This window comes from Cervus canadensis, chromosome 1 (genome assembly GCF_019320065.1).
Source record: "Cervus canadensis isolate Bull #8, Minnesota chromosome 1, ASM1932006v1, whole genome shotgun sequence".
Lineage (NCBI taxonomy): Eukaryota > Metazoa > Chordata > Mammalia > Artiodactyla > Cervidae > Cervus > Cervus canadensis.
In genome coordinates, this window is record NC_057386.1 from 19600344 (window position 1) to 19855962 (window position 255619).

The 255619-nt window shown below is 48.4% G+C and overlaps 20 protein-coding genes, 1 long non-coding RNA gene and 1 other non-coding gene across 45 annotated transcripts in view; 10 read left to right on the forward strand and 12 right to left on the reverse strand.

The window, feature by feature from the left end:
* The window catches only part of AOC3 (amine oxidase copper containing 3), a 6977-nt gene extending 2506 nt beyond the window's left edge, over positions 1-4471 (reverse strand). The window contains exons 1-3 of the mRNA XM_043467819.1: positions 2439-4471; positions 674-959; positions 48-177 (exon numbers count right to left, since the gene is read on the reverse strand). Coding sequence (XP_043323754.1) covers positions 48-177; positions 674-959; positions 2439-4038 — 2016 coding nt within the window. The 5' untranslated portion in view covers positions 4039-4471. The remainder of the gene's footprint in view (positions 1-47; positions 178-673; positions 960-2438) is intronic.
* Positions 4472-4601: 130 nt separating this feature from the next.
* AOC2 (amine oxidase copper containing 2) lies at positions 4602-10707 on the reverse strand. Of its 2 annotated transcripts, none has more exons than XM_043467841.1 (4): positions 8233-10707; positions 6186-6282; positions 5633-5762; positions 4602-5342 (listed from the first exon to the last, which is right to left on the reverse strand). In XM_043467841.1, exons 1-4 carry the CDS (start codon positions 9818-9820, stop codon positions 5076-5078), a joined length of 2082 nt encoding a protein of 693 aa, XP_043323776.1. In that variant the 5' UTR covers positions 9821-10707; the 3' UTR covers positions 4602-5075. The 2 variants fall into 2 exon arrangements, with proteins under 2 accessions (XP_043323776.1, XP_043323768.1); XM_043467833.1 differs by having other exon boundaries at positions 5997-6282.
* Positions 10708-12965: 2258 nt separating this feature from the next.
* PSME3 (proteasome activator subunit 3) lies at positions 12966-18402 on the reverse strand. Its single transcript, XM_043467854.1, has 11 exons — positions 17828-18402; positions 17134-17166; positions 16948-17010; positions 16647-16751; positions 15596-15644; positions 14669-14781; positions 14358-14426; positions 14159-14226; positions 14005-14059; positions 13795-13881; positions 12966-13207 (listed from the first exon to the last, which is right to left on the reverse strand). Exons 1-11 carry the CDS (start codon positions 17867-17869, stop codon positions 13127-13129), a joined length of 765 nt encoding a protein of 254 aa, XP_043323789.1. The 5' UTR covers positions 17870-18402; the 3' UTR covers positions 12966-13126.
* TRNAE-UUC lies at positions 15883-15955 on the forward strand. The gene has a single exon. It is a non-coding gene; the product is annotated as a tRNA-Glu (tRNA).
* An 8457-nt stretch (positions 18403-26859) lies between the features above and the next one.
* On the forward strand, positions 26860-37811 carry BECN1 (beclin 1). 2 transcript variants are annotated; one of them, XM_043467884.1, is made up of 12 exons: positions 26860-27012; positions 27278-27406; positions 29273-29340; positions 30452-30510; positions 31128-31218; positions 31323-31459; positions 31620-31814; positions 32869-33015; positions 34229-34378; positions 35251-35311; positions 35758-35900; positions 36616-37811. In XM_043467884.1, exons 2-12 carry the CDS (start codon positions 27280-27282, stop codon positions 36782-36784), a joined length of 1347 nt encoding a protein of 448 aa, XP_043323819.1. In that variant the 5' UTR covers positions 26860-27012; positions 27278-27279; the 3' UTR covers positions 36785-37811. The 2 variants fall into 2 exon arrangements, with proteins under 2 accessions (XP_043323819.1, XP_043323826.1); XM_043467891.1 differs by lacking the exon at positions 26860-27012 and having other exon boundaries at positions 27333-27406; positions 30452-30548; positions 31072-31218.
* Positions 37042-48736, reverse strand: CNTD1 (cyclin N-terminal domain containing 1). The gene is made up of 7 exons (XM_043467907.1): positions 48314-48736; positions 45029-45104; positions 44294-44462; positions 40241-40403; positions 39498-39642; positions 38758-38854; positions 37042-38209 (listed from the first exon to the last, which is right to left on the reverse strand). Exons 1-7 carry the CDS (start codon positions 48480-48482, stop codon positions 38039-38041), a joined length of 990 nt encoding a protein of 329 aa, XP_043323842.1. The 5' UTR covers positions 48483-48736; the 3' UTR covers positions 37042-38038.
* A 77-nt stretch (positions 48737-48813) lies between these two features.
* LOC122441435 (cytochrome c oxidase assembly factor 3 homolog, mitochondrial) lies at positions 48814-49944 on the forward strand. Its single transcript, XM_043468022.1, has 2 exons — positions 48814-49071; positions 49410-49944. The coding sequence occupies exons 1-2, from the start codon at positions 48858-48860 to the stop codon at positions 49514-49516; spliced, it is 321 nt and encodes a 106-aa protein (XP_043323957.1). The 5' UTR covers positions 48814-48857; the 3' UTR covers positions 49517-49944.
* Positions 49945-50957: 1013 nt separating this feature from the next.
* Positions 50958-66736, reverse strand: WNK4 (WNK lysine deficient protein kinase 4). 8 transcript variants are annotated; one of them, XM_043467965.1, is made up of 19 exons: positions 65152-66736; positions 63534-63706; positions 62513-62733; positions 62015-62172; positions 61400-61488; positions 61100-61316; positions 59136-59400; positions 58792-58913; positions 58509-58567; positions 58314-58431; positions 57925-58041; positions 53910-54047; positions 53313-53367; positions 52633-53216; positions 52473-52533; positions 51955-52363; positions 51667-51866; positions 51444-51499; positions 50958-51295 (listed from the first exon to the last, which is right to left on the reverse strand). In XM_043467965.1, exons 1-19 carry the CDS (start codon positions 65767-65769, stop codon positions 51293-51295), a joined length of 3663 nt encoding a protein of 1220 aa, XP_043323900.1. In that variant the 5' UTR covers positions 65770-66736; the 3' UTR covers positions 50958-51292. The 8 variants fall into 8 exon arrangements, 5 of the variants coding, with proteins under 5 accessions (XP_043323900.1, XP_043323892.1, XP_043323883.1 ...); XM_043467957.1 differs by having other exon boundaries at positions 51402-51499; XR_006269348.1 differs by having other exon boundaries at positions 51402-51866; positions 52633-53213.
* Positions 66737-66865: 129 nt separating this feature from the next.
* VPS25 (vacuolar protein sorting 25 homolog) lies at positions 66866-72035 on the reverse strand. Of its 2 annotated transcripts, none has more exons than XM_043467995.1 (6): positions 71782-72035; positions 71420-71565; positions 70545-70598; positions 70111-70199; positions 69260-69335; positions 66866-67483 (listed from the first exon to the last, which is right to left on the reverse strand). In XM_043467995.1, exons 1-6 carry the CDS (start codon positions 71832-71834, stop codon positions 67371-67373), a joined length of 531 nt encoding a protein of 176 aa, XP_043323930.1. In that variant the 5' UTR covers positions 71835-72035; the 3' UTR covers positions 66866-67370. The 2 variants fall into 2 exon arrangements, with proteins under 2 accessions (XP_043323930.1, XP_043323941.1); XM_043468006.1 differs by lacking the exon at positions 66866-67483 and adding an exon at positions 69567-69684 and having other exon boundaries at positions 69268-69335.
* Positions 72036-75474: 3439 nt separating this feature from the next.
* Positions 75475-77357, reverse strand: RAMP2 (receptor activity modifying protein 2). The gene is made up of 4 exons (XM_043467979.1): positions 77125-77357; positions 76625-76690; positions 76046-76157; positions 75475-75919 (listed from the first exon to the last, which is right to left on the reverse strand). Exons 1-4 carry the CDS (start codon positions 77222-77224, stop codon positions 75664-75666), a joined length of 534 nt encoding a protein of 177 aa, XP_043323914.1. The 5' UTR covers positions 77225-77357; the 3' UTR covers positions 75475-75663.
* Positions 77358-89578: 12221 nt separating this feature from the next.
* Positions 89579-120470, forward strand: EZH1 (enhancer of zeste 1 polycomb repressive complex 2 subunit). 4 transcript variants are annotated; one of them, XM_043468036.1, is made up of 21 exons: positions 89579-89688; positions 98578-98668; positions 99258-99384; positions 99506-99634; positions 100916-101035; positions 102383-102503; positions 104340-104516; positions 105608-105710; positions 106584-106747; positions 107129-107220; positions 109980-110160; positions 110415-110611; positions 112471-112562; positions 113501-113541; positions 114150-114275; positions 115509-115687; positions 116174-116269; positions 116681-116762; positions 117217-117297; positions 117706-117790; positions 118064-120470. In XM_043468036.1, the coding sequence occupies exons 2-21, from the start codon at positions 98664-98666 to the stop codon at positions 118122-118124; spliced, it is 2259 nt and encodes a 752-aa protein (XP_043323971.1). In that variant the 5' UTR covers positions 89579-89688; positions 98578-98663; the 3' UTR covers positions 118125-120470. The 4 variants fall into 4 exon arrangements, with proteins under 4 accessions (XP_043323971.1, XP_043323990.1, XP_043323980.1 ...); XM_043468045.1 differs by lacking the exon at positions 89579-89688 and adding an exon at positions 91653-91701; XM_043468052.1 differs by lacking the exon at positions 89579-89688 and adding an exon at positions 97214-97264.
* A 304-nt stretch (positions 120471-120774) lies between these two features.
* On the reverse strand, positions 120775-135575 carry CNTNAP1 (contactin associated protein 1). The gene is made up of 24 exons (XM_043468066.1): positions 135215-135575; positions 134238-134339; positions 133950-134143; positions 133358-133505; positions 133073-133276; positions 132215-132399; positions 131554-131697; positions 130723-130984; positions 130127-130276; positions 129689-129860; positions 129104-129210; positions 128843-128962; positions 128271-128474; positions 127942-128098; positions 127728-127855; positions 127266-127451; positions 126302-126523; positions 125808-126047; positions 124561-124914; positions 124165-124292; positions 123627-123720; positions 123192-123437; positions 123033-123080; positions 120775-122126 (listed from the first exon to the last, which is right to left on the reverse strand). Exons 1-24 carry the CDS (start codon positions 135279-135281, stop codon positions 121816-121818), a joined length of 4173 nt encoding a protein of 1390 aa, XP_043324001.1. The 5' UTR covers positions 135282-135575; the 3' UTR covers positions 120775-121815.
* A 164-nt stretch (positions 135576-135739) lies between these two features.
* Positions 135740-138268, forward strand: CCR10 (C-C motif chemokine receptor 10). Of its 3 annotated transcripts, none has more exons than XM_043468185.1 (2): positions 135740-135896; positions 137047-138268. In XM_043468185.1, exons 1-2 carry the CDS (start codon positions 135873-135875, stop codon positions 138115-138117), a joined length of 1095 nt encoding a protein of 364 aa, XP_043324120.1. In that variant the 5' UTR covers positions 135740-135872; the 3' UTR covers positions 138118-138268. The 3 variants fall into 3 exon arrangements, with proteins under 3 accessions (XP_043324120.1, XP_043324111.1, XP_043324129.1); XM_043468176.1 differs by lacking the exon at positions 135740-135896 and adding an exon at positions 135937-136176; XM_043468194.1 differs by lacking the exon at positions 135740-135896 and adding an exon at positions 136457-136922.
* Positions 138269-139055: 787 nt separating this feature from the next.
* PLEKHH3 (pleckstrin homology, MyTH4 and FERM domain containing H3) lies at positions 139056-149137 on the forward strand. 5 transcript variants are annotated; one of them, XM_043468083.1, is made up of 13 exons: positions 139584-140913; positions 142895-142950; positions 143311-143390; positions 143488-143679; positions 143770-143927; positions 144040-144160; positions 145187-145493; positions 146088-146295; positions 146521-146657; positions 146939-147071; positions 147267-147725; positions 148017-148208; positions 148748-149137. In XM_043468083.1, exons 1-13 carry the CDS (start codon positions 140755-140757, stop codon positions 148919-148921), a joined length of 2376 nt encoding a protein of 791 aa, XP_043324018.1. In that variant the 5' UTR covers positions 139584-140754; the 3' UTR covers positions 148922-149137. The 5 variants fall into 5 exon arrangements, with proteins under 5 accessions (XP_043324044.1, XP_043324018.1, XP_043324036.1 ...); XM_043468092.1 differs by lacking the exon at positions 139584-140913 and adding an exon at positions 140969-141487 and having other exon boundaries at positions 146521-146648; XM_043468072.1 differs by lacking the exon at positions 139584-140913 and adding an exon at positions 140971-141487.
* A 940-nt stretch (positions 149138-150077) lies between these two features.
* TUBG2 (tubulin gamma 2) lies at positions 150078-155201 on the reverse strand. Its single transcript, XM_043468162.1, has 11 exons — positions 154928-155201; positions 154490-154602; positions 154123-154290; positions 153753-153821; positions 153157-153236; positions 152531-152657; positions 151592-151678; positions 151345-151494; positions 150838-150990; positions 150593-150754; positions 150078-150471 (listed from the first exon to the last, which is right to left on the reverse strand). Exons 1-11 carry the CDS (start codon positions 154974-154976, stop codon positions 150274-150276), a joined length of 1356 nt encoding a protein of 451 aa, XP_043324097.1. The 5' UTR covers positions 154977-155201; the 3' UTR covers positions 150078-150273.
* A 56-nt stretch (positions 155202-155257) lies between these two features.
* Positions 155258-193580, forward strand: LOC122441541. 2 transcript variants are annotated; one of them, XR_006269388.1, is made up of 3 exons: positions 155258-155366; positions 156381-156499; positions 193427-193580. It is a non-coding gene; the product is annotated as an uncharacterized LOC122441541 (long non-coding RNA). The 2 variants fall into 2 exon arrangements; XR_006269387.1 differs by lacking the exon at positions 193427-193580 and adding an exon at positions 157367-158426.
* A 1645-nt stretch (positions 193581-195225) lies between these two features.
* LOC122441498 (tubulin gamma-1 chain) lies at positions 195226-199907 on the reverse strand. Its single transcript, XM_043468149.1, has 11 exons — positions 199743-199907; positions 199311-199423; positions 198940-199107; positions 198014-198082; positions 197643-197722; positions 197093-197219; positions 196800-196886; positions 196553-196702; positions 196046-196198; positions 195801-195962; positions 195226-195621 (listed from the first exon to the last, which is right to left on the reverse strand). The coding sequence occupies exons 1-11, from the start codon at positions 199789-199791 to the stop codon at positions 195424-195426; spliced, it is 1356 nt and encodes a 451-aa protein (XP_043324084.1). The 5' UTR covers positions 199792-199907; the 3' UTR covers positions 195226-195423.
* A 191-nt stretch (positions 199908-200098) lies between these two features.
* RETREG3 (reticulophagy regulator family member 3) lies at positions 200099-219825 on the forward strand. Its single transcript, XM_043468137.1, has 9 exons — positions 200099-200451; positions 211447-211553; positions 212644-212674; positions 213585-213711; positions 214356-214440; positions 215247-215384; positions 216391-216473; positions 217116-217248; positions 217641-219825. The coding sequence occupies exons 1-9, from the start codon at positions 200213-200215 to the stop codon at positions 218096-218098; spliced, it is 1401 nt and encodes a 466-aa protein (XP_043324072.1). The 5' UTR covers positions 200099-200212; the 3' UTR covers positions 218099-219825.
* A 501-nt stretch (positions 219826-220326) lies between these two features.
* On the forward strand, positions 220327-225633 carry LOC122441532 (PSMC3 interacting protein). The gene is made up of 8 exons (XM_043468251.1): positions 220327-221040; positions 221129-221229; positions 221409-221498; positions 223559-223670; positions 224375-224520; positions 224634-224687; positions 224819-224878; positions 224959-225633. The coding sequence occupies exons 1-8, from the start codon at positions 221007-221009 to the stop codon at positions 225013-225015; spliced, it is 654 nt and encodes a 217-aa protein (XP_043324186.1). The 5' UTR covers positions 220327-221006; the 3' UTR covers positions 225016-225633.
* MLX (MAX dimerization protein MLX) lies at positions 225232-233752 on the reverse strand. 4 transcript variants are annotated; one of them, XM_043468229.1, is made up of 8 exons: positions 233623-233749; positions 233177-233213; positions 232596-232685; positions 232225-232331; positions 231882-231981; positions 231569-231668; positions 231007-231208; positions 225232-226365 (listed from the first exon to the last, which is right to left on the reverse strand). In XM_043468229.1, exons 1-8 carry the CDS (start codon positions 233662-233664, stop codon positions 226309-226311), a joined length of 735 nt encoding a protein of 244 aa, XP_043324164.1. In that variant the 5' UTR covers positions 233665-233749; the 3' UTR covers positions 225232-226308. The 4 variants fall into 4 exon arrangements, with proteins under 4 accessions (XP_043324164.1, XP_043324143.1, XP_043324173.1 ...); XM_043468208.1 differs by having other exon boundaries at positions 233461-233679; XM_043468219.1 differs by lacking the exon at positions 225232-226365 and adding an exon at positions 230213-230774 and having other exon boundaries at positions 233461-233679.
* LOC122441536 (glycine cleavage system H protein, mitochondrial-like) lies at positions 227779-228693 on the forward strand. The gene has a single exon (XM_043468265.1). It carries the CDS (start codon positions 228043-228045, stop codon positions 228562-228564), a length of 522 nt encoding a protein of 173 aa, XP_043324200.1. The 5' UTR covers positions 227779-228042; the 3' UTR covers positions 228565-228693.
* Positions 233753-234428: 676 nt separating the features above from the next.
* On the reverse strand, positions 234429-238547 carry COASY (Coenzyme A synthase). Its single transcript, XM_043468123.1, has 10 exons — positions 238406-238547; positions 237308-238015; positions 236522-236736; positions 236136-236267; positions 235824-236013; positions 235675-235739; positions 235404-235488; positions 235146-235243; positions 234914-235060; positions 234429-234812 (listed from the first exon to the last, which is right to left on the reverse strand). The coding sequence occupies exons 2-10, from the start codon at positions 238002-238004 to the stop codon at positions 234753-234755; spliced, it is 1689 nt and encodes a 562-aa protein (XP_043324058.1). The 5' UTR covers positions 238005-238015; positions 238406-238547; the 3' UTR covers positions 234429-234752.
* Between the last annotated feature and the right edge of the window lie 17072 nt (positions 238548-255619).

A 255619-nucleotide genomic window follows, 5' to 3' on the forward strand; every position in this document is an offset into this window, starting at 1 on the left:
GATCTCTGTGTGCTCCACCCCTCCCTCATCTCCCACAGTCAGCTGACCTTTCCAGCAATGGTCTCATTGTTGATGAAGTCAGCAAAGTCCACGGTGGGAGTCCAGGGGTCATTCTGATTGAAGACGCTGGAGCTGCTGGGCTCTGTCTCCTTCCTCTGGGTCACGGCCAGCTGGTACCTAGAGATGCTCTGGTCAGGGGTCCATGGTCACTGTCCCTGTCCTGCTGCCTGATCATCATGGAAGGGAGCCAAGCCCATGGACCTCCGCTTCTCAGCTCATCCATATCGTCACTGTGACGTCACCCTAGTGTGCAGACGGTTTCTTACACATCCCACATCCCATCTAGTGGGTGGCCCAACACCTTTTTTTTTTGTAAAGATACAGTACTTAGGTGATCCTTTTTTTTTTTTTTCTGACCTGAGCCCAACATCTTTTCATGTCCTTCTCCTGTTGATCCCTTTGGGTTTCACAGCATCAGGAAAACAGGAAAGACTTATCTGCCTGGGCCTTAGCCTTCCAAGCGGACCATGTATTTACTGTAGACCTTCTGATAACCAGGAAATGTTTTGTGCTCTTACTTCACCTCATGTAGATTTAAACTGGGTTCCCAATTTCCCCTCCCAAGATGCTCTTCTCATCTCATCCACCCCCTCCAACAGTACACCCCACCCACCTTCCCCAGCTGATGGCTCTCTCCACAGAGCTGTTCTGGGGCAACGGCCGCCCAGCAAAGCTGACTGTCTGGATGCGATAGCCACGAGGATGCCCCCACTTGTTTTTCTGCTTGCTGGCCAGGTACAGATAGCGAGGGGAGGACCCTCCCAGGGGGAAAGCGGCCTGCTCCTCCGTCTCCAGCTGCTTCCGGGTCACCTGCATCCTCTGAGTCTGATGCTCAGGGCTCCAGGGTACCGTCATCGGGACAAAAGCCATGTCCTCAGCCCAGACCCAGTTCTCCAGTCCTGGGGGGGTGAGAGGATGAGGAAGGGCTGGTCAGGCAGTTGCCCCACCCCTCAGACTCTGCCTGCACCTGGCTTCAGAGTGGGGGCCGAAGAGAAGACCAGACTGAGTGTGTCCCCTGCTTCCCTCTCCTCATTCCAGGATGTCCACATCTTTCAGCCAAAGCTGGTGACCTGTGAAATGTTTCTTCGAGGATTTCACTCCATCCTTGTTTCACACTCATCAGTGAAGACACCTGTGCTCAGTGCTGGGGACACTCTAATGAATGCAACCTTACCCTTCTGCTCTCACAGAAGTCTGAGGAAGGCCAAGCCCTAAGGAGCCTACAGTGTGAGAGGAGCACAGTTAGAGGAAGCCAGGTACAGACAGGAAGAGAGGCAGTTCTGGTCCACGTTTCAGCCTGGCCTTAAGGATGTCACCATCCGAGATGGCATGGCAGGGTATTCAAGGCTGGGGCAAAAGAGGAGCAAAAGCAAAGAAGCCCAACTGTCACCTATTGTGTGTGTTTCTGGGGACACAGAGGGTGAAGATGTGGCTAAAACAGCATAGGGAAGAATCTGGAAGGCAGGTGGCAGCTGCCCTCTAAAGGGACAGGTCTTGGCAGTCCTTTTGCAGTTGGGAATCCATTAGTGATGGGGCAAGTGGGAAGTGTGTGAGGGGGCAGGCTGGCCTGGGCTGGAAGGTCCCTCTGAGCACAGGGTGAACCCTGGATCTGAGGGGAAGAAGAGTCGAAGTAGCAAAGAGAGGCCTGGCGCCCAGAGGGGACTGGCAGGAAGGCCAGGCGACGGGTTGGAGATATTTCAGCAGCAGAACAGAAAGAAAAATCTGGTGATGAAGTCAATGTGGGGAACAACAGTGAAATGTCATGGACTCCTACATATCCCATTCCCTTGGCTCTCTGGGACCACCAACTCCAGAAACTTTTTGGAATATTCCACAGTATCCTCTCTACCCTTCACATTTAAATGGATTGTGCCCAGAGATGAAAACTCAAGGAGGAGGAGGGCCCACCTGCCAAGGAAATGTGCACCCAGGGATAGCCAGGGCTGGCCTGCATGTGCCAGGGACTCAGTGGAATGCACCCAGATCTTCCCCAACACCGGCAATGCAGGCAGACACATATAAGCTGAAAAAAAATGTCTGCCTCACTCAAGGGGGGCCCATATAGGTGCCAGGGAGGGAAGAGGGCAAAGAAGACCCTTAGCCCAGATACTGTCTCTTCTCTAAGCTTAGCTGTTTCCCAAGATTTTCTAATGAGGTCATGTGGTTGGAGTCTGGCATCTCTGCACCCAGCCAGTGAGCTAAGATCACAGGGAAATTCAACAGCCAACACTCTCCCATCCAAGTAAAAGAAAACATCAAAGTCCAAAACCGCATACCCACATCTTCCTTTCCTGGGAAACCTCCATCAAACCCAAAGCAAATAGTGACAACTCCTCAACCTCCTGTCCAGAATCATTGCCTCTGCCAGCACGTCTTACCTCCCACATCCAGATCCACCTTGTAGTGGGCACTGTGGGTGTGGATGGTGCCCAGTGTGTTCTCCCGAACCTGGTTTCCATATTTGTGGGCAGCACCAAAGAAGAAGGCTGAGCTGATATAGCCTGTGGCATGGAATTTGATTTCTATAGCCCCATTGGGGTGGAAGACCATATCCCACACATAGTCATAGTTGAGCAAGGTTGACACAGATCTGAAGACCAGCACTGTCTCTACAACGCCCCCAAAATAGTAGGAATGAAAATCTGAGTGGTGTCGCCTCAGGGGCAGGCCCTTGTTCTGCTCAAACACACAAAAGGCATCGTGTAGGGTCCTGGGGGCTTGGGACTCCAGAAGGAAGTGCCAGTCCACATAGGTGGCCAGATAGGGGCAGTCCACCCCTCGGGTCAGGGGCGTGGCGAACTTGCCCATGCCAAAGCAGCCATCCATATAGCGAGTGAGCATTGCTGCGGGAGTATTCCCACCATAAATAGCCACAGCCTCTTGCAGGCTGATCTCATAAGCCAGTCGTTCTCCCTGGAATCGAACGTCAAAGATCCTAGGACCACTGTAAGCTCCGAGGCCAAAGGAGAAAGTCCACAATGAGGAGGTCACTCGACTGCCCTGGACACTGAAGCGGAGGCCCTGAGGATGGAACTGCAGAGGTGGAGTTGGACCTGGGGGCACCTGGGACTTCAGGGACCAGGACCCACCTGTGCCATTGTCTGGGATCACCACCACATTCACCTGGCCAGCCTCAAACTGCTCCTCCAGCTGGGCCAGACTCTCATAGTAGCGGCCTTGAAAGAACACCTTCTGGATGGTCCACTGGGCAGGGTCCAGAGCCTTGTGATCTACCAGCAGCTCCAACCCCACAGGGTGCGGATAGTACCCAGATCCTGAAATGTTGTAGTAGAGGCCAAACCAGGTAGCTCGGTCACCTGATTGCAAACCGCGGGGGGCTGTGGTCATGGTCACCAGGTTCCTTCCTCCTTGTTTGTAGGAGCAGCAGTGGTAGAGGACACCAGCAGCCTGGGGCAGCTCTCTGTCGAAGATCATCTGGTCTATGTCCAGGTACTCTTGGAGAAGCACAGGGCGTCGGTAATATGGGAGGGGTCCCCCATGACGCTCCACGGTCACATCCCGCATGTAGGAGGGCTGGGGCAGCGGCCCCACCACCAGCTCAGTCACATTGGGCTGGGGTTGTCCACCAAAGAAGACGATGGCCAGTGCCTCCCGGGCAGGTGGGGGGCTCCCCCTGTCCAGGTGGGCCAGGGCTGCAGCCTTGGGGGGCAGCTGCAGCTCTACCGAGAAGATGCAGTTGTCTGAGGGTCGGGCCTGGGCTGCATCCACCAGGTCTGGCCCCAGCTTCTGGGTCAGGAGGCTCATTACAGCTGTCAGCTCTTCTCGGCTCAGGTCTGCAAACAGCTGGTTCTGGTCAGGGTGTGTCCAGGCGTGGACACTGGGGGTTCCGGAGGGGCAGTAGTGAGGTTGGCTGGCTTCACCCCCATCTCCTCCCCTGCCAACTAGTAAGACACACACCAAGGCAAAGATGGTGATGACAGCCAGAGCGAGGAGCACCAGGGTGGTCTTCTGGTTCATGGTCCCATGAATAGAGAGACAGAGGATTGAACCAAACTGGAGACTTGTGTTCTCAGGCCAGCAGAAGAGGGTCTCTTTTGGCTCCTGTATTGAGGGTTCCTGGACTCTGGCTGAAGTTTTCAGTATTCCGTTGCAAAGGAAACAGAAGGTGGGAAGAGCATGGGAAGGCTGGGGGCGGGGTGGGGCGGCTGGGGCAGCGGGGGCGGGGCTATGGCAGGGCAGCAGCGATTTCCACAGACCTTACATGGCTTTGTCTTCCAGACTCCCAATTCAGATTCTGCTCTCTGGGTCAGGGGAGATCTGGAGTACGGGGAAGGGGTGGTGGGGATTTCAAAATAATGCAGCTAACCAGAATGAGCACAGAAATGCATAGAAATGCTAGAGGGGGGCAGCCCCTTGTCCCCCTCAACCCCCCTTCTTTCCCCAGCCCCCACTTTCCCCAGGCCAGATGTTTCCTTTCCTGCAACTGGAACTATTGTCCTCCTTCCAAGAACACCCCCCAACCCCCTTCTTCAGTTTCCCAAGCAACATTTCTTGGCCAGGTCTGTCCCCCTTGCCCCCTCTTCTCCCTGGCTAATTTCCTTGGCTAGAATCCCTAATATTCTCTGGGGGATTCTAGATACTTCAAAAGTCAGATGGAAGAAATTCAAGTAAAAATCTCATAATACTCTTTATTATAAATTACACACACCATGAGGTTTTTAAAAAATTCTATTTTTCCATTTCAATGCACATGCATAAAGAAATGTCTGGTATAACATTCACCAAATGTGAATACCAGCTATTTCTGAGTGGTAGGATTTGTGATGTTTTTTGCGAATATTTTAACAACGGCATCATTTGTATAAATTCATCATTTTTAAGACAATGAACTGGAAACAGGAGTTTACCAACAGGGTATATGGGGATTTCTGTGGTAGGAGGCTATTTCCCAAGGGTCGAGTGTCAGGAGAGCAGGAAGTGGAAATAGGAAGGAAGGTACAGGTCTTAGCACCACCACCACCCTGCCCTACCCATGTCCCTCCGCACACTCAGGGCTACAAGTCTTGGTAAGAGAAAGGCGGCAGGTCCGGGACACAGGCTGCCAGGTGGGGAATGCAGGCCACATGATTCACACTGCAGAACCCAGCATCCTGGCCTCTCTCAAAGTAGACACTGCCAGGGGAGAAGATGGAGGGGTCCTCGTCAAAGAAGTTATAGGGTCGGAGCAAGAAGCCAACTCTGTTCCCCAGAGTCACTGTGTTGGGGACATCCTCAGCGTGGGGGATGTGCAGGAAGCTGGCTGTAACCCAAGCCACCAGGTCCTGCAGGAAGAGGAGGAGCTGGAGATTTTGGAGGCAAGACCCAGAGAACCTCCCCTCAGCCACGATCCCCAGTCTCCAGCCCCAGGCCCAAATAACAGGCTTCTCATCCATGTGAGAAGCTGTAGTTTGGTCCCAGAGCTAATCTCACCCTAAGAGGGATGAGCCATGTTGGTCATCAGCGGACTCCCTGGCCCCTAACCTAAGAGCTGGAAACCTACCACTCCCTCCATCCTACAGCCATGACACTAGGCTCAGGGGAGCCTTGGTCCTCTGCCCCTAGGGCTACCAACCTCTCCTAAGAGGGTCTCATTGTTGATGAAGTCAGCAAAGGCCGCAGTGGCTGTCCAGATGTCATTCTGGTAATAGATGCTGCTGCTCTGGGACTCCTCCTCCTTCCTCCGGGTCACCACAAGCTGGTATCTGACCGGGAATGTTGTAGGAAGGCAATGTCAGGAAACATCAAGGGCCTGGACAGCCCAGATAGCCTTTGGCTCAGGTTCTGTGTGAGACTGATTCCCATCCCATTATCTGCTTGGATTTGAGAGATCCAGGGGTGAAGGGTCCACCGAGGTTAGTGAGCTGGGGTCTCTTAAGAGCTGGGATGGGAAGGGGACCAGCCCTTCCCTACCACCCAGTCCCCGGGGCCCTCCTCACCTCCCCCAGCTGAGGGCCCTCTCCATGGTGCTGTCCAGCGGCATGTGTATGCCAAGAGGGCTGTGGATCTGGATTCGGTACCCGCGCTGATGACCCCAGGCATTAGTCTGGTTGCTAGCCAAGTAAAGGTAGCGGGGAAGGGGGCTCCCCAAGAAAAAAGCCGTCAGGTCCTCCCTTCCCAGGACCTGCCGAGTCAGCTGTGGGCGCTGCAGTTGGTGCTCCGGACTCCAAGGGGCTGCCACAGGTTTAAACACCACGTCTTCAGCTACCACCCAGTTTTTCAGCCCTGCCAGGGTGAGGGGAGGGAGAGGAGTTCCACACCAGGTGAGACAGGTCCCTTGTCATCTCCGTGATGCCCACTGCACTGGCCTGAAAAACGGCCGCAGAGCCCAGCAGAGAGCACTCTGCGCTGGGAGCCAGGTCTGGACTTGAGGGCTAGCCGATCTTCTTTGAACCTGCCCTGTCTAATAGCTACCACCGGTTACAAGCGGCTCTTTCAACTTAAAACTTCAGTTCCTTAGTCACACTAGCTACATTCCAAGTGCTCAACAGCTACCTATGGTTGGTGGCTAACAGACTGGACAAGGCAGGCATGTATTTCTATCGCTGCAGCTTTCTGGGCCCTGGTCTATCCAATAGACCTTGGACCAATTATTTGCTTCTCTGTAGTGAAGCACATTTGATTCACCTTGTGAATCTCTACACTAGGCATTAAAAAAAGTTGTTCTATGGCTGAGCTCCATAAATGGAAAAGCACACACAGGTGGCTAACAACATTCTTCTAACTATGAAAGGGATTTTTGTCTTGGAGAAGCTGGCTGGAAAAACCTGATCCCCTCTTCTGGTGCCCTGCACACTCCTCCTGACTCTGAAGCTTTGTTTTTCTTCTCTTCTCAATTTGGCAGGGACCACTTTGTCTTTTTCACAAATAAATACATTTGTATCTTTCAATTGTCTGGGGTGATCCCTGAAACACTTATACTCTTGCTGCAGGTTCAGACTGTCAGTTCCTTCCAGTCTGACTCCCAGGAAGGCGCTGGAACAAGGGAGCTGTCCTGAATGCAGCTACTGCCCTCTGTGCAGGCGCCTGACACAACCTCTGGCCCACAGCACCAGCCCGCACTGCGTCCTCTAAGGATCCAGTGTTACTTGATTTTACGTCCTAAGACAAGGTTTTTTAACGTCAAAGTGCTGGAGAGAAAACTTCAAATCAGAAAATAGTCATATACCGAATTTGTCAAAGAATAATCTAGTTAATACTAGCATTTCCATCATGCTATTTTCTTAGCTCTCCTCCCCTCCACACCACACACACACACACACACACACACACACACACAGAGGCACATGTGCCATCTTTATACTCAAGAGGATATGAAAATGTTTCACAAGAAATATGCCGAGTTATGGTGCATTATATACAGGCAGCCACTTTCTGACCCATCTCCCCCCCACCCTCCTCGATTTCTGTAACTGTAAAACAGACAGGGTCTGGCGGATTCCAAATTTTCTCTCTGGGCGAACAGGCTGATTTGGTTAATTATTTTCTGAACTGGACAAAAAAAATGTCAAGAGGAGAAAGCCCCCTTGGTGCTTAAAGCCTACTGGAGAAATCCCTCTACATTTGCATCAAGTCTGTTGCAGGCGCGCCGTGTCACCGGAGAGCCTATTGTGATGACGCGTGCTGGCAGGAATGGGCTGGGCCTCCCCAGAAGGCGCCTGGGCCCCTATGCTGTCTCCCCAGTCATCTGAAATCCTGTGGGAGCAGCCCCTAGCCAGCGCCTCCCTCTCTCAAGCCCCAGCACTACCTCCACTCTTTAAACCTCTTTAGACACTGCTTCCTACCTCCCTCTGCTCATCCCCTTGCTTTCCCCACCTCCACAGTCTCTCAGAATAACAATGTACTCAGAGCCCCAGCTCCAGCTGCATCCAGCCTGAGAAGGCCAGTTCCCTACTCACAGACAGGCTACGGCAGCCAGATAGCTCAGCATGGCCATTATGTTTCATTTTAAAATTGCAGGTCAGAGGGGCCAGGCAGTGGAAACCTATCTTCTGCTAAACACCCAGTAGGCCCAGTAGGCTGACTGCAGTCAAAACACTCACATCAGCCCCTGCTGTTGCCACAATAAACTGTGGTACTGAAATGCCACCCTCTTACCTCTTTGGGCTTGATGTGGGGGTCTCCCTTCCCTCTGGCCCACCCCAACTCTCCATCCTCATCCCCCGGGGCACTCACCTGCCACATCCAGGTCCAGCTTGAAGTGGAAGGCATGTGTGTGCACCGCCCCCAGCACTCGCTCCCCCACGCGGTTCCCAAAGAGGAGGCTCTCCTCTCCCCTGCTCAGGAAAGCTGTGTTGATGTAGCCCGTGGCATGGACCCGCCCTTCAAGTGCCCCATTTGGGTGCAATACAAAGTCCCAAATGTAGTCATAGTTGCCTACAGAGGACACAGACCTGACTACGAGGGCAGAGCCGGCCAAACCACCATAGAAGTGACTCTGAAGCTGATTGTGGTGCCTTCGGAGGGGTAGTCCCTGGGCCTCCTCAAATACACACACAGCCCCCGGGAGCAGCTGGACTGCCCCTTGACCCACCAACACGTGGGTGTCCACCATGGTAGACTGATAGGGGCAGTCTACTCCCCGCACCAAGCCTCGGCTGTGCCGGCCAAGTCCATAGCTGCTATCAAGGTATCGGGTCATCATGGTCTTGGGTGAATCGGCGCCATAGATAGACACACACTCCTGGACACTGACTTCATAGGCCACTCGCTCACCCTTGAACCGAACATCAAAAATTCTCATGCCACTGAATGCCCCATGGCCAAAGGTAAATGTCCAGAGGAAAGACTCTACCAGGTGCCCTTGGACGCTGTACCGGGAGCCCTGAGGTGAGAACTCAAGAGGGGGCAGAGGGCCTGGGGAGACCCGGGAGCGGAGGGAAGAGGCCCCATCTGGCAGGGGTAGAGGAACTCTAACCACGTCCAGCCGGCCAGCCTTAAACTCCCATTCCAACTGACCCAAGTCTGCATAGTAGTGCCCGAGGTAGAAAACCTGCTGGACAGCCCAATGGGCAGGGTCCAGGGCCCTATGGTCCAGCAGTAGCTCGAGCCCCACGGGGTGAAGAAAAATCCCGACACCTGAGATGTTATGGTAGAGGGCTATCCAGGTAGCACGGTCCCCTGAGCGCAAGCCACGAGGGGTGGCATGCAGAGCCGCCAAAGTGGAGCCATTGTAGTTGAAGACAGAAGCCAGGAAGACTGGGGCCTTGGGGAACTCCACCTCTTTCAGATGCGTCCACATCTGGGCAGACTCGGTTGCCAGCATGGGGCGTCGGTGATAGGGCAGGGGACCCCCATGACGCTCCACGGTCACATCCCGCATGTAGGAGGGCTGGGGCAGCGGCCCCACCACCAGCTCAGTCACATTGGGCTGGGGTTGTCCGCCAAAGAAGACGATGGCCAGTGCCTCCCGGGCAGGTGGGGGGCTCCCCCTGTCCAGGTGGGCCAGGGCTGCAGCCTTGGGGGGCAGCTGTAGCTCTACCGAAAAGATGCAGTTGTCTGAGGGTTGGGCCTGGGCTGCATCCACCAGGCCTGGCCCCAGCTTCTGGGTCAGGAAGCTCATCACAGCTGTCAGCTCTTCTCGGCTCAGGTCTGCAAACAGCTGGCTCTGGCCAGGGTGTGTCCAGGGCTGGGCACGGGGGGATACAGAGGGGCAGCGGGGAGGCAGGTTGGAGCCACCACGGCTGGTCAGCAAGACATAGGCCAGGGCAAAGATGGTGATGAGAGACAGTGCCAGGAACACGAGGACTACCTTGAGATTCATGGTGAATGCTGAGAGCTGAAAGGAGAGTCCCACCAGCTGTTCCTTCCAGTTACTGACATCAAATCAGGGTTTATATTCAGGAGGATGGATAGGAATAGCGAAAACTCCACCCTGTGGGTTGGACGGGAAATTTCTGACCTTGATTTGTGTAATTCTGCTCCAATTTTCTGTTCTGTGGTTTGGCTCAAGGTACGACTTCCACGTGCATCGCCTCAGCCCATCCCTGAACTCCTCCCAGCAGCACGGTCAGTACCCACTCCCAAGCGCCATCATTTAGAGCAGATTAGAGGGCATTTGTATAGACGCTAAACTCTACCTTCTGCCCAGCATGGGTCTGAGGAAGAATGCAAATCTCAGATGCCCGATCAAGTCCTATGAGCCACATGCAACCACTCTGGCCACTTTCCTACCTTCTGGCAGGCACCACCCCAGTATTTCCAGGATCCACTGCCCAGTTCAGCAGTAAGCACTGTGTTCTGCCAGATGCCTAAGGCAAAGCCCTTGGTCTGTAGTCTCAGGCCTCTTCCATCTAGCCAGTTGAGAAACGAGTGGTGAAGACCTGGCCACAGCAGTCAATTTGTATCCCAATCACAGGTCCTGAAGCGGCGTGACCTCAGGGGACTTACTTATCATGAGACTCAGTGTCCTGATCTATAAAGAAGGGATAAAACTACCCTAGAGATTCATGAAGAATAAATGTGATCACGCAGATAAAGTGCTTCACAGAGCTTGACACGGGGCAGGCATTCAAAAACGGTCAGCTACAGGTACTGATCTCTGAAACAGAATAGAAGAGATGTTCCTCCACCATTCAAGACCTTAAGTCTTTTTTTTGCAGAGACGATGGATCCCAGATCAATGGATATCAGTACGCTACTCTGCAAGGTGGAAGTTAAGGAAACTTTTATTTCAGAGGGAGCTAAGATCCCAGACAGCCCTCCAAGTCATTTGAAAGTCAGAACCAGGAGTCCCTGGCATATCCTCAAGAAACTTAAGACATTATTCAGAGAGAAGTATTGTATAAAGAAAACGATGGGGTGGGGTGTGCCTCAAGCCAGGTGATTCCCCACACATGGAACTACAGCACCCTCTACTGACAGTTTAGGGTATTACTGGAGAAGGAAGAAAGGAGCTGGGATATTGTCAGGGTTGAAGGCAAGTTAGGTTGGAGAAGAGTTATCTGGTGGCTCAGACACCTGCCTGCAATCTGCCTGCAATGCAGGGGACTGGGGTTCGATCCCTGGGTCAGGAAGATCCCCTGAAGAAGGGAATAGCTACCCACCCAGTATTCTTGCCTGGAGAATTTCATGGACAGAGGAACCTCGCAGGACATGACTGACTTTCACTTTCTTTCAACTTGCATTTAATTCAGACTGCACACAAATGAAGGACCCACTCTTGCCTCTTGGTAGGCCGAAGCCTCAGTCTTTTCATTATTTCAGAGAAAAGAGGCAGCTCAATTGAAGTAAAGACACCCAACAGGGTGGCTGGAGGTATATATGGAGGTGGGTGTCCCAATGTGCACACACCTAAGTGTGAGTATGTCCCAGGCCACCAGGGCATCGCATCAGCGTCTGCAGTTTTAGAAAGAGGTCAAAGTACCTGTATTTTTAATAATTTCTTGACATGGTAAAAGAATTTTACATTATGATCCAAGGGCAGTAGGGGGAGGAGGAGGGGTACTGGAACAATCCAACAAACAAAAAGGGAAACCGAGAAACACAGGATGGGAGGAGGGAAGGGTTTTAGTTGGAAGGGGTCTGGAGGGTGGTAGGGGCACTGCCCAACTAAAATGCAATTGGTTTGTTACTGAGTACTATTCATGGGAAGACAGCATCCGAACTCCTCCTCTATAGCATAACGGGGGACCAAAATGATGCGCTCAGATGGAAATATGATTGGAGGTTGGAAGACAGAGATGGGGCAGGGAAGGGGCAAGGATAAAAGTCAGAAACACTGAAAGAAAGAGAGCCACCAACAGACTCCCCAGGAGTGGCAGAATAAAAGAAGTAGGGGTTGATGAGGGTTAACACAAAAGCTGTAACAAGTGGTATCTCTGGAAGATTTGAGAGATAAGAGGCAACTCTTCTATGGTTTTGACTTGCTCGGCAGATTTCCACATACACACACTGTGTACATGCCTGTGTGTGCACACACATATACACACAAGTGACTGCTTTCCCGGGAAGCACAATACTACAAATAAGAAAACATTTTTCCCAAAGGGAAAGCCCAGTAGCAGCAGCAGCATCTAGCCTCACAGCTGCAGACACCCTTACCCCAATTTACAACTGGCCTGGGAAGAGGCAACCAGGGGTCAGAGGACAAGCCTTTGCAAAAACACCCAAAAGGACTCGAGTCAGAGGAAGGGGCCTTCCCCACTCCCTCCGCTTCTCATCTCTCAGCTCCCCTCCAACTCACAGCCTCAGGCACCAAGAGGCTACAATATCAGGAGACAATGGGTCCTGGGAGAAGAGGACTAAGACATCTATCACCTTCTAAACAGTGTGTGTGTGTGTGTCTGTGTGTGTCAGAGAGAGAGAGAGAGAGAAAAGGAGAGAGAGACAGGGTTTACAGGTGGGCAGGGCGGGGGGGGGGGGGAGAGGGCATCACGTAACAGCAGCAAGGCATGTGTGTGCTGCATGTGTGTATATATATCACACACATATATGTATGTGAAAATCCTAGTTATAAAAACACCTGAAGGAGCTAGGGGCTTGGCAGAAGAAGGTCTAAGGTGTTTCTTGTCATGATCAGGTTCAAGGTACAATGTATGTAGACGGAAGCCCTCAGTCATCACCAGGGCAACTGTGGCAGGGAGGATCCAACATCCCACAGTGGCGAGGGACACTAACCTTCCTTCCGCAAGAGAGGAGTTGGTCCCCTCCACCCCACCCCAGTTCCTACAAGACACCGAGCACTTTCCTTCCAGTCCCCTCAGCTTCTAACCAACTCATCATCAAAAGGAAGAAAACACAAAGCCCAAGACACAGGAGGGAGCCAGGGAGAGAAAACACAAGTATTCCTGTGCCAGGATCCTGCGCACACAAACCTGGAGTTCTCCAGAAATTAGGACAGGGGGGCGTGGGGGTGTTAGGGGAGGAAATAGAAGAGTTCCTGAGGCCTGAAAAAAGAGGTAAACACGTCACAGAACTACATGAGAGTTTCATTAGACTCTAACTAAAAACAGAGAGAGGTGTGATTACTATTTCCAGCCAGTTTCCCCATCACGATAGTCATGTAACAAACCAAGGCAATGTCGGTCTTGAGCCAGACTCACAGAGTCCCCTGACCCTGGCCCCGGCCTCAGTACAGTGTCTCTGCATTGCTGCTCCGGGGTCGTTTGATCTTCTCAATATTTTTCAGGATCATGTCATGTAGAGTGACCTGGGAGGAGAGGATCAGGGAATCACATGTCTATTCAACCCCTACCTCACTAGGAAAATGAGACACCCCCACAACCCCCCCTACCCCCAATCACTCATATGACCCAAATCTCACTCAAATCTGAATTCAGGGTGGCTGCCCTTCTACCTCTCTCATACCCCGGACACAGCTGGGGATATCCCAGGGTCCAAGAGTCTAATAAATAACATTTATGAAGCACTTAACATACCAGGAATTACACTAGGTCCTTTAATGTGTTAGACGAAGAAACTGCAGTTTGAGGTTAAACTTGCCCAAGGCCCCATATTACAGGTAGAATTAGTTCTAAATCTATGCCTGACACTAACGCCCACATCTTCACCTCAAGACTATACTGCACCCTTTCCCATCCAGGTAGAAAGAAGGAAAAAAGCACCTAGACACCTTCAATGACCTTATGGGGCTTTTCAATACTCAGTTGACGGGCAGAATTTGTTCCACTCATTTTACCTCCAACCCCCAACTCAATCCCTAGAGAGAGGCAGGAAGACGGCCAGAGGAACTAAGAGAAGCCAGAGCAACTGTGGGCAGGGTCCGAGGTAACTTACATATTGATTCCTTAGCTCTGAGATGATGAGCCGAAGGCTGATATATTCTTTCTCATCGATCTCTGTCACGGTGCGACGATAGTCCTCCTGATGAGGGGCAGAGAAAAGTCGTTTCCAAGGCCTGACTGTCACCCACACGGCTCTTTCTAGGAACAGTTGCTCCCCCCTGTCCTACCACTTCCACCCTCAGCCCAAGAAACCCTCACTTACCACATGGGGATATTTAGCTATTTTAGAAACCAATTTGGCTCTTGTAATATAATATCTGGAAGGAGAGAGAAGAGGAGAAAGCTGCAGGAGACCCCGGACGGTGTTCACCACCTCACCAGCCCCCAATTCCTAGGCCACACCCCAGCCGCCCTACCTAGAAATCTGGTCCAGATAAGATGCAGCTTCACTCTCAACAGTTCTCAGTTCTGCAACTGTCTCCTCCTGAAAAAAACAAATGAGTCAAAAGTCACTTCCATGTCATCCCACAGCAGAACACAAAGGAAAACAGAAAAGCAGAGGAAGTGAGAATACTCCCACACCTTCCTCTCCAGTTTCTATTACAGGTGCCTTACCTGAATGGACACGCCAAAGTTGTTCCCATCTTCTATCCTAGGAATCAGGAGTTGTACCCACATTTTGACCTGGAGGGTGAGGGGACCAAAATACACGTATGAGGACCTCAGCCCTTTCTCCTAAAGCCATGAAGTACACAATTCAGGCTGTTGGGGCCACAGGCCAGGAGCACAGGAGCCAAGATACTTAGTCTGCCAGCTGCCACATCACCTCCACGCCTCCAGCCCCATCATCGAGTACATCCATCATCTAACACAGCTCAAGACAGGGTATCTGGGGTCAGCCCACAGGTCACTAGCCCCTGCCTCACCGTGTTGCATTTCTCAATCAGCAGCCGGATCTCAGGCTTCACTTTCTCAATAATGTCCACCAGCTGCTGGTTGCTTTTTAGCATCCCATTGGGCATCACAAACACCTTGGTTCCTGGCAGGGATGTGAGGAAGATTAAATTATTGGTGTGGAAAGGCAGGACATAGCATTCCAGGTCTCTCTCTCTCTTTCCCAGCCCCATGAGATGTTATGACCTTGGCCTTTTATCTGGCATAACCCTATCTACAACCTGACACCCCCAACAGAATAAAAAAGAGAACACCTGGATTAACAGACTAAACAACAACAAGTCTAAAGTATTCCACAGGTCTGAAGAATAAGGAAATTTAAATATGTTCTATTTTTCCCATGGATTTGTGAGAGCTCAGGAAGCATGGTTTCCGGATGATTCTCATAAGGAGTACGCAACCCAGATCTCTCTCTCACAGTAGGGTTTGCACTCTTAAGAGATTCTAATGCCTCCACTGATCTGACAAGAGGCAGAGCTCAGGTGGTAATGCGAGCAATAGAAAGCAGCTGTAAATACAGATGAAGCTTTGCTAGCTTGCCTGTTGCTCACCCCCTGCTGTGTGGCCATAGACCAGCACCATGATTGAGGACCCCTGCTCTATAGACTTAATAGATCAACTATTATTGAAGAGGAAAAAATAACACAGAACTGGCATTTCTGTGAAAAATCTGTGATGTGTAGTCCTCTTCAACCTGTCTCCCTTGGTAGTCCACACTAAAACAAACCCTCCCTGTTAATCGGAAAATTAGGTTTCGAGTGTTAAATAATGACGATGCTTAGAAGACATGGGAATGTGAACTCTGGGAAATAAAATCAGATCCTGCTTCCTGGCCAGGAGAACACATTCTGCATCTGCCGGGAAGGGTTGGGGTGGGGGACAGTAAAGGCAGCTCTTACCCTGGAAGGCCTCTTCACATTCATCCAATCTTCTCTTCTTGTAAGTGGGCTAAGGATACAAAGAGACAGGAATTAGCCTGTCCGACATCCACATCCCCATCATAAGTTACCCTTCAAGCAAGTTTAATCCCTTCCTCAACCCCACAGGTTGTCTTAATTAAGTTATGCACAATTTATTAAGCACATACAAGCCTTTAAGATAAGATTCTTGCCAAAATGCAACTTAACCTCTGCTGGGAAAACCAACCTTTCAAGAAGTATAAACAAAGGAAGCAATTAGGGGGAATTCCCTGGTGGTCTAGGGGTTAGGACTTGGCACTTTCACTGCCAGAGGCCCAGGTTCAATCCCTGGTTGGGGAACTGAGATCCCACAAAAGGGGCATGCTGTGGCCAAATATAAGTAAATAAATAAGCAATTAGGGGAGGGAGAATACTACAAACAACAGGAAAAACGAACCACTGAATGCAGAGTTAGGGTAATTAAGGGAATATGTGCAAATCTGCCAATTCCATAAAAACACAAAATATTCAATCAACAAACGTATTTAGCAACTGCTATGTGCTGGGAACAATGCTAGATGCTGGGGATACAAAGATAATGAAGATAGTTTCTGCTTTCCAGAACTGCAAGTTCTATCAGTGAGACAGTGATGCAGACAGAGAACAAGGCAGTGTCATCAGTGTTATGATAGAATGTGGACATATAACTGGTAACAGCTCAGTATCAAAGACACACAAAGGCTAGGACTGTAGTTACATGACAAGAAAAGTCTTGCCTAGAGTCATAGGGACAGACCAGATCACTTGTGGGAACCTGTAGCTATCTGTCCTATTTCAAACTCACTCTAACAGAGTAGCATTAACATATTCACCTCATGCTACAAATGAAAATCAGGATCTAAAGGAGGTGCTCTGGAGTCATAATGTCTTAAGAATCCTCATTTCCAGATAAAAATCCCAGTCTCCTCTCAGTATGTTTCAACTGACCAGGAAATAGAGAACAGAGAACCCCTATTGCTTTGGAACACAAAGGAAAATATAGGACACTTACACCATCCAGTCCATCATGGCTGTTGGTGAGAAGAATGGGGTCAGGGACTGGGAGATTCATGTCTGAGTGGATCTGAGTTAGGTCATGGATGTTTAGGATTGGTTCCTGAAAGAGAGATGCCCACCCCCAAAAACATTAGTCTTTTCAAGATGAACAAAGAAGTATTTCATTCAAAAAGCAAGAAATGAGAGTGCGTTAGGGTACACAACAGAACAGAATCAGCACCTCATCTGTCCCACCAGACAGAAAGACCCTGGCCAAGAAAGTTGGGGAATCTGAGGAAAAGAAAAGCATCTCTCACCTTCAAAAAACTATCAAGTTCTAACAACTTCTTTGGGAAAAAATTTGCCACCAAGTCTTCTGCCTAAAGATGAGGGAAAATACAACCGAATTAGTAACTGTGGGAAGGCCTGTCTCTATAGATATCTCTTCTCTGGGGAACTCCCAACTATTAACCAACACTCATTTTTCTACTTATTTCACTCACCTCACTTGTGATCCGCTCCCTGAAAGAATCAACCTAAAATTAACAAAGAAAGCAATGCAGTAAGAGCAAATCAGCAGCTGGCAACATAAGTTTAGGCAGGTTGGGGAAACCCAAATCCAAATGTCTTCCCCTCACCTTATAATTGTAATGAGAAGCTGAGAGGCCCCCAGACTGCAAATACTTTATTTTTTTGAGGATCCATTTCTCCATCTCAGGAGAGGGAAGCGGGGCTTGAGGGCAGCACCCACCTGTCTTCCCCCCCTCCCTCCCAGTCTGAAGCTGTCTGACTTTGAGAGCAGACAAAAGACAAGTAGATGGGGGAGGTGTGAGCTCACAAACGTGTCAACTCCCATCCAAACCTGGCCTAGGCAAGCCTGACGCCAAGGGCAGGGGCAGTAGCAGCGTATGGAGCGGCGACGTTGCCAGGCTGGGGGACTTTCAGCTGTCACTAGCCTAAAGCACTAAGTCCGCCACGTGTCCGCGAAGGTCCTCCCTATTAGACGGGGTACACAAGGCCACCTCATATTATCCTCTCCCCCGATGCCGTCCCCGGGGGTGGGGGGCTGGGCTGAGCCTAGCGGAAGCTCAGGGTTGGTGTCCCCAGGGAGACAAAGACGCCACGGGGAGTGGGAAATCGGTCAGACAGCTCGGGGATTGAAGCGAGGGGTAAGGAGGCCTGGGCCGGTGCCGCTACCTTGAGCTTCACTTCCTGATCCACCTTCAGCAACGAGGCCATGGCCGGGCCGGGCCGTGTCCGCTCCGCTGGAGACCGGAGGCGCTGTGGGCTCCGGGGAGGGGGTCAGAGGGAAGGGGGAATCTCGGCTGCTTTCAGGACGCGGCCTCCCTCGCTGGGTCACTCACTGATCACTTGCTCCCTCCCTTCGTGCCGTCGGTCAGCCAGCCCGCCTGCTGCCTGTCCCTGCTGCCTGCTCCCTCTCTCGCTCACCCTCCCGGCTTTCGCCGCTCACACCGGAAGTTGCGTCACAGCCAATCGCCGGGAGTCCACCGAGGATGCGCACGTGCTCTGCGCAGCCGCGCTGAGGTTCCGCTCTGGGAGCTCGGCGCTCGGCTCTTACCTCCCAGTTCTTGTGCTGGATACGGGTGAAATGAGAGGGAGGGTGGTGGAGACCGATGTAGTGAGATCTGAGCCTCAAAGAGACTCGGGGATTGTTTGCCTCTCTGTTTGCCCGGCACTCGCCTTCACGGAAGGGACCTTCTGAGCCGCTGCCCCGTCTCGAGCGGGGACCAGACCGACAATGCCGTCGCGCTCCAGTGACGTCGGCCCGAGGAAGCTGGCTGTCCCAGTGCTGGGTTCTGGGCGTCTAGTCTGTTCTGGGCATCTAGTCTGTTATGCACACTGACTCCTACTCTTGGCCGAAGCTGTAGCGTTAGACTGGAACCTAACAGAAATCCTATTGCACCAGGCTTCCCCACTTTTCTCTGCCACTTAACCACTTATTCTCCTACACTTCCAGATCTCAGAGACCAACTGCCTGACGGATGGACAAATTGATGCCCAGAGTCGGGTAGTGCTTGTCGAGGCTACACGGTGATTTCAGAAAATCCAAGACCAGAACTCAGATCTCCTTTTAGGGCAGTGCTGTATCCATTTTCCTCATGGAAGGCAGAGACTATAACTCTTAACTCACCCATTCATAAGGTCTCTCTTAATGTTGGTTGTTTCACCCTAAAATGGACTAGGCTCTGGGACAGCAATGTAGAGGCTAGAAATAATGTGACTCACTTATATAAGTTAAACGTCTTTTGATAGCCACCTTAAAAAGTAAAACCGGTGAAGTTCATTTTAATCATATATTTAACCATTTATCCAAATATTTCATCGTGTAACCAATATAAAAAAAATCAATGTGATCTTGTACATTCTTGTCTCATACCAAGTCTTTGAAATTCAGTATGAATTTTATGCTTACTTGCACACCTCAATTCAGAGGAGCCAGGTTTGCAGTACTCAGTAACCTTATGTGTTTAGTGGCTTCCCCAACAGCACAGCTCTGAGAAATCAAAGGTAAACAAAACTCAAGTTCACTGGTCTAATGGGACTTCATACTAGGGAAAGAGATCAGAAAGATCAGAAACTGACAACATAATTGCAAAATCTGATAAATGTTAGGGGGAATGTGGCCGACATAGAGAATACCAGGGGTCTATTTTAGATAAAATGGCCAAGAAAGTCCTCTCAGATGAAGTAACAATTAAGCTCAAATCTCAAGGATGTAAAGGGGTTAGCTTGAGAAGAGTGAGAAGAGCCTTCAAAGGTATGGGTGCAGCACAGGCAAATGCTCTGGGGAAGGAAAGAGGTGGTCTAGTTGAAAAAAAATTTAAGCACATTTATTTTTCATTTTACTGATTTTTTTTGGCTGCACTTCATGCTATGCATGATCTTTCCTGAGATCAGAGATCAAACCCGGGTCCCCTGTAGTGGAAACATGGAGTACTAGCTACTGGACCGCCAGAGATACCCCAGTTGAAGAAACTGAAAGACTAGTTAGTAACCTGGGGCTGGGAGTGGGGTGGGGAGGGTTGTTAGGAAACAATTTGGTTTAAGTACAAAGGCAGGTTATCTGATTTATATTTTATCCTGGGCACACCTCTGTGTTAACAGCAAGGGAGATGGGGGGAGGGGGGAAAGAGCAAGGGAGATGGTGGGAATACACAGTTTAATGAAAGGTGACTGACTGTGGCCTTTGGAATCAGAGAAACCTGCCTTCAAATCAGGAGCCTCAGCTCCTTTGTTGTTGTTCAGTCGTTCAGTCTTGTTTGACTCTGAGACTCCATGGACTGCAGCACTCCAGGCTTCCCTATCTTTCACTATCTTCCGGAGTTTGCTGAAACTCATATCCATTGAGTCGGTGATGCCATCCAACCATCTCATCCTCTGTTGCCCACTTCTCCTGTCCTCAATCTTTCCCAGTATCAGGGTCTTTTCCAATGAGTGGGCTCTTCACATCAGGTGGCCAAAGTATTGGAGCTTCAGCTTCAGCATCAGTCCTTCCCAACTGTCATATCTTGGGTAAAGTATTGAAATGGTGAGTCTCAATTCCCTCATTTGTAAAATGTAACTTTAAATGTTACTAATAGATAGTATGTAATTTAGTAGGTTTGTTATGGACACAGGCAGGCACTTGATAAATAGTAGCCGTTATCAGATAAGCTAACTGTTCATGCTTAGCATGAAGAGGTTACTCCTTAAACTATACAATTATTCTCATCCCCACTTTCAGACTCAAAGTCCTTTTCCACTTATTCAAGACCACTTACAACATGGCCCATACTACCATTCTTACTAATTTAAAAAAAATATGTTATTTATTTGGCTGTGTCCAGTCTTAGTTGTGGCATGTGGGATCTTCACTGTAGCATGCAGGATCTTTCATTTCGGTGCAAAGACACTCCAGTCACTTTAGTTGCAGGCGCTCAGTTGCTCCGAGGAATACGGGATCTTAGTTCCCCGACCAGGAATCAAATCCAACTCCCCTGCATTGCAAGGCAGATTCCTTGCGCTAATTTCAGGTGAACAGCGAAGGGACTCAGCAATATATATCCACGTATCCCTTCTCCCGCAAACTCCCCTCCCACTCAGGCTGCCACATAACATTGAGCAAGAGTTCCATGTGCTATACATCGAGGCAGATTCTTAACCACTGGCCCACCAAGGAAGTCCCACCATCTTGCTTATTAACATCTAACAGTTTTCCCCTTTTTACCTCTCCTTTCTGTTAACACTTGTTCCTAGTAACTTTTGAACTCTGATCTGGAATTTAATTTCAGGAATGCATTCTCAAATTAACTACATCCTATTTTAAGTGAGCCGTTACCCTGCATTTCTTTCAGAATTACTAACTTCAGCTTAGAAGCTTAATATGTTTGTGCTTATTGAAATATGGCTTTGTTCTCAAATAATTGTGTTTTGTTTTCTTCAAGTAGAATGTTAGTCGCTTAGTGGTGTCCGACTCTTTGCAACCCCATGGACTGTAGCCTGTCAGGCCCCTCTGTCCATGGAATTCTCCAAGCAAGAATACTGGAGTGGGTAACCATTCCCTTCTCCAGGGGATCTTCCCAACCCAGGGATGGAACCCGGGTCTCCTGCACTGCAGGCAGATTCCTTACCACCTGAGCCACCAGGAAAGCCCCATAAGAAGAGAGGTACACATTCCTTTTTTCTTTCTTTTCCTCCTCCTTTATCCAAATGTTTTAAGTAATAGGCACTCATTTGTTTATTTATTCAGTGAACAATTGCTGAGGACACCACTATATTTAACAAACTCTTTTCATTCCTGGGTGCTTATGAATCCATGATCACTGATGACTGATTTTATTTTAAATTCATGTCCACAAAAGTCACATGGGTGCTCCTGAGAGTCTCAAGCGTTCCTTGGCTTGGAGACAACCATCTTCTCCCTGTGCCTCTTCACATGTCTTCCCTCTGTGTATGTCCATCTCTGTGTCCACATTGACACCCCCCCCTTTTTTAAGGACAACCAGTCATACTGGATTAATGACCTAATGACCTCATTAACTTGATCATATGCGAAGATCCTGTTTCCACATAAGGTCACATTCACACGTACTGGGGCTTAGGACTTCAGTATCTTCAAATTTCAATATCTTCTGGGGCAAGTTCCACCCATAACACCTGCCATTATCTGAAGTTACCGTACTCATTGGTTTACATGTTTATTGTCCAGTTCTCTTTTCAAGAATATAAACTGTTAGAGTAGTTCACCAGTGTATCCTCCCAGACCTAGACGAGTGACTGGCACATAGTAGGTCTTCAATAAATATATTTGTTAAATATATATATATGTATATATATATTTGTTGAATTTATGACCTATGGTATGTTGTTGAATATTCAGTTCCTCAGGTACTACACCTACTGATTGTCACGTATTCTCCAAACAGCAGAGCAGACAGAGAGCTTACTATGTGCTGGATGTTGTTCTTTGTGCTTCATATTATTAGCTCATTTAATCATCACATCACTACCCTATGTGACATACACTATCATTCTCGTTTGTTTTTTTTTTTTTTTGGCCACACTGCACAGCATGCGGGATCTTAGTTCCCCAACCAGAGATGGAACCTCTGCTCCCTGCAGTGGATATGCAGAGTTCTAACCATCAGACCACCAGGGAATTCCCTATTATTCTCATTTTACAAATAAGAAAACAAGGTCCATAGTGGTTGAGTAACTTGCTCAAGGTCAGGGTTGGTGAATGACAAAGACAGACCTCCAAACCCACAGCTGTAATCTCTAGAAGCCCTCCCTCTCTAGAAGCCCTTTACGTATCTACATCTTTCTGAGATGGTGTTAGTGGCAGCCATACAGGAAGAAATGTACTGAATACAACTATGATTCGGCCACTGTTGGCTCAGACGGTAAAGAGTCCACCTGCAACACAGGAGTCCCAGGTTTGATCCCTGGGTTGGGAAGAGAGATTCCCCAGAAGAAAGGAAATAGCTACCCACTCCAGTATCCTCACCTGGAGAATTCCATGGGCAGAGGAGCCTGGCTGGCTACAGTGCATGGGGTCACAAAGAGTCAGACACGGATTAGTGACTAATCAATTAGTGACTTATGAATCAATTACACCAGTCTTACTTGAGAATCCTTTGGGGATGATTCCACTCAACTCCTCTAGAGGGAGTTTCATACTGAAAGATCCAAGGAATAAGGATTGTAAAGACCATCTCTGATTGGTTAGCAATACCAGGAGAAAAGCAACCTAGTCCCACATATTATGTCTGATGCTAATTATAGGAGGGCATACACATTTAAAATACTAAGAGAGTCACTTCTGAAAGTGGGAACAGCTTTCTAAGCAATATAAATCATCAAGAAAAAAAGCTGATTTGACTTCATAAAAATGTAAAACATCTGCACATCTGGAAAATACCTTAGTTATTAAGAACCTAGTAGACAAATGAACAAAGAACACAAGTTTCACAAAAGAGTCAATATTTACAAGTAACCAATGAGGTCTACTAAAATAACAAGGAAGTACCAATTTATTTGCCCTTGTTCCTCAACTATTGATATATGATAGCTGGTCCTGGCCAGGGCATCTTGAAACAGGCTCTCTCAAACCTTACTGGAGGTAGAATATACATATATGAAACCACTTTGGAAAACAATTGCTAATGTTAATCAAGAGACATGAAATAGCCAAATTCAGTAATCTCAGTGGTGAGATTCTAGTTTTAAGAAGCAGTCACCTTTTCACTGCAGCATCATTGTAACCACCAAAATTGGAAGCAATGCAACAAAGAAACACATTAAGGTAACACTCAGGTAATGCAGTCATGAGAGTGACAATTACAAAATCTGTGTAACAACAGAGGAAAATACTTATTATGTAACATTGAATTTTAAAAACAGGATACAAAAATTGCATATAGACTACAAATATAAATACAGCTTTGTTAAAACTGGAGAAGGAAATGGCAACCCACTCCAGTATTCTTGCCTGGAAAATCCCATGGACGGAGGAACCTGGTAGGCTACATACAGTCCATGGGGTCGCAAAGAGTTGGACACGACTGAGTGACTTCACTTTCACTTCACTTCACTTTGTTAAAATACACAGTGACACAGACTTAGAGAAGGAATTTATGGTTGCAGCGGGAGTGGGGGGGGGGCGCAGGGGAAGGGATAGTTAGCAAGTTAGGGATGGACATGTACACACTGCTATGTTTAAAATGGATAACTAAAAAATAAATAAATAAATAAAATGGATAACTAACAAGGACCTACTGTCTAGCACAGGGAACTCTGCTCAATCTTATGTGGCAGCCTGGATGGGAGACGCATTTGGGGGAGAATGGATACATGTCTATGTACTGCTGAGTCCCTTAGCTGTTCATCTGAAACTATCACAACATTGCTAATCAGCTATATCCCAACACAAAATAAAAAGTTAAAAAAAAAATAAAATGAGTGACTAAAACAAAAATAAAATACACAGGGAAGAAACATCACAATGCAAAACATAAAACTTAGAGTGTGGTAAGATTATGGGTAATTCTATGACACTATTGCCCCAACTTCCTGTATTGTTCTATTATCTTTCTGTAAAAGTTTAATTTTGCTGTAAATGAATTATAGGCTTATTGTCAAAAAAACTAACAGTACAAATTTGTATTAAGTAAAAATCTCTGTCCCGTTGTTTAGTGAAAGACACTGCTTGCTGAATATCATTTCCTATAACAATATGTCATATTATGTACCACATTATTTTTTATACAAATGGAATTATATCATGTTTACTGCCTATGACCTTTCTTATTTAACTGATAATCATCTCTTGCCTCAGTTCATGCAAAACCTCCCAGGTGGTCTCCCTGCTTCTACTCTTGCCCTTCTTCAGACCATTCTGAAAGTAGCCAAAGGAACCAAGGAAAAAGCAAGTTATTCCATTCTTTTTAATGGCCGCATGGGGCTGCAAAGAGTCAGACACAACTGCGCTACTGAGCAGGCACAGTATTCTGCTGAATGAGTAATACCATAATTTATCTAAACAATCCCTATTACTGAAGGAAATTTAGCCGTGAACTTTATTTATTGTACATGTGTATTTGATCACTTGTATTATCTATTAGGAAAATTCTTAGAAATTTTATGAATCAAAGAATTTGAACATTTAAATTTTTTAAAGACATTCCCAAATTGTCCTCCAAAAAGACTGTACTAGTTTATACATAGAGTTCCCCATATGCTCATCAATACATGATGTTATCAACTAGCTCAGTTCAGTTCAGTCGCTCAGTCGTGTCCAACTCTTTGCGACCCCATAAACCGCAGCACGCCAGGCCTCCCTGTCCATCACCAACTCCCAGAGTCTACCCAAACCCATGTCCATTGAGTCGGTGATGCCATCCAACCATCTTATCCTGTCATCCCCTTCTCCTCCTGCCCTCAATCTTTCCCGGCATCAGGGTCTTTTCAGATGAGTCAGCTCTTCGCATCAGGTGGCCAAAGTATTGGAGTTTCAGCTTCAACATCAGTCCTTCCAATGAACACCCAGGACTAATGTCCTTTAGGATGGACTGGTTGGATCTCCTTGCAGTCCAAGGGACTCTCAAGAGTCTTCTCCAATACCACAGTTCAAAAGCATCAATTCTTCGGCGCTCAGCTTTCTTTATAGTCCGACTCTCACATCCATACATGACTACTGGAAAAACCATAGCCTTGACTAGACGGACCTTTGTTGACAAAGTAATGTCTCTGCTTTTTAATATGCTGTCTAGGTTGGTCATAACTTTCCTTCCAAGGAGTAAGCGTCTTTTAATTTCAACTAGTTCAGCCTTTACCAATCTCTTAAATGAGGAAAGCTGCCTGACTTCAGTTTTATTTCCACTATTACTAGTAAAATGAAATATCTTTCATTTTTTCTAATCAACCATTTGTTTTTCTGTGAGCTTTTTCACATTATTTGCCCATTTCATTACTGGCCTATGGGTATTTTTTATTGATTGAATAGAGTTCTGTATATCAAAGAAATTTACCTTCTTTCTTATGAGACACAACTATTTTCCACATTTTCTTTTCACAAATTTTTTTTACAGTGTCTTTGATAGTTCAGAAAGTTTTCATTTCATTTTCATTCTTGGCCACACCACACCAACATGCAGAATCTTCCCCAACCAGGGAGCAAGCCCCCTGCCTTGAGAGTGTGGAGTTTTGACCAGTGAAAGGACAGGGAGATCCAGAAAGTTTTAATTTCTAAGGAGTAAAGGTCAATATTTTCCTTTTTACTTCTGATTTTCATGTCATGCTTAGACAGCCCTTCTCAACTTCAAGATTATAAAAAATATTCACTCATGCTTTCATCTAATACCTTTAACCATTGTTTTGTTTTTTTGCCACAGGGCTTGTGGGATTTTTAGTTCCCCCATCAGGGACTGAACTGGGGCCCTCAGCAATGAAAGCTTGTAGTGCTAACGACTGGACTGCCAGGGAATTCAATCGTATTTTTGACGCTTAAATTTGTGACTAACTTGGAACTTCTTTTGGTGTAAACAGTGAAGTAGAAAATTTAGCTCACTACCATTTACATGGCTCTCTGGCCCCACTTATCACTTATTAAGTAGATCACATCCCCACTAATTTTAAACACTACCTTTATCACCCACTAAATCCGTCCTCCCCACCCCCCCCCACCCCCCGCATACATGGTCTATTTTTGAACTTTATTCTCTTCCATGGATACTCTTGCACCAACACAAAAATGTTTTAGTTTTAAAACTTTATATTTCAATATCTAAAGTGTTGGAGTTTCCCTTATCATAACTGAAACTTTAAAATATACAACGAAACACAATAAGGTTTACCTCCTCACTTGCCCTTCCAAGTGTCTACCTCTTTCTCAAGCGTTTCAAAAAAACGCCCAGTTCTCCCAATGAGAAATTTTAAAAATTGATACCGCAGTGAATAACCAAAGTGGCTCCGCTTAGAAGTGACAAATCTGAAGAAAAGTCACTGAATTCGAAAATGGTGGCGTGTCCAGGGGTTGTTTGTTTATTCGCTAAGTTGTACCGGACTCTTTCGCGACTCCATCCCAACTGGGTCGCGCCACTTCCGCTCGCAACACCAACCCCCAGGCCGACGCCTGCCGCCTTTCCCAGCTCAGCCTCTAGAGGTCGCAGCCACGCTGAAGCGGGTGGACCATGACTGAGCCCCTGAGGCTCGGCTGTCATCGTGACGTCAAGTCCGGTCCCGGCGGAAGTCCTCCCCCGGCAGACCGGGAAGTAGCTGAAGGCTGGGCAATGGCAGTCTTGGAAGTCCCGCTCGCAGACAGACCCGAGGCCGCGGTACCCCCGCGGTAGACCGGATCAGGGTGGCGGGCTCCGGGTCCCGAGGTGAAAAGCGTTGGGGGCTGGACGGCTACTTTTGAAGGGGACCTGGGCACCCCTATTGCAGACCCTCGCTGACTTTGGGCTGTAAACTGCCTTTGCCGGGTCAGCCCCGGAAGCAGGTCCGCCTGGTATCCTACCGTTCCTACAGGGAAAGGTGCAGGTGGGGATTTTTACCCCTTCACCAGAACAGCAAGTCAGGTGGGAGCTCCGAACCCGGGGTTCAGGGGCGCCTGTTCTTCCTAACGTCGTCTCCTTTCCACCGCCGCAGGGATGGAGGGGTCTAAGACATCCAGCAGCACCATGCAGGTGAGCTTCGTGTGTCAGCGGTGCAGCCAGCCTCTGAAACTGGACACGAGCTTCAAGATCCTGGACCGTGTCACCATCCAGGAGCTCACAGGTCAGCGAGGCCCTTGGAAAGAGGGTGATCAAGATCGTTCAAAGTGGGCAGCTTTGGAGATGAAGGTCTTAAGGACTACATATAGCCTGCCACAAACAAGCCTTCTGAGCCTCGGAAGTTGTTTCCTCTCTCTGGTTCCTTGTTTTCTTATCGAGAACATAAAAGAGTTCTGACACTATGTGCTTCTGAGAGCTTTCTATAACAAGGAAAGGTCCTTAGTTTTCTGCTTCTGCTGTTTCAGAGTAAAGGATTCTGTATGTAAAAATAAACGGCAATTATGGAGGACTTGCCATATACCAAGTGCATTGCATGCATTCCTTTTAACCTCTGTGGAGTAGTGCAGTTTTACTCCCCTATGCATAGGAGTACTAAAAATTTATCATTTCATCCATGAGGAATTGAAACTCAGGTTAAATGATTTACCCAGAAGCCAATGGCTGATAAGTAGAGGAAAGTAGAGGAATAGAGTCCCAAATTCCCAAGAAGTGAGATGAAGCTAGGAAAAAGGAAAAGACTGAATAAACAGTTAAAGTAAGCTCATGGACCTAGAGTCACTCTGCTTGAATTTAAATTCTGGCTGTCGTTTACTAGCAGAATGACTTCTTGCAAGTTACTTCACCCAATTTTTAGTTTCTAGGCCCAAATTTTTTTTTATTTCCTTTATCTGTAAAATGTAAAACAACCTCAAGGTACTTGTAAAGATCAAATATGACAGAGACCATGAATACTTAAGAATATGCCAGGGAAAAGTACTCAGCAAATATTAACTATTATTATCAATGCCTGATTTCTCTTTTCTGAGGGGAATTAACTATAATATGGGAAATTTTTAATATGGAAAATTTCAAACATAAGAGAATAGCATAGTGAACTCGCTTGTGTCCATCATTCAGCTTCAACAATTAGCTACACTCAACCATTCTTGTTTCCTCTATACCTACATTCACCTCCTATATCCACTCAGGTATTTTGCTTTTTACCTCATTTTTTTAAAGGTAAATTTTCATAACACTGACGGTTTTTAATTGTCAAGATTTTTTTTTTTTTTTTTGCCTGTACCCCATGGCATGTGGAATCTTAGTTCCCCAGCCAGGGATGGAATCTCTGCCCCCTATAGTGGAAACTCAGAGTCTTAACTACTGGACCCCCAGGGAGGTCCCTAATTGTCAAGATTTATATATTACATATCTTAGCTTTTTGAGGGGGCCATGATGCACAGCTTGTGGGATGTGGGATCCTGGTTCCCCAACCAGGGATTGAACCTGGACCCTTGGCAGTGAGAGTGTGGAGTCCTAACCACTGGACTGCCAGTGAATTACCCTTAGCTGTATGTTTTTGACAAATGTATACTCATGTAACTTAGATCTCCATTGCTATGTAGAGAGCTTTCATCTTCCTGGATCTTAGTTCCAGGAAAGGAAGTTTTATCTTCCTTTCATGTTCCTTCCCACTTATTCTGGGGGAAAGAAGATGTTAACTTTTGTTATGGAAAACATCCAAGTTTATAATGAACCTCTGTATACTCATCACCAAGTTTCAACGATTATCCACGCACATTTAACCATGTTTCACCTACAGCCCCAAATGATTTTGAAGCAAATCCCAAACATAAACATCATTAATATTTTATTAAGTGTTTTTGAGAGGTAAGATGTCTCTTTAAAGACCTAATCATACCATTATACTGGAAAAACTTTAATAATCCTTTAATCTGATTTAATGGCTATAAGAAGAAGAAAACAGATCCTTTTTTTTGTAAATTCTACTCCAAGAAAAAGGTGGAGGATATTTTGATTCTTATCCTTTCGTACATGCTCCTGCTCTGAGAAGACTTTCTGAAAGATTCAATGTTTCCCTTGCTCTTAGCTCCATTACTTGCCACAGCCCAGCTGAAACCAGGAGAGACCCAGGAGGAAGAGGCTAACTCAGGAGAGGTATGAAAACACTGGAATACAAAGTGGGTTTCCGCAGGGTCCTTGGTGCTCCTGGAGCCCCCAGATATGTGAAATCTCTGGTTAACAAGAGACATTCTACATAACCAGGCCACTGTGGATCACTGAAGACACAGAAGTACTCCTGCGGTCACAGGGTTGCTGAACGAGGCATCCATTCAAAAATGTGAAGAGAGACTCTGCTTTATTTGGAGTAGAATTATAATCTATTTTAGGTGGGAGGTGGGATGATGACCTGTGTGTCCAGGTCTTACCTGGTTCATACCTGTTGTCATAGCTCATTATTAATATCCACTCCTCTCTAGTCTTAAAAGTATCTAGGTTTGGACATAGAATTGTGTGATTACACTAGGTAGAAAGGGTTGTCAGTGTTTGAGAACATGTCTTTTTTTTTAAACTGTGTTGAAGGGTTGTTGGTGTTAGAGAACATGTCATTTTTTTTAAACTGTGTTGAGTGATGATTTTCATTGTCAAAGATAAGACTTTGGTCACATACAAATTATATCAAAGTATGAAAAACAAAGAATCTACTTTGTTTTATGCATGGAAGACTTCATTGCAGTCTGCTCTGGCTTTTCCCTTGTGCCATGATTTAGGGCAGGAGTCTCCAACCTCCAGGATCTAATGCTTGATCATCTGAGGTGGAACTGATGTAAAAACAGTAAAAATAAAGTGTGCAGTAAACATAATGCACTTGAACTACCCCTCCCCCCTGCCCTGGTCTGTGAAATAATTGTCTTCCACGAAACTCGTCCCTGGTGCCAAAAAGGTTGGGAACCCCTGAAGGGCATTCTCTCCCCTAACCCAACTAGTAAGTGTTGAGAAAATGCAAATATAACAGAGTACAACATAGCTAGGAAATGCTGTTTCCCACAAAAAAGTCAAATGGGACTTGGGGTTTATTTGTACCAGGGGTCCTTTCTTAGTGCATGTATTCAAGGATTGGCTAGAAAATCCATTTCTTAAGTCTCTTGTTTCTCAAGTCTTGTGGTTATCAGTCGTGGGTAAAGCCAAATAGTTCTGAGGCCATTGGGAAAATAGACTCCATCTCAAAAGCTGCTAGAATTCTGATGACTTCTTATTTCCTTCCCAGGAGCCATTTATTGAAACTCGCCAGGATGGTGTCTCTCGCAGATTCATCCCCCCAGCCAGGTGCCTACTACTCCTCAGCCCCCTGTTCCTTGCCAAAGGCCAGTAGAATTTTAATTGAACCCAGAATTGTGATGGAGATGAATCATCACCTAGCCTTTCACTCTACTAGAAAAGACACTGTCCCTTACACCTGGCCCATCACCTTCCATATTGATTTTTTTCCTGTAGCCATTCACACAGTGGGAAGGAACAGTAGCTCTCATGATGAAGAATTAAGAAAAGTTGAGTGTGATTGACTAATGGAAGAGATGAGCCCTTGAAAACTTTTAGGATAACAAATGTTAGATGTTCAGTTTCTTAGTTATTGATGCATGTAAGAAATGGTCTCTCCTGATTCTCCTTCCTTTTTACTATAGACACACACATAGCCGTTTTTGATGCCCCCTCTCCCTCCTTAGTCTATCCAGGCCAGCCTTATGCTGAGTGCCCCTGTGGAAGACCAGCATGGCCTTCCCTTGGGAGAGAGGTATCCTTGGGAGGTCAGTCGGGCTAGGAGTGGGTATGCGCCTTGAGGCCCCTCAGCTGGTGCTTGAGAGTCTCTGCCACCAGCATTGCATATAGGTGGAGGAGGCCTCTCTGCTCCCTCATGTGGCCCGTGGGCGGGGGGCTGTCTGCAGGATGATGTCCACAGAAAGTGCCAACAGCTTCACTCTGATTGGGGAGGCATCCGATGGCGGCACCATGGAGAACCTCAGCCGAAGACTAAAGGCAAGTCTGCCTCGTGCCAGTGGCTTGCAATGGGCTGGCTGGTAGGGGGATCTCCAGGCAGGTGACTTGAGACAGGCCTTACCCTGACTCTCCTCTCCTTCCAGGTCACTGGGGACCTTTTTGACATCATGTCAGGCCAGACAGATGTGGATCACCCCCTGTGTGAGGAATGCACAGACACTCTCTTAGACCAGCTGGACACTCAGCTCAACGTCACTGAAAATGAATGTCAGAACTACAAGTGAGTGCATCCAGGGCCTGGGCCCAGGAACAGGGCTCTGAGTCTTGGAGTGCTCACTGCTCTGGGGCTGTACAACCCTCACCCAAGAGCTGTGCTTCATGCAGGGTAATGGAATAACAGGTTCCCTCCCATAAGCCTTCCCTGACTATGTCCTTGGCAGACGCTGTTTGGAGATCTTAGAGCAAATGAATGAAGATGACAGCGAACAGCTTGGATTAGAGCTAAACGAGCTGGCATTAGAGGAGGAGAGGCTGATCCAAGAGCTGGAAGACGTGGAAAAGAACCGGAAGATGGTGGCGGAAAATCTCGAGAAGGTCCAAGCTGAGGCTGAGAGGTTGGATCAGGAGGAAGCTCAGTGAGTGATCACCCTGTTCTTCCATCTTCCTGCCTCAAGGCTCCGGGGGAGGAAATGGCTCACAGCCAAATGTGTCTGATTAGTTTGTAAACAGCAGTCGGCATTCAGTAGCATGTCTGCTCTAGACCCTGCATTTCCAGGCCCTGTTTCTCGATGTTGGTTGGGAGGCTTATGTAGGAAGAGTCAGCATGGTTAAGTGACAAAAGCATTGGTTTTGTCCAGTGCTTTTGGAGAGCTGGGAACCAGGCCTCTAGTGACAGCTCTGTCCTATAGGGAACATTTGGATGAGTCAGCCACTGAATCCCACATCCTCCTCTGGAAGGTTAAGTGTGTTGGCCTACATTCATTCTCTTCCAGCTCAAAATTCACTGGTGCTCTTTTTTTAAAATATTAATTTATTTGGCTGTGCTAGGTCTTAGCTGCAGCTCATGGGATCCTTGATCTTTGTTGTAGCATGTGGAATCTAGTTCCCTGACCAAGGATTGAACCTGGGCCCTCTGCATTGGGAGCTCGGAGTCTTAGCCTGTGGACCTCCAGAGAAGTCCTTCATTGGTATTCTTGACCTGAGAGAACCCTCTGTCTAGTGGAGGAGACTGAAAGTGGGGGAGTGGAGGACTGAGAAAAAGTTAAATTTTTCATGGGGTAGTGTAACAAGTTCCATTAGAAATGATGTACACTAACCATTTAAAGGACAATAGGCATGTAGAAGTGAAGTGATAGACAATCAGACCATTTCAGGGAAGAAACCACCATTGACTAACCTTGTTTCTGGAAAAGACCAGAAGTCCAAGAAGTATCTGGTCCTGGTTTGGGAGCATTCTGTCTTCCTCCTCTTTTTTGCATGTGAGCAGTTGGAATTTGGGACATTTCTGTCCCTCCCAGGCAAAACATGTAGGGGAACTGTGCTCCTTTGAGTGAGATCTATGCCAAATGTACAAGGTGCTGCAACTAGAAGTGATCATAATCACTAGAAGAAGTCTTTGAGAGGAGTGGTGGGAGAGAAATTTTAGCCCCCAAACTAACAGCCTTTAATGACCACCTTGTCTGTTCACAGGTATCAAAGGGAATACAGTGAATTTAAAAGACAACAGCTAGAACTGGATGATGAGCTGAAGAGTGTAGAAAACCAGATGCGTTATGCCCAGATGCAGCTGGACAAGCTGAAGAAAACCAACGTCTTTAATGCAACCTTCCACATTTGGTAAGAAGGGCTGGAGGGTGAGGGGCATCTGGGAAGCACTGAATATCTGAATGTTAGCTGTTGACCACTAAGCCAGGGTGCCCACCTCCCATGAAATAGTAGTCCGTGTCATTTTCACCCCATCTAGGCTTCATCCATTTCACAATAAGGGGAATGAGATTCTAGAGCTTGGTGACTTCCATTCATCCCCCTCTCCCGGGGTCATTTGTTTCCTCATTTATTTGACATTTTATCCATGTCAGCTGGTATCTGTTGAGCTTCTGCTATGTGGTGGACACTGCTCAGCACTGGGTGGGCAACAGCAAAAAGCAATGTTGATTCTGCCTCCGGGTTGCTGCAGTCTCGTGGGGGAGGGGGAGATGGCTGGGTAACAGGCACTCAGCATGGTCCTGGTGAACCCAGGGTGCTATGGGAACATACAAGGGCACTTCACCCGATTTGAGGAGGCTGCATGAACGTTTCCCCCAGAGGAAGTGGATGTTTAAGCTGAGACGTGGAGTCTAAGTCCCCAGAGGAGGAGGGTTGTTCCTGGCAGAGAGAACATCCTGTGCAAAGAGGCAGAGGAAAGTGGAAGTGGTAATCTCCCACTGAACTTTCTGGACTGAAAGGAGCTTATTGTGACTGGAGATGGAGTATAAAGCAGAGAAGGACAGGGTACGAAACTGGAGTGCTACCAATTCCTTAAGGATCTTATAAGCCTCCTTAAGGGATTTGGACTTTATCCAAAAGGCAGTGGGAGCCACTGAAGCGCTTTGGGCAGGAAAGTGACAAAAGTACAGTTGTATATGTAAATGATGGCTTTACCTGCAGTGTGAGAAATGACTTGGGGGAAGAGGGCAAGGTTGTTGGTTAGGAAATTTGTCAGGAGGATTCTAAACATGAAAAGAGAGCCGTGGCATTGAGTCTGAAGAGAAGAGGACAGATTCAAGAGGTTTAGGAGGTAGAACCAGCAGAGCTTGGTGGTTTGGGGGAAAAGGGAGCTGAAAGAGTGTTCAGGGATGACGCCCAGGTTTCTACTTTGATGTCTGAGCAGCAGGGAGAAAGATGATGACTCACACTTTACGTACGTATTTAAAGTACCAGGTAGAGCTTGGATATATGAATCTGAAGATAAGGAGAGAGATTTATGCCAGGTTTTAGGTGAGAACAGGAAATATCAGAATTTGCCAAGTTTTACATTCTCTCTGTATTTTTCCCTGCCCTTCTTCTGTAGGCATAGTGGACAGTTTGGTACAATCAATAACTTTAGACTGGGTCGGCTGCCCAGTGTTCCAGTGGAATGGAATGAGATTAATGCTGCTTGGGGCCAGACAGTGTTGCTGCTCCACGCCCTGGCCAATAAGATGGGTCTGAAATTTCAGAGGTAAAAAAGGTGGTCCTTTCTTGAGTGTGGTGTGTCTTTGATATAATCTGTGTATGCCACCTGTTACTTCTGTTGACTACGCCAAGATCCCTTGCTCCTAGCAAGCAGGGAGTATTCTGTCTATGGAGACTGTGCTTCTGGTTTTCTCCTCACCACAGACCTTTTCCACTGATTGAGCAGTCCATGAACTGCATGACCAAAGCAGTGGTATCCAACTTCCTATCTCCGGAACCTAAAAAATGTCCAGATTTCTGTTTATAAATCTAAACCAGAACATACATCCATAAAAGGCCCCCAGATAATTATATAATAAATGTAGTTTTTTTTTCTTTTTTAAAATACTTATTTGTGTTTATTTATTTGACTGCACCAGGTCTTAATTGTAGCCTGTGGGATTTAGTTCCTTGACCAGGGATCCAACCCAGTCCCCCTGCATTGGGAGCATGGAGTCTTAGCCACTGGACTACCAGGGAAGTCCCAAACAAAACTTTTTAAACATGGAGCCCCCATGGGGAGGTTACGAGGAGTGGAAATAATAAAAGAGGTCCTTGGGTAGCTTGGGCTTCCCTGGTGGCTCAGACAGTAAAGAATCTGCCTGCAATGCAGGAGACCCAAGTTCAGTCCCTGGGTCGGGAAGATCCCCTGGAGAAGGAAGTGGCAGCCCACTCCAATATTCTTGCCTGGAGAATTCCATGGACAGAGGAGCCTGGTGGGTCCCAGTCCATGGAGTCGCAAAGAGTTGGACACAACTGAGTGACTAACACTTTCACTTTCTTTGGGTAGCTGAAGACCAAAAATCACTGGGTTATAACACCCTAGTAATCATTTTAGGAAGAGTCCTGTATTCATCTCTGTCTGCATCTCCATTTTAGGTATCGACTTGTTCCCTATGGAAACCATTCATATCTGGAGTCTCTGACAGACAAATCTAAGGTACTCTAGGAAGTTCCATTTTTCACCTACAGTACAGAATCCTTGTACTTCCTAACAAAATAGTTTACTTTTGATAATAGCATAATTTCATTTCTTAGACTGAGATATCTCATGATGAGCCAGTGTCTTGTTCAGTGGCTTGTCTAGTTCAGGATTAGCTTTCTGGGGCCTGTTGAGAAAATTATACTTTTACAGTTTGTTGAGAAGAGATATGGGCGGATCCAAGGAGAATGTGTGTGCCAGGATGAGAAAGGCATCACTGTGCAGTAGATGTTTGATACATTTCAGTGATGGTGAAACAGTTCTGGGTGCGTGGTATTTGCCCAGGGTTACTGTTGCCAGTGGAATCCAGACAGAACCTGGCAGAGAGATGGATTGGATTGGGAGCAGCCTGTTGTAGCCAGTGTTTGGGCCACAAATACAGCCAGTTCTCTCTTCTCGGGCAGGAGCTGCCGTTGTACTGTTCAGGGGGGCTGCGGTTTTTCTGGGACAACAAGTTTGACCATGCAATGGTGGCTTTCCTGGACTGTGTGCAGCAGTTCAAAGAAGAAGTTGAGAAAGGCGAGACACGTTTTTGCCTTCCTTACAGGTCAGTATTCCCCAGTGCTGAATGAACCTAAAGTAGGACCAAAGTGAGCAGAATGGAAGGGACAGTAAGAATGGAAGCAAAACTAGTACGCATGGTGGGAAAGCTGAAAACGGAGTCAAATCCCATGACACTGATGGGCAGGATGGATCCAACACTGCAAGCAAGACAGTGTGACCACCTGATCCCTGGAGAAAATGCTGACTTCGATGGTGTGAGGGATTTTCTTGGTGCAGAGCTCAAGCTTGCTCTCCAGTTTCAGGGAGGTTTTCCCTCATGCCCTTGGAAAGATACAGGAATGCTTCCTTTGATCAAATTTTGTAGGAGCCCAGAGACAGAGGGGCACCTTACTTAAGAGAGTAGGGCTGAGCTGCTTCCCTCACCCCAAAACAAAGCATTTCTTTTCTTCTGCCCCCCTCCCCTCCCCATGAGTGAGGGATGCCTGCACTGTCCCCCTCACTCACCCTCTGCCCCAGGCTTCTCATCTGTGTGGGTGTGTGTCCTGTCCCTGTGCTCCGCAATCACAATGAGGCTCTTGTGACAGCCTTCTTGATATTGGACTTTCAAGCAAATCCAAAATACACTACCGCTTCTCGCCAAGAGTTCTTTAATAGATAAAATGACGTGAATGGTCCCATGATCAAGTCCCTGCCCATTTGCCTGAACTGACTTAACTCGGATCTCAGTTACTAATGAGTTCTGCTGTGTTCACCTGCAGGATGGATGTGGAGAAAGGCAAAATTGAAGACACAGGAGGCAGTGGTGGCTCCTATTCCATCAAAACTCAGTTTAACTCGGAGGAACAGTGGACAAAAGCTCTCAAGTTTATGCTGACGAATCTTAAGTGGGGTCTTGCTTGGGTATCCTCACAGTTCTATAACAAATGACTTTCTTTTTTCCTTAGGAGGTCGTTTGCCTTAAAGGCTTTCAATTTTGTTTTGTTTGGAAAAAAAGAAAGTGTTAAATTCGGGTACTATTAAACAGCATATGTTTACAATACCAAAAGAGAAAAAAATCCACAAAAGCCACTTTATTTTAAAATATCATATAACAGATAGTTTCCAGAACTATAACATGCCATGTATAGCATCTGGTCTTTGTCACAGTTTTGACTCTTAACCCCATGCCTTCCTTTCCTTTTGTCCCCTCAAAACAGATAATTTAAGTTTGCTTTTTTTTTTTTTTTTTTAAACTGAGTTGAATTGAGATTGATGTGTTTTCACTGGAGTTTGTCTCTCTCAACTTCCTGCGCTTAGAACATGAACTAGAAACTTTTGTCTCCACTGAGAGGACAAGAAGTGTGAGATGCTCAGTTGGATAACATGAGAAAATGACACAAGCTTTGGTCACCGTGTGATGTGATCAGAAGCTTGAAATTTAACACTTCTTACTTGGTTCTAGTACTGAATGCCTGCTCTGCTCTGTGTTAAGAGATATGAAATGGTGTTTGATACTGTTTGAGACCTTGGTGGAGAGATTTAATTATTTGTAATAAAAGATCAACTGCAGTCTGATAACTGCCCAGAGGTGCACTGTTGGGTTTTTCTTTAACTAAAATAGAGTACTTTGTATTCTGGGAGAATTGAGTTCAAGTGCAGGTATGTGGAAAGTCTGTTGAAATATGTGTAGAGGTGGGTGTTAGTTTTTTAAAAAGACTCTTAATGGAAAAATAGATACCTGTAGAGAAAGCCCTATTTGTGTAGCTCTCCATAACAGAACAGAGATGTTAAACTAATTTTAAGGGGAAATAAAGTCAACATCCTTGATGTTCAGTCAGGGTCACCCATATGGTCTCAGTATTTGAGCCCCTGGTTAATACTAATTTCCATGTCTGAGGTTCTGTCTTAATAAAATGAACAGTTAAAGAAAAGCCATAAATACCTTGTTAAACAAAAATAAACTAATTTCACTGATCCTCTGTCTTCTCCCAGCTCTTTGACATATTCAGTGTGATATGACAAAAGGGACATGGTTATTCATCTTAACTCTTTCTCTGATGCAGAAAAATAAGCATGAAGTTGGATTACAAAAGACAACTCAGAAGATGCTTGAAACTTTTGTACCCTGAGTATGAAAGTAAACAAAGGGAGGGATGGGTGCAGCAACAGAAGGCTGTTTATATTTGGCAGATTCCGCCTGCCTCATGTGTTGGAGGAAGCAGCGGCCCTTGGAGGTCGGGCCACCAGGTGGGGAGGAACAGGCTGCTGTTGACCTGGAGTGCTGGCTCCCACGCTGTGAGTTAGGATTGCATAAGAGAACTCAGCAATGCTCTCCAAGGCAATGCCAGTGATGCTCTGCAAATGCCCCATGACCTTCAGAAATAGAGGCAGATTTCTTATTACTACAGAAACACATGTTAGTGCACAGACACATTGCTGGGGCTTTTCTCTCAAGCCAAATGTAAATTTTTTCATTTCTCTGAACTTACACAGAGAACCCAGATCCCAGTGTTTGCCAGTGGCCACATTACGCTAGGATACCTTTGCCCTGATAGTGTTAGCATGGCAAGTTTCTGCTAGACATTTCCTTCTGCTGAGATAAGTTTTGTGAAATATAAGAGGGATATTTGAGTCTTGACATTTTCTGTTTGGGAGGATACACTTAATGGATTTTAACATGGTAGTGGGTTATCATAATGGGAAACGAACAAGCTGAAATTGAGCCTCCATTTCCAATTTCACAAGGGGGAAAGTGGAGAACATTTTTCAGTCCTAGTTTTCTCTCCCAAGTCCTGCTTATTCATCCTGATCCTAGGTCTTGGCAGTTACCTTTTATAGCTTGTCTGTTTTCCCTTAACTAATGGGAGAATGCTTTCTATTAAATGAATTCTGACCATACTGGTCCTTTCAGTGGTGCATACCTGGCTCCAGCACTCATGGTTTTGGATGAAAGCACTTGCTGCAATGATTCCTACTGCCAACAGCATGAAGTCTTCCTTCACTGAAACAAACTTTTCCCTGAGTGATTAAAACCACATTAATTTTGGAGCTAGATTGACACTGGATCTTCCAAATCCTAAGGCTACAGAACTTCAACTCTTGAGTTGTTTACGTTGATCATGGGAAATTTTATACATGGAAAGAAATGGTCAAGTAATAGCTAATTGATTCCCTCTTCCAACTTCCCCCAACTCAACTGAGATAAAAACGTGAGCCTTCTGGCTGAATGGTTTATGGACCTTTTGTTGTTCCATCTGTCTCCCTACCAAATGTAACTGTAAGGCTTTTTACCAGCCTGACTTTACAGTAATCAAACACTTTGTCCAAGTTGCAACCCTGTGACTGGCTTCTTTTCCTAGGTGACTATAAAAGCAGCTCAGTAATCTGAAATTATAAGCAGCTATAAAAGAAGAATTAGGAATGAAAGTATGTTAATTACTTGAAGTCATTTAAATTTAAAAGTAAAAGCCTCTAGGGTTTTGCTGATTGAACTCAGTCATCCATCCAAACAACATATTGGATATAGATTAGAACAAGGTAACCCGTGCAGGTTATCTGTGGCCTAGGTGCCTTGCTAGGTAAATTCCATTTCCCAAGTTCTCGTGATATGTTACTGACTCCCTGTTTCTGGAAGGAGCCTACAGTAAAGGAGTTGCCTTACCCTTGCAGCTGACTGGGTGTGGAGTTCTCAATTGAAGCCCTCAGCAGGCTTTCATATACAGGTTCATGCAGAAGATAGACTAGGTCAAGTAGAATCAGGCAGGTTGCATGCAGCTGTGAGGCTGGGACCAAACAGCCATTGTATCCTAGATGGAGTACGCGCAGGGTAAAGAGCATTATTTGTGTCTGACTGTAATCACAGTTGTCATGAGAAACAAAGCTGCTGTGCTTCCTGGTTGCTAAGTTCTACTGTAAGAAACCTCTAGCTGGAGGTCGATTTTAAAGGACAAAGGGAGAAGTAGAGAAACCTTCATCTACGAGATATATATATATATATAATTGGAATCTATTTGCTTGTTCCCCTCTTATCTCATGCCTCTATAAAATCAACTCTTTGATCTTACAATAAGAGTGTGCCTAATGAGTCCAGAGAGAAGTCAGGTGCACAGACATGTTTCTTTCCCTGACAAGTACTAGAGGAAACTGAAAACTGCTGTTCCTCACTGTCAGGTTCTGCCCACTGCCCTCAAACCCTTAAGCACATTCCTTTTCTATCTTTTTTTTTGATCACCCCCGAGGCATGCAGGATCTTACTTCCCTGACCAGGGATCTAACCTGTGCCCCCTGCAGTGGAAGCGCGAGTCTTAAGCACTAGACCACCAGGGACATCCCCCTAGGAACTTCTATGGAAGTTCCACCTTCTTATGGAAGACTCCAACTTGCATGCCCAACACAATTAAGTACCTAAAACCTCCAGGAGCATCTCCACATATGCCAGAGGAGTAGGCAGATTGATTTGGAAGTTCAGGGACTTCAAAACATCAAGCTCTGATTCCAGCAGTTCTTCTTTAGTGTGAAGATACCCTAGAGCCCGGAGGAAATTCAGGACTGTAATGTTGCTGATTATCTGAGCAAACAAAACCAAAAGATAGTGAAAGGGAGAGCCGGTTGTCAGAATAGAGGTCATACATCTTGGCATAGTAAACAAAGCCCTTCACAATCCAGTTCTTGCCTTTATCTCAGCTTCTCTCTTGGTAATTCCCCCTTATACTCTACGCCTACACAGAATTACTTGCGTTCCCAAACCCACAGGCTCTCCAGGTGTCTACACATTTCCCATGTCTGCATCTCCCTCTGCCCCCACCCCCCACACACCTCTCTTTCTGCCCTCCTTACCTATGCCCCCTCTCCCCTTAGGATCCACCCATCCCCCCGCCCTCCCATTCAAGAAGTCACTTTATTGGTTAAAGTGATATACCAAAAATCCTATAGCTAACATCATTTGTAATGGTGAGAAATTGAATGCTTTCTCCCTAAGATTGTGAAAAAGCAAAGATGTCTGCCCTCACCATTTGTATTCAACTTAAACTAAAGCATACAGGCAGTGAAACATTCCTGGATAACAATTAAAAGAATAATGCATTACTGTATGTTAATAGCAGGAAATAATTATTATTAAAAATTTTTAATTAATCTCAAAGAGAGGCAGACTGATAGAAACACCTCTAGATGGGAGTGGAGATAGTGCTTAACAACAGGTGGAATATAATGAATAAATGTTCTGTTGTTTAAAAAAAAAATAATTTTCTCTAAATACACTTTCTTGTCTCCCCAAGGCTGATTAAGTACATTCACAGTCCTCTGTATTCACACTAATCAGAACACTTTCCCACATTTGTTTGTGTGTCTTCTCCCATTAGATAATAAATTCCTTGAGAGCACAGACAATATTTTTACTCTTGTAGCTATGGCACCATAGAAGACAATAAATATTTGTTGAATAAATGATACTTTACTATACAAGAATCACATAGTGATGTGGAAACATTGTGTCCTTTATAAATGCAATAGTTTTTTTGCCTTTAATACTACTATGTAGGTTAGCAATTCAGGCACCTTATGTAAACTGTCCTTGAGTCCAAGGGGAGGAAAGGTGACCTGTATGAATGATGGCATCTGTCCAGCAATTATACTTTGGGAACAGAACTTCAGGTTAATAACTGCACTGTGTGTGTATGTGTGTGTGTGTGTGTGTGTGTGTGTGTGTGTGTGTGTGTAGGAGGTCTGTGTGACTGTGTGTGTGTGTGTGTAGGAAGTCTGTGTGACTGTGTGTGTGTGTAGGAGGTCTGTGTGACAGTGTGTGTGTATGTAGGAGGTCTGTGTGACTGTGTGTGTGTATAGGAGGTCTGTGTGACTGTGTGTGTGTGTGTGTTTCTGTAGGAGGTCTGTGTGACTGTGTGTATGTAGGAGGTCTGTGTGACTGTGTGTGTGTGTGTGTGTTTAGGAGGTCTGTGTGACTGTGTGTGTTTATGTAGGAGGTCTGTGTGACTCTGTGTGTGTGTGTAGGAGGTCTGTGTGTGTGTGTATGTGTGTGTTTGTGTAGGAGGTCTGTGTGACTGTGTATGTGTATGTAGGAGGTCTGTGTGACTGTGTATGTAGGAGGTCTGTGTGACTGTGTGTGTGTGTAGGAGGTCTGTGTGTGTGTGTATGAGGTCTGTGTGACTGTGTGTGTTTATGTAGGAGGTCTGTGTGACTGTGTGTGTGTGTGTAGGAGGTCTGTGTGTGTGTGTGTTTGTGTAGGAGGTCTGTGTGACTGTGTATGTGTATGTAGGAGGTCTGTGTGACTGTATGTGTGTGTAGGAGGTCTGTGTGACTGTGTGTGTGTATGTAGGAGGTCTGTGTGACTGTGTGTGTGTGTAGGAGGTCTGTGTGTGTGTGTGTGTTTGTGTAGGAGGTCTGTGTGACTGTGTGTGTGTATGTAGGAGGTCTGTGTGACTGTGTGTGTGTGTGTGTGTTTAGGAGGTCTGTGTGACTGTGTGTGTTTATGTAGGAGGTCTGTGTGACTCTGTGTGTGTGTGTAGGGGTCTGTGTGTGTGTGTATGTGTGTGTTTGTGTAGGAGGTCTGTGTGACTGTGTATGTGTATGTAGGAGGTCTGTGTGACTGTGTATGTAGGAGGTCTGTGTGTGTGTGTATGAGGTCTGTGTGACTGTGTGTGTTTATGTAGGAGGTCTGTGTGACTGTGTGTGTGTGTGTAGGAGGTCTTGTGTGGTGTGTGTGTTTGTGTAGGAGGTCTGTGTGACTGTGTAATGTGTGTGTAGGAGGTCTGTGTGACTGTGTGTGTGTATGTAGGAGGTCTGTGTGACTGTGTGTGTGTGTAGGAGGTCTGTGTGTGTGTGTGTGTTTGTGTAGGAGGTCTGTGTGACTGTGTGTGTGTATGTAGGAGGTCTGTGTGACTGTGTGTGTGTGTGTGTGTTTAGGAGGTCTGTGTGACTGTGTGTGTTTATGTAGGAGGTCTGTGTGACTCTGTGTGTGTGTGTGTAGGAGGTCTGTGTGTGTGTGTATGTGTGTGTTTGTGTAGGAGGTCTGTGTGACTGTGTATGTGTATGTAGGAGGTCTGTGTGACTGTGTATGTAGGAGGTCTGTGTGTGTGTGTATGAGGTCTGTGTGACTGTGTGTGTTTATGTAGGAGGTCTGTGTGACTGTGTGTGTGTGTGTAGGAGGTCTGTGTGTGTGTGTGTTTGTGTAGGAGGTCTGTGTGACTCTGTATGTGTATGTAGGAGGTCTGTGTGACTGCGTGTGTGTGTAGGAGGTCTGTGTGTGTGTGTGTGTGTGTGTGTGTATGAGGTCTGTGTGACTGTGTGTGTTTATGTAGGAGGTCTGTGTGTGTGTGTGTGTGTGTGTGTGTATGAGGTCCGTGTGACTGTGTGTATGTGTGTGTGTGTGTAGGAAGCCTGTGTGATTCTGTGTGTGTGTGTAGGAGGTCTGTGTGTGTGTGTGTATGTAGGAGGTCTGTGTGACTGTGTATGTGTGTAGGAGGTCTGTGTGACTGTGTGTGTGTGTAGGAGGTCTCTGTGTGTGTGTGTGTAGGAGGTCTGTGTGACTGTGTGTTTGTGTGTGTGTAGGAAGCCTGTGTGATTCTGTGTGTGTGTGTAGGAGGTCTGTGTGACTGTGTGTGTGTATGTAGGAGGTCTGTGTGACTGTGTGTGTGTGTAGGAGGTCTGTGTGACTGTGTGTGTGTGTAGGAGGTCTGTGTGTGTGTGTGTGTGTGTAGGAGGTCTGTGTGACTGTGTGTGTGTGTAGGAGGTCTGTGTGTGTGTGTGAAGTCTGTGTGACTATGTAGGAGGTCTGTGTGTGTGTGTGTGTGTGTGTAGGAGGTCTGAGTGACTGTGTGTGTGTGTGTGTGTATGTGTGTGTGTGTGTGTGTAGGAAGTCTGTGTGACTAGGAGGTCTGTGTGACTAGGAGGTCTGTGTGACTCTATGTGTGTGTGTGTGTGTAGGAGGTCTGAGTGACTCTGTATGTGTGTGTGTGTGTGTGTGTAGGAGGTCTGAGTGACTCTGTGTGTGTGTGTGTGTGTGTGTGTGTAGGAGGTCTGTGTGACTAGGAGATCTGTGTGACTCTGTGTGTGTGTGTGTGTGTGTAGGAGGTCTGTGTGACTCTATGTGTGTGTGTGTGTGTGTAGGAGGTCTGAGTGACTCTGTATGTGTGTGTGTGTGTGTAAGAGGTCTGTGTGACTAGGAGGTCTGTGTGACTCTATGTGTGTGTGTGTGTTTAGGAGGTCTGAGTGACTCTGTGTGTGTGTGTGTGTGTAGGAGGTCTGTGTGACTAGGAGGTCTGTGTGACTCTGTGTGTGTGTGTGTGTGTGTGTAGGAGGTCTGCTTAGGAAGCATGATTACACTCTGGAATTTCCGCATGAGTAGTATCACCTAGCCCTAGGAGTGGGTTTCTCAAAGCCACCCTTGGATGAGCTGGTTTCTCTTTAACACTTAGGTGCCCACGAGTCACCCTAGCTCCTTACTTTGTAGTGGAAGGAAAGTTTGCTCGCCAGCTGAACACATGACACAAGACGCAGGATAAACTTGTTGAAAAGCTGCTCTTTCAGAGCCCTCCAATTCTGAGGTTCTGTCTTCCCTCTCAGCTGAATTGTAGCTTGCCTGCAGATGTTCTCTGCCTGCTTAACCATAAACCTGTAAAAAAGGGAAACAGCAGAGGAATCAATCCACACCCACTGAGACTAAATGGAGTTGGTGCTTCAAACTATGCTACATCTTATCCTCTCTAATATCCAATTGCTGGCTAAAAAAATTTACATATGCGGACTTCCCTGGTGGCACAGTGGATAAGAATCAGCCTGCCAATGCAGGGAACGTAGGTTCGATCCCTGACCCAGGAAGATTCCACATGCCATGAAGCAACTTAGCCCATGAGCTGCAACTACTGAAGCCCATGGGCCTAGAGTCTGTGCCCATCAACAAGAGAAGCCACCTCAATGAGAAATCCTTGCACCACAATGAAGAGTAGCCCCAGCTTGCCGCAATTAGAGAAAGTCTGCACAAAGCAACAACGTTCCAGAGTAGTCAAAAATAAATAAAATATTATTTAAAAAAATACAAAACTTAAAAAAAAAATACATTTGCAAGTAATGTACAAACCTGGCCTCACAGTAAGAAGCAACTAGTATTTTTTTAAGATATGGGTACATTAGCCATCCTGAGAGTTACCCCTCACAAAGGCCTTATGCTCAGGGCTTTACCTTTCTAGGATTTCTACAGCCTGGTAGCTCACGGATTTCTCCAGACACCATTGTTCAGACAGGAGAAAAACAAACTCTGCCAAAACAGGAAAGAAGAGCCTGATTCACAAGGTGCAACCAAAACGACTCTGGGAACTCTTGGCGTTGTATAAAAGCCATGATGGGACTCAGGGAAGAGGGTCAGGAGGTGCGAAAGATGAGACTGAAACAATCCAGGCGGAGCCTGGTCCCCTTTGCTGCCAAGAGGCAGATGAGAAGCATGAAAAGGAGGCTGACTGAGTGCAAAAACAAAGGTTTACTAAGCCCCCTCAGGGCCCCTTGAGCCTTCCTGTGGGTCTCAGCTGATAAAAGGCTTGGCCAGCTACACACAAACAAACCAGCTGCTCTCGTTGGCCTTTACGCCATGCTGGGAACCTCCGGCTTCAAGAGAGATTCTTGGATGGATAAAAACCCTAACTCGTATATTCTGTTTTCAGTGGAATGTTGACAGGAACAAAAAGGTCCCTCCTGGAGCTTCGATATTCTTTATAACACTGTTTGTTTAGTAACCACCCTCTGGAGAACTCCCATTGCTTTACAAACACAATTCACCTTACAGCTGGACACCACCTCTCCACCACCAGTTTGTTGGGTAAATCTTTGGTGGCTGAGCCTCCTCCAGGAGCAAGTTTGTTACTGTGAAGTGGCTTGTTTGGCAGAATTATGCCCTAAATCAGGAAACAAGGTCCAGCTTGGGTGGGGGCAAGTCATTGGGAAGGTGGGAAGGGTAAGATACCTTGGCAAGATTTTAGGCTGTCTGTGTTTCTCTTTGAAAGAACAGCCCCAGATAGAATTCTATTTAGTTAGCAATATCATTAGAGGGTGGAAACAAGGATAAATGTTAGCTCTCAAAGGTCCTGCAGAACTAGGAACTGTGAGCATTGATCAACAAAGAATCACAAACAGTCAAATTTCCATATATCTTCAGAGAAAATCTAACTTAAAGGAAAAAAATTATAAAATTTAGCACAAAACAGTTTAACAATCTACTTGACACAGGTTACACATAGATATATGTACAAAACCTCATCACGACAGAGGCTAAAGCTCTGCTAACAGTGTCCAATGAAGATAATTAGTTTCAGCAATTAAGCAAAGTATCCTAGAACTCATAATTGTGTCATTAGCCAGTCCTTTTCTTTGCTGGAGCCTAGATTTCATTTCCCCACTCCAGTGTTCTTGCCTGGAGAATCCCAGGGACGGGGGAGCCTGGTGGGCTGCCGTCTATGGGGTCGCACAGAGTCGGACATGACTGAAGCGACTTAGCAGCAGCAGCAGATTTCATTTCTTTATTTTTGTGGGGAGGGGTGTGTTTATAGTTGTTTTGCTTTTTATTTGAATTATTAACTATTAATATCCGGGCAATTGTTTCTATTAGTATTTTTCATTTTAACTTGTCAAGAAAACAGTGTGGGTTAGGTGGAATAGATGAGGGTTACACCTCTCTCCTGCTGCTCCATCTCCTGTACTTATTATACAAACATACTCAAATCTATTAACTAAAAGACCCTCCCCTTCCATTCTCTTAAACTAGGGCTCTATCTCTGTAGCCTCTATCACTGTGAAAACTCTGGAAAGCCTAGCTTATACCTGCTGCTTGCTACCACTTAATCACTCAGTCCCTCATATTCTGCAATTTGGCTTCTACTTTTTACAATTCGCTGAAATGATTGTCTCAGGGGTCAGGAAATACGTCTAAATTGCAATCCTCATCCCTGTTGTTCACATCTCTGAAGCATCTGAAACTGCTGACCATCATCCTTCATGAAATTCTCCTCTTGTTTCCAAGGGTCTCTTGGTTCTGCTCCTATCTCCCCAGCCATTCCATTTATTTCCTTCATGATCCTTCTTCCCTCTCCACTTACCTGAACACAAAATGTCTCCCAAGAAACTGTACTAGATTCTGCTTCTAAGAGCTCATCCTCTGCCAGTTTCAGCAGTATCACTATGGAGATAACTCCCAAACCTTTATCTTTACTGGACCTCTCTTCCAACTTAAATTTTTAAACAACCTGTCAGAAACCTTCCTCCAGATGTCCCACAAGCATCTGAAACTCAGTAGATCTCAAACCAAAACCATTTTATTTCCCAAACAAGTCACGTTTCCTTTTTGTTTTTTCTTTTTCTGTATGTGTGTTTCTCTTAATGGCACCACTGTATGTCTAGGCTCAACCCTTTGATATAGTCATCTTCCCCTTTTTCACTTCTTAAATTCATCCATTACAGAACCCTAGATTTTACCTCTTAGATGTTTTTCATCTATCCTGTCTTGTCATTTCTCCTGTCTTATTACCTAAAAAATAACGACTGACAAAGACTCCACTGGACAACCTACCCCCTTATCTCTCTCTACTCTTACCCATCCTTTACATCACAGCCAAAATAATTTTTTCTAGGGCAAAGGTTGCAGTTATAGAACTCCCATATGAAAAAAAAAAAAAAACAACCCTTTAATGCCTTCTTGTTTTCCTATTATGTCACATATAAACTCCTCACTTTGGCATTCAAAATTCCCCATGGTCTCCAAACCACCTTTCTGGTCTGAATTTCAACTACTCTTCCACTCTGGCCAACCTGAATGACATGGTACCCACATTCACTCAAAGTGTCCCTATTCCATTGCTTGACTCATGTTATTCTGTTTTAGCAGAAACATGGTCCTGGGAGTTCCCATGGTCTAGTGGTTAGGATTTGGCGCTTCCACTGTTAAGGCAATCCCTGGTTGGGGAACTCTCACAAGCTGCCCAGCACAGCCAGAAAAAAGAAAGAAACATCACCCGTCACCTTCACCAACCAAAATGTCATCCTTCAGGGTCTACCTTAAATACCATGATGCTTGGAGGACCTTAATTCATCCTACTCCCACCTCACTCCATCTTTCTTCTCAATCTCCATAAAAGCTTGTTTTATGTGGTATGTCACTTATCTAAGCATACTTGTACCTAGTCATTTGCAGATTTGTCCTAATAGTCTCCGAAGATTATATACATGATTTAAAAGTTGGGACTAGACCTCTTTTTTCTATCCTACGAGGCAAGGAGAGTAAGTACTCTATTGAATTGAGTTGAAATCAAGGGTGGGGGGCTGGTGAGTCTGGCTCATCACTGTACCCCCACCCCAACGCCTGGCATATAGTAGGTACTAACGAAACTTGAAGGAATAACGCATAATGAATCTCAAGATCGGTGCCTCAAAGACAAGTGCCCGGGTCTCCCATAAGACCAGCTCCCCGGCCTGCATCCCCACCCACGATCCGGGTCTCCCTGAAGCTGCCCATCCGGCCGGCAGCCTCTTGCACGGCTTGCTCATTCTGCTGGGCCAAGTGGAGCAGAGTGTCTTCGATGGTCTCTGTGGCAACAGCTCCAAACCGAAAGTCACTGAGAGAGGACAATCTCGGCCTCTCGGGTCGGTCCATCTTCAGAACCGTGTTTGGGTACCCAGACGGCTCATAAACCCACGCCTTTAACCTCTCTTCAGAGTCTTCTGCCACACCCTGGGTTCTTCGTCGCCTTCCGTGCGCTTGTCCTCGCCTCAAGTCTGAGGAAAACCCACTTCCCAACACAGCCTGGAGCCTTCCACAGCCTTTTCCCGCCCCAACGGCCGCGGGCCCTGAGCCAATCGGAAAGCAAGGCCTCTTCTCTCCTGCCCCGCCCTTTCCCTTGGGCCCCGAGCCGCCCTCTTTGTGAATAGAAAGACGGACTACAGCTCCCAGGGTTCCCTTCCGAGGCCGAGGACTGCCATTCCCAGCAAGCACCGCGCCCCGGGACCGGCGAAGGGCAAGAGCGGCAACATGGCGGCACCCGGAGCTGGAGACCCGGTGGATGCCAAAAGCGGAAAGGCCCCGCTGGCTCAGCGCATCGACCCGACTCGGGAGAAGCTGACTCCTGCACAACTACAATTCATGCGGCAGGCGCAGCTCGCCCAGTGGCAGAAGACGCTGCCACAACGGCGGACGCGGAACATCGTGACTGGCCTGGGCATTGGGGCCCTGGTATTAGCAATTTGTATCCATCTGGACTATAGACTCGGGGAGACCGCATATGGGGGCAGGGGAAGGGCAGCAAAGGCGTGTAGGAGGGCAGTGCGGGGGTGTAGAAAGAGCCGGAGCTATGAAAACCTTGGCTACTTCTAACGCCGAGCCAAGAATTTAAGCGTACCCTACTTTGTCATTGTAAAGGTGCTCTTTTAATATAATTTATTAATGATAACGGACTCGGGGTCAGGGCTCAGAGGAGCAGAGGGCAGAAGGTGATTTGGGAGGATGAGATAAACAAAGGTGGTGGAGCAAATCATAAAAGGGAATGCGCATATTCCACGTGGTTTCCTGAACCCACCTCCCCAGATGGTTACACCTTCTACTCGGTGTCCCAGGAGCGTTTCCTGGATGAGCTGGAAGATGAGGCCAAAGCTGCTCGAGCCCGAGCTCTGGAAAGGGCATCAGGACACTGATCCAGATGGGCATGGTGCATGTCTAACCTGCTGGAGTCCCTTCACATGGTGGATGATGTTCCATGATCCTGTAGAAATTGAAGCCTGCATTGCTGGCTGTCTTACTAACTTTGGACCATGATAGGGGTCCAAGTCTGGGGGTTTGTGCCATTGTCAAGGGAACAACGCCCACCTAACCTTGATTCTGTGTGGCCACTGACCCCTTTGTTTGTTTCCTTGTTTGAAGTATCCACCTTGGCTTTTCCCAAGCATTGACTTCATGGTTTAGTCCTCTTAAACTCCCCTGGGGGCCGATTTGGAGGGTGGAGGACAAGAGGTGGGCTATTATGGGGGTGGGTGTGGCAGCTCTGTGCAGTGTTGGAGCCTAAAATGGGAAAGATGGGGTCAGGTTGAAAGTAATAAACTGAATCATTTCTCTCCAAGTCCAATGAGTGTGTTGGGGCTGACACTTCATGCTGAAGCACTTCACAGGCAGCAGCTGCAGCAGTGATATTGCCCCAAGTGAAGTCGCTCAGTTGTGTCCAACTCTTTGCAACTCCATGGAGCTTACAAGGCTCCTCTGTCCATGGAATTTTCCAGGCAAGAGTACTGGAGTGGGTTGCCATTTCCTTCTCTAAGGGATCTTCCCGACCCAGGGATTGAACCCAGGTCTCCCGCACTGTGGGCAGACACTTTACCATCTGAGCCACCACTGCCCCAGGGAGCTGTAAATGTTTAACTAGAATTACTTTTTCCATGAGATCGTTCCACCTGACTTAAGGGAGAGATTGTGGTGGGTCACTGGGCCGTTTTGAGACTGAACCAGCTCTTGGGGGCGGGGAGGAAGGTCACTCTTCTGTCCTCAACTCTCAGGACACACTACGCTCAACTTTACTGCCTTCTCCCTTCTCCAGAGGTAAAGGAAGGATGGACAAGCAGCTTTCATTAACTTCCACTGGGGCCTGCTTGTGTAGGCCTAAGGTGGAGTCTGGGTGGAATCTTAGCTTGGTCAGGTGGCTTATTGACCTTGCAGTTTCTTCATGAACTGCTGGCAGGAAGCCCGAAGGCTGGGTTCCACCCCTGCCTCCCATTGTGAGAGGGAAATTCCTTCTAAATCCTCCCCTGCCTTACCCTACTACAAAGCTTTTTTGGCTGTGCTGGTTCTTCATCGCTACTCGTGGGTTTTCCCTAGTTGCAGCAAGCAGGCGCTACTCTTCGCTGTGGTGCGTGGGCTTCTTATTGCAGTGGCTTCTCTCGGCACAGCACAGGCTCTAGGGCGTGCAGGCTCCGCGGTTGTGGTACATGGGCTTAGTGGCCCTGTAGCATGTGCAATCTTCTCTGACTAGGGATGGAACCCTAGTCCCTTTCACTGAGAGATGGGTCCTTAACCACCGGACCACCAGGGAAGTTCCCCCACAGAGCTTGGCCCTGTTTCTAAGATCCATACAGATTCGCCAGGTTCTAGGTTCCAGAACTTTTATTGGCTGCTACTAATTCTCCCTCCTCCTGCCCAACTGGGAGTGTGCCTTCTAGAAGCATCTGGACTCAGGTGGGACTGTTTAGTGGTTCTCTCTCTGCTGGGGAGGTGGCAAGGATGAGGATTTACAGAACGTACACCTTCTACACACAGCAAACAGTTCCCACATGTTTGGCTCTTCTAGCGGAGCAGCACTGTCCACGCCTACTCCCTCAGTGCTGAGGTCTTCCTTGCAGGGTTGTGCTGGTCAGCAGATTCTAAGGGCACAAGCTCCATGGTGGGCCCAGGTGTGGGTGAGACACATGGCCTCTGTTCAGAATTCACTGGAGGGAAAAGAAGAAGTCCTAAGGAACCTCCAGAGCTGGAGGAGGCTGCAGCTGAAGCCAGTTACCATTCCCTGGGCTCTCCCTCCCTTGGGCCCGCCCTCACCATCCTGCCAACATCCCCGGCGAATGTCACCCCCTTGCTTGCCCGCTGCTCCTGGGAGCCGGTGCTGCTGCCGCTCAGGGAGTTCCTTCGCATGAAGCCTGGGTGCAGGATGGGGAGGGAGAGCACTGAATGAGGGGAGGGGCCACAGGGGAAAGTGGGGGGCGAGTCCCCCCACACCAAGGGGCAGACCCCCAGGGCCTGAAAGAAAGCCAGGTCACTAGGGAGGGGACCCTGGAACAATGGGAGCTGGTGACTTCTGTCTCACCAGGGCCCAGGGGCTCAGAACGCTGCAGGCTGTTGCGCCGTGAGGTGGGGAAGCTGCCCTTGGAGAGGCGGCGCTGGCGGCTGGACAGCATAGCAGCAGGGGCCACGATCCCTGGCGGGGGCTGCTTCCCAAGCCTGCCGTACAAGTCCTCGATTTCCTGTTTCTGTAGTGTCTGTAGTGCCTCCACCTCTGCCAAGTGCCTGAGGACACACCAGGGCCGTGAGAGGGCTGGCCCAACACTTGGCTCTGGCAAGTCCACCTCCTGCCCGCCATCCTCCCCAGACTCACTTCTGCCGAAGATTCTGCAGCTCAGCCCAGAATTCCTCGTCCTCTCCACTGCTCTCTGACTCCTCACTGCTCAGACACAGGCTGTTACAGGAGTAGCTCATCCACACTGGGCTGGGATGGCTCAGGGGTGGAGGGCTGCCCCCTGCTTGGGGTCCCTGCCCATCGTCCCCTTCCTCTTCAGCTCCAGCCCCTAGGCCCTCAGCTGCACGGTCACTTTCAGCCAGAGCCTCCCTGGCCTCTGGCCTGGCTCCAGCACTGTCCTCCGTGTCCGAGCTCTCCGAGGTCAGCTGAGGGGTTTGAGGCTTCGGGGAGCCAGAGGGAGTTGGGGGTGCCAGCTGCAGGGGAAGAGGCTCAGCTGGCTCCTTGGATGAAGTCACTTGGAAGCGCCCAACAAGCTGAGGCTTTCCCTCTGTAGCAAGACAAAGAAGGCATCAGGCAAGAAGGAAGAGAAATCAGTGGTAGGAAATAAAGTCACTGAGAATGATGGGCAGGGGAGGGTCAGTGGTCAAAGGTCTCACCTTCCGAGATGGGCGCCAATCTGGCTTCACCCGGGAGTGACCGACCAAGATTCGGAGAGGCCTATAAAGTGTGGGTCTGTGAGTAGAGAAATGATCCAGAATGAAGCCCACCCGCCCCCACCCCCTGCCGCCCAATCATCCCTCTTGGTTTCCTACTCACCTCACTCTCCATCTCAGCTGTCAGCGATGAAGGCCGCTCCTGGCCACAAGGAGTACTGGGAGTGGGAGGGGGCAGGCTAGGGAGAGGACCAGGAGGAGCTGGAGGAGACTGGGACAGGAGCCCAGGGGCCGGGGACAGCAGGGACTGAGCCACGGTCATCACAGCCAGAGAGAAGGCACTGGCCAGAGAGAGGAGAGGGGATGCAGTGGTGGAGGGGAGGGGACAAGCAGAGGGGCAGGGGGGAAAGGAGGGAGGAGTGAGAGTGACCTGGAAACAATCGGGGAGGGGAGAACTCTGTGGAAACTGAGCAGATGGGACTGGAAACTGGGGTGCACTGGGGGGGAATGGAAGTGGGCAGCTTGGGGGGCGTGGAGAGAGATTTGAGGAGGCCTGAGGAGAAACTGGGGAGAATGAGGAGGGGCTGAGATGACATGGGGGAGAAGTGATGGGAAGGATGGGACTTGGGAAAACAGGGGTTCCAGGAGAAAAGGAGTTTCCAGAAGACAAGGAGGTTCCAGGAGATGTGGAGGCAGAGAAAGCTGCCCAGGATCTCTGCTCCAGGGAGGTGCTGCTCTGGAGCTCTGCTGGGAAGAGAGGGAGGGAAGGTTGAGATTCCAGTCATCCAGTCCCATGGAGCAACCCCAGGGGTGGGATGAGTAGGGACAGAATGCAGTACATACCCCTGGGTGGATCTGGGGGGTACCCCAGGAGAGCAGGCAGTGGTGTTGGCTCCTCCTGAGAGAGAGAAATGTCACAGTGGGAGGAGTTGAGTCTTAGATGGAAGGTTCCAGGCTGGGCGTCTTAAGCCCAGACTCATGAGCCTCTATGAGTCCACAGATGAGTTTCAAGGGATTCAAAAGTGTTTTCAAGAAATATTTAGTGGTAAAGGGGCACGACATCTGCAACTTAAATGTTTCCAAAAAAAGAAAGCATGCACACAGGTGGATGGGGAGAGAGGAAGGGAGAAGGCTAAAGGTCATGTAACAAAATACTACTAGCAAATCTAGACAGAGCACCCAGGAGTTCTTTGTACAACTATTGTAACTTCTCTGTAGGTCTGAAATTATGACAAAATACTGAGTTAAAAGTATGTACTGAACACATTTTTCTGGAACAAGAGTCCATGGCTTTCATCAAACTCTCAAATGGGGGAAGAGCCATTGTTTTGGGATCCTAAAGATGAAGACAAGTTAGATCCAAGGGGGCTGGTGGAGGCAAAGAGTAATTAAGCCTGTAGCAAAGTCCCATCCCCCTGGAGGTGCCCACAGGGGTCTGACCTGGGGACTCAGAGGGTCTTCAGCAGCCTCCACAGGGCCAGTATCTCTCTTCAACAGGGTCTCCACTCGCTGGATAATCTCCCGAATCCGGTTCAGGAATCCAGCTCGCTCCGAGGGCAGAATGAACTCATTATACACCTGGTGAGTGTCAGTAGGAAGGGGAAGGGGGGCTCGGTTAATTCCACTTGTCCCAAAGTGAACTCTTTAAAAAACCAACCCTTCACCCCACTGCTTCTGCTCATCAATCTAAAACAAGTATTTAGTAAACATCAACTGTGTGCCAGGCACTGTGTGGTTGTAAGGAGAAATACAGCATAGAGGAAGGGAGCTAACCTTCATAGCATGTGTGTTTATACCAGATCTTATCACATTTGACACCAACAACAGCTTACTGTGGTCTACATGAACACCCCTACTTTAGAGTTATGCTAACCAATGCTCAACGAGGTACAGTTCAGTCTTCCCAAGATCACGGGATTTGCACCCAGATCTGTCTAAAGCCAAAACCTGAGTTATATTTCCACTGATGCCTCACCTGCTTTTGGACACAACTCCTGCTCTCATACAGCTTGTAAAATGTGCCACACAGATCCACATACACACAGCTCCACAAAGTAAAAATAAGGCAATATGTGATAAATATAACATTCAGGTCTATAAACACTTCTTTTTTTTTTTTATTAGTTGGAGGCTAATTACTTCACAACATTTCAGTGGGTTTTGTCATACATTGATATGAATCAGCCATAGATTTACACGTATTCCCCATCCCGATCCCCCCTCCCACCTCCCTCTACAAACACTTCTTGAGTGTTTTATTCGCCAGGATTCAGGTCTACAAACACTTCTTGAGTGTTTTATGCACCAGGCATAGGCTAAATTCTTTGAGGGAACAAGGAAGCAGGAAACACTGTCCTGGTCCCAAAGAAGCCCAAAATCTTAGTGGAAGAGACACACACATACATAACTCGATAGACTGCAAGTCAGCCCAAGGCAGGCAAGGCATTTATGACTGAGGTACAGATAAAAGTGCTATTCCCGGAGGGGAAAAGGGAGAGCCACTGTTTAATGGGTAGAGATTCAGATTGGCAAGATAAAACGGTTCCAGAGACCTATTGCCCAACAATATGAATATACTTTACACTACTGACCTGTACACTTCAGGACGGTTAAAATGACACACTTTATGTGTTTTTTACCATGATTTTTAAAAATGCCATTCCAGGACTTCCCTGGTGGTCCAGTGGTTAAGACTCTGTGCTCCCAAAGCAGGGGGCCTGGGTTCAATCCCTGGTGGAGAAAGATCCCACCTGCCACATGGGTTGGCCAAAAATAAATAAATAAGTAGAAATAAATAAAATAAAACACCATTGCAAGAAGAAAGCAGTTCATACCACTTCAGAGGACAGCGGGGAGCTGAGATGGCTCCAGAGCTGAGCCTTGAAGGATGACTAAGAAAAAGCAACCCTTTATTGAGGACCTACCACATGTGGACATTTCCCATACTTTTATCATTTCACTTCTCATACATGCTATATCATTTCTCATATATTACATCAGAAAAGTGAGAAGTGTTAGTCACTTAGTTGCATCCCAACTCTTCGCTATCCAATGGACTGTAGCCCTCCAGGCTCCTCTGTCCATGGAATTCTCCAGGCAAGAATACTGGAGTGGGTTGCCATTTGCTTCTCCAGGGGATCTTCCTGACCCAACGATCAAAGGCGGGTCTCCTGCACTGCAGGCAGATTCTTTACCATCTGAGCCACCAGGGAAGCCCATCAGAACATCTTTAACAAATAAGTAACATCCCCTGCGTTTTACTGATGCCGTTCAGAAAGGTTAAGAAACTTGTCCAAGTTTGCCAAATTAGTAGCTAACAGAGCTGAAGTTGGAACTCAGGTCTTATGTGAACCTCCATCCTTTCCTCTGTTCTGCACTGTTCTGAGGCAGCAAAGGGCACATTCACAAAATAGCGAAGACTGAAGTACAGCTGAGAGTGCTGTGAATTTTAAAGGCCACGCTGCAGAATTTGGACCTTACTCTGTAACCACAGGTAGCCACTGTCGATTTGGGGGCAAAAAAGCAAATTTAAAGTCTTGAGAGAATTCTGCTGCAGGGGAAGGGAGGGTGGGCTAGTAAGGAAAGAAAAGAAGGCAATGGACCCTGGGTTGAGGGACAGGGTCCCTCTGGTTGTATGGGATCTGAATTGGGCCTGAAGGCTCATAGAGAAAGCTCCCATGGAGAGAGACCCCTGAAGAGATGGAAGCAGAAGCTGAAAAGGCACGTAGGCCTCTCCAGAGGACCATTCAGAAACCAGTGTGGCTGGATGAGAGATTCCTAAAGGGCTGAGTGGCTTGACAGAAGTTGATAAGCCTGCATGCCAGGTGCTGTTTTGTTTTTATCCCGGACACAAGCTGAATGACATGATGGAGAAGAAGCTTTAGAGGGAGTTCCTGAAGTCTGACGTTTACTTCATTCCCTTCCCTCCTGCACCCCAGAGGCTGGCAGCCACCGCCCCCACTCCACTGAAACTGGTCTCCCACAAAGACCTCCTCCTGACAAAAGCCAGTGTGGTCTTGCCTCAGGCCTCACCCTATGCCTCCTCGAAGCAATCTCCTTCTTCCGTTTTTACTAAAATATTCCAGAGTTCCTTCTATTTCTCAGGTTCCATCTCTGTCCTTTGATAACCTATCCCTGCTCCCAGTTCCAGAACTGGGGGTGTCTACTAAGATACTCCTCTACGCCTCTGGCTTTGCAGGCCCATCTTCACTACTGTTCAACTCTGTGCTGAGACTCCCAGATCCACTCCTCTCCCAGTCCTGCCTGAACCATATTCTGTTTACTTATGCAGGATCTTATCTTGCTTGCCCCTCTGTCATTCAAGCTCATCCCCCTCCAAAAAACAAAGCCATACTCTCATTTTAAAGCTTCTTATCTCCTTTGATGGCCTATTCCCATGAGTTCCTCCAAGCTACAGGTCACCCTTGATATCCCTCACCCTAACTCCCTCTCATATCAACTCATGAAGTACTTACTGACCATCTTCTATGTACACTGTACTAAGTCAATCAATCACTGGATGGCACAGTAGGTTATTTTCCCAAAATAACCCCCAGATTCACCCCTCTCCTTCCTCCTCCCCCATAATCCATTCTCTGCTTGGACCACACCTGGCTTCTTGCATCCATCTCCCAACTGGATACCCTACCCACAGCCCTCTCCTACATCCCACAACAGAACAGTCTTCTTAAAACCTATTCTCACGGTGTTACACTCTAACTCTTAAGACTCCATTACACATTACATGCTTAAGCACACATTACATGCCCAACCTCACGTCTACAAAACTTTTTTTAAATTGAAGTATAATTGATTTACAATGTTGTGTTAAGTTTTGCCGTACAACAAAGTGATTATATACACACACACACACGCACACACACATTCTTTCTTAATATTCTTTTCCATTATGGTTTACTACCTAGGATACTGAATATAGTTCTCTGCTTTACAGCAGGATCTTATTGCTTCCAAGAGGAACCCTTAATTCCAGTGACAAAGGTCTCCTCAAGAAGCCCTCCCAGCCCTATACTTCAAGTCACTCCCTGTTCCCATGCCTCTCCTTTGCCATACCACCACTAGACACGCCCTTTCCACTCATCACTGCCATTCTGACCCATCTGTCAAGACCTTGCGTGAGTCCTTCCTCTTCCACTGCTGATCCTTTCCTTATAACTACAGCATCACGTGTCTAGTGTACACTTCACCGCAGCACTTGTGGATACCTTGTGTTAGTCTCAAATTGCTCCAGCTGAGGATCCAAACCTCCCTGGATAAACAGAAATCTCCTCCCAAACAAGGGCAGATAAGTCTTCAGTTTCACTGCACTGAGGGCCCGGCAGCTTTGAAACCCTTGTCATTGGATTGTGGGGGGTGGGGCAGTTCAGCACCCAGGGACATCAGGAGGGAGACTCTTGTCTCAAATCTATAGACTGTGCTCTCATCTCTCCCTCACCATGGCAGCTGCGATCTCTTCTGGGCTGTCCCCATCCAGATCAAATCGGAAGGTCACCATCTTGCTGTTGTGCGTCTGCAACTGGCATTCAACCACTCTGTCATTCTGGTCTGAGACCTTCAGGGTCAAAGTCAGCAGAGGGGAGGAGGTCAAGCTCTGTCTTCATCAAGTGTCCCCACCCCTCTCCACCCAAGTCACAGTGGCCAGATTGGAACCGGAGAGAAGCAGATACTGCCCCCAAAGTCTCGTACTGAAAACATGACCGGCGGCCTCTTGGGTAGGAGTGACACAGTGCTTCTCGCCTTTTCTGGCTGACCGCACACCCCTCCCTCTGACAGGTCCATCCAGGCCCTGTAGGTTATTCCCGAACTCATGTGCCCCTTCCTTACACTTGTGACCCGAAGCCGGGATCGGGGTCTACGCCGGAGGTTTTTCCCTGGGGGTCTCCTCATCCGTTCCATCCCTTCTCCCATATCACTAAGGCCTGATGCTGCATCTGAGGCATAACTGGAAAAGGGAAAATACAATGGACCCCAGAGCTCCATATAGCTCACCTTGAAGCCCCCACTCAGACCAGAACTTACCTCTCTCCAGGGGAAAAGTCATTGCTGGGGCCAGAACGTGGAATGGATAGAGCGAAAGCCTGAAACAGGATATGGGTTCGTGAGGTCAGGGGAGGATAACTGTTGGGCTCCAGGAAGATAATATCAAGGGTGCTGGGGTATTAGGCAGAGGGAATAAAGATGAGGACAAGAGTGGTGGATTTCCAAGGACATGGGGCCGGGTCATGGTGTTGGGTTTTACAGGATGAGAGCTAGGTCGTGGGCTTGGAATGGCTGGGAGCCCCCCCATGTGACCCCCTCTCACCGCGGGCAGGTGGAGATGGGACTCAGCGGGGCTGGATGGCACCCCACTAGGGGGCTGAAGGGCAGGGTCTGAGGCATCCAGGAAGCCGGAGGAGCTGAGGTAGCCATCAGTCTCGCAATCCGCTGGTGGGGGAGGGAGGGGATCAAAAAAGGGGAAATAAAGGGGGGTGATGGCTGAGCAGGGGACTGCCTGAGCAAGGAAGGGGTCTGGGGCTGTGGGAGAGTTCTTTCCCAGAAGGAGCCCTGGCTAGATGTGGAAGGCTTGGTAAGTGACAATGCTATTGGGTTGAACTTCTTGGTAGGGGGGCAGAGGTCAAGGGTTCTGGGATGTCAGAGGTGACTTACAGGTGGTAGATGAATAGCTGGCATGGCGGAAGAGGAAGGGCTGGTGCTGGTCTGCCTCTGGCTCCTCGGGCTCAGGAGGGAAGGCACCGGAGGGACCAGGAGTCGTGGGGACAGCTGCTGGTGGGGGTCGCGGCGCTGGGGGGAGGGCCTCCAACTCCCTAGCTTTGCGCAGCTTCTCACGCTTTCGCTGGATGGCAGCAACCCGTTCACGCACTGCACGAGCCACTGGCTGGTAATCAGCTTCACACACTAAGCCCAGGGCCACCTGGAGTTGGAAGGGTGAGGAACGCAATTTGAGGTGAGATTCACCGTTCCCCAACAAAGCCCCATCAGGACACCTTCTTGAGACCTCTAGGATATACAAGAAAAGGAACATATATTGATTACCCACTGTGTCCACAACTGGCATTTTTTTAAAAGTCATTTATTTACTTGACTGCACTGGATCTTTGTTGTGGCAGGTAAGATCTTCAGTTGCAGCATGTGGAATCTAGTTCCCTGACCAGGGATCAAACCTGGACTCCCTGCACTGGGAGCATGGAGTCCTAGCCACTGGACCACCAGAGAAATCCAACTGGCAACTCTTTACCATATCATCATTAAATCCTTCCAGCAACCTTCTGAGATAGGTCTTATCAATGCTATTTTAGAAATAAGTAAAGTAAGTGACCAGTTCAAGGTTATACTCTAAGTCAATTGCTCTGGGGGGGGCGGGGTGGAGAAAAATACTGTAGATATTTTTAGTTGTCACAACTTGGGGGGTGATCCCACTGGGATCTACTAAGTTGATGCCAGGGATTCTTCTCAACAACCTACAACAGCATAGCCCAGTCTCCCAAACAATGATGTCACTAGTGTCAAAGTCAAGAACCTCTGTATGTAATGGATCAGGTCCCAAGCTCAGGTCAGGTTTGAGCTGGGCTACAGAGACTGACTCCTATGTCTTATTTCAAACACATTCTTACGTTCTTGACCCAGATCCACCAATAGATGATTCCCACCCCTTCAACTGCATTTTTCCATCAAGAATATGATACTCTTTCCCTTACCACCTCAGACCTTCCTAAACCACCCCTACATCTTCTGCCTCTCATACATGCCTCTCTCCTGGTCCACCGGCTTCTATTCATTATCCTTATTCATTTCAATAACAAGCTTCACTGGACAGGTAAAGGAGGTGGGGCAGGATGAACTGACTCAAAATCTGAACAACCTGAGTCAGTTGTGCCACTTACTTGCTTGGGACCTGGTACAAGATATTCAGCTTCTTTGAGCTTTCATTTCCTCAGCAGTAAATCAGATAAAATCACTCTATGCAGGGTTGGTAACAACCATCAGATGCACATGAAAGGGCTATAGGATGTGGGTGATTAACTGAGCTCCCATCACGCGCTAAGCACTGTCAGGGGCAGAAGGGTCAATACACAGTCTCTGCCCTCAGGACCTTGTAGCCTAGTGGAGGAGAAAGATGGGAATGTATCCTGGTATAAAACAAGGCTGATGGAGACCCGTCCAGTAATGCAGGGCTTGCTGAAGTGGAAAGAAGTATTTAACTTGAACTCTAGAGCGGACAGGCTTTCTCAAATGCACGGTTCCAAGCATGAAGCAAGATCAAAAAAAAGATGGGGTGGGGGAAACAAGAAAGAGAAAAATAGATAACTCGGAGAGAAGGACAATTCGGGAAAACCGGATCAACCGGAAGTTAAAACAGGGAGATTGAGGGACCCAGGGCTGCAAAAAGGAAATCCTGGACTTGCGGAGAACACTAGGTGTGCCCCCAGGTGCGTTAAGGCGAGAGCAGCAGGGAGACATTTGTAGGAGACTCGGGAGAGGACTTGGTTGAGCCCACCACCCAGACAACCCACCACCCAGACATGCACCCGCAAGGCACTGCCTCCTCCGGTTGACATTCACACGCCCCTCACATGCCCAGTTACGCGGCAGGCATGCTGTCCTCCGCTCACCATCTCCTGAGCCACCTCTTCGGCCGCGTCCCGGCCCAGCTGGAACAAGAACTCGATAGCCTGGTTGTCCCGTGGGCGCCCCCCTCGCCGCGCGTCCTCTATGCGCAGCCAGAGCTTGAGGTCCGGCTTCTCTCCGTCGTCCTCCTCCGCCAACTCCACATGGACGCCGCGCTCCTCGCGGAAGAAGGCGTGAGCCAGAAGGTCGTGGATGGTGAACCTGAGGGCGGTGCCAACGTGAGCCGAGCCCCGCCGCCGCCCCCCCCCCCACAGCACCCCTCCCGCCCTGCCCCCTCCACCCACCTCACATTCTTATCCGTGCGGATGCAGCCTTCAATGATCTCCTTTACCTCGGGCATCTTCACCTTGTAGAAGCTGTTGGGTTTCGTGCCCTGGGGAATGGGGTTGCATGAGGCCTCCCGCTCTCTGTGCCCCAGCTCTCTGCTGACCTCCCCCTCCCACCCCGCCCCAGCCCGAGGCGGCAGCGCTTGCAGTTGCCGAAGCACCGAAGCACTGGGTCCGCGTTTAGAAGTTGTGATTTAAAATCCCAGCACACCCCCCCGCCCCGACCCCCCCGACCCCCAACACACACGTATCGACAGTGCGACCTTGAACCAGGCTCTCGCTGAGCCGGTGTCCTCATTTGTAAAATGCAGGGCAGAACATTTGCCCTGCTCACCCCGCGGGGCAGCGGAAAGGATCGAATGAGAGATTGGATTTGAATCATCTGTAATCTTTAGGGAGCGCTACACACATCGTTATTCTAAACAGCTTGTACTGGAGGGGCCGTGAGTGCATCCAATAACCAGAGCGTCTTTGTGTCTACCCCGTTTTCATTAAGGGAAAGGGCACTGACCGCGGGGTGGCCGGGGCAGGCAAATGGAAGGGGGACTTGTGATTCCCTCTCCTCTCTCTCACCGAGGTGACCTTGCGGTAGATTTGAGCGGCATTCTGGCACTCTGAGTAGGGGTATTCCGAGGTCGCCATCTCCAGCATGCACATGCCAAACGCGTACACGTCCACGGCCTCGTCGTACTTTTCCTCATACATCTCTGGGGCCATGAACTCCGGGGTCCCTGCAGGATCCACAGCAGACGTCAGTGCCTCTTTTCTGGCTTCGTCCCTCTCCTTAAAAGTACAAGTGGGGGTGGGGGCAACTCCGCGAATTCTGGAGTGCAAGAGACCCATCCCATCTCATCGTGTATGTGTGTGTGTGTGTGTTGGGTGGGGGGTGTTGTGGGGAAGAGGACATGCCACAAGTCTTCTCATCTTCCCCATGGTCTTCTAACTCTGTGGAGGGGTTCTAACTCTAACCCCCTTCTAAATCTACTAGGGGGAGAGGGTCCCCAGGCTCTCTCCGGACAGGGGAAGGGGAGGGAGGGTAGGAATGGCAAGGATCCTCCTGGAGGGACGCACCGATGACGCTCTTGGCGAAGGAGGCGCGCTTGAGCGTGGCCAGGCCCAGGTCCCCGATCTTAACGGAGCCCGTAGGGCCGGTGATAAAGACGTTGTCACACTTGAGATCTCGGTGCAGGATGGGGGGTACCCGGGAGTGTAGGAAATGGAGCCCACGCAGGATTTGGCGGCTCCAGCGCTGAAGGACTCGTGGTTTCATCTCGCGGAACCGCCTCAGGTATCTAGGGGAGCGCGCACAGCTAGGGTCAGAGCGGGGGACACACAGGATGCGCAGGGAGCCCACCACTGGGAGGTTCCCCTCCCGTAGCCCCACCCACTCCCGCCCACGCACCGGCCGCTAGCTTCTCCTAGCACAGATCCGCGCCCGGCCTCAGACAGTAAGGCTGTCAGGGGGCGTGGCGGGTAGACAGAAGGTTACAAAACGGGGAAATTCAAGATATGGCCGCCGCCAAGGTGCTGTGGAAGCGCCGGAAGGGATGACTAGCTGCCCCGGACGTGGGGGAGGGCTTCCTAGAGGAAATAACTTTTCTGTGGTGTCTTGAAGGATGAGTAGGAGTTCAAGGGTGAAAATGGGAAGAGATGAAGACCTTGCAGGCAGAAGGGAAGGCGTGCTTAAAGGCCCGGAGACAAGCGACGGCGCAGGGTGGGAGGAGGTGCTGGGAATCTGATTTGTCCGGAACGTAGGCCGGATCCTATAGGGACTTTGTGAGCAGTCGCTAGGAAGAATGGACTTTATCCGGAGGGCGGCGGGATAAGTCGAAGCGTTTTAAGGAGAGAAGTGATAAGCCCAGATTCCCGCGCGCTGCAGGAAGATAAGCTAGCTTGGAGAGGAGAGAGGTAGCATGGTGGAGGACTCTTTAGGACGCACTGCAGGCCTCCAGACGCTCAAGAGGCGAGGATGAGAGAAAGTGAGCCCGGTTTGGGACCTGCGTGTAGTCTGAGGAGGCCGGGCTCCTCCAGAAGCAGTGGCGACCTCCCACCACCAGTCCTCCCAACTACCACCAGCAGGCGCGGAGCTCACGTCTTGAGCGTGCCAGAGGTCATGAGTTCGGTGACCAGTACGATGCAAACCTGGCCCCTCAGCACCGACTTCCAGGAGTCGTAGAAGCGGACGATGTTGGGGTGCTGCAGCCCCTTGAGCATCTCCACCTCCTCTGAGAATCGCTGCCGCTCGGCTCGAGACAGTTTCCGAGTCTGTGGGGTAGGGGACGGGGGTCACGGTCACCTCAGGCCCAGGGCCCCCACGAAGAGGGGGACGGGGACACATGCGGCGGGGCTTGGAGGAGTGGTGAGGGTAGGAGCCAACGGATGGGACTGGGTGGGTGGCATCATTCGCCAACAGGATTGTAGACCCCGAGTTCCTGGTTTGCCCCCGCTGGACCGCTCCAAGGACACGCCCACTATGGGCCTGGGGCCGCCCCCTGGACCCCCTCATGGACACAAGAGCTTTTATGCAGCCCGGTCCAGGAGCTCTGAACTCAATAGCGCCTTTGTAGCCGCCCAGGCCGGCCGTGGAGCGGGAAGGGACGCCCCGGGGCTGGCAGCGGGCAGGCGGCAGGCGGGCAGCAGGCAGGCGGGCGGGCAGAGAATTGGGGCCGGCAAGGGGATTGGACTCAGAAACTGGTAACTGCTAGATCCAGGCAGAAGGGCTGCAGAGGGAGGTACAGACAAAGAGAGAAGGCATCCAAGACCAGGTGCCAGGAGACCGCCCCCTGCCCCATAGCTGTCTTGCCTTCCCCCATCTCCCTCTCCACCCTCCCACCCCTAGTTTGGCCGCTTCTCCTGGCCTGGCCTAGAGCCTGGGGTGTGGCACTGGCAGGCACAAGGGGCAAGCTCAGTGCCAGGGCTGGAGGGGAGGACCCTTCCTCCAGGCCCTGTCCCCTCAATATGAATCCAAAGCTCAGACTTAACTGGGTTTCCCCCCTATGGGAGGAAGGTCCTTCAAGCCAGCATACCCCTAAACCCCATGAGGCTCAGTGCTTTGGGTCTGGGGAGAGGATAGCTCAGGTAGGCAGTGGGATGAGGAGCAGGACTGGACTCAGGCCAGGGCTGGAGCTCCCTGTCTCCCCCTCCCCCATGGGGAAGTCCAGAAGTTTGTTCCAGAAGGGATGTGGGAAGGCCCTGTCCTGCTACAATAGCCCTACATCTTCTGGAAATGGAGAGGACCCTGTCCCAGCTCCTGGCCTCCATCCATCATTCCAGCCTTCTAATCTGCAAAGATCCAGGGCAAGGAAAAAGGAGGATCAGGGTCACACTGAGGGTCTCAGGACTTACGGGGAAGGGAGAGGAGGAGATAGTGGGTAACCACTGCAGGAAAGTGGTGAGCCACCCCTCAGGTCTGAGCTGGCTCCCTACCCAATTTCCCATCTTATTTTCTTTCCAGCTCTCAGGGTTGAGATGGAGCCTGTAAAGTAAGAATGTCTTATATCCACAGGGAGCTACCACACACCACCTGCCTCAGCTTATCCTTCTGCAGCCTGGAATCAGCCAGGTCCATGGACCATCAGAGCCAGTGGGACAAGTGTCCAGACATTTGACTGGAAAAATACATCCCCCTTGCTGCTGTTCCCTGGATCTCCCATCCCAAGACCTCCAAAGGTCCCATCCCGTGGCGTCACCGAGGGGGCGCCCAGCCGCACCTGCAGCTCACACCAGGCCACCTCCACCGTGGTGTCGGTGTCCAGCCCTCGATACACCGTCTTGAACGAGCCACGTCCAATCTCGATGTCAAACTTGAGGTATCGGCCGTCCGGGGACGTTGCCACAGCCTGGGTCTCCGTGTCCTCTTTTTCCTCTTGCTCCCGCCGCCGCTCCCGGGCTGCCGCCGCCTCACTGATCCTCGGCTGTTCCCGGGACCCCGACCCTCCTGTGGAACCCGCGGGCTCCGAACGCTCGGAGTCTGCAGGCTTCACCGGGGCGCCCGCGGTCCACGTGCCCTCAGGGGGCTCTTCGGCACTGGGCGGTGGGCTCATCGCGGGGCCGGAACCAGCGGAGTCCGGCGGTTCAGGGGGCTCCGGAACGGGTGAGGCTGGCTGGAACCAAGAGCTCAGCAGCCCCAAGTCGACTGAGCTGCGGCGGCTGAGACGGGAAGAGCGCGGCCGGGGCTCAGCCTTCCCGGAGAAGCGGCGCACCCGGCGGGGAGGGGGCCCGAGGCGGGGCGGCCCCGCCGCGGCGAGGGGCGGCGGGGGCCGCAGGGGCAGGTCAGCCTCCGCCTGGGACATGGGGACTTCGGTGTCTGGGGCCGGGGATGCCAGCATGAGGAAGGGCCGGGCGCTGCAGGCGGTAAGCCGGGCGGCCTGACAGGACGACTGGCTCGGTGCGCAGTGCTCCGGCTGAGCTACTGGGGCCCCAGCCCCGGCTCGCCTGCCCCGCAGCTCCGCCCCCACCCCGCCCCCGCCCCGCCCTTACCCCCCAGAGCCGCCCCCTCGGAGCTGCCTGTACAGTGGAACCCCTGGCGCAGCCCCTCACCTCGGCCACTGCCCCGCCCCCGGCCGCTGGCCCTCCCTCCTCCTCCTGGCCTCCCGGAGCACCCGCCCTCAGTCTCTTTCCGAAGCCGGAGCCCGGGGAGAGGCGGTGTGTCCTCGCGCACTAAGAGTGCGCAGACCTGTTTGGGGGAGCACGGTAGTAGGACACGGAGATGAAACGTGACCTCGGCTCCCCGACCCTAGAAAAGGGGCGTGGTGAGGAGGAGGCTACCACCCGTCTGCACGCCCCAGATAAGGTAGCGCCACCCCCTCCTAATCGTCCAGAATGGCTTCGGGCCGACAATACAGAGGTCAATGGAAAGATGTGGTTTTCTCCGACTTCGCAGTCCCTCGGGGCTGCGCACGGATGGGTGTGTACACCCCAGAGCCAGCCCCTCCCCCAAACCAAGGACCGGGTCACCCATCCTCTCCACTCCCCACCTTAACCACAGCCTGGCCCTGACCAAAGTGGCTGTTTTTGCTCTGTGGGCTCTCCTTCCTCACCCCTCTGTTTGCCAAAGTTTCCAATAAACCAAAGTCCATATCCGGTTTACTCCCCCTCAGCTCCCCTTGGCCTCAACTACCCGACCCAGAGCAGATGGATGGAGGGAGGGGCTTCAGCGTCGTTCAGGACTTCCACAGGGAGATGGTGAGGGAGGGGAAGCCATTAAGTTACTCTACTGCAGAGACAGAAAGCCGTCTGTCCTCAAGCTGTGTTCTGTTAGCACTCCCCCACACAGCCCACCCAGCAGATGTAAAACCACAGGCTCACTGAGTCCACCAGTGCCGGAGGACCTCTCCCCTAAGGTAGGTGGGGATTCACTCAGCGTGGTTAACAGATCACAGTACTCCCCTTGCTCATTCCAGTAGTAACTTCAGCAGTAAGCAGTGGGGTTAAGCTTTTTAATAATCATAAATCAGTGTTGGGCCCCAGCTCTCATTGCCAGGCCCCCTCCTGGGCCTTCTATCTTCACATTGCCTGGAGGGCTGCCTGCAGCCAGGGCTTCGCCCATCCCCTAGGAATGATCCAGCACCAGCCTGAGAGAGGAGGCAGTAGCAGCTAAGGGGGTGGAGGGTGGGGGTGGGGAAAGAGACAGAAGCTTGTGCAGGCCATGTGTATGTGTACTTACATGTATGACACAAGTGAAGTGTTGGGTTTCAGACCCTGGCTCAGGAGAGGTGGGACAAGGAGAAGCACATCTTCCCTCCCTGGCACCTCAGCCTCACTGGATCCCAGGGACAGACAAATGGGATAATTAGGAAACCCACCCGTGGACTAGAGCCCTTTTGAGTCAGGTGGAGTCACAGATCCAGTCTGTGGAGACACTTGGTCTGTCTCCCTTTGAAAGCCCTGGCAGGGTGGGAGGTAATAAGTAAAGGGACACAGGTCTCTGCTAGAAGAACTTGACACCTCGGCCATCGCTGACGGTGATGATCTCGGCCTTGTGCTCCTGCTGGAGGGCTTGCAGAGCCCGCAGTAGGGTTGCCTCATCCAGCCCGTGGAACTCTGGACAAGGAAAGATGGGCAGTCAGGGACACGCAGCTCCTAGGGGCTCAAGGCCTCTGAGGAGAGCAGTTGAGCTGGAAGCAGAGAACTTTCCAGGCCATCAGTACTGCTACCGCTACCACCCACCCTTTCTGGGTATTCTTCAGGAGTAAGGGGTGGAAGAAAGCCTGAGTCAACATGAAATGAGAGTTCATGCTATTCCCCCCTTCCTGTTTCCTCTGTCAGACTCAAAGCCTGCACACACTCTCGCACCATCCCCCCATTAGTGTCTCAATATTCAAGAATAACCCCATTTGCTTGTGAGCCACAAAAAAGGGGCCCTGATAATCAAGTCCAGGGAGGTCAAGGCTCTTGTCACTGGATGCTGTCCCTAACTGCATCTGTACCCATTGGGAGGACCTGTCCTAACACACAGAGGTATAGCCATACTTCTGGCCAGGAGACTGCAAAGGTCCAGCACAGATATCTGCCCTATCCTAGTGAAAAAAAAAAAAGAACAAAGCTGGGAGCCAAGGGCCAGCTGAGTATCTGGAGACACGGCAAGATACTGCAGGGAGCTGTGAGAGGCAGCAGGCAAGTCCTAACAGGCTTGCACACCACACCCCCTGCAGGGCCCAGCTCTTGAGTCAGGGAGCTTGCTTTCCAAGGAAGCCTTCAGCTTTGCCTGGCCTGAGTGGTGGGCTGGGCTAGGCTGCAGCACTGAAGTCATGGCATGATGGTGGGAGCAGCAAGCAGAGGCCTGCAGGAAAGGGGGGAATGCCAAGCGCTGTAAACTGTTGGGGCAGTCAGGCCTGGCAGGAAGGGGAGGTGCCCCCTTTACCCAGCTCAGATTGGTACTTCTGATGATCCTGGGGATCAACATACGGAGTCAGAGATAAAAGAGCTAAGAGAATATTTACACTATATAAAAATCAAAGAGTATACAAATCCCGGTCTAGCCAGAAACCAAAGTATTCTAAAGGACTGGGGATGGGGGTGTTGGCTCAATCCCTTCAGCTGATACCCACAGATCTTGAACCCTCTATAACAATAAAGGGTGAAAGAAGGCCTGAATCAACAAGGAATGGAGATTTCAGGCTTAATCTCCTGCCCTGGTTCCTCATTCGGCATCTACACCAATAATTCTTAACTTTTCATGGGTCACAGACACCCTTCAACATCGTATAACATGGAGGACCTCACTGGCAGTCCAGTGGTTAAGATTCCGCACTTTCACTTAAGGGGGCACAGGTTCAATACCTGGTTAGGGAATCCCCACGTGCCCTGTGGCATGGGCAAAAAAAATTTTTTTTAAAGTCTTAAAATAGGGACTTTATCTCATGAACTGATGCTGAAGCTGAAACTCCAATACTTTGGCCACCTCATGCGAACAGCTGACTCATTGGAAAAGACCCTGATGCTGGGAGGAGAAGGGGACAACAGACGATGAGATGGCTGGATGGCATCACCGACTCGATGGGCATGAGTTTGAGTAAACTCCAGGAGTTGGTGATGGACAGGGAGGCCTGGCGTGCTACGATTCATGGGGTCGCAAAGAGTCAGACACGACTGAGCGACTGAACTGAACTAAAATGCATACACACCCCCACAGACAAAGACTGTGGGTGTTCTGCATGTGAATTCAGGTGGTTTATAAACATCTTGGACATGGGTTAACAACCTTTGTATTTAGTATTTGGAATTTAGAGACAAAAGCATGGGAAATTTGAATGTCAACTAAACAAAGTTGAGAGAGAATTCACATGACAAAACTGGGGGGAGAGGGAAAAGCATTACCCTCATCCTCTGTGTCTTCCCCATTGGTCAGTTCATACAGGGTGAACACGGAGTTGTTCTGGCCACTCTTGGAAACCTATGGACACAGAATACAGGGACTGAGTAAGACCCAGGAATTTCCTGGGAGAAGGCAAACTCATCAGCTCCACCTCTCTGACCCAGGAATGATACTTATTCCTAAACCAGAGCTGTCACCTCAGTAGAGGAGTGGCCGAAAACCCACAAACCCTACAGGTGCTATATTTATACATGTACACACATGCTCAGAACCACTAAACCACAGGCCTTCACGTGTCTGAGGAATGACCTCTCATCCTGGTTGTTTTCCTGTTCAGGAATGGGCGGTGTGTGTTTGTTATATTTGGGTTGTTGATGCTTCTTCCCCTCCTCTCTCTCTCTTGGGAATGTTCAGGACTGGTGGTGACCTGGAATGCAGGGGAGAGAGGCTGTCCCCACACCCACATTGGTTCAGAAAGTCTCATTTATATTGTGGGCAGCCCCATAAGGATGTGGTGGGGGAGGGGGTCCAGGTTTTTGTGGTTTTTTTTTCTCTTCCTTTCCCCATTTATCTTCTGTGGCCAGAGGCCCCAGCCAACAACAGTATTCATGGTTCCCAGTACTGCATTCTCCAAACATGGCCTCACACAGCCCCTGGCCTTCTACTGGCAAAGACAGGGAAGTTCTTTGCAGCCAGGGAAACTGAGTCACTGAAAGAGGCCTGCCTGGAAGACCTACATTTCCTCTTTCTGCCCTCTCCCATTTTGCTCAGTGTGGATCTGAAAACACCAGCTATCTGCTGAGCATAGAGTCATTCTCCTTTGCCATGGGTCACTGTGTCAGAATAGTCTCACCCACTGATAGATGAGCTTCCCCCATTCTTCTGGCCTCCGCCACATGATCAGGAAGCTAGACTTGTTCTTATCCAACCACTCGAGGTTCCCTGCAAAAGATACTTATGAAAGCATCGTGCTCCAAGAAGAGACAAAGAGGCAAACTAAAGGTGGAACAGAGTGGAAGAGATTCAGCTTTCAGAAAGAGCAATTCAAAAACTGTTTTACTATCTGCAAGGCATATAGTATGCCTTGGAGCACAGATGGAGAAATTTCAATTTTGTAAACCAGTGGGGGAAAAGAACCCAGGGAATTGGGCTACTGTACAGAACACTCTGGGTTCCAAGCCAGGAGAGGGAAAAAAAAAAGTTCTTAGAAGAAAAGACTTGTGCTAATTTGTCCTCAGGAAAACCCCACTAGGAAGAAAAATAAGGAATCTGATGTACTGAACCCACCTTTCTTCCTCAGTTCCTCTAAGACAACCTGGATTGATTCCACGGGCAGCTTCCCTGGTTTAAGGTTAAGGGAACGGCATTAAAGGAATGGACTGGTGGGATGAAATTTCTCACAGCCAGGCTCATGCTACGAATTACCATTCTTCTCCCTCCTACACACTGAGATGTGCAATTCCACAACAGGATGTAAATTGCAATTTCCTGCATACTGGGGAGGATGAAGGTAAAGAGAAACTAGTCTGATCAAAAGGAAAAGCTTTAGGGACTTCCCTGGTGGTCTAGTAGTTAGGATTCTGCGCTTCCAATGCAGTGGGCCCTAAGATGCCAACCAAAAAAGAAAAAGTGTTTTATTTTTGTTTTTTAAAAAAAGCTTTAGAGAATGAAAGGTACTATCATTTCGCACTCCCTGTCCTCTCTCCTTCCTCCAACCATTGTCCAGATATTTCAAGGATGAACCAGGCAGCAAAAGAAAACCATCCTTTCTTCCTGGGGTGAGGGGAGTAGGCGGAGAAAATTACTAAAGGTAATGCTAGAGTTTGAGCTTCGTACAGAGGACTTAACTTTCAACAAGTCAAAAAGGCTCAGGTCGAAAAACCCTAGTACTTGGCTTCAGGGCCGAAATTGTAAGATCTGAACGACACCTAGGTACTCATCACTGTCTAGGACAAGAGGGGGTTGGTGCTGCATTGGGGTTGGCGTCGGGGGTGGGGGGCGAGGGGGCGGGAATGGATGTCAGCTACACAAACGGGCTCTTTCCCAAGGCCGGTCTGGATGGGAACCTGTCTTCTGTGGGTGAGAGGGAGTGTGAAGTCTGGGCATGTGGGAAAGGTAGAAGTGCATGTGTGTGGGCTGTGGAAGCGCCCGAAGGAGGATACGCTGGAGCTTCACGTTGTTGAAGAGCGGGCTCTCTTGGGCTTCCATCACCGTCATGCTGGACTGTTTGTGCAGGCGGCAGAAGGACAGGACCAGAGAGCACCAGGCGGCCAGCTGCTTCTGCCGAGTGTCCACGTTCGGCTGCAACCTGCCGGGTGAAGCGGGTGGGGCGCAAAATTAGAGGACTTGAGAGAGGGCGAGCGGCAGCACTTGCCAGAGGCGCATTCGGGGAAGAAAGTGAGGGACTGCGGGTAGTGGCGACCGGGTCCATTCTCCCCCTCCCCATTTGAAGCATTAGGGCTGAGCCCGGGGTCCGGGGGAGGGGAGGGAGGTCCAACGGGGCTTCTCGGGGTCTAAGCCTCACGTAAAGAAGGGTGGGAAGCGATACTGCCACGGCCACTCGAAACTCATCGCCATCGTAGTAGCCCAGGAAACCCGGAACCCGCCGGCAGAGGACTTCCGGTCTCCGCTCCGGCACGTCCGGACCGAAAGCGCTGCAGAAAGGTTCCGGGAGCGTCTGGGGAGAGAGGAGGCCCAACCGGAGGGATCTTCGTCAGCCGATTTCTTGCCATTATCCCATATCTTTACGGGCTAGAGCAGAAAGGGCCCCGAGAAGTCTTCTGATTCCACCTCAGAGAGGGCAGTGACTTCCCCAAAGTGGCACGGTTAGAACTGCAAGCAGAACCCAGGTCTCCAGAACGCAGCCTAGGCTTGTTTCCACTATACGGGGCTGCTTTTAATATTAACATTTGTGTCGCTTTTAACTTAAACCCCTCACAGTTCCCCTCAATTCCTGTGTCCTTCGACTCCATCTTCCCTGGGAGCTTATTTGTAGCTTTTATCCCTGGAAATGGCTCTGCTTCCATGATTCAGAGCTGCCATATTTGAGCATAGCCACCTCTGTCTCACCTCTCCCATGTCCTCTACTTTCTAGTCTCAAGTCCCGGGACCCTGTTGGTCTTATATGACTTCTTGCCTAGCCTAGACTACTCAGTTCTGTCCCCTTGCCTGCCTCCCTGCTCCTCATTTTCCAAACCAGAGTTATTGATCGCTGCCCGCCTATTCCTCAATCTTTTTTTCACGCCTTAGCCCCGGAGTATTACTGACAGGGAAAAAAAAAATCACCAGAACTTTCTGACTGAGCCTCAGATTCCCTGACTGACCTCACTGTTGTTCTATCAGTGCAGTCCAGTGATGCTTTGTCTTTTATTGATTCCCTGTCACATTCCTTAAGGTAACTTTTCAAAATTTTCCACACACATCAAGCCATTCCACCAGTTCCTGTCTCTTGCCTCTCTGCAGAATGCCCGTCTCTTCTATTTTTATGAGATTGAGGCCATGCATGTGAACCTCTTGGTCCTTCCTCTCTGTCACCACACTCAAATTCATCTCTCAATTTCTTTCACTTTTACTCCTTTGCCACTCCACACAGCTTGTGGGATCTTAGTTCCCAGACCAGGGATTGAACCCGAGCTCAGCAGTGAGAGTGCAGAGTCTTAACGGCTGGACAGCCAGGGAACCCCCTCGACAAGACCAACCCTTTGGCATCTGTTTGCCTCTCCTTTCCAGTTTCCTCCAGGACTTCTCTGTGCATCATCTTCCCTTCTTTTTCCCTTTCTCCTGGCTCCTCTCCTCTAGTCTACATATGCTGAGGTCATCCCTACTTGAAAATTTGTAGTTTCCTTGATTCTACCACCCTCTCAATTTCCTGTCTGATCTCTAACATCTCCCCCACCGAAGTCCATCCTTTACTGTGTACAGTCCCTGGTCCACAGAAGTGCCCAATAAATATTTCTTGAATGACTAAATTAGTGAACCCTTCAGTGGATAATGTTCTCTCAAAGGGCACCATCTCCTTTGCATCCGTTGGCTTTGCTTTATCCTTGTTCTGCTGATTCTGATCTTTCCCTTTTGTCTTCTTTAGTCCTCATTGTATATGTGTGCATGTTTTCTAAGGATGTCAGCTTTCTTTAGTACACTTTCTCTCTGGGACCTCTCATCCTTCTCATGGCTTCACGTGGCATTTCTCTGCAGGGGACTCCTAAACCTGTATTCCTAACTCCAACTTTTTTCTACTACCAGCAGCAACAAGACCACTCCCATTTCAAACTCCCTATGGTATGTTACATCTTGTTCCATTGTTATATTATACATCCTTTTCTTCAAGCCAGCTTCTCCTCTTAATGGCCCTTTAAATATTATTACTTCCATCATTGTCCTAGTAACTCAAATTCAAAGCCAGCGTCAGCTCTAACCTCTCCTCTTGTTCACCTTCATATTGAAACCCTATGAATTCCCTCCCCTATTTTGCCTTTTCCTACTTTTAAATTATTTTCTGTTTCTCCATTCAGCACTCCTTTGGTCCATGCCCTTGTTTTCTCAAACCGGGATTATTGCTATAATTGTCTAATTCATCTCTTTTTCTACTGTCTCCCATAGGAGAATCCTCTCCATTTAAGGCCTAGTCAGATGCCAACTCCACAGTCACCCTCCTATGACCTCACCTCGACTGCACCTTAGCTAAATGTGACTCCTCCTTCCTTAATACTCAGATGACATTTGGCTTGTATCCCTTGCATGATTCTCATCACACATTCCATTGTTTTTGTTTATTTGTGCACAGGTCCGCTCCCTTGCCAGATGAAAGACATCAAAGCAGAACCAAGCCTTATCTAACTTGTCTTCCCAACACAATAGGCCATTTACAGTGACTTACACCGGCATGCTTTTGATGTATATTAGTAAGATGCATGAAGGCAAATATGGGCCAAAAAGAGGACAGATACATCCTTGGAGAAGATAGATGCATTATGGAAAAAGAGCAAAGATTCTCATGGTGGAACCTCAAAATGTCCTAGGGAATAGGTGTCTCTAGAGAAACAGATGTGTCTTGAGAGGAGAAGTGTGTTTCAGAGAATAAATAGATATATTTCAGGAAGTATATATATATACACACAGACACACACACACATATATATATACACACATATATCTGTGGAATAGACAGGCACGTCCCAGAAAGTGGCTATGTACTCAGGGAGGCAGGTGTTTCAACCAGGAAGGAAGGAGCGTTCCTAGAGAGGTGCCAGTTGCCTCAAGGAATAAACAGGTGTCGTTTTATTTTTTTACAGGTGTCGTTTTTTAAAGAACAAAGCTACTGTCTAGATGTTTCTGATGACCTGGCAGGTCTGTCCCAGGGAGAACTGAAAGTGAAGGTTCTGTGATGAGACCTGGGCCTCACCATCTAAGGAACATACAGGAAGTGTCTGTATACAGAAATGGTGGGTCGCTGGCTAGGTATGGCCCTTAACAGTGGGAAAGTGTCTTAAGGGAGCGTAAGCAGGGCTGAGGAAGCTAAAAGAAGCAGCCAATGAAGAACTAGTGGTTGCTGTGGGAATAGCAGGTCTTTGATCTCACAACTGTTTTGAGCTTCTTCCAGGCCATGTCCATCTTCTGGTTGTTGGCTTTAGTGGACACCAGAGGGCAGTGTGTGGCCAGGTTGTAGGCCACACCCACCCAGGGTCCAGGACAATGTAGGGTGAGGGCCAAGGACCTGGAGGGGAAGTCCTGTGGTGAGTCTAGTAGAGGAAACCCCCACTGCCTTTGCCCTCAATCCTAAGGTCCTTAGGGATGGACTACCGTTGGTTCCATCAGGGCTTCTATTACCAGGCCCTGGGAGTAAACTGAGGCATGAGGAAGCGGAAAATTCAGGGCTTCTGGATGGCACCCCCTCCATGCAGAAGTCACAGCGGAGAGTCCTCTCTCGTCCCACACCCCTCACCTCCCCAGCTGCTGTCCAGACAGGAAGGGAGTCTCTTCCTGCAAGTTTCCTGAAGCTGGGTTTGGGTAAGGGCAGGAAAGGCCTGGCCTTGGGAGGAAGGGATATAGGGCCGTGGCCTTCAGGTGGGGGAGGGAGTTCGGGAGGGGCCAGTAAGTGAACAAAACAGTGGACCTATCTATATTCTTCTAGCTTTGCTGCCCAGAGCTGAGGGCCTGTGGGAACGGCAGAGTCTCTGGAAGGACACAGGCTCCCCCTGGAATGGAGAGGGGAACAACGTACAAAAAAAAAAAGGTTTATTTTGAAGATTACAGAACTTGCACGATGACCCCACCCAGCTTCCATTTCCACCAATTTAAGAATCTCCAGTTAGGGTGGGAGTGAGAGAAGGAAGTAGGGAGGGGAGGGGAGAGACCAGGTGGTGGCCGAGAAAAGGAGTAAGATGGCTGCCAAACAGCTCTTGCCACCCTAGGTCTGGGCTTCACTGTCTTTACTCCTCCACACCACGAGGGTGACGAGGAAGGGGATGAGGCAGATGGGGGCTATGATCATGGCCAGGAGCACATCCTCTGGGGGATCTGAGAAGGTGGGTTGCACCAGGGAGCAGTTGGCAAAGTGGATGTGGTGAGTCTCAAAGATGATCGCTTCTGCCCAGGGATTGGGGAAGCCCAGGCCAAACTCTTCTGCACCCTTTTCCAAGCAGTCTCGAAGGAAGCTATAAGGCCTAGAGACAGGAGAGGACTAGAGTGAGGGAAGGGTTGGGGCCAGAAAGAGGACTGCTCCACACTCACTCACCCACAGGGAGCAAGCCCCACGCCTGGCCCAAGCCGCCCTCCAGCACTGCCCCTACCTGCTAATCAGGGCCCAATCACACCAGTCCTTCTTGATAGAGTCCATTTGAACCTCATAATCGTGCCAGCATTGTAGGACATTTGTCCCATAGGTCTCCAACACCGTTTTCCCTGTGGGCAGAGATGCTGCACATTGACCATACCCTGCCCCACCCTCCAAACCCTCTGATCCAGGTACTTCCATTGTGGAACCACTGTTCCTATCTTCAAATATGGTAACTACCCAGAGAGCCTCAGAAAATTTCCCAAGCAAGATACTCTGAGCTGAAGAGAGAGTCCCAGCTCAGGAAAAGTTTAATGCCTTCCATGTACACTGGACTTTCCAGCCTGGCAAGGGTTTCCACATACACTTTTTCTGGAATATCCTAACCCACTTGTGAGGCGGGCCAGTTCACAGCTGGTTGGGGGCTTTGTGGGATGAGAGGTAGAAAGACAACAAGAAACCCTGAGAGAGAGAACAGAAGGGAGTTTAGGGGCACCAATTGGGTTTGGGGCTTGGCTTGTGGGAAAGAAACCCTCCCCACTCACCTCTCTCCTCCTTGCCGGGGGCCACCATCCCACAGTCGCTGGTTACTCACCTTCTGACTTGGAGCCGTCTGGGGTGGGAAGAAGCTGAGCCAGGGACTCCTGGGGCTTCAGGACAGCTGTGGGCAGAGAAGGGACAGGGAGATGGGAGGATGGGATGTGGAGCCAGGAAGAAGCGGGGTGTGGGTTGGGGTCGGAGACTCTTGAAAGTTAGGGCTACTCTCAGAAGAGACAGAGCAGCAATCCAGGCCCCCACGCGGTGCCTCGGTGCCCGGAAGAGAGGGGGCCGCACCAATTCCTTCACACATTCAAAACCCCTCCTTCTTCGCCAGCTCCAGACCTCCCAAGAGCTTTCTACACGGGCCCCGGGCATCTCAGCTTTTCCCCAGGTGGGAAGCTGCCGCGCTGCGCCCTGGCTGCGGTGAGGCCGGGGACCGTCCAGAGGGCAGCGCGGTCCGCACCCGCACGCCGGGGCCCGTTCCGAGCCGTCCAGTCCCTCTCCCCTCCAGGGCCTCCCGCGCCTCCCGCCCGGACCTCGGGGCGCTGCGCTTACCGCCCAGCAGGAGGAGGAGGCGGAGCGCAGCCGGTCGCCCGGCGCGGGTGGCGGGGAGCCACGGGCCGCCGACAGCGCGCTCCGCCCGGAGCGAGGCCATCGCACGGCAAGCAGGCGAGGAGGAGCGGCGGCGCTGAGCCGGGCCCGGGCGGGGGCGCCTATATCCCGGTCCCAAGCCGCAGGAAGCCGCGCCGCTTCCTCGCGGGGGCTGGGACGGCTGCGGCCACGTGGGGGGCGGGGGCGACGCCCGGGGCCGGCGGGCTGGAGGGGGAGTCGCTGCCCCACCCGGCCCTGGCGCCCGCCGCTCCCTCCGCCTGGCCGGCGTTGGCCCACCCCTTCTGCTAGCTCACCCCGCAGGGCTGGACAGCTCCCCTCGTAACCCCAGAACCGGGATCCATTTCCTGGGCTCGGCCGCGTGGCGCCCAGGACTCGTCAGGTCTCCGAGCATTTGCTCCCCGAACTCTAGTGGCCCCTTTTCTTTCTCGGTGAGGTGGTGGGAGTGTGTGGGGAGATAATGAAAAGAGGAAGGGGGCTGGGAGCTCAGAGGGCTTCTCAACACTGCAGTCTCTAAGGCTGGGGGTTGCGGCTGCCCTGAGCCATGGGGGAAGGGGCGCCTGGAGCTGGGCTCAGAGTTCCCTTTCCCTGGGAACACCCACTGATGTCAGTCTGCTTGCCAAAACCCGAGGAGGAGGAGGAAAGGGAGCCAGCCCTGGGGAGAAGGCCTGAGGATGGGGTACAGGGGAACCAAAGTCCAAATACCCTCCCTTCGAGGCACCCCCTGGGGCCTAGACTCCCCCCAAACCAGATTGAGCACAGGGGCAAAAGTATGACTGCTCCATCCCCAAGAAGGTGGCCACAACTCCTCAGGACCAAGGTTGTGAGAAGGGAAGAGTTTAGAACCTACAATGGGCGAGCAACTTCATCGTGAGGTGGGTACAAACTTTACTGCTCAGAGGAAAGAGCCCAGGACTGGAGCTCAGAGGCTCTGAGTTCTAATCCTGTCTTCCCACTTTCCAGTTACATAGCCTGCAATGTCTTCAGTTACCTTCGTGGATTCTCAGATTATTCCCCTGTAAAAGAGGGGTGCTACCCTGATCTGCAGTGAGAGTGATGCTTGTGAAAGGGCATTGCCCTCACTCAGCAGAGTCTAGTTTCCTTTCCTCCTTTCCTAAGGACTTGCCTGAAGTCATGCAGCTGAGAAACAGCAAGGCTGAGTCTGGGGCCCCAGCGGCCCTGACTGCTGCCACACCACAGCTGACTGTGTGTCCTGAGCCAGAGCTTCATCATTCTGAGGATCCCAGAAGCTGATTTGTTCATGACGTTCGACTCCAGACACAGCTGTCGGCACCAAACTTTCCCAAATTACTCCCAGACACTGACCCTTGGACTCAGCTGCTGCTGTGTCCCAGTTTACAGGATTCCTGCCCACCACAAATTATCTTTCATGATCTCGCTTCAGCTCTTCATCTCAGGGTCTTAGGCTCTTAAATCATGGCCACTGATAACCTGTTGGTCTTCCATCGGTAGGATCAAGAGGTTGCTTTCGCAAGGAATCCAGAGGGAGAAGGGAACTGGCATGAACCCCAAAGCCTTCCTAGTGAGGATCATCCTCTGCAACGTACAGAAAAGAACCAGGCTGCCTTGGAGTCACTTCAGGCTAGGAGCAAATTCCACTCCTTCCCTCCCACCTGTGATTGCACTTTCTCAGACGGAAGCATGGTCAAGAGGGAGATTTCTAGGTAATAAGATGGGAGGAGGAAGCCAGGAGGGACAGAAAGCAAAATCAGCCATTGCCATTGGCCAGAAGTACCTGAGTCTGCTGTGGGTTAGAATTGGGTTTGGGATTAAGATGAAAGTTGACAAAAACAAATGTTGGACTTGAAATAAAACAATATGGAATAATGAATAAAAACAAAGATTGTTTAGGTTTCTGAAGGCAGATATTGCATCTATCTCACTGTGTAACCTTAGGTAGGTCATTTCACATCTTTGGAGCTCAATATTTTCATATATAAAATGGCCTGGGACTTCCCTGGTGGTTCAGTGGTTAAGACTCCACACCTTCAATGTAGGGAGTGAGAGTTCAGTGTCTGGTTGGGGAACTAAGATCCCACATGCTGCGCAGTGCAGCCAAAAATAATAATAATGACTATAGTAGCTAAAGGAAAATATAAGGGACTTGGTAGAAAGTGGTGTTTTAGCCCTAGAGTTGGGTTTAAGCTAGCATCAAGATGTGGAGACCTCCAAAGGAGAGCTTGTTGTAATGTTTCTTGGTCTTGGGAGTCCAAACCTCCTGTTGGAGAATCTGGAAATTTCCTCTCCTCCTGATTTCCCTCTTCTCACTCTTCTAGTTAGTTGGATGTTTGGCTGTTTTCAGTGACCTCTGGGGACATCGCGGTAACTGGGGGTCTGCTATGCAGGTCCTTTGAGACTGAACGGGGGCTAGAAACCTCATCTTTTCCAAGTTGTTATAGGAAATGATCTGTAGCAAGGGCCAGAGAAGGGCTTCATTAGGGACAGAGGCTGGTTCTTTCATGGGAAGTCCTATTTTCCACCCCTGGGTGGGGGTGGCTTAACTTTCCTTTCTAAGTCTATTTCTGCTTTAAAACTACATCTTTTTGCTATAAAGAAATACTTTTTAATTGCAAGTAATACATAAGTATACAGTAAGTCCCCTACATACAAACGAGTTTGATTATGGGAGTACATTCATAAGTTCAGTTTGTTTTTAAGTGCAACAAACAGAACTAGCCTAGGTACCCAACTAACAGGATCAGCTGTACAGTACTGTACTGTAATCGGCTTATAATACTTTCCCATAAATAATACATAAAAACAAATAAACAAAAAAATAAAACATTTTTAATCTTTCAATACAGTACCTTATAAAGTACAGTGCAACAGCTGGCGTACAGAGGCTGGCATTGAGTGAACAGGCAAGAAGAGTTACTGACCAGGGGAGGAAGAGGGGGTGGGTGATGGTAGAGCTGAAGGCTCATCAGCAATAGGAGATGGAGGGCAAGCTGCAGTTTCATTTATGCATGACATTGATGGAATGCACATTTGCATCTTTGAAAGCTCACAACTTGAAGGTTCATATGTAGGGGACTTACTGTATACTCATTGCAAAATATTTAAAAACAGAAAACCTTATACCCCCATTCCTTTCTCACCTGCCCCACATATTTTGGACTTAAAAAAAGGAAAATTAGAATTAATATCCTTGTTCAGTGATTTTTTTTTTTTTTTGCTTCCGATCGTTGAGGAATTCCTGTATGTTTAAAGAGAACTTTATTATGACAGTGAGTTTTGACTTGAAAATCATTCCGTGAAGTGGAAGTGAAAGTGGCTCAGACGTGTCTGATTCTTTAAGACCCCTTGGACTGTAGACTTCCTGGCTCCTCTGCCCATGGGATTCTCCAGGCAAGAATAATGGAGTGGGTTGCCATTTCCTTCTCCAGTGATTTTTTTAAGATAGTAATATGTCTTGGGTTATCTTTGATACTGTATATAAATATGCCTCTTTCTTTTTAATTGCCATGTAGTATTGTCTTCAGTCTTTTACCCTTATGTCCAGTGCAATCTAGGCTTTGAGTTCCCTATACAGTCCCTTATTCCTCTGTCCTTACCCCACATCCATCCCCCAGTGCCTGGGAAGAGGAAGATCTGGTTCTGATCCAACTGGACATTGATCTGAGATTTCTGGCTTCAACCTATATTGACTTCTCCTGGGCAGGGATCTCGCTGCCTTGTAAATTTCTCTTCTTATTACTAGCCAATGGCCATCCTGCCTAGAGCAGGGGGGAGAGAGGTGATTTGATCCTAAGGAGTGCCTTTTCTAATCCTCAGCCTTCCCCCTACACACACAGGCAAATCCAGAACAACATGAGGGAGTCAAAAGCACAGGCAGCCTCCTACACAGTAAAATTACTTCCAGAGCATCCAGGAATTACCATCTCTACCGAGAAGAGACAATCACACATGCTGGCGTCTTCCCCAGCTGTCTGAAAAATAAAGAACAGAGCACAGGAAAAGGTGTAGGGGAGAGCCAGGGTCAGGGAAGCCCAGAGTTCCAGCTGGGAAGGACTGAACTTTCCAAGCTGGAGAGAGGAGACTGTCTTCTTCAGAGTGCAGGGAGGCAGCAGGGAGACTCAGAAGAGCTACAGCCAGGGAGCCAGCTGGCTAAGGGAGGGAAGACAAGGGAGTAGGGACACAACTACTCCATCTCTCCCCAGCCTCCTCATTTCCAGGATACTCTCATGAGAAGCATGACCGCCTCTCATGGGGAAGAACGGTTATCAGAAAAAATGTTGATTCTCAGGTCATATATAGAAGTTATGAGGGAAAAGCAGGGAAAACGGTCAAACCACATTCCTTATCAACTGCTGGGGACTTAAAAGTAGTTACATTTATTGAACAATTATTACGTGCTGCAGAGTGTGTTCCCTGACACTTATGCTGAGTGATTTGCAAGCATTTCTTAAAAATTCCCCACCACAACATCAGAATTATCTTGTCCATGGATGAAATGGACAAAACACTAGTGATTTGCCCAGGGTCTCAGAGGAAGTAATTGGCAAAGCCAGGGATTGAAATCACTACTACTTGACGCTACTACTTCATGCTTTGAAAAAAAAAATTATTTATTTGACTGTGCCAGGTCTTGGTTGCAGCATGCAGGATCTTTAGTTGCGGCATGCAAACTCTTAGATGTGGCATGTGGGATCTAGTTCTCTGACCAGGGATTGAACCTTGGACCCTGCATTGGGAGCACAGGGTCTTAGCCACTGGACCACCAGGAAAGTCTCCTTTACTGAATCTTGAGTGGAAGAGAGAAGGATAGAGAGTTTCTTCCACGATCAGATGGGTCCCTCTAAAAATAAGAAGATCCTGCTTTACTCATCTCCGTATACACAATGTCCTCCCCACTTCCCTCCCTGACCCAGGCTGGACCATGACATCACATGGTGGAGGCTGTTTTTCTGAAAAGAACCCAGGCCAGATTTACAAGAATGATACTCAGACAGCATGACTGAAAAGGACCATGGCCAAAAGACCACAGCACACACCCAGCAGTGCTGAGAACACTGCCGGTCCCTCGGCACCTGGGGCTGACTCATGCTTACTGTGAGGACCCAATGCCAGATGCCAGGATTGCTTTTACCCTTCTTCCATTTCTTACAACTGTCCTCTGAAACCACCCCTAGGAACCCTTCTACCCTTTCCCACCCTGAAGTCTAGGTGTTGTATAACATGCGGGTACCCCGAGGGAGTCAAGCGGTGTGCTCCATGCTTCATACAAATTGTTTCACTTAAAAACTCCCAGTTCACAAACTTCCCTGGTGGTCCAGTGGGTAAGGTTTCTGCACTTCCACTGCAGAGGGCAAGGGTTCTTCCAGGTCAGGAAACTAAGATCCCACATGCCTCTCAGCACAGCCAAAACCAACAAACAAAACCCCTCACGGCTGTATGTATGTAGGTACCATAGCAACCCACTTTACAAAGGAGGAAACTGAGGCTAAGAAAGGTTAATCAACACCTAATGGAAGTCAACCTGCTATCTGATCTGGTAGACAGAAGGAAATAGTAAGGAATGAGGAAGATTGGCTGGAAGAGCAAACAGATAGGGCTCCTCATGTCGCAAGGGGCCTTCCCCTCTCAGTATGACCCCTGCCCCGACTATGTTTACTTCACCTACAGATATTATCTTTTCACATCCTTTCTCCCAAGACTTTAATACATAGATGGACATTGGGGGAAAAAGAATCCATGACACTAGGAAGAAAGTAATTTTCTAGATCAAAACAAGGATCCAACATAAGTTAAGCAAATATGACACTAATAGTGCATGTGTATTAAACACATGTTGTGTGTGGAATGTAAGCTTGACATGCTTAGTCATTTAGTTGTGTCTGACTCTTTGCAAACACATGGACCATAGCCCACCAGACTCCTCTGTCCATGGGATTCTCCAGGCAAGAATACTGGAGTGGGTATCCATTCCCTCATCTAGGGTACCTTCCTGACCCAGGGATCGAACCCAGGTCTGCAGGCAGATTCTTTACTGTCTGAGCCACCAGGGAAACCTAAGTGATACTATAAAAGACACTATTTTCATCACCTTTAAAATGGAGATAATAATATCTATAAGTTATGAGTTAAAGAACTTAGAGGAGTGCTTGGCTCATAGTCAACATTTATTATTATTTCTCTTGGCTAGGCGATTAAGAGTACACACTTTGGAGTCAAGCAGACTTGAATTTGAATCCCAGCACCATCACTCTTAGCTGTTTGTGACCTTGTACGAGTTACTTAATCCCTTTGAACCTGCTTGGTTTCTTATCTACAAAAATGGGGTTTCTGATGTGTATCTCACTGAGCAGTAGAAATGATGCATGTTAAAGCATTTAGCTCAATTCCTGGCACTAGTAAGCATGCGATAAATGGTAGTTGCTATCATAATGTGTACCACATACAATTACGGAACTTTATTTCCAAGATATTCTGAGATCCTTCCCATTTCATAATTTCAGTTTTGTTTTGTTTTGTTTTCATTACACAACACTTTATTGAAAAGAATACAGACTTTGGAGTCAGAAAGTCCCAGCCTGGGTTTGAATTCCCAGCCCTCCTACTTACCAGTCATGTGATTATGGCCAATGTTGTCAATCTCCCGAGCCTCAGTTTTCTTCTCTGTAAAATGGGGATGACAAGACTTACCCCCTCCCCAGGCATCTTGCAAGGATTGTACAAGAGAAGATAGGTTCACATCCAATACAATAGTGAAGTGAAGTGAAGACACTCAGTTGTGTCCGACTCATTGCGACCCCATGGACTGTAGGGATTTTCCAGGCAAGAATACTGGATTGGGTTGCCATTTCCTTCTCCAGGGGATCTTCCCAACCCAGGGATTAAACCCGGGTCTCCCGCATTGTAGGTAGACGCTTTACCATCTTAGCCACCAGCTAATGAATTTATGTGAATGCTAAAGGCAATGTGTTAAATATATAAATAAATGTGATTCATCGTTTCTTTCCCTAAGGTGTCATGGATGGGATCTGTAGATGGGATCTGTTGTACTTTCTCCAAAAAAAGTCTCCATAGCCTTGTACTTCATCCTAGCTGCAGTGGGGTTCAAAGGACCACTGAGGAGGTGGTCCTGCTGATAAGAGGATCCTGCTGATAAACCAGGGAAGAAAGAAGCGGAAGTCATAGAACCACGGGGAACTCCCCTTTCCTGTCTGGCTAGGATTTGTTCGTCTTGCACACAGGCTGTGCCCTGCTGATACAGGGGTTTGTCCAGTGTCCAGCTGTGATTGGCATCTCCAGCACAGAGGAAGTAAGGAGCCCCTTGTTGATTAGGAACTCTTTTCCTCTGAACTTGCAGATGAGAGTCCCAAACACATTTCTCTTTCTGGCGCCACTGGTGAAAGGAGAAAACCATGGAGACAATCCAGACCTGTGATTCAGAGCTAAAAGACCTTAGAGACAAGAGGAGGGAGAATGGAGGGGTTTCGAGCATAGGTTGGAAGTCAGAATGATGAGGCCCAGATCCTGGCCTCTCCATTTACCAGCTGGCTGATCTTGGGCAAGTTCCACAATCTCTGTAAGCCCTGGTTTCTTCGGTTGTAAAATGAGCATAAGAATATTGCTGACTTCCTATGGAATGAGATGACCCATTATAAAAAACTTAGCACAATGCCAGGCACACACTGAATGGTCAGTGTGTGAAGGCTGGGATCGTTTTCTGTTTCTGCAGTTACACAGTCAAGGACCCTGATAGCCAGGAAGGAAGCACAGCTCATTAGCTGTCCACCCGACTGGGGCCACTTCCCAGACAGGGCCGTGCCAAAGGCGTGTCCCGTGGGATCCAGGCCCTGCATTAACTGTGCTGAGAGAGTGACAGCGGGCAGCACCACCCTAGCCATGGGCTTGGAGCTTTCAGAGTATGTGCAAAGCAAGGCCTGAATCCCACCCAAGTAATCCCCCAAAGTAATTCCCCTTCCTGCTAGAATTGTTTATCTTGTAATTAACAAAAGCTAAGGAGGCCCTTTTTTAATATTTTGGCTTGGAGGTTCAGAATTTAAACTTTTTAAGAGCCACGGACAAGGGTTTATTGTGGGCCTGTTCTTACTTGCTGAATTGAATGCATTATTATGATCCCGAAGCAACTAGGGGTCAGGGGCTAAGTACCTGAGGCGGAAAGCTGGGTTTTTGAGATCAGAGGACAAAATGTCCAGGAGTGGAGAAGCTTCAAAACTTGAGCTATGTTTCCAGGCTCAGGGATGTCCAGACCTCAACTTGCTTTGGAGTCGCCTTTGCCTCTGACTCTGAGTGTTCAGGGAGGGGTCTGGCAATTCAGCTGGCCCCACCAAGGCCTGGGCAGCAGCCCCAGTTTCTGGTGACCTTCGTGCAGGCTCTGGGCTTGTGCTGTGTTTTGTTTGCTTGTTTGTTTCTCCACAGCAGGGTGGCCTTCCCCTGCTTCTGGGTGGGAAATGGGGGAGGAGAGAGGAGGGTCTGCTCCCATCTCCACAGCTGTGTTTACACTTCCCTTGTCAGGGACTGTCTGGGGCTCAGCCTTTCTGCACTCCTGTGTCCCCTTGGAGAAATGCTATTTGATAGCCCCGTGGGCTTTACACGGGAGGGGCTGAATGAGCAGAGGGGTCAGCGTCCAAAGGGGGCTGGAAGGAAGGAGAAAGGGAGAAAAGTTGGAAGAGAGAAAGGAATAGTGCAGAATTCTGTTTCAACTCTGGGAAGCATCGGCTCCCTCCCTTTCTAGCAGTGGCCTGAAGACCAGCTGGGGACAAAAGTACACTTAGAACATGTGACAGAAATGTCGTTTCTAACCACTGAGTAGAACAAAATCTTGCTTGGGGATGGGGATACTGAGGGCACAGAGAAGAACAGTCTTCCCTGAGGCTTCTTTGGGGCCAGTGGTCAGAGATACAGCATGTTAAAGCCAAGAAGATCATGCTAACATACATGCAAATTAAAAAGGATTTAAGAAAATGGTCAAGTAAATAATGCTCTTCTTCTCCAGGGAGCAAGTTGAGCTGGTATTAATCAGTGTGCTAGTGTTGCTGGACTCTCAGCCAAGCCTGGGAGAAGGGCTGCCAAGGCAAATCAGGCCTCAGGTTTCAGAAATTAAACACATAATTTTATTTTTCCGCAATAGAGAACTTTCGGAAAAAGAACCAACCCCATTAGGCTACTCAGCACACTTTGTCCAGTTTCTTTCAGCCCCAGAGGCCTGCGATTTAAGAGCAAGATGAGCAACTGGAAGCCAGGAGTGACACAGTTGTTCCTATTAACTGCCTGGGGGAGGGGCCGGGAGGAGTGGGGCAGGGGTGATGGTACTGTTTTTCAAAGGTCCAATAGCTGACCACTTGCCAACAGTTTTTCTACGAATTTATAGGACAAAGACCTGAAGGGTTGGAAAAGAAAAAGAGGAAGAGCTAGCCAAACAAAAAATTGGCTTATAGTATCTCATGGACCATGGTCAGCTAAGAAAGAGCCTGGTCTCAGGAAAAACTCTCTCCCTTCAGAGAGGGAGAGAGGAACCAACTGGCAGACAAATTTTCCCCAAGCACCCCACAATTATTGGTGGTGTGGAAAGTTGTTTTTATAATCTTCTAGTGAACAAGGATTATTAAACCCTGGGTTTAGTCCTATGCCAAATGTTGTGATGGATAGGAAAGAGGTAGACAGCCTGGTAGTTAGTGTAAAGTGGTAACGGTGTTGAAGCTGGGGGAGATCTTGGGGGATGGGAGGGTTCATGAGGAGGTGGAGTTTGAGATGGATTGTACACTCTGATCTATAACTTTGACATAAATCCCTTCACCTTCCTTCCTTTCCATATCAAAATATTTTTGTAAATATACTGTCTTTGTTATGCAGAACAAAGACATTTGTTCTCCTCTTGTATTTCTCCTCTTGTCACTTGGCATACTTCATACTTCCCTAAAACAATGTGGGTCACTCCCATGGTGTTAGTTACCAACAGAGTTGATGGTTCCCAAATTGCCCTCTAGTCTCAGTCCTGACGTTCAGACGTTCTGAACATATTCCCTTAGGTAACTTACATTCTTTTTTTTTGACCTGCCACCTGCCCACTCCCCCGCCCCCGGCCTTTTTTTAAACCATATTCTTTATTTCAACAATTCTTTATGTAGTGTAACACAGGGGTCCCCAACCTCCAGGCCACGCACTGGTACCTCCTATCAGATCAGTGGCAGCATCAGGTTAGAAATAAAATAATTTAAAATAATAATAATAAAATAAAATAAAAATAATTGAAAAAATATTAAAAAAAAAAAAGAAATAAAGAGCACAATAAATGTAATGTGCTTGAATTATGCTGAAACTGTCCCCTCCCCTATCCGTGAAAAAAACTCTTACAAAACTGGTCCCTGGTGCCAAAAGGCTTGGGGACTACTGGTGCCATGGTTCTTAAACTTGTTACACAGTGGAATCACTTGGGATGCTCTTAGACTTCTTGAAGCCCAAGCCAAACCCCAGACCAATGAATCAGGCTCTCTGTAGGTGGGAGGAGGAAATCAGTAGTTATTAAAGCTGTTCAGGTGACTTCAATGTGAACCAAGCTTGAAAACCACTGATCTAAAAAAGGCATTTGGAATGGAAAGGAACATCATGGGAAACTGCCAAGTGTGAAGGACTATTTACTTTGATTTGGTGGTGAATTGGGTGTTGCTGCTGCTGCTAAGTCACTTCAGTCGTGTCCGACTCTGTGTGACCCCATCCTTGGGATTCTCAAGGCAAGAACACTGGAGTGGGTTGCCATTTCCTTCTCCAATGCATAAAAGTGAAAAGTGAAAGTGAAGTCACTCAGTCATGTCCTACTCTTTGCAACCCCATGGACTGCAGCCTACCAGGCTCCTCCCTCCATGGGATTTTCTAGGCAACAGTACTGGAGTGGGGTGCCATTGCCTTCTCCGGAATTGGGTGTAGGCAAGAGAAAAAAAGAAAAATTTCTGATATGAGGAAAAAAAATACTAAATCTGAAATCCAGAGACCTGATAGGGTAATTTTTCATCAAGACAATATTTTAACTCCTTTATGCCAGAATAGCTTTGTGTGGGAAACTAAAATCCTCCCTACCTGCTTCACAGAGTTGTTATGATTATTTGGAAAAAAAATTATTATCGGCTTTTAAAATATGTATGTAGCAGGAATTCCCTGGTGGTCTAGTGGTTAGCAATCCACACTTCCACAGCAGGGGTCATGGGCTAACCGATCCCTGGTGGGGAGAACTAAGATCCCAAATCCCACAGGTGCATTACACAGCCAAAAGAAAAAAAAAGTCTGTGGAGACAAATTTAAGGTGATGTTAATTTGTATTTTAAGTTTTAACTTTATATTTTGAAATAATTTCAGATTTACAAAAGAGTTACAAGTGGTAGAGAGTTTCCTGTACGCCCTTGAGCCAACTTCCTCAATTGTTGACGAAGTGTGATTGCCCAAACCAGGAATTCAGATTGACAAAATACTATTAACTCATCTACAGATCTTATTCTAATTTCATCAATTATCCCACTGGTGTGCCTTTTTTGGACCAACATCCAATCCAGGATCACACATTACATTTATTTGTCATGTCTCCTCAGTTTCCTCCAATCTGGACAGTTCCTCACTGTTTCTTTGTCTTTTTTTTGGCCCTGCACCCTCGACCCCCTCCAGGTGAAGCATAGAGTCAACCACTGGACCACCAGGGAAGTCCCAATCTTGATATTTTTGAAGATACTGGGCAGTTATTGTGCAGATTTACCCCTTATTTTGGATTTGTCTGATGCTTCCTCCTCATTAATTCAGCTTATGCATTTTTTTCAAGACTACTATGGAATTGATTTTGTGTCCTCATTGAATTATATTGAGAGGTACTTAGTAAAAATATTATCTCAGCACTAGTGATATTAACTTGGATCATTTGGTTAAGGTGATGTCTGCTAGATTTCTCTCCTGTAAAGTTACCCTTTTTCCTTGTGTAACTTATAAGTATCTTGTGAGAGGATACTTTGACTCAAGGCAATTGATTTGAATCTAAGTGACTGGGAAAACTATTGACAAAATAGGGAAGCCCAGCGTAAATAAAGCAAGAATGATAACTTAGAGCCCTAGATGGGTGTTTGGGGATATCTGTAGATCAAATATCTGTCAAAGATCTGTATGAAGGGGTTGCAGGTTGGTGTCATATGCTGAAGTGAGAAGTGGCATGTCACCAGTGTGTGGGGATGATGCAACGCTGGTTGGGTCTTCAAGAGGATAATAATGGCTCCAGGAAGTTTCTCAAGAGCCCTTCCTGTCCCCTGACAGCGCCGCCTGGGAAATCTTCGGGCTCGGGTTGCACCAACTCGGACTCCTGAGTTTGGGGTACTGGCGCCAAACCACAGACCTGCGAAGAAGGAAGCCCAGGGAGCCTGACCAGCGGGGCGCGGGCGGCGCAGTGCGCACGCGCCCGGACGAGGCGCGGGGCGGGGCCGCGGCGCGGGGGCGGGGCCGCGGCGCGCAGGCGTGCTAGCGGCGGGTCCCTGCGGCTCGGGATGGAGGGTGAGTGAGTAAACAAGCCCTGGCCCGTCGGTGGGGCCGGGCCTCCGCACCTCGCCACCGGGGAGCCTGAGGGAGGGAGAGTCGAAGGGGTCAGAGAACTAGGGGGAAGCGGAGGGACACACCAACTGCCTGCTTGGGGTTAGCGGGGCGTCCACTCCCCGTTCCGAGGGCTGGGGGAAAGAGGACAGCTGGCCGAGCGAGCCCCAGGCGAAGACCGCGTCTGCGGCGGGGAGGGCTGTGTGTCCAGGAGGAGGAGCGGCGGGGGCGGGCCGGGGAACGCGAAATCCCGTTGGAGGGCGGGGTGGGCCAGGTGGGCGGGACCCCCGCGCCGGGAGGGCGAGGTGGGCGGTGGCACCTGCGGGGGACTTGAGGAGGACCAGACGCGGGGAGTCAGCTTTCGATGACTTTGGGGGGTGTTGAGGAAGCGGTGGCAGTAAAAGCGGGGTGAGGCGAGTGAGGGTCCTAAGGCGCCGAATGGAAAGGGGCGCTCGTTCTCGGGGTTCAGGCGGTGCCGCGTGCCTCTGGGTCTCGCGCTCGGTGCCCCTCTCGCCTCCCCCAAGTCCTGGCCCTGAGTAAGAGGCTTCTCTCCAAATTTGGTCTCGCGCCAATCCCTGCCCACCCCAGAATTCTCTTGGGGATCAAGTAATGTAAGGGAAAGAGCCTTGAAGCAAAGGCAAGGTGGTGTATTGGGGACGTGCCTGTTAGGAAATGTGGGGCAAACTTATTTCGGTAAAAAGTTACTACTGAGAAATTGTTTCGGGGGCGGGGAGGGGAAAGGATGTGGAAGAGTGTTCGTGCCGCCGGTGGAAATATTGAGAGTGGGCTTTTCATAGGTGAAATACGGGATTATAGCTGGAGTCGCCTAGGTATCGCGATAGTCCAGAGCTAGAGGGATGAGGATGGGAGCTAAGAGCCGAGGTAGTAATGGGTGCGTGTGAAGATGGCCACAAAGTGAGTCTCTTCCGCTTTTGCTGCCATGATGCCTGTGAAGAGAAAAATCCCCCACCGGATTTAAGAAACTTAAGTTTAAGAAACTTAAAGGAAGTTCCCAGCGTTAGAAGGTGCTAACTTTATCAGAGGTTTCTGTGAGAGCTTGTCTATTTTAAGTCTTGGAATCCCCAGAGCTGGAATGTGTGGCATTGATAAAAGAAGATTACTTAATTGCATAGAAGAAAGTGTGTATGAGGAAATAAAGTACTTTAAACACACACATGCGTGCACACATTTATAGTAGAGGCAAAGATCATCTATAAAGATGTAATAATACTATTATTATTATGCTGAGAGTGTGTATTACAGACAGCGGGAATTAATTCTCCCAGGGGAGAAATGTTGGCTTGTTTTATTCGCTGATGCACTTTCAATGCTGAAACAGTGCCAGGCACACAGTAGGTGAGCAATACATCTTTTTAAAAATTAGTTATCTGTTTATTTCTGGCTGCATCGCATCTTAGCTGCAGCACTCTTTCGTTTCCTCCACTCCTGCCAGCATGTGGGATCTTAGTTCCCTTACCAGGAATGAAACTTGCGCCCCCTTCCCTGGAAGATGAATTCCTAACCGCTGGACCTCCAGGGAAGTCCCCTCAATACATGTTTGTGGAGTAAAGAAATAGTGGGAAGATCCCTGGGACTGGAAGTTGGGAGATCTGGATTCAGTTAGTGGAAGAACTGGCAGAGTACTCATAGCCCAGTCATGGAACTGGATGCCAAGGTAGTTTTAAAACTTTCTGAAGTGGAAGTGCTGTTACTTTAGTTCTCTTTGAAACACCACTAGAAGAAGGAGCCTAGGGTTAAAAATGAAGTTTTATGCCCAAGAAGACTTTTGTGAGGAAGGAAAAGGGTAGAAAATGTAGTTAGACTTGTTTCTCTTACACTTGACTTTGAATTAGCATGCCTTTAAAAAGCTGCTTAAAATATTATATTTATCTTTTGAATTCTTGAGTTCTGAAATCTGGCCTTCTTAGTTCTCTAGGTAACAGTTCCCACCCTTGGTTTGTGCCTTATGTGAAACAGGTAACAGTTTATTTCACTAAGTTTATCTTTTTCATGTGTATATTCAAGTTTAAAAACTTTTTAAACAATGTATACATTGTTGGACTTGCCTGGTGGTCCAGTGGCTAAGACTGCACTCCCAGTGCTGGCCGAACTAGATTCCACCTGCTGTAACTAAAGATCCTGTATGCTGCAGCTAAGACCTGGCAGAGCCAAGTAAATAAATATATATATATTTAAGTTCATGCTTTGTTAATTAGCTACTTGCTGAAAAAGATTTGAGGCAAGTGTTTTAGCCACTTTGGCCATCTGATGCAAAGAGCTGACTCATTGGAAAAGACCCTGATGCTGGGAAAGATTGAAGGCAGGAGGAGAAGGGGATGACAGAGGACGAGATGGTTGGATGGTGTTACCGACTCAATGGACAAGAGTTTGAGCAAGCTCTGGGAGTTGGTGATGGACAGGGAAGCCTGGGGTGCTGCAGTCCATGGGGTCGCAAAGAATTGAACATGACTGAGTGACTGAACTGAACTGACAAACACTTTACATTTCTACATCAGACGGTTAAACTGCAGAGAAAAAAGAAAAAAAAAAAAAAAGGCAGAGGGTCTGAATAGGTATTTTTCCAAAAAAGACATACTGATCACCAACAGGCTCATGAAAAGCTACTCATCATCACTAATCAACAGGGAAATGCAAATGAAAACCACAATAAGATATCACTTCACACCTGTTGAAATGGCTGTTACTAAAAAAGACAAGAGATAACAAATGCCATTGAGGATGTGAAGAAAATGGAACCTTGCTGCACTGTTGGTGGGAATGTGAATTGGTACAGCCACTATGGAAAACAGTGGAGATTCCTTAAAAGATTTAAAAAACTGCCATAAAATCCATCAAGTCCACTTCTGGGTATTTAGCTGAAGAAAATGAAAACAGTAATTAAAAAAGATACATGCACCCCAATATTCAAAGCAGCATTATTTACAATAGTCAAGATACAGAAACAACCTAAGTGCCCATCAATAGATGAATGAATAAAAATGTGACACGCACAAAAAATTTTGCAACTTAACGACAATATGGATAGACCTGGAAGACATTATACTTCTTGAAATAAGTCGGACAGTAAAAGATGAATACTGTATGTTTTCTTTTATATGTGGGATCTAAAAGATAAAAGAGCAAATTTAAAAATGAAAATATGTAGAGAAGGGTGAAGAGAATTAGGTTAGGATTGAGGGAGAGGGTTTTAAGAGGAAAAATTGCTTTCAGAGAATACCTCCATTCCAGAAAATGCCTAGTTTTGCTTGTTTTTCATTTGACCAAACTGTGTATTGAACTCTTTCCCAACATCTTTAGTCTTATCATTTAGGATTTCATCACGCCAAACCTTGAAGTCAAGAGTTTATGAGTCAATGAGGTAGAGTTTAGTGCCTCTGATGTGTTATGTTCTCAGACATACTTGTCCTAATATTTTGATTCAGAATGGAATAACTGAAAAGTCTTGTTTTATTAATGATAATGAGCAGTCTACATACATTTTTTTTTTTCCTAGCCAAGCTTCAAGGCTTACAGGATTTTAGTTCCCTGACTAGGGATCGAACCCAGGTTTTCAGCAGTGAGAGCATAGAGTCCTGACCCCTGCCAGGAAATTCCCATTAAACGAAAAACATTAAGCCTTGTGCTCCTGTAATTCAGAACCAGTCACGGTAGAGCTGTAGCCTGTTAGGAGTTTCCTTTAAGTCATCTGAATCAGTGTTGTACATCCTAAGAGCCAGCATTTTCCTTGGGTCTCATAAAAGCTAATTCTGCTTTGATTTTTGTCACTGTTGTCTCAAATGCACACAACCTGGTTCTCTTAATAAAGCAACACTGGAAGATGTTAATGCTATAATTTTATTTTGAATTAAGAATTCAGGGTCACAACTTCTTTTTAGTAACGTTTTTTTCTGTATGTGTAGTGCCCAAAGGTTCAGTGAGTTTTCATAAAAGTACATAGTTAGGGCTTCCCTGGTGGTTCAAGATTATCTGCCTGCGAATGGAGGGGACACGGGTTCAATCCCTGCTCTAGGAAGATCCCACATGCTGCATGCCAACGAAGCCTGTGCACCACAACTAGAGCCAGCACTCTAGAGCTGGTACTCTCAAACGAAGCCACCACAAGAAGCAGCCCGAGCACCCCACCTAGAGAGTAGACCCTGCTCTCCGCAACTAGAGAAAGCCCGCGTGGCCCTGAAGACCCAGCACAGCCAAAAACAAATAAGTCTTTTTTAAAACTGCACTAAAAAAAAGTTCACAGTCATATAACCATCACCACAACCAAGGTATTTTTATCACCTCAAAAATGTCCCTTATGCTTCTTTCCATTTAATTCCTTTCTAGAATCATTCTATCATATAAGTAGCATCATAAAGTATAAAATTTTTGTGTCTGATTTCTTTCACGTAACATAAGGCTTTTACAATATACTGTGCATGTATAGGACCTGTTTTTTGCTTTTTATTGCAGAGTAGTATTCCATTGTATGTATACATTGCACTTTGTATACATTCACTAATCCATAGATATTTGTATTATTTCCACTTTGTGGCTATTAATGAATAAAGATGCTTTGCACATTTGTGTACAGGTCTTTATGGGGACATATATTTTCATTTCTCTCTGATAAATAATTAGAAATTGTAGGCCAGGTTATGTAGTAAGTACACATTTACTTTTTTTAAAAAGGGGACTTCCCTGGCAGTTCAGTGGTTAAACTGCTTGCTTCCAATTCAAGGAGCACGGGTTCAACCCCTGGTCAGGGAACTAAGATCCCACATGTGCTGTGACATGGCCAAAAAACAACATAAAAAAAAGGAAATGGGCTTCGCTAGTGGCTTGGTGGTAAAGAAAACACCTGTCAATGCAGGAGACATGGGTTTGATTCCTGATCTGAAAAGAAGCTACACGCCAAGGAGCAACTAAGCCTGTGCAGCACAACTCTTAAACCTGTGCTCTAGAGCTGGGGAGCCACAACTAGTGTAGCCCAAGTGCCCTAGAGCCTGTGCTCTGCAACAAGAGAAGTCACTGCAATGAAAAGCCTGAATACTGCGTCTAGAGTAGCCCCTGATGAGTGCAACTGGAGAAAAGTCCACACAGCAATGAAGACCTAGCACAGCCAAATAAATAATTTTTAAAAAGGAAAAACAGAACAACTAGCAAACTTTTCCAAAGTGGTTGTACCATTTTGCATTTGCACCAGCAATATATGAGGATTCCAGCTGCTCCACATCTTCACCACTGGTATTATAAATCTTTTTAATACTGGTCATTTTGTGGTTGTATAATAGTTATGTCATTGTGGTTTTAATTTGCATTTCCCTGGTGACTAATGATTGTTGTTTAGTTGCGCAGTCATGTCCAACTCTTTGTGGACCCCATGGATGGGGGTATGTAGCCTGCCAGGCTTCTCTGTCCACAGGATTTCCCAGGCAAGAATACTGGAGTGAGTTGTCATTTCCTTCTCCAGGGGATCTTCCTGACCCAGGGATCGAACCTGAGCCTCCTGCATTGGCAGGTAGATTCTTTAGTGCCTGAGCCACCAGGGAATCCCAGGGACTAATGATAGCATCTTTTTGTGGCTTATTTGTCATATATCTTTTTTGGTGGAGTATCTATTCAAATTTTTTGCACACTTTCTATTTGGTGTCTATCTTATTATTGAATTGTAGGTGTTATTCATATAAAGACTTACTTTTAAACTTTTGACCATGATAACATATGTTTTGGAGTTTATTTTCAATGTATAGGTGAAAGTAATGAAAAGCTCTTAGCTTAGTACTTAACTGGAATGTAAATAGTATTTTGCATATGTAAGTAATTAAATAACAGATACAGTAAAATTTAAAGTATTTTTTTTGTGTGGCGCTTCTTTTGCCTAAGATGAATAAACTCATTTCTCCTAATCTGTTCTAGTGACTGCTGAGTTTTTTGTTTGCTTGCTTTTTTTTTTTTTAATCTTTGAAGTGATAGTTGTTAATGTTTGAGTGCTATGAGAACCCATCTTGTGGCTGTGTTTCAGGTGTTTATTTTAATCATACCTATCTGTTCCAAACAGTATGTCTCATATTCCTCATATACTTTGTGGAGGCTTGCCAACTGCCAAATAAACTTTTAGAGATACCAAAAACCCATTAAAAAGCCAAGTAAAATAAATATTGGCTCATGATCACATGAGATTCAAATGTCACTTTAACTGTAAAAGATGGAAGGGTGGCTTATTTTATGTTATGATCGGACAAAACCCAATGATATGTTCATGTATATGTGTGTACTACTCTGGCCAAATAAAGCACTTGAGTAAAATTAGAAATAGTGCTGTTAATTATTAGACTATTCTGGTTGTGCTTATTCTCATCTCTTTTGACAGACTATAGGAGATCACATTTCAGCTATAATTCCTTTTTTGTGCGTGTAGAATTTAATTAATTAATTAATTAACTTGTGGCTGTGCTGTGTCTTCGTCGTTGCCTGGGCTGCTCTTAGCTGTGATACACAGGCTTCTCCTTGCTGTGGTTTCTCTTATTGTGGATCACAGGCTCTATAGCGAGTGTGGACTCAGTAGCTGCAGCTCCCAGGCTCTAGAACACAGGCTCAATAGTTGCGGCGCTTGGGCTTAGCATGTGGGATCTTCCTGGATCAGGGATCGAACCTGTGTCTCCTGCATTGGTAGGCAGATTCTTTACCACTGAACCACCAGGGAAGCCTTTTTTTATTTTCTCAATGAAACTATTGATGTTTTCCTTTGGCTGTCTCCTCTAAGCAATCTACACACACATATATACTAGCAGCTGTGGATTCTTTCCCATCACTTGGTCTCCATTTTTACCTTACTTTTGTCTGCTTGTGTGTTTTTGTTTGTTTTTTAATCCAGCTGTGAGGCTTTCAGGATCTTAGTTCTGAGACCAGAATTGAACCCCAGACCCTTGGCAGTCAAAATGCAGGGTTTTAACCACTGGACTGCAAGGGAACTCCTATTTTCCAGTTTTAAATGGATGGAGCAACCTGCCTTAAGCTTACTGTTTCAAAATGGGAAGTGAATTCCAAAAGCAATGGGAGAGGGATTGCAGTTCAGAATAAATTTTGGGGTCATTTGGGTCTCGAAAAGAGTAACCTAAGGTTTCTTAGGGAGGCAATTTTATACTAGATTCGAACCATTTTTTCATTTCCTGGAGCAAATTATTATTAAGCTTGTTCAGGGCAGAAATTAGATGGGCAGCTACTTAATACTACATATGAGAGGGGTGTATGTTATTAAATAGTTCTTTAATTCTAAGAAAGAGTCCCTCTTTTGGCCCCCATTTCATAGAGGAATGAAACATACTTAAAAGATATAAGAGAAAGAGATGCTATAATTTATAGGAAATAAATTCAGAATTGCTTAAGTTTTTTTTAATACTCCAACACCTTAGCTTCTGGGATTCCAGTTCTGAGATTATGGTGTTGTTTCATTCCCTTCCCCCAGAGAGAGAATTTTTAACTCATGGAGAATTGCTTTTAAGAGCTTGAATCAGTTGATTACAAGTGATTAACAGTGAACACAGTGAGTTTGTCTGTTTCTTTGCTATTCTGTCTTCCCTATTTTTAGAAAAATTATTTATTTTTTATTTTTGACTGTGCTGGGTGTTCATTACTGTGCAAGGGCTTTCTCTAGCTGTGGTGCATGGGCTTCTTACTGTAGTGGCTTCTCTTGTTTTGGGGCACAGGTTCAGTAGTTGTGGCACATGGGCTTAGTTGTGACACGTCATGTGGAATATTCTGGACCAGGGATTGAAACCATGTTCCCTGCACTGTCAGGCAGGTTCTTAACCACTGTACCACCAGGGAAGTCCTGTCCTTCCTTGATGTATCCTCTGAGTTTAACACAGCATTACACCCATCCATTTGGTTCTTCAAATGAAACATTCCCATATAGTCCTCTTAAAGTCCAGTTGAATGAGGTATTATAGTCATGATCTGATCAATGGCATATGTGTGACCATGAGTTGAATTTTGCTGTTTTCTTGTCTGTGCTATTATTTTTTATGGGTGAAAACAGGTAATTTTCACATGCTTCTAAACTTTAGTTTCTGTTTCAAATTTTGGCTCTTCATAGCTCCTTCTAGGGGCTTCCCTGGTATCTCAGCTGGTGAAGAATATGCCTGCAGTGCAGAAGACCCCAGTTCGATTCCTGGGTTGGCAAGATCTTCTGAAGAAGGATAGGCTACCCACTCTAGTATTCTTGGGATTCCCTGGTAGCTCAGCTGGTAAAGAATCCGCCTGCAGTGCGGGAGACCTGGGTTCAATCCCTGGGTTGGGAAGATCCCCTGGAGAAGGGAACAACTACCCACTCCAGTATTCTAGTTTTCTGGCCTGGAGGATTCCATGGACTGTGTAGTCATGGGGTTGCAAAGAGTTGGACACGACTCAGCAACTTTCATTTATAGCTCCTTGTAATGTTTTTAGAAATTTAGTATGTTAGGCGAAATAACAGAATTAGTTCTTCAGGAAACCTAAGTAGCTGATACAGAATAAAAATCTTGTAGATTTTATTGAATTTTTACCTATACTTAGTATTTGTTCTTTCTCTAAAGTAATTGATGGCCCTGGTGGCTGAGCCTAGAAATTGGTGCAGAAAAGCAGAAAAATGCACTTGGTAATTGTGAGAATATATTTGTATGTATGCCTGGAAAGATAGAATTTAATAAAATAAAGCTCCATTCTCAAATGGCATCAAGTGTTACTAGGATCTGATTTACATGCAAATACTGTGGTAGCAGAGACTTCAAAGTCTTCATAGTTTTGGGGGGAACATCCTTCTGAGGATCTGACTATGCTCCACTGACTTGAAACGACTGTCTATTCTCTTTTGAAAAGCTCAACATTTATTTGGCCTTTGTGTCTTGCCATTCCTCTGAAGGACAGAAGCCACTTGTAAAACCCTACCCCTCGCCTTGCATTCTATGAGGTAGGTAGAGCGTGGTCCAATAAGTACTTCTTTAAAACTGAGTTTTAATTCAAATGCCTCAAAAAAAAAAACCCCAGTGATTAGCAGTGTTATGTATCTCCATGTGTCATGCTGGTGACTTGGAGATGAGATTATGTTGTCGTCATATTCGACCTTAATTGCTAGACATCTGGTAGATTTAGGCAATTTGGCAGGTATAGTTTTATTGTGTGGGTGAATCTTTCCATGAAGCTCTGTGATATTAACTTGGTTCCTGCTAAACATTTCTCTTAATCAAAGTAGTAAACAGGCTTCCAAATTTGCAAGTAATCCAGGTTTCTAAATATCTGTGAAAGTGAGAGCTAAATTAAAAACATGTTACCACAGAGGACAGTGGCTAAGCTTTTAGGTAATCAGACCAGGTATTGCTGATATGAAATCTTTTCTTAATTGGAACTTTCTGTTGAACTCATAGATTTGAGTTCTTTAGGCTTGTTTTTGTGAATAAATGTAATGGGAATGAAAGCGTAACTGACCATGTTTATTTGAATTTGAGGAATGCATCATTTCCAGGAAGTAAAATGCTTTTTTTCATCTCTGTCTCTCTTAGTTACAGCAAAATGGATATACCAAATCCCCCAACTTCCAAATGTATCACTTACTGGAAGAGGAAAGTTAAGTCTGAATACATGCGACTTCGGCAGCTTAAACGGCTTCAGGCGAATATGGGTGCAAAGGTAAAAATACTTCCCAAGTGAAAGGCTATAAATTGATTCAATATGGAGGGGTTGGACTTTTTATTTTTATCTTTTAACTCTTCTCTTAAAATCCTAACAAGCTTTTCTTTGGCTCTGCTAGGCTCTCTATGTAGCAAATTTTGCAAAAGTTCAAGAAAAAACCCAGATCCTCAATGAAGAATGGAAGAAACTTCGTGTCCAACCTGTCCAGTTAATGAAGCCTGTGAGTGGGCATCCTTTTCTCAAAAAGGTACTTCCAGTGTATAAGCTCGGCCTTTCTCTTTTCCTTAGATTTAAGGTGTTTTTTTTTTTTTTCTCTCTTTTCTGTATTTGTGGCTTATTGGGCTTCCCTGGTGGCTCAGATGGTAAAGAGCCCACCTGCAGTGCAGGAGAACTGGGTTCAATCCCTAGGTTGGGAAGATCCCCTGGAGGCGGGAATAGCAACCCACTACAGTATTCTTCCCTGGGAAAGCCCATGGACAGGGGAGCCTGGTGGCCTGCAGTCCATGGGGTCACACTTATTATTATTAGAAAATAAAGACAATGGATGCAATTACTGTAGTCATCTTTGAATAACTGGGATGGTGAACCTGTAACTTAAAGATTAACTGTGGAACTTCCTGGTGATCTAGCCATTAAAACTCTACACTTCCAATGCAGGGGGCACAAGTTCAGTCCCTGCTTAGGGAACTAAGATCCTGCATATCCCGGGCTGCAGCCTGAGAATAAATAAATAAATACATCAAAAGGACATCAAATTCATTACCAAATTGTATTATTGAAAAAAAGAATAACCTTTTTGCCTTTTGTTCTTCTCAGCTAATGAGTTTAATCATGAGTTTTACCTAGAAAAATAAGACGTCTGCTGTCTACTTTCCTGGGCTCTGTATACAAGCTTCAAAGCAACCCCTTTTGTGGCTTTTTTGGTACCTCAGCCATTTTGAAGTTAGAAAAGGAATGCTGTGGGTTATTGACCAATATGGTCAACGGGACATCTTTTTTGTAAACTAAAAGAAAATCACTCTATTAGTTTCTTATAGAGATGATGTCTCTAAAATATAAAAAACAGATAATTTATGAAGGGCACTTTTCTTTCCCAAAGCAGACGGTGTCCATAATCTCTACACTACTTTGCTTCCCCCTGTACTGTCCCCATCAGCTCAGCAGCTAAGTTGAAGTCCACTGTCTAAAGTTTAGGTCTTCAGGAAAACTTCCTTGTCTTCGTTCTCATCTCCTGGGACACTCAAAGGCCCTTTGCTGTCAGGTATGGCCCAAGGACATCAACACTTTTAGATGGAGATTAACAACGATTGAATATGGGAGGCCAAGGGCAGTAAGAGACGAGAGACAGTTCCTGCTTCCCACAGGTTTACAACTGAGGGATTCCTTTTAGGAGCTTGATGTTACAAAACCCTCAGTTTATCCACTTGTAAGAATTAGAAGGCTACAGGGGTAATTTTGGAAGGAAACTCCGATTCTCTCTTGGATTGTGGACCTGCCTTCCCTCTCCATGTCATTGCTTGTATTTCAGTGTACCATAGAGAGCATTTTCCCAGGATTTGCAAGCCAGCACATGTTAATGAGGTCTCTGAACACGGTTGCCTTGGTTCCCATCATGTACTCGTGGTCCCCTCTCCAGCAGAACTTCATGGTATGTATTGAAAGTACTATGGTGATTGTTTAAATGGAATTTTTTTTTTTTTTTTTTTTAACATTGTGATGCTGGCACTCCTCTCAGGGTAAAGATTGTCAGAATATACTTAACAAAGCTTGGACATGCAGGGCAGAATGTTTTTGTGATTTACTGACTCTGAAAAAACACATATTGCAAGTTGTTCTAACTTGTTGGCTTTTGCCTTCTCAGAATTGATGCTGTTTCTCTTTTGAATGAAAGAGACTGGGCAAGAGTCCAGCCTTCCTCTACTACCTTGGTCCAATTTTATAACATTGTATGCAGTTAAATGTATTCTAAATCAGACACTTCAGGCTTTAGCAGGTTGTCAGGTCCCTGCTGATGGAGCAATCCTTTCTTAATCCCCTAAAGGCAAGATGCTGTGAAAGCAACTGAGATAGCAGAGGCACACGGGGATCACCAATCCTTTCATCTGGGGCTTTATGCTGACTCCTGCCAGGATTATTTGTGGTTCTGATAATCAGGCCACTAAATACTGTCATTGCTTATTGTGTCTGGTGACAGATAGCAGTTCTGCTGACTGGAATAGGATATAGGTTTACAGAAGGAAATCATCTCTTAGAAGAAAACTCTACTTGGTAGCTATAGAACTGAAAATGACTGTTTTCTGCTGAACCACAAAACAAAATCCATTCATATTGTTTATTGCCAGAAGATATACATAGCTTGTTCTGCAGTTGACTTTAGGTTCCCACTGAGGGTGAGTGATATCAGTTGTAGTAAGAATTTTCATTATGTTTATGGGAGGTCAGTCTTAGTCTATATAGTAGACTATACAAATATTTTATGGTTGCCAGTTTCTGTTTTAACTACTGCGATTATGTTGCAGTTTATACTCTTGAAAGTCTTCCTTTTCATGTCTTTCTACTGATGAGAAGGATTTGAATTGAAGACCTTTTAGACCATTGTTTATGTGATATTTGTAACCAATTTCACAATGTTCAGTGGATTAAATGACATAATAGATGGACTCACTATGAGAAAGAAATGTGTTGTCAGATTTTAGGTGTTGGTGGAAATATTGTTAACATCCAGCTTAACATTTGGTAGTTAATATCCTCAGGTAGTAAAACTGACTTTTTTTTCTTCCAAGAGTAGCATGACTCCCTTCCATTTGAGGCTTTGTTGCCAAAATGACCAGTCTTTAAAATGTAGTGAACTTTGTAACCAGAGGCATTTTAGGAGCTTTAAAGCAGCAAAAATGGTTCAGCATAGGTTCCATTATACAGGAAAGAGGAAAAAAAAACAGGACAGAGGAGATGCATAGCAGATTCATGAAATGAATTACATTTGTTTTGATTTCAGGTAGAAGATGAGACAGTTTTATGCAATATCCCCTACATGGGAGATGAGGTGAAAGAGGAAGATGAGACTTTCATTGAGGAGCTGATCAATAACTACGATGGCAAAGTCCACGGTGAAGAAGGTAGTGGCGCTGGTCTGCTAAGGAGAGGACTTTATTGGGATGGTGCCTCTTGTCTCATGTATCATTAGCTTGCTTTTATCTGCTGCCTTGTGGTGTATACACTGAAGGCTATTTCTGTGTCACCACATGGCTGGGAGTAAACATTTTATATTACAAATACCCCAGTTAAATTTTAAGAGCATTTGGAGGAATTCCCTGGTGGTCCAGTGGTTAGGAGTCCACACTGTCATCTCCAGGGACCCAGGGTTCTGTCCCTGGTTAGGAAACTAAGATCCCACAAGCCATGCAGCATGGCCAAAAAAAAAAAAAAAAAAAGAGTTGAGACATAAAAGGATTGTATAGTTATATAATGGTTATATAGTAATATGATTTTCTCTCCAGTGGCTGGAAAGAAAATTTAGTGAATAAATAAGTTTGATTTTAGAAGTCTACCATAAATCCATCCAAGGCTATCTTGTTCTTTGTTTCCCTTTCTGTGAGACTGGCAATGAGCATAACCTCTCTTCTTAGATCCAAATACTCTCTGGATCTGCTCGAAGTTGGCAATAATGTTCTGACTTTCCTAAAAGTGTTACCAAACCAAACTTGGGTCTGCTCACTTGAGTGCAATAAAGCCAATCTACTGACACCAGGTTGAGGTGAAGGAAAGTACAATCTTTATTGTAGGGCGCCAAGCAAGGTGAAGGGGCAGCTCAAGCTCAAAGGACCAGAACTACCCAATGGCTTTCAGGGAAAGAATTTTAAAGGCAGTGTGAGGGAGAGAACTGTAGGGTGTATGATCAGTTGTGCCCAGTTCTAGGATTGGTTGGCATCTGGGTGAAGTTTCAAGCCTCATCAACCTTCTGGTTTCAACCAGTCTAGGGTCTTCATGCTTGCGGTCAGCAGTTTTTGTCTGGTGGGACATCTACTTCTTATAACACAACTTAGGAATGTGTGTCAGGCGTTTATCTTTCTTTTGGAGAACTGGGAGTACAATGATTCTGCTGTGTTGCAGATTTATAGTCTAAATTGTTACCAGTTTTGTGGCCCAACAGCTATTCTTTGTTTCTATGTCTTCACATTTCTTAATCATTACCTCTGAGCCAACCTTTTTGTGACTTAGGGAACACCCGGGAGACTAAAGCAAAGACCTTTTACTTCAGAGGAGAAGGGCAAAGGAATTTGTGTCTGATTTAAAAAAGCAAGTCATTTGTATTTAGTTGTAGGTTTAGAAAAAGTTGTTAGAGTGTAAGAAGGGGAAATATAGGGAAAAACTCTTCATAGATTTGCAAACCAGTGGCCTCAACCTGCTCTTTTGATGATTGTGGATGCTGTTGTGATGCCATTGAAATGCATTGTTTATACACAGTGCCCTCTAGTGTTCTGAGGCTTTATCCTAAATTGTATTAATAGTATAACCCCATGTAGTATGATTTTTTTTTAAGTATGTTGTCTGTTGAGTCAGGTTATTACTAAAAAAAAAAAAAAAAGAAGTTACTACTAACCCATCAGTAGCAAAACCAAGTACATTTTCATTTCATCATTCTTTCTCTGTCCTATTTGTATTGTTGGCCCACTTTTGTGATATTTTGGACCATAAATACAGGTTGATCTATTACTGAGGAAGTGAAGACCCCAGTAAAAATAAAGTCCATAACTGGATTTCCCACTCTAACCAGCTGAACAGTTGCAATTTTAAGAGCCAATCAAATTACTGTAATTCCCTGATTTTCCACATAAAAATGTACATATATTATCTGAGTCTCAGGAGTGAATATAGGAAAACCTTCCGAGGAGGACTAAAGGAGTATGAAATGACCACTGCCCATCCATATCCACCTAATTCTTTTATTTCAGAGATGATTCCTGGCTCTGTCCTGATCAGTGATGCTGTTTTCCTGGAGTTGGTAGATGCTCTGAATCAATACTCGGATGAAGATGAAGAAGGACACAACGACACCTCAGATGGAAAGCAAGATGACAGCAAAGAGGATCTGCCAGTAACAAGAAAGAGAAAACGACACGCTATTGAAGGTGCAGAGCACGACTTCCTTATTCCACCTGGAGTGACAGGGAAAGGGAAGAAGGCAAAAGAGAGGGTTGTTTCTTATTAAAGGCTGTTGGCACTTCTCACTGGTCCACTTAAAAGGAGAATGTGTTTACTGACTGATGGTTTAAGATATCTGTGATTTAGCTGAAGAAAAAAGTAGGAGAACTTTAGACAATAATCATTGTTCATTTCTAATTGTAAAAAATAGTTTGAAAAATATGACAAGTTATAAAGAATAAAATAAAATTACCCTATTATCTTGCTACCTAGAAGTAGTTTCTTTTAGTATTAATATTTCCTTCTAGACTTAAAAAATGTATGTATAAAAATATACACATGTACACCTGAAATGTATTATATGTATTTTATCTCAGTTTTTAAAAAGTACCTAAGTAAATCAACATATATATATGGTAGGTGAAGTTAGTATCATACCACATATGTGTGTATACACATAGATAATTTTATACCCCTTATTATTTAATCTTACATCATGAGCATTTTCCTATGTTAGACAATATTTAATTAATTTCATATTTAATTATACTTTGTTATTTAGTTATACCATATGTCCAGACACAAAGTGTCTTCTCTTCTTATAACAAATTTACAGTATCCATCTTATTCTTTGGCATCAGCGTTATGGTAGGTACTTCTATGCTCGGGTTTCTCCATAAAAACTTGTATTTTCACTTCCAGATTCTGTCTTACACTGTAGTTTTTTTTTTGTTTTTTTTGCCACACCATGAGGCTTGTGGGATCTTAGTTCCCCAGTCAGGGATTGAATCCACGCCCTCGGCAGTGAAATCTCAGAGTCTTAACCACTGGGCCAGCAGGGAATTCCCCTGGACTGTGGATTTTGTTGTTAACATGTAGATGACTCTGATCTCCTTATCAACTAGTAGGCAGTAGATAGGTCCAGGTAGCGCTGACCTTCTTTCTGTATTTTGACATAGTCAATGGTTGCGTTAAAAAGCAACTCTAATCAAAATGCCATGGCAAAAGTACAAGATGATTAATTAGCTTTGTGTGCTTCTGTATGGCACTCAAAAGCTTTTTATCACTTCCAATCCAGGCAGCAAAAAGAGTTCCAAGAAACAATTCCCAAACGACATGATCTTCAGTGCGATCGCCTCGATGTTCCCTGAGAACGGGGTCCCAGACGACATGAAGGAGAGGTAGGACAGCTGCCCCCCCGCAGGCCATGTAGACCACTCAGGCAAAACTTGCATACACGCTTGTTTTGGGTTATAAAAATTCTCATTTTTGGTAAGTGCATTATGATTTGCCTACATTTCTCTGAATGCCCATTCCCACGTTAAAGGTCATGGTTTGCTGGCTTTTGCGTAAATCTGGGCAGAGAAGTTTGAAGATTTTGCTGCTTTACTGGAGTGTTACTCCAGCACCATACTTAGAAAATCTTTCCTTTCCCTTAACTTTCATACACACACCGAGCCCAGCATCATTACAATGGTGAACCTACCTGGTTATACATAAAGACCTGTTAAAAATAACACCCATCATCCCTTTTCTCCCTTGGCAGACCATTTCTAGATAACTGTCAGTATTCAGTCTGCATTTTCTTTTTTTTTTTTTTAATTAAAAAATTTTTATTGGCGTATATTTGATTTACAGTGTGTTAGTTTTAGCAAAGTGGATCAGTTATACATATACATCTGTTGTTTAGTCACTATGTTGTGTCCGACTCTGTGTGAACCCCATGGACTGTTGCCCACCAGGCTCCTCTGTCCATGGAATTCCCCAGGCAGGAATACTGGAGTGGGGTGCCATTTCATTCTCCAGAGGATCTTCCCAACCCAGGCATCAAACCCATGAAACCCGTGACTCCTGCATTGGCAGTCTGGTTCTTTTATCACTGAGCCACCAGGGAAGCCCACATATACATGTATTCAATCTTTTTTGTTTTTGTTTAGATTCTGTTCCTGTGTAGGCTGTTATAGAGTGGTGAGTAGAGTTCCCCATGTCAGTCTGAGTTTTCTCAGTGGAGACATTCCCTTAGAAGGCACTCTTACCTCTCTTTTCCCAACCAGGTACCGAGAGCTCACAGAGATGTCAGACCCCAATGCACTCCCCCCACAGTGCACACCCAACATCGACGGCCCCAACGCCAAGTCTGTGCAGCGGGAACAGTCTCTGCACTCCTTCCACACACTGTTCTGCCGGCGCTGCTTCAAATATGACTGCTTCCTTCACCGTGAGTGGGCTGCTCTGAAATGCTCTCCTGTTTTCCATCCCCAGCCACCATTTCATTCTCTTTATTTTTAGTTTCTCCAGTGGAATTCCTGGCTTCTGATCCGATGATGGTTTTACAAAGGGCCAGTTCTCTTTTCTCTTGTGTAGTTATAATGTGGTGTGCTTCACACAGGGAGGACAGATTAACCAGCAACACAGTTGTCCCCAAGTTTCCTCTAGCTTTGGAAGAATGGTGTTGATGTCAGAAATGATTCAGCTTGATTCACCTTGATGATAGCTGTTTTTATCTAAATTCTCCTCCAGTGGCTCCCTAATTCACATTTGTTCCTCCTCCTGTCAAGCAGATGAGCCATTGCAAACAGGACAGTTTTGTGTTTTCCAGCTTTCCATGCCACCCCTAATGTGTATAAACGCAAGAACAAAGAAATCAAGATTGAGCCAGAACCGTGTGGCACAGACTGCTTCCTTCTGCTGGTACGTTTTTAAATTCTTCTGCCATCGTTGAAATTGGTAGAAATCTGAGCAGGAAATAGTCCTTGGGCTTTCTGCCCCAGAGAACACAAACTATGTGAGCTGGTATATAGCACCCTGAGGATCACAGAGTGTAGATGAGACATGACTTCTGCTCGTAAGGAGCGCCCTGATTTTGCAGCAGTAGCACTGTGAAGTTAGTTTCATGGAGTGAGGTGTGAAGAGCATTGAAGGCTTTCTTGCTCTAAACATCATCTACTCAGATTTCAGAGTCTGAAACTGCTTTGTTTTACTTGGAGCTGTATGTGTGTGCATGAGACACTATCTTTGCTGTCTCCCTTTAATTGCATATAAATGTAGGAGGAACAACACATGAAGGTGCTCATATCTTATGTGAGTTAATCAGCCAGATGGACCCTTGCTGGCAGACAGACCTCATGTAGCAGCATAAATTCTCCTGCATTTATGTGGGGAAGCAGTCCCCCGAGAGCTAGAAGGGAATAGGTTCAGTTGGACTTGTCAAAGACATAGTTCTGCTTTCTACACAATAGGGTGGGGCTTCCCTGGTAGCTCAGCTGCTAAAGAATCCACTTGTAATGCAGGAGACCCCGGGTTGATTCCTGGTTTGGGTAGATCCGCTGAAAAAGGGATAGGCTACCCACTCCAGTGTTCTTGGGCTTCCTTGGTGGCTCAGCTGGCAAAGAATCCCCCTGCAATGTGAGAGACCTAGGTTCGATCCCTGAGTTGGGAAGATCCCCTGGAGAAGGGAATAGCTACCCACTGCAGTATTCTGGCTAGAGAATTCCATGAACTGTATAGTCCATGGGATCCCAAAGAGTCGAACACAACTGAGCAACCTTCACTTTCACACGATAGGGTGAGCTTAGGTAAAGAATAAAATACCTTGATACAATTTCTGCTACCAATTAAAATGAGATTATACAGCCAGGTGCTTCTGGGACTATCTTTAGGGGGGTAATAGAAGGAAATATGATACAGAGTGCCATTGGTTAAAAATCGGGAAAATGTGCCACATGGTAATAGCAAAAAAATAAATAGGGCTTTCCTGGTGGTCCTGTGATTAAGACTCTGAGTTTCCAATGCAGGGGATCCAGATTTGATCCCTGGTCAGGGAACTAGATCACACATACTGCAACTAAGAGTTCATACGCTGCAACTAAGATGTGGCACAGCTGAAACAAATAAATATAAATATTTAAAACGCATAGAACTGTATGCCCAGAAAATTTCATTTAAGCAAACAAAAATAAATAGACTTTATCTGATTTATTTTTTCCATAATATATATTAATTCCTTCCTATGTGTCAAAGTACTGTGCTAACCCTTAACATATATGATCTTATTTTCATGCTTATAACAACATCCTGAGGTGGATGAAGTATAGGTTATAAAAGTTACATATTTTGCCTAACGTTTGTTACTATGTCAGTGGTGTGGCAATGATGAAATTGAAGCTCTGGTCTAACTCCACAGTTCATGCTTTTTATATAACTCAAAAGGGCATTGCCGATGCTTCCCTGGTGGTTCGGTGGTAAAGAATCTGCCTGCCAGTGCAGGAGACACAGATTCAATCTCTGATCCAGGAAGATCCCACATGCCAAGGAGCAACTCAGCCCATGCTCTGCTACTCTTGAGCCTTGCTCTAGAGCCTGGGAGCCAGAACTACTGAGCCCACATGCTGCAGCTGCCTAAGCCCTCGTGCCCTCGATCTTGTCATCTGCAGCGTGAGAAGCCACTGTGATGAGAAGTCTGTGCACCACAACTGGAGAGTAGCCCCTGCTCACCGCAACTAGAGAAAGCCCACACAGCAATGAAAACCCCAGCACAACCAAAAATAAATAAATAAATAAGTGAAAATTTTAAAAAATTAAAAGGGCATTGCCCTCCCCAGAGTAGTCATCCTGGAATCCTTTATATGTCACATTGTAGCAAAGACACATAGTATCAGATTCAGTTAAAATAAAAACTTCTCTCTTGGAATTTCTTTGAGGGCCTACAGTATATTCTGAATATCCTTAATAATGGTACACCTTTATCCTTTACTTGTAGAATTAGTTTCCAGAAACAGCCCAAAATCTTTAGAAACAGTCTGTCGAGAAGATAGATGATCCAGCTAAGTAATTATCTGGTCTTTAAAAAAAAGCATAGCTGTAAAGTAATAAAGTAATAAAATATTCATCCTAGTTTAAAATACTGACTTGGAGGGAATTTCCTAAATTAAGTGGTAATATTATACAAATTCAGGGATTATACATTTTCTTACTGAAACAGAGACAAGTGTGGTAAAACGTAAAGAACAGTGAGGCCTAGGGATGAAGGGCCCTGATTCTTGTACCTGCTCTGGAATAATTAGCTGCATGCTCTCAGCAGATCCCTCATTTTCTGGACCTCATTTTCTCATCTACAGGAGAATGTATTCTCAAATTCCAATCAGTTTGTGAGCAAATGAGAGTAAGATATGACTCACTAGACAGTCAAAGATGCATAGAAACATCTATGCATAATATATAAAGATTATATCTTTATAAAGATTACATTATAAGGCAGCTCTTTGTCAAAACATATAAGTGTGTAAGCTTTAAGATGTTTGTTAAGAAGATACCACATGGTCATATATGGTACAGAGGGGAAAAAAAAAGTGTCAAGTTGCAAGTCAGCACAGATATTGAAGATGGTTTGTGATGATGGGACCAATATGGTGGCCTATTTCTACTTCCTAACTGTAACATGGCCTCTGCAGGAAGGAGCAAAGGAATACGCCATGCTGCATAACCCTCGCTCCAAGTGCTCCGGGCGTCGCCGGCGAAGGCACCACATGGTCAATGCTTCCTGCTCCAACACTTCAGCCTCTGCTGTGGCCGAGACCAAAGAAGGGGACAGTGACAGGGACACTGGCAATGACTGGGCCTCCAGTTCTTCAGGTACAGTGAGCAGAAAATGACCTCTTCTTGCTACACAAGGTAAACCCAGGATCATGCCCTAACAGTTAACGTTATTACCTTTTTAAATTGTTCATTCTTTCCCCAGGGTCACCTGTAAGCAGTAGAGACAGGGAATGTTTTCGTTCCTAACTCTTCTGCCTTTTGGTGTAGATTGAAGAGCGGAGTTTGTGGCAAACCCCTGAGGCCAGCCGCATTCCACCTTCTTGTGTTTCTCTCATTCCTTCCTCTCTCAGAGGCGAACTCTCGCTGTCAGACGCCCACGAAACAGAAGGCAAGTCCGGCCCCACCTCAGCTCTGCGTAGTAGAAGCACCCTCAGAGCCTGTGGAGTGGACTGGCGCTGAAGAATCTCTTTTTCGAGTCTTTCATGGCACCTACTTCAACAACTTCTGTTCAATAGCCAGACTTCTGGGGACTAAGACATGCAAGCAGGTACTGTCTGAAGGGGATGGGAATCAGTCCTCGCCCTGGGAGCCCTTTGGCCCTTTTGTAAGGCTGCCTGTCTGGATAGAAGCTGTCTTAGGTTCAGTCCTTCGTGAGCCTGTGCTTCTGGACCACGAAGGGGATTCCCCACACATGGGGAGCTTTCTGCAAATGCCAGGCCTAGTGATACTTAGGATCTGCTCTCCTTGCTGAATTTTTATTTCTGTCTGTAGCCACTATCTAACTCTTCTGGATGTTTCTACCCTCTCTCAGGTTTTTTCTTTTTTTGGTGTTCTTGCCTTTCTTTCTAACGCATGGATGCGTGCTAAGTCGCTTCAGTCGTGTCCAACTCTGTGCAACCCTGTAGACAGCAGCCCACCAGGCCTCTCTGTCCACGGGATTCTCCAGGCAAGAATACTGGAGTGGGTTGCCATTTCCTTCTCCGTTTCTTTCTAAATGTGGACCCATTTCCTGGAAGGCACTCCTGGGTCCTTCTGGGGATCTTCTTATCTCACATCTCTGCTCCTGCTTCTGTAGCTGCCACCATCCCCCTAATCAGTCTTCTCAGTTGCTTTATTCTTCAAATGTTCTATCATTAGATTTCCTAATTACCACCCCTAATGACTGGGTCTGGACCTTCTGCATCTCACTCACATCATCATTAGAATCACGATCTGATAGTAGCTTCTGACCTGGAGGCAGGAGAAGCCTGTGGGGAGCAGACAGACTGAAGCGCAGGGATAGAGTCAGGTATTGGGGCCAACTGGTCCAAACAGGAACACCAGAGCTTGAGCCCTCCTCACTTAGCTCCCCACTTTCCAGAAGAGTCTCTGCAATCTTTTCTTCATGTACTCTCCACTTAGAACAAGTAGTAGAACCATGAGCTGAAGTGCCCTTTGCCTCCTTTCTTTTAAAATGAAAGAAGGTTTACTCAGGGGGGAAGCACACTCCATAGATGGAGTGTGAGCCATCTCAGAAGGCACAAGAGGCCTTTTTGGAGGAAGTAGAAATGAATAACTTTATTGCTTTGCCAGGCAAAAGGAGACACAGCGGCTCATGCCTTGAAAAACTGTGTCCCTCATTCCTTTTTGGATCTTATACCTGTCTCCCTAAGGCACAGGTTTTTTACCTAAAAGCCTGCAAACTGTGTACAAAGCAATTTTTGTGTGTTATTTTCCTGAAAAGAAGATTCACAGTTTTCATGGAATTGCAAGAGGGCCTGTAACCAAAAAGAAAAAGCTAAAAAACAAATGTTCTAAGGGAAACAGCATGTTTAAAGGGACCAGGCCTTCCTGAAATGCCGTCCTACTAAAATAGTCAAGGCTCTAACATCTTTATGCCAACAGAGGGAGCTAGTGCTTAGCTGGGTGGTACCTCAGGTCACGTCAGACTCAGTCACACAAGGTACACAACACTGCCCTTCCTAATAAGAGGCAGATACTGTTGGTAAGAATTGACTCCCTCTGGGCTTGGAAGGCAGAGCAGTAGATGAAAGCAACGGACCAGGAAAACTGCACCTGTGCTCAGTCAGGATAAACACTTAAGAATTAACTTCAGGGACTTCCCTGGTGATCCAGTGGTTAAGACTTCTTGCTCCCAATGCCGGGGGCATGGATTCAATCCCTCATCAGGGAAGTAAGGTCCTGCACCCCACACGGCATGGCCAAAAACAAAACAAAACCAAAAACACAACCAAAAACAAAGAACTTCAGAACCAGCAACCCGGTGTCCCAGTGCTGCTCTGTCTCTCCCTGCTAAAGATGCTCAGTCATCTCCCCACAAGCTCTCCAGAAACCAGCACCTGCCTCGGTCACTTATCTGACCCCTCAGCTCAAGAAGTGACAGGTCCTGTTGGATTTCTCTTCCAGGTCTTCCAGTTTGCAGTCAAAGAGTCACTTATCCTGAAGCTGCCCACAGATGAGCTTATGAACCCCTCGCAGAAGAAGAAGAGAAAGCACAGGCAAGGGTTGGACCGAAGGCTTTCTGTGGCCAGGCTGTTTCTGTGCCCTGACCGCCCCTAGGGCCTCGCTGCTGCCTCCCTCTGCAGCCCCTGGCCATCAGTTCAGCGTCACCCAGCGGAGGGCCTCCTCAGAGCACAGCCTCCTCAGTGCTCCCTGCGAGTCTGTGCCTTGAATCAGCCCTTCCCTTGTCCTGCAGTGCTGTGGACCATGAAATAACTGATTTTTAAGCTCCTGGCCAGCAGGATGTGAACTGGCCTCATGGCTCCACCCTGAGGCTGTTTCTTCTCCCTGGGTCGTTATTACCACTATGCTCACTTCTCAACTCTGATCAGAGTTTTTTTGTTCTGTTTTTGTTCTGCACTTGTTTCTCTGAGTTGCATAATAACACTCTCTTCTAGCTAAACTTTGCTTAGGGTTGGAACCTTTTTTTTTTTTGCATCCAACACTCCATCTGGCTTTGTTCCCTAAAGAACTGACACTGGTTCCAGATATAGAAGGAAATCCCTGCGGCATCTCCCTTTCAGTTCCTTCACTCAGAGCAGATTTCTGAAAAGTCTTCCCACCTCCCCATTGTGAAACGCCCCCACATCTCCACCTCCTCAAAGAGAGGGAGGGCAGGGGAGAGGAGAAATGGAGAAATGTTAGCATTTTAATAGACGTAGAGGGTTTGGTTTGGTCTTGCACCTGTTTTTGGTTTTTTTATGTATGTTTGTTTATGGGTGGGAAGTGGTGTTCTTGTTTAAATCTTGAGCCAGAGGCCAGCTGCAGGTAAGGTGGGCTCCAGCTTCTGTGGACAGGCGTCCAGGCCTGTTGTGAAGGGATTTGGGGAGGATCCCAGTGATCAGATCGCAGTCCCCCAGAGGAGGTCATGCTATCATTTACCCAAATCTGCAGAGTTCCCCAGGGCCACGACCCTGAGCTGTACCATCTCTTGCAGGTTGTGGGCTGCTCACTGCCGGAAAATTCAGCTGAAGAAAGGTAAGCTCCACTGGGGCACTGCGCTCAGGTTGCAGCCTGTGGCTGCCCCTCCCCCGCCCCACCCATGGCTGCACTTATTGACCCTGCATGGCTTCCGCACATTGCAGGTCCCCCCTGCAACAGCTGATAACAGCTCAGCTCCTCACTGCAGCTGAGACCTCTCAGGAGATATAGTCACAGGCCTGTGGTCTCTGACTTTCATCATGTGCCATATACAGGGTTCTAGGCTTCATTTAGTGTTTTGGGGCGGGGTTTGTTTTATTTTTTTGGCCAAGCGGCATGTGGGATCCTAGTTCCTCAAGCAGGGATTGAACTCAGGCCCCCTGCCGTGGAAGCACAGTCTTAACCCCTGGACCAGCAGGGAAGTCCCCTCATTTAGTGTTTAAAATGACTGCCCTGTAATCACACCATTTCCACACTCTCCCTACAGAGCAGATCACTCCATTGTAGCTTATGGACCACTACCACCTGTGATTACTTCTCACGTCAGGTGCTAAATGCATGCCCAAGTTGGGCAGGACAAGCCTCCTGAATGGGGGCAACTGTACCCTAGGGAGAGAGGGTGGCTCAGGAGCGTGGCCACAGTAGTGTGTTCTTTTCTCTCTTAGATAACTCCTCCACCCAGGTATACAACTACCAGCCCTGCGACCACCCGGACCGCCCCTGTGACAGCACCTGCCCCTGCATCATGACCCAGAATTTCTGTGAGAAGTTCTGCCAGTGCAACCCTGACTGTAAGAGTGCTCTGTTGGCTGCAGTGGCCAAGCTCAGCAGCCCAGGTTTCCCTCCCCTCGCACCCTTCTCTGCTTACGGGCCTTCCAATACCCTCTGTGCGGCCCTTGAAGCATTCTACAGAGGAAACAAGATCTTTAAGATCAGGGGAAGTCATTTTTTAAAAAGTCCTGAGGTTATGATTCTAAAAGCCACAGTTACGCTGAAATAAGCTGCTTTTCCAGCTTCACATTCTAGGGCAGCATTAAGAAATGGGAGAATCTTTTTCCTTAAGATGTAAATACAGCCTTCCTTTCCAGGATGTTGTTTTACAACGTATACAGGTTACAGCTCTGTGTGTGTCTGTTTTAGTCTCCTATCTGGAGTTTTAGCCTCAGGTTGGTCTGGATGTCAGCAGAGGGTGGGACAGAGACTCAAGAGCGCTTTTCTCTTGCTTCTTACCCTTGCCTGCCCGCCCCCACTGAGGCTGAGCAGTTGGGTGGCAGCCCCCAGAGCTTGCAGACCTGGGTGCCCAGGCAGTTGTGCTGGAAATACCTTGTAACACACAGCAGATAGCAATCTTAACCACAATAGAGGGGTGGGTGATTGTGCTGGGAGGGCAGTGGGTGGAGGATGATGGCATAGAACGGATGCATTATGTTCTCAAAATGATTCTTGTTTTGATGGTGAGGATTTACCAGTGAAAAGCACTGATTTCTACTTCTCTGGAGCACTGTTCACCTCCCTGCCAAATTCTCCCAACAAAGTGGAGGTGGTAAGGGGAGAGCATTGTTAGGGATTCTGTAGAAAACACTTCTCCAGAATCAAACCTGCTTTTCTGACTCAGATGTGAATGCTGGGAGATGCTCCATTTTCTCTGAAAAACACTTGAGTCTGTGATTATTGGGACTGCCCAGGTAAAGAATTCACCTGCCAGTGCAGGAGATGCAGGTTTGATCCCTGAGTTGGGAAGATCCCCTGGAGATGCAAATGGCAACCCACTCCAGTATTCTTGCCTGGAAAATCCCATGGACAGAGGAGCCTGGCAGGCCACAGTCCATGGGGTCACAAAGAGTTGGACGTGACTGAGCCACTAAACAATAACAACAACATGTGATTATTGGGAAGGCAGTTTCTCTGCTATTTGCCAAATATCCTTGAACCCATAACACTGACTTCCCCGCTGTCCCCTGAGTCAAAGCGGACCCCCGCGTTAGCCTGCTCATCTCCTTGACGTTCCCTGTCACCCTGCGCAGGCCAGAACCGCTTCCCCGGCTGCCGCTGCAAGACCCAGTGCAACACGAAGCAGTGCCCGTGCTACCTGGCGGTGCGGGAGTGCGACCCCGACCTGTGCCTCACCTGCGGGGCTGCGGAGCACTGGGACTGCAAGGTGGTGTCCTGCAAGAACTGCAGCATCCAGCGCGGCCTCAAGAAGGTGCGGCTCCCGGCTCCAGGCCAGGCGCGGGCAGGCTGAGGATCCGTGCAGCCTCTGTCTGCGGGCCCCTGAGGTGGTGTGCACACCGTGTTGGTGATTCCTGACAGACACACGTTTCCTGAGTTCATCAAGCCTTTGGTCCCCTTGAGGGATTAGAGAAGTAATCCCCTGACTTGGCCAGACTGAGAGGAGCAGGGAAGAGGCCATGTCACTGACCATGTTTGTTTTCTGTGGACATTCACAGTGAGTTCCACAGGGTCAGCTATAGGAGGTTCCCCAGGCTAGAAGAAGAGGTATCAGGTCTCTTTTCATCACCTCCCACCAGAATACAATGGCTGAGTCCTTTTTCTGTTTTCAGATCCTCTTACAGTTGCTAGTTCTTTCCACCCTGCTGCCCGCAGCCCACGTGCATGTCCAGCACACATTCCCCCCCGCCCCCAGCTCGCACACGCCCTGTAATCTGAGGTTTGACTCCCTGTTCCCCAGCACCTGCTGCTGGCCCCCTCAGATGTGGCCGGATGGGGCACCTTCATTAAGGAGTCAGTGCAGAAGAATGAATTCATTTCTGAATACTGCGGTGAGGTGAGTGCTATCAGTGTGGCCCACATTCTTACATGGAGAGATACTGATGAGAAACCCTTACTTTCTGTGGGCCAGACTTCTGTGAATTGATCTCTAAATAACTCAGCCAAGTTCTCATGTGGCCTCTCGGGGGATCCCACAGAACTGTTTGCAATCCTGAAACAAACCACTCTTTCTTCGACTTTTTGGCAACTCAGGCTATACAAGGGGGCCAGGCAGGCGGGGGACTCTGGTCTGTCTCAGTGCTGGTTAGCCTGTGCAGGGATTGGGATGAAACTAGCTGAGCTCCCCCTCTGACTGCTGTTCTTGTGGTCCTCCATAAGCCCCCTCCTGGCCCTTTCTAGAGGCAGAGTGCCGTGCCCTGAGCAGGCAGCCACATCTCCACTGTCTGTTCCTTGTCTGTCTCTACAGCTCATCTCTCAGGATGAGGCCGATCGACGAGGGAAGGTCTATGACAAGTACATGTCCAGCTTCCTCTTCAACCTCAACAATGGTAGGGAGTCTGTCTTTCATCCCCACGTGGTCTCAGGCAGGTCTTTCTACCAGACTCCCCTGGTCATCATTCAGGTTCGGACCAGCACTGAGTCTTCCATCCGATGATTAGAGCACAGTGGTGAGACTGAACTCAGAGACTCCAGGAGCCACAGTTTGCTTGCTCTGGGAGAACCTCCATTTCCGGGTTGTGTTTGTTAATCAGAGCCCCGAGTGCTTATACCTCAGAAATCTCCTTTCCGAGTAGGTGGGAGGAGAGGTCTGTAATTCCCACAAGAGGAAGGGAACCCGCAGGGAGTGCTTCCATGAGAGGCTGTTTCTAGCTCCAGTTAGTGTGCTGGGACTCAGAGTTTCCCCTGCATTGTTTCTGTTGCAGTTTAGTTGATTTCAGATTCAGGCTCAGGAAGCTGTAGAGCTTCCGGGTAAGCTCATGGTCCCCCTGGTTTACTTTATAGATTTTGTCGTGGATGCTACCCGGAAAGGAAACAAAATTCGATTTGCAAACCATTCAGTGAACCCCAACTGTTATGCCAAAGGTGAGTTCCCAGTAATGTGGGAGGTGGGATAAATGATGGATGCTTCATTTACTATGATTTCTATCCATTAGTTCAGTTTTTTATCATAACCAAATTATTTCTTTGTCCAAAGATAATCATGATTAATGTCTAATATCATTTCTGTCTTGGTTTTTTAATCTGCTTTTCTGACTGAATACATTATAAACATTTTTTCCTAATGTGAAGCTTTTGAAGATAATTCTTTCCCTGTGTCACTAGCCAAAATAACAGATCTAAAAGCATAGAGACAACTACCTTCATTGATGACTTTCTGATTCCTCTTCATGTGTGTTTTCACTGGGAAGTGGGAGAAAATTGGCCCAGACTCACTACTGATCATTGACTTGAAGTGACTGGGAATCTAGCCCTGGTTTTGTCCTATTTCAGTGGTCATGGTGAATGGGGATCATCGAATTGGGATCTTTGCCAAGAGGGCAATTCAAGCTGGCGAAGAGCTCTTCTTTGATTACAGGTGAGGCAGCCAGGAATAGCCCTGGGGAAGTGGCCCAAAGGGCAGAGAGGGTAGCTGTTGAAATTTATCTGGGGGGCTGAGGGTGAGTGATATGGATGAAGGACATCTCATGGTGACCAAGGCTTTTTCTCTGTGGTGCTCTCTGGGGCCTTGCCTCTGAAGCAGGAGCCTTGTAGGAGGGAGTAGGAGGGGAAGTGAAATGGGAGGGAACTTCATCTTTTCAATCACACAGGCCTCGGTAGTGACCTGGTTCCTCCTCCTGCCCTGGGACAGGTACAGCCAAGCTGATGCCCTCAAGTACGTGGGGATCGAGCGGGAGACGGATGTCCTTTAGGCCTCGTGGGCCCCTCGCCAGTGCTGTGGTCGCGGCACTGTCCTGCTTTCATGCACACACCACTGCTGCTCGAGTTTCCTGCACTATGTGTCTCCTACACCGAGAAACCCCCCACCCGCTCCCTCTGTAGTGAGGCCTCACCTGTGTCCAGTGGGGACAGAACTGTCTCAGCGAGAGGGGAGACAGAGGCGGCTAGGGCTTGGGCTCCCAGGAAAGAGAGTTGCACCAGTGGGAGGCTGCGTCTCAGGCCTTGGAGGAAGAGAGCACAGGCTGGGGGTGGGTGATGTTTACTTGAGTTCTTAATGGCTCCCCAGGCTGTGGGCCTCAGGAGTCACCTTGGACGGTTCCTAACAAGCATTAGCCTAACTTTCCAAATCAAGGATCCTTCCTGTAGTTGGGTCACCAGCAGATCTCTCTGTGGTCCTGAGACTAGAAGAGGACAGGTTCAGTGAAGTTTGATACCCAGAGCTTGTGAGTGATCAGGGTTAAAGATGAGCCTGGCGGGCGGAGCAGACTGAATTCAGAGGGGAGATGGGGAACCTGACTACTACCTCTTTCCCCCTGACATGCTTCAAACTGAAAGAGTGTGGGTTCTAAGAAAAGCTCTTCAAGGCTGGGAGAAATAAAGCTGAGTGCCATCCATCTTTCTGCAGACAGTGAGAACCAGCCCAAGGACAATAATAAACTGCTAAGCCTGGGGCCCAGCAGGCTTTGGGGCACCCTCTGTGTGTACTCTGGAGACGAATGGGTATGTTTTCAGATTCCCAGGAGCAGATGCCAGTGCCCTGTCAACCCCTTTCAAAGTTCTGATTTGGCAGTGACAGGTGGGCATCACACTGCTGCTTAAGAACTGGAGGGGTGGTGCAGCCTGGGTCTGACGCTCTTGTTCCCTGCAGATGTAGCTGTTTTCAGGCCTTTCTTTTCCCTTAGGGGCTGGGCCTATGGGGCCGCTTTTGCTCCTGTCTTCTGGGTAGTGGGGTGCAGGCCTGGACTAGCGAAGGGGAAGGTTGGTGGATCACTTTCCTGCGTGGAGTCCCTGCTGTAGGAAAGGATAAGTTGACACTATGTGTTTGGAAGTGGGCGAGGAGCTCCCAGGTTGCGCGTGTTTGGGATGGCACCACGCAGGCAGACTGGCAGAGGGTATTTAAATGTCGAGAAGACACAGGCCGGCCAGCTGTGCCAGTTCATAGTGACATTCTCTCTGGGATTCATGGAAGCACTTTATTTCCTCTAAAAGGTCTAGAGATTGAGGTAGAGTTTGAGCTAAGGTCTCGGGGGTCCCTGCCCAAATCTCTTTGCTGAGGGAGCGGGGAGGAGGTGGTGGAAGATTCTCCTCCAGTTCTATCTCATGTCCTGGTGGAGGCAGGAGGAGCTGCCATGAAACAGCAGAATTGAAGGAGAACGGCACCAGCCCTAAGAACCGCCCCTGTGTCAATGGCTGGTGCTGAGCTGTAGGGAATAAGGCGCTTTGTGCTAGGGAAAGAGAAGTGGGCAGGTACAGACAAGCCTAGGGTGTTAGATAAGGGAGCGGGCTTCTCCCTTCTCTGTGGAGTCAGAGCCTCTCTTCCCTGGTCTGTGCTGACCACCCCCTTCCTCTAACCCCATTGGTTGTCCCAGTGAAGCAAGGAGTAGGGTCCCCTCTGGCCAAACTGTCACCTAGGGATTTCTGTGGGACATGCGCGTGCACACACATACACACACACACACACTCACACTCACTCACTCACTCACTCACTCACATACCCTCACTCACCACACTAGTGGGCACACAGGCACTCAGCACTGAGCACACGCCCAGCCAGTTCCTGACAGAAGCCTCTTCCCACCTGACGGGGCCAGCCCCTGCCAGGCTTCTGAAATCTTCATCTGCTGTGGTTTGTATGCATTGTGTATAGGGGACACCCTCTAGCTGGACTGTGGGCTCCGAATTACTCATAAATTATAGGGAAAAACCAGAGACAGAGGAAGGAGGGTTAGGACTATCTGAAATGCAGTCCGGGGGCTGGCTATGAGGAGTAGATGGGGAAAAATTGACATCCAGCCTTTGAAAGGCTAGACTGACCCCACCCTTCCCTCAGCGTGCAGAATCACTGTGGTTGACCCCCTCCTTCCCCTGTGTCAGACCACTGCCTACTGCTGTTGCTCCAGCATTCCCATCCTCTCCCCTGATCTCCCCCACCTTTAATGACGGGTCTTAACCCCTCCCCCCAGACAAGTAATGATGGAGTGAGGTGGTGGGAATGGCGGGGGAGGCTGGTGTATGTGCGGCTCTGTTGCCAGTGAATTTCACGCACTTTAAAGTCCTGTGGCTTGTGACCTCTTATCTGAATAAAGTGGTAGAATCCATTTTGGCAAGTTGTGTGCTGTGTGCTTTGGGGTCCAGGGATGAACCCTGGAAGGATCCAGGGGTGGCGGTTCAGGAGCAGCGCAGGCTGAAGCTTGAGCATTCCGATCTCCACTTGTCCGCGGAGACCCAGGGTTGGGGGAGATCTGGGGCAGGGGGTTGGCAAGAACCAAGCAGCCTTTTAGCAGGTGATGCCGGAATTCTGAGTGCTCCCCATTAGAGATTCTGGAGCTGTCAGATTAGTTCCCTGAAAGTCATCCCACTTATCCACTAGCCATGCCGCCAACTACCACACACAGACTGGAGCTCTGTCACTCTGCTTTATTAGAACAGCTCCGAGTCTGAGAGCACAGCTTCAGAGTGGAGGCTGGATCAGGCCTGGGTGAGTGACCAGCAGACCTCGTGAGACTCCAGCACAGGAGAAGCACACTGGGCGGGCACAGGGCAGTCCATTGATTTTGTCTTTTATATATAAACTGATAATTTTAAAAAATTAGAGTGATATATATAGTTTCTCTAGAGAGAGACTTTGCAACAAAAAATATATATAAAGAAGACGACCTCCTGGACAAATGAAGCAGCATCTCTGAGCGGAGGAAAGAGGGCTCCTCATGCATTGGAGGGGGGGGGCCAAGCCTTTGGACAGGCACCAAGGCTATTGCATATCTTGGAGGAGGGAGGAGGAGTAGAGGGCTGGCTAGTCAGTGTGTCTGCATTATTCTCTCTACATTGCAAGTTTTTTTATGGCTTTGGCTAAAGCGTGTAAAGCAGCGGAGGTACTAAGGTGCTAAACTGAGGCCTCTCGGTCTCTGTAAAAAACAAAAAAGGGGGGTGGGGGGGCAGCAATGAAGCCCTCCCCAACTCCCAACTGAGGGGAAGCAGGTGGAAGATGTTCTGCAGGGGAGGGGGGAGGCTGGGGGGTATGATTGAGCAGCCTCCCCCCATGCCCTGGGCGCCCCTGCAATCCCACACATCTGTCCCTGCTGAGATTGAATATTTGAAGGGAGGCGGTTAATCTCCCCTGCACTCTGGTGTTAATCCCTGGCCACAGCTGGGACAGGGGTGGCAGGAAAGGCCTGGGCCAACCCCACGAGGCTTCTTTGGGGCAGGCAAACAACCAGGAGCCTGGGGAAATGGGGATGGGCAGGGCATTGGTTTTAGGCAGTGAGGCTCAGCCACTCCCTTTGGTCCCATCTGTAGCTCTGCCCACCAGACTTGGCAGGAGGGAAATCCTCTAGATGAGCAGAGCCAGCTAAGAGGAGCCACATGTCCCTGCAAGGATGGGGTGGAGGCAGGATTGGGGAATTCGGAGGAGACGGGCTTGGTCCTTGAAGCCCCTCTCCTGATTCATTCAGATCTGGACTCCTCCAGAATCTGGGGTAGGTTTTGGTCCCTGGGGCCAGGCGCTGGGGCTGGGGCTGGGGCTGGGGCTGGAGCTGGAGCTGGAACTTGGGTGGGAGCTGGTGTCGGAGTCGGGGTCGGGGCTGAGGCTGGGGCTGGGGCCGGGCCTGAAGTAGGCAGGGGAGGTTTGCTGCCAGGGTGGTAATCATGTGTGGCCTTGGGCTCATTGGTGTGGTAGGAGCCCTTGTAGCGATGATTCTGTAGATAGAAGAGCACCAACATTCCCACCAGTCCCAGCAGCAAGAAGGCCACCAAAACTGAAAGAGAAAAAAGGAACAATTGAGGGCAGATCTTTGAGGTTTCACCTATACACAGACACACGTGTATCCTTTTGGCCTAAAGCATATGTGTCCAACAGCGTCAGCTGTACAACCACATCAAGCTATTCTTGATGTGTCTGGTTGGTCTAAAGTCCTGGCTTCTATTCTGTTTCTAATATTAGAATTTCTGTTTCTCATATGGTACATGTAATGTTTAATAAATTTCTCTTTCTAATAATAGAATTCTGTCCTATTTCTAATATTCTCTTTCGACATCCCTGGTACTTACTCCAGTTTCTCATCTTTCTGGATCTTAGTCTACCCCTGTTTCCTCATCCCTTAGCTTTAGCCCCAATTATTTTTTTTAATAATGGCTTTATTGAGATATAGTTAACATACCATAAAATGTATCCTTTTATAGTGCAGTAAAACTCCCTTTAAGACACAGTTCCTGCCTAATTCTGGGACCTTTTAGATATTAAACCCCTGATTTTGGTGGGAACGTGTGGCCATGACCCAAGAGAGGAGCATATGACTTAAGCTGCTCATCATGAAGTGAACATCATCTGATTCACAAAGTCATAAAGTCAGAGACGTGACCAGCAATGGACTACCACTACGTGAAAATGGTATATTGAGTCAGGCAGTGATAGGCACATCACTGTAAAAACTTTGGCCCAGTTTTACTATTTCATTTCTATTAAAATCTATAGAATCTGCCAATATTTAAAAATCTCCAAGCTGATTATCAATTACCTTCAGCATGGCCTGTCTCATGGTTCTTGGCACCACCATATACTAAGTGCCTTCAGTACCCCTCAGGCCTGAGGATACGGGACAGGGAGGGAAGGCTGACAGCTAGAGGGTAGAATGAGAGGTCAGGGTAGGGACGGTGCCACTCACAGCCCAAAAGTATAGCAACCCATCCGTCATCGTGGTAGTACGGAAAGTCTGAAAAAAAGAGAAAGCACCAGTTAGGAGGAGCCTCCTGCAAATTAAGAATCATTTCCTTTCCCTCTTGTCCCTCTTTTCCCTTCCTCTTCTGTGTCCCTGGGGACATACCTGGGGGAAGATACCAGGGGTCCAGCTCAGGGGGCACCTCTGAGACGAGACGTGGCATGGCTCCGCAGTTAGACTCAGACAGCTCTCCCTGGACACGAAGGGCCTCGGCCAGCTCCGCGGTCATGGGTCGAGGCGTTCGGAAGTGGGTCTTGAGAGGAGCCACGTTGTTGAATCGGACACCAGACAGGCAGCCCGAGAAACCTGGTGTGTTGTAGCGCTGGATCTCTGGGTCAATCACTCCAGTCTCTGAGGGAGAAGCAGCCCAGAAAGAAAGGGGCTTGGACCCCCTAACAGCCCTGGCCCCTCTCACCACCCCTGAGGTTCCCACTTCTCTTTAGCAGCACCTTCCCTGCCACTCCCCATCCTTCACCCTCTTCTGGACTCCAGAGGAGTCCACAGCTCCTGACCCCAAATGCCGTCTTAGCCCCAGCTTACCCATAACACGCCCCAAATACAAGGCCTTGGGCGAGTCCAGCTGGCTGTCCACCAACAGTGAGAACTTCTGTTCCGTCAAGGAGAAGTAGTCCACCTGAGTGGGGAGGGGAAAGGAGACGAGAGGGAGAACCAGCAGCAGACATAGCCCAGACCAGGCTGGGACTCTCTTCTTCCAACTGGTGGTGGGTCCGAGATCAGTCCCATGTGGCCAAATCCTGGGCCCAGACATAGCATTTGGTATTAAAAACCTCACAAACTGGTTTTGAGCCCCGTCTTTGCAGCTTATGGTGGTTTGGGAAAACCACTTTACTGTCGGAGCCCCTTTTGTGACTAGTCAAATTAAGGTAAGAAGAGCTGCCTACCTGAACTGCCTCACAGGGCGATTGTGAGGTCCCATGATACAACACGTGAACATCCTCTGTACATTGGAATGTGCTCTACAGATGCTAAACTCTGCCATTTCCCACTGCCACAACCTTGATGGTGAGGTTATGATCTGAAGCAGCCTGCCTCCCCCGTCCCCTCCCCCGGCACACACCTGGATGAAGAGGTTGCGGTAGACCCGGGTGATGTTGACGCTGTGGGGCTGGCCGTCCGTCACAGGGCGGGTGGTGAGCTGGTACACATAGGGGCTGGTGCCCAGCTGGTAGCGCAGCTGCAAGGTCCCTGTGGGGTGGGGACAAGGAAGAGGGGGGTCACCCCTCAGCTCCCAGAGTCCCCATTTTTTTTTTTTGGCTTTGCCATGCTGCCTATGGGATCATAGTTCCCTGACCAGGGATGGAACCTGTGGCCCCTGCATTTGGAAGCACCAGAGAAGTCCACCGAAGCCGCCACCTTGGAAGAGCACTTGAGTCCTAGTATTGGTCAATAGTTATGAGAATGGGGGGCACCCAGAGGAAGCTGGAGTGGAGGGCGAGAGCCGTGGGGAACTCACCGTCTTCCTTGATGAGCACGGCCATGTAGTCACGCACAAAGGAGCTGACATAGAGCAGGACGGCGGGGGCAGACTGGGTGCTGAAGCTGAAGGACACCTCCTCTCCAGTGACGTTGTAGACAGGTCCGCGGTAGCCTGGCACCGGCCGGCCTGGCCTCGGGTAATCAGGCAGACGGTACCCAGGGCCATGGTAGCCGGGCACGTAGCCAGGAGTGTCATAGCCGGGGATGTAACCAGGCTCGTAGCCCGGCACTGGCCGGCTCAGCATGTGGGAGAACTCGCGGGCTGCGGAGCGCAGTGCCGACTGGAGGTTATAGCGCATCCAGGTGCCAGGCTCAAAGAAACCGCCGATGTCTGAGGCAGAGGTAGTGAAGTCAGGGCCCGTCTCCCCCTCCAGATGCTATGTATGTCATCCACACACAGGTCTGGCACGTGTCCCCAGTTTCTGCTACACCACAACCCATCTCCATTCACTTTTAGGTCCCCTGGAGGCCCTATGTCATGGAATGGAATCTTAAAATCATAAGAAATGTAAAAGATCATCTGATCCAACCCCTGCGCTTTACAGATGGGGAATGCAAGGCTCTGAAATGGGCAGTGACTTGCCTGAGGATACATAGTAAGTGGAGGGTCAGAATTAGAATCAAGATACCACAAGCCCACCTGCCACTACTCACACTTCTAAACCAAGACCAAAGGGCTTCTATGAGTCCCTTAGTCCCTGTGTCTTCCTACCTCACCAGACTTCTCCCACCAGTGACCTACCTGCTCATGCATCCTCCTAGACCAGCCTTAGGGAGGATGTGGTCTTGGTGTATGTGCAGAATCTTGCTATGGTGAATGTCAAGGCTCTCCTTAACCGAGAACCAGGCTGTAGACATGTTTTAGGCGTGCAGCGATTGTCAACTAGGAAATGGCATAGGAGGGCGTCGTGCAGCCTGATGGGGATATGCTTGCAAGGGGGGTAACCTGGGTTCCCTTGGTGACAGTGGGAAGATGGGGAAGTTATTTGTTTTGTTGCTGTTGTTTTTGTAGTGCCAGCTAGCTGTGCCATCCTTCCTTGTCCCGCTTTATTCCTTTGGAATCACCCAGCAGCTTCAGCTGCCGGAGAGCCCAGCTCAAAGCTCAGGAGCCCAGGATGACCACAGTCTTCCCCAATGCTGACACTGTGTCCTCCCTCCTTCCTCGCCCTCCTTACATCCCATTATGCTGTCTGGCTCATTCCTCCCATAACCAACAGCACTGACCGTGGTTGCAGTATGGCCCATCGAAAGCCGTAAGGTCACAGTCACAGGTGTAGTAGCTGTAGCGCTCCACACAGCGGCCGCCATGGAAACAGGGGAACCGGGGGTGGGCGCAGTGGCCTGTGCAGTTGGGTGAGGTACCCTCAGAGGCATTGGCACGGCCCTCCAGGTTCAGAGTCACTCCATTCAGACGCATAGCCCTCAAGCAACCCACAAAAGGCCGCCTCTTGAGCTCTGCAGATCCTGGGGAGAAGGTGGGCAGGTGGAGAGATGGGTGTAGAGCAGAGACAGGGGAAAGTACTGGGGCTGCAAAGGCAGTGAAGGGCTAGAAGAATGGACCGGATGCCAGGGACTGGAGAGGAAGGGTGGGCCTCGGCTCACTGTGAGGCTGAGGGGATTGCGACCTAAGAGATGGGGTTCCTGGAAACAAGGAGAGTGGCCTCGAGAGGGTAGGATGGTGACAGAGGCTTCAGACCTGCCTCCAGGTCGCTGCTCACCAACATAGAGGGGCTGGTCGTACTCCAGCCAAATGTAGGTCTGCAGGGGCATCGGCCGTAGCACCCAGGGCCGGTGATCCACGCGGAGCCGGGCCTGCTTCACGTTGATTTCCGCCCGGACTAGGTGCCACTCATCATCGTTGAACTCAAAGTCGTCTGAGTGCACTGTCAGGTTCTCATCCCCATTCCCCACGTCAAAGGCGAAGACTACATCCCGGGATGCTGGACAGTGTGGGGGGCGAGGGGAGAGGACTCAGAGCTCCCAGGACCCGCACAGGGTCGATACAGCCCTTCTTCTTTGCTCTTTGGAGCTCCTTGACTGTCCCTCCAATCTGTCTACGTGTGGGCGTGCTAAGTCACTTCAGTCATGTCAGACTCTTTGTGACCCCGTGGACTGGAGCTCCCCAGGCTCCTCTTGTCCATGGGATTCTCCAGGCAAGATTACTGGAGTGGGTTGCCATTTCCTTCTCCAGGGGATCTTCCTGACCCAGAGGATTGAACCCCTGTCTCTTATGTCTCTTGCATTGGCAGATGGATTCTTTACTAGCTTGCACCACCTGAGAAGCCCAATCTGTTTACAGCCTGGGACAAAACCCATGAAGTGCTTAAAACCTCATACCTCTGGTCTCCCACATTCCCAGATCCCTGGAGCCAGCTTCCCAGCCCCACCTCAGGTTAGAAGCATAGCTCATCAAATTGGAGTCCCGCCCCCCACCCCCGGCCACCCCACAGGAGTCCAGCTTCCTCACTCACAACTCGGGGCCAAAGGTCCAGAGAGGCCAAGTGGGTGCCCAGGGTCACAAAGCCAGCTATCGAGATGGAGCTAGGTCTAGAAGCCAGGCCCATCTAAAGTCCCTCCCATGCTGCCTTTCAAAGGGGCATCTGGCCTTGCCACTTACCCCAGCCTCCACCCACCCCATGTCTTCCCCAGGGATCTTCATCCCCCCAGTGTCTGCTTGCTCACTGTTGAGTTCCACACGCACGTAAGGTCGGCGCCACTGGCAGTAAGGGCCCCCCATATTCTCTAAGAAGACTCCTGAGGGAGCCGAGGTCCTGAAGTAGAAAGAGACGTCAAGGCTGTGGTTGGCCCGGATTGGGGGAAAGCGCAGTGCAGCCCCAGTGTGGAAGGAGATGGTGTTCCAGGAATTTCCTACAGAACCAAATGGAGGAAGGCCTTGTCAGTGGGGCGGGAGGCAGGCGACAGGGCAAAGGGGGACAGCTGGGGGAACCCAGGGAAAAACTAAGGCGTGTCATGAAAGAGAGGAAGGTGCAGGTGCATAGGAACAGGCGTGGGCATGTCATAGCTGGAGCCAGGGTGTCTGGCAGGGTGTCCTGGAGACCCCCGCACACATACACCCAGTGAGTCAGGGCTTTGGAACTAGAGAGCCGACCCTGCGAGGGCACATGAAAAGGCTCTGCCACTCACGGTCGCCGTAGCAGCGCAGAGGCCTCAGGAAGAACTGGGCCTCTGAACTGGATCGGTTCGTGTCCCCCACCACCACCTGAGTGACAGGCAGATGGTCCACAAAGGTCAGCAGGCCCTTGTCGGTTCTCCTGTGGGGATGGGGATGCGGCGGCTCAGCCCTTGCTGCTCAGCAGCCCCCAGCATCCTGAAAGCCCTGTTCCTCTGCCCCCCTTACCACTGGGGCTGGTCGGCGTCACAGTTACAGTGCAGAGCAGGGTCCACGCAGCTCCGGTCCAGACCACAGGCACAGCGCTGGATCCCAGGCTGCGAGCCGCCCCAGTAGAAGTGCTGCTCCTCATTTCGGCCAATCCAAAAGCTGTAGGGGTAGCCTCCTGGGGAAGAAGGGCAGGCAGCTTCCAGGCCCCGCCCTCCATTAGCCTCAGGGCTCCTCCCTCACCCTTTCAACCAGCACAGACCACTTCCTGAGCCCTCTGGTCCTCTTCTCCCAGACCCCATGGGTCTCTCCTCCAGCTTTCACCCTGCCCTCCCCACCCCAGCCCTAACCTGCTGTGTTGAGCAGCCGGGAATTGTAGCAGGAGAACTCGATCCACTGCTCACAGTGCTGGGAAGCATTGGCCAGGGCACTGACCTCCTCCCAGGATGCATTCCAATACTGGACAGCCCCGAGGAATGGCCGCTCCATGCTGGAACCCGTCACCCGAGTCGTCCACAGCCTGTCATGGCGCACAACTGTCCATGCCCGGTTCTCTGGGGGAGGGACGAGGCAGAGCTGTGGCTGGAGAGAAGCATTCTCTACCCACCTCCCTACCCGCCTCCAGCACCACTACTGCAATTCAGAGCCAATAAACGAGGCCAGAAGCTCCATTCCAGCCCAGCTCTAAGTCTCCAACATCATAGACCGGCCATGAGACAGCTGGGATGGATCAGGAAGCTGAGATCTAGCTGCAAGGCTAGATTACAAACTCCTGAGTGTTCCCTTCCCACACTGTCCTCCTTTACCCCTCCACCGTTTAATCTTACTGGCTCCAGTCCACCCTTCCATCCTTCCTTGTTCCCCCCTACACTCCCACACTTCATCATCCACTGCCCATCACCCCTCAATCAGAGCCACTTACCTCGGATATCACAGTACACCACAAAAGGCTTCAGGGGGCCACTACCATCAGGATCAATGGTGAAGTTCCCAGAAGTTTTCCCACTGAGTCGATAAGCCTCACAGGATTCCTTATACAAAGCTGGTGGGTGGTGAGTTGGGGAAAAGGTAGTTATGGGGTTGGGGGCTAGGAGGGTCAGCCCCGTCATCTTTAGCAGCCTCATGATCCCCAGACACTTCCTGACTCTCCCCCAGACTCTCCCCCACATCCCAGCTGGCTTACGCTGGTGGCAGGTCTCCCCCTTGTAGCCTGTCAGTTCACAGTAGCAGATGAAGTCATCCCAAGACTGGTAGCAGCGACCATCATGCTCACACATGTTAGGGTTGCACCTATGGGAGGGGGTCAGCACGCAGGGAAGGAGCCTTATGGGGAGCTGCAGAGTAGGGTCTGACCCCTACAGGCTTCAGTCCCAGGTCCTGAGAGCACCAGAACGCACCTAACATACTCCACCTAAGTAGCCAGGTAGAAGCCTAAATGTTGGGGCATGAGGCAGGCCTCAGGGCTCAAGTACTACTGTTGCCTCTTCCCCAAAGGAATTAATAATGCCTTATATCCCCATCCTCACCTCCCCACCAAAGAAAACCCTCTAGGACCAAAACCAGATGCTTCATTTCCATTCTGAGCATGTGACACTTTAAGGGAAGAACCGGGAGGTGAGAGGTCAAGAAGCAATCATCCCCAGGTGGGAGACTCAGGAGCTGGGACCAGAAGGGAGATCATTGAGAAAGGCCATTCCCATCACTGGGAGACCGTGGAAGAGGGCTTTGGAGGGGGTCACCTCTTGGAGGGAGAGGGGCTTCTGGATACCTATCAGTGATGCCACATGTGTCAAAGAGGACCTCAGCATAGTATCCAAGCCGCCGGCCCTCCACCAGAGTCAGGTTGACCAGTTGACCATCCACCTTGAGCAGCTCCATGCAGCCATGGAACGCCGTCTGGTTGGAGTGGCAGCCCGATCGACTGGCTGGCTTGGGACAACCTGGAGCAACCACCCCTGTGAGGCCCTCCCCAGGGTAGACTCCAGCGACCCTCCCCCAGGGGGATGCCAAGGGAGAGCCAGCCATGAAGGAAGGAAGCAAGGAAGGGGGCCAGTAGACAGTGACAGTGACGTTCCAGTCCCCAAGGCCCCAGAGGGGCAAGAGGGATTTACTGCTACCAAGCTCTCCATGTAGCCCTATCTGGGTGGACTTAGATGGGGCCTTCCCACCCAGAGACAGGGGTCTAGCCAGATTGACCTCCACTTACCTCCAAAGAAGTATGAGGTTCCTGTACGGATCAGCAGTGGGTATGAGACCCTGACCTCTGCCCCCTCCACATCATCAATGCTGATGACTGCATGGTTTTCCTGGGCTACAAAATTCACCTCGTGCCAAAAGCCGTCATTCAGGCGGAACCCTGGACAGGACAAGAGGACAGTGTGGGTGGGGGAGGCACCGTGTTCTAGAAGAGTGTCTTGAGTGGAGAAGCAGCAACCCCACTCTGTGTCCTAACAGCAGCCTCTGTGCTTCCCATTTTTACATCTATCACACTGAGCAGTGACATCCCCAAATGTCTCTCTTCACTATGTGGAACCCCAGAAGCTGACAGAGTCAAAAGGTGTCAGTGAATGACACCCACAGGGACCCTCCAAATGGAGTACCAGGATTCTCAGCCTTAGTCCCTCAGATCTGCCGGGCCCTCCAACTCCCAGCTGTCTACATCCTGGGACCTCCTGCAGGGCTCCCTCACGTCCCTCCCTCACCCCTCTGAGTACGCAAAGGCCTCAGTCCAGGCCTGCTGTCTCCTAGCTCTCTACCCTGCTCTGGCCTCCCTTTGCCTCCCCTTCCTTTCCCTCTGCTCACCAGCAGCGAACTGAAGCTTCTTTCGGCCGGTCTGCACCACGGACACGTTGACCTGCCCTTCACTGAGCATCAGCTCCACGTGGCCCAGCCCATCCCCCAGGGAGGAGAAAAGCAGCAGCCCAGTGAGATCCCAGGTGCGGAAGCGAAAAGAGACTGCGAGGCGGCCGCGGCGGGGGAAGCCAGGCACTTGCACGAAGTTGTGAGGACCTCCGAAATTGATGGGATGAGGAACCGGGTCCAGGCAACGGAAGGCCACCTTACCCTGGGGACCCAAGTGAGGATGCATCAGCACCCAAGCGGATGCCCCGCCCCGGCCTCTGTGAGGAGCGGGGTTCCCTGGGTGTACGTCCCCAACCCCACCCCGCCCAGAAACACGTCCGGGTGTGGAGAGGTCTCCAGCCACCAAATCAGCCCTCAGGACTCTTCTCGGTAATCTACATTATCTTCTGATCATCTCAGGAGAACCTGATTAGCTCCTGAGTTGGGGTAGGGGGGACCACATAATACCTAAACAGCCCTCAAGTCCCTCCTCAGCCCCTGCGCTGTGTGACCACTGGCCGAGCCACTCTGGGCTGCCACACCGTATTCTCCTCACTTATAACTGAGGAGATGGTGAGACCAGACCCCAGCTTTTAACTAGGCGGGAGCAAGGTGGGGAGCTGGCCTTTTGCACCTCCTGAGAGTCAGTGATGCCCCGCCCACAACGTGAGCAGCTGGCTAGGGAAAGGGCTCCTCGGCTTTTAGATGATGCTCAAGATCTCCTCCCCCCTCCACTCCCTTGTTCCCGGAAGCTTTGATGCCCCGTCCTCCCAGATCCCCCAGCCCACTGGCCTCGAAGGTGATCCGGGAATGGCGCCTCACGGCCAAGTCCGCGATGTTGACTCGATTAAAGATGACGTTTTCTATGCAGCCGCGGAAATTATGCCGATAGGCAAGGTTCTTCTGCGCGGCGCCCACCAGCCCCCCGATGAACATCTGCGGGCGGGGTGAGGAGTAAGCGTCCCTAGATGCGGCAGCGTGCGTGCCTTTCTCGCGCTCCCGCGCCGTCCACTTTCCCACGCTCAGGCTGAGGTCTGAGACACACCGTTGCCCCAGTATCGGTATTGAAGCTGGAAGCTCGCTGGGCCTCCTGAGGCTTGGGTTTTAGCCCTGACCCCACCACAAACTGGCTGCATGCCCTTGGGTAAGTCGATGAACCTGTCTGGGGTTCTTCATCTGCACATCAGGGCCAGGAGAGGGCAATTTTCTCATCTCGCCTGATCCCCCAAATCCAGATTTCTAGACTCCACCTCAGCAGCTCTGGAGTGGAGCCCGGGAATCAGCATGCTAACACCAGCAACAACAACAAAAACCCAAGCTTTTCTGGGAGTTTGCCAACTCCTGATAGCATATTCAGAACGCAAGAGTCTTACCTCTGAAAGAAGTGCCCCCCACCCCCAGCGGCCCACCCAGCATCTCACTTAACCAAATGACTCCTCCCCTTTTTGCTCACCTCGTTGTCCAGGTTCAGTCTCTCGAAGTCGCCATTGAGCACGAAGCGCTGCACGTAGCCGTCCAAGGTGAGATTTGCGTCACGGCCAAATCGGTCGACTCGTACGTAATGCCAGTGCTGGTCATTGAGGACTCCGCCAGCGCTCACGGTCGTGTGACCCGGCCTTGGCTGGATGGGGCTGCTGCCTGAGGGTGGGGTAGGCCGGGGTCAGACAGGGAACCTGGAGAACCCACCTCGGGCCCTACCGCCCAGCAAACCCCGAGGCGGAGCAACAGCCTACAACACAGAGGAGGAACTGCTCAAGGCCCAGGACGGCCAGGGAGGGTGGGCACATAGAGACCGGACCACCCTCAGCCTGCGATGGAGCGGTGGCCAATGGCAAGTACGGACTTAGTCATTTAACTTCTCTGAGCCTCTCTTTTCCTATCACTAAAACAGGGCACGAGAGCGGCTTCTACCTCATCATGTGCATATTATGGAAAGCGAATGAGATACAAAATAATACCAACGCTTCAGGAGTGTGTGTGTGTGCGTGTGTGTGTGTGTGTGTGTGTGTGTGTGTGTGTGTGTGCGCGCGCGCGCGCCTGTATACATATATACAATGTTTTTACAATGAGGAAACTGACGGGGGAAGTGCTTGTCCAAGGTCACACCGCAGGTAGGTGCTGGGTGCTGGAATCCGCTTCTCCTAATTCCCAGTCCAGAGTTTCGCAAGCACCAAATTTTACACGAAGAAGGCAGATGGGTCCAAATAGTTAAGGAAGGGGAAGATAAGGAATGGGGCGCGGCTTCGCGGAGGAGGTGCGACAAGGGGCGTGGGAGGAAAGCCTGGGGCCTGCGCCGCGGCCGCGAGCTCACCCAGGCTCATGTGCAGCAGCAAGTGCGCCCCCTGCAGCTCGAGTGTCACGTAGTCGCCCTGGGCGCCCTCGGCGTGCAACAGGAGCCCGTCCTTTTCTTCGGTTTTGAAGCTGAAGGCGAACACGTCCCACAGACTCCGGCTGACTCCTCTCGGGAAGCGGTACGAGATGGCATCATCGCCATCGAAATACAGCACGTCGGACTCTGCGGGAAGGACCGTAGGTGGGTCGGGGGCCGCGGGACTCTGTCTTCCGCCCCGCCACCACCACAACCCCGCACCCTTACTGTAAGGGCAGCCGTAGAGGCCGAGCCTCAGGCCGATCTTGCCGCGCGGGTTCCAAGCCAAGGGCACGATGCGGATGTAGCGCGCCGTGAAGTGATAGTGCAAGTCGTGGCGAACCACCGCCGACTCGTTCACGTTACCAAAGAAGGTCTAAAGGCAAGGGGAGAGGGGTGATCACGTTCCCACCCTCTGCTTGCTTTACCACAGCCTCCCAGCCCGCAGCTGTCGCATCCAGCTAATCTCGACCTCTGGAAGGCAGACACTCCTTATCTCCTCCGCCTTCCTGACTCTACAGTTTCCCTAGCCTAGAGCGTCCTCCCATTATTTCCTCAAAGGTCAACTCAGATGTCGCCTCCTCCAAGAAGCTCTCCCAGATTCTACCCTGAAGTATGTTAAACCCTGTCAATTGGGCATATCCTGCACACACGTCAAGCAGATGGTCCTTCTGGACTGAGCCCCTGGAGTGAAAGTCACTGCTCCTCATCTGTGCTCTCACCACCACCTCCTCCCCCTCCCCCAAACCTGTGCCCAGCCCAGCCCAGGTCACAGAGCTGAGAAGGTCCCCCAAGTGTGTGTGCAGGGAGCCTGGAGTACCGCGTTGTGCCCTCGCTGATAGAACGGTGTCCAGCTGTCCACTCGGTCGCCGTAGAGCAGCATGTAACGTGTGACCCAGTCCCACGAGTTAAAGGACCCCTGCGTGGCCACAGCCCGAATTCGGTGCTTCTTCATTAGGTCGATCTGGAGCCAGGGATTTGGGTCCCCAATCCGGGGAGACCATCCACTTATGCCTACAGAAGGGATAAGGGTTTTCACCACTGGCTCCCCCTTTACCTCTAGCCCTCCAGAGTCCCTCACCCCACCGTGGGGCACCACCGTGCTCACCATGAAGCCGGGCAAAGCGGGGTGCAGTGAAGAGCCCATAGTAGGAGGAGGCGCCTAGGGAGCGTGCATACAGGGGCCCAACCAGCTCCTCGTCGCAGCCGTCTGGGTTGCAGGAACAGACATGTTTACCAGGGCGGCCCCTCCCAGTCCTTCCAAAGGCCCAGAAGGCTTTTCCAAAGGCTGAGCAACTGGCGCTCGTTCTTCACTCCCCCCAGTGCAGACCCAGCCCTAACTTAAACCACCTGCTCAACGTGACCTGCAGCAACAGCTGCAGACTGAGGGGAGGCTGCCTTCTCCTCCTGGGGGAACCCCTAAGCCAGACCCTCCCAAGGACCAGTTGGGGTTCAGTACTCCCCAAAACACAATCCCAAACCTCAGCATCTTTCAGAACCTGAGTCACCCCAAGACATCAATCCATCCCCAGACTTAGCCTCAGTACCATTCAGCAGCACCCGCAAACCTGCATGGAGCCCAAATGCAGGCCTAGTTCCAACCCCAGCCAGTCCTAGCACCACCAGTTCCATGTTCAAACTTAGCATTGTATAGGCTCACCAAATACTGCATGGATCCCAACCCCCAAATCCAGCCCCAGCCTTAGCCGCAAACCCCAAACCCTGGTCCCTGGGCCAGCTCCAAGCCCAGCCCCAGTCCCCTTAACCCTAGCCCGAGTCACTGGTACCACTCCTATTCCCAACCCTCAAACCCGGCACTCGCTCCCGCTAGGATCGCAGCCCCAAGTCCCCGCCCGGGCCGACTCGATCTTCAGCTCGGAGCCCAGCCTCAGCCCCGGGCGCGCGCGCCAGCCTCGGAGCTGCATTGCGGAGCGCGGGGGAGAGGCTGCAAAGGATGAAAGCGCACGAGTGCGCGCCGGCCGGGAAGAGACCCGCGACCACCCAGCCGCAATGCGGTGCGGGACCCGCCCTGCAGACCTCGGACTCCCGGGCCCAACCCTGCCTGCCTGCGAGCTCTGCACTCACAGTAGCCCCAGCCCCGGGCTCCTGAGACCGCGGCGAGTAGGATGCAGAAGAGCTGGAGACGCATCATGCAGGGCTGACGGGTCTCGGCGGCCGCCTTCCTGTGCCCGGCTCCGGCTAGGGTTCCAGTTCCAGCTCGGGCTGTCCTCCTGGGTTTTCGCAAAGAATGACTGTCTCTCCCCCTCACCCACCCCTCTCTCTTTCCTCTCTCCCCCAGCCCTTCTTTCTTGTCTCCCTAGATGCCGTTCCTGCTTCTCTGCTGTTCTCTCGTCTCCTTCCACCCTCTCTCCTCTCACCTCCCCCCTTCCCCAGCCTCGCTCTCCTGGCACGCTCCGCTTTCCCAGACCCCGCGCAAGCGCGCGCCTCAGCCCCGCTGAGAAAGGGCGGGGGTAGAGAGCCTCCCGCCACCGGGAAATACCCTGAATAACCCGAGGCTGACAGGGACTGTGGCCGCAGAGATGGGGGAAGGGAGACAGGGGCCGGCTAGGGGATCCTGGAAAATCCAAGAAAAGAGATGGAAAGGGAGGGTGCTTGGAGATAGGGAGAGGTGCAAGTAAAAAGAATCTAACATTTTCGGACAGCAAATTCTGCTCCAGGCACGCGTGCTAGGCACCTTCATCACCCTGTGAATTCTGCATTTTTACCTCACTTCATTTTGCAGATGAAAAACCTGAGGCTCAGAGAGGTAAAAAAAAAAAAAAAAATTTCTTCAGATCCCACATGTAGCTAGCAAATGATAATATTCCAAAACCCTTTCTTTTTCTACTGGCAAGGTAATGGGAGATTATTTTTTAGGAGGTAGAATACGAAAGTTAGGTAAAGAGGGCCCACAGACCCTCATCCTCACCTCCTCTCCGCTCTTCTCCCCGCCCCTTCCTTCCTGTCCCATTAGTTTATAACTTCTCTCGGTGGCTTTACCTCAGAAACCTGAGTAGCCAGAGATGGGGACTGAGCCAGCAGAACAGGTGGGAGTGGGGACAGGGGGGAGGAAAGGGTTACAGGGAGGGAGGGTAAAGGTGAAGGGATGGGATTCCCCACCTGGCACCAGGTCTCTGCCTTCCTATGACCTACCTAGGATGCCTGGAACCCTGTGGGACCAGGGGCCCTCCAGATAGAAGGGGCTAGTAATGAGAGGCTGGGGTTGGGGGACACGACTGGGTATGAGAGGAAGGGTGAGCTGAATCTAGAGGTCTAAGGTCCCAACTGAGCCCAGAAAAGCTGAACTCCAACCTTTACATCATGAGTAGTTCGGTGAACCTTGTACTGGAAGCTTAGGGGTGGGGGTGAGGAGGAGAGAAGGGAAAGGAGAGCTAGAAAATGTTCTCCAGACCAAGCAAGGATTCCAGGGACCAAGTCTGAGGAAAAGTCTGCATGTGGGTGTTTTTCCAGGAGATGGCACTGCAAAGGAACGGAAGCTCTTAACATTTATTAATAATACAGACGCTGGGCCATCAGAGAGCACAGATGCTTCACATTCATTATCTTCCTTATTTCAAACAATCCTTGCTTCAAACCACCCCACCGGGAGAGCTGATTGGGATTTCTGATCTCCACATTACCTATTAGACAGCTGGAGAGCCAGAAAAGCAAATGATTTGCTCAAGGTCACCCAGGAAGCCGGATGTAGGGGCAGGAGGGGTGTGCCGGAAGTCAAGGCCTGTCGAGGATATGCTAGGAAGAGTTTGGAAAAGAGTTTATGTCTTCTCTCTGTGTACTGTACCATTGTACCTGGTCACACACGGGCTCCTAGCTTGGAATGCTTGTGTGGGAGGGGGAGGCGTGTGGTGGAGGCTTGTCTCATAAGGTCTCTCTTCTCTTTGTTTTGGCTTCCTCAGGTCTCCTGGGGCCCCTACTCTGGGGACGATGAGGAGGCATATTCGGTCGAGCCGTTGCCAGAACTCTGCTACAAGGCCGACGTCCAGGCCTTCAGTCGGGCCTTCCAACCCAGTGTCTCCCTGACGGTGGCTGCACTGGGTCTGGCCGGCAATGGCCTGGTCCTGGCCACTCATCTGGCAGCCCGACGTGCTGCCCGCTCGCCCACCTCCGCCCACCTGCTCCAACTGGCCCTGGCCGACCTTCTGCTGGCCCTGACCCTGCCCTTTGCCGCAGCCGGGGCTCTGCAGGGCTGGAGTCTGGGAAGTGCCACCTGCCGTGCCATCTCTGGCCTCTACTCGGCCTCCTTCCACGCTGGCTTCCTCTTTCTGGCCTGCATCAGCGCCGACCGCTACGTGGCCATTGCGCGGGCCCTCCCAGCTGGACCGAGGCCTTCGGCGTCGGGCCGTGCACACTTGGTCTCAGTCATCGTGTGGCTGTTGTCGCTGCTCCTGGCGTTACCCGCTCTCCTTTTCAGCCAGGATGGGCACCGGGAAGGCCAGCGGCGCTGCCGTCTCATCTTCCCCGAGGGCCTCACGCAGACGGTGAAAGGGGCGAGCGCCGTGGCGCAGGTGGTGCTGGGCTTCGCGCTGCCGCTGGGCGTCATGGCTGCCTGCTATGCGCTCCTGGGCCGCACGCTGCTGGCCACCAGGGGGCCCGAGCGCCGGCGCGCGCTGCGCGTCGTGGTGGCCCTAGTGGCGGCGTTCGTGGTGCTGCAGCTGCCCTACAGTCTCGCCCTGCTATTGGATACTGCCGACCTCCTGGCGGCCCGCGAGCGGAGCTGCCCCGCCAGCAAACGCAAGGATCTGGCACTGCTGGTGACCGGGGGGTTGGCCCTCGCCCGCTGCGGCCTCAACCCCGTGCTCTACGCCTTTTTGGGCCTGCGCTTCCGCCAGGACCTGCGGAGGCTGCTAAGGGGTGGGGGCTGCAGTCCAGGGCCTCACCCCGGCGGCGGCCGTTGCCCCCGCCGGCCCCGCCTTTCTTCCTGCTCTGCTCCCACTGAGACCAACAGTGTCTCCTCTTGGGACTACTAGGGCTTCGAATCAAGAGGACGGGGCGGCCTGAGGAAATGTTTCCAGGGAGAGTAGTGGGAAGGGGGAGTCGGTGGGGGGCACTGAGAAAGAGGTAGGGACCTAAGGAATTGCTTCTGTACTTTGGCACATTAAATAAACAACATGGAAATGAGATGCAACTCAACAACTGTTACTATTTTTGAGTCACCGGCTTGGAAGTGATTTGTAACAGGGCAGAAATGGTGGTTCCCCGCCCCCCCCCCCCAACTTCCAACTCTCCCGCTCTTGGCTCCGAGAGGAAGGCGCTGAGAGCCTGGGTGGGTGGGGGTGGGGGGCTCCTGAGCCTGCTAAAGCTCTAGACACTGACACCCACCCCTCCACTCTCACCGGGTCTCTGCCAGCAGAGGTAAGGTGGGAAAGTTGCCAGGCGAGGAGGGGTGGAGGTTCCTCCTGAAATAAAGAAGAGCTTTCTAACAACTAGAGTGCTATCCAGTAATGGCTGCCTTAGCAAGTACCGAGTTCCTGGCCTCTGGAATGCTCAGGCTGAGGCTGTCCGGGACTGTGTGTGCCTATGCCTGGTGTGGGGGTAGGAACGGGGCCAGGAGATTCCCGTTTTGGGTGTGCTTTTGGATTCAGTTACCACTCTACAGTCCCTTCTAAGGTTCTCTTTTGGAGAGAAAAAAGTAATCTAAAAAGTTGAGTCGGAGTTTTTCACCTTGGAGAAAATCCAAGGAGAGAATTCCAATTTGCAGATTTCCAAAGAGTGGTTATCACGGGTGAGGTGGGGGTGGGGTTGAAGCCATTCTCCGTCTTCCTTCGGGACAGGGTCAGAGGGAATGCACTGAGCCTGCTGGAAAGACAACGGAAAGAACTTCCCTGCAGGCAAGGACCTGGGATCCAGACAGGGAAAAGAGTATATGGTTTCCATCCCAAAGAAGTCTCAGCGCAGGCCTCTCTCATCTGGGGCGAGGACAAGGCTGGGATAGCCTCTAGAGACATTGATTCCCAGTCTTTGTTTTACATAGTCAAGACACGCAGAATGGTGTCCACGTGCACAACTCTCGCAGTTTAATATCCGGTCAGCAAAGCTGCCCTGACCACTGCAGCCAGGGGTCTGGGGACCCAGGGCAAGAAGGGCGGAGAGTGGCGGGGATGTCTCCAGAGAGGCGCTGGCCTGTCGTCCCTGCCCTGTCCCGCCCCGCCCAGCTCGGGCTAGCTTTCCTTCTCGGAGCCTCCGGGGACTGAGACCAAGAAGCACGGCCTCCCGGGACCAGGATCCAGGGAAGGCCCGGAGATGGCGCCGATCCTCAAAGGGTCCAAGCCACTGGGGGCCAACCTGGAACCCTCCACCGGAGCTCGCGGGAATCGCCGCTGAGTCAGCAACGCACGCGCGCGCCCGCGGTCACTCTGGCCCCGCCCCTCTGGCCCCGCCCCGTCCGCTTAGAGCCTCGGTTAACCCCTTCCTACCCAGAACCGCAGGAACGTCGCCTGAGAAGCCTCCACTCCATTCGAAGACCACGGGATGCCCTAGAATCCCGTCACTCTACACTCCCAACTGGAGTTCAGTGAGTTGTGCGCTCTAAATTAGATTTTATTTCGGGCCCTGGACTGCACTTTCCCGGAGTCTCTGCCTCAGCTTCTACACCTCGAAAAGGTGACTCAGATCGAGGAATTGGACTCCATCCACGGACGGAAGGCTACACCTCTAGGACTGTGCCTGGTGCAGGTAGCTAAGGCTCTTTCCTTTCTTACGAACCCTGTGACGAGACAGCAGTCGGAGGGCAGCACTCGGAGCCTTCCTCTATGCCCTATGGGCACTTTGTTCTCCAAAGCTCTTGCCCAAGAGCGCTTTTAATTTGTTGGTTGGTAAGCCAAGAGTTAAAACAAGAGCTTGAAGGCGGGCTTCCGTGACATCACTAGCAGTTCGCGTCTGACCTCAGAGGCGGGGGCGTGGCTAACATCACTCTGCCCCCTCCCTCCCTATTCCCCGGCCCCTCCCCGCTGTCACCAAGCCAGGGGCACATGATGCAACCCGCCGCGGTTCAGAAGGTTGATTGGTGGCCGCGCCCGGCGCCAGGCACAGGGATTGGACAGAGGAGGCTGTGACGAAAACTGGACACAGCCCTGAAAAGAAGGGAGGAGAGAAAGAAGAGGGAGGGGGGCCCGAAGAGGAGGGGGTAGGGGAGGCGGGGTCCCGGCACTGTGCTCGCGCCCCTAGCGCGCCAGTCCCCGGGCTGCAGGGAGCGCAGCGCGCGCGGCCCGGGCTCCGGCCACCGGACGCTCTACCGGACACGACCCTCCTTGGAGCTTGGACAACTGCCCACCTCGGACACTGCACCGGACACTGCCCCCCACAGGGCTGGACACTACAACGGACACTACTTCCCAGCTCCGGACATTGCTCCCTCTCCCCCACCCCCAGCCCTGGACGCTTCCCCCCCTCCCCCTCCGGGGGCCCAGACTCCGAGCCCCCTGCAGGCTCCAGCTAGCGACCCTTTGCACCCCAGCGCCAGACACCACCTCCTCCCAGTCCCCCACTCCCTTTCCCTCCTCCCGCCTCATCTTTCTCCTGCTCTGGTCGGAGCCCCGCCAGTTTCTCCGACCCCCTGCAGCTCGGCCTCGGCTGCCCGCGCCCCCATCCCGCGGCTGCTCGCCCGGATGCCTCTCCCCGGGGGATTGTGGTGGCTCCTCTGCTGCCGTCGAGGCTTTACTCTTCTGCACCGGGACTACGGGGACGGCGAGCTTAGCGGGGACGGGGACGAAGACGAGGACGAGACCTTTGAGCTACGGACCCCGAGTCCAGCGGGCGGCGGGAGGGTAAGTCCCCGGGGGGTTTGGAGTCTTGTCTCAACCCCTCTCACTACAACCGGCCGTCAAGCCTAATCCTGGTTCAGACGCCAGCAAACGCCGTGTGGACTGGGGTCTCAGGAGACGTTTTTGCCTGGGGGCCCGAAGCCCCCGAGAGCTCCAGCAGCAGCCCGCCTTGGGATGTGCCTGTGGGCCTCGCGCAGCACGCTGGGCGCTGTCCACCTGCTGGGGGCCCTGAGGCAGGGGAGGTGTCACGCCTGGCCCGACCTGGCCGTGCCTCTCCCTTCCCCGCCGGGCCCGCGTCCCATCCCGTCTCCTTCCGCCTCCGCCAGCGCCGAGGAATGTGGCGAGGCCGGCTGGGCAGCTCGGACGCCTGGGTCCGCTCCGCTCCCAGTTCACGAGCGCAGGGCGCTGGGGCCAGATGCGGGAGTTCCCGCCGCAGGAACCTGGGCGAGGGGAAGCAGGTATCCTCAGATTGGGGTCCGTGGCGGGGGCTCCATGGAGAGGGAGCTGGGGGCCACAGCTCTCCGAGGACCCCTCATCGTTACCCTGGCAGTCAGGACAGAAGTCTCCGCCCTTCTTGGTGAGGCTCCTCGGGAATCCCTGAGGGAATGGTGAGAGACACTCGGCTCTGGGGTTTCGTCGATTCTTGCCGTGGGGAAACTGAGGCTCTACTGATGTGGGGGAGGATCATCCCCTTACGTCCCGTCTCTGATGCCCCTACACCCCAGGCACCAGACTTCGGGCAGCCAGACTCTGTGCTGTGGCCTGGGTCAGGCTCCCATCCCCCGCCCAGGGGTCCCCAGCAGGCCCAGTGGCTCATTGCCCGGGTGGGGCGGGCTGCGCCGCTGGGGCCGGCGCCAGCACCTGGCGGAGGCGGAGGGCGGATAAATATAGAGGGGGGGAGGGAGGGAAGGAGGGGACTGCGATTAGGGTAGTTGGTCTAAGAGAGGGGTCAGCACCTGCCCCTACGGTGGTGTGGCTGAGAGCCCCTCTTGGCCCCACCAGAAAATAAGAGGACCTGTGCCCCCTGAAGGCACAGGACCCAGGCATCCCCAAGCTTCCAGCCTCGGCAGGGTCGGCTTTGTGAACCACTGCCATTGCGTCCCTCATGCTCCACCTCCACCCCCTCCCCCCAGAGCTTGGGGACAGGTGTCCCTGGTCCCCCTCCCCCCGCCTCCTGGCTTTAGCTGCCTGGTCGCAATGGGACCCTGGCACAGTTCCTGCCTGACCTGGCTCCTGGATGGGTTTTCAGCCTCTCTTAGACCCCAATCTACAGTAGAAGTTCCAGGGCAGGAAGGTGGGATGGGGGAGGGAGGGCAAAATCCTGGACTATACTCTCCATGCATGGTATTCTTCAGCCTGGCCTGAGCCCCAGCAAAAGGGCAGGGTCTCTACCTACGACTGAGTTTCAGCGGTGTCTGTGGGAGAGGATAAGACGCTCTTGAAGAAACTCCTATACTGAAAGGGTTCCTCTTCCCTTCATTCACCTCCATGCCTACCACCTGCCTGCCAGCCTGAATGCCCACCAGCCAAAGAAGGGAAAATGGGGGGGGGGTGACTTCGAGTCTGCCAGAGCAAGAAAGGACTTCACCCACCACTCCCTTTTCAAAGATTGGGAAGCTAAGACCCAAAGACTCGAAGGGGCTTGCCCAGGTTCCACAGCGAGTTTCTGACTGGAATTAATGGTTGAGCTGGTATTAGAACCCTGGTCTCCTGACTCTGCCGGGTGCCTTTCCTACTCTTCCCCAACCCGACTGCCTCTTGAATCAGAGACAAGGCGAGAGTCTTGGCTTCTTAGCTTGGGTTGTTGGATAGAGACTGGTGGAAGGGGCAAGTCCAGTGGCTTCAACTCGCTGGGTCACAGTCACAGTCACCACCCCACGCCTTGATTCCTCAATCCCCTGAGCTGTGCTGTCCCAGAGCAGAAGCCACTGGCATCCTACAAGGAGGGTTCTGAGCCTGAGGGCTGCCCTGCCTGTTTCCCCAGGGCCCCCTAGATGTGACGCTGACTCAGCCTATGCGGAGTGGGCCAGTTTCAGACAGGTGAGCCCAGCCCCTGCAGTCCCATGGTCTGGAGACCCCAGCCGGTCCCTGGGACCCCCATCCTCTCCTTCTTCCCTCATGTGGTTGTGCAATAAGGGAGAGGCCTTATGCCGGACGCTGTGGTTTGGCCAGGGTCCCGGGGGGCGGTCCGGCTGGGGGCGCGGGGAGGAAGGGGGGGTCCAGGCTATTTCTGGTTCGAGGTCAGAATGGCCCAGCGGTTCCCACAGCCTGGGGGAGGGGTGCCCAGCCCGGGAGTAGGCACCCCTCGCAGCCTGCCTGGGGAGCCCTTAGAGAAGAGCCTCCTGGAGGCGGGGTGCAGGACCGGCAGGCTTGCCCAACCCTCGCTCCCCTCTTGCCCAGGCTGCAAAGCTGGGAGGAGACGCGGAGCCTCATCCCGGAGAAGGGGCCGTCTGAAGACGACCCAGATGTCGTCGTGAAAGGTGGGGATCCACCTCATACGCTCTAGAGGCCCCATCCCAACCCTCCAAGGGATGCTGTCTTATCCTGCTGATCCCCCTTCCTGCCTTCTCCCCGAAGGTTGGCTGTACCGCGAGCCCCGCGGAGGAGGGGCGCGGCCCTGGTTGCCCCCGCGCCGAGCCTGGTTCGTGCTCACGCGGGACTCCCTGGACCAGTTCAGCAGCAGCGGGAAGGGGGCGAGGCGGCTCGGGAGCCTCGTGCTTACCAGCCTGTGCTCGGTGTCCGGCCCTGAGCGCAGGCCCAAGGAGACTGGTGAGACCTCCTGGGGATTCTCCTACCTCCCCAGGCAGCTGCCCCAGCCAGCCCTGATTGCCTGCCCCCCGCGGCCTCTCTTTCCCCCAGGTCTGTGGTCAGTGACCGTGTCTGGCCGGAAGCACAGCGTTCGGCTCTGCTCACCTCGCCAGTCGGAGGCAGAGCGCTGGGGGGTGGCGCTGCGGGAGGTGATCGCCTCCAAGGCGCCTCTGGAGACCCCCACCCAGCTGCTGCTCAGGGACATTCAGGTGCGAGGGAGAGAACTCCATGGAGAAAGAGGAGGGTGATGGACCCATAAGCTTTCCAGCTTCACGGGGGAGCTCCCTTCTCCATCACTGAGATCATTTCTCTGGCCTCTAGGAGAGTCGTGGGGACCCAGAAGCCGTGGCCCTTATTTACAGAAGAAACCCGATTCTGAGGCACACCAGTGGAGCCCTGTATGCCCCACTCCTGCCTCTGCCGTACGGAGTCAGTACCCCAGGTGAGTGGTGCCATGGCCCAAGTCCCTGCGATGGGGTCTACTTGATAGGGACCTAGGAGTCCTCAGAGGACTAGCCCCTAGCCCCTCATTTTTCAAAGGATGAAGATGAAACAAGAAGCGGAGCAGACTGATACCCAGGGTAGAGGGGGAGGGAAGCCAGCACAGAAAGTAAAGACCCCCTTTGACTGACTACCTTCTCTTTGGGTCTCATTCTGACTACCGATGTCCCTTCACTCACGGGCTTTTACACTCTCTCTCTTGTTCTTTCATTATGCTCTCAACACCATGACAGACTTCCTTTACAAGTGGTGGAAAAGCCACCACCTCAGGAGAATGTGCTGGCCTCATTTAGCTACACTTCTCCCCAAAAGGGTATAATGACAGGCCCAGGTTCTCAAGCTAGAGGAATAAGGGGAGCTGGGAGAAGAACCTTGGTTTTCTGACTCTCAGTCCAGCCTGTTTTCTGGCCCACAGTGATGACTCTCAGTACCTAATTACAGCATCCACGGTTTGACTCTGTGTCCTTTAGTCTATCCCTCCAAGTTACTAGGGCTTCCCTGGTGGCTCAGATGGTAAAGAATCCACCTGCAAAAACAACCTGGGTTTGATCCCTGGGTCTCGAAGATCCCCTGGAGAAGGGAACGGCTACCCACTCCAGTATTCTTGCCTGGAGAATTCTATGGACAGAGGAGCCTGGCAGGCTACAGTCCATGGAGGAAGCAAAGAGTCACTACATGGAGAAGCAAAGTTACACGACTGAGCGACTAACACTTTTTCCCAAGTTACTAACTTGAAGCCTAGCCTTAGTGGGTCTAGAGGGGGAGATTCCTGGGAGGCAGAGGTTGAATTTGGCTCCGTGGGGACCATTGCTTTCCCTTCACTCTTCCTGTCCTTCGCACTCTCCCCCTCCTTGCCACCCCTGTCCCCTTGTACTCCCTCTGACCTTCCGGCGGTTCACACCTTCCTCCCAGGGCCCATCTTTGTTTCCCCTCTCCAAACCGTCCCTCCGCCCCCACCCTCCCTCAGGTCCCGGCTACGCGCCCTTGCGCGAGGAGGCCGTGAGGCTGTTCCTGGCGCTGCAGGCCCTGGAGGGGGCGCGGCGCCCCGGGCCCCTGATGCAGGGTGTGCTCCAGACCTGCCGGGACTTGCCCGCGCTCCGAGACGAACTCTTCCTGCAGCTGGCTAAGCAGACCTCGGGCCCCGCGGGGCCCCCCGGGCCGCCAGCTACCCAAGACCCCGCGACCCTGCGGTACTGGCAGCTCCTCACTTGCATGAGCTGCACTTTCCGGCCGGGGGGAGCCGTACGGGGACACCTCCTCGGGCATCTGGAGAGGTGAGAGGGGAGGCGTGGGGGTAAAGCCAAGGCGAGGGAGCGGAGGGAGCTGGGAAAGAATGGCAGGCCATTCCAAAGGGTTTGGCAGATGGAGAACTTGGACCCAGAGAAGGGAAGGACTTGCCCAAGGTCAGGGCCGCTGCTCCAGAGCGCAGTGCCTTTGTGGGAATCACAAGTTCATACCCCACTTGCCGGCGGAGGAATTACAAAAAAGGCTCCCACTTTGGGCAGAAGAATTATTAAAAGGCTGTTTTTCCTCGGGGCTGATGCAGTCCAGTGCCAGGACTTTAAGGTTGGAAGGCAGAATGCGGCTGGAGTTTGGATTTCAACCCAAAGGAGGAGCATGGAAATTTTGGGAAGTGGGAGGGGGCAGATAGGCTGCCAAGGGCCTTAGAAAGTAATTCCGCTCCTTACAGAGCATGGGGGTGGGGTGGTGTTTAGATTCAGAACAGCTGGTGGTGCTGCCTTCAAGGAACTTAGAGTTGGAGGGGAGGGAATCGGGCGAGGTGAAATAAAGTCTGAGTTAAAAAGGCAATAGGGAGGAAGAGAAGAAAAGTCCTGGGAGCATTAACCCTCCAGTTCTCCCTAATCCAGGACTGAACAGGCGCTCCCGGACTCGGAACTGGCGGAATATGCGCGCTTCATACGGAGAGCGCTGGGCCGGACGCGCGGCCGGGAGCTAGTGCCATCGCTGGCCGAGATTTCCGCGCTGAGCCGACGGCAGGAGTTGTTGTGCACCGTGCACTGTCCGGGGGCTGGTGCCTGCCCTGTGGCCATAGACTCCCACACCACGGCGGGAGAGGTAAGACCAGAGAGGACCCCGGAAACCGAAGCCTCCCAGCGTCCAGTGCCTGGGGTGCCTGGACCCCAGGTTTGCCCGAGTCTGAGAGTCATCAGTTGGGTAAGGGCTGCGTGTGGCGGGACTAAGAGACCTGAAAGATCCCTCCAGTTGAACCCTTCCAGAAGTACTGGCAGGCCCCCTGCGCGGTCTGAGCCTGACTTTCCTCTTATGCTCCCTGCCTTGCAGGTGGCTCGAGAGCTGGTGGGGCGGCTGGGCTTGACCCGGAGCCGTAACACATTCGCGCTGTACGAGCAGCGAGGGGCGCAGGAGCGAGCCCTGGCCGGGGGGACTCTCGTGGCCGACGTGCTCACCAGGTTTGAGAAGTAAATGTCCAGCCCCAGCCCTGCTCTCCGTTAGCCCATTGGCCTCTCCGCTTCGATCCATCCCTAAGTAAACGTTTACCGAGCGCTGGCCTCCGCACGGTGAAGTTCACAGGCGGATTCCTGCCCGCCGGCGGTTTGCAGTCGGGCTTCCAGGCTCGCCTCCGCGGTCCACTCAGCCCGGGCGGGCCCCGCCCCCAAACACCTGGCCTCGCCTCTTTCCCCTGGGCAGCGCCTTCGGGGCCCTGCTACCCGGCCGTATCGCTCCCTTCTTTTTTCTGCAGCTTGGCGGCGGAGGAAGCCGGGCTGGAGGACCCGCCGGACACCGGTTGGAGACTGTGTCTGCGTCTTCACGGACCTCTGCACCCTGAGGGGCTGTCCCCAGATGGTCACGAACTGCCCTTCCTCTTTGAGCAAGTGAGGCTCTCCTGTACTCATGCCCGGGGGAGACCCCCCTAGCCTGAACCCCTTCCTTTCTGGGCCTTCGCTTTTCGTCGTTATGACAACCCCGGGGGAGGCGGTGCTCCAACCCAGACCTACAGTTCGGTTCCCCGAGGTGTCTTCGCGACGGTACCCGCGACTCCTGTGCTGATGCCCGCTGCCTCCCCGTAGGCTCACGCTCTGCTGCTGCGTGGCCGGCCACCCCCGCCCGACGACACGCTGCGCGCCTTGGCGGCGCTGCGGCTGCAGAGCCTGCACCGGGACTTCTCCCCGCGGGCGCCTCTGCCGCGCCTGGATCGCTTGCTCCCCACCCCGGCCCGGCCGCGTGAAGATCCTCCCCGCCCGCTGCCCAGGCCTCCCCACTCCGCCGCCCTGCTGGCCGGGGCGATCTGGAGCCCGAGCCTGGCCAAGAGGCGGGCGGAGCGGGCCCGGCACGGCGGGGCCGGCCGCACCGCGGGAAGCGTGGCCCGCGAGGGAGGAGGTGGCGCCGGCAGGGCGGCTGCTGTGCTGGGAGGCTGGAAGCGGCTACGGGGCATGGGCCGAGCTGAGGCCATGGCTGCCTACCTGGCTCTGGCGGCGCAGTGTCCAGGGTTCGGCGCTGCTCGGTATGACGTTCTGGAGCTGAGCACGGTGAGGGGGAGAAGGGAGAGGGGGACTCTGGTGGCCCAAGCCCCACACCTTTGCCCCAGAGCCACAGGCCCCCGCTGTGGGTCACTGTGCTCCCTACACCCAGCACAGCTGCCCATCTCAAAGCCCAGGAGTCACTGTCCCTGACGCCCTCACTCTCTGGAGCTGTGGATCATGTTGGGGGGGGGCGGGGACCAGGAAACGTCTTGCTCACAGCCATCTCCCCCCACCAAAAATAATGCAGCAGGGTCCCCTCTTTCCACCCTGACTCTGCCTGTCTGTCCACCTATGCAGGAGCCTGGTGGGGGCGCTCCACAGAAGCTATGCCTGGGCCTGGGAGCCAAGGCCATGTCCCTCTCGCGGCCCGGTGAGACAGAGCCCATCCACAGCGTCAGCTATGGCCGTGTGGCCGCCTGCCAGCTAATGGGCCCCCACACCCTGGCCTTGAGGGTGGGAGAGAGCCAGCTCCTCCTGCAGAGTCCCCAGGTGAGTGGGAAGAGGGTGTAGAAGGAGGAAAGGAGGGAGAGGGTGTTAAGAAACATTTATGAAACATTGAGCATGGGCCAGGCACAGCTCTAGACCTTAGGGATCCCGCAGTGATCAAAGACAAACTCAAGGAGCTTGAGTTAGTACCGGCCATCAGACACTAAACAAGGAATCAAAGACTGTTAAAGATAGTGACAGATGCTATGAAGGAAAGGGTAGTGAGACACGAAGTGACTGGAGGGGATCAAAACATTAGATAGGATGGTCAGGAAAAGCTACTCAACACCACCCAAAGGGAGATCCTGGGACACAGCTTTCCAGGCAGAGGGACCTGCCAGGGCAAAGGTCCCGAGATGAGACTCGCCTTAGGATAACAGAGGAGCAGAAGTGTGATAGGCACAGGGTGAGGGAGAGTGGTGATGAGGAAGGAAAGGTTGAGGAGGGCAGCTCACAAGGCCTTGGGAAGGAGCCTGGGTGGAGGATGAGACAAAGGAGAACTCACTGGCCCCTTTTGTACTCTGACCTCTGCCCTCTCTTAGGTGGAAGAGATCGTGCAGCTGGTGAATGCCTACTTGGCCAACCCCTCCCCCGAGAGGCCCAGCAGCAGCCCTCCTCCATGCCAAGACCTGCCAGACACCTCCCCTCCCAGCCAGCACCCGGGCCTGGACGAGCCCCAGGGACAGTCTGGCTGTTTGGGGCAGCTGCAGGACTGAGCTTGCCAAGAGGTCACGACCTCCCTCTTGCCTCCAGCCTGGATCTGGACTACTCTGAGATTTCAGGGAACCATGGACCCTTTTGGCCCTGCAGGGACAGGGCATACCCCACATGCAAGGGCTGCAATGGGTGCAGACAATTTTCTAGTTTGTTTCTTAATTTATTTGTAGAAGAGAAGCAAAAAAAAAAAAAAAAAAATCCTTATTTACACAAACCCTTCCTGTGGGAGTGTTGTCAGTGGGACAAGTTGGAGCCCCAGAGCTCAGAGCTCCACCCCCAGGGACGCCCACACTCCCAGGCTTTTACCAGCACTGAGAGGAGTCTGAACACCGCGGGGCTCCACCCTCCTTGACCTTCTAGATTTAACCTCCTCGTAGCCAGTATGCTGCCCTAGGGTGGTGGGTGGGGCAGACAAGAGGGCAGTTTTGGAAGCTGGCAATTACTCATCCTTCTTCCATTGAGTGGCATGGGGGTGGCCTCTTGGCGTCCCTGAGGCCCGAGGGCAGTGAGTCACCAGGACTGGCACTACCCAGTCCTACCCTGCTGTCCAGCTTCTGGGTCTTAGCTGGGACCATCTTTAATGTGCCTACTGCTTTGGGCCTGGAACAGAAGAAGCCTGGAGCAGGATCAGACCCAAGAACTTCTCTGGCAGACAATGAATTGATCGGGATGGGCTCAACTTTACTCCTGAGCTGTTAACTGCTTTATCAGATCGAGCTGAATTGGGTTAACTCCTGAGGATCTAAATGCCTTGGGCCTGGGAATCCAGAGTCTTGGCTTTCTTGACTTGCTCAGAATGCTGCAGGCCTTCTTTTAGCAGCCTCCACAGCCTCTGCCCTGAGTGGAGGAGGCTGGGGCAATATGAGCTATGTATCTCCACCCTCGGGCAGGACCTTAGGCACAGAGGAGACAGCAGACATCAGTAACACTCGTAGTCTTGAGAGTAGGACTGACTCCAGTAAAACAGCCTGGTTCTAGGCAGGGATGCTCATGGAAACAATGGACACAGATTGGGACCACCTGGTAAGACTAGAGCAGGTAAAGCCTACCCTACCAACACATGCCTGGGAACTGCGAGGCACCACGGAGATCCTTTCATTGTCCCCCATATTCACCTACCAAGGCCTGACAGTTATTCACAGACCAAGGCCTGACTATATTCACAACTAAGCTTTATTACTTTATTAGAGCTAAATAAGCATATCAAGGGTGATGTCACCAAAAGGAAGAAGCAAGGCCCACTCTTGGGTTGGAGAAGAATCTAGAACCTTGTTGGTGAGGGGAATTTGGACCAGAGGAACCAAGTATGATGGGGCGGTGCTTACTGTCCAGAGGGTGCAGTAGGGAGGACTCACTGCTCCTGGGTGCCCCAGGAGATGTAGTCTGGTCGAGTGGCTGCATGGTACTCATCAATCAGCTCCTGCACAACCTCCCTGGACCTGTCCAGCTCGTCAAAGTTCTCCTTAAAGATGTCCTCCTTCCGGAACTGTTCCAGGAAGGCCTCCCGCTTCCGCAGCTTGTCATACTGCTGGCAGGAACTTTCAAAGAGCTGAAAGAGATAAAAGTCTCCAGGATGGGAGCCAGGGGGAGACAGGGGGGTGGACTGGATCTGGTGGAGAATGATGAAGGTGGAAAAGAGGGGCCAAAGCAGACCAGGCAGCCAGGCTCACCGAGGAGATGCTGGTGTGGTTGGCCATCATGAGCCCACTGACCCTGTGGGCAGAAGGCAGGTAGGGAGACTTCCTAGACAGGGCCACCTGGATGCTGGCAGGGCCCCACGGGATGAAGTTGGCCAGTTTCCGTTCCCGGATCCTCTGCAAGCTCTTGTGGACCTGGGGTGGGCACAGGGATGGTGGTGGTAGCCTCTCCTCTACCCCCGTGGGCTCCGGAGGTAGAACGAAGGGGCCTCACCCACCTGGGTGGGGTCCACCTCCCCCTGGATGATGTTGAGGATGGCGATGTAGCAGTGGTTGGTCTGGCGATCCCGACCTGTGGACACCATCACGTTCTTGGGCTGCAGCAGTCGCCTCATGACATCCAGGACCGTGGTCTTCCTCACGCTGGCCACCTGAGGGGAGAGGGGCCACAGGGCAGCCCGGTACTCAGAGTATAGTCAAGAGACACATGGACAGAGAGCACGAGATGACGCACAGCCCCATCAGATGCGGGGGAGCCTGGTCTCTCTGGGGAGTGGCCTTAGATTCAGGTCCTCACTGAGGGATCAGAGATCTCAGTCCCCCAGAGCTCAGCTAACTCATGTCCTTGTGCAGGAGCATCAGCAGACCCCGTACAGCCCCGGCCCTGCAGGGCGCCACAGGCAGGGGGAGAGGAGAGCAAGTCAGCCAGCAAGCAGGGCCTCCGGGTGCAGCCGAGAGAAGGGAAAGGCTGGTCAGGGCCTGCTGGGCCCGAGGGCTGCTCTTACCGACTGGTCCGTGGTGAGGGGCGTGTAACCCGTCATGAGGAAGTGGAGCCGTGGCGTGGGGATGAGCGAGGCGATGAGGCCGATGAGGTCGTTGTTCATGTAGCCGGGGTAGCGCAGGGTGGTGGTGCTGGCTGACATGATGGTGGACACCTGGGGACAGGGTGCCGGGTCACGGGCCTTGTCCTGGGGGCCTCCCTTCCCTAGATGGTGCTTCGGGAAGGAGGGAGTCCAGGAGTGGGGGGCTCACCAGCTGGTTGATCTGGGAGAACGAGGGATTCTGGATGTGCAGGCGGTCTGTGGCAATCCGGTTCAGGGCCGTGTTGTCCAGCACCACCTGGGGGGACAGAAGAGGGTCACAGCACCTTTTTGAGGAGAAAGGGGGCAGAGAAATAGGTTATTAGCTTAGTCCCCCTCTACACTCCAAAACTAGGAAGCAGGTATATTCATTTAAAGGGCAAGTACTGTCTCTGGGGCATCAAGAGACACTTTTCTACCATCCAGTGCATTAGAGAAATATTTGACTGTCCAACATGTGCCATGCATGGTACCTGGCTCTGGAGAAACCATAGAGAGTAAAACAAGCATGGTCTTCCCCCTCACCAGGTCTATAGTCTAGAGCAGCAGTCCCCAACTTTACCAGTTTCATGGAAGACGATTTTTCCATGGACCGGGGTAGGAGTGGGGTTTCAGAATGATTCAAGTGCATTACATTTATTGTGCACTTTATTTCTATTATTGTTACATCAGCTTCACCTCAGATCATCAGGCATTAGATCCCAGAGGTTGGGGACCCCTGGTCTAGAGAAGGGAGAGTGGCATTGAATATAAAACAACAGAAAAGTATAGCTATGCCTGAAATAAGCACAAAGGAATTTGACCTTGTCTGGGTGGTCAGGGAAGGTTTTGCTAAGAAAGTAACCATTAGGCTGAGAGTGGAAACATGAGTAGGTATTAAATAGGCTAAGTGGAGACATGTGGGAGGGGGGTGTTACTTTGTTGAGAGTCCTGCTACCTAAAGGAACTATGAGAAGCTTGGGGTCAGGTTCTTACTTCATACTTTGGGCCACCAGGTATGGCTTTGTTGGTTGTCTGTTCTCTGGGCAAGGGCTTGGGAAGGGCAGAGTGTAGGTGTCTCACTGGTTTGGGGAGGTAGGCCAAAGGCCCCACTTCCTCCTCCCATGCTCACCACACAGTCGGCGTTCTGGGTCAGCCTCTTGAGTGTGAGCAGTGAGTTGTAGGGCTGGACCACCACATCGCTCATCTCATCCTGATTGGGAAACACTGAGTATGTCTGTACCAGCTTCTTGGGGTACCTGGGGGTGAGGAAGAGGGAAACGGGAAGGTAGCAGAGTGAATTGCAAGGACTCTCATCACTGCCTCTCTTTGTCTTCTCCAGGGATAACGGGGGCCAATCCTTTCCAAGTGCCACCAAGGTCTTAAACAAAAGGAGTGAGGGCAGAACTGACTTGCTCAGAATGCTGCAGGCCTTCTTTTAGCAGCCTCCACAGCCTCTGCCCTGAGTGGAGGAGGCTGGGGCAATATGAGCAATGTATCTCCCAGAAGCCAAAAAAGATAAACCTGAAGCATCAAACCTCCCTCCCTCCTAGGTCCTCTCCCCCACCTATGCAGACTCCCTGTTTCCTGAGAGTTATTGCTTCCAAGATGTTCCCTGGGAGGCCAGGCTCTGTTCCTACTTATAACTGAAGGGCGGTAGGAATAGGGCTTTCAGTCCAAAAGAAAAAAGTGACAAAAAAAAAAAAGACATTACCCAGGGAAACAGAGCTAATGCCCTCTCTCCAAACACAGGCTTACCTGTCATTCAATCGCTCCAAGAGGTAGGAGCCCAGGCCAGAACCGGTCCCCCCAGCGATGGAATGACACAGCACAAAGCCCTGAAGGGGGAGGAATGGAGAGGCAGTCTCCAGGGATCTGGGGGAGAGACTTCAGGCTTGTCTCATGGCCCACTCCCAACCCGCTCAAGTCTCAGGGCTTCCTGTATACCCATCCAGTGTGAGGCTCCTTGAGAAAGAAGGAGCTGATGCCATCCAGATTAGGATCTTCTTGAGGACACAGACTGTACCTTATTTACTTCACCATCTCACATCTGATACTTAATGAAAGAGTTATGAATTGAATTGCCCCATCACACATCTGATCAGGCTCTTTGTGACCCCATGGACGGACGGTAGCCCACCAGGATCCTCTGTCCATGGAATTTTCCAGGCAACAATGCTGGAGTGGGTTGCCATTCCTTTCTGCAGGGATCTTCACGACCCAGGGATTTGAACCCAGGTCTCCTGCATTGCAGGCTGATTGCTTATCCTGAGCCACCAGGGAGGCTACCTCTTGACTTTCCCCAGCACTTTTCAGCTTCCTCGCTCCTCTCCCCTAAAGGGGCAGAACCTCACCTCTAGGCTGTCACTTCCATCTGCTTCTCGGTCTATGATGTCAAAGATGTCTTCATGGATTTTCTCACCCTGTATAGAGACATGAGGAAGGCAGAGACATCTATAGAGACGTGAGGATGATGTTTCTGGAGAGCATTTCTTTTCAGCACCAGTAACTCTACCTTGGGACACTGCTGATGCCTCAAGCAGAGCCCCAACTGTGGCCCTCACCCCAGAAATGCTACTTTGCATAAACTTCTCTGTGTCTGTCCCTCTTATCAGGGTAGTCCCTTGTCTCTTACTGTCAGTATGGTCTAATCACCAGACTGCTTGTGCTTGCCTTACCCCAGGAAGGGAACATCAAGAGTCTCTGGGATGGCCACCTGGATACCTGGGAGAATCCGCTGGCCCAGTTGTTGCCAGCTCCTCCTCCATGCTCTGACAAGTATATGTTCTCTGGGTTGTAGAGCTTGGCATAGGGGGAGTTGAGGATGGAGTGGATCACCCTGGGCTCCAGGTCCAGTAGCACTGCCCTCGGGATGTAGTGCTCATCATCCGCCTGTCAAGAGGAGTCCAGGATGGGCCCAATCAGCTAGGGCCTGCCCAGTCCTCCAGTCCTCCCAACTCCGGCTCCTGCCTGCCCTCCTCCTTCAAACCAGCTGCCCTGGCTTCTCTGCCCAGTGGGTTTCCCAGTACCCAAACCCTTCCCTTCAGGCCTCCTGGGCCATTGCCAACCCTGGCTAAGTCGCTGGCAGCACCTGGTAGAAAAAGACGTCCTTGCGATCAGTGCCCTCGGTGGCGAACTCCTCCACGATTCCCTCAGGGCTGATACCATGCTCGGCGCACAGCTGTTTCCAGAACTCGAACCCAACTGGGGGATGGGGAGAGACGCCTGGGTCTGCTAAAGCCCTCTAGCAGAGGGCTCTCGGGAGCCCAGGGTGAGGCTCAGACAGTCTCACACATTCAAGGGTGGGCCCAAGACGCCCGGGTCTGGGAGCCGTGACAGCTCAGGGTTAGAGGCATGTCTCTCGTTCTGAGTGTCTGAGACCTGGTTCATCATGCGCAGTAGGGCAGGGGGTTTATGGGAGGGAAGCGGGGCGGGGGTGGGGTGGTGGTGCTGGAGGATGCCAAGCACTCGGGTGGGACCCGAAGGGGCAGAACCGGAGACTAGCTGGGCCCGGCTCTCATTCGCTCACTCTGGTTGCCGCACTGGCCCAGCTGCAGGGTGATGATCTCCCGGGGCATCGCTCTTCAGATGAGGCCGCGCCAGCCTGGCCAGGCCCGGCGGGAGTCACGGCAGGGACAAATGCCTGGCAGCTGGGCGCGCAGGACGTGGGGAGCGCGCGCTCTCTTCTGCTTTTGACGCGGATGCTCGGTCTGCGCGTGTGCAGTGCGGGCCTCCTCTCGGCCGGCGGCCCGGGAGCCCAACCTGGGCATCATTTTCCCCCCACAGCAGTTGCAGCTGGAATTCCGCACAGGCGCGGAGTGAGGCCACGCCCCCTCCTGCCCACCCGCCCCAGCTCTGCGCCTGCGCAGTGAGACGCGCAGGGCAGCGGGGAGTGACCGGGTGTGGGGGAAGGGAAGTGAGGGAGGGGACGTCCAGGTGTCTGGAGTCACCGGCGCTCTGCTTTATAGGTAGGTGAGCGGCTCTGCCTGCTCTGCTAGGTAGAGGGGCTGAATTCAAGCTAATTTTCTTCTTTTAAATTTCTATTTTTAAATTATATGTATCTAACAAATTTTACCATTTTAACCATTTTTGATTACAATTTTGTGAAGTTAAGTACATACATATTGTTCTGTAACGGTCTCCAGCAGTCACCTCCAGAACCTTGGCACCTTCCCAAGCTACCTGTTGAACAGTAACCCGCCCTTATTACCATTCTGCTTTCTGTCTCAGTGAATTTGACTAAGTGCCTCATACAAGTGGGATAACACAGTATTTGTCCTTTTGTGTCTGGCTTGTTTCACTTAGGTAATGTTCTCAAGGTTACTCCATGTTGAAACATATATCATAATTTTATTCCTTGTTAAGGCTATATAATATTCCATTGTATGCATATACCACGTTTTGTGTTTTATCAATCCATCTGTCAATGGACATTGGCATGCTTCTACTTAATGCTGCTAATGAACATGGGTGTCTGAATATCTTGTTTGAGTGCCTACTTTCAATTTTTCTGGGTATATGCCCAGAAGCAGAATTGCTAAATCATGGCAGGATTGTGTTTCCTTTATTTGAGGACTTTCCATACTATTTCTCACAATGGCTGCACCATTTCACATTCCCACAGCAACACACATGAGTTCCAGTTTCTCCACATCTTTATCAACACTTGTTACTTAAAAAAAAAAAAAAAGCCATCTTAATGAATGTGAGGTGGTATCTCATTGTGGTTTCTATTTTATTTTAAATTTCAAAAAGTTTTAAACATGCAAGCATGATTTTGAATTTTTACTATATATTTTTTATTTTGAAAATTTACATAAATGGTATCAGAGTGTAATATCCTTTTGTATCTTGCTATTTTCACCCTACTTTAGCTTTAGTGATTTAGCTATGTTGAGACTTGTAGATTCATTTCGTTCCTTTTAACTGCTTCATAGTATTTCATTGGATGGATAAAAACAGTTTATTCTATTTCCACACAGGGGTGATTTGATTGTTTCCACTTATTTGCTGTTACATCAAATGCCTACAGGAGTTATCCACTTGTGAATGTGAAGAAAAATATCTTTACCAAGAGCTTGTGCATCTTCAACTTTACCAGGTTTGGCATATTTTTTCCTAGATGGTTGTTACCAACTTATACTTTTAACCAGCAATAGCATTCTCATTTCCCTATACTCAGTTCCACACTTGGGTTATCAGATCTTCATTTTTGTCAGCTCCAGGTAACTCATAGCTGTAACTTCCAGTTAGGATCACAATCAAAGCTGATTCAATTTTCTCTTGTTACTGATCCCTGGGAATTGCCTGTTCATTTCCTTTGCCCTTTTTTTTTTTCTATTGGGCTGTTTCTCTTAATTCAAGATATTCTACGAATTTTTTTCTTGGTTTTATGGGTTGCAAATATTATGGGTCTATGGTTTGTCTTTACCCTTTGTATATGATGTCTTTTGCCTCAGAGACGATTTTCATTTTAATGTAGACAAAGTTACCCATCTCTTCGGTTATGATTTGCACGTTTTATTCCTTCTTAAAGGACCTGCCTCTTCTCCCACTATCTTAAAGTTGTCCTTCGCTGTTTTCGTCCCAAAGCCCAAAAGTAGTTTTGCTTGTTTCTTGTAGGTCTTTAGTGCATCTGGAACTTATTTGGAGGCCTGCTGTAAGATAGGGATCTACTTTATCTTTTCCATATGGATGGCCAATTGTCTCCGAACCAATTATTGTAGAGTCGGTGCAGTCCGGCCTCTCCCCCACCCCCAACATTCCAAGCCCGGGCTCCGACGTGGGCTGGCTTCTGGCCGCTCTTCCGCTCGATTGGGCTGTGGGTCTGTCCCCGTCTGGCGAGCTTTTTCTGGGAGCCGCTGCAGAGACTCTGATGAGAGCACCACGGCCAAGAGTCATGCTCAGACGAGGATTTTTTTTTTTTTTTTAGGTTTTGTTTCCTCTCTCTCTCTCTCTTTTTTTAAAGGAGAACTCGGCCGCCTTCCAGCCCCGGCCGCCAAGAATCTTCTGGTCTTTAGAAGGCGCTGGCTTGCCCCACGCCTGTCCTCTCCCGGGCTCAGTTTCCCTCCCCTAACCGTACCGGGCCTCCTCGCCTGCTCCCTCTAGCTCCCGCCCTGCCGTCGGAAGAGTTCGAGCGCCCTCCCAGAGAATCCGCAAGCCGGCCGGCCGGCCTCTTCTGGGAGGATCTGGCTGCTTCCTTTGAAGTTTTGAGGGTGGGGTCGGAGCGCCTCCGTTAGCCTTGAATCTCCCCTCCCCCGACGGACCTCTCCTTAGGGCTGCCTGTCTTCAGAGGCTTTGCCAGGCCCCTCTCAGAATCCGCCCAGGTGAAGGGGACGGCTTCGGAGGTGATAGTAAACTTGCCAGGCCTCCCCTCCTTTTGAGCTTGGAATGGCTGTTTGCTTCCTTTAAAATAATAAGCTGTAAGCCCTTTAGGAACACTTGTGAAACGTGGGAATTTAATTTCCACCTTTTCTTAATTAACAATAGTGCCTTGCTCCTCCTTCTCCCAGAAGCAGGAAAACTTGAAATCTCAATTTATAGGCAAACAGGTTAGAACATGTGAATTTCTCGGAGTTGGAGAAGTTGCAGTGTTAAGTTTTCTCTAAGAAGCCATCTCTGACACGGTTGAGACTCCTCCTCCTCTGCAGAAATGGGTTGGAAACTGAGGTGCTTGTGTACATTAGCTGAGCTGAACAAAAATCCTCCCAGTTATTAGCAGGGTGTGCTTTCCATTTCTGCTGAGAACTGACCTGTCTGTCGGGGTTAAATAAGATGATGCCTGAGCACTTAGCACAGTGCCTGACTCATAGTCAACACTCAGCAAATATTAGCTGCTGTTATATCACAAGATGCAATTGGAGTTAAAATATAGTTTGGCTGCTGCTAGAGATGAAAGATCTTATTCGGGGTAAAAACTAAATGACTGATTGTTTTAAATAAATGTGAAAAAACTTAAAGCCTAATTACTTTGTGATGATCCTACAGATTCAGTTTCAGAGCAGACTTCTGTTGAGGTTGAACAGAAGGCCCAGGTTCATGGTCCATCTCTTAGGACCTGGAGGTCATTACCCACAGCTTGATTATTGAGTGCTGAGTTTAATATGTTTGGCTCTATGATCTCTGATTCAGGTTATGATAATGTAGTGGGATTTGGCCTTCCTTTGTCTGAGGCTTTGGTTTGCATCTGATAGTACATGTAGCATTTGTCAACTAACAAGTTTGTTAAATGTCCTAAGCCTTTACTGAACATTACAGATTGAATAAAACTTTAATTTGTTTTGTGGCTGCATCTTGTGCCTTACCGGATCTTAGTTCCCCGACCAGGGATTGAACCCTTAGCCTCAGCAGTGAAAGCATAGAGTCTTAACCACTGGACCCCCAGGGAATTCCCAATAAGACATTATTTTGAGAACTTCCCTGGTGGTTGAGTGGCTAAGACTCCTCATTCCCAATGCAGGAGCCTAAGTTTGATCCCTGGTCAGGGAACTAGAGTTCACGTGCCACAACTAAAAAGATTCCGAAATTGAATGATCCCGCATGCTTTAACGAAGATCAAAGATTCTACATGGTGCAACAAAGACCCAGCACAGCCAAATAAATCCAAATAAGTAAAAATAAGTAAATATTTTTTAAAAAGACATTATTGGGGAGGCACCTTTGTTTCTGGGCTTTTCTGAATGCCTGGCCTATGGTAGGCCAGGAATACAGGTATCTTGTGAAGTAATGAGGCAGTGGTGTGAAAATGAGGGTGTGTCTCAGGGTCTTGAGACTGGGATACTGTGACCGCGGGAGTTTAACTTTCAAAATGATGCCAAGGAAAAAGGTTAAACAATGAAACCAGAGAGCCGAAGCTCTTTATGTGAAAGGAGTTTTACTAAATTCATATTTTGGTTGTGAAATAGAACAAAACTGGCTATTTTGTTCTGTGTTGTTTTCTTAAGGAATAGGAAAAAGAAAATAAACCTGAAAGTAATCCTATTTGCCTATTATTTGCTTATTCTTTTATTATGCACCTACATTACACATAGCACACTAATATGAGAGGGGAATAGAGGTGTTCATGAAGTTGCAGAGGAGATAAATATACAGCAAGCTTGGTGTGTAGAGAGTATAGAGCTGGCTTAACTTGGGGTAGGGGCAGGGAGAGGCCAGAGAATTGGGGAAGACTTTTTGGAGCAGGGCTTCCCTGATAGCTCAGTTGGTAAAGAATCACTGCAATGCAGGAGACTCTGGTTCAATTCCTGAGTTGGGAAGATCTGCTGGAGAAGGGATAGGCTACTCATTCCAGTATTCTAGAGCCTCCCTTGTGGCCCAGCTGGTAAAGAATCCACCTGCAATGCAGGAGACCTTCCATCCCTGGGTTGGGAAGGATCCCCTGGAGAAGGGAAAGGCTACCGCCTCCAGTATTCTGGCCTGGAGAATTCCATGGACTGTATTGTCCATGGGGTCACAACGAGTCAGCCACGACTGAGCGACTTTCACTTTTGGAGGAGATTGTCCCTGGCCTGTCTTGAATGTCTAGTAGGAACTAGGCAGGTGGAGAAAATGGGGGTGAGGGAAAGAGAGTGGATACAAATCAGTAGGAAGAAAACACAAGCTCAGAAAAAAATGGATGGGGGACTTCCCTGGTGGTTCCAGTGGGTCCTTGCTCCCAACACAGGGGTCCCAGGTTTGATCCCTGGTCAGGGAACTAGATCCCACATGCACAAAACTAAGAGTTTGTTGCCCTAATTAAAGATCCTTGCCGAAACTTTAGACCTGACACAGCCAAATAATTTTTTTTAATATTTTTTTAAAAAGAAAAAAGGAACTTCCCTGGCAATCCAGTGGTTAAGACTTTGCCTTCCAGCGCAGAGTGTGGGTTCGATCCCTGGTTTGGAGTTAAGATCCTATGGTGCCTGTCAGCCAAAAAAACAAAAGATAAAACAGAAGCAATATTGTAACAAATTCAGTAAAGACTTAAAAATGGTCCACATCAAAAAAAAAACCTTAAAAAATAAAAAAGGAAAGATCCCTCTGACATCAGTGAGATGGGCATGCTTGAATGGAGCAACAGGCAAGCTTTCTAGCCAGGCCTGAAATGAGAAGGGCCCTGCCCAAGCGACAGATTCTAGAGATAGAGTGGAAAGAATCCACAGCAGTTCAAGATGGCTGAATGTGTCATGGAATTAAGGGAGAGTGAAGAGTCTGAGCAGACAGATTTCAATCTTGGGACATTGGGTGAAGGTAGGGCCGTGTATTGAGACGTGGGAGTTCAAGAGGAGCATGTTTGCAGAGGTTGAGAAGCCCCAGGTTTGAGAAGCCTGGGGAATATCCAGATGGAAGTCGGGGGCCGGCAGGCAACAGAGAATACAGAGGCCCAGAGCGAAGAAGCAGGGTCTAGGTGGAGAGTTGGCTGTACCCAAGTGGCAGTGGAAGCCATAGGCCTGAATAGAATCACTCAGGGACGATGCATGGTGTGGGATGTTCCTGGACTGGAAGAGGACTGGAATAGAACCCAATAGAATATAACACCTAAAGGGTAGGAAGATTTTATTGCAAAGAAAAATGAAAGAGCAAACAAAAAGGCAGAAGAAAAATTAGAGCCTATCAGTGAGGTTTGATTGCCTGCCCTCCTTGTTCCTGGCAGAGCCCTGATTTTGTTCTGCATTCCACCCCTCCTCCAAGCAGCAGTAAATCCTGATTAATCCAAGCCAACTATGGTTCTCACAATTTCCTTGCCAGCAACTGATTTAGGAAGGGATATGCGATGCAATTCAGGTCCATGAAATGTAAGGAAAGACTTCTGGGGGCTTCTGGGGAAGATCTCCTCGCTGGATAAAAGTAGATAGGAAGAGGGAATTCCCTGGTGGTCCAGTGGTTAGGATTTGGCACTTTCACTGCAGAGGCTTGCATCCAACCCCCTTAATCGGGGAACTAAGATCCTGCAAGCCACGAGACATTGTAAAAAAATGAAAGAAAATTTGCACTTCTTCAGTTGCATGTTGGCACCTGGGACTACTACAGTCATCTTTTAATTGTGCAGAGAGCATCTTGAGGATCGGAGAAGGCAATGGCACCCCACTCCAGTACTCTTGCCTTGAAAATCCCATGGACAGAGGAGCCTGGTAGGCTGCAGTCCATGGTGTCGCTAAGAGTCCGACATGACTGAGCGACTTCACTTTCACTTTTCACTTTCATGCATTGGAGAAGGAAATGGCAACCCACTCCAGTATTCTTGCCTGGAGAATCCCAGGGATGGGGGAGCCTGGTGGGCTGCCATCTATGGGGTCGCACAGAGTCGGACATGACTGAAGTGACTTACCACCATCAGCAGCAGCAGCAGCATCTTGAGGATAAGCCATCATGCTGAAGATGGTAGAGCAGAAAGAGGGAAAGCACCTGGATCCCTGATGCTGCTGCTGAGCCATCAAATTAATCAGCCCCGGAGCTGCCTTGTATCTGGATCTCTTGAAATGTGGGATAGTTCCTTATAGTTTGTTCTTGCAGCTGGAGGCAACCCACTCCAGTATTCTTGCCTGGGAAATCCCACGGATAGAGGAACTTGGCGGGCTACTGTCCATGGGGTCGCAAAAGATTTGGACACAACTTAGTGATTAAGCAACAACGGAGGTATAGCCACAGAGAAGGATACTGTAGAAATCTAGGAAAGAGAATGTTCTAGGGAGGAGATGATTTGACATCTGAGGCTGTAGGAAGATGGAGTAACATGGAGATAGAAAAGGGTCTTTCTAGTGTGGGGGATTACTAGTGACTTCAGTGAGCATAGTAACCCTGGGAGTAAAGCTAGATTGCAAAAGGTTGTATGTGTATTCTCAGTCACTCAGTTATGTCCAACTCTTTGTGATCCCATGGACTGTAGCCTGACAGGCTCCTGTGTCCATGGGATTTCCTGGGCAAGAATACTGGAGGAATGGCTTGCCATTTCCTCCTCCAGAGGATCTTCCCTGACCCAGGGATTAAACCCATGTCTCCTGCATCTCCTGGCAAAAGTTAGTTACCCTTCTACATAGTTGGCACTGTATTTGAGGAATACATTTGAGGAATATTTGAGGAAACATAAAATTAAGACATGTGGAAGATAAGGAGATGGGCAGGGTGTTTGAAACAGCAAGTTTAACATGGGGATCACAGATCACTTCCAAGGGGTTTATGGATAGAATAGACCATGAACTTAAATGGAACGAATTATATTTTGATTTTTCACTCACCTCTAATTAAAATTTAGCCTTCCTTTCCATTGTAACTGTAGGCATCACACTTCACTAGTATTGAGCAGTGCCTGTGACTCTGTGACACAGCTAAAAATCACAGCTATTTTTAGATCACATCACAGCTGATGCAGATGTTACAAAATATTGTTTATAATCTTTACTACCTGTGAATGAGTTGTTAGGCCCCCTCGAGATCTTGTTATTTAATGCATTCATGGATGACACAAAAATAAAATGAAAGAAGTTCATGTATGATTATACCATCATTTATTTGTTTATTTTGAACTGGGGCATCATGGCTTTGCATGGGCTTTCTCTAGTTGTGGCAAGTGGGGACAGCGCTTCATTGTGGTGTGTGGGCGTCTCATTGCAGCGGCTTCTCTTGCTGCAGAATACAGGCTCTAAGTGCTCAGGCTTCAGTAGCTGCAGCACACGGCCTTGGTAGTTGTGGTGCTTAGGCCTAGTTGTCCTCACGACACGTGGAATATTCCCAGATGGATACAGGGGTCAAACCTATATCAAAACCTGGTCAGGGAACTAGACCCCTCGTGCCACAACTAAGAGTTCATATGCCACAGGAAAGATCAAAGATCTCAAGTGCTACAGCTAAGAACACGGCACAGTCAAATAACTAAATAAATTTTTTAAAATATTTTTTTAAAAAACTGCATCATTCACCAGACTGCCAAAAGCATGCCCCGGATTCCAGAAGCATCTGTGGTGTGATAAGGGTTAAGAACTCAGCTCTAGGGACTTGTCTGGCAGTCTAGTAGTAAGACTCCATGCTTCCACAGCAGGAGGCATGAGTTCTATCCTCGGTTGAAACTAAGATCCCCAAAATAAATTAAAAAATAAATAAAACAGCAATTTAAAAAAGAACTTAGCTCTCAAGCGGAAAAGAGAGAAAGGGAGACTTATACAGAGGAGGTGGGAATGTAGTGTCTGGGGAACACTGTGTTTTAGAGCATGGGAGAAGCTTGCAAAAGCCTCAGTATTTCAACATGATGTTGAAATGCTAAAGGGACAAAGGGGATTTTGAGAACCAAGTCCCTGAGGAGACTGGAGCTCTTGGGATGCAGGGCTCAGGTGGAGGGATTAACTACAGGAAGGAAACTTTTCCCACAATGAAAGGGAGGAAAGGATGAGTGTGGATAAAAATAAGTGTTTTAGTCGGGTGGGAGCAGGGACAGGAAGTTGAGGGGGATTCTGCCTGATGGCTTCTATTTTCACCATCTAGTAGGAGTGAAGTTATCTGCTGAGAGTAAGAGGGGAGGTGACAAAGGTAGGGAGCAGAAGAGAGGGCTGACAGGCACAAGTATGAGGTCTCCCAGCCCAGTGGGTGGAGAGGGCTGGGACAGTTAGGGACCACCAGAATGTCAAGGCAGTAGTCCAAGTGGGAGTGTGCTGCCTCGGGCAGTGTTCAGCTGCCCAGGTGTGGGAATCAGAGGGCATATCAGTGAAAACCAGGGCTGGGTTTTACCAGGAGGATGGGGGTGAAGATCAGGAGAGTAAATGAAGGATGGATCAGATTATCCAGACTGCCTGGAGAAGAATGTGAAGCTAGGAAGGGACTGATTGCTTGGAAGAGTGAAATCAACATTAGAAGCAGCAGAGTGGGACTAAGGGAATGAGAAGGTTGAGGTGCCGGAAGTGGTGGTGCAAGCCTTAGCCAGTCAATTTTGAGGTTAAGGAATAGTTTGTGGGATGGCAGGTGGTGGGGTCTGTCCATGGTGTGTATGATGAGTAGAAAACTAGGAAAGGGCATTGGAGGTGAGGAGGTCAATAAACAGCCAGTCCAGCCAGGACCACCCATGTGGATGTAAACGTGAAGGTGAGGTTTGGAGTGGAGAAGAAAATCTGGAGAATGTGAAAGAGTGACTTGGAAGTAGGAGGATCTTTGGAACAAGCAGAAGAGTGTGCTGGTGGATAATAAGTGCCTCAAAGGAGGAGGGGGGCTTTTTCAGCAAGGTGAGAGTAATTATCTAAACCTACAGACTGGGAGAAAATATTTGCAAACAATGCAATGGACAAGGACTTAATTTCCAAAATATACAAAGAGCTCGTACAACTCAATGGGCTTCCCTCGTCACTCAGTCAGTAAAGAATCTGCCTGCGATGCAGGAGACCTGGGTTCGATCCCTGGGTCAGGAAGATCCCCTGGAGAAGGAAATGGCAACCCACTCCAGTATTCTTGCCTGGAGAATCCCATGGATGGAGGAGCCTGGCGAGCTACAGTCCATGGAGCCGCAAAGAGTCGGACATAACTTATCGATTAAACCACCACATATGACTCAACAAAACAAATAACCCTATCAAAAGTTGTTCTTCTCTGAAGAAGACATGTGCCAACAGGCACATGAAAAGTTGCTCAACATCTATTATTATTAGAGAAATGCAAATTAAAACTACAATGAAGGGATTTTCCTGGTGGTCCAGTTGCTAAGACGCCACACTCCCAATGCAGGGGACCCAGGTTTGATCTCTGGTCAGGGAACTAGGTCCCACATGCCAAAGCTAAGAGTTCACATGTAGCAATGAAGATCAAAGATCCTGTGTGCCACAGTGAAGATCCAGCACAGCCAAATAAATATTTTTAAAAACCTACAATGAAGTATCACCTTACATAGTTCAGATGTCCATTATCTAAAATTCTACAAATAATAAATGCTGGAGAGGATGTGAAGAAAAGGATGTGAAAAAAATTCCCACACTCCTACACTGTTGGTGGGAATGTAAATTGTAGTCACTATGGAGAACAGTATGAAGGTTCCTCAAAAAACTAAAAATAGAGTTACCATATGATCAAGCAATTCCACTCCTGGGCATATATCTGGAGAAAACTCTAATTTGAAAATATAACTCACATCCCAGTGTTCATAGCAGCATTGTTTACAATAACCAAGACATGGAAGCAACCTAAATGTCCATCAATAGACAAATGGATAAAGAAAATGTGGTACATATATATAATGGAATGCCACTCAACCATGAAAAAGAATGAAATAATGCCATTTGCAGCAACATCAATGGACCTAGAGATTATACTAAGTGAAGTAAGTTCAAAAGAGAAAGAGAAATACCATATGATATCACTTATATGTGGAATCTACAATATGACACAAATGAACTTACCTACAAAGCAGAAATAGACTCACAGACATAGAGATCAGACTTGTTCCCTAGGGGGAGCTGAGAGGAAGAACGATGGACTGAGAGTTTGGGTTTGGTAGGTGTAAACTATTACATTTAGAATGGATAAACAATAAGGTCCTAATGTATAGCACAAGGAACTATATTGTAATACACAGTAATAAACTATAATGGAAAAGAATCTTCAAAAGAATATATGTCTATATATATATATCTGAATCTCTTTGCTGTACACCAAAAACTAACACAACATTGTAAATTAACTGTACTTAAAAAAAGTTAATTGTCTAAAAATAACAATTAGGAGATGAAAGAATGCCTACCCACCATGAGGTGGAGAGTGGGGACCCACGCTTCTGCTGTATAGCCAGGGCTTCAGAAAAACAAACAAAACTAGCCTTTATTGAAGAGGCCAGAAAGAGTCACACGATTTTGGACCTGACACCATCTAGTACAGTGGTTTCCAACCCCAGAAGATAGTCACCCTCCCATGCCTTACACCAGCCAGGAGGCACTTGCAAACCAGCAGAGGCCTATTTGGTTGTATGTCAAAGGTGGGGGTGGACAATACTGACTTTCAGTACCTAGAGATCAGAGATGCTAAATGTCCCGCAGTGTACAGGATAGATCCACACTGCAGGTGACCTGTCCTGCCATGATGCTGGTAGTACATCTCATACACTTTACAAATGAGGAGACGGGGTTTCAGAGAGCTGTGTGCTGACGTTTTGGAGCTTCTCTTTGTCTTGATATCATGTTAAGATCTGTGTCTGTGTCTGAGATCACTGTGATAGACACTGGTGGTTGGTGAGTCCCGTCTGCTCTATCTAGTCGCCTCCCAATAATTGGTCTATGGTTGCCTTAGTTCTGGCCCGTGAGATGTAAACAGAAGCCGTGGAGCAAGACTCGTGGGAAAACTTTTTCAAAGGGCAAGTGCAGCCAGAGGCCTTTTCCACACTTGCTCTGTTCTCTTTCTTCTGTTGGAAGCTGTTTCAGCAGGTGTCTTGTGTCGGGAGCACAAAAAGCCACGTGTTAGTGATGGAGCAACACAAAATAGAGAGGCCATGTGCCCCTGGGACATCCCAGGGGATCCAATGGTTAAGACTCTGCACTTCCACTGCAGGGGACGTGGGCTCAACCCCTGGTGGAGGAACTAAAATCCCATATGTTGTATAGCATGGCCAAAATATTAAAAAAAAAAAAAAAAAAGAGGCCATGTGTCCTTGATGGTTTCCTAACCTCAAGCTTGGACTGCCTACCTCTGGATTTACCAAGGGAGAAAAACAAACTACTGTTTATTTAAGCTGCTTTTAATTTAATGTTCTTTTAATTGCAGCTCACTGTATTTCTACTTGATTGAGTCAGAGGGCCAGTTAGTAACAGAGCCGAGGCTAATCCCAGGTGTTCTCTCTCAGAATCCAATATTCTTTCCTTGATAGTAATGATTCTCAACGAGTGGATCCCAGACAAGCAGCATCAGCATTGCCTGGGAACTTGTTAGAAATGCAGGGAGTTCCCTGGAGGTCCAGTGGTTAAGATTTGGTGCTTTCACTGCTGAGGGCCTAGATTCAATCCCTGCTTGGGGAACCAAGATCCCATAAGCTTTGCTGGTTCAGCTGAAAAAAAAAGAAACACGGAATTTCATAGCCCACCTCAGACCTGGGGGTGGAGCCCAACAATCTGGTTTAAGGAGCCCTCTACATGATTCTCTTTCACCTCAGTTTGAAAGCCATTGCTCTCTAGCTATGGTCCTCAGGTTTGGTCCTGGCCCAGCAGCATCAGCGTCACTTACAGACTTGTGAAAAAATAACTATCTTAGGGCTTCCCAGGTGGTTCAGTGGTAAAAGCATCCTCCTGCCAGTGAGGGAGAAACAGGAGATGTGGGTTTGATCCCTGGGTCAGAAAGATCCCCTGGAGGAGGAAATGGCAACCCACTCCAGTATTCTTGCCTGGAAAATCCCATGGACAGTGGAGCCTGGCAGGCTACAGTCCATGGGGTCACAAAGAGTCAGACATGACGATTACAAGAAAAAAAAAAACCATTTCAGGTCCCACTCCAGATCTACTGGATCAGAATCTGCATTTTCAGGAGATCCTAGGGTTATCTGCAGGCATGTTGAAGTTTAAGGAGCATTGCTCAACAATATGCTCTCCAGTGTCTCTTGATTACTTATTGAAGCAAGAGTGCTGAAACAGAGATGACTGACCAGGCTGAAATAATACACTTAGGATTCAGCTATTTACACCACATAACAAGATCTAAACATTTTAAAATTTAAAAGATATAATCTACAATTAAACTTTCAAACTTTTATTTTAGACATTTAAAAACATAAAAATTAACAAGGATCATATAATTGTACCATATATACTTCATAGTTCTTTTATATTTTATTTAAAAAAAAATTTTGGCCATGCCCCACATCATGTGGGAACTTGGTTCGCTGACCAGGTATCGAACCCACAGCCCCTGCATTGGAAGGCAGTCTTAACCACTGGACCGCCAGGGAAGTCCCATGTGTGCTGTGCTTGGCTGCTCAGTTGTGTCCAGTCCTTTTCGACCCACTGGACTGTAGCCCGCCAGGCTCCTCTGTCTATGGGGATTTTCCAGGCAAGACTACTGGAGTGGGTTGCCATGCCCTCCTCCAGGGGAGCTTCCCAATGCAGGGATTGATCCCAGGTTTCCCACATTGCAGGTGGATTCTTTACCGTCTGAGCCACCATGGAAGTTCCGTAATTGATTTCAAATGAAAAACTTATCCCAGGTATAAATTTGAGTATGCTCTTTTAGGAATCACTTGAATGAGGTGAATTTGTGTATGCCACCAACGCCTCTGTAAAAGAAATCATGCAGTATTTTAAAAATAAATGTTTTAATATATTTATACTCATTGGAAAAAAGTTAGGGGAAATTTCAATTTTTTATTTTATTGTGTAGTTTTTGCATCCCTTCTTGTACCGTTTATTAGAAATTACATATTTCATGATGGCATTTTCAGGATTCTGCTCTTGTCCTTAGTTCATGCCCATGTTATCCCTGATTGCTGCACTCTCGTAGTTGCTAACAGATACAGTTTCATCAAATGGATGATCTTAGGCCCTCATTTCAACTTGCCCTAAAATATATTTTGCTAGGGATGCCTGCTCTAAAATGTATTTAATTTTCTTATCTTGATATTCTTTAAGTGTACTTTCCAGAAAAGTAGCTTTTAGAAGGAGAAGGCAATGGCAACCCACTCCAGTACTCTTGCCTGGAAAATCCCATAGACGGAGGAGCCTGGTAGGCTGCAGTCCATGGGGTCACTAGGAGTCGGACACGACTGAGTGACTTCACTTTACCTTTTCACTTTCATGCTTTGGAGAGGGAAATGGCAACCCACTCCAGTGTTCTTGCCTGGAGAATCTCAGGGACGGGGGGAGCCTGGTGGGCTGCCGTCTATGGGGTCGCACAGAGTTGGACACGACTGAAGCGACTTAGCAGCAGCAGCAGCAGCTTTTAGAAAGACAGACATGTTTCTGTCACTTTCATTATCTGTTGTATGTAACTTCTTTGTGCAGAATGGAGGGTCTGTCTGTTCAAATTGTTGCCACTGTGCATCATGGTCTTGATTTATGGGAGGCATGGTGACAGCTTCCTAGAGCTGGATGGACTGTAGAGTTTATCTATTAATTAAGCCTTCCCAACCTTTCCCCTTTCAGTTTGTAGAGAAATAACAACCACACCCTAAGGAAAGGGAAGGGTTGAGGCAGTTCTCCTCGGGAGGGGTTCCTGGGGGGCTCCTGTGAACCCTATAGCTCATTTCCCATTATAACCATTTTTCCATTATGGTTTATCACAGGATATTGAATATAGTTTGCTCCGCTATACATTAGGACCTTGTTTATCCATCCTGTATATAATAGTTTGCATCTGCCGACCCCAAGCTCCCAATCCATCCCTCCCGACCTCACCCAAGACAGCTTCTTTCTAAAAATTGTTACTTATTTATTTATTTAGCTGTGTCGGGTCTCAGTTGAGGTACACAGGGTCTCACTGTTTCATGAGTGTCTTTTGTTGTAGCGCGTGGACCCTCTAGTTGTGCCACTAATTGTGGCTTAGTTGCGCAGAAGTATGTGGGATGTTAGTTCCCCAACCAGGGATCTAACCCTCGTCCCCTGCAATGCAAGGTGGATTCTTAACCACTGGACCACCAGAGAAGCCTCAAAGAATAGCTTCTTTTTTTTTTTTAAGGGTTTTCTTTAATAAATGTACCTTTATTTATGTATTTTTGGCAGCACTGACTCTTTGTTTCTGCTCCCGGGCTTTCTCTAGTTGCAGTGAGCGAGGGCCGCTGTTAGTGTGGTGCTCTGACTTCTCATTGCAGTGGCTTCTCTTCTTGCAGAGCACAGGCCCTAGGGCATGCAAGCGTCAGGAGTTACAGCTCACAGGCTGAGTAATTGCAGCGTCCAGGCTTAGTTGCTCAGCAGCATGTGGAATCTTTTGGGATTGGCAGGTGGATTCTTAACCACTGGACCACCAGGGAACTCCCCTCAAGATAACTTTTTAACACATAAAATTTTTGATCACTAAATATTTAGTCTATTTCAACTTTTTATTTCATGAATGAGGAAACTGGGGCTTATTTCATTTTCAAAAAGTATGTTTGCATAATTTATTAGTGATGGTACTGTGTATGGTTTGTATTTTCCTTTCTTCTGTTGTAAGTTATATTTTTTTCTCCTTCTTACAGTAAGGATGATTTCTGTTTAAGTCACAGTGTATTTGGTTTGGTGCTCTTGTCAGAGTTCCTTTTTAAGATCCTATTGTGGTGCCAGGCAGGAAAAAATTTCATCCAATTTTTTTTTTTTTTCTGATGAAATAAGAAAGTTTCCATTTTTGGAAGCATTGTAGTAAGATGCGATATGTTCTATTACTGCTTTAATATGTTGTATCTAATAGTTTGATTTCCTCTAGTATCTGGGACTGTTTTTATTTCTAGAGCTTCCATTGTTTTATATGTATATTGACAGCCAGAATACTGGAGTGGGTAGCCTTTCTCTTCTCCAGGGGTTGAACCCAGGTCTTCCACTTTGCAGGAGGATTCTTTACCAGCTGAGTCACAAGGGAAACCCTGACATTTGTAGCCGCTTTGACTCTACTGGTGTTTCTTATGCTACCAGTACCTCTCTCTAGCTATGCCAGGCTAGTGTATTTGGCTAACCTGTTTAGGAGATTATTAAAAATTAACTTTTGACATGGTTTTAGTTTCCTGCTTTCTATCATTTGGTTTGTTAAATCAACACAATTTAACAAAACCTTTTAGGTTCTAAGAACAGTTATTTAACAGCCTAACTGAAAATTGGAAAATCCAGCCCTAACACTTTTTATTAAGGATTTTTGTTTGTTTTGCAGCTCTCATTTTCTTAGTCCTGGCCTGTCTGCCCCTCGGGCTCCTTACTGCTCCAGTTTAAGACTTTGGTGACTGACCCTAAGGTTCTGCAGGTCTCAAGACAGTCCCTTTGTGCAGGCTCTTGGCGGGGGAGGGCGGGCATTTGTGAGTGTTCTGAGGATTCTGTGTGAGAACTGTCCGAGTCCTTTCCCTTGCCTGCTTCAGTCCCATCTGTAAATGAGTGACAGAAGCAAGTCAGTGAGTGCCTTCTGGATTGACCGAGACCAAACAGGTAGAAACAGCGCCCCCTGGGTTGAATCACCCTGTGATCGAGTAAGATGATAGCCCAGGAACCCAGGAAAACAGCCTGTGTCCACTTCCCTCTGCCATAGTTCCTCCGTGGCTCAGTAATGATACATGACTTAGGTGTTTTTCTGTTAATCACATGTTGAAGCAAAATCATTCTCAAACTGTTCTCACGTGTTGGAATCAAAGTAATTTTACTCTCATCTTCCCTAATCTGAGTTGACATCTGTATGACATGGTTCTTCCTCTTTGGCATATCTTACTACTGAGCCTGGGCCCTAGAGCCTGGGAGCTGCAACAAGAGAAGCCACGGCAATGAGATGCCCAGACGCTGCAATTAGAGAGTAGCCCCTGCTTGCCACAATTAGAGTAAGGCCCATGCAGCAAAGAAGACCCAGCACAGCCAAAAATTAAAAAAAAAAAAAAAAGTTTTGATTAAAAAAAAAAATGCACTTGAGGGTACAGAAAAAGAGATTTTATATTCTGGTAGCCTTTGCTTTGTTAATGTAGAGATCTCTTTTTTGTTTTAAAGAAAGTGATAAAGCTGTATTTACAGAGACTTGATTGTACATAGAAAATCCTAAGGAATGTGTCTGAAAAAGCTACCAGAACTAATGAGGGACTTTAGAAAAGTTACAATTCAAGATCCATATACACAAGGGAATTGCATTTTTTAAAAAAATGAAACATTTTTCATTATTTTTTAATGTGGTAAAAGATACATCACATAAAATTTACCATTTTAACTGTTTTTAAGTGTACAGTTCAGTGGCTTTAAGTACATTTACATCAGTGTGCAACCACTGAGATAGCTTCTTAACACATAAAACTTTTGATAAATAAATATATATAAAATGTATATATCAAAATATATAAACTGATGAATTGAAAATGGGATGGGGAAGCTTTGTACTTTACCTGTATTTCTACTTCAAGATAGAACAAAATCTAAGCACTGAGTTGTAGATATAACTGACTTACCAGCCATCCTGAATGTGTATCATCTTCCTCACACTACCTTGGGAAGATAGGAAAAACAGTATTTTAATGGGAGAGGACACACTTTTTCTATGTAAAATAATCATCTCTACCAGGTTTAAACACTATAGCATCAAAACGTATTTGTTGTAGTAAATATAGAAAAAACAGGTAAGCAAAAACAGTAAATAACTTGGAAGGATTAATATTGACCTTTTAGGCATTTGGAGTGCTGTTGTTTTCAGTATTTGAGGATTTAAATATTGACAGTATTAACTTGTGCTTGAGTTAATTGTAAGCCACAATTAGCAAACTTTAGTTCAATAGCATTTCAGGGTGAGTGAGTTCCCAGCGATTACAGATCAATAGGTTTTATTTCTGTTTTTTGTTTGAAAGAAAACCTTATGATGGATTCAATTTTATGTGTGTCTGTGTTTGAGTTTTTTCTCCACTTAAAAGATGTGTTGCTGACTCATTGGAAAAGACCCTGATGTTGGGAAAGATTGAAGGCAGGAGAAGGGGCAGTAGAAGATTAGATGGTTGGATCAGTGAACATGAGTTTGTGCAAACTCTGGGAGATATTGAAGGACAGGGAAGCCTGGCATGCTGCAGTCCATGGAGTCGAAAAGAGTCAGACACGACTTAGCGAGTGAAAGTGAAAGTCGCTCAGTTGTGTCCAACTCTTTGTGACCCCGTGGCCTATACAGTCCATGGAATTCTCTAGGTCAGAATACTGGAGTGTGTAGTTGTTCCCTTCTCCAGGGGATCTTCCCAACCCAGGGATCAGACCCAGGTCTCCCGCATTGCAGGCAGGTTCTTTACCAGCTGAGCCACAAGGGAAGCTCAAGAATACTGACACAACTTAGTGACTAAACAACAAATGATGCGTTGAGACTTCCCTGGCGGTCCGTTGGTTAAGACACTGTGCTTCTACTGCAAGAGGCACTAGTTTGATCCCTGTTTGGGGAACCAAGATCCCTCATGCCATAGGGTGCAGCCCCCCAAAAAGATGTGTTTGTTTCATCAACTGGTTAAGTATATGTATGACACAAGTATACATGTGTTTTCTGACCTTTGAGTTGGAAGAGACTTGATTTTATCGAGTATGCTTTACACTTGTAGGTAATCATTAAAATTGGGTACTGCGGAAGTCTGATAATGAGAATCTGGCTTCTCTTCGATTTGGAAGAGGCATTGGTGCCAAATGGTAAACCGTCAATGGTACATGCCTTATCTACACTAGTGGAGGGTGGTTTGCATACATTTCCCTGAAGCGAAATATCCAAATTGCTTCTGGGGCCTTTTGGAATGCATCTTACAATAACAGACTCTTTTATCTGGAAGTCCAACCCTTTCATTTTTACAGACCCCTCTGTGCCCCAGTCAGACAGTACTCCCCTTCCAGTTTTCCTCCAGTACCTTGTCCAGCCTTCCCCATTGCCCTAATTATGCAGTCATATGATCAATTATTTACATTAACACATAAACAATAGAGTGGGAAATTCTTCAGCTGGTCTATATCTTGCTCATCATTGTTGTCATTAGCACTTAGCAGAGTGCCTGAAACTTACTAGTTTCTCAATAAATGTTTCTTGAGTGAATGAATGATGAGACAGAGGCCCAGGGACAGGAAGTGCCCTGCCCCAAATCACAAATCTAGTTCGTAACAACCTTGTGAGACATAGGTTATGATAACATTGTAATTACGTTGCATTGCCTGACAGCATGTCAGGAGAGGGCAGAATTGGACTGGATCTTGGAATAAAACTCTGGTGACACATTATCTGTGTGAATTTCTAATTCACATGATGATCCACAACATCCAGAGTTGACTCTGAGGTTCATCTTGAGAGGCTTCTTTTGGTACCTTAGAGTTTTGTTTCTTTTGCTAATACTCTACCAGTAGGAAAGATATGTGGGGAGGAGGGAGAATTCCCACGATTGGGAAAGGAAGGGCTTCCCTGGTAGCTCAGCTGGTAAAGAATCGGCCTGCAATGCGGGAGACCCTGGTTTGATTCCTGGGTTGGGAAGATCCACTGGAGAATGGATGGACTACCCACTCCAGTATTCTTGGGCTTCCCTGGTGGCTCAGCTGGTAAAGAATCAGCCTACAATGCGGGAGACCTGGGTTCAATCCCTGGGTTGGGAAGATCCCCTGGAGAAGGGAACAACTACCCACTCCAGTATTCTGGCCTGGAGAATTCCATGGACTATATAGTCCATGGGGTCACAAAGAGTCAGACACGACCAAGTGACTTTCACTTTACATATGAGAGTGGGTGAAGTCCCTAGTCTACAGAAGGGCAGGGAGATCTCTCCCCTTCCCTGGGGTCCACAGACCCTCAATTATCTTCATGGTCAGTTTTTGTTAGAAATATGTAATCATTTTTGGAATAGATGGGGGAAGGTTGGTGACAACCCTGTGTGTATGTGATAACCACTTAGATATGTGACAGGATCAAGGTTTTGCTTTGTTTTAAAGCAGAGAGGGTTGGAGTAGGATGTCAGCATGAGAATACCAGATCGCTACTGCCTGTGGCCTTTGAGGAGGTCAGAGTGACCCAGGAAATGTAATCTGGCTGGTGGCCAGTGGTAACCATCCCTGAGCTCAGCAGTCTTCTGTGATGGTATGCTCCAGGAAATTTGCTCCAAGGAGGCCTCAGGATGCTGACATTGACTGCTTTCCTGAGTGACAGCTGGAATGTGTGTGTGTGAGTGTGAGAGAGGGAGAGGGAAGGAGGGAGGGGAGGAGAGGGGTGAATGGAGAAGTAGGAAACCTGGAGAAGGTGTGGCCCTGCAGACCTGTTGGAAGTCCTTTTCATTCACGATTTCAAGGTGACAAGGTAGCACCAGAGTCACCTAGATGGCCATCGGGAAAGATGTGTAAGGTCTGGGCTGGCCCCATAGGTGGGAGCGTATTGATGTGGGCAAGGGTATTGATATGTCTGCCAGCTTCAACGAGGAGCCGCTGTCTTGGTTGCTTATTATGAGCCTGCTGCCTGAACTCAGTGGGCAGGTGAGGACAGCACCTGGCTGGACCTCAGGGATGAAACCAACAAACTTTTGTCCCCAAATCCTCTGTAGACATTGATGCATATGGAGAACAGGTAGGTTAAGCTCTCACTTTTTTTTTTTTTTTTGGCCACACTACTTGGCTTGTGGGATCTTAGTTGCCTGACCAGGAATTGAACCCAGGCCCAGCAGTGAAAGTGCTGAGTCCTAACCACCGGGCCACCAGGGAATTCCCCTAGCTCTCTCTCTTCTGACTATGTGTCTCTTTAGATTTGTCACCATTTCTTGCCATTAGGAATTGTTAGCATTGAGTTGGAGTCCGTAGAATGGGCTTTATGAGTCAAGAACCCCTTAACATTATTTTCAAGTCTATATGTTTATTTTTTTCTGGGGAAAAGTTGGTAACAGTTTCTTGAGAGTGACCCATGTGTCAACAAAGGTTAAGAACTCTTGGCATAGGGGAAGCAGAAGGGATGCCTGCATTTATAGGGGCCTTGCTATTCGCAGGGCAAGGATGTCAGTGAATGGAGTATGACAGGGTAGGAAGGACCAATTTGGTGGCTCAGGGCCAATGGATTAACAGCTTTTGCATCTCCTGATAATGGAACGTACCTGAAGACATGTACTCACATGTGGATTAGAGGCAGTGGTCGGAAACTAACTGAATGAGCAAGGGACAACTACGGTGCATACAGAGAAATAAATAAAGTGAGTCCAAGGGAACTTAACTGGTTGGAATAGAAGAGTCACTGTGGGGAGCTCCCTGAACACAACCAGACTCCAAAGAGGACAGAATATCACAGTGTTCTCAGGACTGAGTCTGTTTACAATCCACGAGAGGGTGAGGTCACAAGGAGTTCCAGGGGCCACATGGACTTCAGTTAAGGCTGTCCCCTGGCTCTGGGTGGGGGACCCTCTTCAGCCGTATCATCTGTGGTTATGTCCTAGAAGCTGAAGTCGTAGTCTGGCCTTCATTAGCCCTTGGACATAAAGCCTAGTATATTCATCGCTACTTGATCCTTTTCATGAACTTCAGGTGACCTGGTATTTTTTCCACACCATTCCTGGGACCAGTGCCCTGTGTGATTCATTTCCACCTTGGGGCCCCGCTGATGAGATTGGATAGTACCATTTCCAGAAACGGAATCTAAGTGGACAAGAGAAATATTTTGGGGAGCAGTTCTCTCTAGGTTCCAGAATCCTAAAGAAGAATGGGACATGGTGGAAGTGGTAATTCTCAGGGGGGACTGTAGGTTGGGAAAAGAAAAAGTGGATCACTTCCAAATCTCTGGGGTTGTTTGACTCAATGTTTTTCTCACTGGCCCAGCTGTAGTTGGGTGTTGCTGAGGCTCTCTCCCAGGGGCTTCCTGGGTAGCCCTAGTGGTAAAGAACCCGCCTGCCAATGCAGAAGATGGATGAGACACGGGTTCGGTCCTTGGGTCAGGAAGATCCCTGGAGGAGGTCATGACAGCCAGTTCCAGTATTCTTGTCTGGGAAACCCCATAGACAGAAGAGCCTGGCAGGCTACAGCCCATGGGGTCACAGAGTCAGACACGACTGAAGTGACAGCATGGATACGCACACTAGGCTTTCTCTCACTCCTCACCTCCTCCTTCTGGTCATCTCTTGGCTGAGCCTGTGCTCCTTGAGCAAGGCAAGCCGCTGCAAAGCTGTTTCAGGGAAACACATCCAGTTGGCAGCTCTGTTTTACCCTATAGGTGACCTTCCCCCCGTGCCAGTTCTGATGCCCCCTTTCCCAGCTGACTTTTGCAGACAAGGCCTTAGAACTGCCGTACTGTCCACTGATTCTCTGTTTTGGTGCAGCCATCGACAGATCCAGTTCATGCTTCATGACTACTATTTGATCTTGTAGGAAGTGAAATATTCCTAGTCACCAGTTTGTTTCCATTCAGGTGCTAATGGCACCTCATATAAGTGTATCCATTGGGACCATTTCCAGAGGCTCGAATATCAGAAATTCAAGCCAAGTTTCTGGGATATCTTTTCTTAAGTCATGCATAAAAGGAACTGAAAAAAATAATTTCTAAAGTTGCAGAAATGACATCTCTTATTCCTTTTCCTCCTCTTTGAAAATGGGCTGATTACAGTCAGCCGTGTTATTGATCTGTAGGCCAGTGTGGTGAACACACAAATTTATCCTGGGGTATGCTATTATGTGATTGTATGGCAAGGCTTTTAATGTCTTCTTATTAAAGGAAAGGCAGAGAGTGGAAGCTATGGCCTTGACACTGTTCTTTTATTTGTTTAATGAATGTTTGTTGAACAGTTACAATGTGCTAGGACTGTGGTAGATATCAGGGCTGAAGAGATAAAAGACCCTATCCCAGCCTACAAGAAATGCATGGGCCAGCTGGGGAGACAGAGAAGTGAGTCATTAATGAAATAGAGTGGAGCAATTGCCAGGAAAGCCGTGATCAGGGGGCTGATATCCCAGAGACAAACCTAAACAGTGTATTTAAAAGCAGAGATATCACTTTGCCAACAAAGATCCGTATAGTTAAAGCTGTGGTTTTTCCAGTAGTCATGTACAGACGTGAGAGTTGGACCGTAAAGAAGGCTGAGTGCTGAAAAATTGCTGCTTTTGAATCGTGGTGCTGGAGAAGACTCTTGAGAGTCCCTTGAACTGCAAGGAGATCAAACCAGTCAATCCTAAAGGAAATCAGTCCTGACTATTCCTTGGAAGGATTGATGCTGAAGCTGAAGCTCCAGTTCTTTGGCCACCTGATGTGAAGAGCAGACTCTGGAAAAAATCCTAATGCTGGGAAAGATTAAAGGCAAAAGGAGAAGTGGGCAGCAGAGGATGAGATGGTTAGATAGCATCACAGACTCAAGAGACATGAGTTTGAGCAAACTCTGGGAGATGGTGAAGGACAGGGAAGCTGGCGTGCTGCAGTCCAGGCGGTCACAAGGAGTCAGACATGACTTAGTGACTGAACAACAACAATAATCCCTGAGGCAAGATACTGCCTCCTTCATTGGAAAATCAGTAGCCCCTCACTGTTTTACCAGGGCTGGGGGAGGGGGATTTTCCATGTGGAAAAGTGGATTTTCCAGATATCCAGGCTTATTTTTCAAGGTCCCCAAACTTAAAGCATTAAAAAAATTTGTTTTCATGGAAATAGGTTAAATGTACTTTTTCTTTTTTTTGAAGTTCTTAAGCTATAGTTAGTTTATTTATTTATTTATTTTTTAATTTTGGCTGCACTGTGGGGTTCATGCAGCACCCACCCAGGGATGGAACCTGCGCCCCCAGCAGTGGAAGCTCAGAGTCCAGGGAAGACCCCTCTTTTTTCCTAAATGGAATATGCTCAATGAAATTCAGTCTTTTCTCCTTGACTCCAGGCACTGCATGAATGCTAGGCTTTGGATTTGGCTGTGCTGCCCAAAATCTCATATGTTCTCCTCTAAGCCAATTGGCCTTTCCTTATGGCTTTTGGCAATGTTTCTCTTCCTTCTCTCCTTATCAGACTGATTCTGCTGGCCCTGACTGCATTTAGTTGACCGTCCCAAGTAGCACTCTCCTTTGTACGTTCAACTTTGTGTTGGTTTAGGAATTCATAAATCCAAGTAAGTCAGACTTTTTTTTTTTACAGCTTTAGAAAAGTTTTATTCACCAACTAAAATCATTTTAGTTGATTTTATTTTTTTTTATTTTATTTTTTTTTCATTCGTTTTTATTAGTTGGCGGCTAATTACTTCACAACATTGCAGTGGGTTTTGTCATACATTGACATGAATCAGCCCAGACTTTTATTTAAAATGAACAGTAAGGTGGGATTTCCCTGGTAGTCTAGTGATTAAGAATCCACCCTGCAATGCAGGGGACACGGGTTTGATTCCTGGTTGGGGAAGATCCCACATGCAGCAGAGCGACAAAGCCCCTGAGCCACAGCAGCTGGGCGCGTGCACGTAGAGCCTATGCTCCACAACAAGAGGAGGCACCGCAATAAGCCTACACACTGCAACTAGAGAGTAGTCCCCTCACCACAACTACGGAAAGCCTGTGGGCAGCAAGGAAGATCAAGCACAAACAAAAATAAAACATTAATTAATTCAAAAAGTCAGAGTAAGGTGGGAAGTCCTTCCCTGGTGGTCAGTGGCTAGGAATCCGCCTGCCAACTCAGGGAACTCAGGTTTGACCCCTGATCCTGGAAGATTCCATATGCTATGGGGCAGCTAAAGGCTGTGCGCCACAACTACTGAGCCCTTGCTCTAGAGTCAGCAAGCCACAGCTACCGAGCCTGAATGCATTAACTACCGAAGCCCGTGCACCTAGAGCCTGGGCTCTGCAACAAGAGAGGCCACCGCAGTGAGAAGCCTGAGCACCACAGCCAGAGAGTGGCCCCTTCTCACCGCAACTAGAGAAAGTCTGGCCCAGCAGTGAAGACCCAGCACAACCAAAAGTAATAAACAAATAAAGTTATTTTTAAAAAATGAGTAAGAAGACTATAAGTCAAGACTTGACAGCATCACCTTTGGCAAAGAGCGTAATCTTGAGTATGTGAACATGACTACTGAAAGTGCCTCTTTAATTTTCTTTCTGTCATATTTATAGTCACTTGAGGGACATTTCTGGAGAAGGAAGCGGCAACCCACTCCAGTACTCTTGCTTAGAGAATTCCATGGACAGAGGAGCCTGGTGGGTTGCTGTCCATGGGGTCGCACAGAGTCAGACAAGACTGAAGCAACTTAGTATGCATGCATGCATTGGAGAAGGAAACGGCAACCCACTCCAGTATTCTTGTCTAGAGAATCCCGGGGACGGAGGGGCCTGGTGGGCTGCCGTCTCTGGGGTCGCGCAGAGTCGGACACGACTGAAGTGACTTAGCAGCAGCAGCAGAGGGACATTTCTGAGTGCCCCAGCCATGTGTCAGTCACTAGACACAGCAATGAACAGGTCATTCCTTGCCCTCAGGGAGAAGAAATAAAACTAAAAACATAAGATAATAAAGTGTGAGGAACTTCCCTGGTGGTCTAGTGTTTACATTCTGCACTCCCAATGCAGGGAGCACAGGTTCCACCCCTGGTCAGGGAACTAACATGCCACGTGGCTTAACAACAACACTTTTTTTTAATTTTACAAAAAAAAATAACAGAATATGGTGACATTTATGGCAGGGAAAGTACAGGATGCTAACATCATCAAAAACGCATGCGTGCTAAGTCGCTTCAGTCATGCCTCACTCTGTGTTACCCTACAGACCGTACCCCACCAGGCTCCTCTGTCCATGGGATTCTCCAGGCAAGAATACTGCAGTGGATTGCCACATCCTCCTGCAGGGAATCTTCTCAACTCAGGGATCGAACTGCATTTCTTGTCTCCTGCATTGGCAGGAGGGTTCCTTTACCACTAGCGCCACCTGGGAAGCCCCCAGGGTGCTGGTGGAACATATATGGAAAAGTCAGAAATCTTCATTGGAAGTGACACTTAAGTAACATGCGAGATGAATAAGGAGTCAGCCAGAGGAAGGAAGTGGAGCAAGGAGATCTCGGAGGAGGAGACACGTGAAGAGAGCTGGGAAGCCAGAGCCTAACTCGTTGAAGAACCCAAAGGAAGCCCAGCATGGCTGGAGAGTGAAGGGAGCCTAGGAGAGATGTGGTGCAGAAAAGGGTAGGGGCCAGTGCTTCTAGAGACAGCATCTGGCAGATGAGGGAGCAAGCCTCACAGCAGATGTCTGAGGAACTATTGTAGTCTCAAGATCAATTGAAACACTTGATCCTCCAAATAAATTCTTAGTGAATCTTAAGTCTTATCTAAGTGTCATATGCTTTGGGGAGCCGTCGGATCAGTCAAACTTTGGAGGGAACACACATAAAAAAATTAGCTGTGTAACATGTATTGATTCTACTTTATAGTGAAAGAAACATCCATTATGTATTTTATTTATGTTTGGCATCACTAGATCTTGGTTGCTGCACTGGCTTTTCTCTAGTTATGGCAAGCAGGGGCTACTCTCTAGTTGCAGTGCTTAGCTTCTCGTTGTGGTGGCTTCTCTTGTTGTGGAGTTTGGGCTCTAGAGCTCAGGTTCAGTAGTTGTGGCACACAAGCTTAGTTGCTCCACTGCATGTGGGATCTTCCTAGACCCGGGATTGAACCTGTGTGCCCTGCATTGGCAGGTGGATTCTTAAAAACTGGACCACCAGGGACGTCTGGAATATATTTATTAAAATTTTAAAAAGCATATCCCTTTTATGCTATGGTTTTTCCAGTAGTCATGTATGGATGTGAGAGTTGGTCTATAAAGAAAGTTGAGCACTGAAGAATTGATGCTTTTGAACTATGGTGTTGGAGAAGACTCTTGAGAGTCCCTTGAACTGCAAGGAGATCCAACCAGTTCATCCTAAAGGAAATCAGTCCTGAATATTTATTGGAAGGACTGATGCTGAAGCTGAAACTCCAATACTTTGGCCACTTGATGGGAAAAATTGACTCATTGGAAAAGACTCTGATGCTGGGAAAGATTGAAGGTGGGAGGAGAAGGGGACGACAGAGGATGAGATGGTTGGATGGCATCACTGACTCAATGGACATGAATTTGAGCAAGCTCCAGGAGTTGGTGATGGACCAGGAAGCCTGGCATGCTGCAGTCCATGGAGTCTCAAAGAGTCGGACATGGCTGAACAACTAAACTGAACTGATCCCTTTTATATTTCCTGTATTTGCAGAAATTATTTCTGAGGCAAAAGTTGATTTAATGTATAACTTTTAAGATTTAATGTAAACTTTTAATTAGATTTTTCATAAATACTTGTTCTAAAACAATAAATATAATTTATTTATATAAATATATTTATTTATTAAAAAAATATTTTTGGTTGCCCTGCAAAGCTTGTGGAATTTTAGATCCCTGACCAGGGATTAGACCTGGGTCTTTCGCAGTGAGATCAAAGAATCTTAGCCACTGGACTGCCAGGAAATTCCAAAAATAAATCTTTTTTAAAATAAATAGATGCAAGAGATGCAGGTTTGATCCCCGGGTCAGGAAGATCCCCTGGAGGAGGAAATGGCACCCCACTCCAGTATTCTTGCCTGGAAAATTCCATGGACAGAGGAGCCTGGCAAAGAGTTGGACACAGCTGTGCAACTGAGCTCACGCACACACACACAAAAATTATAGGGACTTGCTTGGTGGTCCAGGGGCTAAGGCTCCACTTCCGCTGCAGGGGGCTCAGGTGGCTAGTCCCTGGTCTGGGAACTAAGATCCCGCATCTGTTGGTATGGCAAAAAATTTTAAAAAAGCTGAACTGTGTTTGGTAAATATTAAGAAAAGAGCATATGGAAATACATGTATGAATGTAACATCTAGTTGATTGTGTAACTATATTTTTCAGCTCCCTTAATGAGGCACTAGTTCTTGAGTTAACCATGGGGAAATTGACCTTTTCTATTATCTTGATTGAATCACTGTTATATTAAGATTAGAAATTGCTGTGGCTTCCCTGGTGGTCCAGCGGTTAAGAATCCACCTTGCAATGCAGGGAACTCCAGTTCGACCCCTGGTCTGGGAAGATCCCACATGCCTTGGGGAAACTGAGCCCATGTGCCTCAATAACTGAAGACCGCACGCCCTAGAGTCCATGCTCTGCAACAGGAGAGTAGCCCCCGCTTGTAGCAATTAGAGAAAGGGCACGGGCAGCAATAAGACCCAGAACAGCCAAAAATAAATACGTTAATTTTTTAAAAAAGAAATTGCTTATAATTGCCTTCCTTAGCCTTGCCACTGGACTCAAAGAGGTATTTTATTTTGCCCATATTTACATTCTTATAAGAGGGCAACCCTTCATATCTGTGTTAGATTATTGCTTTTGATGGCCCCTAATGAATACTGCCTCCCAGTATTCTTGCCTCTGTGTAACTCCCTATCAGCCTTGGGCTCAACCAGGAGACCTGTGCATCCCACAAACTTGGGAGGGTAAGCACCTGAGCCCTGGGGCTCACCTCTTGGAACACTGCCCCAGATCAGCATCTAGTCTACTGGACGTTGGGTGGTCAGGAGGTCACGAGAAGAGCTGAGACTCCCTGCTTAGCACCAACTGCCAGATTTGTGAATGAGGCCAACTTGGAATGAATTTCCAGCTGTTCCAGCCATCTGTAATAGCCCAAGTGAGCCAGAGGAGACCAGCAAAAGAACTTTCCAGTCAACTCACAGAATCAAGAGAAACGATAAATCAAGATTTTATGCCTCTACGTTTTGCCATGAGTTTTTGTGCAATCTCTAAATAATAGAAACAATATCTTTTTACTGTGTTCAAGTTTAACCTTATGAAGGCGGGCTAGGATAAAATTATGAACAACACTTAGAATGTTTTACTTTGTAAATTGTTCTGTGGGAGATGGAAAAATTTTTTATGCGTGGAAGGGAAGGGCTTATTTTGATCTGTTGGTAAACTTTAATATAAATTAAAATCTACCAGGTTTTCTTTCAGTTTGAAAATTGTGGGATCATTCAATTATAAATGTTACAGTGTATACTAGAAATTTCATCAAGATATTTTTCTCATAAAGTAATGGAGTCTTGGAATGTCCGTGGTGGTCCAGTGGCTAAAATTCCGTGCTTCCAATGCAGGGGGCACAGGTTTGATACCTGATCAGGGAACTTGATCTCATATGCTGCAACTGAACATTCCGCACATTGCAACTAAAAGATCCTACATGCCCCAGTGAAGACTGATGATCCCGTTGGCACAGCCAAATTAGTTAATTAAGTAATTTAACATTAATTCATTCATTAATTAATTTAAAAAGTAATGGATTCTCACTGAAGAAAAATGGAAAAGACTGAAAATTGTAAAAATAAAAGATAAATCAAGCATCCCATAATCCAGACATCTGTTGGCAATCATTTTGCTGTATTTTTTCTTGGCAATTTTTCTGTGCTCCATTTAATATTTTTTCATATTTAAATCAGGCTGAGGGGAGGTTGAGTGTGGGTATAAAAGGGTGGCATGAGAGAGTCGTGAGGTGTTGTCACAATGAAGTATCATGTTTATGGTGGTGGTTACGTTAAGGTATACATGTTCTCATTTGAATCAGTTCTAATGAGATGGATGAAACTGGAGCCCATTATACAGAGTGAAGTAAGCCAGAAAGATAAACACCAATACAGTATACTAACGCATATATATGGAATTTAGAAAGATGGTAACGATAACCCTATATGCAAGACAGAAAAAGAGACACAGATGTATAGAACACTTTTGGACTCTATGGGAGAAGGTGAGGGTGGGATGATCTGAGAGAATAGCATTGAAACATATATATTATCAAGTGTGAAACAGATGGCCAGTCCAGGTTGGATGCATGAGACAAGCGCTCAGGGCTGGTACACTGGGATGACCCAGAGGGATGGGATGGGGAGGGAGGTGGGAGGGGGGTTCAGGATGGGGAACACATGTAAATCCATGGCTGATTCATTTCAATGTATGGCAAAAACCACTACAATATTGTAAAGTAATTAGCCTCCAAATAATAAAAATAAATGAAAAAAAAAGGTATACATGTTGTAAAATTGCACAGGGCCACACACACTTATGTTCATTAACTCTCTCTATATATATATAACTGGCGAAGTCTGCATATACTCTGTGGATTGTGCCAATGTCAATTTCCTGGTTATGATATTGTACTATAGTTATGCGAGATGTTAATCCAAGGCTGGGTGCATGCTTGCATGCTAAGTAAGTCGCTTCATTCGTGTCCGACTCTATATGACCCTATGGACTGTAGCCTGCCAGGGTCTTCTGTCCATGGGGATTCTCCAAGCAAGGGAATCTTCCCGACCCAGGGATCCAACCCATGTCTCTTACATCTCCTGCATTGGCAGGCAGGGTCTATACCCCTAGCGCCACCTGGGAAGCCCTGTGACTGGGTGAAAGTGAAAGTGAAGTCCCTCAGTTGTGTCTGACTCTTTGTGACCCCATGGACTATAGCCTACCAGGCTCCTCAGTCCATGGGATTTCCCAGGCAAGAATACTGGAGTGGGTTGCCATTTCCTTCTCCAGGGGATCTTCCTGACCCAGGCATCGAACCCAGGTCTCCCTCTTTGTAGGCAGACGCTTTACCGTCTGAGCTACTGTCAAAGACCTCACTGTGTGTTTCTTTGCACTTTTCTGTGAATTTATCATTTCAAACTTAAAAAAAATCAGTTTGTAGCTAGGATTTTGTATCCTTTCTCTTTATATTTTCATTTTTTTTTTTTTTAATATTTTCATTTTTAACAGAAAATGTCCACATTTCATACCCACATCTCTTGATTACTTTAAAAAATGAACGAAAAAAACCTGTCTTATTATAGAGTTAACCGCTAAGGAATAGGGTACATTTCCAAAACACCTTTATTTGTTGGAACTTAATTATTGCAAGAATGCCAAAGCATTTTATGGAATACATGGGGTTGTGTTTGAGAGTTTAGAAAAGGAAATTACATGAAAAAATACAATTATAACACTAACAAAGTATTGTGAAATTTTGCATCTAGTGGACTGCAGACAGAAAGGGGAATATTGTGTTTGAGCTCCCAGAGGAGGCCCGCCTGGGCCTGGCCAGGAATGATCTGAGGGCTTGGGGGGAGGGAAGGAAGCTGGGCTTGGCTACTGAGCAGAACTGGTCTGGGGCAGCTTAGGGTGGGGCAGGCCCTGGCTCCTGAGAAAAAAATGATAAACAGCAGGCCTCAGTGTACCAGCAACAGCATCTAAGAATACACTTTCAGAAAGAAGTGGCAGGACATAGACAAGAGATTTGATATCAGATTTGCCAATTATTGATTGCAAAAAGAGTTAGGGAGTAGGAGGGAATAGAAAGCAGGGGGTGGACAAGGCAATAGCAATGAAAGCAGAAATAAACAATTGGGACTGAATCCGACCTTTGTGTAGCAGAGGAAACCATAAACAAAACAAAAAGACAACCTGTGGAATGGGAGAAAGTATTTACAAATGATGTGACCGACAAGGGCTTAATTTCCCAAATATACAAACAGCTCATACAACTAAATATCAAAAAAGCAAACAAACTAATTTTAAAAATGGACAGAAGACCTAAATTTCTCCAAAGAAGACATCTATATGGCCATTAGGAAAGTGAAAAGATGTTCAACACTGATACCTACTAGAGAAATTCAAATAAAAACTGCAATGAAGTACCACCCCACACTGGTCAGAATGGCCATCATTTAAAAGTCTACAGGGGAGACTTCTCTGGTGGTCCAGTGGTTAAGAATCCAATTGCCAGTGCAGGGGACTCAGGTTTGATCCCACATGTTCTGGAGCAACAAAGTCCATACGACACAACTACTGAAGCCCAAGTGCTCTACTGGGCCCACATGCTGCAACTACTGAGTCTGCATGCTATTGAGTTTGAGGGCTGCAACTGCTGAAGCCCAAACACCTAAAGCCTGTGCTCAGCAACAAGAGAAGCCACTGAAGTGAGAAGCTTATGAACTGCAACGAAGAGCATCCCACGCTCACTGCACTAGACAAATCCTGCACACAGCAATGAAAACCCAGCACAGCCATAAATAAATGATAATTTAAAAATATAAAAGTCTACAGGGACATCCCTGATGGTCCAGTGGCTAAGACTATGCGCTCCCAATGCAGGGGGCCTGGGTTTGATTCCTGGTTAGGGAGCTGCAAGCTTGTGTGCTGAAGATCTTGTGTGCTGCAACCTGATGCAGCCAAAAAAAAAAAAAAGTCTACAAATAAATGTTGGAAAGGGTGTGGAGAAAAAGGAACTCTCTTACACTGTTGGTGGGAATGTAAATTGGTGCAGCCACTGTATGGAAAACAATATGGAGTTTCCTTAGAAAAACTAAAAACAGAGTTGCCATATGATCCAGCAATTCCACTTCTGAACATGTATCTGGAGAAAACTCTATTTAGAAAAGATACACACACTCCAGTGTTCATTGCAGCACTATTTACAGTAGCCAAGACATGGACACAACCTAAATGACCATCATCAGGCAAACAGATAAAGAAAATATGGTACATGTATACAGTGGAATACTGCTTAGTCATAAAAATCAATAAAATTATGCCATTTGCAGCAACATGGATGGACCTAGAGATTATCATACTAAGTGAACCAAGTCAGAAAAAGACCGTATAATATCACTTTATGTGGAATCTATAATATGACACAGGGGCTTCCCTGGTGACTCAGTGGTAAAGAATCGCCTGCCAGTGCAGGAGATACAGGTTCGATCCCTGATGCAGGAAGATCCCACACGCCATGGAGCCCTAAGCCTGTGCACCACAACTGTTGACTCTGTGCTCTGGAACCTGTGCTCCGAAACAAGAGAAGCCCCCACAGTGAGAAGTCTGCTCACCTCTGCTAGAGAAAAGCCCATGCAGCAATGAAGACCTAGCACAACCCAAAATAAATAAAATGATTAAAAAATAAAATATGACACAAATGAACTTATATATGAAACAGAAGCAGACGCATAGACTTAGAAAACAAACTTATGGTTACCCAAGAGGAAAGGGGTGGGAGAGGGATAAATTAGGAGTTTGGGATTGACAGCTACAAACTACTATATATAAAATAGTTAAACTTTGTCCTGTTATATAGCAGAGGGAACTATATGCAACATCCTATAATAAATAATAATGGGGAAAAAAAAAAAAGAAAGCATGAGGTGGGGGTGGGGGTCATTTGGGGGGAAAAGTCTAGAAAGGGCAGGCTGATGGCTGGAGCTTCCCAGCTGGCCTTCAGGGGTTCCTCTTTGCTCTAAGAATCAAGTCCGAACTCTACATGGCATAAAAGGCCCTACATGACTGGCCTGGTCTTGGAATATCTCCCTGACCTGGTCTCACATTGCTTCCCCAAATGCACCTCTGAGTCTTTGCAGCTTCCAAAGCCTACGGTCCTGGTTTTGGGCCTCCCTCCTCTCCAGGTGCTCTTCCCGGTGCTTACCATGATTTTCCTTGTGCACGTCAGTGCCGTAGCTGCTCCCTTTGAGTAAAAGACCCCGGCTGGTTTCTCTCTGTGAAGCCTACTATCATACCTGGGTTGGGCACCACCTCCTTTCTCTGTCTGGCCTCCCCTCAGCCTTAAATGGGGCTTCTCAAGTGGTTCAGTGGTTAAGAATCCACCTGCCAAGCAGGAGACGTGGGTTCAATCCCTTGATTGGGAAGATCCCCTAGAGAAGGAAATGGCTACCCACTCCAGTATTCTTGCCTGGAGAATTCCATGGACAGAGGAGCCTGGCGGGCTACAGTCCATGGGGTTGCAGAGAGTTGGACTGAGCACACAAGCCATGCCATATATGCAGTCCTAGGTGAGCCCTGGTGGCCTCATTTGTCTGTTGCAAGTGTCCCCTCGAAACTACTCATGGGGCAGGAATGGCTCAGCTTCAGAGGAGAGTGGGCTACACCTCACACTCCCCTGCCCAGACTGGGCCTTTGTACATGCCAGCCCTCCTACCCTCTCCCACATCTCCACTTGGGAAGCTTTTCTTCAGAATTCAAGACCCTGTCAACAATTGTCCCTCTGTGGGACTCCCACACTGACCTCCCACAGCCTCTCCTCTTGCAAATATTCAACAGATATTTATTGAGCATACACTGTTGTGATCCCGCTGACATTTGCTTACCATCTGGACTGTCACTTTCTGTGTAGATGTCTCCGGCTGTGAATTTTTTGAGATTCTAAGCACCTTAGTTTGTTCATCTAGGTATCCCCAGTTCCTGGAAAGGATTCAGGCGCATGGTACGCCCCTAATAGATTTGTTTTTAAAAAAATAAATAAGCTGTGGTCCAGGGGCTAAGACTCTGCACTCCCAGTGCAGGGGGCCTGGGTTGGATCATTGGTTAGGGAACTAGATCCCACATGCCACAACGAATACCCAGAGCAAATAAATAAATATTTTTTTAAATAAAAATGAATAAACTTTATTATAAAAGAAAACGGTTTTCAAGAAATTCCTAACAGTCCTTAAGGCTGGAAGGTGGATTTGAGGTCACCTCATCCATCTCCTGGCATCCATCCATTCCAGGCAAGTCATCGTGCAGAATCTACCTGACCGAGTTCACTGCAGGGGAACTCACGGTCCACGTGGCCACTTACTCCACTCGAGGATAGTGTTGATCATGGAGAAGTACCCCTGCTGTGAAGCTGGGTCCTGCCCCTCTGTGGGTTTCTTCCACTGATCCTTACTCTTCTCCCTGGAGTGTCACAGAATGAGACCCTCCCTCTTGCCGCTGACAGCCCATCATATATTTGACAGTTATCACATCTGTCTTTTCTTTCCAGATATAGAAAAACCACTTACTAGCCATATGACCCTGAACTTCACTTTCTTCTGAGCTTCAGTTTCCTTGTTTGTAAAATTGGGCTAATGTCTATCTATATGGTTGTCAAAATTAAATGAGCTCATAAATGTAAAGTACTTAAAATAGTGCTTATGTGTGTGTGTGCTCAGGTGCTCAGTTGTATCCACCTCTTTGTGACCTCATGGACTGTAGCCTGCCAGACTCTTCTGTCCATGGGATTCTCCAGGCAAGAATACTGGAGTGGGTTGTCATGCCCTCCTCCAGGGGATCTTCCCAACCCAGCGATTGAACCCAGGTCTCCCACATTGCAGGCGGATTCTTTACCATCTAAGCCACCAGGAGAGCCTAAGAATACTGGAGTGGGCAGCCTATCCCTTCTCCAGGGGAACTTCCTGACCCAGGAATCAAACTGGGGTCTCCCGCATTGCAGGTGGATTCTTTACCAGCTTAGCTACCAGAGAAGCCCAGAATAGTGCTTAGTGTATATTAAATGCCCAGTACTGATTCCAATTTTAGTTTGTATTACATTTTACATTCAACACTTAAAATTGAACAACTTATATTTGAGACAGTTAATTAAAATACATGATGACATACAAAAATTATATTATTAGTATTTTATGAATATGTAATAAAATTACATTATATATTACCCACACCTGATAAGGGCTTCCCTGGTAGCTCAGAGGGTAAAGCGTCTATCTGCAATGAGGGAGACCCAGGTTCTATCTCTGGGTTGGGAAGATCCCCGGAGAAGGAAATGGCAACCCACTCTGGTACTCTTGCCTAGAAAATCCCATGGACGGAGAAGCCTGGTAGGCTACAGTCCATGGGGTCGCAAAGAGTTGGACATGACTTACCAACTTCCTTTCACTCCTGATAAAATTGGAAACCCCCTCAGGTAGGGTCCATTGTGAAGTTTAATGGGCAACTTGGTCTGTATTTTTAAAAAATATATATATATTTATTTATTTTTGGCTACACTGGGTCTTTGTTGCTGCAGGAGGCCTTTCTCTAGTTGCAGTGAATAGGGGCTACTCTCTAGTTGCGTTGTGCAGGCTTCTCACTGCAGTAGCTTCTCTTGTTGCAGAGCTCAGTAGTCATGGCACACAGGCTTAGGTACCCCATGTTATGTGGGATCTTTCTGGACCAGGTATCAAACCTGTGTGCCCTGCATTGCAAGGCAGATTCTTAACCACTGGGTCACTAGAAAAGCCCAGTCTCTATTTTTAATAAATGCTTGCTTAATTAATGAACAGATGTCTACTAGGCCTGAACTTAGCCCTGATCACTCACATATACTGCCTTGAGATTTTCCAGTCTTTCTCTATGGTGTTCTTAAATTTAGGGTGACCAGCTGTCCTGGCTTTCCCAGGAATGAGGAAATATGGGAATTTTAATTTTTAAACCGAATCTTAGGGGGATTCCTGGGACTCAAGACTTTCAGTGCTAAAACCAGGATGAATTGGTCTCACCCTATTAACAATTCAGTGCCACTGGATTTGAGGATTGAGGGTTAGTGAAAACTACCTACCTCTGGATTCCACAACCAAGGTCACCACTATAGCAATGCCACAGGTGTTTCCAGTGGGGTCTCACAGAGGTGTTAGACCTTGATTGACAGAGCCTGCAGTTTTGTAAGAAACTCAGTTTACCGCTTCACACTGTAGTGATTGGGCCATATGTAATTTAACTTACACATGATGGCTTAGTAAAACAGCATGTCAACTTAAATGCTCCTGTGACTTTTCTAGGGCAGTCCCTTACCTGCTTCAGATCCTCAAGAGGGACTGGAGAGTGAGCAAGTGGTGGGGGGTGGGGGTGGGCATTACTGGAGGGAGGACTGTATGTTGGATTTTAGTTGCTCAATCCTGTCCGACTCTTTTGCAACCCCGTGGGCTGTAGCCCACCAGGCCCCTCTGTCCATGGGATGTCCTGGGAAAGAAAGAACACTGGAGTGGGTTGCCATTTCCTTCTCCGGGGGATCTTCCTGACCCAGGGATTGAGCCCGAATCTCCTGCATTACAGGCAGGTTCTTTACTGCTGAGCCACTGGGGAAGCCCTCTGTGTTGGATTTTAACTGACTCTCTAGGGCAGAGTGCCCATTTCCAGGGATTTCTAGAATACCTGTGTCTGGTGGAGACCACGAATAAGGCTTGCTAGACTGACTCACCAACTCTCTGCAGCGGCTCTGCTCACCCGCCCATCCTTGAGCTCATCACCTCCTGGTTTCATCTCAACACAATTTTTGAAGTTACAGTCTCAAAGTTTCACTCTATTTTTATTTTTTAAGGAATGTATTTATTTATTTGGCTGTGCTGGGTCTTTCTTGCAGCACACAGGCTCTTAGTTGTAGCCCATGGACTTCTCTCTAGTTGCAGTGCGTGTGGGCTCATTTGCCTCAAGGCATGTGGATCTTAATTCCCTGACCAGGGATTGAACCGGCTGCATCCTCTGCATTGGAAGGCAGTTCTTCACCATTGGACCACGAGGGAAGTCCCTCACTCTGTTTTTAAAGTGCTTCCTACTGCTAGATCTCTGTCTCAGGCACATTTAAAGGTCCCCGTGGTCACATCACACTGAAGTGTTCCAGAAAAATTACCTTTAAATGGCTCATCTTTGAACTTCCCTGATGGTTCAGTTGTAAAGAATCCGCCTGCCAATACAGGGGACACAGGTTCAATCCCTGGTCTGGGAAAATTCCACATGCCGCAGAGCAACTAAACCCCTGTGTTGCAATGACTGAAGCCCTAGAGCCTGTGCTCTGCAACAGGGGAAGCCACCACAAGAAGCCCGCTCACCGAAACTAGATTAGTTTCCACTCACTGCAGCTAGAGAAAGCCCGCACACAGCAATGAAGACCCAGCACAGCCAAAAAATAAATGCTTACACAAAATAAATTGTTCGTTTTCTCTGATTTATTTAGTCCAGAAGCGGTTCCTGTTCCAGGCTTGAGCATTCTGCTCGCTCCAGCTCCTCTGAAACAGTCCTGTCGCTCATCAGGGACAGTCACTTCTGTGGCTGGCAGGCTCTCAGACTGCAGGGATTTTTCACCACCAGCACCACCTGCTGCCCTGATCCCAGAGGCCTCCCTCCCTTTCCACCTGGCCTCCTCTCTGCCCTCTGGTTGACACACTTTAGGGTTTGCTGCTGGCCAAGAACAGGGAGGGGTGGAGCTGGTGTGGGGTGATGGGTGATCTGGAAATAGCCTTGGGGGAGGGGCCCAGCTCTGAAGCTGGCATTGAGGTGTTAGTCTGCGCTGAGACACTCAGCAGTCAGAAAAAGGAGGCATCTTTGTTAAGTCCAGCTCCCCCTCCTGAGGAGGGTATTCACCCCTCTGGGTCGGTAGCTAGTAATATTCACGTACAACTTTGACTCCAGATTCCCTAGGTAGTCCCTCCCTCCTGGGCTCCATACTCTTTAACTAGGCTTGCAAAGGAGGGTTCTGGGATGGTTGTGGCCTGGAGGGGGGCCAGCTGGCTCTTCACATACAGCAGCCTCACCACATCTGCCAGCTCATGATCCCCTACTCAGTACCAGCCAGTCGTGCAGATGCCCCAAGAGATGAAAGGCAGGTCATCAGTGGCAAGGGCGGGAGCAACACAACGTATCCAGGGTGCAGGGGTCAGAGGTAGAGCTGAGAAGGGACCCAGTGCCCATCGGTTTTCCCTGAAGTCATCTTCTTCCCTCCTGGATGAACAGGCAGCTGGCTGACAACGAGGCTGGCTCTCCTGAGTCCACCACCTACAGACCCTGGCAACCAAAAGTGACAGGCTCATGCTCTGACAGTGGTGCTGACAGGCTTTGGTGTGTCCAGCCTCCCTGCCACCCTCAGGCAGCCCAGGGCCTGGCTTGTGACCGCGTATTCTCAGCCCATCAGTCCTGTAAGTGTCCCCTTTGTTCATGAAGGTCTGCCCTGTATGTTGCTCACTTTGTTTATGTCCAGGGGTTTATGAAAGATACATTGGTTCATGGAAGGAAAAGTGTGTCCCCAGGCTAACAGGGAGCAAAAGGAAAAAACGTCCTAGTTCACCCAAAGTGAAGGGGACTCTTCAGCCTTCACGGAGAGTTGGAGGGACTTTCTTGGGCTGGTGCTTCATCTGCTTGCTGAGCCTTGCCAGTACCATCCTTCCCATCCACAGGGCCTGGTTCTCTGGGTTTGGCCCCAGACATCCTAGTGGTGAGGCAAGAAGGCTGCCCTGACCTGGGTGATAGGGACGTTTGGTGGGTTTACCTGCTGCCTGCGGAGGCCTACACCCCCTCCCTCCCCGGACTCCACCTGCTCAATATGCACAGGTGTTCAAGGTCCCCACATCCTGTGACAACTGTGGACCCATCCCACAGCTCCAAGACCCCAGAAATGGGACTCTTCTACACCAGCCCAGGAAGGTGTCACAAAAAGCAGGATGTGCAATGGTTAGGAACACCTATGCCAGGCAGTCAAACCAGGGTTTGCCTCTAACTATACTCTTCACCAGCTGGGTGACTTGGTAAATTAATCACTCAGCCTGTTTCCTCATTTGCAAAATGGGGTTAATAACATTTACTACTTCATAGGGCTGTCCTGAAGATTAAACAAAATAATGCAAAGCATCTGGCACAGGGTCCACATGCATGTAAAAGTTACTACAGTCCTCACCTTTGGGGGGTGTAAGGGCCTAAGAGGGGCCCTGACAATCCGCCAATCTACGGACAACCTGCTTTGCCCTTTTGATTCTGAGGACTTAGGCCACTGTGTATTGACTGCTTCCCTGCAATCTGGTACCAGAAGTGGAAGGCTCTGGGACTTCCCTTGTTGTCCAGTGCTAAGACTCCATGCTCCCAATGCAGGGGACCTGGGTTCAACCCCTGGTCAGGGAATTAGATCCCACCTACCTCAACTAAGAGTTTGCATGCTGCAACTAAAGATCCTCAGCAAATTAATTAATTTTCAAAAAGGCAACTCTGGCCTTTGAAACAACTGAATTTTGGCACCTTAGATATGGGTCCACTTCTGGCCCTGCTTATAGCCCAGGCTTTGAATTTGGTCTCCTGATTTGATCATCCTAGACGACTCCACCTGCCTGACCAGGGCTTTCCAGGACTGGCTTTCTGTCACTGCCCTGCCTGCAAGATTAAAGGCATTTGGGCTGACTCTACTGCCTGTCCAGGGCTTGGTGGTGGGGGTGGTGGCCGCAGGCCTGCTGCTGTGATGCCCAATGGGACATTCAGATGTGGGAATGTGAAACTGGCGAATGATCACCATATGGGGAGGAAGAGGGTGGGAGGAACTGGGATACAGAGTGTTATGAGAGCAAGGCAGTGTTTGTGGGCCTGTCTACCCTGAAAAGGAATGTCTCGCCCATGTTCTCCAATACTAGACAGGGGAAGGAAAAGCTGGGGGAGGCCATTTGCTTAGAGTTGAAGGTGTATGAAGTAGAGGAAGACCCCGTCAGAATGATGGAGAAAGAACAGGCACCCCCCCACCCCCATTTCCCCAAGCCTTCAAAGAGTCCAGCGACTTGATTTATATCCAGTGCTTTATTAAACATGAACAGTCTCACAAGGAGATTACATGTGTCCTCAGGTCAACAGAGAGTATGGGTATATGTGTTGGTAAGAAAGAGGTGCGAGGTCCCTGATCTGTGCTCTGAGGGGTGGTCAGTCAGGCAGGGCCTGGGCCAACCAGTAAGGCAGATGAGGGTCCCTGTCTGGAGGACTCACTGCTCCTGGGTGCCCCAGGAGATGTAGTCTGGCCTTGTGGCTGCATGGTACTCATCGATGAGCTGCTGCACAATCTCCCTGGATGTGTCCAGTTCATCAAAGTTCTCCTTGAAGATGTCCTCCTTGCGGAACTGCTCCAGGAAGGCCTCCCGCTTCCGCAGCTTGTCGTACTGGCGACAGGTCCGCTCGAAGAGCTTCGGGTGTACAGAAAGGACTTAGATTGGACAGGGGTCACAGGGAACTTCAAGGAACCATGTGGCCCAGAGAGCCAGGAATCAAGGCTGGGCTATCCCCACAGTAAAAAAGCCAGAAGCAGGGGCAGCAGGGCTGTAAAGAGATAAGGCACCACCAGGAAGATGACTGTGGGGCTCACCGAGGAGATGCTGGTGTGGTTGGCCATCATGAGCCCACTGACCCTGTGGGCAGAAGGCAGGTAGGGAGACTTCCTAGACAGGGCCACCTGGATGCTGGCGGGGCCCCACGGGATGAAGTTGGCCAGTTTCCGTTCCCGGATCCTCTGCAAGCTCTTGTGGACCTGGGGTGGGCACAGGGATGGTGGTGGTAGCCTCTCCTCTACCCCTGTGGGCTCCGGAGGTAGAACGAAGGGGCCTCACCCACCTGGGTGGGGTCCACCTCCCCCTGGATGATGTTGAGGATGGCGATGTAGCAGTGGTTGGTCTGGCGATCCCGACCTGTGGACACCATCACGTTCTTGGGCTGCAGCAGTCGCCTCATGACATCCAGGACTGTGGTCTTCCTCACGCTGGCCACCTGAGGGGAGAGGGGCCACAGGGCAGCCCGGTACTCAGAGTAAAGTCAAGAGACACATGGACAGAGAGCACGAGGTGACGCACAGCCCCATCAGATGCGGGGGAGCCTGGTCTCTCTGGGGAGTGGCCTTAGATGCAGGTCCTCACTGAGGGATCAGAGATCTCAGTCCCCCAGAGCTCAGCTAACTCATGTCCTTGTGCAGGAGCATCAGCAGACCCCGTACAGCCCCGGCCCTGCAGGGCGCCACAGGCAAGGGGAGAGGAGAGCGAGTCAGCCAGCAAGCAGGGCCTCCGGGTGCAGCCGAGAGAAGGGAAAGGCTGGTCAGGGCCTGCTGGGCCCGAGGGCTGCTCTTACCGACTGGTCCGTGGTGAGGGGCGTGTAACCCGTCATGAGGAAGTGGAGCCGTGGCGTGGGGATGAGCGAGGCGATGAGGCCGATGAGGTCGTTGTTCATGTAGCCGGGGTAGCGCAGGGTGGTGGTGCTGGCTGACATGATGGTGGACACCTGGGGACAGGGTGCCGGGTCACGGGCCTTGTCCTGGGGGCCTCCCTTCCCTAGATGGTGCTTCGGGAAGGAGGGAGTCCAGGAGTGGGGGGCTCACCAGCTGGTTGATCTGGGAGAACGAGGGATTCTGGATGTGCAGGCGGTCTGTGGCAATCCGGTTCAGGGCCGTGTTGTCCAGCACCACCTGTGGGGACAGAAGAGGGTGACAGATTTAGGAGGACAGAAAGGACAGGAGCTCTGCCTGCTGCTTCATCGCCAGAAAGACCCATCCAAAAGACTTGAACAAGACTGGGGCACAGGAAGGTTCAAGACGGGACTTTTAAAAATGCATGAAAAGGATGAAATAGACAGGGGGGTTGGGAGTGGAGTAAGCGAGACTCCAGGACTTACCACACAGTCGGCGTTCTGGGTCAGCCTCTTGAGTGTGAGCAGTGAGTTGTAGGGCTGGACTACCACATCGCTCATCTCGTCCTGGTTGGGAAACACTGAGTATGTCTGCACCAGCTTCTTGGGGTACCTGGGGGTGTTTGAGAAAGGATGGTCAAGGGCAACAGACTGAAGGCTTGGTAAACTTGGGGCTTCTAATGACTGTCAGGATTGGGAAAGTGGGGTTCGGGTCATAGGAGAGCAGAAAAGGGAGACTTGACTTTTGGCAGCCTGTAACCCAAAAGGGGGCTAGGGCAGAGAAACATCTTAGGACCTAGGGCTCTAACTCCAAATCAGGCTTACTCCCTGAATTTTCATCAAAGATCAGGATTCTAGACTCTGATTCCAACCACTGGGAGTGTGCTTGGGTTCCTGGTCATTGTACCTTTCCTTCCTCAATACAGCAGGGAATGGAAGGGCCCTTTCCTGCTCCAGTGAATGGGAAGGTTTTATCTGGAGGGCCTCCCAGTCACCTGGGAAACCAAATCCTCTCAGCCTTTCAAAACAGACTTACCTGTCGTTGAGCCGTTCTAAGAGGTAGGAGCCCAGGCCAGAGCCTGTTCCCCCAGCGATGGAGTGACACAGCACGAAGCCCTGCATGGGGAAGGGGCGGTCAGTGTCTAGGTTTCAAGTGGCAGGATTTCCAATTTTACCCATCTCATAACTTCTTGGACTCCTATCTTCCCAGGACCTCTCCTCCACTGTGCTCCCCCCACCCCCCATTCACAGATTAGGAGACTCTTCGTTGTTTCCAACAGGGCCCTGTGGCTTCTGTCCAGTGCAAAGGTTACAGGGGGAGGGTCCCACACCTAACAGATGGCTTCTAAACGGTGTTGTCGAGCCTTCCCCATGCTGGCCCCCCATCGGCATTCCTGAGATGCTCACCTCTAGGCTGTCGCTGCCATCCGCCTCCCGGTCTATGATGTCAAAAATGTCCTCATGGATCTTCTCTCCCTGTACAGACATGGAGGGGCATCAGAGTGGGACAGGACTAAGGGACAAGGACTTTGACCTCAGAATAGCCACCCTCCATTCACCTTATAGTACCTAAAAGTCCTTTTTTGGAAAACAGTGGTCCTGCCTTTTGTTTGTACTGAGAGGTAGTACAGCCTAGTGGTTATGAGCAGGCCCACTACATCCAGACTGCCTGAATGCCTATATTAGCTCTAGTTCTAGTTAGTCGGGTGACTCTGGGCATGCTACTTCATCTCTCTGTACCTCAGTTTCCTCCTCTGTATAATGAAGGTACTAATACAGGTCCACAGTCCCTTATCTAAAATTCTTGGGCATTATGTTTCATACTTCAGATATTTCAGATTCTAGGAGGGCTATATGGTGTGTATAACACAGGAACACCAGTGGGGCGGGGGTCTGAGGGGCGCTAACCAAATACATTAATATTTCTGCAGTGAAAGGAATGAGAAGTGGCAGTAAGTTGAACAGAAACTATAAACTAGCCTATCTTTACTGAGATTTGGTTTTGCTGCTAAATGAGTAGTTAAAAATCCTTTTGGTTTCAGAGTTTTTTGGATTCTGGAAACCTACAGACACTGTGGACCTGTAGTACCTACCTCTAGGATTGTTGGAAGGTCTGGGTAAGTTAATTTATGTAAAACACTAACTATGGCCTGGCACCCGGCATGAGCCAAGTGCAGTCTCTTATAACTATTACATAGTTCACTCAGAATCTTCTCAGTCACATCTCTCTCTCCACTCATATATCCTCCATCTGGTTTATCTTCTCTTTAGGAAGTCATAGGGCCAGTCCCCACTTAGGAGTGGAGTTCTTCTGCCAGGGAACAGCAAATGACCTGGGAGAATCCGCTGGCCCAGTTGTTGCCAGCTCCTCCTCCATGCTCCGACAGGTAGATGTTCTCTGGGTTGTAGAGCTTGGCATAAGGGGAGTTGAGGATGGAGTGGATCACCCTGGGCTCCAGGTCCAGCAGCACTGCCCTCGGGATGTAGTGCTCATCGTCTGCCTGTAAAAGGGAGTTTAGGAGGGGCCCAATCAGCTAGGGCCTGCCCAGTCCTCCAGTCCTCCCAACCCTGGTTCCTGCCTCCCTCCCTCTTCAAGCCAGCCTCCCTGGCTCCTCTGTCCAGTGGGCTTCCCAGTACCAAGCCACTGCCCTTCCCTTCAGAACCCCTGGGCCACTACCGGCCCTGGCTAAGTCGCTGGGGGCACCTGGTAGAAAAAGACGTCCTTGCGATCAGTGCCCTCGGTGGCGAACTCCTCCACGATGCCCTCGGGGCTGATACCATGCTCGGCGCACAGCTGTTTCCAAAACTCGAACCCAACTGACGGGAGGGACGCGGGCGGGAAGAAAGAGGATATCTGGGTCTGGGCAGGTTCCAACTAGGAGCTGGGGGACTCAATGCCTGGGTCCAGTGATAGGAAGTCAAGCTTCGGGAGTCTCCCGTGTCAGAGGAAAGGGCAGTATATCAGCGACTGGGCAGAGGAGGGCCCCTTGGGGTTGAGCAACTGGATACTGGGTCAGGCATGTCCCACCTTTCGGAGAACTACGATTCTGGGGGCAGATGGAGTTCAGGATCCCACAGCGAGATCCCACAGAACCTAAGAAACCCTGGCTAGTGGAGGGGCCGGAAGTTCGCTCACTCTGATTGCCGCACTGGCCCAACTGTAGGGTGATGATCTCCCTCGGCATCTCTCCTCTGGCAGCTGCGTTGCAGCCACTCTCTACGGCAAAGATACCGCTCTCGCCACAGAAAAGCTGCCGCTCCCGCCAGCAAAGCCGCCGCTCGCTAGCCCGTCGCACTGCGCAGACGCCAAAACTCGCCCCGCCCACAAACTTCCTCTGTTCCAATGAAAACTGAGTTCTGGCGAGGGCACTTCCTTACTCGTTCGGCTTCAGTCCTGCGGACTACGCGTGCGCAGCTCCTGCTTGGGGGCGCCGGGGACGTAATTTTGACGCAGTGTTCTTCGTTCTGGGATGTACGCGACCGAGAGCCTTCGCGCAGGCGCGCTGTGGAGGGATGCGGCCTCCCTCGCTGTTTCGCGCATCTGCGCAGTTGGTATTATTGTGACTGTCGGGCCGTGGCCCCGGATGTTGTGGCTGCCGGGGGGAGATGGCGGAGGCAGAGGGGGTGGCCGAGGCCCCAGGCCCAGCCTCGGGTCAGACTTTCAAGGGTCGCCGCCCTATGTCTGGCTCCTGGGAGCGGGACCAGCAGGTTGAGGCGGCGCAGCGGGCCCTGGTGGAGGTGCTGGGGCCTTACGAGCCTCTGCTGAGCCGAGTGCAGGCAGCCCTGGTGTGGGAGCGGCCAGCCAGGAGCGCCCTGTGGTGCCTGGGGCTGAACGCGGCTTTCTGGTGAGAGAACTGGATCCTCGGAAACCCTCCGAGGCGCGAATTCGTCAGGTTTCTCTAAGGCTCTATCTCTCGCCTCCTTTGTTTCCTTCGCTGCACTGGCTCCTACCTGTACCTGCCTAATTTTGCCTCACCTCCTTCCACTCTTTCCCGCCTGAAGCTCTGGCACCGCAGTTCTTAGGGCCTTCCAGTTGTTTCCCTTGCTTTACGTGCACCCTCGCCCCGCACATCTGGCAGGAGCTTCTAGTAACATCATGAGCCGCTCACAGTGCATTTTTAGCCAAGGGAAGCTGTGTCCTGTTAAGGCCATCACCTCCCTTCTCTTGTCTGCTCAACAGTTTCGAGATCTTAGTACTTATTGTTGGGGTAGGTGAGTAAGGCGTGAAATCTTGAAAAGGGATCCATAGGTGTAATAAGGAAACAGGCTTAAACGATCTGAATTAGCATGTTAGACAGACATCCTTTTGCCCACTCAGGAAGTTCGCGAAGTCTGAGAGTCCGTGAGAGCCTCCATAACTGCAACTTGAAAGAAAATTACAAGCTTTTGAAGACAGTTATGAAATAGTGATTGTGGGATTTCACCCATTTCAAAGCCACTTAAGACGACTTCTCCGTGTTCCAAGGAATTAGAGAGGCATCCTTCGCCACGGTTTATATGCAAGGAAATTGAGGGTGCCTAAGTGTTTGTTTTTCTGAACTGGGATAGTAGGGCTAAAAATATGCTTAAAGAATCTGTCTGTGTCATGCTGTGTGAAAAAGGAACTGCTGCTTCCCTGAGTTGTCATCTCCTGAAGTGAACTTAGGTCTTCATAGAATCTGCCAAGCAGAGCTTGTATTTATTCATAACTAGGGAAGTATTACTGATCAGATTCCAAGGGAGCTCAAGTGTTGGTGGGGGCGGGGGGGCTTTTACAGCTGAATGAAAAATAAAGCAGTTCTGGATGAGCTTGAAACAAAACAAAATGTGTGTTTCCAAAACATAATTGTTTTTGCTAAAAATATCTTTCCTCTTGAAATTCTTGGTCTTAAAACCAAAATATTTGTTATTCTTTGAAAGAACGTTTTCAGTGAGCTGGAGCAAAAGAAATAATTCCAAGTTCATTGACAGGAAGACACACTGCGGAGGTATATATTACATTAATTGTCTCCTGGTTTGAAGGAGACTTGGGTTAGAGGTGTCATAGCAGTCTCTGGTATCTGTTGCTTCTAGAGTCTTGAGCCAACTTGATAAACTTTTCCTCCAGGATTCTTCGTTTCTTTTTGGTAGTGCTTCTTCCTTGATCCCCAGGTACCTACTCTCTCCCAGGCTCTCTGTCAGAAAACTTTTAAGTTGTAGCACCTCATTCTGGAGCATTTCCCCAAATGACCTTATCTTCTTTTCCTCTCACCTCCACATCCCAGACCGTAGCCCCAGACCATTAAGTCAAAACTTCCTTGCCTACAATGGGATTGTATTATTAGGAAAAGAGCTGATCATGAATCAGTTTGTATTAAAGTGTGACTGACTGATGTATAAAAACATTGGCAGCATTTAAATGAATTCTGATAAAGCAAGGGTTTATTAATGCAAATAGATCAGTAGCATGTATGTTGTTATTTTTGAGGAGAGGACCTTCCACATGATCCTTGCCTGAGAAAGATCTTCTGGGTAGAATGTGGGGTGGAAGTCTGCTCATACATGTGTTTAAATGTTACAGTTACCTTTAATTTGCTGGTTCCCAACAGCATTTACTTAAGTTTACTAATATGCTATGTTTAGAATGTCACATCCCTTTCTCCTACTCCTGGGTCTCTTAATGCAGTGATGCCAATCGGTCTTTATCTCTGGCATTTCCTGATAGCTTGCCTGCTGTGTATCCAGTAGGCATTTACTCTTGTTACATTCCCATCAGGCTCTAAGTAGGTGGGGGAGAGATGTAGCAAAATGAGGGTGTGACTCTTGAGAGTGAAAGAACAACTGGGTGTACCATTTATGGAGAGGACTCATACCTGTGAAGGTTACAAAATGGACTGACTGATGGTGGGAAGGATCCAGAAGTGAGGGTTGTTTAGCATTGGAGTTCACAGGGTGGTTTCTCCTAGGAAATGAGCTTCCGCGGAAGGTGATTTGACGTTCACAATAAAAGTCAGACCACATTCCAGTAGCATCAAATTGAATATGGGTGTAGATATTTTGCTTAGGAATGTCAAAGAGTAATTGCTTTGTTCTCATTTCATTTAAAAAGGTATTTAGAAAATGCAGGTGGGTCTTGGGTGCAGGTTACAGAGAAATCAAATCTGAAGTAATTTATTTTTCGGTACTTGTTTTGAATAATGATACATCATTAACTGAGGTGTTTTATACATTTCGAGGTATTAGAAGACTGAATAGGAGTACAAACAAATCATCAGAATTCAGGTAGGTAGCTCTTAACTTTCAATGTTCTATCTTCTCAGTTGAGGTTTTCCTGTACCTGTGAATGTGCCCTCTTACATTTTAATAAAGAACATAAAAGAGAGGGATAGATGAGATGCCTCACTCCTATAGTATTTCAAGGCTTTCCTTCTTATTTTCCAGTTCCAGAAAAATTATAGTGATTGTGGTCTTTAGCCTATATTGCTCCTTGCTTCACTTATATTTTTTCTAGTATAACAACAGAAATATCAGGCCTTCCTTATCAATATCAGGCCTGTATTTTCATTAGCCTCAACACCACCTGTAAATGAGTGATTTGGGGGAAGAATATCTGAGTCAGCAAGAATCTATCCTGACAGGATAAGAAAAGAACAGGTTGTAGTAACTTTTTGGTTGGACTCATTCCTAGGAGATAAGGGAAGGATAAAGGAGCCCCCGAAAGGAGTGTGAACTCTAAACCCTTGCACTGCCTCCTATGAAAAGCACGTGGTTCAAGGGGGTTGGGGACTAGGGGTGGGAGGGGCAGATGACTGCTGAGCTCTCTTCCAGTTTTTCACATTCTGTGATTCTAGGTGGTTAGGAATATTGATTTAGAGCAGTCCACAAACTTTTTTTTCTTTTTGATAAGATCTCTGTTGGGATCTGTTTTTAGAGTCACTAGTCTGAGTTAACCATTCTGTATTTTAGGGGGTATTTGGAGAAGGAAATGGTAACCCACTCCTGTGTTCTTGCCTGGAGAATCCCAGGGACGGTGGAGCCTGGTGGGCTGCCATCTGTGGGGTCACACAGAGTCGGACACGAATGACATGACTTAGCAGCAGCAGCAGGAAATTCTTGTTTTCGCAATGGGATAAAGGTGATTCCCCTCCCTGAATACCCCCCAAGTGAAAAAATGACCCAAGAAGTGATTATACAGCAACGCTGATTTAAAAGGTTACAATTTGAGGGGGAAAAAAACAGTAGTGAGAGATAGGAAGTGGAAGGGAGGGCCTTTTAAGTAGAGGCATTTATTCTGTGAAAAAACAATATGTACATCAAATTTCAGATGAAATCTATTGAGCAGATGTTTCTGATGATAGTCTTTGGAGGGTTCTTCTTGCATTTGGTAGCAGGAAGGACTCCCAGAGATGCCTCGTTGTTGTCGCTAAGTCGTGTCCAGCTCTTTGCTACTCCATGGACTGTAGCACGCCAAGCTTCCCAGTCCTTCACTGACTCCCTGAGCAGGGAGGATTCCCAGAGATGCCTTGGCTTCCTTTTTTTTTTTTTTTTTTCTTTTTGCCTTTGTTTTGCCAAAGTTTTTATCTGTTCTCATTTTAAGGTTGGGTGCTTTCTGTCCATTAACATAAGGTGGGTCGTTTGCAGCTAGCTGGTTTCATTTCTGGTTTTGTACAGGCAGCAACCAGCTCTACATGATATAGGTTGCGTTAATTTTTTTTTCTTTCTAATTTACCAGTGACTGGCTCATTAACCAGACAGCCGCAAGTGCTGTATAATAATGGGCTTTCTGTCCCTATAGGGTGGGCTGCTTTGTTCTGAAGTGCCACTGAGAGAAGCTTACTCTGTAATAACAAAGAAACCCAGAAATAGTATCTTCTTTGATTGAAAATAGACATGTGATCTTTCTTTTGTTTATGATTATAGCAGACTCTAATTTACCTATACTAATGATGAGGATCCATGCTATAGTTGACCTCAAAAAATTGTTTCTTTTTGGAATTTCTCATGATTTTTCTGGACACCAGACTGTTTTTCTAATAAGTATTTTATTTAGACTGATAGTTAATTGAATTTTAGCCCCTAGTAAAGGGGGTGGATAATTTATAAAAGGACAAAAAAAAAAAACAATAATAAATCAATGGATATATACATTTTTACTCATTAATAATACAAAATCTAATATAAGTGGCAGTGAGTTACTAATTTCTGCTTATTAGGTTTTTAAAAATGATAGTATTTAATTCTGGGCAAAATATGGGAAATCTGGTATATGGTTGATAGGAATATGAATTTGACAACCTTTCTGGAAACTAATTTGACAACAGTATTAAGATACTTAAAAAGTTACTACCTTTTCAAGGGCTGGGAGAAATGGGGAGTGATTGCTAACCGGCATGGGGTTTTTTGGGGAGTGATTAAAATGTTCTAAATCAGATAATGATGATAGTTGCAACTCTGAGATACCAAAAAACACTGAATTTGACTGTTTAAAAGGTGTATTTTATGGTATGCAAACTGTATCTCTGTAATGCTGTTAAAATAGTTAATGGTTTTTGACCTAGTACTTCCATTTAAAGTAATCATAAGTAAGGTCAGATTTATGCTCAGAGATACAGAGTTCAGCTTTATTTTATTACATCAAAAATTGGAAGCATCTCAGTTCAATTAGGGAAAGGTTTAAAAAGTAATTGTATCTGGGTATGATGTAATCATCCTTAAGCTGTGAGTGCTTTGCTGGTGATAAAGGAAAACATCTATGGATTTTTAAATGAAGGAGAACGTTTTTAAACCAGGTACTCTATCCTTCCATGGAGTACTTTATATGTGAATATTTTTTAACTGAAGGGAATAATCTCTCGCTATTTTGGGATATGTGTGTGGATAACGAGTTGTTTATTTTTTAAACTTTTTACGGTGGAAAATTGGAAAACGTATATATAAGCAGGCAGAATAATATTATGCATCATCACATACCTAGCTTTAAAAATGTTCAGTTCTTAAAAAAAAAAGTTCAGTTCTTGGCCAATTTTGTGTCTCCTATACCTCAGTCCTTTTCCACCTCCTCCTTTCTTGTTTTCAGGCAAGAAACCAGTTTGTCCTGTAGAGTGTCCTACAGAGTGTATTTTGCTGATTGCATCCCTGTGGCTTAACACGTTCCTCTGTGCTCTCCTGTGTATTTCCTGTAAATTGGTAGCTGAATCTAGAGGCTTGACCAGATTTAGGGTAAAAAAAAATTTTTTTGGCAGACTGGTAATAGTGTATTAATTTTATTTTCTTCCTTAGTTATGAACTATATTTTCTGAAATTTCTTCTACAGCCATGCTTGCCATTAGAAGTAAAAAAAAAATAAATATCATTAAGGAAAAGTCTATTGTGAGCCTCCTACAATTGGTAGAAGGAGTAATGGGCTATGGGCAATAATCAAATTAAATAATTCACATGTGAATATCCAGAGTTGCCTGCAATTGTAGTTGTTTTTGCTAAGTTGGAAAGTTCTCATGATGATTATAGTTGCTGAAAAAATGTTTTGCATGTTGTCTTATCCAGCTTGTACACTGTTATATCTGTATGTGAATTTTTTGGCTTGCAGAAATAGACATTGGAGGACGAAACTAATCCAGAGGAATCCTCCCTTATTTGTCTTCTTTTCTTTCTTATACCAATCTCACAAGTATTTTATCTTCAATGATATCTTGTCCTTGTACATAGTTGCAGAGTTGGTTATTTTTTTAACAGGTAGGCATCCAGTGCAGTTCAGTTCAGTCGCCCAGTTGTGTCTGAGTCTTTGCAACCCCATGGACTTCAACACGCCAGGCTTCCCTGTCCATCACCAACTCCCAGAACCTACCCAAACTCATGTCCATTGAGTTAGTGATGCCATCCAACCATCTCATCCTCTGTTATCGTCCAAGTTACCTCCATAAAATAAAAGTATAATGTGACTTAAATATATCCCAAGCACACCAATCTGAGAGTGATATTTCCTTTTGTTTAAGAATTTAGTATTGGGGGTGGAAGGAAAGGTGTACACACTACACTTATCCATATTCTTTTATGTTTGATAGACCCCTAAAGGAATTAATAACATTTGATGTTGTCTTCTCTGATAGTTCAGTTGGTAAAGAATCCTCCTGCAATGCAGGAGACCCAGTTCGATTCCTGGGTCGGGAAGATCTGCTGGAGAAGGGATAAGCTATCCACTCCAGTATTCTTGGACTTCCCTGGTGGCTCAGCTGGTAAAGAATCGCCTGCAATGCGGGAGACCTGGGTTTGATCCCTGGGTTGGGAAAATCCCCTGGAGAAGGGAGAGACTACCCACTCCAGTATTCTGGCCTGGAGAATTCCATGGACTGTATAGTCCATGGGGTTGCAAAAAGTCAGACATGACTGAGTGACTTAAAATTTTGGGGCTTCCCTTGTGGCTCAGCTGGTAAAGAATCCACCTGCAATGTGGGAGATCTGGGTTTGATCCCTGGGTTGGGAAGATCCCCTGGAGAAGGGAAAGGCTACTCACTCCAGTATTCTGGGCTGGAGAATTCCATGGACTAGTCCATGGGGTTGCAGAGTTGGACACGACTGAGTGACTTTCAGTTTCACTTTCAGGTACCTTGGAGGGGGCTTCCCAGGTGGCGCTAGTGGTAAGAAGCTTATCTGCTAGTGCAGAAGATACAAGAGATGCTGGTTCAATTCCTGGGTTGGGAAGATGCCCTGGAGGAGGAAATGGCAACCCACTCCAGTACTCTTGCCTGGAGAATTCCATGGACAGAGGAGCCTGGCAGGGTTCATAGGGTCCCATAGAGTCAGACACAACTGAAGTGACTTAGCATGCATTCACGTAGGTACCTTGAAGAGGTCAACTCTGGTGGTTTGAGGTGAACTTTCCATTAAGATTTTATCTATATGGAAGAAGCTATTTTTCCAAGAATTGTTATTTTACATGGGGCTTCCCTCACAGCTCAGTTGGTAAAGAATCCACCTGCAATTCGGGAGACCCTGGTTCAATTCCTGGGTTGGGAAGATCTGCTGGAGAAAGGATAGGCTATCCACTCCCGTATTCTTGGGCTTCCCTTGTGACTCAACTGGTAAAGAAACTCCACCTGCAATGTGGGAGACCTGAGTTCAGTCCCTGGATTGGGAAGATCCCCTGGAGAAGGGAAAGGCTACCCACTCCAGTATTCTGGCCTGGAGAATTCCATGGACTGTATAGTCCGTGGAATCACAAAGAGTCAGACACGACTGAGTGACTTCCACTTCACAGAAAAGCTCTTCTTCCTCTTAAGTTTCTGCAAGTTGGCTTGTTCACGGAAAGGTTATCCTGTGTCTGGCTCTAAAATTGCATTACTGACCAGGATTAATCCTTTCTCACTCTCTTTTCCTGTGTTGTCTTACCATTTCAAATCCCAGCTTAGATGTCCTCCTTGTTATTGTTATCTTGTCATGCTATGTTACAAACATGTACTGACATAAATCCACTTGAGAATAAGGTCCATGTGTTACTCTTTTCTGTAACTGGCCCACTTACCATAAGGCCTCAGCATATAGTAGGCAATTAATAAATGTTTGAATTGAGGTTGAAGCATAGGTGGGGGCTCTAACAGGCTACTAAAATAGTTCAGCTCTTGGAGAAACTGTGTTCTTACTGCCATCATCTTTGAAAAACTGACCTTTCTTAGGAAAGTTTAGTATCCTTTCCCTACCTCAGTTTGTATTTGCGTTAGCAGTTGTGACCTGGAAAGTGGAAATTGCAGATAGTCTGGATTGCCTCCCTAGAGAGTCCTCCCAGGTACTTCAGAGTACAGAGTCGTGCCACATCCTGCTGCTGGGACACAGAAGCAACAGCAGGGGGGAGCAGGTGCTCTCAGCCCTTATCCTTGGCCTTGTTCAACTTCCTAGCTTGTTGAGGTGATGAACTGACTTTGAAGAGATTAATGGCCTTGGGGCAGCTCTTGAGGCTTACTCCTGTTAAACTACTTTCATTCTTTAATTTCGTGTATAATTACAGTATCTTTGAAGTGATGGGGTGGAAATATTGGAATAAGGTTGCCATTAGTGACTGGGTTTCTCTAAGTTCTTGGTTTCTTCCATCCCTCATTTTTTGTATTGTTTAAAATACATAACATGGATTCATGTTTATTGAAAACAGTGCAAAACATCTAGAGACCGAAATTAAAGTTCCTCTGACAGTCCCTGAATGCACATATGTATTCATAGGTACACACAAATACAGCTTTTAAAAAAAAAAAAAAACATAAGGATTATACTCTTAATATGGTATTCTGTGAATATGTCAGGTCATTAGGTAATGTGTTGTGTTGAGATGATAAGAGATACGTTTATAACCATGAATGATCTCTTGGTCATCCTTATTCTCGTTTGATCAGTTGCTGTGATGATAGCTAATAACACTGCTCCTTTGTAAAACTGAATAGGACATATATTGGGCATATATAGGTGCCTTATTTGTATTTTCTTGTCTTTTTAGCAAGATCAACCATGGTATTTTTAAAGATAATTTTATTTGTTTATATTTGACTCTGCTGGGTCTTTGTTGCTGTGCAGGCTTTTCTCAAGTTTCGGTGAGCAGGGGCTACTCTTTCTAGTTGAGGTGCTCGGGCTTCTCATTACAGTGGCCTTCTCTTGTTAAGCAGCACAGGATCTAGGGCATATGGGCTCAGTAGTTGCAGCTTCCGTGCTCCAGAGCACAGGCTCAATAGTTGCGGCACACAGGCTTGGTTGCTCCACAGCATGTGGGATCTTCCTGGATCAGAGATTGACTCTGTCTTTTGCATTGGCAGGCGGATTCTTTACCACTGAGCACCAAGGAAGCCAACTACGATCCTTTTATAAGTGATTTAAGCATGTTGTTTCTAATACATACAAACATCCTGCATGATTTGTTATTGTTAATATCACATGTAGATGAGGAAACTGAGGCTTAAGGAGGTTTAAGCTAATTTACTCAAAGTCATACAACTAAGAATGCCTGTTCAGAGAAATAGACTCAAGTCAATCTAGCTTTAAAAGCCATACCTCACTGCCCTGCTGAACTGCTTCTCTGGTGATGCATTTGGCCTACTTCAATTCCTTGGTGGCTCAGTGTTAAAGAATCTGCCTGTCAGTGCAGGAGACATGGGTTTGATTCCTGGGTTGGGAAGATCCCTGGAGAAGGAAATGGCAACCCACTCCAGTATTCTTGCCTGGGAGATCCTATGGACAGAGTAGCCTGGTGGGTTGGAGTCCATGGGTTTGCGAAGAGTCAGACACGACTTAGCAACTAAACAACAACAAAGATCTTAGAACAGTTGTTTCTCAAACCATCTTCAGTGAAGGACTAGTGTTGTCATTTTCCCCAGTCTATATCTGATCAATATTTTTGTAAAATACAATATGAATAAGTTACTAGATAAAAAGGCACACAAAATACAAACCCAAATATATCCTTATGTTCGAAATTACTTGGTCAGATTACTATAAAAATTACTAGATTCTTGCTTTCAGTTTCTGTACTTACTTCCTGACAGTCTGGTAAAATCACTGGATACAGACACTCTGCAGGCACTGACTGCCCTGGAGGCTTTTGAGTTGGATCATAGAAAGACTCATAAGGACCAACCTTTTTTTTTTTTTTGTAAAAAAAATTTTATTGTGAAAGATTCTAAATATACACAGAAGTAGAGAGGAGAGCATAAAGAATTTCATGTACTCATCACCCAGCTTCAGCAGTTATCAACTCACAGTCAGTCTAGTTTCCTCTTCTTTCACATCCTTTGCCCCTTGCCAGGCTCTTGTTTTGACACAAATCCCAAATAGTATGTATCTCTAAAAGATAGGGACTCTTTAAAAACATAACTTCCATAATATCATCATATCCCCCCAAATTAACAGTAATTCCTTAATATTTTCAGATCTACTGTCAGTGTTCCGATTTCCCAAATTTTTTGTAAACATCTCTTTATGGTTGATTCTTTCAAATAATAATTAGCTTTTCCTTCATTCTGTTAATGCAATACATTACAGTTGTTGATTTTTGTATCTTGAACCATCCTTGTGTTCCTGGGATGAATCCCTGGAATTAGTCATGGTGTATAATCCTTTTAATATGCTGCTGAATTCATGTTGATAATATTTTACTAAGGATTTTTGCCTCTATATTCATAACATGTATTGGACTATAGTTTTCTTGTAGTGTTTTGTCTGGCTTTGGTATCGAGTCAGGTTTTCTGGGAAGTTTGAGAAGGGTTGGTGTCGATTCTGAAGAACTGGTTTTTAGATGGAGCTTCAGTGCTCACTTTCTATGTGTCCTTGACCAAGTTGGTTCACTTTTTTGTCTTTGTTCCTTTGTCTGTGAAAGGATATCTGATTGAGTTAGCTGTTCTTTAATGCACTTCTGTCAGTTTATTGCCCTGAACCAGGGTCTGATTTTATAGAAAGATGTTTGCTTTCATCATAACAACTTGTTCAGTTTGAGAATGAATTTTGGGGATTCCCTGGCCGTCCAGTGGTTAGGACTCTGAGCTTTCACTGCTGAGGGCCCAGGTTCAATCACTGATTGGGGAACTCAGATCCCATAAGCCACACAGTATGGCAGAGAAACCCCAAAACAGACAACAAAAAAGATGAATTTCTTCTTGAAATTAATAGAATCACAGACTTGAAAGTTGAAAGGGGCTCTAAGTTTATTTGATTTAGTCATTTGCCTTTGCAGAAGCAAATTCTTACCTCTACACCATAGGTAAAATAGCTAAAGTCCATTGAGTTTAAGTGATTTTTCCCAAGGTGTATAGCTAGCACTTAAGTCTGTTTACCACAGAACCAGTAGTGCACATATGGTCTTTTATGAAATTAGCTTAAGTGGATAATGATCTTCTCTTTTTCCTTCCCTTTAGGTTCTTTGCCCTGACATCCCTTCGTCTTGTGTTTTTACTTGCATTCAGCTCAATGATCATTGTGTGTATAGATCAATGGAAGAACAAAATCTGGCCTGAAATAAAAGGTGAGTTTGGTAGGATTTAGAACATTCTGAACTGGAAATGGTCTGTCATTTTTACCTGTAGTTTTAGGAGTTTCTGGAGGAGTATGTGGAGCTGGGAATAGCTTTTGAAGTCTGAATTATTTGCTTTAGGAGACACTTGAAGGGCTAGCGCCCCACCCGCAGTTCCTTAGAGCTGAGTTCTGTCCTTCCCATCATTGTTAAAGCTCAGGAAATCTGTATCCACCACCTGAGATATCCTTTCCTCCATAATTGGCGTGAGGAATAAATAGTCCTCAAGTTGTTAAATAATTTTCCTCATTGGATACTACATCATTACCAAGGCAGTATCAATTTGCCTCTCAGGAATTTCTGACTGATAAATAGGAGGTTAGGGGAGTAAGGAATAACAGTAGTTTTGGGATTTCAGAGCAAGGAGAGGAGTAAGAGTGGCATTACAGTTAGCAGAGGTAGGCAGCGGTAGGCTGGGCAGTTGATTTGGGTGGAGACTGAGAGTGAGGAAAATTGATGTAGGTTGGACATGTCATTTTTGAAGTGCTGGCAGAATATTCAAACCAGAGTGTACAGTTTTTAAATACATTCCCATCCTATTTTGCAGAGACTTCAAGGAATCATATAGTTCACCCACCTGTCCTATGGCTAGTGAATGTCAGAAGACTTTTCATCATTGATTGTAGTTAATGGGTCTCTTTTTAAAGAGAATAGCAGATATCCAGAATTAAAGTAGTCATAACATGCCCTCGTGACCTGGCACACACTGATGCATAAGAGCGACCCAGACACACTTGAGGGGTGGGTGGGATGAACTTTTTCGTGTGCACCTTGGCTCTCAGCTGTAGTGATTAGAAGGGGCCCTAATGCTCCATTTGAATTCCCACCCCATCCTACCAGAGAAATGAGCAGGCACTAGCTATCATTTCCTTGTCTGTAGCTCCCTAACTGGCAGTGTAACATGGTATCTCCTTTTTATTGGCTATTACTGTTTTCCTTTTCCCCAAACCTATTAAAACTTGAGCTGTCAGACCAACAGCCTAACATTTTCATGTTTTGTTTTCCCTACCAACTAATGCTGGTGTTTGTTTTAATATTGTAGTGCCAAGACCCGACGCGTTAGACAATGAGAGGTATGGAATGCTAATTAAATCCCTTTTTGTTGCTCTGATTGATTCTCTTGTTGTAATATTCTGGTTACAGGTTGTTAACTCCATGTTCTGGATACAAATTAGAAGCTGAGAACCTAGTCTGTTGCAGATAATCATTTTAACAAATCCTAAAGGCAGCAGTAGGTTGAGACGCTGAGTGTCCTGTGATACTTATAAGAGACAGTTCTGAGAAAGCAGCATTAGAGTGCTGACGTACCAAGGAATTATTCATATTCAGCCTGTGTAAAAACTTAGAGGCAACTTACCTCATTTGTCTCCGGGCTTTTATAAAAACGAGGTCATTTAGTGTTTTCTGTGACCTTCGGCCGTTTCAAGTTCCTGGTCAGAAAATACATTCATTTCTGGCATCAGCAAGCCAAAGATTCCTCTTGTGGCTTACAGCTCCTGCTTTCATTTTTGAGTTCATTCATGTCATGTGTTGGATTGTCTTTGCTGGGTTTATTTTGGTTTTGCTTTGTTTGTTTTCTCTCTAAGGGGCACATCCATTGCCTCCACCCCACCCGCCGCAGTGCCGTCAGACTGTGCTGTGCATTTTCTCCTGGATTGCAATCACAGTGAATTGCAATGGTCTGAGCACAGGAAAGATGCTTTTAAGCACAAAGGGCCTAGGAGCTGGTGGCAGGTTTACACATGTGGATTGGGCTGCTGGCTCATAGGGTGGAGTTGTCAGAACAAGTTTGCTCTCCTAGTCTTTAAATTCAAGTTTCAACCTGGAGCGCCAAGAAGAAAGTCATGCTTCACCTCTAGAGCACCTCGGGCTAGCCACTCCCCCACCCCTATTTAAACCCGGAACCATCGGCTGCCTTCAAAGTGAGATGGGGGGGAGCCCTCAGCACCCTCCTTTCACAGCTCCCCCTTCTCTTTCCTATAGCTGGGGCTTTGTGCACCCTCGGTTGCTCAGCGTGCCCGAGCTCTGCCACCACGTAGCTGAAGTCTGGGTTAGTGGGACCATTTTCATAAGGAATCTTTTGCTTTTCAAAAAGCAAAACCCAGGCAAGGTAAGACTTCCCTTTTTCAACTCTCATTTCTGGCTTCTCAGTTCAGTTCATGCTAAACTGAAATAGCCCTTTTACTACATATCCTCATTCAAGAAAGAAAAGACCATGGTGCTGGTAGAGACAAGGGAAGTCATAGGAAGGGGCTTCTGACCAGCCACTAGGACTAGGGCAAGAACTCGATGACTCCTTCAGGTGCTTGCCACTTAGATTAGGCCGTCTTCCTGCCCCAAGATGGGAAAGAAAGCTTGCTTGTGTGCATTCTGTGTCATATTAAACATGTGGTAGGTGGTTGAGGTTTTTATTTTACTTTGCCTTAAAAAAGCCCACCACCAGCACTTGTTTTCAGAGAGAATTTTTGGCTCAGTCCTATTCAAACCAGTTTCCCAGCATGAAAGGTGCAACCCTGTGGGGTTAGCCATGTGAGAGGAGTTTGAATAGGAGTGGCCGTGGTCCCTTTCCTCCCCAGCAGAATCCCCGTCGGACGCAGCAGTGGCTGGCTAGGTACGTGTCATTCTGACATGTCCATGCTTTATTCAGAGGTCATGAAAGTCATTTCAGGCACACCTCCATCTTATCTGCCTCCCAGCCCCACCCCATCCCCTGCCATACAGCAGAAACTTAACATTGTTTCCTGACACCCCTAGTTCTGCTTGCTGAGCTGTGGGATACTGACCTTTTTGGCTGTCTTGGGCCGCTACATCCCTGGGCTCCTGCTCTCCTACTTAATTCGTAAGTATGGTATATACCTCCCCCACAAGCTTAACCTACTCATAGCTTTTCTAGCCATAGCTAACTTTGTCTGGAGAGAGGACTTTTATATTTTGGTTTTCCAGGAAATGACCTTTTTATATTTTCATGTCCTGTTTAGAGTCATGAAAATACCTTTCTTCTTACCTGTGCCAAGCTCCCCACATATAAAGTCCTTTTCTTACCAAGTTTTAGAAACTGACAAGGGTCCACAAGAAAGGACTGTCTGTTCCTATTTCAGGAGGGAATTTTTAGAGTCAGTTGTATTGTGTAACAGTAGAACATAACTCTTAGGATTCTGTTCTAGGTTCTGTTTACCCTGTAGGTTACTAGGTTCTGTTTACCCTGGAGCACTTCTCCCCCACCCCTGGAGCAGTTCTGTAAGTTTAGTTACTTCATATTGACATGAACTCTGTCTACTCGGGGCTGGAAGAACTGAGCAGTGATGACCCCGGTGATTGTATAGCAGAAGCTGGAATGATTTGTTGTGTAGTTGCTGAGGCACTGTTACCATTTGGTCTTGCTTATGCCTCAGCGACGCCCACGTGCAGGTGACAGCACGGGTTCTGCCCTTGATGTGTCAGCAGCACAGCCCACTGTGCACAACCCTGTCAGGGCTACAGAGTCTCTGACCCCAAAAGTCTTCACCTCGTGAAGATGACCTGCAGAATTAAACAGGACCGTTCCACACTAAGTGCCCCAGCCCTAAGGACACAAGGCAGAGGGACAGTCAGGGACTGTGCATGCGGCCCTTTGTCCATCTCACCACTCTTTCTCACTCCTCTCAGTTGTCACTGTCATGATGTGGCCCCTCACGGTGTACCACCGACTGTGGGACCGAGCGTACGTGTGGCTGAAGCCCGCACTGCAGCGGCTGGACTTCAGTGTTCGTGGCTACATGATGTCCAGGCAGAGAGAGAAGCAATGTAAGTGTCCAGGGGAGCCTTCCGTCCATTTGCGCAGTTTGGGGAGGAGAAGGAGAAGCCCATAGGTTTGGCATCGTAGGCCCTTGAACATGGAGAAATGGCATGTGGTTGGTGTGTAGGGGGTTGGTAGGTAAAAGTGATGATCTACTCTAGGGAAATCTCTTCAGGCTTACCAATTTTTCCCTTTGGAATTCTAGACACTCCTATTTTAAACAAATATGAGAAAAGTTCTCCCAAGTCATATAAAAGACAGTGAAGATATTCCCAGTGTTAGCTGCTTTTTATGAAGCCCATCCCGTGTGCCCAAGCACTGAGCTGGCTGCTCTGCATACGTTGTCTGTACAACACCCTTAAGAAGAGGGTGGTATTTTCCTTTTCTGGTTGAAGAAACTGAAGCTTATGGTTAGTAAATGGCAGAGTAGGTCTTTTAAACCCCTCAGCTGGGCCTCTTCACTCCTGAAAGCTGCCTTCCAAAAGTGATTGAAAACTGGCTTCAGAAGCCAAACATACTAGCCTGAGATCCTCCAACCCACAAACGACAATCGAGCGAACTTTTCCCTCTCTTCTGTGGTGTGGTCAGGTTGGATCTTAAGCCCCCTCGGCCTTCTAAGAGCCCTGCACATGGGTGCCAAGGCCCAGCTCCCCCTGACTCAGTCAGCTGAACTTCTCAAAAGCCTGATTCAGCCCAGGTGGAGTGTCTCCCTTTGCCTTCTCTGTGATAGTGTCCCCTTTTCACACTGATATCTGATCTGTTCTTAGGTGATCTTGAGGCTTGTTGACAAGTCTGGTAGTTGATCTGACCTGAACAAAAAGGGTTTCTTTCCTGTGTTATCATGTTATCAGCTTACCTTGCCACTTAGGCTCTGCAGCTCCTTCCTCAGACATCCTTATGTAGGTTTAAGGGGTTCATTCTCTTGTATTCTGACTTGAATGCCTTTGAAATTCAAAGAGGGCGGGAGTTTGCCCTCAAGGGAAGGTGTTCACGGCTTTTGCTCTTCCCACACAGTGCGGCGCCGAGCTCTCCACCCAGAGCACGCTGTGGACAACCACAGTGACAGCGAGGAGGAGCTTGCTGCCTTCTGTCCTCAGGTATCTGGGGTGTGGGAGCTGCCTCACTGGCCAGTTTTAGCTCCGTTTTTACCATCTGGTACTCCTGTTTAGACAGTAAACAGGTTTCCAAGCTCACTGTGGGCTCTCCAGGGACCCAGCTTTTTGCCTTTCTCCAAGGACCTCCCTGCCCCCAAGAGCAGTGAGGAGAGAAGCTAGTATTATATTGGGACTTTGTATGTAGATCTCAGTTTGAGTCTGGTAACCAGCACACCCTCTTCCATGTCGCCTTTTAACCCGTCATCAGGGCAGAACTTCTGCAACTGGCCTGATCACACTTAAAACAGCACAGCTTGCCTTAGGTCAAGCAGTAACCTGTGCACATCCTCCCAGCCATCTGTGAAAAGTATTCTCTGGGTCAGTTATTTGCATCAGAGTCTAAGTGGCTGGTTGACTGTCAACACTGCTTTCCTTCCTGGGCTCAAGATTGATGAAAAGAGTGTCTTCCCTGGGGGAGCAGCCTGAAAGGGGTCAGGATTCTGACTAAAGTCGCCATCCATGCCTGGTTACACTGTTAGCCTTAGGCCTTTGGGGCCAGCTCACTGCTGAAGCTGTAAGTGGCAAACTGCACCTGTTTCTAATGGCACCGTTTCTTCATGCTTGTTGGTCTTGTCTTTTCCTCAGCTGGATGATTCCACTGTTGCCAGGGAACTTGCCATCACAGACTCCGAGCACTCGGATGCTGAGGTCTCCTGTACAGACAACGGTACATTCAACCTTTCACGGGGCCAAACACCTCTAACAGAAGGCTCTGAAGGTGAGAGGAACCTTGGACCCGAGTTGATACTGGCTCCGACTGTTGCCGCTCAGCTTTGCAGGCAGCAGGGACACTACCCCTGCCTCTGTTTTCCGAGCTGTGGGTTAGGTGGTGGAGCAGCTTTAGGGGCATGGCTCCAGCCAGATGGCACTGCTGCTGCCCTGGAAGTCCTCAGTCCCTTAGTGGCCTCAGGATCGAAGCTCATGGGGGAGAAAGGGGAAGTTCTTTGGCCAGTAAAGGTAACAGCAGTCTATAAGTGGAGGGGGAAGGCTGACCAGTGCCAGAAACCCAGGGTGGAAACATTTGGTTATTTGGGGCTGACATGGTGGGGCTGGGACACAGGAAGGCCATACTACAGTTGCCATGTCTCAGACACTCCTCTGTTCTTGCAGACCTAGATGGTCACAGTGATCCAGAGGAATCCTTTGCCAGAGACCTTCCAGACTTCCCTTCCATTAACGTGGATCCTGCTGGCCTGGATGATGAGGACGATACCAGCATCGGGATGCCCAGCTTGATGTACCGGTCCCCGCCAGGGGCCGAGGAGTCTCAGGGCGCCCCTGCCAGCCGGGAAGAGGCCGCGCTGCCGGAGCTTTTGCTTGGTGCCCTGCCTGCAGGATCCAACCTCACCAGCAACCTTGCCAGCCTGGTTTCGCAGGGCATGATCCAGCTGGCCCTGGCAGGGGCCTCCCAGCCAGGCCCGTCTGGCCCACCTCCCCGGAGAGCCGCCAGAGGTGTCCTCAGGGCACCCAGTTCAGACCTGGACACTGATGCTGAGGGGGATGACTTTGAACTTCTGGACCAGTCAGAGCTGAATCAGCTGGACCCTGCCAGTTCCAGGAGCCACTGAGGAGAGACTTCCTTTGGGGGGTCACTGTGGTTTAAGTTTTTTTTTCTCCCCATTCCACTTAAGGTGAAGGGGCAAGGGAAGAACCCAGGTCCCACCTTCTGAATTATATATGTATGCATGGTGGCCTGGCTGATGCTCAGAGGCCTACTGAGAGAGGATACTCACTCCCTTGCTATCGGCTGGATGCTGATATCTGAGCTCAAGTCACCGAAGTGAGAGTGTGCTCCCTTGAGGCACACTTCTCTCTATCAGGATGGTGGTACTTTTGGGGAACAAAGTAGTCAGGGGTATTGGTTCCCTTTTGAGGGGATGCTGCTGTGTGCTTCTAGGTCTGGATGCTCAGAGGCCCTCAGTGAACCGATCCCTTCCCTTCCTTCCTCTGTTTATCATCTCCCTAGAGCTCCAAGTCAGGCAGCTGGAAGAGGTTAACTGTCCTCTTTTGCTAAGCCATGGTTGATTTGCCTTTTTCTAAGCAAACTTGTCCTTTGGTTCTGCAGAGCAGGCCTGCTCCCCTTGCCTCAGCCCATCCTCATTTCTTGAGGCCTACCCCCTAGTGCTCCAGAATCTTGCTTGTGAAGTTTTAGAATGTGAACATGAGGTGTGGGTGGGCTTCTTCCACATTACTTTGGGCTGTGGGGTCAGTGGGGTGGGAGGGTGAACGCCTCTGTAGCTCCCCAACTCACTCATTGTTTTGGAGCTGGTTATTTTTGGTGCTGCTAACCCCTGGCTCCATTTGCCCATCAGCCTGAGCAACGAGCAAAGCAATACCATACCATTCCATACCCATTTCCGTGTTCCTGTTCCTTCCCCTGCTCCTCCTCTGGAGAAGCAATAATCCCACACAGGCGGTGTCAGAGTAGCACTTTACAGACGGCTCAGTGGCATTCATCCCAGGAGCCACCAGCTCTTCTTGCACCAGCTTTTACCCCCCTGTTCAGCTCCTTTAATAATTTTGTTTTCAACTGCTTCCCAGTTTGGCAGGGCCTCTTTTAAGATGAGCCCAGTTAGCAAGAATCTGTCTGTAATCAGCAGAGACCCCTGTATGGGGTATCTATATGCTACTGCCCCTAGTAAAAAATCATATGAGACAAAAACAAAATGATCATTAGTTCTAAACCCATGCCTCCCCAATCAGAGCTCAAGCCGAATTCTCCTAATCATCTTTCCCTCCACATAAATTAACCCTTTGCTGATCCTCAGGGACCACTCCCCCCAACACCCCACACCTGGGTGATGGATGTTGGACAGAGCCCGTTTTCACGTGCTGCAGGTGGGAGTGCGCTAATGTGTTTGCTCTTGGTTGATGGAGAAGGTAGAGGCCAAGGAGTGAAAATAGTCAACGGTGAGAGGAGAGAAGAGCTTGGTGTCTGTTTCAGTCACTTCCCTTTGTGTGAAGTTTAGAGAAACAGCCTCTCCCCCACTTTAGGGTTCTCAGACAAACTTTGGACACCTCTCTTCTCAGAGCCCAGATGTCTTACAGGTGAGCTCTGATGTGGAAGAAAACAGGAGGTGTGGGAAAGGAGTGGGATTTTGTGTGTTTGCATGAGTGTGTGTAGCTTCAAGCCTTGGGAGTTGGCAGGAGGGAGAAAAGGAAGGAGAGCAAAATCTTTGGAAGGTGTTTTTTGTACCTGCAGATCCTGCTCTGAATCTCCTTAGTCCTCCACTGTGAATCCGGATGGGGATGAGGGTGGGAGGGGTGCTGGGGAATAAATCTTGTATGAGAACAACCTTTAAGAGACTTAACGTTGAATGGTGTCAGCCTTGAAAGGTCTTGCTAATCTGAGATGTTATTAGAGGAGGTGACAGCCTCAAAGAAAGCCCAATGTGTGAGGGACCCACTTGACCATCCTTGGTTTTTTGTTTTGTGACGGCCAGAAAAATCACCATGATAGGAGGCTGCCCCCCATCTCCAGGAGAGCCCAGATAGGAGCATAACCGGCACTCCCGGCCGGCATCTAGCCTGCAGTTCCATCATTCTAATTCTTAATATTGTCCACTCAACGTGTGAAGAGGAGTACAGGTTTCAAAGGCTAGTGAGGTTTGAGGTAATAGAGGCTTTTAAAAGTAGCACCATGCCCCAGTGGATTGTTTGAGCTGCAGGAACAGCTGCTCTTTGGCCTTCAGCTGACCTCAGAAACTAGAAATAACTTATTTTAAGGCTTTGTCCCACTGGCCACTGTGGGCAGGAATGGAAAGCACCTGTCAGGTGTTGCCTTAAGATTGTCTCTGCCAAAAGAAAACTTATACAAGCTCTGTGGCTTACGATCAGCCCCCTCCCAACCATACCTTCAACCACAGCATGTGCTGAGCGCCCCCTGCGTGAGGAGCTCGGTAACGGGCAAACAAACGCAGCGTTATTCCTTGCAGGGCGCCTACGCGTCGTTCTAAGTCTTCACAACCCCCACCCCCCGCAAGCACCTCTTGTTCCCGTTTTACAAAAGACAAAAACCGAGAGAAAGGCTTGGGCCGTGGGACGGGACACGCCTTTGGGTAACACCCTGTGACCTTGAGCAAGTCACTTGCCCAGCGGGAGCTGATGCCGAGATTCCTTTCCATTCAAATATTCAGCCCAGCTCAAGGTCACGAGTGCTCAGCGGCCGCTGGAACTGGGTCCCGAGACTACAAGGCGTGATTCCCGACAGCCCTGGTTCCGAGAGGAGGAAGGGAGAGGTTCGAAGCGTGCACCCCACCTCTCCGGCAGAGAGCCTGGCAGCTGGGGCGGGAGCCGGGCTCCCTAGAGCAGGCCGAGCTGAACTACGGTGCCCGGGAAGGGCCGCTCCGCTCCGCTCCTCGCGGAGGCCGCCCCCTGCCAATCACACTTGAGGCCCGCCCTGCCCTTTGCCGGAAGGAGCCGTTACCCCGAGCAACTACAACGTCCGGTTTTCGGAGTTTGGCGGCGGGAAAAGCCATGAGTAAAGGCCGGTCAGAAGCTGCCCCGGGAGGTAACAGCCGTGGGCGCTGGGAGACCGGGAGGAGGGTGGGCAGGGGCAGATTGAAGGACCCCCCTTCCTGCCTTGTCTCTCTCCGTAGCCTCCGGGATCCTGCTGAAGTACCTACAGGAGCAGAACCGACCCTACAGTGCCCAGGACGTGTTCGGGAACCTGCAGCGGGAACATGGGCTGGGCAAGACGGTGAGAATCCTCTCTTCGGACTGTGGGACCTCCCCCGGGACCTCAGGGGCCTGCACGCTCCAGGCCGCCATTTTAGCCCAGGGCTTCCTAAGGCTTGTTGGGCGCTTCCCATCATTGGTGACATCCTTCCGGCTCCCAAAGTCCCTCTCCTGACTACTCCGCCCTCTCGCCTCTGTCAGGCGGTGGTGAAGGCGCTGGAGCAGCTGGCCCAACAAGGCAAAATCAAAGAGAAGATGTATGGCAAGCAGAAGATATACTTTGCGGACCAGGTGAGGGAAACAGATTAACACCTATATGAGAGCCCGGCATTAGGTCAGTCAGTCCCTAGTATGAACTCTGGGAGAATTGAAGCATCCTGTGAAATTCACCCGTCTTAGGCCATTTAAAGGGCCCCAGCCAACCTTTAGGACAAAGCGTGGACTCCTTTTGCTGTCATCCAAACTTCACTAGATTTCCAGACTTGAAATATGATTGATGACAGAAAATCCTGAATTGTTGCTATCGAGGTCCATTTATGCGTGGAAGTTCTTATTCCCAGTCATCTAGATGAGAACCAGTCTGCCCAGTTGTTTTCCTTCTGTTTGCAGCCCAGACCCCCTTTCAGGCCCATCAGAATCAATATTGCCAAAGTAGAATGCTTCATCTCTCCCCTAAACCAGCTCCTCCTGTGTTCTTCCCCCTAAGGGAATCATTCTTCACCCAGGCCAGAGAGTAGGGAGTCATTCTTTTTGGTTTTGGTTGGCCTCACCACACAGCCTGTGGGATCTTCGTTTCCCAACGAGGAATTGAACCCAGGTCCTCAGCTGTGAAAGCACTTGAGTCCTGACCACTGGACCGTCAGGGAGTTCCCTGGGAAATTCTTATTTTACACACTTAGGCAGCTGTCAAGCCCAGGTGTTTCCCCTTTCTTGACCCCACCATCTCCTCTCCAGCTGCCACCACTGCTCTGGTTCAGGTGTTCCTTGTCTGTTGCAGGATCCTCCCGATCGCCTGGGCTCCTTACACATATCTTAAACATTGCAGCCAGAATAGTCTATGTACATGCATCTCTAGTCATGCCACTTCCCTACCAAAAATTCCAGTGCTCCTTAGAACAGATAAAAGATGCTCAGAGACTTGGCTCCAGCCTCTCCTGTCCTGGTTATTTTTCCATCAGTGCTAGCCCATTTAGATGTACTTAACTCCTGTGGCCTTTGCTTGTTGTCCTTCCTCTGCCCAGCTGTTACTCATCCGTTAGGATTTCACTCAGGCATCACCTCTGGAAATGTTCCTGACTGCTCTGAACTAACTGCCTTCCTCAGGCACTTACCTCTTTGAGGCATCCTCTATTTTAATTGTCTTTCACTTGCCTCCATTACAAAACTGAAGCTCTTCTAAAGCAGACCCCATTTCTCATCCATCTTCCTTTACTCAGTACCCCTACAAGATTTTAACATCCACTGTCAAGGCTAATTTTCCTAAAGTAGGTTTCATTATATTACTGCTGTACTGGAGATTCCATAAAGAGGTTGGGAGATTTTTTTCCTGTAAAAGGCCAGTTAGTATTTTTATGCTTTGCAGACCTGGTGGTCTTTTGTTGCAGCTACACAGCTTTCAGTGGCATTCAAGTCTGCCATTGTAGGGCAAAACCAGCCATAGAGAGTGTGTAGATAAATGGGTGTGACTATGTTTCCATAAATTGTTTTTTTTTTCCCCAAAAAACATGCATCTGGCAGGATTTGGCCTGCAGGTTGTAGTGCTGCCTTCTGCCTTAATGGTTTACTACACTTGATTGTAGAGTCCAAACTGCTCAGGGTGGCATTCCAGTCCTTTCTATTCTGCTTCCTATCACCAACTGACAGGAGGCCACTGAGCCCCAGCAAGGGCCTTTTCTAGCAGCTGCTCACATGGAAGGGGCCTCAGAACCACTGATGTCCTTATCTGAATACCTCCCACCATGCCTTTTCACCTGTCTTGATTCTTACTACCTGGAAACCTGTAATTAGGTATCAGCCCCTTTAGAAGAATGTTTCTTTACTCCTTCAGCCCAGTGAGTAGTTTTGCTAGTAAACTGCAAGATTATTTCTGTTCTATTAGTCAGTATCCCACACCTCAAAGCTCCTGAGGACAAATAGCAGGTTTCAACTTGTTCGTTCTTGTAGCTTTTTGAGGAAACAGGTACTAGACTGAACAACTGCTCAAAAGTACCCTCCCACTGTCTTCCTGGACCCTGTGGAGGGTTGGGGAGCCCCAGATTTTCAAGTGTGTATGGATGTTGCCTTCCCAGATGTGGGTTCCCCTCTTGTGCCTCCCATCAGCCTGCTTCTATATTTCCTTTTGTCTCTGGCAGGACCAGTTTGACGCGGTCAGCGATGCTGACCTCCAAGGCCTGGATGCCAGAATCTTGGCTCTCACTGCTAAGGTGCAGAGCTTGCAGCAGAGCTGCCGCCACATGGAGGCTGGTAGGACTGGCAGCCCCTGGAAGGTGCCCCTACTGTCAGGGTTGGTCCTAAGGTCAGGAATTACTAAGTGCAGAATTTGTTGAGTGCAGTGACGTCTCGCTGCAGAGATCCCTTTGGTAGGCTGCCACAGGCATTATGGGCTTCCCTGGTGGCTCAGTGGTGAAAGAATCCACCTTTCAATGCAGGAAACACGGGTTTGATCCCTGGGTCAGGAAGATCCCCTGGAGAAGGAAATGGCAACCCACTCCAGTCTTCTTGCCTGGAGAATCCCATGGACAGGAGCCTGGCAGGCTGCAGTCCATGGGGTCACAAGAGTTGGACACGACTTAGCCACTAAATAACAACGTAGGCGTCACATTCAACTTAATGTCTAACAACTAATGGCTTTTGAAGACAAATGGGCAAGACAGACATTTACGTTCCCTACTGTGATATCAATACACAGTTCCCACACTCCCCTTTACTCTGCCTATTTAACTGGCCACAGCTAATAGTCTACTCAAACTTATACTCCCCAACTGTTTGTAGATTTAGGAGGAAAGAAAACTGGAATAAACTGGTAATTCTGTAAGCATTAGTCTTTCTTGAGGCTTTCCAGAATATAGGACCCATTCTGAACCCTGTGTGGAGAGAGCCCAGAGCAAGGTGGAGGCCTGGTCTCCTACCTCAGAGTAGCCACTGACTTCAGGGAGATGTGGTTTTAGAGCTGAAGGAGTTAACTAGTGCCCTGACCACACCGGAGATGCAGAAAGAGATCCAGGAGCTAAAGAAGGAATGTGCTGGCTACAGAGAAAGACTGAAGAACATCAAAGAGGCCACCAACCACGTGACTCCAGAAGAGAAAGAGCAGGTGGGCTGGGAGGGAGGCGGAGCAGGGAGGGCTGCCTCTGCAGGTTCGAAGTGAGGAGGAGGGTTGACCCCAGCAGCTGCTGTGGGCTCAAAGGAACCTGTTTCCCTGTCTAGGTGTACAAGGAGAGGCAGAGGTACCACAAGGAGTGGAGGAAGCGCAAGAGGATGGTAAGTGTATGGGAGCTCTAGGAAGGCCCTGGACGATAGCAGCCCCCAGAGACACAGCTGCCTCGTTTCAGGGGCCCGTCAGGCATGCCCAGTACTGGCATCTGAAAGGGGGTGGTTTTATTTCTTGTCAGGCAACAGAGCTGTCTGATGCCATCCTTGAAGGATACCCCAAGAGCAAGAAGCAGTTCTTTGTAAGTGGTGGTCGCCCTTCCTTGCTCCCCTGGGACTTTGATCCAAGGTGGTCTCATTCCCTTGTCTCGCTGCCCCACAGGAGGAAGTTGGGATAGAGACTGATGAAGATCACAACGTCAAGCTCCCAGATCCCTGAGAGGTTCCCCCGGAAGGACTGGGAACAGACCAGACGTCCTGGACTGGCTGCCGTGTTTAGGTCAGCTCTTTTGTTCCTGGTGCTGGCCACCTTTGAGCACACACCGGAGTACTGGGTGGAGGGAGGGAGCACAGGTGGCCCAGAGAGGATGGGCACGCTCATTTCATCAGCCACATGTCGACTGCTTAAACTCAACACTTAGATGTGGAACAGCACTAAAGGACAGCATTTGGCAATATTTATTGTAATATCATTTGATATAAAAATATTTCATTTCCTCTGGATAATCACACCTCCCAAATATCAAACCTGAGGAAGGCAAAAGGGAGCTTGGGGAACAAGGGCAGAGAGAGGCTGCCATACACAGCATTCAAGAAGCCCAGGGCCTTACCCAGGATTCTCCTGGGCTCTACAAATCAGAAGGCCTTTAAAGAATCTCCTCTACCCACCTTCACCCCACCCCAAGTCCTGGGAGAAATGTAGGAAGCACTGAGATGGTAGAGAGCCAGATACACTTGACAGAAAGGTTACAAGTAGTCTGGAGGCCAGTTAATTCTCCAAAATTGTAACTTAAGCAAAACTGCATTATTTAGAAAAATTAAACACTTTGAATATGTAGTGTCGTGTCACACTTGACTCTGCTGTGCCCTGCACAGAGGGCAGGAGAGGGTGGGGAGGTGGCTTCCCTCTCCCACCCAGAGCAGGGAGGCAGTGGAGTAGGGGGCAAGGGCAGGAACCTGGCAGCCCTGCCCTGAGTTGGCCAGAAAAAGCTCTGGCTTCACCTTGGACTGACCAGGCAGCCCTAGCCTAGGCATGAGGCTGCCTTCCACCCCTCATGGCTGTGGGAGTACTTCCTCTTACTCCTTTCTTCCCATCCAACTACTGCCACATGGCCGCACTGGCTCAGTGTTGCCAGAGACACCAAAACAGGCAAACAGTAGTTACCAAATATGAGCAGGAATTCGAGGCTTCAAAAAAGGGGAGAGGCCAGGAGCTCTTTAGGGTGCCAAGAGCAGACCTCTATCCTGAGGACTTATATGGGAGGGGGAAAGACTAGGTAGGTTTGAGATCTATGGTCAAATAAAATAAATTAAAGCTCTCATAATACTCCCCCCAACCCAATGAAGGTGGGGGAGTTGGGGGGCATGGAGGAAGCTGGGGAGGCAAACACCGAGGAGAAAGCAGCTGACTGGCGTGCAGTGTCACAGTCCACTCTCACAAGCCCAGTGGCTCCGTGGCCAAGTAGGAGACTCAAAGCCTCTTGCTGGCTGTTCTGCAGGTTCCAAGAGTTGGTCAGTAAAGCTGGTTCTTCAGTTGGTGCAGGACGCCAATCACAATTTCCCGTAGGGTCTGGTGAGGGCAGCACAGAAAGAAAGAGATGATACTCAAGGAGGATACAGGGCTGCTCAGTGACACCTACCTGGGCCAGGTGTGCTTTTTAGAGTACCATTAAAAAAAAAAATAGCCCCTTGAAAGCCACTGATGTCTATAGTTTACTTTGCAAATGCCCCCAAAATAGGATGGAGGCAGGGGTTGAGATGCATTGCTCTGTGATAAAGCAAATACAGAAATAATTAATGGTAGACTTTAGGTGGGGGTATTTGAGGGTTCACTGTAAAACCTGCAATGCTGCAGTATGTTCATGGTGTTTTACAATAAAAATTTGGGACATAGCTTCAGCTGAAAGCATTTCTTCTAAAATCAGGAACAAAACATGGATGCCTAGTCTCACCATTTTTACTCAACATAGTCTTGGAACTCCTAGTTAAACTAATTGGAGAAGAAATAAAAGGAATCCAAATTGGGAAGGAAGAAATAAAACTGTTTGCAGATGACATGATATTAAACATGGAAAGTCCTAAAGACGCCATCAGAAAACTACTAGAGCTCAACAATGAATGCAGTAAAGTTGTAGAATACAACACTGATGTACAGAAATCTCTTGCATTTCTGTAAACTAACAATAAAGTATCAAAGAGAAATGCAGGAAACAATCCCATTTACCATCACGTCAAAAAGAATAAAATACCTAGGAATAAACCTACCTAAAGAGGCAAAGACCTGTACTCTGAGAACGTTAAGATCCTGATGAAAGAAAGTGAAGACAAACAGAAAGACATAACCTGTTCTTGGGTTGGAAGACTCAACATTGTTAAAAATGACCATACTACCCAAGGCAATCTAAAGATTCAGTGCAATCCCTATCAAAATACTAATGGCATTTTTCACAGAACCAAAACAAATAACTTTAAATTTAGTATGGAAACACAAAAGACCCTAATAACCAAACTAATCTTGAGATAGAACAGAACTAGAGGAATTATATGACCTGACTTCAAACTAGACTTACTACAAAAGCTACAGTGGTCCAAACAGTATGATATTCGCACAAAAACAGACAAAGATCAATGGAACAGGGGAGTCCAAAAATAAACCCATGCACTCACGGTCAGTTCATGTACAACAAAGGAGGCAAGAATATACAATGGAAAAAAGACAGTCTGTTCAATAAGTGGTGCTCGGAAAACTGGACAGCTACATGTAAAAGAATGAAAATAGAACATTCTCTAACACTATATACAAAAACTCAAAATAGATGAAAGACCTAAAGTAAGACTGGATACTATAAAACTCCTAGAGAAAAACACATGCAGAAGACTCCTTGACATAAATCACAGCAATATTTTATTAGATTCATCTTCTAAAGGAAATTAAATGGGACCTAGTTAAAAGCTTTTACGTTGCAAAGGAAACCACTGACAAAACGAAAACCTAATGAATGGGAGAAAATATTTGCAAATGATATGACTGATAAGGGGTTAATAGCCAACATATACAACTCAGCATCAGAAAAACAACTAAGGAATTCCCTCGTGGTCCACTGGCTAGGACTTGGTGCTTTCACTGCCGTGGCCCAGGTTCAACCCCTGGTCAGAGAACTAAGATCCCACAAGCCACGTGGTGTGGCCAAAAAACATCCCTGGAAAACAACCCAATTAAAAAGTGGGCAGAAGCACCCGTGCGAACATGGCGCTGCAAGCGGTGCGGAGCGTGCGGGCCGCGGTCGGCAGCCTGCGCGCCATCTCGGCACCCAGCGCGCCCTGCTCGCTGCGGCCATGGGGACTGCGGGCGGGTGCCGTCCGGGCACTGCGCACCGGCCCTGCTCTGCTGTCAGTGCGGAAATTCACAGAAAAACACGAATGGGTAACAACAGAAAACGGTGTTGGAACAGTGGGAATCAGCAATTTTGCACAGGAAGCTTTGGGAGATGTTGTTTACTGTAGTCTGCCTGAAGTTGGGACAAAGTTGAACAAACAAGAGGAGTTTGGTGCTTTGGAAAGTGTGAAAGCTGCTAGTGAACTCTATTCCCCTCTATCAGGAGAAGTAACTGAAATTAATACAACCCTAGCAGAAAATCCAGGACTTGTCAACAAGTCTTGTTATGAAGATGGTTGGCTGATCAAGATGACATTCAGTAACCCTTCAGAACTAGATGAACTAATGAGTGAAGAAGCATATGAAAAATACATAAAATCTATTGAGGAATGAAAATGGAATCCCTAAACTACTTTGAAACAACTTAATCTAGCATAGTTGTCTTAAATCAGTGGTGGATAGATATTTAAAAAGCAACTTTTAGCAAAAGAAACTACTTGTAACAATGTTTCCTGAAGAAAATACCCCTTAACTTTCTAATGCCTTCAGATAAACACTATCTTTTCCACAGCATCCTGTGATTTTTAGGCTAGGCTCCAGTTACAATACTCAGAATTCCTGAAATTATCTCTGATAAAACTAATTATAAAAATTATGTAATTCAACGATAACATGGTTATCTTATACCTTATATGACATTGTAACTTGCTTACAGCTATCCTTGGATTTGGGTCAAAATGATCTTCCCACTAGAAATAACTGCCAGTGGAGAAAAGTTTGTTAGTTGTATAGTGTCCAGTGAAGAATATTACTGTCTTAATTTTGCAGTATACTGTGTTTGCTGGTGCTATTTTTATACAGTGAAGCAACAGCCTTGCAGGAGAATAAACAATTTAATAATAAAATATTCAACTTATTAAAAAAAAAAAAGTGGGCAGAAGAACTGAATGGACATTTTTCCAAAGAGGAACTGCACGAGTCCAACAGGGACATGAAAAGATGCTGAACATCACTGATGATCGGAGAAATGTAAACCAAAACCACAATCATCTATCACCTCATACCTGTCAGAATGGCTATCATCAAAAAGAACACAAATAATAAATGGTGGTAAGAATGTGGAGAAAAGAGGACTCTTGCACAGTGCTGGTGGGAATGTAAATTGGTACAGCTACTGTGGAAAATAATAGATTTCTCAAAAGACTAAAAGAGCTACCAAATGATCCAGCACTTCCACCCTGAGGTATGTGTTCGAAAAAAAATACTAATTCAGTGTGTATGTATTCAAAAAAACAATTTTTGTTCGAAAAAACAAAAACACTAATTCTGTGTGTGTGTGAGAGAGAGAGAGAGAGAGATGGAATACTACTCAGCCATAAAGAATGAAATAATCCATTTGCTGCAACATGGATGGACCTAGAGATGATCATACTAATAAGCAAAGGAAGTCATAAAGACAAACATCATACATCACTTGTATGTGGAATCTAAAGTACAACACAAAGTATTTATGAAACAAGATATACAGAACAGACTTGTGGTTGAGAGGGCAGGGTGGGTAGGGGAGAGAAGGATTAGGAGTTTGGCATTAGCAGAGACAAACTTACATGTAGGACAGATAAACAATAAGGTTGTACTGTATAGCACAGGAGGCGATTACTATCTGTGATAAACCGTAATGAAAAAGAATGAATATAACAGTCACTGCTTATGCTGCTGCCAAATCGCTTCAGTCATGTCCGACTCTGCGACCCCATAGACAGCAGCCTACCAGGCTCCCCCATTCCTGGGATTCTCCAGGCAAGAATACTGGAGTGGGTTGTCATTTCCTTCGCCAGTCACTACTTATAGCAGGAATTAAATAACAGGAATATTATAAATCAACTATACTTCAGTAAAACTTAAAAACTCCAGATGAATGAGTAAAAATGTGGTACACAAACACAATGGAATACTTAGTCAAAAAAAAGACCAAACAATGAAAATTTGCCTTTTTAGCAACATGTATGGACTTAGCATTATGCTAAGTGAAATGAGTCAGAGAAAGACAAATACTATACAACATCACTTACAAGTGGAATCTAAAAAAATTACAATAACCTAGTGAATATAACAAAAAAGTAGACTCCCAGTATGGTGGACAAACTAGTGGTTACCAGTCGGGAACGGGGGTTTCGGGGGACATCAGGGTAGGGGAATGGGAGGTACAAACTATTAGGTGTATTGTACAACATGAGGAATACAGCCAATATTTTGTAATAACTGGAAATGGAGAAATCGCTTTTTAAAATTATATAGAAAATTATATAGAATTTTATATTTAAAATTATATAGAAAAAAATGTTGGGAAACAAAAAAGTGAGAAATCTCAGATACAAGTCAAGCCTCAGTAAAAGCAACCACACCTCAAAAGCAAAAGACTCAGTTAACCATTAACACACTATTACAAATAATAATTAGAAACCCCAAGGAAAACTACTGTTGGGGGTCTAGGGGTAGGGGCCTTAAATCTTTTCCCAAAACTCCAAGTTAAGTGCTGCAAGTGGTCCGGGCTCACTTGCTGGGCAGGCAAGCAGTGCCTGAGGCTGCTGTTACTTGCCATTCTGTGAACGAAACAAAGGCCTTGCGTGAGTGAGTGCCCAGATCATTCTTGCAAAATGAAGCCTCTACAGGAATATCTGGGCTAGAAAGCAAAGAGGGAAACAGGAATACAAGTTGTAGAAATACCCTCAAGAAACCTAAAAGCTGCTACCCTGCCTCTCTGAACAAACCACAGCTTGGGTCACTTTGCCTGAGCGAAGAGCCCCTGACCCTGTGACTACTGCCGCCCCGTACCTGAGGCTTACAGTGCTCCTCAATCCAGCTGAAGACACAGGCTGACAGCTCCTGGAAGCTGGCCACGGAGATGGAGGCATTGAAGGACTGGAAGAGGGAGTCCATGATGCCTTGAAACACGTTGAACTTGACCTGGTCCGAGACCTGGTCCTCCCCCTCATGGGGGTTGTCCTGGTGCGCCTTCACGATCTGCTCATAGTTCCTGAAAGCGAGCAGGCCAGGCCTGAGGGGCTGCAGCGGCTCTCCTGGCCCCGGAAGAGTAATAGCGCTTACCCTCCATACTCCCCTGGGAAGGAGATTCCCAGAGAGCTTGTGGGATGTATTCAACATCAGCTTCTAGGTCAGCAGTGGTGGCCTACCCCCTCCAACCTTTCCTTCATTAAATCCCACAGGTGTTTCCAGAGTATTGTTTGCTACAGTTGGGATTAAGTCGTGCCACTTGAGGGAGTAAGAATATCATCTGATGTGGCCTTTGAAGACGGGCAGGGTGTGAACTGAAGAGGCCTCAGAGTCCCCTCAGAACCAGACGCCCTGGTTCCCCCAACCCAATACCCGCCCTTACACTTTCATGATCTTTAGGGCCATGACATCCTTGCGGAGCGTGGATACCTCCTCCTCCTGCTTTTTCTTCTCCTTGTGCAAAAACTGGATGTAGTCAATGGCTGGAGTGGGGGTGGGAAAAGGCGGTGGGCATAGAGGACGTCTCAACCAGAAGGACAAAGCTGATTTTGATTCCCCTTCCCTCCAGACCCCCACCTCCGCGCCCCCCACCTCGTTACAACCATCCCACCCGGGCCAGGCCAAAAGCGGCTCTGAGGCTTAGCCCTCTCACAGCCCCCTTAGCTCCAAGCCCTCCAACGCTCTCCTGGCCATACTCTTCTGCAGCACGATGGCTTTGCTGAGTTTTGGGGAGCCAATGGCGAAGTCCTGCTGCTGGCATGTGGGGACGATGGTCTGTAGGTCATCATAGCCTCTCTGTGGAGAGAGCGGGGAAACGGGTTCCTTTACGGAGAGAGCAAGACAAATGGGCACGCAGCTTTTCTTCCACGATACCAAGTTCCACGCTCGCTCACTCAGAGGGGTAGAAAGGAGGGAGAAGTTCATGTCCAGGGCCTAGACTAGCTGCCCCCAAGCTTGCTTGGGACTGCCTGACGGGGCAAGGGCAGAGTGGATCTGAAGCGTGCAGGCGCTCCCCGAGGTGCGGGCCTCCCCAATCACCTTAATGGCGTCCCTCCTCTTCTGCTCGGCCTGAGTGTGTGCTCGCCGCCGCCGGTCCTTGTAGGACTCCTTGTAGGATTCCTGGTGGTAATCGCTGTCCTCGTCATCTACGCTCAGGGTTGGGGGCAGGAAGAGGTCATTCTGGGGCCCACTGGGGCCCAGCCAGCCCACTTTCCCCAGCTAGGAAGAACCTGGTGCCCAGAGATGGCGGATGGATACGAGAACCTAATACCCTAGATGACGTGATGGTGAAACCATGTCTAGAACTCGGGTTCCAGCGCCCCCATGTGGAAGGCAGGAGCGGCCCTGTCTAAGAAAAAGACTAAAGTAAGGCACATCTGGTTCCCCGGGTGGGGGATGTTGCCGCCTACCTGTGTTGGGGACTGAAGAGGCACTGGTGGAACCGATGCTATTAGCTCTGGACACTACACTCCCCTTGCGGGTGCTGTCTACAAAAAGCCCTGGAAAAGAGAGGCCCCAGTCACTAAGGAATAGAATGGGGGGAGGGGCTCCACTAGGCTCTCAAGACACCTGTGGGCCCACTGGCTTCCTGAGCCCTAAATGCTGACCTCTCTCCTTAAACCCAAAAGCCACCCATACTGGTACACCCACTTCCTGTCGTGCCATGCCGCAGTGCTCCCGTCCCTAGTGTCTGCACTGCTCCACAGGCCTGCAAGGATACCTCCTGGCTCAAAAGTGGCATCTGGGCGTGATGATGGAGAGTGACCGGCTGGCCCCGTTTCCATCACTTCCCTGCTCCAGGGCAGAGGGAACTAGGTGTCACCCTTGGATGCTTCCTGCCCCTGTCCTCCAGACCCTCCCTCGCTGCTCAGGCCCGCTCAGCTCAGGGACGGTGGGCTGTGCTCAGGTGTGGCTGCCAAGGCCTCGCGAATCCATCGGGCTGAAGTGGCAGTGTCCCTCCAGAGGTGAAGAGGGTGGGGGAGGCACTCACCAGGGTCCAGACTGTTGTCGCTGTAGGCATACTCCACCTGCGGCACCGAGCAAGGGAGAAGCCCGTCAGGCCTCCTCCGCCCCTGCACGCGTGTACACACACACAGACACACATACGTACACACTTGGGGTGCGATGGCAATCGCAGGATTCCCCCCAAGCCAAGGGCGGCTAGGCCGCGGGAGCGCCGCCCCTCGGCAGGACCCCGTCCGCCCACTCCACGCCCCCAGCCCTCCAGTCCCGTCCCCTCACACCCGGGCGCACACGCCTCAGTTGTCTTCCCACCTTGGCACACACAGGGTGAGAGCTGTCTTCTCTGCAGCCCCAGGGCCCGAGGAGCGGGGGTAGCTCTGGGGACTGCAGGGAGTCCCCTAGTCTTCCAGACCCCCTACGTGCTCGAGCCCGACCCGCCCTCCCCTCGCCGGCGTGCGCGCCCACGGGGCTTGCCTTGACCCAGGGGTCCTCCGGAGAGGCGCCCGGCTCCGTCATCTCCGACCCACCGAACCGGAAACCTGCCAGCGGGTGGGCCCCCGGCCTGGAGGAAGAGGCGAGGCGCGCTCACGTGACCCAGACCCACCAACCCGCAGTCCAGTAGCGGGGGCGGGGCAGCTGCGCATGCGTGATTCGGAGGACAGCCCCCACGCCCGGCCGCCGCTGCCGCCTAGACGGTGCCCCGCCTGCCTTCGGAGCTGACACTGATGGCCTTGGGGCCACCCCCCTCGCCAATCCCTGCTCTTGCTCAGGGTAGATGTTCCAGCCGCCGCGACAGGAAGCACATTCCGTGAAACTGGGTCCCTTTAAGAGGCTTGTCCGCATAACCTCGCAGCGCAGGCGTACCGCCGTGCCCAGCGGGCTCCCGGGACCGGGATGAGTTTCCCGGACCTGCACTTCTGGCCACCTCTTCCGACCCCGCCGGGATGCAGCCTTTGTGAGGCCAGAGGCCCGAGTGGCTTGTTGAAGGAAGCTCCTCCAACACCCAGCCCAGAGTCTGGCAGGATACTTGTGGAATTAAGAGCCTGTTAGCCAAGTTACGCTACTTTGTAAGCTAAGGAAACAGGTGCCAGGAAAGTCCAGAACTTACTCAGAAGTGCACAGCTAGCCAGTGACAGGGCCAATGCTGGCCTCAGTCTGGCTAGCTTTAGAAGCCATGCTCTTAACCACTGCACTTCTGGCTTCCAGCTCAGGACTAGGCCTTGCACTTGGGGCTCAAGGGTCACAAAGATACCCAGAGTCATTGAAGCAGGAAGCAGACACCATGGCAACATTCACCTTTAATTCTGTTACAGGTTCCAGTTTGCCCTGGCCCCAGCCCAGCATGGGTACCAAAGACCTGTGGACAAAAGCAGGGATAGAACAATGCCAGCGGCCTGCACCCGCATGAGCTGCATCCTCAGTGTTGGCCAACCACTGGCAAGCTGGGTAGGCTCCCTGTGTCCAGCGGGCCCAGCCCTGCCCTGCCCAGCTTAGCTTAGAGCCCTCTAGGCCCAGGCTAGAGTGAGCTTCAAGGTTCCATTCCTCCTCACCGCTGGATCTGTCAGCTCCAGGGGCCACTATGACCCCACAGAGAAATCTGTCAGTCATTGGCCTGATGGTGCCTCAGAGATGCGCTTCTGCAGGAGGGCCCAGGCTTTCTCCACCTTGGGACAGGCGAGAATGTCAGGAAGAAAACAGGGACAGGGTCAGACGGGTATTCACTGAGACTCCCTCCCCACAACCCAGCCTTTCCCTGGGCACCAACCTGGCGCTGGGTGATATGCGGCTCCCACATGGTGCTCAGCACCACGTGACTCTGAGCCACAAGCTGCTGCCCACTCATCTGGCTCTGCAGCCTGCTCTGAGCCGCAGCCTCACTCAGGCCATCCCTCTCCACGATGCGTCGTATGGCCTGGGCAGACAGGGCATTTGTCAGCCCACTGGTTCTGGGCAGGAACTGGGCTACAATGATGGAGTGGGGGGTGGGATCCAGATACCTCGGTCTCGGGGATGACAACCGTCCACACCTCATGCACCATGTTCTGCCAGCCGGCTTCAAGCAGCATGGCGGCATCAATCACGCACACACGCTTTCCTGTGGGGAAACCCCAGTCACTGCCAGCAGTACCCCACCACTTGCTACCAGTCATAGAGCCAAGGAAACGTAATCCCAGGGAAAGTGGATGGTCTGGTTTGGGGTGGGGGAGCTCTGGAGGGAGAATCTGTGCCACTGTTTCCCTGGGCTGCTCACTCACCCTCAGCCATAGCCTGATCCATCTCCTCTCTGGCCAGCTTTGCGATAACTGGCCACATAATATCCGTGAGCATCTTCAGCTGCTTCTAAGGAAGGGAATGCAAGGGGTGGGCCAAGTTCACCTTTCCCCAGAGATGGAGCCAGCCCGAGGGAGCAGGTGGTGGGGAACAGGTGGTGGAGACTGGCATTTGGGGCCGGAACAGAGAGGTACAGTGGGTCCCCACCTCCGGGTCTGGCGCAGCTGCAGAGCCCTTGGAGAGGTGTGTATTTACCTTGTTCCCAAACACCCGGCTGCCCAGGACCTTCCTGTTGATAATGCCATCTTTATGGAGAATATCTGGACGACAGAGATGAAGGACTGGGCAAGGAGGCCAGGCCACCTCCTTGCTTCAGGCCACCTCCAGTCCTCCCCACTTATTACCTGTTCCAAAGGCTTCCACCACCGGCTGGTAGGCAGGACCGCCCGGGGCATAGGCCCGGTGACCCAGGTGGTCACTGTCGATGATATATGCGCCCAGGCCCTTCAGCCGCTGAGCTACTGAGCTCTTTCCAGAGCCACTGATGCCCGTCAGCCCAATCACGTAGAAACCTGGGGGAAGCTCTGGCCTCTTCTACGGGTACATAAGAGAGAACCCCACAGTTACTAGGGTCCCCGGACTCAGGATGGAGGCTGAACCGTTCAGTCTTTCCTCTCCAGCAATCCCAGCCCACCCACATGTGGGTGGGGGCTTACATATGGAGGCCGGAGCAGGTTTCCCAGCATTTGTTGGCGGAAGCTGGAGGAGCTGACTTTGTCCTCCTCGTTTTCCTTGTGGTTCAGGTCCTTCAGCAGCTGGATCTGGTACAAGGTGAGCTCCTCCAGGTTCTGAAGCAAAGGAAGAGTGAGGAGAGAGAAGGAGGGGTGAGATGGACAAGGACAAGTCTATCACCTTATCCTCCCCTGCCTACCCCAGAGGTGGAGCTTGCCTCAGAGGGCAAGCTGGGAACCAGTTCCTCCTTGCTTCTTCCCACCACCTTCAGCCCTCTCTTCCCTCCTGTGGGGTCACGGTACTTCCAACAGCCCCCAGTGGCCTTCCCCATCCCCCTCCGCTCCCTCTGCCAGTCGCCCCCAGGGGTTACATTCTCAAGGCGGAAGCGGTTGACGGCCATCCCCCCACGATAGGTCTCCTCGCTGACCACCAGGAACTCCAGAGAGGGGTCAGAGCCAGCGGGCCCATAGGGGTCGAGCAGGGGGATGATATCAAATGTCAAGGAGGGCTTGATGTCCACCAGGAACTCACTCAGATGTTCCACGCGTTCTGTGTAGGGCTGGAGCAGCTCAGGGAGCAACTTGCCTGGGGAAGGAGCCCAGAAGAACAGTGAGATCTTCTTACCGGGGAGGATGAGAGTGGGCCAGTTTGGGGAAGAGTGTCCCTAAGCATCCTATCTCCAGAGGGGAGGTGGAGGCAGGACGAAGGGGCCTATGAGGAGGAGGCAGCAGGCAAGCACAGTACTGCTGCAAGGGCTGGCACATGTGCAGAGAACTGGCAGTGCCAGGAGGTCAGATTAAGAATTCCAAGAGCCAGAGAATTTCAAGATCCTCCTCTTACTGCCCTCGGCACTGCTACCTATAACTTACTCATCCATTTATTCCCAGGGGCTCAGACTTTAGGATTCATCACCTGGAGAACTTGTTTATAAGTGCAGATTCTTTGGCTCCACACCTGGGGGATCCTGATTGGTGACTAGACCACACACCAAATAAGCTGCATTTATTCATTTAACATATCCCCTCAGTGCGAACTGCACCCCAGGCACTGTGACATTTAGGAGGGGTGGGAAGTAATGGATGGCCCCACCCTTCCTCAGCCTTGTCCTGCCGGGGGAGGGTAAGGCTGCCCCAATCCAGAGTCTCTTGTCACTCACTCTTCAGCAGGTCTTTGTCTGCTACTCCCACCACAAGCTGCTCCTGAGCCAGGATGCACGCCACGCTGAGCAACATCTTGTGGGCATTGTGAAGGTGGTCAAAGGTGCCGCCCACAGCCCCCCGCTGGTGGCTGCGCACTGGCTGCTTTGCAGACCTGGCCACAGGGGAGGTTGGCTTGATGGTGGAGGGTAAGTGGACGCCCAGGGACCCCACGGGGGGCACTGCAGGCCCATAATCTGGGTACAGCAGCACTGAAGACAGTTGCGGACAACAGCTGTAACAGCTGGTGGCATAACGCTCTAGCTGTTGCTTGGCCGGATTGTATTGGCTTCCATCCAGGGTCTGGAAGTCAGTCAGGACCACTTCCGGGGGGTGGGCCAGGTTCTGGACTGAGGTGGGTAGGGGAGGGAGACAGCTCTTGGTTCGGATATTTGTCAGCAGAATTCTGACGTCCAGGTGCCTGTGGACATCGGCGCCTGCGTAGAGGTGCGTGATGAAATCGATAACTTCAAACGTGGCCTGCACGGGGCTGGACTGGGGTTGAGCCGGGCCGCCCAGGCTCATGCCCGGCTGCAGGTGTACATAGAGCGTGTGATTCACCAGCCGGGCTGCCGAAGACAGGATAGGGGCCAGGCGAGGGGCCAGGGAGGTCAGCGGCGTTGTCAGCACCAGGAGGCCCGACCGGAATACGGCCATCCTGCCCAGGCCTGCGGACAGTCAGGGAGACGAGGCGAGGGTGACTGGGTGGTATGTGTTTGAGGCCGAAAACTGTAGGGGGACTCGGACCCAAGAGAGGGGGACCTGGAGCAGGGACGGGGTTCTCAGTGCCGACCGAGAGGAACCTGGGGAAGGGGACTGGGCTTGGAAAATGGCGCCTCCGGGCTGTGTTCTAAATCTCAGTTTTATCATCTCTCAGAGCGGTGAATTCGCTGAATTGAATCAAAATCCTGGGGTGGGGAGAGGAACTGGGCAGGAGCCCCTACGTCGTAAGACTGGGAATCCAGAAATCCCGGGCGTTCTTGCTGAGCTGCACCAGCATCTTCAAGGAATTGGAGGAGGGAACTAAAAGGGGACACTCAGGCTCGGGTCCTACTTACTGAGACCTCCGGGCTTTGGTTCCGCTTGCACTACCGCGGAGGCTTCCCCAGCCGCGACCCGTTAACACAAGTTCCGGAGCTGTGACTCGAAACTACGGAACCTAAGAAAGGCCAAAAATCTCAGCTTTGGTTCGGCGAGGGATTCTCGCGAGATTTTTCATTTGAAGGCGGGGGTGGGGGGTGGTGCTTGCAGTTGCAAAGGGGTGGAGCTCTGAGGCGTGGGAGGTGCGTGAAAACTTGTTTCCAAAACCTAATCTCACGGAAACTGGGCGGAGTGGGGCTAGGCGGCTGGAGAAGGAAACAGCAACCCACTCTAGTATTCTTTCCTGGAAAATCCCATGGACAGAGGAGCTTGCCGAGCTACACAAGTCGGACACAACTGAAGAGACTTAGCACGCAGGCAGGGCAAGGCGGGCTTGAAAGCCTGTTTAACGGATGCCCTTCAGACTCTGAGAGAAGAGACTGGCTTCAGCCAGATCATTGGGAGACAGCGGCAAAGGCGGGACTAACACCTGGCTTTCCTGCTTAATAAATCGCGGGGACAGAGGTGGAGGGAGATGTCATAGGGTAGCATTCAAGTTAGGGCTCTGCGTCCCCAGGGCCGTCCTGACGCCCTCCCAGTCTAAGGATCCTCATGTGGGAGGTCACGGAACAGTTCTGTCCAAGTCCCCATTTCACAGATGGAAACATTGAGGCCCTGTATGTTCCAGGGACATCTAGGGAGGTAAGGACAGAGGCCATGTGTCGTGGCTCCCGTGCAGTGCTCTCCATATCACCTAGAACCAGTGATATGATGGTTTTCCTGAGAGAGGCGGAAGAAGAGGAGAGCTGTGCGTGTGAGCTCAGTAGAGCTGCCAGAGAATGGTTCCTGTGGGCGGAAGAAAAGGCAGCGGGGCTGGGGGAGGAGACTCAGTGGTGAGAATTTACCATGAGGCTAAAGAGTGCTGGTCTGGAGAAGGAAATGGCCACCCACTCCAGTATTCTTGCCTGGAGAATTCCTTGGACAGAGGAGCCTGGTGGGCCACAGTCCATCGGGTCGCAAAGAGTCGGACACGACTGAAACGACTTAGCATGCAAAGAGTGCTGGAGAGGCTGGAATTGGTAGTCTCCGTGGGAAGACAAAGCCAGGTTGCCATTAGGAACATTTCAGGTAAATTGTCCAGGGCGATCTCAAAACGGAGGGAAACCAATTTCCAAGGTCCACTATAGTAATGTGCTGTGGTTTCTATTCCCATAATAAATGCTCACTTGCACACTTAATTTTGTGTTTTTTTTATAAAGAGGTCTCCCAAAGTGTATAAGCTTATGGCCTCACAGAACCTGGATCTGGTCCTGAAGTCAATGGTGGAAGAGTTTTAGTGCCACAAAGGCCTTGAGACCAGTCTTCTTGCAGAGACATATTAAGTTGGGTTTTAAAGAGAGGACCCAGGACTTCCCTGGCAGTCCAGTGGTTAAGAATCTGCCTGCAAATGCAGGGGACTGGGTTCGATCACTGGTCCGGGAAGATTCCACATGCCAAGGGGCAGCTAAGCCCCTGTGCCACAACTACTGAGCCCTTGAACCTAGAGCCCTTGTTCTGCAACAAGACACCGAAATGAGAAGTCCTTGCACCGTAACTCGGACTCACCACAACTAGAAAAAGCCCTCCCAGCAATGAAGACCCAGTGCAGCCAAAAATAAACTTTAAAAAAGAGAGAGAAGACCCAGCTGAGGAAGCAAACCACAAAGACTGAGGCAGTTCCCTGAAACATCTGGACACACTGTTTCACATGCTTACAGAGTCATTGTTGGAGGAGCTCTCTGGAGGAGGTGACTGCCAATCGACCCTTGAGCTGGACTTGGGCAGTCAGAGGCAGCTCACCCCTCCCATGTCCTTGGAATGTAGTCTGCCTATGATTCCTCCAGTGGGACCTATTTCAAGCATGCAGCCTCTCAAGGGCAACATGCTGATGAGACCACCTGGATGGTTTAGGTGACTGAACCTAGGTAAGGCCTCTATAGAAACTTGGAGATTCTGGTGGGTGGGTGCAGAGATCTACTCTTCTTTCTCCACCACGACAAGCCTTGTATGTAAGTTACCTTGCTTTAAAAAAAAAAAAAAAAGCTTTTCTGGCCACACTTCATGGCATGTGGGATTGAACTTGCACCCCCTGCACTGGCAGGCTTAGCCTAAACCACTGGATGTCCGGGAAGTTCACGTTGCTTATTAAACCTGCCACCTTCCAATCTAGAGTAGTTGCTTCTTTCATCAGTCTGGCGGTCTTTGCCCCCAGTTGACAAATCAACGTTGGTGGCAAGCTGACCAGGAGACCAAAGAATGGACCTTGGGAAAGAGGCACCTGCATGGGGTTGGGAAATGCAAGCTGGTCTAGTGAGCTTGTTTGAGGAACCACGCAGGGTGAACCACTGCAAAGACGAGAGATGAATATCCTGGAGTGGGTTGGCCGCTGCTGTGGGCAGATCACTGGCCACCAGTGCCCAACTAGAGGCTGAAACTCAAGCTGGAAAGTTAGAAGGAGAACTGAGGATGGAGAAGCATGTGTGGTGCTCACTTCAGGGCTGGCAGGCAGGTGGGAGAGCAGGATGATAATTTGGAAATATTACCCCTGCTGTTTGCAAAGCTAGGAGCTCATGAGCCACCTCGAATTAAGGTCCAAGCACTTGTGACAAAGCCTGACCAGAGGCTAAGAGGTGGACTCCCTGGGAAAGTGAGTAGAGAGAAGGGGAAGGTGTTGTGGTGACTGACAGTCCAAAGACCAAACACACCTCATGCCCTAGGACCCCCTTATACAGAGGAAAACAAAAACCCAGCAACGACCCCCACCCCCAGCTGGCACGTCAGCCCTTGTTCAGGAAACGTTCATGATGACAGAATAAACGTCCACTGAGGTTATTGATGTAGCTGCCAAATTCCAGCAAAAGGCCAGGGAAAGTATCCTAGCATGGTTAGCTATGGGATTGGGGGTGGGGTGGGGTGGGGTGGGGTGGGGGAACGTCCCTGGCTGGGGAGAAGGCAGAGAAACTGAGCAAAATCACTACACAGCCTCCCCTCCTGCAGCATCTGCATAGGACTTAAGGGAAGGGGGAACAAGGTTCTCACTTCCTCATAGACTGGATCATTCTAGCCTGCAGGAAGGCTTGTCCCAATGTGTGTGGGGGGTCTCCTTGGGCGTGTGAGACCCTGGATGTCCATAGAAGAGGGGCAACTCCTAGATTTGAAGGGCTGATTGGGCCAAATTCACTGCAGGAATGAAAGCCAGGATCCTCCAGTCTGCCTCCATCACCGGTATACGGGATGTGACCTCTGTGCTGAGCCCAGTTGTGGGACAAGAAGTTCATGATGTTGGGCAACCTGTGTTGATCTGGGAGAAACTGACAAATCCCAGGAACGGGTATATACTGGCCTGCAGGGAAGACCCAAGACACAGAGGGAGCTCGAAAAGCCAGAATGCTATCCCGCAGGGCTGTAAAGAGTTTGGTAAAAGTAACCTGGAAGCCAATGTGGTTTGACCTCATTACTGCCAGGACTGCACAGGAAAATATAAACTGGCCATCCAATGCTGTGTTGGTTGGCCTGTGGAAAGCCTTAAAACCTGAACAACTGTTCAGACCTGCCCTACGTGCCCCTAAATCCCTACTGCCCTGCCAACCCCAGCAGAGGCCTTGGAAAAACTCCTATTCAAGGTGGCTGCCTCCCACAGCCCAGCTTATAGGATGCAGGCCAAGATTGCCTCCAGGTGAGACCCATTGGAGGCAACTGGTTGGAGCTCAACACTGATTGATCTTCCAGTAATAAAAGGGGACAGCTTCAGCAGATACTGAAGCCAGTCTACCCTAATTTCTTTTTCCTTTTTGGCCATGCTGCCTAGCTTGTGCAATCTTAGTCTCCCAATCAGGGATTGAGCCTGGGCCATGGCAGTGAAAGCCTGGAATCCTGACCACTGGACTGCCATGGAATTCCCCAGACATACTCTAACACATAGTCACCCTCAGAAGTTTTCCAGGCTCCCTCAGCACCACTGAATTATAGAGGGCAAATGGTTGCAATCAGGAGGGTCCTTTTCACAAAACAAATTGGGCATTCTCCCTGCCCTGGCACACACCCTGAAAATATCCAATACAAGGAACATAGTGGGCACTGGTATCCTACAAGGTCAAACTCTGCAAACCTCTGTCAGGGAATTCTGCCTCAGGGTTAAAGTAATGGAACCAGCAACACCACCTGGGAACCTAGGGGAAGAATAGTAACTGTCAAGTGGGCGGGACTTAAGGAATTATACAGAAGAAACTATTCTAGAACTGCACTGCATGGGAATGGTACGCTGTGCCCTTAATGCTTTCATCAGCCTGGTACAGTTGCTAAAATGGTACAGTTGCCAGATGGCTCATGGCAGCTGACTGTGGACCACGGAGAGTTGAACAAGCCCCCATCCACGTGGCTGTGCCCAACAATGCCAGCCCTGCCGTCTTAGGAGCCTACCATGTAGTATGGGGCTTAGCAAATGCTCTTTTCAGTCTACACTTGGCATCAACTTCCCTTCTTGTGGGAGGAGTGACAGTGGACCTTTCGAGGGCTTCCCCATGGTCACTTGCACAGCCCCTCCACATGTCGTGAGATGGGAGCCCAGGACTTGTCCTTATACTCCTTCCCCACATCAGTAAAATGGCCCATTACATTGATGATATAATGTTAACATGTGCAGACTTGCCTCTGCTTCAGGACCCTCTGCAGATGTTGTTGGAACATCAGTGAGGAGAGGATGGGTGGTGAGCCCTCAGAAAATTCAAGGCCCAGGCAACCCCGTAAAGTTTTGTGTCTCGGAAGCTGTGATTGATAAGTTACAAGCCTGTGCAACCCCTAAGAACATGAAAGAGGTGCAAGCCTTTGTGGGGGATTTGGGGGTTTGGGGGGACTTTTATTCCCCACCTGGCCTGATACCTCCATCCCTTATCCCACCTGGTAAAGAGAAAGAACACGTGGGGCTGGGGGTCAGGGCAGCAAGCCGCCTTTGAGATAGCAAGAATACCAGTGAAACACATCACAGCACTGGGCCTCTCCCAGCGGGGACACCATTGGCGTTAGAGGCGTCTGTGACTCCAAACACATGGCGGCAGAGACAACAGAAGGCGAGAGCACCCTAGGATTTTGGTCCCAGCTCTGGGAGGGGACAAACCCCAATACACCCCCATAAAGCCTCCTTGCAGTGTACACAGAACACCTCACCAGGTAGAGCCTTTGGTGAAAGGTAAGGACTTCCCTTCCTGTCAAGAGCAGGGTTGAGACTATGTTCCATCAGCCCACGTTTGCCATGGTTCAACCCCCACATTAACTAAGTGGCCCATTTGCAACAAAAGGGTACCTTGTCTACCAGTCCACTGTCTCTAGATATTCAAGTGCTACTTGGCCCTGAAGAATGTGGAGATGCCTCTATACCTGGAGTGGCCCCTGCAGCTTGTAGAGAGGTGGGGTGGGAGCAGGGGTCCCCGCTGGTGCCTGGTATACAGATGGGTCTAACCAGGGCACCCCACCCACTTGGACTGAAGCTGCTATTCTGCCCAACAATGACATCATCTGGATGGAAACAGGAAGGAACTGCAGCAGCCAATGGGCTGAATGCAGAACAGTTGGGCTGTTCTAAAGGATTAACCCTTCCGCAGCAAGAGAAGCCACTGTAATGAGAAGCCCCTGCTCACTACAAGTAGAGAAAGTCTGCACACAGCAATGAAGACCCAGCTCAACCAAAAATAAAATAATTAATTAAAAAAAAGAATTGCACTTGTGTGCACACACACACATGCACTTGCCTGTACAGTTGGTGAAATGTGAATAAACTCAGGCGATTATAAAAATAAATAAAGGGGTTTACCTTATGGCTTGGACAAAGGGAAGCTGAGAGATGGATAAGCCCTGGTAAGGTCAAGATGTGTGAAGACATTTGTGTTCGTCTGCAAGAACATGAGATGGTCCTCACCATCTTCCACATTCTGGCTCATAAGGCGCTGACATCTCCTAGCAATCAGGAAGCTGATGCCCTACCTGGGTACAAACTCTAGAAACTGACCCTTCAGTAGATATAACAGATTGGGTGCATTGAAAAAGCAATCACTGAAGAGCCTGGATGGGATGGCTTATTGTCAAGAATACCCAGTTACTCTTGAAATATAGTGACATGGTTAACACAGTAACAGCATGACCTTTGTGTTCTAAACAGTGCCCAAAGCAACTGCCAAAGGAGTCAGGGGGCATCCATCGGAGTTCCCAACCAGTGATGGATTGGTTGTTGAAACAGCCTCTACTTGGAGTGGACCACGCACCACTAAAAAAGGGAAGAAGGTGGGAATTCCCTGGGGGCCCCATGGTTAGGACTCTGTTCTTTCACTGTTGGGGGTGCAGGTTTGATCCCTGGTCAGGGAGCTAAGATCCCACAAGCCACGTGGCCAAAAAAAGAGAGAGAGAGAAGATGAAGGTCTGGTCTGGCATATCCAGCACCTCCCACCGTGCCCCCGTCCTCACACTTGACAGTGCTGCATCCTTGGTCAATATGTATGATATGCACAACCAGGTCAAGTACCTAAACCTGCCACCATCTTCTCTTCAGGGCCACGTGAGCACATTCTATGTTCACTGTCACAAATCATTAGACTGTGGTCTTTGTTCCCTCCTTTGGCCTGGGGAAAGTTACAGCACACACACATGCCCTCACTGACAGCACCCAGCAAGCCTTAAATGATAACCAACAAAACCCGTCCTGAGGTCTCTAATGAGAAAGCTGTCCTCTAAAATAGGATGCCTCTGAACATTATCGCTGCCTCGCAAGGAGGCACCTGTGCCGTTACCCAGAGGACTGTGTGTTCATACCTGACAAGCCTGCTAATGTATCTTCTTTATTAAGTTCCTCCTGGGGCACCCCTACTACCTTCCTCTGTCTGCAACCTCCCCATCTAATCTCTATCTCCACCCCTCCTCCAGCACCCAACCTCAGAGGAAATCAGATCGTCTCTGCAAGCCTGCAGGCCCTTTCAGTGGCTCCTGCCACTCCAGCTCCTTTTGCTGGTTTCCAGAAGGAGGATGGAGCATTGGTCTGATCAGCCAGGCCTGCAGCCTCAGCTAGACCTCCTGGTGAGAGTCAGCTTCTGCGTAGGTCGGGATCTGCTGAGGACCAGGAATACCCAAGGGATGAGTGGCATCGGCGAGGAAGACAGACAGACACACACACACACAGAAGGTAGCTTTTTTATTTTTATTTTTAGGATAGCTCAGTTTTTATAGAATGAACATTACCTCCCCCTTAAGTCACCACATATTACATCAGACATTGGTTTGTGCTTCCGTCAATATTTTTTTCCCGTGTTTTTCCCCTATGCATTCATCTAGAATGTTTCCAATTACAGGCTTTATACTTGAATGTCCCGTACATAGTCTTCTTGCCTCAATGGCCTAACATTCTCACTCTAACGAAAACAATGTTCCACAAATCTCAGGTATAGTGTAAATTCTTTGGAAAATAAAACCATACATGGGAAGGGTCAGAGTAACATGTTTGACATTTCTGAGAACAGTATCATGAGAAAAACCTGATATTTTTCTTTACCTGAAACCACAAAATCTCAATTTACAATGATTAACTATTAAACAGCAAAAACACCTCTAAAGCAGCAAAACACCTCTATCAATAGTGAGATAACGGCAGTGAAGCTGGTTAATATAAATCTTCTATTGAAATCCTATATACCCCATTTTCTAATTTTACAAAAATACCCATAATATCCCATGTTGTTTAAAGAAAGGGAAACAGTGAACAAATAGCAACAAGGAAATAGCAATAATGAAAACCCTTCCAACCAAGGAGCAAGAAAACTAAAGCAGTGTATCTACTTCTAAATCCAAATACCTCTACTCTTTTCTATTCTAGAACATTATAATCTTTTAAGCAAGCAGCAAACTATACCTGTGGCCTTTTCTTTTTTGACTTGATGTTTATGGTTGTGTCCTGAGCCAGAGCAATCATAAGCATTTCCAAAAAGGTTTGTTTGGACTTTTCCAGTGAGGCCTTGTTACTATATTGGTTAAATCTATACTTGTTGGCTTGGTTAAATCTATACTAGTATCAGAACTGTTCCAAATCCCGACAATGTGATTGCGAACTTGGTTCCAAGAATATGAAGAATCATTAACTATACTAGTATCAGAACTGTTCCAAATCCCGACAATGTGATTGCGAACTTGGTTCCAAGAATATGAAGAATCATTAACTTTTAAAGGAATAACACAAATCCATCTATATTCTGCATGACATTTAAGAGACAATCGGACACGCAAAGCCTGAAGCTCAGTTCCTATACGTAATACAGCTTCTTCTAAAGCATCTACTTTAGCTTCTAATTTTGTATCAATAGTTTCTTGAATAGCAAGAGTAAGTGAAACGTTCTTGGATAGATCATTAACATGCTGAGTGGTATGCACTTGCTGAGAAAGTGAAACTGCGGCAACAGTAACTGAAGCTATAGAGGCTATCAATGCAGAAATCCCTAAAATTAACAGTCCTATCAACCTACGAGGTCTAAGCAATTCTTTTTTTTTTTTTTCTCCCACCGCCGCCTCCGCCACCTCCGCAGCCTCCACTAAGCAATTCTTTAACTTGCTGTAGAACTAGCAATCCATAATTATCATACAAGATACCCGTAATATTGACTGGTATCATAAAATAAGGAGGTCTTTTAAGAATAACAAAGGCTTGAACATTAAAAGAAGAAGTTATACAGGTAGATCATATGCATTGATCACAAGTAACTATTGTAGGTCCTCCAGTGTAATTAGGATATATTTGCAGTTTGTTGGAGTCATTAGTATACATGAAAGCATAAGGTGATGGTAAACAAGCCTGAATATAGTATAACATAGTTCCATTGGGTTGAGTTGAAAGTATAGAGCTGGTTGCTGCCACAGCTCTCCATAAGTTAGGCTGCCAAAGTACGTGCCCGTCCCTCCGGTATGTTAGCATTAGAGGGACTAAGGCATTGTTTGCCATCTAGAGGCAGTCACTGGCCAGGGCACTGTTGAATTTTTCCAATTTACAAATCTGTTGGTATAATTTTTAATAGTTTTAGGATCATATTCAGGATTTGGATTACTCCAATCATTTATTGTAACATTTCTACCTCCAGCAATTTTATAATCAATGCAAGAGTCATAAATACACAATTTCCATGGTGGGTACCCTATATCATAACTAATTGTATTCCACACTTTATCAGATTCATTAGATGATTTAGATGGAGGTCCTGAACACTTAGAATAAGGTGGTGGAGCCTTGTCTTTAGTTTGAATATAAGGATCCAAGATTCCTGGCAATCTCAAGAACATCGACCAAACATATCTGGTCTTTTGGCCATTTGCTGATGAGTCAGTTATAATTGCCTTTTTAGAGGCTCCCACACAGCCGACTTTAGACTGTGTAATCATCATTTTTTTTAATCTCATTGTGTGGAAAGTTAAAGCAAATTGGTGGGTTACTAGTTAGCCCATAATATGTAAAATTAAAATTAATTGGATATTTCCCTGTACGATAAGGAGAATAGGATCCACCAAGCACTTTAGTTTTATCAGAAGTTACCCTTATTGGCATTTCATCCCAAGTAACAACCTGTAAAACTGGTGGATCTGGAAAATAAGCCCAATAAGCATCATGAGAAGAGACCAATATTACCTGACACGAAAGTAGAGCCAAGATGGCAAGGAAGTGGTTTTCAGCAGTAACTGGAATCTTTTGAGATTTTACCATGTCTGTGGCGAGATGACAGAGACGCTTGACTTGGCCCCACATTGGTCTGTTGGCGCGTTGTGTGGCTTGAGAAGGTCGTCGATGCAGCCATGGTCTTTTATGATGATGCTGAGATGACATTTTCGCGAGTGATAGGCAGGCCAACTGATCAATGGGAGGATCTTTAGGAGGTGGTGTCGATGCTGAGCTGGATGGAGGGGATGTCTCCTCAAGGGGATTCCTTGGCAGCGGTTGAGGGCATGGCGGTGGTGGCAATTTCCTTTTGGTCATCCGAGGCATCGTGGGCTGGTAATTTCTTAATGGGTTGTTGGACATGTTGAATTAATCTATCTGGAATCCACAAGGGAGAATCTGCATTCTGTGGAAAAACACACGAGGCTAAGCATAGCCTCGACCGCTGGTTAATAATACATCAGGTCCCTTCCATTGTCCGGAAAGAAAGTCCTTCCAGCGCACCAGAGGTTTTGGGTTATTGTGTTCCGGATTCCAATGACGCAACATGGCCGTATTACCTTGTAGATCAGTATTGAGATTATTGAGCACGAACAGAGCGTGCTGCAAAACATGATGAGGTGAGCTGTACTTAAATTCTCCCTCTTGTAATTTAGTAATTTGAATTTTTAAAGTTTGGTGAGCTCTTTCTACTATAGCTTGTCCTTGAGGGTTATAGGGAATTCCTGTAGAGTGGGCAATGTTAAATCTAGCACAGAAATCTTTAAATGGTTTGGAAGTATAAGCAGGAGCATTATCGGTTTTTAAAGCTTTAGGAATGCCTAAGTAAGAGAAGCAGGTAAACAAATGCTGTACCACATCTTTGAAGGCCTCCCCCGTTCGGGCAGTAGCCACTATGGCATGAGAACATGTGTCTACAGTGACATGTACAAAGGACAATTTACCAAAAGACTGAATGTGAGTAACAGCCATCTGCCACAATACATTAGGGAGTAGGCCTCTCGGGTTGACTCCAAAGGTCAGAGAAGGCAATATTGTAAGGCAATGGGCGCAGGCCCACACAATTTCTCGTGCAGCCTCTCTAGGAATTTGGAATTGGCATCTTAACGCTGAGGCATTTTGATGATGCAATGCATGAGAATCTTTAGCTTTTTCTAAAGCTGTAGCAATGTAAGGTTTGGTAAGAGCATCAGCAAGTTCATTATATGCATGTAAGGGACCAGGTAATTTAGAGTGCGCTCGAATGTGCCCTACAAAAAATGACTTACTTCGGCTCCAAATCTGCTGCTGCAGTTCAGAGAGCAGCTGAAAAATAGTGGTTTTGTTTTCTGGCAGTATTGCAGTCTCGATATGGGGAAATAGTCTTACCACATATTGTGAATCAGAAAAGAGGTTAAACTCATGATCTGCAAACATTGCAAAGGCAGCAATAACAGCCCTTACCTCTGCCTTTTGAGCAGAAATTTCTCCTGTTAATATAACCTTATTAATATTTTTAATAAGAATAACTGCTTTTCCATTAGATGACCCATCTGTAAATATATTACAAGTTATTTGCAAAGGTTTATTTTTACAAAGCACTGGAAAGATAATTGGGTGCTTGGACATGAATTGTAATATAGGACTGGAAGGCATATGATGCAATACCTGACCTGAATAGCTGCATAAATCTATCTGCCAATCTGTATCGAAACCTATCAAAGAATCCAATTGCTCTTTTGAATATGGTACAATAATCTCTTGCAGCTCCTGACCAAACAGTTCTGTGCTTCGTTTGCGTCCCTTGACAATCAAACTAGCCACAAGCCCAGGATATGGGGTCACGACCATTTTAGCAGTTGCAGGCAAATGAATCCACTCTAGGGTCCATTTTGCCAAAACACTCCTGTGGGAGCCACCGCTGTGGGAAGCAGTATCAACTGCCAACTTTTTCATAATCTAATCTGAGAACCTGAGACTGTCGCAAAGCCTGTTTGACCTGGGCCAAGGCCCCTTTTGCCTCAGGAGTTAGAGTTCTAGGTGAAGAAGGATCAGCATCTCCTTGCAATATATTGAACAGAGGCTTCAATTCTGCAGTAGTTAATCTTAAAAAAAGGCCTGATCCAATTAATATCTCCCAATAATTTTTGGAAATCATTTAAAGTATTTAAGTGGTCAGTCCTCAGCTGTAAAGTCTGATGAGTGACTGTTTCTGAATTTAAGAGTCTGTCTAAATAGGTTATTGGAGGATTAACTTGAATCTTTTCTGGAGCAATTTTAAAGTCCCTCACTCTGTAAAGCTGCCTCTAGTTTTTGCAGAGCTTCTTGCAAAATGACTCTATCTGCATATGCCAAAAAGTATATCATCCATATAATGTATCAAATAAACTTCAGGATATTGGCTTCTAACACTTTGAATTACTTTATCCACAAACTTTTGACAAAGTGTAGGACTATTTTTCATTCCCTGAGGAAGTACTTTCCATTGATATCTCTGATAGGGCTGTTTAAAATTCGTTGAAGGCAAGCTAAATGCAAACCTCTTCTTGTCCTGTATAGTCAGAGGGATGGTGAAGAAACAATCCTGCAAATCTATAACTATCACATTGTACCCTTTTGGGACAACAACCGGGGAAGGCAGTCCAGGTTGTAGAGCCCCCATATCTTCCATGGTAGCGTTTATTGCTCTAAGGTCCTGCAGCAATCTCCATTTCCCAGATTTCTTTTTTATAACAAATATAGGGGTATTCCAAGGGCTTTTAGAGGGTTCTATATGTCCTGACTCAAGTTATTCTTGTACTAAGGCTGTGGCTGCTTACAGTTTTTCTGATGCTAACGGCCATTGTTCAACCCATACTGGGGTTTCTGATTTCCAGGTAATGGGGTCAGCAGTACGAACAATGGCCTCCATTATAAATTTGGATACCCTAAGCCCAATCATTGATTATTAACTTGTAGTTCTACAGAGTATAACCTGCCCTGCTGGTTTTTTCCTAACCCTTTCTGAGGATCATATTTCATTTGCAGCATTTGAGCTGATACTTTTTCATCTGGGCTATACAACAAAATTCCCATTTGGGCTAAAATATCTCGTCCCCATAGCGTGAGGGGGAGAGAAGATATTACATAAGGCTGGAAGGTGCCCTGCTGACCTTCTTCTTCTTGCCAAGATAATATTTGTGAGCTTTTCACCACCAAGGGTGCTTTCCCTAGACCCACAAGTTCATTAGCCATGGTTTGTGTGGGCCAAGAATTAGGCCAGTCTTTGCCAGCTACGCAGGAAACGTCTGCTCCAGTGTCCAGCAGTCCTACCACGTTTTTACCATTAACCTTTAACGTTTTCATAGGTATTTTCTGAGTAATTTCTTGTACCCAGAATACAGGTCACTAGAGCCAAATCCTTTGTTTCCCCTATCTGCCTGTGTGGCTGTGGATCCCATAGAACAATAAGGCAAAAGTAATAATTGGGCAATTCTTTGATCTTTATGAATTTGTTGCATCTTCGTGGGGGGTGAAATCATAACCTGTATTTCTCCAGTATAATCTGAATCTATGACCCCAGGAATAACAGTAAGACCTTGAAGAGAAAGCGAACTCCGTCCCAAGACAATTCCCATGACTCCTTTTGGAAGGGGTCCCTTAACCCCCGTTGGTATTCTAACCACGGGTGAATCAGGAGTTAATATTGTTGTGGTGGTGGAACGGAGGTCCAATCCTGTGCTCCCTGGGGTTGCTCGGCAGAGCTCTGAGATGGAACAAAGGGGATGAAGGGATTGAGAGAAGTTGCCCCATCATTGTCGGGGCCTGGGGCTGACCCCGCAAGACGTTTCCCTGGTTCTGAACGGGATTTCCTCGTGAAGGTGCCAAAGGGGTTCCATCCTTGTGGAACTTTGATTTACAATCTCTTGCCCAGTGAAATCCCTTTAGACAGCGAGGACAAAGAGCCTTTGAGAGGACAGTTTCAGGAGCACCATTGGGTGGTGTCTTACCTTCTCTGGCAGATTTTTGAGGACAGTTTCTGCTGAAATGCCCACCTTTTCCACAGGAAAAGCACACCCCTCCTGGGGGCCTTGTGCCTCCGTTATGAGGTCTCACCATGTTCTGGACAACCTGAAGGAATGCTTGTCCCTTCAGGGCTGCTGCAATAGCCATCCCCTGCATCATAGCAGGGCTAACGTCAGCACAAGCCCTAATGTAATCGGTGAGAGTTCCAGACTTTTTTATTGGTCTCAATATTGCCTGACATGTAGAATTTGCATTCTCAAAAGCCAGCTGACGAATAAGTATGTCTGCAGCTTCTTGATTAGTAGTAACACGCCTGACTGAAAGCAAAAGTCGAGAGACAAAATCTTCGTAAGGATCTTCTGACCTTTGCTTAACGCCTGCCAAGAGAGAGGTGTGATGCGAGCCCTGCAGCAGGCCTTTCCAGGCATTAAGAGCGCATCCTATTGCTTGTTCCAAGGCTAGTTTGTCTAATCTCATTTGATCCTGGGCGCTATCATATTCTCCACTGCCAGTTAGCATGTCATATGTTACTGTTTTATTTTATCTTTTATTTTTTAAAATTTTTAAATTTTTTATTTTTTCCATTTATTTTTATTCGTTGGAGGCTAATTACTTTACAATATTGTAGTGGTTTTTGCCATACATTGACATGAATCAGCCATGGATTTACATGTGTTCCCCATCCTGATCCCCCCTCCCGCCTCCCTCTCCATCCCATATGTTACTGTTTTAATGCCACGCCGTTTGTTAGCTGCGCTTTTCTTTTTTGCCAAGTCCTCATACTCTGTTCTCCAAAGTAAGTACTGACCTCCTGTAAGACAAGCTTTAGCAACCGCCGCCCAATCATAAGGTGTCATCCATCTGGCAGCAAGAGCATCTGACAGAGTTTGTGTATATGGAGCCTGGGGCCCATACATAGAGCAAGCCTGTTTCAATTCCTTTAGTAACTTCATAGGTAAGGGCTCCCAGACTGGTTCATCATCCTCAAGCTCACCAAACACTATTGGAAAGCATGCTGAAATAGTAGGAGCCTTATCGGCATCCTTCAACCTCCTATGAGGGTAAGGTGCTCCATTACCAGCATATGGGGGAGGAGGAGGAGCTGAAGGAGGTCTAGGTGGTCTAGGAGGTCTTGGATCGGATTTAGGAACCTCTAGCTTTAAAGGAATTTTAAGAGTGCGTGGCTTAGGTTGAGGCTTTGCCACAGAAAAAGTACAATCTCTCTCCTTCTCATAATATCTAGCTGCAGCTTCTTCCAAATCTTCCTCATCTTGAGGGCTCAATTGATCATCACCATCATTCAAGCATGCTGCAGCTACCATCTCCCTAAGTTCTTTGTAACCTTCTTGTTTGGGATCCAAATTATCTTTTTTGGATGGAACTCTTTCAACCTCTGGGGTAGGGTCAAGTGCATCCCTAATTAAATTCCAGAGAGAAAAAGTCTCAGCTGGAATACCCTCAGGGCCATGATATGAATAATACTGTTTAAGTGTTTCTCCCACCTTATGCCAGGTGTCCATACTTAACAGTGCCCTCTTCAGGAAACCAAGGGCATTGCTCTTGTACAAAAGAAAAGAAAGATGATAAAGTAGACTTTGAAACCTTAATTCCTCTCTTCATTAATAAATGCTTAATTATATCAATAAATAACTGTCTTTCCTTAGATTCTCCATTACCCATGTTCTGAAATCTCTAATAAAGTTCTCTAATAAATATCTCACTGTTCACCCGTCTCACCCTACCTATCTTATGCAGGGGGGTCTGCAGCACCCTAGGTGAAGTCCTAGCCACTCCGGAAATGCAATATTAAGGGGCTTACCCTTTGGGTCCCTGTTCGTGGCGCCACCTGCTGAGGTCCAGCCCTGGCAGGACCAGGAATACCCAAGGGATGAGTGGCATTGGTGAGGAAGACAGACAGAGAGACACACACACAGAAGGTTGCGTAGAAGAGGTAGTTTTTTTTTTTTTTAATTTTTAGGATAGCTCGGTTTTTATAGAATGAACGTTACCTCCCCATTAAGTCACCACATATTACATCAGACATTGGTTTGTGCTTCCGTCAATATTTTTTTCCCGTGTTTTTCCCCTATGCATTCATCTAGAACATTTCCGATTACAGGGTTTATACTTAAATGTCCCATACATAGTCTTCTTGCCTCAATGGCCTAACATTCTCACTCTAACAAAAACAATGTTCCACAAATCTCAGGTATAGTGTAAATTCTTTGGAAAATAAAACAATACATGGGAAGGGTCACAGTAACATGTTTGACATTTCTGAGAACAGTACCATGAGAAAAACCTGATATTTTTCTTTACCTGAAACCACAAAATCTCAATTTACAATGATTATCTATTAAACAGCAAAAACACCTCTAAAGCAGCAAAACACCTCTATCAATAGTGAGATAATGGCAGTGAAGCTGGTTAATATAAATCTTCTATTGAAATCCTATATACCCCATTTTCTAATTTTACAAAAATACCCATAATATCCCGTGTTGTTTAAAGAAAGGGAAATAATGAACAAATAGCAACAAGGAAATAGCAATAATGAAAACCCTTCCAACCAAGGAGCAAGAAAACTAAAGCAGTATATCTACTTCTAAATCCAAATACCTCTACTCTTTTCTATTCTAGAACATTATAATCTTTTAAGCAAGCAGCAAACTATACCTGTGGCCTTTTCTTTTTTGACTTGATGTTTATGGTCGTGTCCTGACTCGGAGCAATCATAAGCATTTCCAAAAAGGCTTGGGCTTTTCCAGTGAGGCCTTGTTACTATATATTATATTTCCAAAAGTTAACAGAAAGCCCAACAACAGTAAGACAGAAGGAAGAAAGGGGCATACCAGGCCCCCGGGACAACCTCGAGGGGAAGAGCTGCCTTGCAGATTCCTTTCTCATTGGGAGGGAACATATTGGGCCCCCGGGGCAGCCCCATGTGAGGAAGAGCTGCCTTGCAGGTTCCTCTCTCCTCCCATGGACCTTGTCACCGACTGGGTGCATCCCGGCTCCCGACAGGGATCTCTCTTGTTGAGTGTTGTCTAGGGCAGGAAGCAAGGAGGGGGTGAGTGGGGCTGTCTCCTCTTGGCTCATTTAGCCTTGTTTCTTCTTTACACATCTGTCTTCTACAGGGGAACACAATGACAATAGTAACACCCCTAGTAGTAACAATGTTACTCAGTGCCTGCTATTAAGACCTCTAATACCAGCACTTTCAGGCACTATCTCAGTTCATTCTTATCACAACCCATGGTATTTGTGTGTCTACAGCGCTCAGTTGTGTCTGATTCTTTGTGATTCAGTGGATTGTAGCCTTCCAGGCTCCTCTGTCCATGCAATTCTCCGGGCGAGAATACTGGAGTGGCTTGTCATTTCCTACTTCTGGAGATCTTCCTGACAGGGACCGAACCACTGTCTCCTGCATTAGCAGGCGGATTCTTTACCACTGCGCCACCTGGGAAGCCCCCACAAAGGTATCATACCCATTTTT

Bases quoted from the DNA above. Each gene is read 5' to 3' on its own strand.
- AOC2 (XM_043467833.1), bottom strand. From the start codon at position 9,820: ATGAATCTCAAGGTAGTCCTCGTGTTCCTGGCACTGTCTCTCATCACC. The intron at 5,763-5,996 runs GTGAGGAGGGCC...ATTCCCGGTCAG, and splicing joins AGGGCCCTCAGCTGGGGGAG to ATACCAGCTTGTGGTGACCC. The intron at 5,343-5,632 runs GTTGGTAGCCCT...CTCTTCCTGCAG, and splicing joins ATGAGACCCTCTTAGGAGAG to GACCTGGTGGCTTGGGTTAC.
- PSME3 (XM_043467854.1), bottom strand. From the start codon at position 17,869: ATGGCCTCGTTGCTGAAGGTGGATCAGGAAGTGAAGCTCAAG. The intron at 16,752-16,947 runs GTGAGAGATGCT...TCTCTCTTTCAG, and splicing joins AACTTGATAGTTTTTTGAAG to GAACCAATCCTAAACATCCA. The intron at 14,060-14,158 runs GTAGGGCGGCTG...CTCTCCTTCCAG, and splicing joins TATCTGGACCAGATTTCTAG to ATATTATATTACAAGAGCCA.
- BECN1 (XM_043467884.1), top strand. From the start codon at position 27,280: ATGGAGGGGTCTAAGACATCCAGCAGCACCATGCAGGTGAGCTTCGTG. The intron at 27,407-29,272 runs GTCAGCGAGGCC...CCTTGCTCTTAG, and splicing joins CACCATCCAGGAGCTCACAG to CTCCATTACTTGCCACAGCC. The intron at 34,379-35,250 runs GTAAAAAAGGTG...TCTCCATTTTAG, and splicing joins ATGGGTCTGAAATTTCAGAG to GTATCGACTTGTTCCCTATG.
- CNTD1 (XM_043467907.1), bottom strand. From the start codon at position 48,482: ATGGACCGACCCGAGAGGCCGAGATTGTCCTCTCTCAGTGACTTTCGG. The intron at 45,105-48,313 runs GTGGGGATGCAG...CTGTTTTGGCAG, and splicing joins CAGGGAGACCCGGATCGTGG to AGTTTGTTTTTCTCCTGTCT. The intron at 39,643-40,240 runs GTACTTAATTGT...TACTCCATCTAG, and splicing joins GATGCTCCTGGAGGTTTTAG to GATACAATGGCTGTTTGGTC.
- LOC122441435 (XM_043468022.1), top strand. From the start codon at position 48,858: ATGGCGGCACCCGGAGCTGGAGACCCGGTGGATGCCAAAAGCGGAAAG. The intron at 49,072-49,409 runs GTATCCATCTGG...CCACCTCCCCAG, and splicing joins GGCCCTGGTATTAGCAATTT to ATGGTTACACCTTCTACTCG.
- WNK4 (XM_043467925.1), bottom strand. From the start codon at position 65,769: ATGCTGGCATCCCCGGCCCCAGACACCGAAGTCCCCATGTCCCAGGCG. The intron at 58,568-58,791 runs GTGAGAGGGGGT...ATCCTGTTTCAG, and splicing joins CCCATCTCCACCTGCCCGCG to GCTTTCGCTCTATCCATTCC. The intron at 52,534-52,632 runs GTGAGTAGGAAA...CACACTTTATAG, and splicing joins CAGCTGAGATGGAGAGTGAG to GCCTCTCCGAATCTTGGTCG.
- VPS25 (XM_043467995.1), bottom strand. From the start codon at position 71,834: ATGGCGATGAGTTTCGAGTGGCCGTGGCAGTATCGCTTCCCACCCTTC. The intron at 70,200-70,544 runs GTGGGTTCAGTA...TATCTTTTGCAG, and splicing joins AGAGGAACTGAGGAAGAAAG to GGAACCTCGAGTGGTTGGAT. The intron at 69,336-70,110 runs GTGAGACTATTC...CTGTGTCCATAG, and splicing joins GGAAGCTCATCTATCAGTGG to GTTTCCAAGAGTGGCCAGAA.
- RAMP2 (XM_043467979.1), bottom strand. From the start codon at position 77,224: ATGGCCTCGCTCCGGGCGGAGCGCGCTGTCGGCGGCCCGTGGCTCCCC. The intron at 76,691-77,124 runs GTAAGCGCAGCG...CTCTGCCCACAG, and splicing joins CCTCCTCCTCCTGCTGGGCG to CTGTCCTGAAGCCCCAGGAG. The intron at 75,920-76,045 runs GTAGGGGCAGTG...TCCTGTCTCTAG, and splicing joins GATTGGGCCCTGATTAGCAG to GCCTTATAGCTTCCTTCGAG.
- EZH1 (XM_043468036.1), top strand. The intron at 110,161-110,414 runs GTACAGTGAGCA...TTCCTCTCTCAG, and splicing joins CTGGGCCTCCAGTTCTTCAG to AGGCGAACTCTCGCTGTCAG. The intron at 116,763-117,216 runs GTAGGGAGTCTG...TTTACTTTATAG, and splicing joins CCTCTTCAACCTCAACAATG to ATTTTGTCGTGGATGCTACC.
- CNTNAP1 (XM_043468066.1), bottom strand. From the start codon at position 135,281: ATGATGCGTCTCCAGCTCTTCTGCATCCTACTCGCCGCGGTCTCAGGA. The intron at 133,506-133,949 runs GTACTCCAGGCT...CCTTGCCTTTAG, and splicing joins ATCAGCGAGGGCACAACGCG to ACCTTCTTTGGTAACGTGAA. The intron at 129,861-130,126 runs GTAAGTGGAGGT...TGGTTGCTCCAG, and splicing joins AACCTCATACTTCTTTGGAG to GTTGTCCCAAGCCAGCCAGT.
- CCR10 (XM_043468185.1), top strand. From the start codon at position 135,873: ATGAAAAACCTGAGGCTCAGAGAG. The intron at 135,897-137,046 runs GTAAAAAAAAAA...TGGCTTCCTCAG, and splicing joins AAAACCTGAGGCTCAGAGAG to GTCTCCTGGGGCCCCTACTC.
- PLEKHH3 (XM_043468072.1), top strand. From the start codon at position 141,326: ATGCGGGAGTTCCCGCCGCAGGAACCTGGGCGAGGGGAAGCAGGTATC. The intron at 144,161-145,186 runs GTGAGTGGTGCC...ACCCTCCCTCAG, and splicing joins GTACGGAGTCAGTACCCCAG to GTCCCGGCTACGCGCCCTTG. The intron at 148,209-148,747 runs GTGAGTGGGAAG...GCCCTCTCTTAG, and splicing joins TCCTCCTGCAGAGTCCCCAG to GTGGAAGAGATCGTGCAGCT.
- TUBG2 (XM_043468162.1), bottom strand. From the start codon at position 154,976: ATGCCCCGGGAGATCATCACCCTGCAGCTGGGCCAGTGCGGCAACCAG. The intron at 154,291-154,489 runs GTGCTGCCAGCG...TCCTCTTGACAG, and splicing joins AGGACGTCTTTTTCTACCAG to GCGGATGATGAGCACTACAT. The intron at 153,237-153,752 runs GTGAGGTTCTGC...CTCCCCCTTCAG, and splicing joins ATGGAAGTGACAGCCTAGAG to GGCTTTGTGCTGTGTCATTC.
- LOC122441498 (XM_043468149.1), bottom strand. From the start codon at position 199,791: ATGCCGAGGGAGATCATCACCCTACAGTTGGGCCAGTGCGGCAATCAG. The intron at 196,703-196,799 runs GTGAGCCCCCCA...CCCTGTCCCCAG, and splicing joins TCTCCCAGATCAACCAGCTG to GTGTCCACCATCATGTCAGC. The intron at 195,622-195,800 runs GTGAGCCCCACA...GTACACCCGAAG, and splicing joins ACCACACCAGCATCTCCTCG to CTCTTCGAGCGGACCTGTCG.
- RETREG3 (XM_043468137.1), top strand. From the start codon at position 200,213: ATGGCGGAGGCAGAGGGGGTGGCCGAGGCCCCAGGCCCAGCCTCGGGT. The intron at 213,712-214,355 runs GTAAGACTTCCC...TGACACCCCTAG, and splicing joins AAAAGCAAAACCCAGGCAAG to TTCTGCTTGCTGAGCTGTGG. The intron at 215,385-216,390 runs GTAAGTGTCCAG...CTTCCCACACAG, and splicing joins CAGGCAGAGAGAGAAGCAAT to TGCGGCGCCGAGCTCTCCAC.
- LOC122441532 (XM_043468251.1), top strand. From the start codon at position 221,007: ATGAGTAAAGGCCGGTCAGAAGCTGCCCCGGGAG. The intron at 221,230-221,408 runs GTGAGAATCCTC...CGCCTCTGTCAG, and splicing joins AACATGGGCTGGGCAAGACG to GCGGTGGTGAAGGCGCTGGA. The intron at 224,688-224,818 runs GTAAGTGTATGG...ATTTCTTGTCAG, and splicing joins GGAGGAAGCGCAAGAGGATG to GCAACAGAGCTGTCTGATGC.
- LOC122441536 (XM_043468265.1), top strand. From the start codon at position 228,043: ATGGCGCTGCAAGCGGTGCGGAGCGTGCGGGCCGCGGTCGGCAGCCTG.
- MLX (XM_043468208.1), bottom strand. From the start codon at position 233,664: ATGACGGAGCCGGGCGCCTCTCCGGAGGACCCCTGGGTCAAGGCAAGC. The intron at 231,982-232,224 runs GTGATTGGGGAG...CTCTCTCCACAG, and splicing joins AGAGGAGGGACGCCATTAAG to AGAGGCTATGATGACCTACA. The intron at 226,366-231,006 runs GTACGGGGCGGC...TGCCCTCACCAG, and splicing joins AGGAGCACTGTAAGCCTCAG to ACCCTACGGGAAATTGTGAT.
- COASY (XM_043468123.1), bottom strand. From the start codon at position 238,004: ATGGCCGTATTCCGGTCGGGCCTCCTGGTGCTGACAACGCCGCTGACC. The intron at 236,737-237,307 runs GTGAGTGACAAG...CTCCTTCCCCAG, and splicing joins AGACAAAGACCTGCTGAAGA to GCAAGTTGCTCCCTGAGCTG. The intron at 236,014-236,135 runs GTAAGCCCCCAC...ATGTACCCGTAG, and splicing joins ACCTGCTCCGGCCTCCATAT to AAGAGGCCAGAGCTTCCCCC.